This window comes from Falco biarmicus, chromosome W (genome assembly GCF_023638135.1).
Source record: "Falco biarmicus isolate bFalBia1 chromosome W, bFalBia1.pri, whole genome shotgun sequence".
NCBI lineage: Eukaryota > Metazoa > Chordata > Aves > Falconiformes > Falconidae > Falco > Falco biarmicus.
Window position 1 is genome coordinate 17,410,751 of NC_079310.1, and position 288,358 is coordinate 17,699,108.

Consider the following 288,358-nt stretch of genomic DNA (forward strand, 5'->3'; position numbering starts at 1 on the left):
GTGGGGATCCGTGGCGGTGGGTGGGCGGGCGAGCGGGGGGAGCCGCGGGGCACGGCACGCTGGCGGGGCGCGGGGAACTGTGCTGGTGTAAGAAGCAATCTGGCTAGCGAAGTACAGTCACTGGGTGTCATGATTTCAGAGTCAAACAAATAATTCAGCAGGTGCTTGGCTGGTTCTGATTGCAAATCATATTGTGTAACAGTTTGTCGTAGCTGCTGCATAAACTTCCAATCGAAAGGTTTCCACGTTGCGGCTGCTGTACCGTCTGGTAACGTGGTGGTCTGCACCGGACATGCAACAGCAGAAGCAGCCTGCCACTCTCCCGCCAATATAGCGTCTCGTATAACCCCAGACCAACGACTTTGGGAAGCGGCAGGCTGGAGGATAACGCCTTCCTGGGTCAGGACTTGAACATCACGACCGGCAGTAGGCAGATGGCATTCGTTCAGTTGCTGCTGCAAGCAGTTTATGGTCCAGTCGGACGGTTTTGTTCGGGGACGGGGCATCGAGGCAGGTGCAGCTGGGGTGGGTTCATTTTCTTTATCGGACTCTGCGCTCTCATTCAGAGGTGCACTCCGACCCGCTCTTGTATCCTCTTCCTCATCTAGCAGGGGGGGCGGCTCTCGGTAGCTTTCAGGTCGGCGTGGAGCACCCGTTACGGCGGCACCCTCCGGTGTCGGTGTCGGGTGTAATAGCTCTGTCGCAGATTTTTTAATGGGCACAATTATGCCTTTCGCAGACGGAACGCCTTGACCAAATAATCAGGTAGACTCCGACTCGGTTTCCCGACCGAGGAGGTCTGACGCAGCCATAGTCATTTTTTTCTCCGCAACCACTGATCGTAAATGGTTCATGACCTCCCGCCAGGTTGTTCCCAAGTCCTTGGCCGACTTGCTGCCGCTAAGGGTCGCATCCCAAAGGGAATCCCTGATCTCTCGCCACTCAGTCACACTAAACATCAATTGCGGGTCTTTTAGGTGTCCTTTTTCATTCACCCACCTACAGAGCTCATGGAGCTTCTTTGTGCTCACGCTAGCCTCTCGCTTAGCAAGAATATCAGTTAATAGCGTGAGTGCCGCTTCCCTTTCCATTATCGAGGGAAAAACGGTCTTACCGGTGCAGGTGCGGATTCAGACGCCTTCACTCCTTACGGACGTCTTCCTGCTCGAACTCCTCTCTAGCGACTCTCAATTCACAAAGCCCACTGTCACAATGCAAAGGCAGAGTTTTTCCAGCTTTCCCGTCGTTTGGGTGCCAATTGTTGGGAGAAGGGTCCGCCAGAGTCAAGAAATTACTCAATATGAGTTATGCATCTTGCTCAACTTTATTAGCTTCTAATACTACTTATATAGACTTGATACACATGCATATTCCCAAAGCAAAAATATAACTGGTTATTAGCCCCTAAGCGCGCGCTGTTCTCACACCCCTAATTATCATGACTAAAATAAGCATTCTATCCATGTAGCTATTTGCATTGCTATGTTTCAGCCTTGTGGTTTGCTACTCCCTTTATTCCCATTCCGCTCCCTATCTCCCTTGGCCTTGCACCTGCCTTCCCAACAGCTGCAGCTTGTTACAGCCACGGCCTGTTAGCACAACAAAGTTACTTGGTCTCAGGATTCAAGAATAGCTCAAGGCTACTTTCTTGTTAACTTCAGCACAACAACTTCAGCACAATTCTAATTACAGGCCTATTCTAATACCAGGCCTGGATTGTGCAGATCTTTAGGGATTCTATGGCCACGCTTCTGCAGCCATTCTTCTACAGTTTGTCAAGCAGGACTTGCCTTTTATAACCCTGTGCTGGCTGGGCCTGATCCACCAATTGTTCTGCATGTGCTGTGTGATTGCACTCAGGATGATCTGCTCCATAACCTTCCCTGGCACAGAGGTCAGGCTGACAGGCCTGTAGTTCCCTGGATCCTCCTTCCTGCCCTTCTTGTAGATGGGCATCACATTGGCTAACCTCCAGTCAACTGGGGCCTCCCCAGTTTGCCGGGATTGTTGATAAATGATGGAAAGTGGCTTGATGAGCACTTCTGCCAACTCGCTCAGTAACCTGGGGTGGATAGCAGAGTTTGTACCTGCAGTTACTTTTTCAGCCTTTGTACTCTCTGCAGTTGGTGATTGCTTCTTGGCCCGGAGGTTTTCCACAATCATATGGTCTGACCTGGTAAGATGAAAAGTCAAAATAACAGGTAAAAAAAAAAAGAGCAAAGAAAAATTGTATGCACAGAGAAAATGTGTCAGAAGTTGAATTAGGAGCTAACTATTCTGTGTTGATTCAAGAAACATCACAGCTCTTATTTGTTTTTTATCTTATTGCATATAACTAGCAAGTGTGCTCCTGATTGTTGTTGTGTTGCACTTTTAATGCCAGCTGTTAATATCTTTGTCCAATTGATGCTTTGAAAGACAGTAAGAAAAGGGTATGTGTAAGAAGTGGAGAGCTAGTCCTTAGATTTGTAGCTTCTAGCAAGGTTAACTGTGTAGCTGTGAATACACAGATATTAAATGCCAGATGATGACTATTCAGAATGGAGCTACAAAGAGCTGCCCCTGTAAAATATTTGAGATGCTACCATGACTATTTTATTGTTTCTTTTGTCACAGTCTTTACATTTAAAATTAGGTTTGCATTTAAAAAATAGTGTCCCAACTTTCCTAATTTGGTGCATTTAATCATTTTTCTAATGCTGATTTTGCTATCCTATATTCCAAGAATTCTTTTCTGTGAATGTATTCCTGCTGATTTTTTCTGTTAATTGATGTGTGATTTTACTATGAAATCTCTTGCTGTCATCTCAGTGCATGGATTTAGTACAGAAATACTTTAGGCACTTTTAGAAGACAATTAAAACATGATGTCTGACTCCAGTGTGGTACCAGGTTCTAATTTGTTGGTGCTCGTATGAGCATTTTGAGCTGCATGGTTAATCTTTCTTCTTTCTTGGATTTTCTTTTCCTCAGTGAATACAGCCCTTTCTTGTCCATTTTCACTCTGGAGATGATGTATATGTGACAAGCTTATTTTAGTTTTCTGATGATCAGAAATGTTGGCCATAAGAAGAGGTAGACATGGTGATTAGAGCAGATAGCAGTGCCACTTAATGAACTAAACATCTCACTGAAAATAAAAATTGTAGTGTTTCTTTAAATTGTTTCACACTGATGTAGCGTGCCAGTCTTTTAACAGTGCTTCCCACAGAAACTCCTTCCCCCCCCCTTAGAAAAGATAAATCGTGTGACAAACTCTGGATAAGAGTGTGCATGGGCTTGCTGATAAGAAAGGTGAAGGCCTTTGAAGATTGTACACTTATTTAAATATAAAGACTGTCTTGTGGCTGTGCCTCTTCCCATAACTGTGGATATATGCTTTTATAAGCTTCATTTTGTTGGAAATGTTAATACTTCTGGTCTTGAAAAATATCATCAGTGTACTGATTGTATAGTACTTTGCTCAACCTGTAATGTGAAGTGGTATGTGAGAAGATGTTTAAAGGTGTTAGTGGGCTAATTGACTACCTGACTCTCAGCTCCATGTGCCAATTTAAATTATGGCAAGAAAATTAGTGTTTGGAGTATTTATAAATTCAGCAGCTCTAAGTTTGCCCTCAAGAATCTAAGTGCACAAATTGAAAGGTATAAGTAAGCATTTTTAACCTTCTGATCCTAGAGATTTTGCCTTTTCTGAAACTAGTAATTCTTTATAAATAGAAATTGAAAATTAAAAGTGAAAATTAATGCCCGGAGTAAATTAACAGCATAATTTAGAGGGATGAGTCTGGCAACTCCCTCAGTACCCTGGGGTGGATCCCATCCAGCCCCATACACTTGTGCATGTCTAAGTGGAGCAGCAGGTCACTGACCATTGCCTCCTGGACTGTGGAGACTTCATTCTGCTCCTCCTCATCCCTGTCTTCCAGCTAAGGGGGCTGAGTACCCAGAGGGAAGCTGGTCTTACTATTAAAGACTGAGGCAAAGAAAGCATTAAGTACCTGTGAAGGACTATTCAGAATTGACCATAGTAACATTCTCAGAAAGTCTTAAATATCCGCCTAGCCTAAGCATACTAAGAATTAAAAGGTACAGAAAGGTACACTCTACATAGGCAGGGTGGCACTTTTCTGTGCCCACATTCGCATAGGCTAAGAGGCAAAGCACCTGCACACTGAAGGCAAGGTCAATCAAAGGTGATTCTGGCAGGGGTCTGGAGACACCCAGGATCCCGATACCAACCCCTGACTCATTTTGAGAACTTTCCACAGGGCCTAATGCGCATGTGCATCGATACCCAAAGGCCCACCTCGGGGGAGGAACTGGGCAGAGTCTGAGGATATAAAAATGTGCCCCACAGAGGCACACACGTGTGCCCACTACCTGAGGACTACCTGTGAACCATAGAAGACTGCAGATCAAGATGCGAGATCCAAGGGTGGTGAGCACTTTCTTTTCTTCTTTCCTTTTTGCCTTCTTACCCTCTCTATTTTCTTGTACAATAGCCCTATGTCTGAAGTTTGAGAATTCAAGTTTGTAAGTTGCTCTATTTTCTTGTACCATACATTTAAGAATTCAAGTTTACAAATCTCTTTTCTTTGCCACGTAGCAATTGCAATAAGCAAATCAACCAGTAAACGTCACTGCATTACACTAAGTCTCTGAGTAACAGTAGTTATTCCTAGTTGCCATGCCTAGAATAAAAACCACAGTGGGACAGGACAGTACCTCAGCCTTTTCCTCACCCTTTGTGGCAATGCCCCCCCCCCCCCCCATCCAGTAAAGGATAAAGATTATCTTTGGCTCTCCTTTTTTTGCTAATGTATTTGTTATCTGTTATGGCAGTGGGCAGCCTGAGTTCTAGCTGGGCTTTTGCCTCTCTAATCTTTGCCCTGCATAACCTTGTGACGTCCTTATAATCCTCCTGAGTCGCCTGCCCCTTCTTCCAAAGGTGGTAATCTCTTTTTTACCCTTAGTTCCAGCTGTTATAAATTGAGACCACAATGGATCATAATCCAATTAAAATTTTATTAATTATAGCAAGTAGAATATGAGCAAAGACAGCGCTGGACGGCAGGGGAGTTCAAACAAAAAAGGGTTCAAACAGTCCCTTTTTATACATCTTTACTTCCGTGTTCATGAAGTAGTGGAGGTACTCTGCGCATGCTTCAGTTGTTGTTAGGGGGTCGTTTTCTGCCTCCTGGTGGTCGTTGAGGCCGAAGTAAGAAGTCTTCCTCCTTTGTCCCATAGTTGACCCCTCACTCATATGTCCTTATATGGGGTTGTTTGTCCTGTTTCTGTCGGTTCCTGGACATCTGGCGGTTATCTTATCTTGCACAAGCGGTATCTGGTTTAGTTTGTGTAAGCGATTGCGGTTATCCTATCTTACACAAGCGGTGTCTGGTGGCTGTTTGCATAAGCGATTTCATATCTTTTGTTGCCTAACCTTTACATTGGGCTTAACATAAATCTTAATAAACAATACCCTAGTCCATAGTTTCTTACACAGCCAAAACTCTCTGTTCAGCCAGGCCAGTCTTCTTCCCCACTAGTTTATCTGTTGCCACATGGGGAAGGCCTGGTCCTGCGCCTTTATGACTTGCTTCTTGAAGAACGTCCGGTCTTCCTGGACCTCTTGGCCCTTCAGAACTATCTCCCAAGGGACTCTGTCAACCAGGCTCTTAAACAGGTCAAAGTCTGCCCTCCAGAAGTGCAAGGTAGCGGTTCTGCTGACCTCACTCCTTCCTTCTCTGAGAACTGAGAAGTATCATCTTGTGATCTCTATGTCCAAGACATCCTCCAACCACCACATCACCCATCACTCCTTCCCTGTTTGTAAACAGCAGGTCCAGCAGGTCATGTCCCCTGGTTAGCTCACTGACCAGCTGTGTCAGGAAGTTATTTTCCACACACTCCAGGAACCTCCTAGACCGTTTCCTATCTGCTGGTATTAGGAATAATCCACAAAAGTCCTGTCTTTCATGTCTGAACATGAAAAATTCTGTCAAGCAAAACCATGCAGTGTGATTACTCCTTACGTAGTTCTGGTCCTCCCCTGTCACTTCATATTTTAAATTTTTTGGGAGCAGATCATACAAGGTGGTCATTCCTCAGGTGTCCTTGATTTGGGTTTCTGCCTGCCATGGTGCATCTCTGAGCTCCTCTGGGCTTGTACTGAATGATGAATGATGTACTACTTATCTATAGGATGATGTACTTATGTTTATCTAAAAGTTGGGAAACATCCAAGGACCCTTATTGCTAACATGACAGATGTACATTTGTCATCTTTAAAAAGGCTATCTGGTCCTAAGTTCCTGTTGTTTATGCAACGTGGCAAAGACAAGGACTTAAATCACGGTCACTAGTTTAGTGAGATATGTAAATGAGTTCCTGGAATTGTAATGAATATGTAAATGATTTCCTGGAAAGTTAATGAATAAGTATGAGTTGCTTGTATAAAGAGGGGACTGAAAAATCCCCTCGGTGTGCATGACTTTGGTGGAGCGATCCCCCATGCACCCAGCGCTGCCGAATAAAGATAACCTCTGCTCGCTCATATATTGGTGACTGATTCTTTAAATCAATTTGGCGACCCAGATGGGGCCTGCTCTGCTTGGCTGCAGGACCCATTGAGAGCGGGGACTCCCTAGGGTACCCCCGGGGATTTTCCCGGAGGGGCTCCTCATCACATCTGGACCACTGCAGGAGCAGACAAGGACTCCATCTTGCGGAGCAAAGGTACTATCTTTATTCAAATATTATATTAATTTAAAATATTCTATTAATATTATATTTAGAACAGTACTGTTTCGGATATTTCTGTTCTGGGACCGGTCCATCTGTAAAGTTGTCCATAAGGTGTAAGATCATTGTATGCTTATGCAGGATGGCGTATGCCGGGTAGCTAGCACCGCAGGTATATATCTGATTGTGTTCTGGTATTCGTTCCGGTATTAAGGTAATATCGGAACTCTGATTCTGTTTTGGTTGGAAGACTGACACGTTTGATGATTTGAATTCAATCTGTGTATATAGGATTAATAATTATAGGGTTACTAATAAAAAATGTTATACGCATTTTATGCTGGAAATGTGAGAACTTTTCTGTATTAGGTATATTATGAATGTTGACATGTGGTTATTGTCTTGAACATCCGAGGGGCGAGTGTAAATCTCTATATGTTTTAAAGTGCATACAGTGTAAAGAATTATTGAGTAAATGGTGGGGGTTGCTGCTTAAAGACAAAATTCATCTCTGAGCATTTACTCTGTGCTGTTTTGGCATCAATTTGGCGAGCCAGCCAGGAGAATTCTCCACCAGTGCTGGAATCCAGGGGCCTGGGGACCCTCAGGGCCCCCAACTGCATCTTCTGTCAGCAAGATTCCCCTACCCCTCGGCTTCTCACACAGGTGGACAAGGACTTCTGCACAACATAAAAGGTATTTATATTTATTCTTTGTTTTGAATATTTGATTGTCTTAAGATTTGTTTTTACCCCATAAGATGAAAGACGGGACGCCGTCTCGCAGGGTTGGGAAGAAGGGATGCCTTCTGAAAAGGGTAATAGCCCTATTTGATTGTCTTAAGATTTGGGAAGCTAAAAACTTCCTTTAGGTTGTCTTAAGATTTGGGGAATTCCTAGAATGTAACGACTGAAATAGAACAAACAAGACACAGAGCACTATGTGTTGTCTTGTTACATGTTCAAAACTTGGAGTTATGAAATGTATGTTGAAAAAAAAATAATATTCTGGTAATTCTAGGCAAATAGCTGAAAACTTAACACTCTGCTTAAGGCCAGAAAAAAATTAGAATCTGTTTTTTTGGCAATTATTCATTGAAATGCGCATTTTGTGTGATAACGCGAACTGTCAGCGTTCCTAGAGCTGTATGTAAGTGCACGGTACCATGTAACATGCTGCCTGTGTGACTGAGGGCTGCCCGGAGAGTGTGATGTGTGTGAGAGACGCGGTGTCACTGCAAAGCGAGTGGGGAGTCCCGATCTGCGTTTTGGTGTTCCCCGCGAGGGGCCGGCCAGAGACGGACTGAGTGATTGAAAAATCAATTTATGAAGTGTTGGAATGCATAATTAGAAATTAGAGCGGGAGACTGTGGACAAAACATTAGAACTAACATCATTTGGAAAAAGCACGAATTAGCCTCTGCCCTTAGTGTCGTAGGTGCTGTCTGTATACTCGAGCAAAGGGTGGCAAGTGTCTAAGATATATTATCTGCTCGCAATAATAATAATAAAAAATGAGACCAAGAAATAAGGCTAATTAGAGGTCTTGAACTGTGGTGTATGTTCTGAGATAAGTATGCTACCTCCAGTAATAACTAATACATTGTAGACAAACACCAGACTTATTAGGAAGATGGGGGGCAGATCGAGCCAAGAAATAAATACCAAAACACCCCTGGGATGTATTTTGAAGCACTGGAAAGAATTTGGTGGAATTCCCAGTGGAAATTTGAACAAAAAGACATTTTTAAAATATTGTCAGAATTGGTGGCCTTTGTATACATTAGGTGATGGTGAAAGATGGCCACTCAAAGGAAGTCTTATATTACAGCACAATTTTACACCTTATGCTGTTTCTTCATAGAGAACAAAAGTGGGATGAAGTAATGTGTGCAGATATGTTTGTGTGACATAAGGAGTGTGGGATTAACACCACCTGATCTTTGATTATGGCTCTAGAAAAGGATAGGGAAAACCTGAGACCTAAACTAGAAAGATGTTCTTGTTGAAATTTTTGTGTTAAAAAGCTCAGGTTGTGGTTCCTTCTGTGGAGCAACCAGAATGAAACACGTAAGATAAAAAGTTGCACTAATGTATGTAAGATCTGAAGCAGGGGTGGGGGGTGGGGTGGGGGGGGCGGGGGTGGGTGGGTGGTGGAGAATAAAAGACCTTGTGAAAGTGTTAAAGTATTGGGGTGAGTTTGTACAAACCCCCGTACCCCCTCGAAGGTGCGGCTGAGTCCTGCTGGACTCATGGCAGGGTGTTTTATGTTTGCCTGCAAAGGCTGATATGCAAGAACACAGACTTAAAGCAACAAGGAGCAGATTTGCATTCAGGGTAAGAAAGAGTTAAAACAGAAGTGCTGTTGCAGAGGCAGGCTTGTGTAACCTGCAGAGCAAGAAGAGCATCTCCTGCCCCAATCCTTCTGATGGTGAGGAGGAGGGGGTTGCTGTTGCTGACAATTGAGCAGAAGGACCTGAAAATGTTACCCCAATTGCTGCAGCATTTGCAGTACAACAGGACCAGTAACGGCCCCTCTAGGGCAGGCAGCAGGTCTGAGGAGAGTAAAGGTGAATTTTTGATGGGGAAATGTAGATGCTTGAAGGTTGGTTGTGAAAGACTTATCAGGATGATCAAATAGGACTAGATAAAGGTTCGAGTTGATTGTTACTAGGTAATCGTGATGTAGAAAAGGTGATAGAAGGAACAGGGAACATGTACAGCAGGTAAGAGAAGAAGAGCTGGGTCGTGCTAAACTGGTAGAGGAGACAAGGCAGCGACAAAGGAGGAATTACCCTTAATACAGACGGTAAAATCCAAACTGTAAGTACAGATCAGGAGCCAAACTATTCTAAAGAAGACCTAAAGCTAATTCAGGACATGAATAGTAAAATAAAATTAAATAAGTGGGGTTATTTGGCAGATGGCCGTATAGTGGTGATATGGAGAAAGAGTGTGAAATGGGGACAATGGACATCGATTGTGATTGTATATGTCTGCTCAAGGAATGTGGGTATGGTGACTGGTCATGGGTGTGGTGTATGGTCACATAGTCACACAGCTTTGAGGAGACACCTACCCTTCTTCCTCTAACAAAGGGGCTATTTATAAAAAGGATGAGAAAAGGATGAGAGACATCCCAATGTTATCTAGAGGGAGGGAGTGCTAAATCTTCTTGCTGGAGAAGATCAGATGGTCACAAGAACATGAATCACTTACAAACCTGCAAGACCACCACATTCCAGGCAAAGGACTGATAAGCTAATTAACATACCAAGCGAGAGTAAGGGGGTTTAGGTAACAAATATGTATAGGTGTTAATTGAATATTCATTTGTTTTATTGTATAAATGTGAGATGGTTCATCACTTCGGGCATGCACGCTTGTGGAGGAGGGATCCTGTGGATAACTGGCTAGCTGAAAAGGGTCACATAGACATAGTCCAGCTGGCTGGACAAAAATGCACATCGCTCTCAGCTTATCTGAAGTAAAGCAAAAATATACTGTCTTTGGCTGTCCTTGTTACACAATAACAGGAAGATTTCAGTGGGAAAAGAATGTTGCAGGTGGGAACAGATAACTACAGAAGAGAAACTAGGGGCGGGCTTGGTATTTAGGCAACTAACCAATAATGAGCTTAACTTTTGTAATATGTATGAGCTAATTATAACAAGGCATAAAAGGTGACTGTAAGGGACAATAAACGAAGTCTGCTGATCACTCATATTGAGCGACTGTGTCTTCCCTCCGTCGCGACAAATGGCGCCCGAACAGGGACCCTAGAGAGGGCTGAACCTGCGAGCCACGGTTCGACGGAGATTCGGGTACCGGTGCTGAAAGCAGCGCAGGAGGCGGAAGGGCACAGTCCCCGCGCCCGGGAGCACCTACAGAGGGTCCCGCCGGCCACGCGTCACCGAAGTCTCGCAAAGGCTGCAACAGCGCTGACGAAGGTATGGAGAGACAAGCGACGTACGATTCGCTCATATGCTTTTCTAAAAAGCGGAGCGTTCGGGACATAGATTGTAAAAAGGCATTACCCGGGTTATTAGCGTATGGGATAGCATGCGGGACCCCCGCGGCAGCGGCGAGCGGCGGCGCGCGGCCAGGCAGGCCCCTTCCCGGCCGCGGTTTCTCTCCAAGGCGGCACCATCCCCCCCCCCCCCCCCCTCCGATCGGCGCCATGGCGATGCAAGCGGCCAAGCGAGCTAACATCCGGCTGCCCCCAGAGGTCAATCGGACCCTTTATATTCGGAACCTGCCGTATAAAATCACAGCGGAGGAAATGTATGATATGTTTGGGAAATACGCACCTATTCGACAAATCAGAGTTGGAAACACTCCTGAAACAAGAGGAACAGCTTAAGCTCCTCAAGGAAAAATACGGAATTGATTACAATCCCACCAAAAAAAGTGCTTCAGATGTCCCCTACAAGAAATGGGTTTCTGCCTTGAACTAGCAAACATCTCTGTGTTTAACGAGAAGCCTTTTTGCCTTGATGGAGATAATTTATTCTGTATTCTGTATTTATGCTGTATTCTGAATGTGGAAATTGGTTGGGACTAGGAGGCTGGCTTAAAGGCATTTTGCAAACAGGATTATTATTTTTGATCATTATTGTAATAATAGTTTTTTGATCAAAACCAGCCAAAATTATTTGTAAGCATTAGGCATATCTGAAGAGAATGCCTTTATTTGAATCAGCAGTTAAGGTGTAGTTTAGTCTGAGGCTGTGGTTTTATCTGCTTCTGGTGAATTTTTGAAGTGATGAAATCAGAGATACAAGGTATACTAAGAGTTATGAGGTAATAAGGTAATAATCTAAGTAAGGGTGCTGTCTTCTATGTCTACAAGTGCAATATGCTTTTATGTAGCAGAGAGAAACTTTGACAATAATGTTGCTTGAGCGAGATGTGCATGTGACAACTTGGGAAAAGGGATATCACAACAGTGTTTCTATGTCTGGCAGAGTGAAATCTTTCAAGACCTGAGTTTAGACAGTCTAAAATAGTTAGTATTCAGAAAACCCATCTTAAGCCTCTTTTGCTTACATAGTGTTATGGAAGTCAACTGCTATTGTAGAGAATTAATGATTTTTTAATACATATTAACAAATACTACTATTTTAACTTGAGGCAGTTGAGCGAGAAATACTCACCTGTAGCATTTGAGGGAATGTCAGCATAAATCGCACTTACAGTAAGACTGCATTTTTAATTACCGTACTCGTTAAGATTCGATGATGCCATAAGGCTAAGGCCTTTTATCACAGATTGGTTCTGAACTAAAAGGTGTGTGCACATGTAGATATGCACATTTGTGTTATTTTCCTTAATTGGCTACAAATAATATAATTAGGTTGGGGACTAGATCTTGGGAATTTGTCTATTATACTTCTGTTTGTTAAGGAACGTGCATAACATACAGCACCCATGTAGGCTTGGCTTGTGGCACAGTTGTCAAATTTAGCATAGACATTCAGACAGATAAGCAACGTACTCTTCTTGTGTGTATCACCTACAAGCCATTATGGCTTAGTGTGTAAATCTGTATGTAACTATTGAAAAATCCACTTATGAATGTATATAGCTTAGAACTAATTTTTCCCCTTTGTTAATTCTTTGATATCAATGAGGTATTCTTCAGAAAATGTATGGACTGGTTGGTTGCATAAGGCAGTTGTTATTTGGACAGAAAATTGTTAATGGTCAGGGATTTTCCACTAAAATATTTGCAAATATTCCTAGTCAAACATCAGTTTGGTTTCTTTTGGGGTTTTGAGCTTGCATTAGTCCATGTTCAGAACTTTAAAATAACCTTTGAATTTTTTAAACTTTTTATATTACTGGAACAGAAAGAGCATCTAAATTAAAGCTTCAAGCTAACTTTATTTTTCAAGTATTTCTGGAATTATACTTCTGAACTGAGATTTTATAAGTTGGCTGTGTATTTTCCTGTGTTAAAACGCTGTTATTGAAAATGGTCAACCAAGCCTGTGTCGCCCAAAATAAAAACGGGGGAATTGTGGATAACTGGCTAGCTGAAAAGGGTCACATAGACATAGTCCAGCTGGCTGGACAAAAATGCACATCGCTCTCAGCTTATCTGAAGTAAAGCAAAATATACTGTCTTTGGCTGTCCTTGTTACACAATAACAGGAAGATTTTGGTGGGAAAAGAATGTTGCAGGTGGGAACAGATAACTACAGAAGAGAAACAAGGGGCGGGCTTGGTATTTAGGCAACTAACCAATAATGAGCTTAACTTTTGTAATATGTATGAGCTAATTATAAGAAGGCATAAAAGGTGACTGTAAGAGACAATAAACGAAGTCTGCTGATCACTCATATTGAGTGACTGTGTCTTCCCTCCGTCGCAACAGGATCCCCCGTGGATCTGTGCACAATAAACATACCTACTTTATAACTTTTGAGTTATAGAGTTTAATTCCGTATGTCAGTGGTACCATCCAATTTAATATGGGCCACAGCCCTAACAGAACATAATAAGACTCATTGGGGAGCTGATACATTATATAAAAGTCTAAATCAGAAACTGATAGGGCAAAACTTATATACTGTAATAAAACAGGTGACTCAGCAATGCGAAGTGTGTTTATGCAATAATCCAAATATAGCAAATAGAATAAAACTAGGGAACATTAGTAGAGGAAATTATCCAGGACAACAGTGGCAAGTTGATTTTTCAGAACTCCCAAGAAAAGGGGGGTACCGATATTTATTAGTTATGACTGATACTTTTTCAGGTTGGCCAGAAGCTTTTCCTTGTCGAACAAATAAAGCAAGAGAGGTAACGAAGGGATTGTTAAATGAGATTATCCCGTTTTGGAGTTCCGGCAACAATCTCTTCCGATAGAGGGTCACACTTTTGTGCTATAATAGTACAGCTAGTGAGTACAGTATTAGGAATAGATAGATAGATTACACACTCCTTATAGGCCTCAAGCAAGTGGGCAAGTGGAAAAAATATATGTAAACGATTTCCCAGAAAGTTAATGAATAGGTATGAGTAGCTTGTATAAAGGGGGGACTGAAAAGTCCCCTCGGTGTGCATGACTTTGTTGGAGCGATCCCCCATGCACCCAGCGCTACCGAATAAAGATAACCTCTGCTTGCTTGTATATTGCTGACTGATTCTTCAACTCACATCAAGACCTCGGTCTCTGGTTCCTAGAACCAATCTCTCTATTTCTCATAATTGTTTCTGCAACCCTATTACGTACTTGATTTTGATCTCTTCTCCTACTTGGGTTGAGGTTCCTGCTTGTACAATGTATGGCCTCCCATATAAAATCTCAAAAGGGCTTAGCCCTAGGCTTTGTTCTGATTCTCAAAAGGGCTAGGGGTAGCGATTGAGGCCAGGTTAGCCCAGCTTCTTGGCCTAGTTTTACTATTTGCAGTTGTATCAAGTGATTCATCTTTTCTACCTGGCTGCTTGCTTGAGGTCAATATGGAGTATGCAACTGCCAGTCAATTCCCAAAAGTCTACTTACTTGCTGCGTTATTTTTGCAACAAAGTGTGGTGCTCTATCAGAGGATATTGTCGCAGGAACCCCGAATCTTGGTATTATGTCCTGCAACAATGCTTTAGTCACTTCCCTCGCTCTGTTTGTTCTACAGGGGAATGCTTCTGGCCATCCTGAGAAGGTATCCGTCAGTACTAATAAGCACCAAAACCCCCTTTTCTTGGCAATTCTGAAAAATCGATTTGCCATTGTTGTCCAGGATAATTTCCCTTTCCTGTCTGTCCTAATTGGATTCCTGAATTAGTTTGTGGGTTACTTCACAAACATACGTCACAGTGTTGTGTTACTTGGTTAATAGTAGTATATAGGTTTCGAGCAACCATGTATTGGTTTAGGTATTTATATAAAGCCTCTGCTCCCCAATGGGCCTTCCTGTGTTCTGCCATTATCAATGCCCATAATAATGCAAACAGCACTATTAACTTTCCTTCCAGAGTATATACCCATTTATTTTCTCTCACTACTCCCCCCAAGTCCATGATCAAATTTTGAGCCTTCCTTGGAATATTGAGGTTCTAGGTCGGGTTGGATTTTACCGTCAGGGACCAAAGAATGCACCTGTATTTCCCCACCTTCTGCCGCCCTTTTGGCCTCTTTGTCTGCCATCGAATTGCCTAGGTTCTCCCTTTTGGTGAGCCTTACAGTACATGATTGCCACTTTTTACAGTAGTTTAATTGCTTCCAAGAGTTTGAGAATTTTTTCGGCATGTTTAATTTGCCTTCCCTGGGTCGACAGTAGTTCTCTTTCCTTCCAGATCACTCCGTGGGCATGAACTACTCTAAATACATACTTGGAATCAGTCCAAATGTTAATTTTCTTTCCTTTTGCTAGTTCCAATGCTCATCTTAGGGCTATTATTTCTGCCTTTTGTGCTGAGGTGTTCGGGGCCAGTGAACCAGACTCTATTACCTGGTCAATGGTAGTTACCACATATCCTGCTTTTCACACTCCTTGTCCCATGAAGCTACTGCCATCAGTATACCAGGAGTCCTCTGCATCTTCTAGGGGTTCTTCCTTCAAGTCTGGTCGACTGGAATATGTAGCCTCAATGGTTTCCAAGCAGTCATGAGACACTGGCTCTCCAGAAATTCCGCTAAGGAATGATGCAGTAGTCCATAATTATAGATCGATAGGTGACACCATCCCGTCATACCTAGGAACATGCAAAGTTCCTTAGTTGTTTGGGGCCAGGGAGTTTGACAGATGGGTTCTTTCTGGGCAGTTCTGAGGGTGCGTTGCCCAACGGTGAGTTTGTATCCCTTAACGGTAAGTTAACCTTCTGTGGAGAGACTCGATAGCCGTTTAGTCCAAGAAAATTCAACAAACTAACTGTCCATTGTATACACTTTCCTTCTGTTTCAGTGGCTATTAACAAATCATCTACATATTGTAACACCACTCCAGCTCCTTGAGGGCATTTTCATTGCTCTAAGTCCTTTGCCAGTTGGCTCCTGAATAAAGTAGGGCTGGTTTTAAATCCTTGAGGTTACACTGTCCAAGTGAGTTGCACCCTTCTTCCAGTATCTTGTTTTTCCCATTCGAAAGCGAATAATAATTGGCTTTCTGGGCTCAAAGGCAGACAGAAAAATGCATCCTTTAGGTCCGATACAGTAAACCAAGCCAATTTTGGTACTAATTTGGTTAGTAAGTTATATGGATTTGCCACTACTGGGTATAAATCTTCCGTTATTTTGTTTATAGCCCTAAGATCTTGTATGGTTCGATAGCTTCCATTTGGCTTTTTAATAGGTAAAATGGGAGTATTGCATTCTGACCTACATTCAACTAGTAACCCAAATTTAACAAACCATTCTATTATTGGTTGAATTCCTTTTCCATCTTCCAATTTCAGAGTATATTGCTTGACTTCTACCAGTTGTGCCCCCATTTTGAGTTTAACAATTATTGGGAGTGCAGCTTTGGCTTTCCCAGGAACTTCTAATGCCCATATTCCTGGATAAACCTGATCCTTAATCTCCTGGGGTACTTCCTGTTTATTAGGGCCAAACTTAAGATTTCAATCAGCTGTTCATTTCCTACTTCCAGTTCATTTTGCCATTCCCAAATGTAATTCTCGCTTCCAATTGTTCTAATAGATCTCGCCCCAACAAAGGTTTTGGTGAGTTAGGCATATACAAAAATTTATGTATCCCTACCTGTTTTACTAATTTATATTTTATGGGTTTTAAGAAGAATGCCTTTTCACTCTGGCCAGTAGCACCCTTACCTGTTACAAAGTCATCACCTACAGGCACTAAGACTTGGTTTAAAACCAAAAAGGTCGCTCCCGTATCTACCAAAAAGTCTATTCCCTGTTGTTGTTTCACTAGCTTAAGTATAACCAGTGGATTGGCTAGGGTAGATTCCCCAGGTTCCCATCAATCCTTCCCAACAGGAGCCTGTATTCTGTTTCTGCCCCTCCTTCTTTCTGGGCAGTTGTTCTTCCAATGTCTCTTATGTTTATACCATGCACACTAACCCCTTCCCAATGGTCTCCTAGGTCCCGTATTTCTAAGTCACTGACTCTCCTGTAATGCTATTAACAACGTTAGTTTATCTTTCCTTCGATCCTCCTCTTCTCTATTGCTAAATACCCTCCATGCCTCATCTAGTAAGTTTTCCAAATTCCTACTTTCTGCTGGTTTCATCTTCTGCAACTTTCTCTGAATGTCACTTGCTGATTGTCCTATGAATAGAAACACCAACTGCTGTATTCCTACTTCCGACCCCAGGTCTAGTGGAGTGTGTCATCTCATAGTGTCCTGTAATTTATCCAAAAATTCTGACGGAGTTTTTCTTTTGGACTTTGTTGAACAACATATAGGGATGACCGATTAATTGTTTTTGGAATGGCCTGTTCCATTCCTCTTATGACCCATTCCCTGTATGTATTTAACAGCTTCAGGTGAGCCCCTCTATTAGGGTCCCAGTATGGGTCTTGTAAGGGAAAGTGATCTTTTATGTCCTCCCTGGTACTTTTAAGTTGGTCACTAGCCAGATCCTGGGCCGTTTTCAATATTAGCTGTTTTTCAGTTTCTATCATGTGATCTAGTAGTAATTGACCATCACTCCAATCAGGATTATGTTTCTTTATCAGAAAATTAAAATGCTTAGTCACCCCTACAGAGTTGCTCCGGTAGCTTTTTGCTACATTTTTCCAGGTTTCCAGTTCAAAGGAGGAAAACGGGACTTTTATCAAAATCGGGCCCCCCTCTGGCCCCACCACTTCCCTCAGAGGGGCCTGAACTACTATTTGCTCTTTTCTCCCCCAGTCTCAGGAAGATACTGGACTATGGGGGGAGGGGGGATGGGGGGCGGGATCACCAGAATCGTCTTCGTCCTTTTCCTGATTAGTTATGGGTGGTCACTAAAGTTCTGGCAACTCTTCTGGTTTATGCATTCTTTCAAGCCTAGTGCATCTTTGTCCTATACTACATGCTGAACACCACCTTTTTAACTTTCCTTTCCCCTCTCTATTTTCTTTTTCCAAAGCCATAGGGTCCTGAGGGAGTATCAGACCACAACTCCTTTGTCACTCAGGGTGGTTACGGAGGGTGAAAAATATATCGGCATATGTTACCTTGTCCCATTTCCCTTCCCTCCTTAGGAACAGGATTAGTTGTAACATGGTATTATAGTTAAGGGTTCTGTTAAAAGGCCATTTTTCTCCATCTTCCAGCTTATAAAGAGGCCACCATTGATTACAATATTTTATAAGTCTTTCTGCTCATGGACCCTCCAGGTAAGCCCCCTATTTCTTTCCAGTGGGCTAGGATACACCCCAGGGGGCTTTTTTTTAAAATTCCCCCTCCTCCCATTTCAACTTTATACAATACAGTAAATAATAAAAACAGTTACAAGTTACAGGTTTCAGCCCTCGCTTCGCAGCTCTGCTGTGTCTCAGTCACCACCCACACTAGTCTTATTCTTTCACTTTGTCCCTCTCCAGCTGTTTCCCTCGTGGGATAACAGAACCGCAGATCCGGACTCCACACTTGCTTTGTGCGCAATTGCATGTCTCACTCACTCATCACTCAGATAACAATACTGTTTCATAATGGAAATGCCAAACTGAAAACACCGTTATGCCATTCCAGAACGTCAAATATAAACAAGAGGTCTCAAATAATACACGGTACCGAATTTTACAACAGATGACAAAATGGCCAAAACACCACTCCGGAGAAAACCTAAGTTACCCCTCGAGAGGCCCCTTCCCGCTACCGCAGCGAGGAGAGCACCCAAATTCCCATCCCCAGCCTTTCCAGGGGTGAGCACCAGTGCTCTTTGCCATGCGTAGTACATCTCCTCACGACTTACAGGTATCCCCAACCCAATTACAACATACCTGGTCTGCCGATGATGGTCCTTGTCTGTCCCTGCGGTGATTTGGGTGAGTAGGGGAGTCCTCCTGAGAAATCTCGGGGCACCCAGAGGAGTCAAGTCCTCAGCAGGTCCCGCAGCCAGACAGGGAAGGTCCCATCTGGGTCGCCAAACTGACGGGTGGAATCGAACTCTACAACTCGAGGAGAGTTATAAAGCAGGTATGTTTATTGCGGTGCTGGGTGCAAGGGGGTTCGCTCCTCCTAACTTGCACACCGTGTCACCTAGCAGCCAGGTATTTATTATAAAGTCATGCATATACATAAGGTTTCTGAGAATTCATTATCATAATCTCCCTCTGGCACCTCTTCAAGATGTACTTTTCACCTTTGGTATGGAATGCTGCAAAACTGGTTTCTTCTTGGGCAGTTACCTAAAGTTCCTGCTTATCTTTGCATACATTAGTAGTCTTTGTTGTTTAGTTTCTGTTATCTACTGGAGTTCTTTGTTTTATCTATATACACATCATCCATCCATTATCTAACTTTTTGTTCAAGTGTGAAACATCTGCTAACTAACGATGAGCCCTTCCTTATTGCCCACTCTAAACGTGTCAAGCTAATACTTGCCCACTGGGCTGATTTTAATCTATATCAACAGCCTAAAATTAGCATTTTTAACATACAACAGTGTTGTTACAGATGTGAAAACTCTTAATAACGTTCACATTAAAATATCAGGTCAAATACAGAAATACTATACATTGAATATGAGATTCCACAGACATGTGAAAGCAATAAGAGGAGAAGCAGTCACCAGAGGGAAGATGATGATGGAGGGAAGTCCTGCCCCAGTGTGTGAATTGTGAAGAATGGAAATGAGCATCCTGGAAACAGACTTCAAACTCTTCAAACACACATCGTGTGTGCAAGGCTCTGACCCTGTCTCTTATCAGTATTCAAAGATATTATAAGTCAGTGACCATATTAAGTGCATTGCACTTCTGTAAAATAATTTGCTTTATAAAGCATAGCTGACCTCTGAACAAATGTGGCAATAAGACCTTAAAATGCACCTCAACTTAAGTTTGTCTCCTGAAATTCCAGTTAACTCTAGGGTCCATATCCAGAGATATAACTGGAAGACATTCCCACATGTGCAGAACCATTACCTCAACTTACTTGCACACAAAGTGTTGCTCAGTACCACTCTATTTCCAAGGGGGGTGGTGTGGTGTAATATCTTGAATCCTACACAGAAGTCTTATCTTCATTACAAAAGATAAATCATATTGTGAGATGGATTTTTAAATAATATGAATGGTAGCTTTGTTATGTTATAAACATTGCAAGATTGAGCAGTTATTAAGACTTTGATGTCAAGGGGGGCGGGGGGGGGGGGAGAGTAAACAAGTACACTGTGATTTTGATGTGCTTAGCATTGAAGAAATCGAGTTTCCAAAAGCCATGGCTTATCCCTTACCAGCAAGGCCAAATCTGATGTCTCTGGGGGGTCACAGCAACTGGAAGCCTGAAGCTCCCTCGGGCTGTGCCTTCACTTCTAGCTTCCAAACCACTTCCTTTTCTATCTCAAGCTGTGATCCAATTAATTCATTCTAAAATAGGTTTACTAAAGATGTAAGAATATTTATCTAGTGATCTTACTAGGTGTTCTGGTGGAAGGTGTCCTTGCCCATGACAGGGGGGGTGGAACTAGATGATCTTTAAGGTCCTTTCCAACCCAGACCATTCTATGATTCTCTGAACAGGTCTTTCAGTTTATAGAAATGGCATCTTCCCACTCTTAATGTAGAAATACATACTTATCCTTTCCAGGTCAAATGTCAATAATCTTCTGACTGGCAGCTATACGACCTTTGATGAGAATAAACTATGTGTCCCATAGCCTATCCAGCTCAATGAACGTGTCAGTCCTGTGCAGAAATAGAAAATAAATGAAGTGTGGTACTTAGTTGATATGCCATTTTAAGGGATGCAGTATCCTTAAATGCACACTGTACTGCATTCTGAGTGGCTCAGTTTCCTAAACTGGTTATGAACTCTCCCTTTAGCTGGGCCAAATATACTTGGGAAGCTACCAAGTTGTTAGTGCTGTAGCAAACCTTGTTATGTGGCTGACAGCCCTTATAAATCTGTTTTGGATTCCATCCTGATTACTGCATGCAAATGCTCTTACACCATTCTGTCTAGGACAAAGATTGGAGGGACCACACAGAAGCAATGATCCATTCCTTCCACCTAATCGTTTTTTGTGGTGAAGGGAAGATGGCCAGATAAGGCATCACTTCTCACAGAATGACAGCTTCAGCTTAGTAATAGCTTTAAAACTCTTAGATTGATGACTGACTGACTCCAGATGAGGCTCACAGGACTCACCCAAAGTCTGTTGCTGTAAATGTTCACAGAAGAGTCCTGGATCTTAGTTCCTAGTAGTAGTTGTAGTAATAGTAGTAGTAGTAGTAATAATGATAATAACAACAACAATAATAATAATAATAAAAGTCAGCAAAATAACCAAGGACTGTTCAGCTTTCTGGTAATAATTTGTACTGTGAATATATGAATGGAAAGTCAACAGAGTATTTCAATGACAGAGAAAACCACTAACAGACTATGTAATTTACTAAAACTATTCTATTTTTAACTTCTGATCTGTAGGGCAAAAAAACACAGGCAGAAATATCAGTACCTTTAAAACAGGTTATTGATTTTTGAATCCTCATTAGTAAACAAGAAAAAAGAATAACCAAAATTATTAAATGCCTTATCAAAACATTTAAGGTTCTCTGTACTTTTTTTAACATCTTACTCATATTAGTAGATTGCTTATTTTCATTAAACTAGATTTTAACTGTTATTCTAGAGAAACAATAAATATTTCATAGGATTTGTTCGGATGTTTCAATGCAGGATATTTATACTGTATCAGGTAAGAAAAGAAGCATCTCCCAGCAACAGTGACCCAAGCACCAAGTCTTCTGAAATTACTTTGGTTTTTATATTTAAAAACATTATACCTTCAGATAAAATCTTAAAAGCTCAATACAAGAAGGACATTTTATTGTTATTGTTATTATTGACTGGCTGTTAATGAAATCATTCCAAGAAGTACAGGATATTTTGCTGCCATTAATTTAATTCTTGATCTACATTTACTGCTTAAGCTAAAATACTATCTAATAATATACATGATCACATTCTTGACTTTTCCTTTTTGTTTTGCTTATATATGATAAACATTGCTGCTGCCAAGGACAGAATTCTGGCATAACATAGATGTTACTTGAAAGAAAACATCTTATATATATTTTGATGCATCTGATGAAGCAAATGTTAAGCATACAGAATTCTAGCAACAGTAAGTCAGGGAATAGACAACTGTACTATGGGTATCATTCTTAAAAGCTGCAGTTTTATTTTACTAAATTATCTATATTAAACAGAAATCTGTGCCTGGTGTGGAATTTCACTACATCAAGTGTTAGAATATTTTTGTTTTCATTACAAGCAGGAGAATGCATGTAGAAGAAGTGTTAAGAAACATGACAATAAATTAGAATATAATTTACAAAAGCAAAAAATAATAAAGTAACAGTGTACCACATTAATAACAAGTATAAAATAATAAGCAACTAATCACAATAATACAAAGGTGATTTCAGACTGCATTAATAGATATCTATGTGACATTCATTCCATTACAAAGTTTCTAACAAAATGGACTATTTTTGGGTGTATACACCTTGAGGGGTTAATCTGCAGAATTTTCTTTCTGTTTTGATCTTCAGCTGATAGTATTTCTCAGTGGAAGTACTGGCACCAGACGGATTTCTGGATTTAGTATTCTACTATTTGATTCTAGGCTTGTCATATTTATAGCCTATACAAATAGTTCTGTTGTCACTATTTAAAAATATAACACTATTTAGCTTAGATTATATAGATGGCTACAGTGTAGCAGCAGCAATGAACTGTGGCATGGAAACCAATTATTTTTCTTTGAATTAGGTTTCATTTTTTGGTTTTAGTCTGAAGCATTGCTTAGTTTGTAAATCCACATACATTCTGTGTTTTGTTCCTTTTAACAATACAATTCAACGTTGTTCCAGGGAGTTCTTTAAATTCCAATCTCAGTACTGTTATGTTGCAGAGGAAACTTCAGACTCCCTAGTGTTTTAGCACCAGTAAAAGAGCAAAATGCTTTTTTGGAAATACTCTTTACAATTTTAATGTCTTAAGTGAGGTAAAAAGAAAAAAGTTTTCTTTTGAATACACAGAAAACCCTTTTCTTGTTAGCTGATAAACAAAATCATGCCCTGGAGAAAACCGGAACCTGATACAAAGAGGCCTCTTGCTTAGAGAATGCCATAGCAACCCCTTTCCCTTTTATAGTTTTTTTGACCTAACCAGGGTATGCTAGCACCAAGGTGTTTTGTCAAAAGGATATAGAAAGTTGATTCACTTAACAGAGAAGGACTACACACTGCTCTTAATCCATATGTGCAGCTCCTAAAGATTGTTTTTTTTTATCTACTGGTGTCAGTTTTAACAGGAGTTGTTCATATGGTGATGAGAGCAGTAGATAAGCATTTGTGAATACATGCAAGCCAACTGAAAATTAATTCCACTGGTCACAGGCATATAGAAGTGGAAATACTGGCAAGAGGTAGCAGATGACAGAAATCCAATGGTCATGAACTCATGGGCTACACAAAACCCCACAGACAGATTGTCAATATGTTGGGGGCATTTCATAGTATGGGTCCTGTTAACAATATCTATTGCTCCATGTTAATTTACATTAGTAAATAGTGTGCAACACATTTGGCTTGTTATTTGTAAAATACACCAATACACTCCAATCTCATGATATTTTGAAATTATTTTTCACTACAAAGAGTACTTTTTTAAAAAAGTGCTATTTGAGTTAGAATTTGTAACGTGTGTAACATTATGTGAACATTGTTCACATAATTTTAATTGCACTACAACAAAGGAGGCATAGTTGGACACAAAAGCACATTCATCAAGTACCTGCTGCAAACTGCAAGTTTTCAAGTACAATATATTAATATAAACAAGTACCCACTTTCTTTATCTCCTTGTTGAGTCTGTTACTGAAAAATGAATGGGAAGAGGAGCATGACATTAAACTTTTTTATGGTAGATTCTTGAATGGAACTTGCCTACGTAGTTTGGTTTAATGTTTAAAAATGCAAAGTATTTGGTGAATATTAAAAATACAGTAATATGAAATAAGTGGAGTATGGCAGCAAAATAGTTAAGGCATCTAGCTACTAATCTAGAGGCATGAGTTTGTTCCAGTCTCACACTGAAAGCTTTCCCTAGCTTTACATATGGTCCAACTTTAAATATGTACCTGGCCGTGAAGGTGGCCAGACTTCATTCTAGCCACTCCTTTTCAGTGTGCCTTTCTCCTGATAGCCCAACAGGCCTCTTGGCTCAAGCACACTTTTGACTTCCTATTTGAACAGAACCTAGATATCTCCACAAGTCTCTTATTCTTTGGTTGTAATCCTTGCCCACTCAGATGTTGTCTCCTGAACTGCACATTTACATATTCTTTCTCATAAACAAATGCCCTTCTGCTATGGTATCAAAGAAGAGAACATCTGGAATCCATTTTAACTTTCAGCTTTGCAAAGAATTGTTGCTATTACACAGTAGGCTTATCTTTTGCACTGGAACTCCTTGGTGTTGGAGAATCAAAAGTAACATGTAAACCAGATTTAGATGCCCACAAAGTTGTATTTTCTTTGTGGGTGGTGTTGTAAACAAAAATGAGCTGGAGTCAAAGTGAAAATTCTAAGTAACCTGTATGGTAGTAGTGAAGGAGCTGGCAATATGGTCTTCATCATTATTGGAGTCTGCCTCCTCCATGATACTGAAATATGTTCCCTTTCAGTGGAAATCTCAGCTAACTTTTACAATGGTAAGATGGCTATAAACCTGCAACACAGATTTCATTTCGCTTCATAGCACACTTGTATTTCATGCATCACTGCAATAAATGTTGCACCTCTTAAAACTAAGTCCCTCATGGTTGTTCTATTTAGCATAGCTTTATATATGGCTCACAGCAGTATTCAGGAAATATGAATTACTCCAAAGGGAATTAGGTGGAATGAGGGAAAAATACATGTTCTAATTTTTGCTCCTTAAATAACATTTCCAAGCTCATTCTATGATTTAAATTGTGGTGCTGTGTTGTGAGATAAAATAGTTAACATTTTTAAGCTATGACTTAATATTTGTTGATGATTCTTTACTTCCATAGTAGACCAAGTCATAACAGCTACATTTTAAAAAGTTTTAAATAGAAATGGATTCAGTGTCATTGCTAAGTCCATAATAAAAATTATTTTAATGGTCAATGGAGGTAAACAGACTATTTGATTTAGTCAAAAGAACACAAATGTTCCACAGTAAGCTATTCTCTATGTGCTGTGTGGATCTTTCCAATTTGGCATGCCCTCCTTATACTGTGTCCAGCACTTTGGATGAATAAATCCCACTTCACAGAAGTTAAAATAATATTGAAAATCTGTCAGCTGGGGCTGACCAGTGGTTGCGTTTTCCACAGGGTAATGCATTTGCAAGGACGTCAGTTTCATTCTGCTGTGTGGCTCTCTTGGATGGACACTTTCCCACAATAATAACAAGGCACATTCTCATGCTTTCTGTGGGTCAGTGTCCTTGGCAGGTCTTGCAGCACATCTGTCTGAAGTATGCTCGACTGCAGAACTTGAACTTCAACACCAGTGGGCAATATGCCACTTTGTTCACATCTTTGCACTCTAATAATTAAGGGCAAAAAAAGAGAAAAAATCACAAATAAAAATTAAAGTTCAAAGAAAATTTGACATTTAGCATGCTGCTTCTCTATCCATCCACCTTGCCCTCTTGGTAACTACTCTTTCTAGTCCAGCCTAGTGCACACAATATATTTTAAAAATCCATAAAAATGTTTGCAGGGCTTCTCTCCCAGACATTTAGAAGTATGCCCACTTTGTCTTGACAGAATTATCATTTATTGGGATAAATGATCACTTTAGACAGCTAGGAAATAAGAGTCATTTTTCTTACAATACTTTTATATCCTTTTGCAGGAGTTATTTTATTCATCCATGAGTGGTTATCCAAAATCTAACAGGATTTGCACTATTTGGTACCATGCCCGTGCATTTGTAAGAATTCTTGAAATAGAATATGCATTGCAGCTAACAGGGGTGGAGAAAATAAGTGTTATAAATAAAGGCACCAACATTGTGAGTTAAATGACTGGGCTGAATGGTAGATTATACTTTAGGTTTGGTTCCATACATCCATGCTGTCTGTTGTGCAAGAGGAAAAGCCATTTTTATGCCTGTAATAGACATGCAAGAGCTTTTATTCATACTTGTGTTTTCCCTATATGCTGGGCTTACTGCCTCAGCAACCCTTGTCATACTGGCAGGTAACACTTCCAGGAAAGGAGAACAAGAGCTCAACCACGAAGAGGAAGGTTTATGCAGGAGCGGGCTGGAAACTAGGACCATGCATGGCAATCAGTTAGCTGAGGGGAATGTGCTCGAGCTTGTCTAGACAACAATTAACATGATGGGGCATGTTTGCAGAGCACGGGGGAGTGGGAGACGGATGGCACGCGCAAAGGATGGCGCCAAGGAAAGGCAACACCTTGCTGTTAATTGCTGGTAGTTAACCACCAATCAGGGATTGCCTAGTGTGCAGTGCTTGGCTTCAAGAACCAATTAGTTTAAAACGCGCAGCTTCTGAAAGTGTATAAAAACGCGTGCTTCTGTACAATAAATTGACATTTGCTTGCATCAAGCTGCGTCCCGTCTCTTCATTCGCCGCAAATTGGTGACCCCGACGTGATGCGTTTAAGGATCTAACGTGAAGGGCTCTCGAATTGCCTATCTGAGCGACATGCAGCGAATCCCACAGAACTTTGAATGATCTGCTGAAAGGAAGGAGGAGCCGGCCAGAAATCCCTCTGGAGTTGAGAGGTGAGCTGTGGGAAATCCGTAATGGGGAACCAGGCTTCGTCCCCAGAAAGAGACGTATATGGACTCATAAAGGGTCTTCTAGTCAGATCAGGGAGTCCGTGCCTCAGTCTCCTCAAATGGTGACCCCTGTGGTGGTGGTGTTCCGAGGCCTTGGAAGAATAAGGACGGAAAAAAGACAGCTCGTGGAAGAGGGCTGCGTTCCGGAGGAGACGGCTTGGCTGAACGATCGTCTTGCTGTCTGGACCAGGCGGACAACCTAAACCCCGAGGATAACACCTGTATTCATCGAGACAGGTGAGCAGCCAAGAAACTTTAGAGACTTTGAAAGAATGAAAGTGTGTACATACAGCAGCCAATTGTATGATGCTGCCGCGGAGGGGAACTCCGTGTCGGGAATGCATTTAACATCTTGGTGGCAAATTCTGACTACTCTTTGCCAAGTGTGGACTAATTCTACTATCGGTGCTAAACCAGAGGAAGCTGTAAATTCCACCGACAGCGCGACTCTTCTCAAGACACCGTCAGCGATGGCGATTCCGTCCACACCTCCTCTGCCCCCAAAGCTTCTGTCACTGATTGCAGCGACCCTCACAACACAGGACCAAGAACGGGAACAGGACAACTCGGACAATGATTTTATTGACACTGATAAACCTTTTGATCCAGGTCCTATAGATCTGGAAAAGGAGCTAGACCATTCCCCCACCCCCTCGTCTCTCCTGATGCATTGATTGTATTTTTGGGAAGGGTGAAAGGGGCTCTGAGGGATTGGTGGCAGGAATGCAAGTGGGAAACACTTCAGTGATGGGTTTTGGGAGTCGCTAGGGCATGTTCAGTATTTTATCAGACAGATCAACCTCGAGAGTGGCAGCCTGTGCAATACGAGGCTGTTAAAGAGTTAAGCAAAGCAGTGCGGGAAGGGAGGATTCATAATGAGAGAACAACTAGGTATTGTGAAGGAGAATAGGAAAGATAAACATGGTTATCTAGTGTGTAATAGGTGTCTGCATGCTTGTAGAGATATATAGCTATGTAACTACATGAATGATTTCTGCCCTGAGCCTGGTGGAGCATACAGCTGCGGTTTGTGTCTGGGCTCAGAGATGTAAATAGGGGCTTCTCTGTTATGGTAAAAGTGTCTCTCTTTGCATAAAAAAGAGAGGGAATGAAGGGAATGACCCCAGAGGTATGTTCAGAGAAGGCATGCTATGTTTCGAACTTTTTGACTGAACCAGTTCTTGTTTGGTGTGCCTTTCCACCTATGTATAATGTTAATCCAAAAGAAGCTGATATTGTTTGCACTTTGTCGATAATTGTCTTTCTGTAGATGCTAATGTAGTAGGAGGCTATGATGGGAACGTGTCGCAGCGGTTCTTCTCTTATCCGGAGTAACAGCAGGGAAAGCATTAAAGAGTTAAATCACCTTGTTTGGTAGGCAGTTAAGAATGTGGGTCAAAATTGCCACTGCTTTTTGTTGTTGGTTCAAGGACATGGCTGTGAGGATTTTGATGGTATGTGCTGCGTGGATTTTAGGCGCCCCATTGCAGCGACATGTTATCAAAATCTGAGAAAATTTCAGCCTTTTTTTGGCATCCATTCACTCAATTGGCAGTATTGTTTGTTTGCTATTGCCTTGGTTGCTGTCATGTTTGCAAGGGCCCTGCGGGACATGGCAAACCTGGTACTAGCTGTTCAAATACAAAAAGGGGAAATTGTAAAACTGTACGGAACAAAGACAGTGGGTTATTTTGACATTGATAATATGTCTTAGTTGGTTTTTTATTTGTTCTATTACTTGTGCCTTGTTTTTGCTCGGTTTCAGGGGTTCTTTTGTGCAACAGGAAGGGGGAGATGCAGGAGCGGGCTGGAAACTAGGACCACGCATGGCAATCAGTTAGCTGAGGGGAATGTGCTCGAGCTTGTCTAGACAACAATTAACATGATGGGGCATGTTTGCAGAGCACGGGGGAGTGGGAGACGGATGGCGCAAAGGATGGCGCCAAGGAAAGGCAACACCTTGCTGTTAATTGCTGGTAGTTGACCACCAATCAGGGATTGCCTAGTGTGCAGTGCTTGGCTTCAAGAACCAATTAGTTTAAAACGGGCAGGTTTACTTCTTTTCCATCCCACACAGATTGTATCTAAAGTAACTTGTGGATGCGCATTACAGGAGCACTGATGGAGTATGCTGTGGTTCTCCTCTGGCTCAGTTTCCTTTCTGTCGAAAGAAGGTGGGAATATGGAATGGAATAGTTTGGTCCATGCCCAGTTCTTATTCTGATTATAGCTGGAGATATGGCTGTATCTGAGAGCTCAATGGTACACTCAGGTTCTACAGCTCAGATGTTGTTACTGCAGATTTGCTTTACACTGGAGAGAACATTGTGATAGATGCCTGATAGGGTTTTTTTAGTTAAAACCATTTGCACAGTTTCTTTCAGACTGATATTAAAATAGGACTTTGGCAAGGAACCTTGCTTCATGCGTAGGAAGATGGAAGAGATGTATATGGAGAAAAAGCAAAACCCACAAGTTTGAATTGCAAAAATGAAGTGGTGGGAAGAATGATATTAGATTAATTTCTCAGAAAATAATTTGTCTCAAAAGAATGCTGTAAATTTTTACTGTTTTAAGGTTGCATTTGATACTGGCTTCCTCCTACAATCTTTCTCAAATTACAACAGCTATAAAGAAAATGTGAATAAAATGGAGAGAAACTAGCAGTACTTTGACTATTATCATATTTTGTATTGATCTGATATCTGGAAGTGAAGACTAGAGGCTAGGATGCTGTTGCTCCAAGGCTTGACAGAACAACAGTTCTTGACTCCCAAGATGTCTGTAAACCAAACATGAAAGAGACAACAGACAACACACTGAACTGGTAGGAAAAGAAAAAAGTAATAGTGAAATAAACACAATAATAATGTACAATCCTTCAGCTACTCCCGTTTGTCTTCCTTCTACATATGACCTCCTAGTACAATATTTTTGCTCCAGATCAGGTAGTTATGGACAGTGTGTTCATGCTGCAAGCATACTGTAGTAGCAAGTTATGTGCAGATGAGAATTTTTAGTATTTGAACCTAGGAAAGCTTTAGTGAGTTTGAACTTAAGGGTCTGTACTGAACGGTATTTCCAATAATGGCAATGTGCGTGCTTCTAGCTAGACAAGTAGAGGTCATGAAACGATGTAAATTTTCATTTAATTAACACAGATAGAGTGCTTTCATTGTAATTTTTTACTCCATCTACTCAATGTTTTAAGTACTACTTTTCTACTTTTTTAATTCTCAATTTGGAAACAGACTTGGATGTTAGTAGAAAAGACGTTGGGGGTAACCTGTTGAAACAGACATATTTCTCTATCAGCAACTGCACATGGTCACTATTTTATATCAAAAACTCTTCCCAAAAGAGGTCAGGGATCTTTCACAAATATTTCAGGTCCTTGTGTTTGTGAAGACTGGGAATATAGGAGACAGATGGTGTGAATGAAGTGAGAAAAAAAGTTCACTTGATCTTGATGAAATGTAAAAAGTTCACTCAATCCCCAAAACAACCTTCATATACATTGTATTTAGTTAAATACAGGTAAAGTCACTAACTTCATTTTTGATAAAAGTAGGATTTGAAATTATCCTATTTCATATTTCTTTACGTTATTCTTCCTCTTGACTAAAACTGGACCCTGTTCAGCCAATGCCATTTGGACAGCAGTGAGACAATAGTCTGAATGTTGCCCACAACTTCTGTTTTAACAATCAATTTTCAAATAGGCTATGCCATCAGCTACCATATCTATTATTCATAGGACTGTTGCATAGAAGAGGTTTTGCAGAACCCTTTTTGTTCCTAGTAACTACTGTTAATAAGTTAAAATAATCTACATGCATTAATCTCTCCTAAACTTTGTGGCCAGATCAGACAATATTATGATATTAAGTATCACATTATAGTAATAAAAACATAGAATGTCACTGTGCCTTCAGCTAAAGAGACTGCAAAGACATATCAAAAAATACAAGGAAAACTGAAATGACATAAAAATAGATAAAATAATTTTTCAGGTAAACTTTCAGATGGCCATTAGCAGTCTACATTCAGCATACACACACACACACATACTCTTAAGAGAATAAAATCATTCCAAATATATTTCAAATTGTGTGGGACATGCTGCTTGTAGTTCACTTCCAACAACAAATGTAATGCTACTCTCATCAGTAGCAGTCTGTCAAAACCTTGTCTACAATATTCTAAATCTCCAACAAAGAGTTTAAAGAAAACAAAGAGCTAAAGCAGATGTAAAATGTGACAAGATATATTGTAACTTTCTTTTACTATTTCTATATCCCCACAAATTTGACTCATTTTATGTAAACCTTTACTTTCCCCAAGAGAGTGCTTTTAAACTTTACTAACACAATCATTATACTGCTGAGTGGCTCAAGCTTTCTGAATGACATGTATGTACTTATTTTGGGTTACCAAAATTAAATTGTCCTGAAGTCAATAAATGGGTCTCATAGGCTGCAAGCAATGGAATTTGGTAGTGAAGGGAACCAGGAGGTTCACTGGGGTTTGAAACGGGAAGGGAATCCCCTCAGTTAGTCTGACCCTGCTGCAAAACAATGAACTGTTATTGAAGTTGCTTTTGCCTCACAGTGGGGCCCAAAGCACAAAGCAGTTCTACTAGATGGCATATGGACAAAGTCTCTGAGTGCAAGCAGATATGCTCTGCTATACACATGGACTCCCAAGGGGCAGAACACTCCCTCTGAGAGGTCTGAATCTTTCCCTGAAATCCAAATATAGATACACAGTTCACATCCCATTGTACATGGAGACAGATGCATACATACAGGCACTGAATACTCCTTTCACAAATACATCCACAAGGAAATACCAGAACTCAAATACTTTTTGCTTAGAAAGTATTATCTTTCAAAAAATAGTTGTGCTCTTTAGGATTAGTTAGTTCTTGAAATCTTAAAAGCTTTCCATCATCTCTAGTATGCTGGAAAAAAAATGCTTCCCTGTTTAAAGGGTAACACTTTACAAACATGAGAGATGTCAGCTCCTCTTGTGCCTAAGAGGATTTTTTTAAAGCAAAAGTATAAGCAAAAAATGTGCAATACATGCACATTATTCTGCAAACACTCATAGTTTGCGCTTCTTAAATTCAGCATTTAATAGCTTTGAAATGTTTATAATTTAGGATATATATTTAAGAAATGCTTGCCAAAATATAGGAAAAAAATACTTTGAAGACAATTTTTTTGTCTAATTTTGGGATAGGGCACCCTTAGTATTTCATGGATTGCAACTAGGTTCCTTCTGAAGGGATGTAGGCATTTTAAATTGTTAAATGAACTTTGAGATTACATTACTTTTGAGCCACTTAACCGCTTACAAATAACCAGTGGTTTCCAGTAAATACCTTCAATATGGGACAAAAGCAAACATGGAGTGCTAAGTGGCAATCTGTTGAGAACTGTATCTACTGGAAGAGATTGTGCTATATATCTTTTTCCCCTCAATTCTTCATAGGACTTATTAGCTCAAGTAAAGTAGTGTGCTAATGAGGCTGCATGGCTGTCAGTAAGGAGCTGGCTCATGCCTGGCCAACTCATGAACATCATGAAGTTCAACAAGGCCAAGTGCAAGGTCCTGCCTGTGGGTTGGGGCAATCCCAAGAACAAATATAGTCTATGCAGAGAATGGATTGAAAGCAGCCCTAAGGAGAAAGACTTGGGGGTATTGGTGGATGAAAAATTGGACATGAGCCTGCAATGTGTGCTTGCAGCCTAGAAAGCCAACCGAATCCTGGGCTGCATGCAAAAGAAGCATGAATCATGACCAGCAGATCGAGGGAGTTGATTCTCCCCCTCTACTCCGCTCTGGTAAGACCCCATCTGTAGTACTGCATTCAGCTCTGGGGCCCCCAGCCATGAGGATGTGGACCTGTTGGAGCAAGTTCAGAGGAGGGCCATGAAGATGATCAGAGGGCTGGAGCACCTCTCCTATGAAGACAGGTTGAGAGAGTTGGGGTTGTTCAGCCTGGAGAAGAGAAGGCTCCAAGGAGACCTTATAGCAGCCTTCTAGTACCTAAAGGGGGCCTATAGGAAAGATGGGGAGGAACTCTTTATCAGGGAGTATAGTGATAGGATGAGGGGTAATGGTTTTAAACAGAAAGAGGACAGATTTAGATTAGATATTAGGAAGAAATTCTTTACTGTGAGGGTGGTAAGGCACTGGAACAGGCTGCCCAGAGAGGCTGTAGATACCCCCTCCCTGGAAGTGTTCAAAGGCCAGGTTGGATGTGGCTTTGAGCAACCTGGTCTAGTGGAAGGTGTCCCTGCCCATGGCAAGAGGGTTGGAACTAGATGATTTTTAAGATCCCTTCCAACCCAAACCATTCTATGATTCTATGATTCTTTGACATTATTATCTAATATATCCTCTAGTAAAAATATGATATGAAGTTAGTTAATAATCTGATTAAATTAGGCTGTATCATGTAAAAATACTGTAATTATTCCAAAAAAGCGTTATAAATCCAAGAAATTAAACGTTAATTAGAAGAAGCTGAGAAGTAAGTCAATGTATAAGAACAGGCTTGTAGCACCGTGTAGCATTAAATCTGTAGTCCCAGTCTGTCAATGAACTAATGATCAAATATTTTTGCCCCTGTATTATGTTAACCACTGATGGAGCAGGTAACAGTTCAGTGGATGAGAAGTATATAATGCTCCCCCTGCTATGATGGACATTTCCATTGAACCAATAAAGAGACTGGAAAATTAATGACACAAAATTATAGTATTCTTTCCATGACTTAGGCTATATATTTTTAAGGTGTTTTTTTTTTAAATGAAGAACCTGTATTTAGGTTTTTATTGACTTCACCTTTGAACTACAATGACTAATTAGAAAATAATTGTAAAAAATTCATTCACAGTCTGAGATGATGTAATGTAGACTTTCACTAATAAATTAATGCACTAATACTGACCATGTCACCTTACTCTTTCCAGAATAAATTATATTATAATGGCAAACTTACCTTCTGTGTTGGAAATGGGAGTACTGTCACATTTACTTTCACACTGCTGCATTGATGGAGGTCTAAGTGTTTCTGGACACTCATTGGATGCTTGTCCAGTGTATGAGAGACACTGTACTGTTCGTATCTGTTGCCCAAGACCACACTGTGCAGAACACTAAAAATAAGAGATAAAAAAGTAAAACAACTTGGATCCAATTTTTAAATATAAAACAAGATAACAGGAAAGCAATCAGGAACAGTAAACATACACAAATTAAAAAAACAAAAGCATGTGAAGAGATTTGCTTAATACATAAAATAATATTCATAAAATAGCTTTGATGTTTGGGGTTTTTTTGGCAGTATATGCAACCACTTGTCTTTCAAAGAAAATTAAACATAATGCAATGTTATCTCCCTGAACGATTTGGATTTGAATTATGAGAATATAATTTACACTATTTCATATATCATGTCATAGTTTAAGTGCATGTTTTCAAGAGAGAAATCATTTACTTTAGAACAAACTAAAAAAATCAAGAGCAAGAATTCAAATCTGCTAGAAGACTTTTTGTGGAAAAAGGAAAGTATCTTTCAGACAAAAATACTTTGCTGTTTAAAAATATTTTAAAAGTTCTATAACTAAACAGTGGCTTTAGGACATATCAATTTAAGATAAATGCACACCTGGACAACTAGCATAAAAGAAAAGTCAATTAGACTGTAATACCACAAATTATTGTCCCTTGGTTAGTTAAGCTAAAGTGTTTTATTTTCATTAGTGGCACAGGAAACTTAGAAACTGAAATATCAAATTATTGTTTAATAACAGGCCACTAATCATAATTGAGATGCAAAAACATAATGAAAGAAGGAAATTCAGTATATCCTATTTAGAAACTCTGCATAATGGCAGCACCATTCAGCATGTGCTGTAACGATTTAGATGCCTGTCTGGCAATTAAGTGTATTTTATATAAAATTATATAGATCTCAGAAATTTTTTTGGGTGGCTATATACCTTAGTAAAATTTTAATTGCCTTTGTATTTCCATTATGTTTCTCAACTGTGTTAAATGTGTTTTAAAAATACTAAACCTTGCAACATTGCTGTATCCCCAAATCCCCTTCTAAAAAGCTGTAATAAGGACTATTTAATTTTTTCAAAAATGCATACAAGAACTCATCCAGTAGAAACTAGAATACTGTCAACAAATCCTTTATAGTTCAGCAGACAACTATCATTCAAAATAACATATCAATCTGAGACAAACAGGGGACAAGCTTTTGCTTCAGTCATGGGAACCATCTCTTATCCACGTCCAGCAACATCTTATCCTTAGAGGTACTAATGTGTAGGAGACTAACAGCAATAAATACTTATATGTACTATCTTACCTGTCCCCAGTCTCCAATAACCCAGCGAGGAGGAGGACATCGACCTAAACTACAGCGGATGCGGACTGGAGGTTTGCTTTCTTCTTGGCATTGTGTGGCTGGAAAGGTTTTTAAAAGATCGCTGCTTTTGCACAAAACAATTCGGTGTTTGAATCCTGGGCCACACTTTGGTGTGCACTAAAAAAATATTTATAAAAATGAATAATTAAAATCTCAGTTAAAAGTCAATAAATGTGACAGAAATGCTAGTATGGAAATTAGAATATATTTATGTTCTTATAATTAAACTATAATCACAATTTCCCCAAGATTATAATGATAATTTAAAAATGCTTAGAAATACAAGCAAGGTGACTGATGATTGCTTTATTAAGTTAAAGTTTTTATAAGTTTTAATTTGATAAAAGCAGATTTCCTTTGCTATTTATATTTAGGCTACTGTGTTACTATTTACTTTTTTATATAAAAAGTCTTTAGATTAGGTTTAAGAAAAGCACTTTGCTGCAAAGTAGAAAGGTCTGCCACATGTAACATTATTATGAAACAAACTTGAGTGTGCAATTCAGAAATTAAAAGTAGAACTCTGTTGTTAATACAACCATAGTATAGTCTTTCTTCACCTCACTTACAGACCACTGAGCTACAATGAATACCTTTCCTCAATAAACATATGGGAAGATAAATGCTTTACTGTACTACACAGAAACCAGATTATTGGTTCAGATAGAAATACTGTACCCTCTTCCCTACAGTGCATGCTTTTCTCTCCTATTTAAATTTTAATTATTTTCACACAGTTCTTGTTTTTCCTCCTTTTATCATTCCTCTGCTCATTCTAACAGCAAGCAGATAATAAAACAGTAATTTGAAAAGAAGCAGGTCTGAAGACCTCTGCTTTTTGTCCTCTTTCTTCATATTGGTTCCCCCCATCTTCTCCTTCCTTTTTCCTACTATTAACTGTCATTTACACCAGCATAACTGCAAAATGGTGAAGAGACAAGGGCTAAGAAAATTAAGACCTTCCCAAATCAGTCCCACATTAACAGTTTAGCAGGAGTTTTTGCAAGCAAAATTTTAGAAATCCCTATAGGCATGTTAACCTTTATCCCATAAGCATATGTGCAGTATTTGAATCAGAATCAGTTTCTGATGTCACAAATCCTACACGCAGATTATGCTAAACCTGCCAAGAGTGGAACTGCCTTTAATATGAAAGTAGCTGCAGAAACAAAACATTATCTGGGAAATAACACTATGTGGAACTGAAGCAAAATTCAAGAGGTAGCACATCGAAGACCTTCCACCCATCAAAACAGGTGATTATATAATTGGGGGGAAAAGAAAAACCCATAAGATTCATTTTCAGAAAATTACTTGAGTCAACCAAATTTTACTGTTGTATGCCTAATTCTGAAGCATCTCTACCTAACTTAAAGACACTTTAAAGCAGTTCCACAGTACTATGTAAGGTATCAATATACCCTATACATATGTAAAGGTGTATATATACACACACATATACAGTGGGAGTGAGAGTACCCTCAGCAAGTCTGTGGATTGTAGAGGGATTTTTAGAGGACCGAGGACATATGTTACCATTGTCTGGGTTGGACAACCCAGGCCTGTTAGTTGAAGCTGCAGAGCAACTTTAAATTGTCCTGGGAACAAGCAGTGTGAGAAAGAAAAAAAGCTATGCACAAACAAGAAGCCAGGTGCAGAGCAAGTCCTGGGAACTGAGAAATCAACACACTCTCATCGGCACACTCTGATCAGGCGCCTGCAGCATGCTCACCAATCAGCAACAGGGACGCCCACATGGCCAGAGACTTTTATCCAATCACCTTTGTGTAGAGTCGTGTGAGCGGTCGGTTTAAGTTATAAATATGACCTGTTTGTTTAATAAAGTGAGCACGGCATGTAGCCATATTGGTGTGATTGTCGTGACTTGGCCGACTCTCCACAGGGGACCCTCTTCGGTGGATGACAGCAAGCTGAGTGGTATGCTTGACATGCCTGAGGGAAGGGATGCCATCCAGAGGGACCTGGACAGGCTAGAGAGGTTAAGTTCAACAAGGCCAAGTGCAAGGTCCTGCCTGTGGGTTGGGGCAATCCCAAACATGGGAATACAGGCTGGGCAGAGATTGAGAGCAGCCCTAAGGAGAAAGACTTGGGGGTATTGGTGGATGAAAAACTGAATATGAGCTGGCAATGTGCGCTCACAGCCCAGAAAGCCAACTGAATCCTGGGATGCATGCAGAAGAAGTGTGGCCAGCAGGTCAAGGGAGTTGATTCTCCCCCTCTATTCCACTCTCATGACACCCTACCTGGAGTACTGCATTCAGCTCTGGGGCCCCCAGCCATGAGGATGTGGACCTGTTGGAGCAAGTTCAGAGGAGGGCCATGAAGATGATCAGAGGGCTGGAGCACCTCTCCTATGAAGACAGGTTGAGAGAGTTGGGGTTGTTCAGCCTGGAGAAGAGAAGGCTCCAAGGAGACCTTATAGCAGCCTATAGGGGGCCTATAGGAAAGATGGGGAGGAACTCTTTATCAGGGAGTATAGTGATAGGATGAGGGGTAATGGTTTTAAACAGAAAGAGGACAGATTTAGATTAGATATTAGGAAGAAATTCTTTACTGTGAGGGTGGTAAGGCACTGGAACAGGCTGCCCAGAGAGGCTGTAGATACCCCCTCCCTGGAAGTGTTCAAAGGCCAGGTTGGATGTGGCTTTGAGCAACCTGGTCTAGTGGGTCTAGTGGAAGGTGTCCCTGCCCATGGCAAGAGGGTTGGAACTAGATGATTTTTAAGATCCCTTCCAACCCAAACCATTCTATGATTCTGAGATACCTCAAAAGAAGATCTTTAAGAAAATCTCTCAGTGGGAGTCACCTAAACTAGTCAATACAGAATGGACAGGTTTTATCCTAAATCTTATCTCTGCTTAGATTTCGGATCTTAAACTTGGCTGCAAAGATATAGGTCCTCCATTTGGACTTTATAATCCAGAACTGCAAAGTGGATATATAAACACTTTCCTTAAAACCTAACCTTTCCTTTCCTGCCCTATTCTAGCCTTTCCTGTCAAGGTACTGCCTCCTTATCTACAATAGTTCAGTGTTCAGAATTCTCATACAGAATAGCAAAGTTCAGTCCTCATGCTGAAGGGACTTAAACCCCAAATCTTGTGTACCCTAAGTACCTGCCTACTAGAAAACTGGGGGAAGGAGGGAGGGAAGAGAAAAAAGATCTCTATCTCTCTGGCTGAACTGGAAAAAAATTAAATATTAATGCTAAATAGAGACCAAAAAAGAATTACAATGAATATGTCAGGTCTTTGGCATCATGATCACGACTCCTCAGTTCTGGTCCAAATTCCATTAAATGTTGCATGTATTTCCTCCCACAAATATTTCATATAAAATGCATAAGACTTAAGCAGGCTCTAGAAGCAAGTGCCTCTTCCTAGCTGAGTGCTCAAAATCGCTTGCACTCAGTCTCCTCTTCCCAGACACTGAGTATACCGTGAAAAGCAAACAGAAAAGAGACAAGGTTGAAAGGACCTGCCTGCCATTGCAAGAGTAGTCTACAGATTAGTGATCAGTTCACTTTGTAGAACAGCAGGAGACACAGAGACTTGAAACCCCTGAGTTGCACAGAGCTGTGTTCTGCACTCTGGGTGTTGCATTCTAAAACTTGCAATATTATAAAAATGCAAAAAAGCAAGCTATCACCAGCCAACTCTTAAAATAGACCAGTAGCTATTGCTGTACCTCATGTGGAACTCGGTTAATTAGATGTGCTCTAAAAATGACTTATAAATTGAGGCCTTTGGAGAAGATACGTAAAGAAATGTCTAGTGTGTGAATCACTGTGTGGCTTTGGCAAGAGGTTGGCACTCAGATTCTCTTATGTGTCAAGACAGGCAAGTAGAACTTCCAATAATCAGTGAATAAATGTCAAAACCCAATGTGCCTATGGAGTTTCATAATCTCTAGAGTGTGAAGCAAGATTTTGAGGATCAAAATTTGAGTTTAGGTGCATCCATTTTCTTGTCTGGCTTGAAGACACATTCTTTTATCTATGTCTAAGCTGCCATTTGAGAAAAATCTTTCAGTTATTGCAACCAGAAGAAAAGAACATCCCTTAAAAAACCCACTTTTCTGGAGTCATAGTCAAAATTCCTCTAAATAAGATGGACTACATCCTGTCCCCATAAATCAAAGTAAAGTAAGGAAATAGGTTGCCTGTAATAATACTGAATTGCCAAAAATAAAAAGCATCAGTATAATTTAACAAAAAAAATATGTCTCCACAGCAAATGAAAGACATAATACACAGACACACAAAACCCAGGAAACACTGTCTCCCATTACCACATGCTTCTAGAATTTTTGACTCACTCAGTGGAAGTCATGACTAATGGCAATATGAATGCAAAGTAAATGTGCTTGTCTGATAAGGCTTTTCCCAAGAAATCATTAGATTATTTTTTGCTGGTTTATATTTTATTATCTGTAAAAGTATAAAATAAGTAATTTACAGTGGGCAGAATAATTCAGTCAAAGCTCAACTACTGCAAAGAGTAAAAAAAATTTATGGCAAAACTGATGTTACCTTGAGAATGACTACATTCTGCTAGGCAAGCCACTGTTACCTTTAATTACTATTTGATATAAGCCCTTTTATATTCTCCTAAGGACATTATTTAATCCCTACATTGAACAAAATGCTTTTGTTTCTCTGACCAAAAAGATATAGAATTTCTTGCTAATTATCATTGAAGACTAAAAAATTTATGACTATATTGATGCTCAAGTGCATTATCATATAAAAGTTCTAAAACTGCTTAATTTGTGTCAAGTATTGTTTGTTTTGACTATAAAACCAAAGCTTTAGAACTTGCATTCCAGAGAAAATTAGCATTGGCTTCGATGGAAGAAGTATTCAACTCTTCCACTTTTTGAGTTTACTCTTGTTTTCATTTTCATATTTTCATGCTTCAATCAGAAAATTATATAAATACATATATATATATATGTTAAATGTATATCACTATAGGGATTTAAATACACTATATTTCTGGAACACTGAACAGGAAAAAAAAGCAATTATTCTTAATTGTTTTAAAATGGTATCATCAGTCAAGACACTCTGCCAAGCTACACCAGGCAAAATTCATACCAGAAAGAAGTCAGCACTTTTTCACAATCCTGACAAAATACCACCACAACCAGAAGCTCAGCAGAGCTTTAATCTTTTAGATTAGAACGCTTTTGTTCAAAATTATAACACACTCCTGTTACATAAAAGCCTAGTTGTGAAGGCCTTTAAAAGCTGTTCAAGCTTCTTACAAGGCAGGCAATGTTGATGGATCTAAGAATGATATATTAGTGAGCAAAATCTAGCGGAAGTAGCTAAAGAGGAATAGTATATAGTCAACATATATTTATGGCTCTGTAACTTGAGATGATGCCTAGATATTCCAATCAGAAATAAAGTATCACGATAATGCACACAAAGAACTTGCAATCTATCAATGCCATGGATATGGTATGAAAGAGTTCAACTGAACATCTCTTTCTACTCATCCATTCTTTCCTTCTCACTCCTTTCCTTTCTACTTTTTCCAAGTGAGATTAATTTTCAAAGGGCTGGAATATACTGTACCTTTTCAGGATGGGACAAGGACCATTTAAAACCTTTTCTAACTTGATTATGGTGCCCTACTTCTTGTGTGAAATGCTGCCTAACAGTGGGGTAAAAAAAAATTAATATTGTTCTGCATGTAGAACAAGACACACTTTAAGATTCAATTTCATTTCCAGGTTTCTTGAGGTCCTGGTCTACACTGAGAAAAGTTGCTGAAACTACTTACCTACAGGTTTCAGGCTATAAAGCTGACAACTTTTTACAGAACTGATTCAAAAAAATATTTAATCTTAAAGCTGAAAAAACTAGAGACAGATTCAGGTATGGGCTGGGAATGACTATCTGTTTTATGATAGTGGATTATTCAAAGAGATTTGGATTATGAACAAAAGCATCTGTATGATAAATTAATGAGAAAAAAATATCAGTTCACATTATATTTTAGAAGAATTTTCCTTGATATAAAAGCTCACTAAAATGGCATTTCAGTCATTATTCCTTACAGAACAAAACCAAACAGTTGAGCAGTACAGCAAATTGACACATATTTCTTTTGTTAAAAGAACAACAATGTATATAATGGAAAAAAATATATTTGTGTATTGGGTTCGCATGGCAAGGTTTTGGTAGTTGGGGGGGGAGCTACAGGGATGGTTTCTATGAGAAAACGCCAGAAGCTGCCCCCATGTCCGACAGAGCCAATGCCAGCTGGCTCCAAGATGGTTCGGCTGCTGGCCAAGGCTGAGCCAACCAGCAACAGGGGTAGCGCCTCTGTGATAGCATATTTAAGAAGGGGAAAAAACCAACCTGCTAGGTAACAGCAGCTGGAAGAGAGGAGTGAGAATATGTGAAAGCAACAACTCTGCAGACAACAAGGTCAGTGAAGGAGGGGGAGGAGGTGCTCCAGGTGCCAGAGCAGAGCTTCCCCTGCAGCCCATGGTGAAGACCATGGTGAGGCAGGCTGTCCCCCTGCAGCCTATGGATGTCCATGGTGGAGCAGATATCCACCTGCAGCCTGTGAAGGACCCCATGCTGCAGCAGGTGAATGTGCCCTGAAGGAAGCTGTGACCCCATTGAGAGCCCACACTGGAGCAGGCACCTGGCAGGACCTGTGACCCCATGCTGGAGCAGGGGAAGAGTGTGAGGAAGGAGCAGCAGAGACAATGTGTGATGAATTGACCATAACCCCCATTCCCTGTCCCCCTGTGCCGCTAAAGGGGGGAGGAGGCAGAGAATTCAGGAGTGAAGTTGAGCCCTGGAAGAAGGGAGGGGTGGGGGGAAGGCGTTTTAAGATTTGTTCTTATTTCACATTATCCTATTCTGATTGATAATGAATTAAACTAATTTCCCCAAGTCAAGTCTGTTTTGCCTGTGACAGTAACTGGCGAGTGATCTCCCTGCCCTTATCTAGACCCATGAGCCTTTCCTTATATTTTTTCTCCCCCTGTCTATTTGAGGAGGGGGAGTGATAGAGCAGCTTGGTGGGTACCTGGTAGCCAGGCAAGGTCAACCCACCACAAGTAGTTTCTTCAGCTTAGAAGAACATATGGAGATTATGCAAGCATGAAATTCAAACAGCAAGGAGATGAACAACAGCTTCCATGGCAGCTCATAGCACTGTGATTTAACATGCAGGTATTACTACTTTTAAGTACTGCTATAATGCTTAGACTATTATTAACTACTAATGAATGGTGTCTCCATCCATGGAGATATTAAAAAGCTGCCTGGACATAGTCCTGGGCAGTTGGCTCTAGGTGGCACTGCTTGAGTAGGGGTCCCTTTCAACCTCAACCATTTTGTGATTCTGTGAACTATATTACGTGTAGTAACAAATTATGGTAAGAGCTGTTCTGTACTGCTTGTATGGGTGCTTACGGTGATGCTAGTAGGCCTCCTTCTTTATGCTTCAAATTTAAAGAGGCTATAACAATTTTTGGAGCTAAAAGTATCTGTGCATAGAAGAGATTGTGCAACTACAGGCACATTAATCTTCTTTATATTATGCAGTGAATTATAATTTATTTTGAATGAAAGACTGTTTAAAGGCAAGCAAATACACAGAAAATAGGATACAATGAATCATGGGTATATCACTGGCAGATAATTCCAGTTTAATAGTCTCCTTCCTTTATTATTTTTTTTGACAAAGTGGAACAGTTCTAACTTACCTGGGCTTCAGTAAAGTATTTGAAAGGGGGATTAAAACTGGGTGAAGTTTAGGATTTGAGAGATGCAACCTGCAAAGACCTTCTAGGATCAGTCATGGGACTGATCTGATAAATATTTCTTTACAGTCTACTTAATAATTTTCATACAAAAATAGTTTCAGTTGTTCAGCATCACTGAAATTAGTGGCTAGCACAGCTAACTAACTGACCTTGACGCTACAGAGGTATGATCTACAGAAAGAACTGGACAACTGTGAAGACGTGAATAATTGAAATGAAGTTAAATTTGGCAGTATGATGTGTAAGAGCATACATTTCAAAAAACAAATAACAAGAACCTCTATTTAAACTGGGAGATCGCTAACTGAAATGAAAAAAGGAGGATAAAGGTCTGGATATAATAACAGAGCATAAGATGACTAAGTAATCAATATGTGATAGCTGAGGAACAGAATGAGGTTATTTTAGATTATCAGTATTTTCAAGAGGCAGGAAACAAAAGGATGAGGCACATGTGAAACCTCTTCTGGGTTATTATATACATTTAACTGTAGTAATCTATTCCCAAAAAGATGACTTCAAACTGAAACATGAAAGCAGAATGTGGTCAAGATTAATTCCTTTCTGACAAATAATAACTTGAAAGGAAGAGGAGCTGTTTCAGATAACAAAAGCAAAAAGGTATAAACTGGCATGGAACTAGAACATTAGAACACTTCTTGCAATTTAAAGACTAAATTTCAGGAATACTTTTCCAAGAAGCAGTAGGACAAACCCCCAAATTAACTAGTTTTAAAACAGACATTTTTGCACTCTGATTTGCATGCGATGCAGTCCCATTCAAATGTATCACATATCAATCTATCTTCTTTCAGCTGTACTGGTTCCCATCCTTCAAATTTAACACTTGAATCAGTATAAGGTCACAATTTGGCTTATATTTGTCCTGGTTTCGAGACATCACCATATTTAACAGAAGATGCTCTTTCTTTAATAAAGAGAATACCAATTTTCAGGTCTGTTGCTAAGAAAGGTGATGCTATACATCAGCATGGTTACTTCAGAAAAAAACCCAGCAAATTATTCTGGCTTCCAATACTGTAAACCCATCATGTCTACTCTCCAGCTATTTGCTGTTTCAGGAACCAATGGAAATGGAAATTGCTTTTTCTTTAAGACTATTATCTCATACCAAATGGCTATTCTGGGGGGGGGGAGGTTCGGTTGTTTGGTTTGGGGTTTTTTACTACTTTACTATTCTATTTTGTATTTTACTATTTTTCTATTATGATTCACAACAACAGGTCATAATCATTTGACAAAACAACAGAAATGAAAACAGAAGAAAAAAAAAGAAAAATTAATAACAAAACCCTGCTTCAATACTCTAAATCTATCAGGTTTTGATTTTCTTATTAATCCTTTACTTAGCAAGCAGCAATAGAAAATATAATAATATTCAGTGGTCAGAGCTCTTGTCTTCACTATTGCCAATAAGCTAACATCGCAAAATTTCCTTACTTCTGACCAGTCCAAAACCACCCACTTTGGGGGACAGGACTGATTGTTACAGGGTTCTTTTTCAATAGGCTGGTCTGTTAAACAGTTGGTATTGTCCAGTGTCTCCTCCTCAGAAGGTCCAATCTTTCTGATACAGAGAACTGTTCGTGAACGCATTCCTCCATCACAGGTCTTACTGCATTCTGACCAATCTCCTATAAACCATCTGGATAGAAAAAGTTAGGAGGCTCAGTTAATGCATTTCAGAAATGGAGTAGATAATTGCACAAACCCAGAATACAAATGGTTTAAATTACTAAGCCTAAATCATTGTTGATAATACATGTATCCACAGTGAAATAAAGTAGAAACTTATAGGTCTTTTCACTGAGCATTTTAATTTATGCCTCATTGCAATCATATTTTCCAATAATAATACTACTTTGTATTTTTCTAGACCAGCAATTTCAATCCTAGGTTACAACTGTTAGAAAGGAGTGTTGAGTCTGACAAAACTGCAGCTATTTAAGTAGATTTGTGCTGGACTTGTATAAAATTATTCCTCTGAATGTGGTTTGCAACTGGAAATGTTTGGGAATCACTGTTGTAGATTAAAGCACAAGTTAAAAGCCAAGATGCTTGCCTCTCTAGTATCATTGCAATAAAGTAATTTGATCTCAGAATTGGGCTTTCTGAGATTTATTTCTCATCTGATTATGAAACATTTCTAATTTTTTTTTATAGAAGGCTATATTGAAATGCAAAATATTCTCCATTATTAGAGTAAGTAAAGCAAACACCAGTAAAACATAATGAATCACATTAAAAAATGACCTCAACAAATATTTTAAAAATGTTAAGCACTGCATGATAGCTGCTAGAGGGACCTTCTGAGTGTTTCTGTGCACATAGTAAAAGTTGAGAGCTGTACAGTATATTTAGATTACTTTGTGATGCTGCAGAGATTAAACAGCTGTTAATCTGGCTGTAAAAGTTATATTCATTTTTTTCTACTGATGAATGGTTAATGCAGATCCATTCACTGGAAATATTTCTTCACATTGTTGAGCATGTTGGGTCTTCAATATTTCATATGTTGATTAGATACACTCACCTGAATCATCCTTGCAAAGAATGAAGGTGAAGTCCAATATGCTATCACATGCTGCCAACATGCCAAAAATGTCAGGCATGTCAGTCACTGTGGTTGTTCCTGGAGGTATGCCTGGAGCTGCCTCATAAAATTTGTCATTTTCTGAAGCCTTTGTCAAAAAGTTGTGCTTCTATCCTTTTGTATTACAGAATATTCAGTATATTTTAATATGAACCTAGATCAATGCAGAGATGCAGACAAATATGCTATATTCTGTCATTATTTTTCCAGTGAAAGAGAATTAATTTGTGATTATTCACCACCAAAAGTATGCTTTTACCACAGTAGGGAGAATTAGATGCTATTCACATCTTTGAGGAGGCTGAAGTGTTAATTTTTAATTGGTACTAAGATTTGCTCAAGTGCATTCTCAGGTACCTTTTATGTTTATGCTGTATCTCACATGACAGTACTGTTCATAGGATCCAGAGAGTTACCTAGATCTTTTCTTGAAATCTGGAACTTTAGGAGTTACTTATTGTAATAACAAACAAAATACTGTGAACAAACACAATCTTTGCCGCTGTTCAGGAGCTTCAAGTATAACGTAACTGGCATTCAGTTAGAAGGAGTAACATTTTCACCACAAGTAAGGTGGAATTGTGTTAAATAAGAAAAGGAAATATTTGGCCAAAGTTTAAAGAGTAAGCCTTACTGGGTGATAAATCTTCCAGCCAAAAGGGTCAAACCTCTTTGGGGAACTATCTCAAAAGATGGTATTTGAACAGCCTTCTTCTAGACTACTTATAGGATCAGGAATCAAGAACTCTTCCTTAGGAGTTTGGCATTTTGTATTCACCCTGTAATGAGCATCAGAATGGAGCCAGATGTGGTCTGAACTGCTCTGAGATATTCAAGCAGATGCTGATTGATACATACTACCCGCTTTCTGAATCTTGATGACTTGAGTTTCACCATGTTCAATGTCCTTGCTGTACTGAATGGAGAATCCAGAAGTGTCCCACTTTGTGGGGCTTTTTGGTTTTGTTTGTGTTTTTAAATGTCAGTGCAAAAAATAAAAATTAACTATGTTAGAATAACTATGCTAACACTACTTTTTAAAGTGCTACTTTGTTAATAGTTAAGCCACGCAAAGGAAGGGATAGGGATGTGTTTGGTAAAAAGGAACTGAACAAACATGATCACTTCCCAAGTTCTGCTCTCAGGTATATGGTGTGAGAGTTCAGTTAGTGCACTTATAGCCATGCTAAACAGTGTTATACAAACAGAAATCAAGTGCGGATAAGCATATATTTACACATAGACTATGGGGACAATTTAGACCTGTTTGTGAGACAGCACATCCATCTTCAAACACTCAAGACGAGAGCAGCGTAATGGCTTCACTTCTGTTTGCTTTATGTTAAATTACATGGCACAGGGGGAATAAGTGTAGAAGACATTGCTCTGCCATCCTGCAACCTGTCACCACATTCAGGAAAGCAGTTGATACTCTAGGAAGAAACTGGCTTCATGAAGACTTGTTGGATTTTAATGCATTATAGTATTGTCTCATTCCTCCTGGTGTCCTTCATGCTATAGTTTTACAGTTTCTAAGAGACATTTAAGAGAGACCACAGTATTTCTTTACTGTGTGATATCTACACTTAATTAGTACTAATTATTTTTATGCCCAATTAGAATTAGCTACATGAATTATCATATATATCATACATGATTATCATGAAACTTAAAATAACCAGAGCTCGTGAATCAATAAACTGTTGTATCATTTGTCTCAACATGTAAGAATGAGCTGTTGTGCATATGCCTAAATTATTTTCTAGTGCAAAATATCACAGCTGTTTCTGAACAGTTTTTGTAGTAAGATTAAGCTGTGCTATAGGTCCTTACCAAATTTCATTTTTGAACAAATTATCTGCTGTGTTTTTAATTATCTTTTTAATGTGTAGCATACAACTACTTTAAAAATAAAACTAAATAGACTTAACCAAGTATGCATCTAATCCTAAAGGCACACAGCATTACTGTACAACACTGAGCATCTTGGAGAGAAAGGTTGTTTGACAAAACTATTATCAATAAATGGTTTGGTCTACTAAGCAGTTTCTATGTTTATCATTTCTCATCTGAACATTTTAACCCACATTTTAATATACTATACTTAAAAATATTGCAAACATTTAGTATGCAATGTAAATATCTATGGTAAATTAGTCTCCCCTTACATCAAGATTCTTCTATCATTATTGCCTTAAGAATAGCCCCCAGTTCTTTTCTGAGCACTATTCACTACACCTGACGCTTCCATCATAAGAAACTGTTTTGCTAGTATCTTTTTACTCACAATGTCTGAGTTGCTTTGTGTAGTTTAAACACCACTTTTCTTCAGTCAAATCATGCCTCCTCTAAGTCAAAGTATGTATTTTCCATAACTGATTCCAGAAGAACAAGAAACCATAACCAAAAAACAAAACCAAATATCCTGTCTGATAAGACAGGACCCTAATCCTAGATCAGAATTTTATACCACCTTCGGTCAAACTTATTTATTATATATTACAAAGACTTTTCTATCTATGCAAAACAGATGTGCATCTTAGTGATTAGTGACTTACTCAGGTGGGCAAGGCTCAGTGTTGCAGGGTCTTTGGTTTTCTGGAGGCTTACTGTCAGGGTCACAGTAATTGTTTTGTACAATGGAGTTGTCATCCAACCTTTTACACACCACCTCTTGTTTCTGCACGCCTTGGGATGAAATGAAACACTATTAATTAATCATTCTTGCTCTTCTACTTGGTGAGATAAAGTGTATTTCACCTACTAATTATTAATCCTACTATCCCCGCTTTAATTGGCTGAATGCTCCAGGTGTGTGAATTCCAATTGACTGAATGCCCCTTGACCACACAGTGTCTTTCATTTTCCTTCAATTTTAGGCCACCCCACAGAGAGGATCTTAAATTGCTGTTGTTTTCTAAAACAAAAGTAATATATTTATAGATTTACTAACAGAATGTTTATATTTGTATATTGCACAAAATCCATTTTCTGTCTACCCTCCTCCCCTAGTAAAACACACTTCAATTTCCAAACAAAACATCACCAAAAACAATGTGGTCACACTTCAATGCAGAATTATTGTTTATGTGCTCTGGTTTAAAATAAAACAGCAATACTGGGATACAGTGTTGCATTTTTAGACATGTCATCCTATAAACATTTTCTTCATTAAAATAACAGAAGTATTATTCATTCTGAAAGATTCAGTATGTCTGTGAACTCTCATTTTGACTGGCACTCCCAGTTCCTCTTTCACTGTTAACCACCAACAGGGCAGTTCAGAATTTATTATTATTCCCAAAACATAATGACATATCACTGCCAAGACAACATGATAAGGCAACACATTTAAGCAGATTTTCCAATTTTTAAAAAAACAGGATCTAAAGAAAGAAATTAAAGAACCATTGATATGGCAACAGTGCAGCTCAGGGTATTGTTGTAAACAGTGGTACACATGGCCTCCTCTGTTTTTAGAACAAGCTGTATGATGTTTGCAAGCATAAAAAGACTCGATCTGCAATTTATATGCAGTTTTTATTGAACATGAGTAGTCATAATACTGAAATAAAAGGATCATTTGTATGATAAAAGTTGCAAAAAATCCCTAAACCTTTCTTAAAAACAGAAGCAATTATTTAACTTTTTCCAAATTGTGAAATTCATACAAATAAATTGGGATTAAAACATCCTGACTTCAAATATCTGCCAACTCTACTTTACAGGCCTCTCTTCATTTTAATACAAGCATTTTATAGGAGGTAGACTTGCAGTAATAAAATTAATTGTAAAAATATGGGTTTCAGGCATTGAACACCCACTAAAACATGTTCTTTCACCAAATATTTGTAGTCCCTTTGCTCATTTTAAACTAGCTAAACAACTTACCTTGCAATTGTTTCATTTGTTTATTCATTATGGACAAGAGTCAAATCTACTTTGGTTCCTAAAATGAGACCTATATGGATTAATTCCAATAGTGAGTCAAGCCTAGCCTTAAGATGCCTTAAGTTTGGCCCACAAAGCATTCTGCTTGGCTATGAACAGAAGTCTCCCAGTCTAAGCACAGAGGCATGTGAAATATCTCTATGATGTTATATGCAAAGGACCTGGGGAAAATGGTAACCTTCTTTTTCATGAGTCTTGAGGATGGCATGCAGTCCCCCATAAGGTTGCAGATCCAGTAGTAGGCATGATCCTTCTCAACCCTGAGGGGATTCCTACTTCCATGAGCATACACTAACTTCTGTGACTTAGTGATTATTTTAATTAAGGTGGCAAGACTGTGGTTTCTAGTCTGTAGATTATTTCTAGTTTTTAATCAATTACAGTCTGATGTAAAAGAGCAGGGATGAAAATCCATATCTGCCTGTGCTAGATGAATGTCTTATTTGCTGGTAACAGATTAAGCCCCTTTCTTGTCTTCCTGCCATTGGCCTCATGAATCTTGCCCATCCCTGGTTGCACTGTGGCCCAGAATGCTTATTAAAATAATCTTCCAGTTCCCTACCCCTCTTAGACTCTTCAACTATTCTATGACACACAGTTAGAGTACTCTTCTGGAGATGCACTCCCAGTTGAAATCTCTTCAGTCTGATATAGGGAACTGCTATTTAATAATTGCCATGGCATCCTGCAAAATACAGGTATTATCCCTTACATAAAAATATAGCCTTGTTAATTCAAATACTTTCAGGAAAACCCAGCAGTCTGGACCCTAAGCACATAAAAATGTTCCATGTGCGGCCTCAACTCAAATGTGCATGCTCCTGACAAGCATGGTAGGAGTCAGATTCATTACTCAACATACTGCTTCTTACAGGTTGCCTTTTTAGCAGGCGAGAATTTTGTATCAGCCCTCAAAATCACCTGCCTCCTCACCTTACCTCAAAATCATTAAATATGTTGAGACTAAAAATGCCTAATGCTGATGTCTTCACTCTACTGCACTACATAAATCCATAGTCCCAGGTTTACTTCTGGGATATCTCCTTTTTGATTACAGCTACATGTAGACTTCCCAAAGTAGGCAACTTTAAATCAGGTTGTAAATCATTTTTACACATCTGACATCTCAGGTTATCCATAAACATCACAATAATTTTAAAGTAAACTTTATTCATAAAAAATATATTGACTAATATGACACGTCTTACATGTGAGCCAGGTAAACCAATCGGTTTCTTCCATTTGCTCTTCTTTCTACATGTATCTGGATGCCACAACATTAGACAACAGTAGGTACCACTAAACAGTGCAGAAGACTGCCAGACTATTTTCCAAGTGTATCCTACATACACAAATCTACATGAACAAGCTAAAAAGAAAATACCATTTCTGAACAGTATACAACCTCCATTTTTTTTGCTAATTTTCAATTTATGTGCTTTACATGTTGGAAAAAAATCACTCTGGACAACCCTTCTGTGCATCTGTTCACACTAGAGTTTATTTCAGCCACAATACAAACTGTGCCCAGTACTGCAGAGGAATTTTACTAGTGCCTTATCCAGTGTCATGAATACTTTTAAAGAAATACATCCTAAAATCAAATCTGCCTTTATCATGACTACAACATATCCCAGTCTTCCCCATGTCTCTTGGCGTTGCATTGTCAGCAAATTTCATCAGAGCTTTCTACTTTTTATGTTACTATCAGAACAAGAAAAACTGAAGTCTGATGAGACATGTGAAAGGTCTTTAAGAAGTCCACTAGGCTCACTGCCTTTTGGCCCAGTAATTTACATTTTAAGCATGCCTCTTGTCTACTAATCTTTTCTAATTCTTTATTAAATATTTACTTTACTCCTTTATTACTATTTTAGTAGAGAAAAGACATATCAATTGTAGCATGAGAGAGAGGGAAAAATGTTTACCAGATAAGGCTCTCCTTTCTAATCTCTTAATTTCATTCTTGACAATAAAGTGGGAAATCTAAATATTTCAAAAGCTGTGACAAGATGATTAATTTTAAATTCTATAATCTATATAAACACTGCCAACAGATGAGAATAAATAAAATCAGATCTGACAACCTGAGTAGGAGTATTTCTTTTGCAATTTTCTACTCAAACTTCACCATGATAAGAAATAATATTTTAAAGAACTAACCAAACAGTAATGCTAGTAACATGGTGCTGCTAGTTGGCATAGAATTTATGTTCAGCTCTGAATGATGAATAAACATTTATCCTTTCTATCACAAGCTGCCTTAATTTTCTTGGTGGCTGATAAAATAGGTTCCCCTCAAATTTCCCCCAAATAGAATTGCTTAAAAAATACTTTATAATTAAGCATTTTAATGATGCATACCATTCTCTCAAATATATTTACGGGATAGCATAGATATTAATGTTATGTTTTCACTAAATTTCCTACTGGCATCATACACATTACCTTCCAGGCTTTGGCTAAAAAATTTACTAGCAGCCCCAGTTAATATATTTCTGAGGAGCTATGTAATAAGTATTCTGAAGTACTATGAACACAAAGTATCATTGCACTCAGTTTTCAAAAAAATTTAAACCAGACGTTATTTATTGAACGTTGGTCAGGTAGCATATCACCCCTAAGACAGCATTCACCACTATTCACTCACACAGTGAAGAACCTTTAATCCATGCCAGGCAGATATATTAAACCAGTTTTAAAATGTTCTGCAGCATCTTGCCACACAGTATGTGATTTGTGATACAAGAAACATACATATGGGTTAACGAAACTTTACATCATTGCTGTCTAATTGTGCTTTTTCAAATAACTCGGAAACAAAATTCAGATTCTAACTTTAAGTCAAGAAAAAGAAATGGAAAAGTCTGGAAGTGCAGTTTTTACCCAGACAACAGCTACAAGTTGGTTAACCCCTGTGGGCCTTGAAAAAATCTTTTAAAATTATCAACTCTGAGTATATGGTCTCTCTTAAAGTAATCTAAAAAGCACAGCTAAACAAGTTCATTTAAACTTTTGGGGGAATAATTACAAGCAGTTAGACAGAAACACTCTGCTTTCAAATCTACAGATCTATAGTTTATAATAACAGACATAAAAAGTCCTCATGACTGGTCAATGCAATCAAAACTCCAGTGGTTTAGTGACCATATTCTCCAGGAACTGAGATGTTTTGCAGATTTCAATTCACAAATAGTCTGCATGACTTCCAGTAGCCAAATTTTAAATTACATGGACCACATTTTATTCTTAAATTAAAATTTCAGGCATGTAAATGCTATATCTATTTTTTAGAGTAATCTCCCAAAAATTATGGTTTGTGGTTTCAACAGTTAATTATAGAGATGCCAGTACCAATACATAGTGAATCTTGCATCAGTAAAACTAGTGCATGCTGGTTAATCCAGAAATACTTTCTGAGCTCACTCATGAGATCACAAGATGTTCATCACAGAGACAAACTTACATTTTCCTTGATGAAGACAAGTATGTTTTATTTGTCTAAAGACAGTTTCATAATTCATCTGAAGGCATGAAAGAAAAACATAGTAGGTACCACTCTACAAGAGTGATGAGCAGCAAAGGAAACTGGACAGCAATCAATTTACTTATAATAAAATACTGACTGGATATTTCATAAAAAACCATGAATATCTAAGATATTTGAACCATCTGGAGATGAACTCTAATAGAATGTATGAAATCAAAACCAATGCTTAGGGTACCTGGTAAATTCCAGATAATAAATGCTGTCATTTGTTGCCATTTATTGCTAGAATTCTATTAAACATGGAAGAAAAATTTAAAAGGAGATATATACACTTACTGGAGTTTATTTTTAATGTATACAAAAGTAAAAATACACAGAAGGATTTTTTTCTTTTGTTGGATTTTTTTTTAAACAATACCACCAGCAGTTCACTTTCTTCTTAAGAATACTTATGGATCTGGACGAAGTCATATACTTGACCTTGGAAAGCATCCCTGGAAGTGTTTAAAAAATGCATAGATGTGATGCTTAGGGACACGGTTTAGTGGTGGACTTGGCAGGCCTGGGTTAACGGCTGGATTTGATGATCCTAAAAGTCTTTTCCAACCTAAATAATTCTATGATTCTAAGGTATCATATAAGGAAAGACAGGCATGAGAGTAAATAAACTGCAATTCTGTGGTCTGTAAGTGATATATATCACCCTTTTCTATTTTAGCACTTTCTTCTTCTCTTTACATCCTTCATTTTATTGCTTTATTTTCTATTTCTATGCATTCTAGTTTCCCCTTTCTTAGATTTTTTTGCATTAAATCAAGTCTGTAAAAAAATCTTGTTGTTGTCATTTTTTTCTGAATTCCAACAACCTGTTCATCTCTCCATCCCTTCTAAATTGTGTTCTTTCCTCTCCCACTCTTCTCTGTCTAAACTTGCATTGTATATTCTAGTAGTTTTGTCATTATTTTTCTGTAGTCTTGTCCAAGTCTGCCACCAGCTATAAAGACCTATACAAGATAGTAACAAACTTTCCTTCTGAAAACCCTTGACTCAGAGTAGAAGAGTTATCAGTGAATTTCAGGAAAGAGAATTAATATGGAGAATACATGTAGCTCAGTTTTACATAATGTTCCCAGAGAGGAAAGACTAGCTCAGATAGTATAAATTTTTATTTTAAAGAAAACTTTTTCACTATAGAAAATACTGGTTCTAGTATGAAAAAAAGGAAAGCTGCAATTCTGTATTTCCAAGCCTAAGAACAGATATTAAAAGACAGATATTAAAAAATATTGAAATTATATTCTCATTCTACATATGAGTACATGAATCCAGGAAAAGAAGTGTTGTCTGTTACCAGGCAAGCTGTTTTAACTACCTGGTAAATCCGAAGAACCTATTTTAAAAAAAACTCAAGAAAATACCAAAATAAAACTCAGATTTTGGAGACGTGGTTTCTGCTTAATTCACTCTACAGGATATGATGCTTACTTGCTGAGCAACTATGGAATATTTTGTTCTTTTTTCCTTTAATATGAATGACACTACTAAATACACAAGCGGTTGAATACACCATTAGCAAGTTTGTTGATGATACCCAGCTGGGAGGTGCTGTTGACTCTTGAGGGACAAGAGGCCTTGCAGAGGGATCTAGGTACATTGGAGCATTGGGCAATCATCAGTGGCATGAAATTTAACAAGAGCAAATGCTGGATTCTGCACATGGGATGGAGTAAATTAGCAATGGTATAAATTGGGAGAGGAGTGGCTGGAGAGCAGCCCTGCAGAAAGGGATCTGGGGGTGCTGGTTGACAACAGGCTCAATATGAGTCAGCAGTGTGCCCTGGCAGCCGAGAGGGCAAATCGCATCCTGGGGTGCATCAAACACAGTATAACCAGCTGGTCAAGAGAGGTGATTAGCCCACTGTATTCAGCGTTGGTGTGGCCTCACCTTGAGTACTGTGTGCAGTTCTGGGCCCCACAGTTTAAGAAGGATGTTAAGGGACTCAAATGCATCCAGAGGAGGGCAACAAAGCTGGTGAAAGGGCTGGAAGGAATGTCCTATGAGGAGCAGCTAAGGACTTTGAGTTTGTCTAGTTTGGAGAAAAGGAGGCTGAGGGGTGACCTCATTGCTCTCTGCAGCTTCCTGAGGAGGGGAAGTGGAGAGGGAGGTGCTGAGCTCTTCTCTCAGGTATCCAGTGATAGGACGCATAGGAATGGTTCAAAGATGCACCCATGGAGGTTTAGACTGGACATTAGGAAGCATTTCTTTACTGAGAGGGTGATCAAACACTGGAACAGGCTTCCTAGAGAGGTGGTTGATGCCCCATTGTGCTAATTTTGTCTGGGGATACAGTTAATTTTCTTCATAGTAGCTAGTATGGGGCTATGTTTTGGATTTGTGCCAAAAACAGTGTTGATAACATAGGGATGTTTTAGTTATTGCTGAGCAGTGCTTACACAGCGTCAAGGCTTTTTCTGCTCCTCACACCACCCCACCAGCGAATAGGCTGAGGGTGCACAAGAAGTTGGGAAGGGACACAGCTGGGACATCTGACCTCAAATGACCAAAAGGGTATTCCATACTATATGACATCATGCTCAGCATATAAAGCTGGGGGAAGAAAAAGGAAGGGGGGCTTTCAGAGTGACAGCATTTGCCTTCCCAAGTAACCATTACGCATGATGGAGCCCTGCTTTCCTGGGGATGGCTGAACACCTGCCTGCCCATGGGAAGTAGTGAATGAATTCCTTGTTTTGCTTTACTTGTGTGCACGTCTTGTGCTTTACTTATTAAACTGTCTTATCTCAACCCTTGAGTTTTCTCACTTTTACTCTTCCAATTCTCTCCCCCATCCCACCAGGGGGGAGTGAGTGAGCAGCTGTGTGTTGCTTAGTTGCTGGCTGGGGTTAAACCACAACATCCATGCCTGTCAGTGTTTAAGAGGCATTTGGACAATGCCCTTAATAACATGCTTTAACTTGTGGTCAGTCCTGAAGTGGTCAAGCAGTTGGGCTAGATGATTATTGTAGGTCCCTTCCAACTGAAGTAGTCTATCTCTCGTTAAAGAAGTACTCACTTCCTTCTGTTTTTTAAATGCAATCAAAATATGTAATTGTTTGTTTCACAAACTTTATCTCCTAGACTCCTCCATGAAGAATAATGTCTACTGTGAAAGAGTCTGTTGATTTCAGGTGCCCAGCTGAGTTTTCAGAACACTTTACACATGCTGGATGAATTTCATTGCATGCTTCAGAGCTCAGATATTTCAGAGAGGAACCCAGATAATGATGAACTGATAATTAGCAAGTAAGAATGTAACATATGCTTTGAGTTGCTCAGTAGCACATGAGAACCACACAAGGAAGCCAGGAATGGAATTCAGAGCTCTTGCACTGCAAGCAGGAATCCCTCCTTCTTCTTCCTCCCATTCCATTTACAACATGTTCTTCCTATTCTGCAAAACTGAGACAGGCCCTGAACAGAGGTCTTGTTTCAAAAGTTAAAGTGCTTTTACTGTTCAGATGTGACCCATCAGCACAGCAGAGATGAATGTAAAATAGAAGTCCAGTGGAAAAGACAGCACGTTACCATCTAATAAAGATTGCAGGTTGTTCTTGGCTTGCTCCTTGGCTCCTGACTGCTCCAGTTATCCTTCTCCAAGACAAGGCCTACAGGCAGCTCTAGGAATTGCTGAATGCAGTGGATTGCTCTCAAAAGACTATGAAGAAGAGATTGCACAGTTTGGAAAGTTCTGCAATATACAATAGTCCAAAACTATTTAAACTTTGCACTGTCAAAATGCTGTTCTAGCATTTGTGCTCTACTTCATGACATTCAACACATCCTCAAGTTCCTATCACTCTGGTGGGCTGTATGCAGTTCTCACTTTTCCTTTTTTTAGACACTTTGTATCAAAAAACATACACCAAGTAATAACTTATGTTTTAAGTCACAGACTTGGTCAAATGTTATGTAATGCAGATACAGTCAGCCTGATTTAGAGAGAACTAGACCTAAATAGCGTGGAGTGGACATGAGCTAGTATGTAACACAGCCTCAGGATCAGAGAATGGTCCCTGCTTCACAGAACAGCCACAACAACAGAAAACAATTTAAAATTTCATGGTCATCCTTAATTCTGTCATCTCCTAGCATCTAAATACTTGCAAATTTGATGTTCTTTTAAGACAGTTTTTTAAGTGTAACATACACCTAGACAAAAAGACAACATTAGAATACAGACATGTTCAGAGATGGACAGAAGTTAGTGTCAGTTACAATTTAGATTTGCCTACAGCTTTGATACAAAGCCTATAATTTGATATGAAAGCATATCTGGCTCTACATCATCTAGAGCTTTCCTGGATCAAGATGGAATATTATATGATCAAATCTTGATCAGTCCATGCACTACAGGTGTGCAACACCAATTACAATGAGAAGCAGGAAAATGTTGATGCCTTTAACCTGTTTGCAGTCTGTCCCAAAGTCACTACATAATTTTTTTAACCTCATAAATAAAAAATAATTTCCATACTAATATTCCTCACATATTTTTATTGCCCCTTTTTTACTTTCAGTGAGAAATACTTTAACTGTTGAATATTTTGTTATCCTTTGATGCAGAGCAAAATTTCTCTTCTAAAGACAGAGTTCAAGTAAATAGAATTTCAGTAATGAACTCCATAATAAATCCTATAGAAATAAACAAAGCTATGCAGTGGTTTCATTTCTAAGATTTCTCAACACTTCATATTTATATTAGCCAGCTTTTCCAGTTATGGTCTCTGTCTCTACAATCTTTGTCTCACGTTCTTTTTCCCTGACAGCTCCTTTTTAGAACTGTGTTTCCTTTTGGCAAAAGGAGCTTCATAAACTGGGAGGAATAGCAAGTACTCATATGGAGAAAGCAGATACAGTTTTTAATATGAATCATAACTAAATGAAACATTTATTCCCTGAGTACAGAGATCAATGAAAATAAGTGACCATAGTATAAGGATATACTAAGCTGAAAGGAGAGAAAAGTGCCTGGTTTAGCCACCACAAGCTATTGAAGAAAATGTCCCTCCCTAAGGTTCAAATGAGTAATAAATGTATGTAGTTATCACAGATTCACACATATTCCCTTAAAAGTTAATTATGTCAAATGTTCCTATCTAGACAAGTGCCTACTCCTTCAGAGCCAATTATTTTTTCTGTTGTATACTTTCAAATCTGTGAAGTGACAATGGCCTGCATGACAGAAAATCCATGGCTAAAATCTTGTATCTAACTAAATCAATGGGAATTTTCCCATTACTTCAAAAGGTCATTAACTCATTGCCATCATAAAAATAAGATTTGGCAGTACATGTAAGGTTCTGATACTTGGAACTGTCTTTTGCTATGAGATTTTTTAAAACATTCCTTTTCCTACCAGACTCACCATTGTTAAAATAGTAGTTAAAAAAGCAATCTGTCACTCACTTGATTACAAGAATCCAACAAATGAGTAATAAAAATATTGGAGAAAGTTGGCACCCTCCTCTATTTTGTTTCAAGACTTTCTCTATTTAGCTGCACAGAATAGAGTTTGTGCTATCATTTGTATCTTACATATAGTTAAGCAAACTGCTGTATTTAAACAGCAAACAACTAGTAACAGCCACAGCAGGATCCAGCAGAAAGATGAGTCAAGATGATTCTAAACATTAATATTTCCAGTAGCCATAAAAAAAGGAAAAGGACAAATATTTGGTCCAAAGGTTCTTTTAAAAAATATGGTGTCTTCCTCTTGCTATGGGCAGTACACAGTGCAGTAGAAAACTGAAATTCTGAGGCAGATTTAAAGCTATCTCCCATATCTTCTGAAATTGAGGTATGTTGGGGAGATGATGCATTCAGTCTCCAGAGAGAAGAAAGATACTGTTCACACAGCACTTCTACTCACCAGTCCATGCAGCAGCAATGGTGTTGGCTTTGAAGGAAGCCAACTGTCCTGCTCTCCCAGCCAGAGGTAAAGAATTGCATTGGTGGCCACTAGAGGGAGGATTAGGAATATAGTAAATTGTGGGCAAAAGACACCCATGATGAATCACATGGGACAACCTATAAATCCCCCACTGCTGCCAATAGGCAACAATTCTCAGATACTGCTATGGGCTGGGAAGTATAACTGAGTTGTTACCATCTGCTACAGAGGAGCTGCTAGTATGTATCCTAAACTTTGGTAGCTGGAGGATAGGAGGGCTGACTAGGTTCTTGTGAAACATACCTACAAACACACAGACACATCCCTTTATTTACAGTTGCCTTATTTTCCTTCTGGTTTTTAATCTCTTTACTTAAAACTTCTGATGTCCTTTATCAAGAAAGCTCCTGTGAAAAGCAAACATCCCAGCTTCAACAGAATCTCAGAAGAAGTATCAGCAGAGACACACTGTGCCAAGATACACCGTATTTAACAAAAAGATCTGAACATATTAAATGTACTTGAAAACAACAAAATCCATTGTAATAAAATGTTCTTTCACTAAATTAAGGTTTGAGGCATGTCTGAAAGAAATGTTTTCAATTAGTTACCTACATAATTATGTAGTAAACTGTATCTTGCAATTCAGTTTGCCCTGAAGTTTGACTGCCTGGTGTCTTACCTCCAGCACAAGTGGCAGTACATTCTGACCAAGGCAGATGATTCCATGCAAAGCCAACTTCATTGTCTCCACTGCCAGTGCAAGAGATGGGAACACTGAATTTATACCTTATACCCAAATTTTGCTCCTGTAGCAGAATCTGTAGTTGAAAACAACTGGTTATACCATTAAAACAGGCAAGAAGAGAGCAACTACAGTGACATTTAATCTAGGTATGTGTTATGTCCTATGAAAGGGAAAAAAGTAATAAAGGAAGCCATAGGTATTCCCAAAAGAATATGGACTAACTTTTAAAAGTATTATTGTCTAAGATGAGCTTTGTCTTTTTTTCCCTTGACACAAATTTATAACTTCTGTAAGTTCTTTATTCTTGACATAATTGTTCTAAAAATCCAGTTTTCATAAAATTATTGTCTTAATGGAAGCAAATTTAGTAGCTGAATAATTATGAGGTCAAAGTTGGTTAAGTACATTACTGTACAAACATGCAGCAGTCCTCACTGAAATCTTGTGAGGAGCTACTCACATAGCAATTATGTAACCTAGCTGCCCTTGCTTACACTTCTAGTGACTATAATAACAGCAATAACAGTAACAGCAACAGACTGTTGCTGAGGTCATTGTTTTCCCCTAATGCAATAGCCAACAGCATTAGCTTGGTGGAATCACAGAATCAAAATTCTTGATACAGCTATATCACTGCAAGTGATACAGATGGAAGTGCAACAATCACTATGAGCTTTTATCTACCCTCACTGTTGAACTTCCACATATCAGCTGTCCAACACTAGTCTTTGATTCCTTACCCAACTTTTTCTTTCTGTTACTAATAATATATATCATGTTAAGATGCAGCAATCTAACACATCTTAGAGCTATTTCTCATTCCCTTCTACCTTCTGTGATATTTTGCAGAGGCGTAGGCATATCTGCCTATCTCCATTGGACAAATGAGCATAGAACTTTCAATAAGAAAGTCAGTGACATTGACTGAATAAGAAAAGGTGTAACTCATTCTGTATGGACTCTAGCTTATCCACAGCTACAGCAGAAACAACAGGATTTGGGTGTTTGAAAATGTCACCTAAAATGTGAATATCCAGGCAACAATCACTCTATACACAAAAATATGCTGTCTGGCTCAAGTAATCCCTGAATTGCAAATCTGGCAGCTGATAGAATATACTGGGCAAGTATCACCCTGTTCTTATACTTCTCCTCAACACAGCAGAGTAACAGTAGGCTCACTATTGTCTACTGTCAGAGACAGGGTACCAGGACCCTGGTCACATCTTCTGTTACATTCTCATATTTTGTACAATCTATTCAGAGCAATGTATGTCACAGCAACTACTTTAATACAGGTCAAATCATGATACTCCTGCTGTGGTAAAAGTATACTTCATATTCAGGCCACGCTTAAAACCACAGACATCTAAAGAACTTTCAGGAACTGTCATGCTATATCTTAACACTTCTATGTATCAGCAGTATGCAGAGATACATTATATACCCCATTTACAATTTCTGCTACCATTATTACAAAGCACATTTAACACAGATGGGGTGTTTTCTGTGAGATTTCCTGGGGTTCTTCTGACTTTATCCCTTTTTCATCATGTTTGCCTGTCAGTTTTGAAAGATAAGCAATCTGTGTTAAAAAGTTGCGTCCCAGCTAGTTAAGCTGTATACTCTTTGTAAACACAACCTATTTTGATTTCATTCATGGCCTTGTCTTTCCTAAGAACATAAATATATATTTCAAATTTCAGAAATATATTAATTATAACTTTACCATGACTATGAGATTTTCTGAAGTAGGGCCTAGTGCTTCCAAAGACTCTGGTTCATCTGTTGGCCTCTTGTAATGGAAAGCTGTTCCAGCAACATCAAACTTTCTTGGCCAGTCAATAGTCCAGGCACCATTAATATAGTAGTCATCCTCTTCAGATTTTAAAGCTTAAAAAAAAATACAAGCCACCTAAAAATTGGAAGCAGCATTTATAATGGAGAAGTCATTGCAAATTAAACTATTAATCTTAGAAGTATGTGAGCTTCAGCACAACATCACTGTTTTTTCAAGCATTATAAAACCTTTTCTTTAGCCCTGGTCAAAATGTCCCTCATGTAGTTTGACAATATTGCCTCTTCAATAATCTTCAATGTGCAGGTATACTTTGCAGATTTCAAGATGCAGATGCTATATGGAACTGAAAAGGAATAAGGCCTAAAAAACCTAAAGACCCACCTGAGAAAAGTCTCAGGTCTGTAAAAGCCCCATTCTGCCTTGCAAAATTGCTCAACTCTTGTTACTGAGGAACCATAGCATGTAGTGCTGAATCGCTCTGTTCTTGCTCACTGTACCCAGGCCTAAGCCATTGTTGGAAATCGCTGTACCAGATACTAGAAATCATAAATTAGGTAGAGTTAGACATATCAATAGAAGGAAATGGTAGAAAGCCAAGATTTTTTTGTACAAGATTCTGGCAGAGCCACTTATAAAAGAAAGTTGAAAAGTTCAACCCTGAGGAAGACTACCTGAGCGGGGTTGAAGGCTGGAACAACCCTCTAAAAATTGATGCCAAGAGAAGACTCTGTCTGAACTCCACCCAGGCTCCACCTAGACTCTGCCTATCATTAATATGCAATGATATGTTGTAATTACATGAATAATGTATGTAGAGATGTTGCAATCATGTGTGTCAAATGTATAAATTAGCCTGTTTCGCACCTGTGCTTGGGAGCAAGTTTCTGTGGTGCAAACCACCTCCTTCCCTGCACAGATAATAAATACCTTGCTGCTAAGAGTACAAAAAGTCTCTTAGCAGTTTTCTTCATTCCAAGGTTTTTCAGCTTCAGAACAAAACAGGATGCCTCATGCAACTTGCAATATATCTTCAACTTTAAAACTGAGCCCATGTGCAATGTATACTGTTCTACTTAAAATATATGTAGGTCTCAAATGTATAATCAATTATCAAACTAATCTTTAGATTAAGATGTTGGAGCATGGGATAGGTATCTCAGACAATGCGCAGAGGAAAAAAAGAGAAGGAACGTTGAGTCTGAGAATTTATCCCAATCAGTTCTTGCTTTGTTGTCTTTGTCCAATGTTTTTTTTTCCTTCTTAAAGCATAAATCCAAGATATTTCTACTACAAAACCAAATACTAGCTATTTAATCTGCCAAGATATTTTATTATACCTAATTTACAGCCTTAAACCATGAAAGTACTGTAGACAAAACATAAATTTCTTAGCTAACCAACCAATTAGGCTGGAGAAGCAGATATTATTCAGGGACTTATATTTTAATTTTTATCAATAATATTAGATTAAGTTTCTAAATAAGAAACTAACTTTGTTTCTTAATGTGAATATTCTGTTAGTTAGACATTGACTTCTTGACTTAAGGTGAAGATTACCGAGTAATTCAGCATTCATATTTTCTTTAAATAAAACATGTTCTTAAAGGCAAAATGATTGTTGGAAATACATGATCAAACAGCCATGTCATTTTTTGTTGAGACAAATCATTGACTATACTAGATAGGGAATTTACAAACTCATATAAGACAACTTAGGATCGAGTTGTATTCTCAGTTACATTTGTGTGGACAGAAGGATACTTTAAACACTTAGGGAAAATGTCTGAATGACATTCAAATGTTCTAAAAGAGATGAGAGAGCATTCACATGAACAGGAGATAGTTAGGAGGCAGTAACATTCTATTGGTGACAACCATATTCAGCAGGGATTAGTAACCGTTTCCATCAACACTATAAGGTCTGTAAAGGAATGTCTTTCCATAGCATAAATCTAATTCCTTTGACTTCCCTGGATTTACTCTGGAAACACACATGTGCTTTGAGTGAAGAAACTAGCTCTGACATTCACTTAAATGGAATTCTCAAAGTAGTTCAGATTCCTTATTGTCTATATAGGTTTTGTAGTACAAGAAGGAGATAGTAAAAAAAGTTAGTATAGGAGAACAAGACAAATTGCAAGCAGTACTGTACTAAAAGAAAGGAATAGTACTTCCACTATTTATCTATTTTAAGCGGGTATATGAAATAACTATGCTATAGCTGAACATCAGTATTTTTTTTATTAGTGGTCTTATTTCCACATAGCAAAAATTTCTATCCATCCTGCTTTTACCATAGTGTTTGTACAGTTCTTTTTAGGGAGCAAACTAGAAGCCTTTCTTTCCCCAGAAACTGGTGATCCTAAAACAGTGATCTAGTTCACACTCACAGTACAAAACATCCCAACACAAAATAAAATGGCTTCTGTGACTTATTAAAATTATCTTTTGTAAGGATATAATGGCAGCTTTGAAAGTTGGAAACACAAGGAACTAGTGAAGAAGAATCCTCCATTTGTGTTAATCAGGGCTTCTTTGGCATAAAGCAAGGCAGTGAGGTGAGAGCCTGAAACTCAGGAAATCCCTTGAAATTGTGACAAACATATTAAAAAAGTATTTATGTACCACTTTACATTTTTAGATGTGGCCAAATTAAATATCAAAGAAGTTGCCTATATTTTTTATTTAAGCCAAAAATGAGACATTTTTCATTCATTTTATACAGATGGTGCTGATCTAAATGCTTTTTCAGATCACTTTCTTCTGCTTATAAATTAGAGAAACAACAAACTTAATTGTAGTAGCTAAGAATATCTTCTTTATTCTGTTTTTTAGCTACCCATGGAATCAGAAACACAATATGAATCCATGTATTAAATATAATGAAACTAATATTGGTGTAGATTCCAATGTTAAAAAATGTTCTTTTGACAATATGGTTCATAGCAGAAAATGACCATGATAGGATGTACTGTATGCCTCTCCCACAACCTCTGTTTGAAATGTTAATATAGGATATATGAGCAACCTATACCCGTAGTGTATATTGACATAGGAGAGGGGCCAGGGGAGCATGATGCTGAAAGAATAATAAGCACTCTATTGCTGGAGCAGTGTTGTTATTATTCCTGCAGAATGGAGGGAGATTGATAATCTGCTGAATTACAGGAGGGTGGGGGCAGGCAGAAAGAAAAGTAGGCATCTAATAGTAAAAGACACCATTATTATCAATATAATCCATTTAGGAATTAATGTACCTAGGAGAATAATTGCCGTTCAAACTCACACTTACAGGCATCATATGCAAATCAGGGTACAGAGACTTTCAGAAATGCATGTTGTCTTGAGTTCAATGAAGCCACATTTGTACGCATCAGTATTAAAAAAAAAATACAAAGAAAATTTAACACAGTCTTTAAAGAAAGGAATGATAATCTGGGAATTTGAATTTAATTCTGTGCTTTACCACATGCTTCCTGAATGTTCTCAATTAAGCACCTAGTTTTTCTGCATCTCATTTTCCTTATCTATAAAACAGCGATGGCATTAAGTCCCTACAAGACAGGAACAGTGGAATACATACATTAAATTGCCTTAAGATAAGGAGAGAGTATTGTTAGCATTTAAGGTAACCATGGCTGTTGATGAATAATCATTCCAAGAATAAAATGGTGTTTTAAAATGGTACAATCCCCCAAAATCAGAGACTTCCTCAGATGGAAGACACTACCTCAGAGTGGGACAGTATATCATTTGAGTGTTCCTCATTCACTTCAGCTCAAGTCTGACATTAGAACTATAGTGAAGTTGACCTGATTTTGCACCAAGTGGACAAGGAGGAATCACATGATATAATTCATTAGCTCCACTCAGGAGAATACATCCAAACCAACTGCTGAAACTATCTGACCACAACCTAATATTAACAGCTACCATTCCCTCTGCTGCTTCTACTATGTGTATGGTTTGGCCAAACCAGAAAATGTACCTTCAAATCACATCATTATCTTAATAACAGACTGCTATTTAAACCATGCTCTTACCAATGTAGTTCTTTGACATTGCCACTTCTCTTATTTCTATGTGCACAGAACCTCTTGGAATTTGAATCACTTCCATATAGCCTATAAGATAAAGATAAATTTTATTTCTTGTTGTTTATCTTAAACAATATTAGTCATAAAACTAATAAATTACTACTAAAAATTAGTAAGAGATATGGGACTCAAATGTACTTCAACATTTTCTTTCATGTGATATAATGGAAAACAATTTAAATTTCAGACATAAATTTGAAAATGATAGCAAGAATTTACCATATGGTCAGGAATTTCTTTTTATAAATGCTAATAAAGTCTTTTTGACAGTGTATCACAAATAATTAATGTATAAAATGATCATAGGATAATTCAGGCTGAAAAGCACCTCAGACAGTCATTTAGTCCAACTTCCTGCTACAAGCAGGATCAGCTAGAAGATCAGACCAAGTTACTCAGTGCTTTATCCAGTTGGGTCATGAAAACCTCCAAAGATGGAAACTGTACTACCTTTCTTGGCAACTTGATCCACTACTGAACGGTCCTCCTGGGGAAAGTTTTTCCTTCCATTTGGTCAGCACCTGTCTTGTTTCAATTTATAGCTGTTGTCTCTCCTCCCACTATGTACCCACCACTGTGAACTGTCTGGCTCTGTCTTCTACATAACCTCCTCCTCATAGGTATTAGAAGGTTGATACTAGGTCCCCACAAACCTTCTCTTCTCCAGGCTAAATAAACCCAGTTCCCTGTGCCTCTCCTCACAGAGGGGCAAGTGCACCAGCCCCTGATACTCTTAATGGCCCCTCACTGAACTGAACTCGCTCCAGTGAATCAATAATTTTCCTGTATTCGGGGGCCCAAAACTGAAAACACTAAGTTTGCAACACTAATATTGTCTTCTTTAAGCTAAGCTTTCAACTAATTGCCCATACATACTTCCTGATTTCTTAATAACATGAACTTAAGAAACATTTTTGGATTCTTTCTACTCTAAAATATCATGTATAACTAAATATCAGATTCTACCATACTCATTAAAATCGTACACAAAATTACTTTTACCATGCAACCATAACTAATGAATTAAAAAACCCCACCCACTTCTTAAGTGCAGTAAAGACCATGAGAACTAAGTACTCAGTAATGAAACGTTATTGTATTTGAAATAAATCCAAACTAATACAGAAAAAGGAAACAACAAGGCAAAAGGAGTCAAAGTGAATGACCAGCAGCAATGCCATGCTGGAAATCAATGCAGCACTGTTATTTGCTAAAGTCATCTAAATGCATTGTGCAACAGAATGGATGTTGGATATATATGCACATACCTCCTCTGGGCAATGAATCATTAAAGAAACCTTCAATGGCTTCACATGTACTCCCATCTCCTCCACAAACACGGCATGTATCTTCCTTAGTATTAGACCCCAAAATATTATCACAACCTACATGCTGAGAACAGATAAGAACAAATATTTTAACAGGATTATGGTTTCTTGCACCATTATTTTCATAGTTTTTGGAAGTATTTCTCTCAAGTTTGATAGTCAGTTGTTCTTTTTATCTACTCTGGTTTTGATAGCTATTACCATGAGTTTTCACTTACCAGAGGAAGAAAATAAAAACGTAGAACAATCCACATTTCAGTTTGTTATCAAATCTTGATTAATAAATACTTTGTATTTCTACGGTGACTTTCAGGAAGGGATTTCCCAGCATTTTACAAACAATGTAATTATTAAAATTATCAATAAATGATTAGTGACATTTTTCTTTAATATCACAACAGCTAATTGTGTTCCATCTATATTGATTTAAGGAAAACATTTGCTGTGTGTTCCTTAAACATTTATACAGTATAATTAGTATTATTGTTCCCAAAGGTATTTACAGCTTCATAGACCATCTTTTCACATCCTCCAGGCAAAACTTGCAATTATTTTTATAAGGTTGAATGTAAAGTGTAAATTACTTCACTGTAAGAATGAATGCAGAATGAAGCTCGGTAAAAGGTTGAATTATATGCTATATTAGGATTCAAAAGCCTTTGGAAACAAGAGAGAGGTGTCAATAACTGATCATTAGAAGTCCATTACATTTCTGATTATCTGAGAAACTTATATACAGTGAACAATGATTAAATCCCTATAACTTATTGATTCATCCCTATTACGAAGCTAATGAAAATATAGACAGTTGGATCTTTAAAAAAAAAGGAATGAACAAGTAGGATGTAAACAGAATGAACATTGCAATTTGCCAATTTTTCCAGGATTTATACAAAAAAAGGAGGCAGATACATAACTTGGTTTATTGTCTAGCAATATTATGTACCATCTTGTAAACAGGTAATATATAGGTCATAAAAGAAGTTAAAAAACTTTAAATAATTTAAAAAATAGTATTATTCTAATAATTTACATTTCAATTTTCTGATTCACCAAGAAGACAGAGACCCAATTCTCTTACATATCTCATTCTCAACTTGAGTTTTAGTCTGATTATTAGTTTTAAAAGATTTCTCAAAAGTAGTAAAATCTTATTATGTATAAAGTACACCAGAATTCCATGTTATTTCTTGTGCATTATTGTTAGTTTACTAATACATGGCAAATGCTTTTGATCTCATCATGTTTTTCAATAAACATACATCTTAAGCACTCAATTTAGCAAAGCACTTAAGCATCAGGTTAAGCTTTAGTTATGTTAATGTTTTCCGTGAAATCAAATGATTTTTAGAGTCACCAGCACTGTTCAGATGTTTAGACTTAAGTACATAATTAAACACTTTGCTAAACTGAGACAGCAGTGGGATGAATATAACCAAAAATATGGCACAGACCTCCAATTCTCTGCAAATTCATGCAATGCAGTTCTATAGAAATTTACAAGATAATCAGATTTTTAGTAAATGGGAAATACTTGCATCAGTATACACTTTTTCATAGAACTACTGAGCAATATTGACAACTTTCTGTTTCAATTACATCAAAAGCAGAATTGTTTGAAACAGGATGAACTAGTTAGAGAGAAACAGATTGGTATGTTCATATTTACTGTTTTTCAGCCAGAGTGGTGTTCTAATTGGAATGATGGAACAGGCTTTGGAACACAGCAAGGAATCTGTTCATCTCCTGTTGCCCTTTCCACCAATTCTTCAACAGAAACCACAAAGAAAGTAAAAAGATGAAAATGAAGGAATCTATGAATGTCTGTTGGAAGCTACTGAAATTCAAATTATTGGTCTTATTTATGCAATACCTTTTTTTTCTTTTTGTCTCAAACTTACTCTTTCATTAACTTGACTTGTTAACACTCCCATTTCGTATAAGTAACAAACAAGTACCATAATTAAATGTAGGAGATAGCAGACACAACAAAGTAATCCAGAAGTATTATATAAAACATTTGCAACCTTGCATTCTCCATTGATACAGATATCCAGTGAATCAGCATTGCACTGAGTCCCGTCTATTACTGCAGGAGCACGTTCAGTGTAAAAATTATAACCTTCAGCCAAGCAGTTTAATGCACATGGTTTAACCCCACCTGGACAACAAAAATGAAGAAGAAAAAAAACCCAAAAACCAAACAACTAGAATTCTTGAAAAGTTAATAATTAATTAAAAATATATATACCTAAACAGATCTGAAATGTATAATCTTATTTCGTACTTGACACATATAATGTATACACTTTATTTTACTTCCCTTTATTGATTTATCTACTTGACTCTTCTTTCTTGCAAAAAAGATTATTTATCATAGTAAGATATGTAAAGGATGGCTGTCTCCAAAATGATTCCATTATGTTAATACAACCCTAATGATTATTGAACAATTTAAAACAATAAGGGTACCACTTCATTATCTGAAAAACATGAATAACAAAAGAATGTAGTGATATAAGTATGTCAGGGTAAATTTCAAAAACAAGATCAGACTATTTCAATTAGTAATTTAGTCCTGTTACTTGAATTACACTGCAGCTCAGACCATGTGATCACAATGGTCCTTTTTAGAATTTTGATCTAAAAAACTAAGAATAAAACAATTCAATAAATTACAAAAGCACAAAGGGGAACATGGACTTATTCACTCAGGGTTTAGAACAGGAAAAGACAAAATAATCAAAGGGCAACCTATGAACTTTGAACGACAGAAACATAACTAAGCTTGATTAAACTGTCCCAAAGAGAAAAAGAAACTACAACTCTCTTCTCTGCCCCAAAATACTCTTTTATTGCACAGTGTGATTATTTATAATTTAATTATCAAAGTAGTCTTTAGAGATTCTTATAAATGCTTTTTCCCCTTTCTCCTTTTCCTACTCTTCTGACCTTAAGTAAGGAAAACTTTGAGATTTTTTATACCAAACTCAACACTATATCATCAAAGGCATTTACAGATCACCTATGCAATCTCTAATTCTACTGCAACTGCAGGTAGAGAAGGGCTCCATATTTTAAAGTGGACTCTACAATGATGCTCACTCCCCTTCACAGTAAAACAAACCTCTACCAGAACAGAGATGACTCTTCTGTAACATTTTTGGCAATTGACAAAAATACAAGCTTAGCAAACTTCGCTCATTGTATCTTAATTAAAACATTCAATTTACAAACATTACTTTATATATAACATTTAAATAATTTTGAAGACTTCACATATGATAACATTTTTGCAAAGCTACACCATACCTCCAGTGTAGGGTTTCCAGTTATAATACTTTCCTCGAAAAGCCATATTGTCAAAGTCCGCACATTGTTTTTCTCGAAAATCGCGGGCCCCTGGAGGACATAGCTAAATTAATAAAGACAAAAAAAGATTAATTTGTTCTGAATATCAACATAAAAGGAAATACTTATATGCTTATATTACAAACATTATCATGCAAGAGACTAGGAGGTGGTTCCTTGCTTTATCTTGTGACTCTTTACACTCTTCAGTGTGATTCTGACACTTTATTGATTTACAGTTGAATTGTCTATTTTGCAATCTTAGGCTGGCATGAAGTAACTGAAGTAATTTAAACAAAGGTAAGTTATATAATAGTTTACATAAAACTGGACAATCAAAATCATGTCAAACTATGCTTCATAATCAATCCATCGGCTATCTCCTTATAAACACAGATAAAAACAGCTGAAAAAATTAAACCAAAATAATTTTGTTAAGAGCTCTACACTCAGTTGTACTGTACTAAGAAGCTGTACTGAGCTATGTTTTTAAGACACTGAAAAAAAAATTAAAATATTTTCTGGAGAGCTGTATCACCTTTGCTTACTTGTAGCCTTGACAAAAGCATTGTATTAAGGCTGAGAATGAGACTAGATATCATACTTGGTCTTGACTCTTACCGGTCTCCAAGAATGAAAATTTAAATACTACTTTGATTTAAATTTTCATCACTTCACATTACCAATTATGAAACTGAAAAATAGCTTTTTTACTTGGAATAAGGGTAGGTATAAGTGTAATTCATCTCAGGAAAGAATTACAGGAGAAACGGAATTCTTTGCTATTTCACATTTTTCATCAGCAAGTTCAAAATAATAATGACAACTAATCTTGAGTACACCCAGAATTTAGATAGCACATTAAACATTGTTATTAATGATTAATTACCTGCTGCAATTGTAAGCTTCATCAGATAAAGTATTTGAAATATAGATTAAAATAATTTTTAGACTGGAAGACAAAATAATTTGTTTGAACAGAAATTAGCAGTGTTAACAAATATTACTATTTTATGAGCAACAGAAAAGTCCATTTGATGGCAGTTTTACTAGTCTTCATACTGATCTCAGCCAGTTAGCATTGTTCAGGAGTCTGAAATGCATTCAAGTGAAAGGGTCTGTATAAACATGCATGATAAAAATTTACTGCACAACACAAATATTAACATAATAATTATAATTCTCAGTATACATTAATCAAGTCAGCCCATTGCAATATGATTCAGAAACTACAGAATTTTCTCCAATGTTGAAGCTGTTGCAATATAAATGAAAATGCTGGACATTACTGCAATTTTCAATTCTGTCTATATATCACTTTATTATCTCCTTCTAACTAAAAATACATTTTTGAATATAACAACAGTAGAAAAATACTTTTGCTACTTTAATTCAATAATCCTTCAGATCATAAAAATAACTGTAGAGGATAAAAAATAACTATGTAAATAAAATAAGAATTTAAAAATAAAATTAATTAGGAACACAAATTAAATTTGCCTCTTTGCATCATATTCTCCAAGCAGTAGAAGGACCAGTCTTGAATCTGAATATCTCTGATACTGGTCACTACACCCTATTCTTCAGTCTCATGCTTAGATACTAATTTACATGGCTGGTATTTTAACTGCATCAAGTTACCCTTACAAGTTAATTAAATTACACATCACCACCCCACCCACCCCCAAATGAAATCCTTTTTCTAAATAGTTACACTAGGACAAAACAATCAAATATGAAGATTAGTAAAGAAGGATAATGACTTCCATATTTATACTCTTTAAAACAATTCTTGCAATCTGATCTTTGAGATGTAGTCCTACTTTTCATTTGATGGTGATCTTGGGTGTATTTTGAGGCAACAATATAATCTTCATAAATAATCTGGATGATAGGGAAGAGCATACCCTCAACAAGTTTGCTGATAATACAAAACTGGGAGGAGTGGCTGATATGCCAGAGGGTCGTGCTGCTGTCCAGAGGGACCTTGACATGCTGGAGAAATGGGCCCACAGGAACCTCATGAAGTTCAAGAAATGAAAGTCCTGCATGTGGGGAGGAACAACCCCATGCACCAGTACACATGCTGGGGGCTGACCAGCTGGAAAGGAGCTTTGCAGAAAAGGACCTGGGGGATCTGGTGGACACCAAGTTGAACATAAGCCAGCAGTGTGCTCTTGTGGCAAAGGCGGCTAATAGTATCCTGTGCTGCATTAGGAAGAATGTCAACAGTAAGTCCAGGGAGGTGATCCTTCCCCTATACTCAGCACTGGTGAGGTCACGTCTACAGTACTGTGTCCAGTTCTGGGCTCCCCAGTACAAGAGAGACATGGCCATACTGGAGAGAGTCCAACAAAGGGCCACAAAGGGCCTGGAGCATCTCTTATATGAGGAGAGGCTGAGAGAGCTGTGACTGTTCAGAGAAGAAAAGGCTCAGGGGGATCTCACCAGTGTGTACAAATACCTGAAGAGAGGGCAGAAAGAGGATGGAGCCAGGCTCTTTCCAGTGGTGCCCAGTGACCAGACCAGAGGCAATGGGCACAAATGGAAACACAGAAGGTTCCTCCTGAACATCAGGAAACACTTTACTGTGAGGGTGACCGAGCACTTGCACAGGTTGCCCAGAGAGGTGGTAGAATCTCCCTCCTTGGAGATATTCAAAAGCCATCTGGACACCGTCCCGGGCAACCTGTTAGAGGTTTGAGCAAAGGGGACTGGACAAGATGATGTCGAGAGGTCCCTTCAACCCTCAGTCATTCTGTGATTCTGTAAGCAAAGCTAAGCTACATCTTTCTCTTACCCTATTAAATATTGATTCAGTTTTTGCCACAATTTAAACTGCTAAAATCACTGTTTGCATCCTCTTTTCTCCTCAAAGACAGCTCTGGAAGTCTCAAAGAAAACCAGCTACCCACAAGCATGCTTAGCCTGTAATCTCACTGCTGACAAGAACAGAAGACAAGGCTGGGAATACCTGGGAGCAGTTATAGGAACTAAGGGAGCAAAGCCACTCAAACAATGTTCCTGCTTTCTTGGTATTTTATCTGGGTTATGGTAGTCCTGCAGATTAAATTCTGGTTTGCTATACTGCAAGTACTGTTAAATTAATTTAACAAACTAATATACCAATGATATCAAAGCTTTTACATAACCCAGTGTCTTTGGCTCTAAAAATGCAAATCCATCAATCCATAGATAGATTGGGTGACCTCTGCAATAAAATAAGTTTTTGTTTTAGCAGCTAAGCTCTCTCAGTGAATACTGACAAGTACTAGCCCTTATCTCAGGATCTTGCTCTTCATCCAAATCATTAATTTGAACACTGAATCATTAATTCGAATCCAGTTTCAGGTGGATTCTGTAAAGTTTTCAGGCAGTCCTTTTGAAGACTACAGTTACCAAATGATAGCCTGAAACCTGAAAAATTCTGTATAAGCATAAAATGCAATATACTTAAATTTATTTTTGTTCCATACTTTTCATATCTTTTCCAATATCTCACTAATACATGAGAGGAAATAAAACTAAAGGCAATAATGTCCTCAAAAAATGCATTCAAAATAATAGGTATAGAAATGCAAAAAAAGTTACTGCAAGGTAAGCTACAATATGCATTTACAAAATGTCTGCTCTATGGCACTGTCTCTCTGTGTACTCTTCTCCCAAAATAAATTTGCAATAGTTGCTTCTCTTTATTCGGTAAAACAGTTCAATTTTTTCATGGAGTTACAATATGTACATAGATAACTTCTGTCAAACAACAGGCTGCTTGTGCTTCCAAATGCTCTTTTACAAGACTGCTAATCATGAGGTAGGAATCTAACAAACGTATAAGAACTTATAATCAGGTCTGAAGAGTGTCCTGAGAAGATGATGAAATAATTAAAATGTTGAGTCAAAAAAGTACTGACTTTAAGAACAATATCAAAATTTTTAAGACTGAATCAAAAATAAATCATCTAAGGAGTGTTAACAAATCATTGAATCAATGTTGACATGACATCAGACATCTCACAGAAATCTTTTTATCTTGGAGCTTCAAGTCAGGCAGACTTCAGTAGTTGAAGTCATCAGGTTTCCTATTAACAAAGAGCTACACTACACCACACACATGAGAAACACAGCCAGAAGGGTGACAGCTGAAACTCAAGTACTGTTCCAAGAGGTAACCCCTCACATGAATGCATTTTAGAAAAAAATAGGCTTGAAAATATTAAATTATGAAAGCAACAAACAATATATGTGAATATATGCATAAAAGGAGGAACCAACAAAAATCACTTGCCTACATTCTGTTAAAAGGCTGAAGAACCAGAATCTTTTAAAGGTATGTATACATACATACTTCCATATAAATAAAGCATTCACAGAACCTGTAAACAAAACATGTTTCTATTCGTATTTTTAAAATTAGGAAGCTTTTAGGTTTAGATGTATATGAAACTAAGCTTCACAACCTATACATCAAATCAGACAGTGAGTTACTTTGAGTAACTATGTCCCTTGCAATTTTATTAGCATTGAGGGTGTGAGTAGTGTTTGTTTGGGTTTTTTTGTTTGTTTGGGGGTTTTTTTTAATTAAAAATGCCTTGGTTGGGAAAATATACATTTTTTTGTAAGGTATAGTGTGTTTGGTGGAAGAAACTAAGTTTCTGATGAGTGTGTTCTTTCTACCACCCTTTTGTTTACATAACTCATTAGCTAATATTCTTTTCTGCTGATCTCAATGTTTCCATTAGCAGATGCCTTTTGAATTAAGAACTCATATATGGCTTTGGAAGTGTTTGATGAGAAATATACCTAGTAGGAGTGTGTGCACTGTTTCCAAAGAATGAAAACAGTCAAAAGAAAGGGCAACAGAATCAACTCATCTCTGAAAGAAAAATGAAGTCAAAGTAATTTTTTTGTTGTTGTTTGGAAATAGTAGGAGCTTTAGGGATTGCTATGTTTAAAACTACAGATGGGCAATGAATGTTGAGATACTGAAAAAACCCCCACCCAATTTCAACAGAAAAGATGTACAAACAACACATTTTTCATAAAAACAATGACAGATTTGCATGCTTTTAATGGTTATATTAATCAAACATACCATTCCATTAATAATGTCAAGCACTAAAGACTATCATAAATCTTGGGAAAAAAAATCTACTAGTCTCAGCAATTCTTACTTACTTAGAACCCTAAATATTACCATAAAAGAAATGCACTACAATTGTCAAAACCATTAAGGCAGTAAATTTAACCTTCTGTAAGTCACAATATGTTTATGCACTGGAAAACCATACCCAAAAAATATGCTAAAAAATGATTCACAGTCAAACTGTAAGAATGTCCAAATTGCCTGGCCACAGTTTGCTGTTGTTCAAGATTTGTTTTTAAGATCTAGACAATGAAATGCAAAGTTTCCTTTTTGATTTCTTGTTTAAATTACTGACTGAAATCTGAGGATAGATAGGTGTCGTGGTTTAACCCCAGCCGGTAACTAAGTACCACGCAGATGCTCGCTCACTCCCTCCTCACCCAGAGGGATGGGGAGGAGAATCAGAAAAGACTGTAAAACTTGAGGATTATTTAATAATTGAAATAAAGTAAAATAATAATAATAATATTAACAACAACAACAACAACAGTTATAATGAAAAGGAGGGAGAGGGCGAGAAGAATGAAATCCAAAGGGAAAGGAGAAAAAACAAATGATGCACAATACAATTGCTCACCACCCACTGACGCCCAGCCAGTCCCCAAGCAATGATCAGCAGGCCCTGGCCAACTCTCCCCAGTTTAATATACTGAGCATGACATCTCATTGTATGGAATACCTCTTTGGCTAGTTTGGGTCACCTGTCCTGGCTGTGTCCCCTCCCAGTTTCTTGTGCCCCTCCAGCCTTCTCACTGGCAAGGTCTGAGAAACTGAAAAGTCTTTGACTGAGTATAAACATTACCCAGCAGCAACTAAAAACATCAGTGTCCTATCAACATTGTTCTCACACCAAATCCAAACCACAGCACTGCACCAGTTACTAAGAAGAAAATTAACTCTATCCCAGCCAGAACCAGGACAATAGGGAATACACATTTTGGAACAGAGGACTACAATTTTAAAATATTTTGATAAATTGAAGCAGTTGTTTGAAATAAAGCAATGGATGCAAATTACTACACTTGGGTAGGAACAATCAACTGTGCAAGCACAAGTTGAGGAATGACTCCCTAAACAGCAGCTCTTTAGAAAGGGATTTGAGCATTATGGATCAACACAGACTGAATAAATATTGTTACTGCTGTAGGAAAAACAAACACAATACTGAAATGAATAAACGGGATGTCATCACTAAGACGACAGACTTAGTTCTAAGTTGTACTTAGCCCTGACAGGCTTCAGCTAGAAGCCTGTGCAGAGGTTTGGGCACCACACTTCAAGATGTGCGCTACTGCAATCCCAAAGGCTATTAACATAGAGATTGTCTAGTGTAAAGAAGACCAAGAAGGGGGATGATAGTGGTCTGCAAAGACAGGAAAGGCTGCTATAGAGGAGCTGTCTTCTTATTGGGGACAGAGTGAGTAAGGGTCTTAAAGGGTGGAAAAACATACATATACAAACATATATTTTAGGAAAAGAGTCCTGACAGTAAGGATATTAAAGAATCCTATTGATATCTCCCTGACTGGAGATATTTCAAAACAGATCAAACTTACAAGTCAGCTGCCTAACAATCAGTTGAGAATGATTTAATGACAGTTGATTTTGCCTTTGAGCCAGGAAATAGCCTGAATGTCCTCCTCAGATACCTTCTAGATGTTCCTTCTGTGACCCTATAAGTTTCCTCTTAGTAATAAACAAGTATAGAGAGATTAAGGGAAGCAAAATTGACTAAGAATAAAACTGTCTGAAAAGTGTCTAACAATAAGAAATAAATTATGATAAGAATAAAAGAACATCTCAATTGTATCACTAGGTAGCTATGGTGCAATAGTTAATAACAAAAAGCAGGAAAAATTAGTTGTATATTTGTGAGGGAGCAGGTTTACATATTATGTAAACTTTCTTGTGTACTAGTTACTGTGGCAGATGCTAAATATCTATTGGAGATAAATGTTTTAAATAAGAATGCCTGGACAACTACCTTGCTAGAATCCTCAAAGAGTTAAGGAAGGAGAGCTCCAGCCTGCAAACATGAATATTTAAACAAATCTTAGACTGTACCTACAAACTGAAACAGTGCTAATGTAAAAAGTTCATTATTTGAGGACAAATAGAATATTCTAGGTTACAGTTTGCCTGACATCGATCCCAAATAATGAATAGTGAACGCTGTACCACTTATCTAAAGGATGACGCACCTATGTTTAGTTAAAAGTTGGGTAATGTCCAAGGACCCTTATTGCCACATGATGGATGTACAGACTGCTAAGTCCTTGGGTTGGTTATCTTTAGAAGGGACATTTGGTCTTAGATTCCTGTTGTACATGCAACGTGACGAAGATGGAGACTTTAAACATGGCCGCTAAGGAATAGAGTCTGCGCAGAGACAACTCCTCAAGGACATTGCGCAGGCACGAGATATGTAAATGAATTCTCAGAATTGTAATAAATATGTAAACAATTTCTTGGAAAACTAATGAATAGGTCTGAGTAGCTTGTATAAAGGGGGGACTGAAAAGTCCCCTCGGTGTGCATGACTTTGGTGGAGCGATCCCCCATGCACCCAGCGCTGCCGAATAAAGATAACCTCTGCTTGCCTGCATATTGCTGACTGATTCTTCAAATCAATTTGGTGACCCAGGTGGGACCTGCTCTGCTCGGCTGCGGGACCCATTGAGAGCAGGGACTCCCTAGGGTACCCCCGGGGATTTTCCCGGAGGAGCTCCTCGTCTCATCTGGATCACTGCAGGAGCAGAAAAGGACTCCATCTTACGGAGCTAAGGTACTATCTTTATTCAAATATTATATATTAATTGTAAATATTATATTAATTTTTTAAACAGTACTGTTTTGGATTCTGTTCTGGGACCGGTCCATCTGTAAAGCTGTCCATAAGGCATAAGATCATTGTATGCTTATGCAGGATGGCGTATACTGGGTATCTAGCACCGCAGGTATACATCTGATTCTGTTTTGATACCTGTTCTGATATTAAGGGAATATCAGAACTCTGATTCTGTTCTGTTTTGGTACCTGTTCTGATATTAAGAAAATATTGGAACTCTGATTCTGTTCTGGCTTTGGTACCTGTTCTGATATTGAGGCAATATCAGAACTCTGATTCTGTTTTGGTCGGAAGACTAAAAAAATTTAAATAAATTAAAAAATGTATATTTATATACAGGATTAATAATTATAAGGTTACTAATAATTGTTATACTCATTTATGCTGGAAATGTGAGAACATTTCTGTATTAAGTATATTATAAATGTTGGTATGTGGTTATTGTCTTGAACATCCGAGGGGTGAATGTGAACACCTATATGTTGTTTTAAAGTGTATATGGTGTAAAGAATTATTGTATGTATGGTGGGGACAAGAAATTTAATGCCCTAACTGTAAGGCTTGGATGCCTTGGGATAAGAGAGAGAGAGCTGTAAGTGAAATTAGAGTGGTCTGCGGCTGGGATAGGGATTGAGGTAATATCGGGGGAAAACAAAGTGGTGGAATAGTAAGAAAGAGTCCGTTGGGATGTGTTCTAAGTCACTGGAAGGAAATAGGAGGGCAACCTGGAGGAAGTGTGAATAAGAGGACTTTGGTTAAGTACTGCAATCATGGTGGCCCCTGTATAAGTTAGGGGACAGAGAGAAATGGCCCTTAAATGGGACACTGAATTATAATGTTTTATTACAGTTAATGTTATTCTTGAGGGGAGAGGAAAAATGGGATGAAGTAATGTGTGCAGATATGTTTGTGTGACAGAAGGAGTGTGGGATTAACACCACCTGATCTTTGATTATGGCTCTAGAAAAGGATAGGGAAAACCTGAGACCTAAACTAGAAAGATGTTCTTGTTGAAATTTTTGTGTAAAAAAAAAAAAAAAGAGCTCAGGTTGTGGTTCCTTCTGTGGAGCAACCAGAATGAAACACGTTGTAAGATAAAAACTTGTACTAATGTATGTAAGATCTGAAGCAGGGTGGGGGGGTGAGGGGTGGGCGTGGGGTGGGGGGTGGGTGGTGGAGAATAAAAGACCCTGTGAAAGCGTTAAAGTATTGGGGTGAATTTGTACAAACCCCCGTACCCCCTCCAAGGTGCGCCTGAGTCCTGCTGGATGCACAGCAGGGTGTTTTATGTTTGCCTGCAAAGGCATGATATGTAAGAACACAGACTTAAAGCAACAAGTAGCAGATTTGCATTCAGGGTAAGAAAGAGTTAAAACAGAAGTGCTGTTGCAGAGGCAGGCTTGTGTAACCTGCAGAGCAGGAACAGCATCTCCTGCCCCGAATCCTTCTGACGGTGAGGAGGGGGTTGCTATTGCTGACAATTGAGCAGAAGGACCTGACAAAGTCACCCCAATTGCTGCAGCATTTGCAGTACAACAGGACCAGTAACGGCCCCTCTAGGGCAGGCAGTGGGTCTGAGGAGAATAAAGGTGAATCTTTGATGGGGAAATTTAGATGCTTGAAGGTTGGTTGTGAAAGACTTATCAGGATGATCAAATAGGACTAGATAAAGGTTCGAGTTGATTGTTACTAGGTAATCCTGATGTAGAAAAGTTGATAGAAGGAACAGGGAACGTGTACAGCAGGTAAGAGAAGAAGAGCTGGGTCGAGCTAAATTGGTAGAGGAGATGAGGCAGAGACAGGAGGAATGTCAGGCAGAAGTGAAAGAGTGAATCCCTCTCCTATGGGATCGGATCACTGTGCATATTGTAGGGAAAGTGGACACTGAAAGCGAGATTGCCCTAAACTAAAGAACCAGCAAGGAGTTCTGGTGAACTAGGGACTAGGAAAAATGAGGTGGAATTTTTAGTGAATACAAAAACAACTTATTTGGTGTGAAACTTCAGTGAAAAGAATTTGTTACAGTTGTGGGAGCTGCTGGCCACCAGGAAAACATCCTGAAACCTTTAAAGTACAAACTAAGAAAACAAATAAGAACGCCAAATTCACCAAAATCTTTGTTGGGATGAGATTTATTAGAACATCTAGACGTTTAAAGAAGGAGAAATGAAACCAAAAGTTAAAGATGATCAAGTAATTGAAATCTTAAGCTTATCTTTAATTCAACAGAAAAGAGGAAAAGAGGACCTCCCTGAACTAAAAGAAATCTTTAACCAGGTATATCTGGAAATAAATTCCAGGTAAGGAGAAAAATGCTTTACCTGCTACAGTAAAAATGATAAGGGGGAGGCCTGCCTAGTCCAGGTAAAACAATATTCCTTGGTCAGCAGGGCTGTGGGGATATTGGCATAAAAAAATTGAAATAAAATACACTCTATAGTAGTTCTACTAATGTAAATCTGTGTGTTTTGCCATGACAGTGACTTCTTATGGGATGTGCAGATGAAACTCTGCATTGACAACGAAGTACAAGGAATAAGGTTGGTCAGGTGCCTCCTACCATAGTCAAGGGCAAGACTGGGTTGGCCTCTGTGTTTGCCACCAAGAAGAATCTTGAGCTCTGCTGTTGGCTGCAACCCAGTAGGCGTTGAGTGGTGGGAACATATGCCATGCCAGACCTTGATGTGAGGAATGGCCCCCTCTGTTATAAGAGCATCATCCAGGAAGGAAGAACATAAGATGACCCATTGAGGCACTGATTTGGAAATTGGAAACCGCCTGGCTGACCATGAGGCCAGACGAGTAATGGAGGTGGGAAAGGAGGAATTATCCTTAATACCAGAGAGTAAAATCCAAACTGTAAGTGCAGATCAGGAACCAAACTATTCTAAGGAAGACCTAAAGCTAATTCAGGACATGAATGCTAAAATAAAATTAACTAAGTGGGCTTATTTGAGGGATGGTCGTATAGTGGTACCATCCAATTTAATATGGACCACAGCCCTAACAGAACATAATAAGACTCATTGGGGAGCTGATACATTATATAAAAGTCTAAATCAAAAATTGATAGGGCAAAACTTGTACACTACAATAAAGCAGGTGACTCAGCAATACGAAGTGTGTTCACATAATAATCCCAATATAACAAATAGAATAAAACTAGGGAACATTAGTAGAGGAAATTATCCAGGACAACAGTGGCAAGTTGATTTTTCTGAACTCCCAAGAAAAGGGGGGTACCAATATTTATTAGTTATGACTGATACATTTTCAGATTGGCCAGAAGCTTTTCCTTGTCGAACAAATAAAGCAAGAGAGGTAACGAAGGGATTGTTGAATGAGATTATTCCCTGTTTTGGGGTACCGGCAACAATCTCTTCTGACAGAGGCTCACACTTTTGTGCCAAAATAATACAACAAGTGAGTACAGTATTAGGAATATACTGACAATTACATACTCCTTACAGACCTCAAGCAAGTGGGTAAGTGGAAAAAATGAACCATTTAATTAAACAACAAATAGCAAAAATAGGGCAAGAAACAAATCTAACTTGGCCACAATCTCTTCCCTTTAGCATTATTAAGAATCCGAACTAAGCCAAGAACAAAGGGAAATTTAAGCCCTTTTGAAATATTATACGGGAGACCGTACCAGTTACAATTTGCTGGAGAAGATCTAAGACAGTTGGGAGAGGGATATTTGTGTGAATATGTGAAGGCCCTCCAGGGACAATTAAAGGTTATAAATAAACAAATATTGGGAACAAGGGCCAGGGGGTTAGATCAGTCAATCCACTCCTTTAAACCTGGTGAATAAGTGTATATAAAGACTTTTTCAGGGAAACTTTAGAAGAAAAGTGGGAAGGACCCTATCAGGTGCTGCTGACAACCTTCACCGCCGCCGTAAAGATAAGAGAACAACCTGCCTGGATTCACTATTCTCGGATAAAGAAGGCTCCTGAGAAATCATGGGCCATCACCTCAGCAGGACCCATGAACTACGATTTATTAGATCATAATTGTAATAGTAGTAATTTCTGTAATAGTAATAATTTCTTTATTTTTAATAACTTCTAGAAACACAATGGACTGTCAAAAGGATCAGGGATATTTGTATAGAGTTATTCTGATCTTAATTTTAATAACTGTAGAGATTTTAGAAACTGAAACATAGATAAACAATACCCGTCTTCAAACACTCCAAAGAATTGTTAATGCCATGAAAGCTAAGGAATGTTGGATATGTACCTCTCTTCCTAAGGGAGGCCTGATAACACTCCTGTATGGGGTGGCCTCCCAAAACTGGAATTATCTAGATGGCAAACGGCCTACATGGCCAGACTTTTGGAAAAAGTCAAACAATGGTGGAGGATATTACCTATTTGATAAGAAAACATATAAGTTGGGTCCCAGATTTGATATACAAATATTAAACCTAACTACCACAGTAGTTATGAAAAGTGATAATAACTGTCATCGGAAAGCTCAAACAAGACAGGAGGAGCATGTCCTGGAAATCCAGGGCAAAATACTTGTTCCCAATCTGATGGATGGAATGATTAAACAGACACCCATAAGATATGGAACAAGGTTCAGAATTTGCATGAAATTAATAAAGACGATTTATCATGAAGTTTTGAAGCTATATGGAACAAACTGACTTCGTGGTTACCTAATTTAGAATGGTTAAAGCATGCTTTTGTTATAATACTTATTGTAATAGTTTTAAGAATAATATGTGTATTACTTCAATGTTTTGTTTGGTGCTGTCAAAGAATGATCATAAGACATAATGATTTTTTGTAGTTGCAAAAGAATTTGCAAAATTTGTTAGAAAAGGGGGGAATGAATAGTGAACGCTGTACCACTTATCTAAAGGATGACGCACCTATGTTTAGTTAAAAGTTGGGTAATGTCCAGGGACCCTTATTGCCACATGACGGATGTACAGACTGCTAAGTCCTTGGGTTGGTTATCTTTAGAAGGGACATTTGGTCTTAGATTCCTGTTGTACATGCAACGTGACGAAGATGGAGACTTTAAACATGGCCGCTAAGGAATAGAGTCTGCGCAGAGACAACTCCTCAAGGACATTGCACAGGCACGAGATATGTAAATTAATTCTCAGAATTGTAATAAATATGTAAACAATTTCTTGGAAAACTAATGAATAGGTCTGAGTAGCTTGTATAAAGGGGGGACTGAAAAGTCCCCTCGGTGTGCATGACTTTGGTGGAGTGATCCCCCATGCACCCAGCGCTGCCGAATAAAGATAACCTCTGCTCACCTGCATATTGCTGACTGATTCTTCAAATCAATAAACAGAAAAGTTGGTAGAGACTTGACTGATACAGGTTTAAAAGAAATATAAATAAAATATAAATCAGTATTTTGTATAAGAATAGGTTTTATCAACTAAAACTTTTTACATTTCCTGATAAAATTAAAAGGATAATGGAATATGCTTAGATTTTTATAAGGCACTTAGTAGTGTAGAACATCCAGACTAAAAAACTAGAAACAAACCTGTACTAGATCTGTAAAGCACACAGTAAGTTTATTAAATATTTACTGACACATTTCAATAAGGAATTCTCACTTGGTGAATTCATAGGTGAATTTCCTATCAACTGTAAGAACGAAAAATATGTTCAATGTTACTCAACATTTTCATTTGTGAATTGGAACTATAAACAAAATTCTTGCTTATGAAATTTTCCAATTACAAAAAGACCATCTCAGTGAAAATTAAGATGAAAGTAAATTAATTACAGCATATCATCTGGTAAACTGGATCCATTCAAATTAAAATTGCATGAAGACAGCCAATCACAAAGATACACATCTATGGAAAAAAATAAGATGGTCAAAATTTGAGAATGGTACACTAATTTGGAAGGTTGTATGACTGGAAAAGTTTTGCAGCTCATACTGGACACGCAGCTCAGCTTCAGTTTCTCTCACAACACTGTGCCCCAAGGCCTAATGCACTTCTTGGCTGTACTAACAGAACAGCTGTCATAAGCAGTAGGAAAGTAATTTTTAATTTTGAAATTTGAAATACTTCCTAACAATGAGGATAACCTCCACAGAGAAGTTTGCAGAACTAATACTTATGATATTTAATAACAATCATAAAAACAAAGTTTTATCAAGGAATGTTTTCTAAACTCCTGAATTATTGAACTCTGATTTAGTGTTTAACTATATGTTAAACAAATCTGTGCACAAAGTTTAGGTCAAGCTGACCCACCCTTCTCAAGTCATCAAAATTGATGACTGAAAGGACTTCTAATCAAGGGAGTCAACCTTGGGAAACAAAGAACAGATAATGATAAGAACACTATTATCTAAATTATGCAGAAAGAAGCCTCCAAGTGAGAAAGTTTTGGCTGCATGAGGAGACAAGCTGATAAGGTGTTGCAACCCACAGAAAATTAGTTGAAAGTAAGGACTAAGGTAATTGTGGTAATGGGAGATCGTGACCTCCAACTCAAATAGCCCCCCAAAAGAGGGCAAAACTCCGCCTGAGGAGCATGCGTAGTTAGTAAAAACCAGAACCAGCATATTAACTACTGTATTTTTTTCTGAACATATCAAAAGATAAACAGGTGAAACACCACCATTAGGTACACAGACTCTCCCGCTGTTATGAACTGTATTGATTTAAGAAGAAAATTAAGACAAATTTGAAGCTAAAATAATATGGAAGCCTATTTATGTTTGTACTGCTACTGACTTGGAAACTTACTAGTGAAATTCTTTATTGGTGTGAACTTTTTTCTGGTACAATTTTTACTTGAAGTTGTAATTTTGGTTCATAATTTAATTTTAGACATTTATACACTGACCCACTGTGGTGGTGTGCTTTCATTCCCCGCTACCCCCCCCCCCCCCCCCCCCCCCCATTTTCGGTAACTAAGACCCACCAATGGCGGTGATAACCAATGCCTCTGGTCCCTGAGGGCAGTAATCGACTCAAAGCGGCTTCTAACAGTAAACGGGTCTAACAATGAACCTGACTGAGTGACACCCAGGGTGGGGCGGAGGCCTCATAGCCTGGTTTTGCTTCAACAAAAGCCAGGAAGATCCCCTTACATCTGTACCAAATACCCTGCCCTATGCTGAACCATCGGGCCCCACTGACCTCTAAGGGCCAATCGGCACAAGATTGGCTTAGTCCCACCTTGCCGTGAGTATAAATCTGGCATTTAGAATCCTCTGTTTTGAGGGTGAGAACCCCAACCACTGTAGGGGTCGATGGGCCTGGACCTCTCCTCCCCAAGCAGGGACGCCTCTTTGGTAAGACTTGCGCCCCTGACTGCATTGGATGTTACTCGGTAATGTATCGCTATCTAAAGCGCTGAACTCTTAACTCAAACTCGATTGTTGCAGTAAGTGCATTCATCAACGGCAATTCTGAATTTGTTATATCTGTTGCCTTAATAAATCATCTATTTTTATCAACTTTGCAAAACTGTTTCAGTGAAAGTCCTTGGCTCTGACAGGCAAATATTGACTATGATGAGTGGCTGTACATATATAATCCTTTAGATATAAACCCGTTGACCAAGTCTGAGACTAGGATTGGATCCAGCCACACCTAGACTCCTCTCTGGGAAGGAGTTTAGAAAGCAAGGGGATTCTTTCCAAACCTCGACCCTCTTGACTCAGTGGAAGGGCTGTCTTCCCCCCCGCCACAGGTCAGACCCTTACCCCTTAATGCGTCGCCCACCCCCTCAGTGGTACTTCATTATTTGATGGGCTCAGCTCTAAAATGAAACTGCATAATCATTCTGGTAACACAAGAAACAGTGGATATCTGATGGCAAAGCAGCAGGTTTAAAACACCAGAAGAAATACATTTTAACAGAATGTATAAGAGGATTGTGCAACACATTAGCACTGGAAGTTATAAAGGTATAAAAAGGGTAAGAGGGTTTAAAAGTGGATTCATGGAGGATACTTCCATTTGTGGCAGTTAAGCAACATGGTACAGATATGATGTGGAGCTCAAGAAATCTTTTCACACCCAGCTTCTGGAAACTCATACAGTACATATTCATGGAAAAGTCATGCCTTGGCAGCCAGAAGTTAATAATTTTTCCTTAAGCACCTGTTATTTGCCACTGCTGGGAGACAAGACACTGGGCTAGCCAGACTTTTTGTCTGATGTGGAATGTTCCTTATTCACCTAAAACAGAATTCAAAGCTTTTCTGAACGAGGAAAAAAATGCATCCATTGCTGCTGAAATGAAAAACAGACAAGTTGAGATTGTACTCTTACAATGGAACAAAATTTACTTACATTAGTATTACAGGAGCGATACCGCTTCCTTTCTCCAAGACAATATTTGCCTCCACCTGAAGGCCTGGAAAAACATGTTTTATGTGGTAGTATATGTATTAGTATAAAAACAAGTTCATTATATATATTTATGTATTATTAGTATAAATACAAGTCCATGAGATAGAATTATATATTATATAAAATTATAAATTTATAAATATAAATTAACATATAAAATTTTATATAACAAAATTTTAAAAGTACGTAGAAGTTTTAAGGTGATATTTTTAAAGTATTTTATTTAATAATTGTAGCATTGACATGAATTGGAGCAGACAAAACAATACCGGGTACTTGAAAATCTTCACACATATAGTATTTATCTAGTTTGCATAGATCCCAAGGAATACAGTTTAACTGTATTTTGAACATCTTAAAAAGGCATTGTTTTTAATATTTGCTTGCTTTGTAAAACTAGAATGAGTGTGGATAACTGGCTAGCTGAAAAGGGTCACATAGACATAGTCCAGCTGGCTGGACAAAAATGCACATCGCTCTCAGCTTATCTGAAGTAAAGCAAAATACACTGTCTTTGGCTGTCCTTGTTACACAATAACAGGAAGATTTCGGTGGGAAAAGAATGTTGCAGGTGGGAACAGAAAACTACAGAAGAGAAACTAGGGGCGGGCTTGGTATTTAGGCAACTAACCAATAATGAGCTTAACTTTTGTAATATGTATGAGCTAATTATAACAAGGCATAAAAGGTGACTGTAAGGGACAATAAACGAAGTCTGCTGATCTCTCATATTGAGTGACTGTGTCTTCCCTCCGTCGCGACAAATGAGCAATGTGTAAAACAACCTACATACTTTTTTTTTAATCTTCTCATATTACACATGAAAATATAACAAAATGAAGAAATATTGTCTGCTAAATACTGGAGCCAAGAGCAAAGACTGCATTTTCTAGTTCAAGAATCTGATTTGAATTAAATAGTATTAAAACTGAGGAAACAGGTTTCTATTAGTATATTAAGACACTAGCTCTTCTCAAATTGTTCAAGAACCTTATCTGTCTTCCACAGAGGTCAAATACTGAATTAACATTGACTTAAATAGAAGACTAATCAGACATCAGATCTTTGGCTCATATCTTAAAATCAGAATAGAAAAAAATGTGGTGTTTGATTTATAATAAAGAAATAAAAGAATTTACAATTACCTAAAAAGAAAATCAATACTATTTTTCACATTACAGATATTTAACCAGGCAACGCTATTCTAGAAACTAAAGTTAATTAATGAACGAAAGGGAATTTTTTCCTAATGCAGACACATACAAAAGAAAATTTAAACAAAGAGTGCATTTGCTTGCTGCACTGTTAAACATTTAAAATTTAATCATCTTTCAGTGTACCAACTGATATACATGGTGACAGGAGTTGTTAAAAAAATATTAGGAAATTACTCATGTTCCAAACTAACATTTAACTATCATTTTTACATACTTCTGTGAAAAAAATAATGTATTTAATTTATTATTCTCTCAGTAACATAATCTGAATTGCTATCAATGCATATGGATATTTTTTTCTTTTGAATTCATTCAGTAAGTAGTGATATTTGCTAGATTTGATTGACAGTTATTGCTAATGATAGGAGGTGAACAGACCACCTTAAACAGCAGTAATGTAGCGTCATGGTGTCTCTTGCAGAGCGCAGTAGAAACTTGAAGTACAGCCTAGCTTACAAAACATGGGTACAAGCAACAAAGAACTGAAGTGTGCAGAGAGGAGAAGATAAGAACGGAGTGACAAAACTCACAGAATGGATTTTCATGAAATAAGCAAAAAAGCTTCATGTTTTCAAGAAAAAGTGGTTTTAAAAACTAATAATGGTGATGAAAATAGAGATTATGGGATGTGACAAGAACAAGGTATGGAGTAATAAAACCATCCTTCCACTAAGACCTAGAGCTGTGATGAAGTAACCAGAACAGGGCAAGCAGCAACAGAAAAAAAACAGTGATTCATTCAGCAAAGAACAGTAATGGAAAGAAGTAAGCATTCCTCATCTGAGAAGCACTAGTGACAGAGAGAAGAGCACTTACCTGACAGATCTTCTCTGGAACAGTGCTCAGGACATTGGGAAGCAGAGAGATGAAAGGACCAGTACAGATACACACAACAGCCCAAGCTGTAGTAGAGAAGCTGGCCCCTCTTGAGAGAGAGTAGATGGGCCAATAGGAAGTAGTGTTGGGGAGAGAAGTTGCTGAATTCTTTTAAGAGTCAGTGGGAAGTCACAACTAAGTGTTGGATGTGATAGCATATAAATATATTGTATGTAACATGATAATACAAATTATGGTTTATATGTAAGCAGTTGTATGCAAAATCTTAGAAATATTGAGTTATTTTTTTAATAACTGGCAAGTTACTTTATATCCTAGACAAGCATCAGAGATAATGTCTTAAGAAGAAAATCTAAGGCATAATTTAAATATATTTGCATGAACAGTAAGTTGCAGAAAGAAAACTGTTCTCGTTACTGCTAAATATAAATCCAGTTATCTTTACAGTACATACATAACAGATACATTAAGAAACGTTAAAAGTATGCCTCGTGAGCTGCTCCTGCTAAACTGTAAACTGTTTCTGTCTGCTATTTTGAAGACAAATGTTGCCAAACTAGCAAAACAATTTTACAGATAACATGTGTAACCATAGTTTTGAATAATTTTTAAGTGTGTCTTTTTGTTGGCTCCGGCTTACTTTAGCTACTTACGCTGGACTGTCACAGTGTCTTATAGATGAGGAGACTCCTCCCCCGCAGGTCCTGCTGCACTCTCCCCATAATGACCATAAACCCCAGCTTCCATCTATGCTCTGGGGCCAAGTGCCAAAAGGTACGCACTCTCCCTGATAACACCACTGAAAGATTTCACAAAAAACCCCACAAAATTAGCTTCCAGGCCGACATAGAGTTATCAGGACAGAAAAATATAAGGGTCAGGCAATGGCAATTATAGGCATTAGCATTCTCTGTATAGATAACAAGACTAATATTTTACATTTTCTAGCCATGTTTAGACATTGGTGATGGTGTGTGTGATTTTTTGTCTTCGCTAAATCCTGAATCATAGGTCCCTATCACAGACCATAAGTTAAAGCAAGCTTAAAATAAATATTTTTGTTTCTTCATACATCCTCCTTAATGATTAATATTAAAGGAACTGCAAATAGCTTACAGACTTTTTAAACACTAAGATGCATTTCTAAGATTAGTTTAGTAAAACACCCTCCACTTAGGATTCATGTAGGGGCTTCATTACACAAAATGAAAAATTCCCTCCAATAATATTTTTAAGAAAATATTCCCTTAACATTTTAAAAAAAAATCTGAACTAGGTTACAATGGAAGAAGAATTTGTTGCAGTACTTAATTTATACTAACCCTACAGACATAATAAAAGTAGCACCACGGCATTAGACATGGTACAGAAAATCACTATATAATAGTGACTAGCCATTTGTTCAGGGACAGAATGAACATGTGTACTTTATTCATGCAAACACTGAACCTTTGCAATATTGTTATTTATATTGGACATACAAAATGACAGACAATTCACACAATAGCTAATTGTTAAAATAAGTTTATAATTTCCTTAGAAACCTTTTTTAAATCATTCAGAAATAAACCTGGAGCCCATAGTTTGTTCCACATTCTGGTGTCTATTGCATTACTGAGAATCTGGTAGCTCAATTAGATAAGCCTTTCTTGCTGTTACTGGCTTAAGTGACAGAGTAGAGCATGGCCTCAGGTTTACTGTGACCTGAATCTGCATGTTTCACTTCTAAAAGGTGGATATCTGCTGTTTAACTCCCTTGAATTCCCATAATAGACACAGTATTGATCCTTTCCAAAAAGAAACCCAGATGTCTGTGTCAAAATCAGCCATATGAATTTGAAAAAAAGCACTGAGACATACACAGAAGACACAGAGAGATAGACATATCCCTGTTCAGCCATAAGCACTACTAAAAGACTCAGTGTTGACTTTATGCTAATCAGTACAGCAAAGCCAAGTTTTCTCTTATCCTGAGACCTAAGGCTCACCTAAAGCATCAGTCCTGGTAATTTGGGATATATGTAAACAAGTAAATGCAGCTACTCACAATGACCTGAATTACTCTGGATTTTTATGAAAGAAACTGAAAAGAGAATTTAACCATCAGTCATTACTCAGGAAAAAAAAGAATTAATAGGTGTTTGATATGAACAAGGATTGTACAGAGTTAGTCAAAGACAATTAATAAATTATTTTTTCATTAGAAATTTCATTTTTAATAAAAAGGTACTTCTAGACTGTCAAACATGTCAGAGTAAGTGTGAAGCTCTCAAGAACGTACATTAAAACAATGAATAATAAAATGTGTAGCTTATCATGAGCAAATGCACCTAGATAAAAAGTAGTTTTGCATATAAACACATGCTACCATTTAACATTAATGTGAAACCTGTAGCATTATTTTTCTAGCCACATTCATACTTGTTTCTTCTCAAAACATTTTTATCCTCCTCTTTTTTCTCTGTATGTGCAGTACGTGTTTTAAAACAGCTGTTACAATCCAGCACATTTCGGTTTATAACCTCATCCTCTATCAGTTAGAGAAACAAAACAGCATTAATGTAAAGCAAACTATTTTAAATCTCAAGATCAAAAAGCATTGCCTTTTCTACTAGGTCTGGTTGGGACAGTTTTCCTCATAGCAGCCAGTCTAGTGCTGTGTTTTAGGTTTGTGACCAGTGCATATAACACACCAATGTTTTAGCTACTGCTGAACAATGCTTGCACAGCATCAAGGCTTTCTCTGCTTCTCACTCTGTTGCACCAGTGAGTAGGCTGGGGGTAGGCAAGAGGTGTGGAGGGGATACAGCAGGGACAGCTGACCTCAACTGACCAAAGGGATATCCCATACCCTATAACATCATGCTCACCAATAAAGCTGGGGGTATTTCCAAAGTAGCCATTGCTCAGAAACTGGCTGGGCATCAGTCTGTTGGTGCGGGGTGGTGAGTGATTGCCTTTGCATCTCTTGTTTGTTTTTTCTTTCTTTTCCTTTCACTTACTAAACCCTCTCTATCTCAACCCATGAGTTTTTCTCACTTTTGCTGTTGATTCTCTCTTCCATCTTGGGGGGGGGGGGAGCGAGTGACTGGGGGGGGCTTAGCTGTCAACCCACCACACCCTTCTTCAGAAAAAAAACAAGGACACAAGATTTCATGGAGTTGTACTGTGGAAAGGAAGGTTTATCCTTCTTGCAGTTCTAAATTTACAACTCAGAGGTTTATGCCAATAAGTAGGCATCTGTCAGAGGAACGTACCTTCATATATACGGAGCTTCTCTTAAATCCAGACTATCACTGAATATCTGCATAACACATAATGCAGTCCGTATAGTGAACTCAAATATTTTTAGGTAGTACAGATATAACCACATGGCACAGTGTTTTGCAATGCCTCTAACAGTGCAATTATGATGGAGAAGGAAGTATTTATGTGAATTACACATGAAAGATTAAAATTTTTTGTTTTCTTATAAATATAATGATAAATTAAGTGATAATGATTTTATTAATCTAAGACAATAATCTCCTTAAAGCATTCTGTTAGAGAGGCCACAGGAGTACATGATCAGGTATCTAATGCTAAAGTAAAAAGCTAGAAATTAAAATGCTTCTAAGAGTAAAAATGTATGCTAATAATTTAATTTAAAAAACATTATAAATATTAAAAACATGTCAAAATCAAAGTTAATAAATGAAACACACTCAGAATTAAAGTTAACCCCCCAAACTCTATATTATGATTGTATAAAATAGGCAGGTGCATTTCACCTGCCTTGTTTTTCCAAAGCTGTATAAAACCTCTGTGCTCTGTAATTTCCTGCCATCCAAACATTTCTTTCTTCTACATTCCCATATTTCCCTGTAAAAGCTCCCTAAATGCTGTTTTTTCTTCTCTACTGAAGTTAAATTTGAGGACTTACTGCTCACTTTAGTGAAAATTTATCTTTCACCAGAGGCCAGTGATGCACAGAATCTCTGTCAGAGTAATTAAAGATTACCAAAATCTTCATTATTTCTAATGGGACTACAGAAATATGCTTCTGCCATGAACTATAGCAACCCAATCTGCTATAATGAGGTAAGGACTACTGAGTAACCAGTATATGAAGATACAAGAGGAGGTGACAGCTATTTTAAAAGAACAACCCTTCATGAAAGATTTAGAACTGAAATGTCAATTCTCTTCCACTGAAGCAACTTTCAGTTAGTTCAATTAGGACAGTGGTGATGCATTTGAATACATCTAAAATGTGCACAAAATTTTAACCCTGTGAATTGATGTGAGCAGACTGGGAATTTTCTTCTACAGATTATTAACAATAAACCAAACTACTACATTATGGCATATTTGAGATCACTTTTTATATGAATTTTAGCTGTTTAACAGAACTAAGATTTACAACAGTATGCATTTACAAAACTCATACAGCAATTACTGTAATAGTGAGGAAAACTGCCATCTCATCTTAAACAATGGATTTTCAACCAGTGCTTCTATAATTATTTTGTAAGGAAACTTAATGTCCAGTAATAACTTTAATTTAGGTCACCACATGATATAGCTACTTAAACTGTGCTTTCAGCACACTTTTCACTTTTTTGCAAGTTTTTCCCTTGTTAGCATCCCTCCCTAGCGTGAGTCTATACAATGATGCTAGAAAAGGTTACTTTTTTATTACTTTAAATTCAAAGACAAAAATAAACATTCCTATCAATTTTGTCTTTTTGTTTTATATGCACTATTTCCTCATCAGAGTATTTTTAAATCTATCAGTTAGTTTACCTCCACAAACACATCTCTGGGTATAAATGACCAGAGAGAAGCTTCATGTATATTTTAAATTATTATTGCAAGATTAGGAAAAAGTGCACCTTTTTGAACCCGGATGATATGAAAAACCCTTCACCAAAGCATGAACATGTTAAAGCTTCAAAACAGAATAGATGTACAAGTTCTGTCAGTAGCAAACACCCACTCTATTCTCTTTCCCTCTATGCAGAAAACAGCTGAGTAACATTTATGGAAAACACTCTAAAACCCTTCAGGCATAGGCAGACATCTACTGTGGACAATTTCAACCCAAAGAGTTAAAGTTTGGCATGTTTATATAAGGAACTGAAAGAAGGTTTTATAATAGAGTGTTAGGCAATTTTAATCATAGAAATCCCTCCCAACTCTGCCAATAAGACATTAATGCACAGTGCATCAAATTTTCCTTTGAGCTAATAGTTACACCAAATTTACATCAGTGTAACTAAAAGCAGAAATTGACCCTCCAAATATGATAAAGTACTCTGGGATCTTGTTAGGCATTTAGAGCAGAGAACGTAATTTATTATATATTTGGACAGAGCCCAGCAAAATAGGGCCTAATTTGGTTGTGGTCTTTAGGAGTGACTGCAATATAAATGTTATAATAATAATAAAGTGTTACAGAATTGTAGCCTATTATTTTCTCCTTAGCGTGTGGTGAAGAGAAATACATATTCTGAAAGAACTTGTGTTTTCAGATTTTTTTGCTATCAGGAAATATAAATTTACAGGAAACTTTGAAGCTGCAGTTTACAGAAACAAAACCATTTCTCTCATTACCCTCTAAAATATAATGATGGAACAAGATACTGATGACTGGAAAAGATATTTTGTAGAGAGCAAACTGATTAAAGCCTCTGGCAAATGGACACAGCAATAGCATTTTAAAGCATCTCATCATGTTCACTGTAGTCTCACGGTTTAAAAAAATATAAATTGAGGTAAATTGCTTCTTGTCATTGACAAGGAGTGGTGGTTCCAAAATAAACCTAGACTGTTGAGTAGGGCTCCTAGCATTTTCTATTACTCTAATTAAAGGTAACATTTTTGGTAGAATGTGAAGGTCTCTCTATTTTCATTGACTAAGTCTAAGAACTCTATTTTTTTAAAGTGATCCCTTCAATTAATTTATTTAACATGGTTTACCAACATTTCCAAACTCAGCATGGAAAAACCATCAGAATGACACTATGCCATGGATCCTGAATTAAGCTGTCAGCAAGGATTAATAAACTCTAACAGCTGCCCAAAAGCTTTTATTCTTTTTATTTAAACATCAGATTGCAAGTCAAAATGCAGTGTAATCTTTGTTGAAGCTACTCCAGCTAGCATGGGAAGAGTCAGAACAGACAACAGATGACAATAGTCATTGTTAGGAAAAAAATCCAATCTGGAGCAGTAAATCTTAAGGACAGATGGATGCAGCAAATCTTGGAGAGATACTGGAAATTGTTTTAATATAGTAAGTTCTCTTCACTTCCTAAAAACCTGCATAAAATGTATTATCTTGAAAAGAGGTATATGGAATTAACTTTTTTCCCCAATATGTATCCTCTAAATTAATAATTAAAATATTTTTCTCTCCTCTTTAAGATCTGTATAGATTTTGCCTCGTAATTGAGAAACACTCTTACTATTCTTCTTAATCTAAACCTCATTTTCAGAATTTTGTCTGAAACTACTGATTAATATACAGTCAACGTTTTAAAATCCAAATTCAAATGTTCAGACAAATGCAGAAGCACTAGGCTTATCTATTGCAACACTGACTTTCCATACTTTACTGTTAGGTAGGAAAGCTTATCTGACTGCATAGCAAAATCCTTTCAAGCTAAACGGTTATGCAAGTATAACTGAATATTAAAGGAATAATTCAAAGTCAAAATAGAATGGTCACTGGGAAATATGGGCCTTTAGAAACCCCATTTATTAAGGCAACTTTTTTTCTATATGCTTGTATGATTCAGCTTACATCTGAAGGAATTAATTTTTTGTTTATCTTCTATACAAAACAGAGTTCAGGCTCTAGATCTATGTTACACATTTTCAGAGTTTAACAGTCCATTATGGAATAATGCTATAAATTTTAATAATAATAAAACTAATAAATATACAGAGAGTATGTAACAGGATTTTTTTTATGCAGGCTATAGAATTTTGTAGCAAGGATAAATGTTTTATTAAATTACATATATAAAATAGTTGTTAAATAAATTCTGTAGGACATTTCCATTAAGATGCAAATGTATTCTAAACTATATAACTCTTTTTGAACTGTTATACTTTCTCATAAGGAGTTTAATTTTCTAGTTCTTTCTTCCTGTAGTCTTTAAACAATAAATTATATGTACTCACCCCCTTTTCAATGCTCCCTGTTTGGCAAAGAGTACCTTCAGCTGCTGGAATGCTGTTGGTGACACAGCGGTTACTTTTGCTGAGGCACCAAAGCTCTCTACACACTTCCTAGGAAAGAAGGCAGAAGTTAATCAGAATAATGGCCTAAAATTAGTTCCAGTCCTCATACACACGTGTATACACAAATTGTTTTGAGCAGAGACTATAAGAACTGGGCTGGAGAGATAAATCTATAGATGGTTTTGAAATACTCTGAAGCAATTTCAAAGGCACAATATTTTACCTAAGAATATTCTGCCAAAAAATTCTGGAAGCATCAAATTGTAGACTACAGGAATATGTTTTTCATACCTGTCATGCAAGTAATGTTTTATAGTTATTTTTTTCTTGATTAGTGCTAATACTGGACTTAGTATATTTTAGTGTTTACAATGTGGTCTTCAGATGTGCTGCAGTAGCTCCATGACTGTTGTTATCTGCCTTAAAATTCCACGGTAAAAGGATACTATTAGTTTTGAAATATGAAACGGCAACATTTATTTTTGTTTCATTTATTTTAAACAAAAAAATTTCTGAGCTCAGACTACTTGCTCTCATCTTCTTTAACACATGCTAAACCAGTCCATGTGTACTTAGTACAAACTGAGCTACGTACTAAAATATTTCCTTTAGGCTTTTTAGATTTGTGGCTGATATTTCATAAATGATTTAACCTATCCTATTTCCCTAAGTTGTCAGTGTTAAACAAACACAGGTTTTTTTCAAATAATCTTTTTTCCTACAATATTTTCACATTTGGTTTGCAGATTTACTCAATACATATTCATTATTGTATTTATTATTCAATAATTTATATTAAGTCAGTTATGTTGACATTAGAGATTCATTGTTAAAACTATCTAAGGGTTGAAATTCATAATATAGGTGTGATTCAAAGTTGGCTGAACATTTTGGAAATCTTTCAGTCACTTGAGTTGCCTGGGGATTGGGCTATGTATGCAGAATGGAACCAGAAGTGTTTTTTTTTTATAGGAACTGACTTACATTATAACCTTTGTATTATTTTGTGATCTGTGTAAGAGTTCAAAAACTGCTTATAGATATTTTCTATTTTTAAGGTTTTTTGAAAATTGGACAGATACTCAGATTTTTTAAATGATCTTATGATAGTCATTACTACTGCATTTTATTTAACAGCTGCTTGAAATCATACCCTACAAATAATTCTTGTACAGGTTCTATAGCTGAACCTTGGTACAAAGAGCAAAAAGGAAAAGAAAGTGTGAGCAAATAAAATTTATTAGGTGTCCCCCCCCTCCCCCCCTAATTATTTCTTTGAGGAAATGAATGAGTATCTGGCACCTAGCCTATCTCTTCTATACATCTCAACCGGAACAACTGTTAAGTTTTACCCTAAGAGTCACGTTTCTTGCATTGTACTGTATATAGACATGGATTTATTTATACATTATTCACTAGCAGCTGCAGTAACAGTTCAACAGTACAAGGTTTTCTTGAATAATGCAAAATTATTTTCCAAGTTTAAAATCAGATGGTGCCATTCTTGCAGGACTGATATATACAGTATATTTAGTGTCATGATTGGTAAAGCAAGATATCTTTTTAAAAATCCATTAAAAACATACCATATTTAGAATGGTCCGAATTTATGAGGAATGAGTACTGATAATTTCTGGAGCTTCCATCCAATTTTTGACAATTAGGCCTAAGCTATTGCATTATATTGTTATGCACCAATTCCCATTTGGTGGAGGGCTCTATGAAAACTTGAGCATGTCATGGAATAAACTGACATTCTTGAGCCTCTTTTTAGGAGAAAAATTGCCACTTGTAAAAGCATACCTGCAGCCAATGTAGACTCTCTTACTTTTCAAATTAGAATTTTTTGTTGAAGAAATGAAAACAGTATTTACTTTAATCTGAATAAAACACTTTTGCCACTCAGCTGATAACATTTTTTGATTAAGATACACATTCACAAATAAAACATATGGTTTAAAATATCAAATAGAACAAGGAAAGCACAGAAGATACATCACAAAGATTCTTGAAAAATCTCTTTAACTAGATTACAAATTTCACATTTATTTGAGACAGCCAGCATGGCTTCACCAAGGGCAAGTCCTGCCTGACCCGACCTAGTGGCCTTCTAGGATGGAGTGACTACATCAGTGAACAAGGGAAGTGCTACAGATGTTGTCTATCTGGACTTCCGTAAGGCCTTTGACATGGCCTTCCCCAGCATCCTTCTCTCTAAATTGGAGAGAGATGGATTTGATGGGTAGACTGTTCGGTGGATGAGGAATTGGCTGGATGGTCTCATCCAGAGAGTAGTGGTCAACGGCTCAACGTCCAGATGGAGATCAGTGGCAAGTGGTGTCCCTCAGGGGTTCGTATTGGGACTAGTACTGTTTAATATCTTCATCAATGACACATAAAGCAGGATTGAGTGCACCCTCCGTAAGTTTGCAGATGACACCAAGCTGAGTGGTGTGGTTGACATGCCTGAGGGACTGGATGCCATCCAGAGAGACCTGGACAAGCTTGAGAAGTAGCCCCATGTGAACTTCATGAGGTTCAACAAGGCCAAGTGCAAGGTCCCGCACCCGGGTCGGGGCAACCCCTGGTATCAATACAGGCTGGGGGATGAAGACATTGAGAGAAACCCTGCGGAGAAAGACTCGGGGGTACTGATGGATGAAAAATTGGACATGAGCCTGCAATGCGCGCTCGCAGTCCAGAAGGCCAATTGTATCCTGGGGTGCATCGAAAGAAATGTGGCCAGCAGGTTGAGGGAAATGATTCTGCCCCTCTGCTCTGGTGAGACCCCACCTGGAGTACTGCATCCAGCTGTGGGGTCCTCAGCACAGGAAAGACATGGACCTGTTGGAGTGAGTCCAGAGGAAGGCCACAAAAACGATCAGAGAGATGGAACACCTCTCCCATGAGGAAAGGCTGAGAGTTGGGGCTGTTCACCCTGGAAAAGAGAAGGCTCATGGGAGACCTTATTGCAGCCTTTCAATACTTAAAGGGGGCTTATATAAGAAAGATGGGGACAAACTTTTTAGTAGGGCTTGTAGCGATAAAACAAGGAGTAATGGTTTGAAACTAAAAGAGGGTAGATTCAGACTAGACATAAGGAAGAAACTTTACTGTGAGGGTGGTGAAACATTGGAACAGGTTGCCCAGAGAGTTTGTAGATGCCCCATCCCTGGAAACATTCAAGGCTGGGTTGGATGGGGCTCTGAGCAACAAGATCTAGTTGAAGATGTCCCTGCTCACTGCAGGGGGGTTGGACTAGATGACTTTTAAAGGTCCCTTCCAACCCAAACCATTCTATGATTCTATGAAAAGTGTCAGACTGTGATGATTCTACTTCTGTGCTTATTTTGCATCTGATCAAGGACAAATGTTTAAATTAATAGCTGTGCTGACTTTGTGAAGTTTGGTTCAATGTTCTGAAAAGCCAAAAATTCAACTGCATTAAGAAACAAAGATTTCAACCATTCCAATATATACAAAAGCAAAAATGTCAGATCTGTGTGACAGTCTGTCATTTGAAAATATCTGTATTTCAGGGCAATTTGAATCCAGAATTCTGGTTTGTGCTCCAGGGTTTACTTGCAGAATTTCACTTTTGATATGACTACACAAGTACAGTATCTATATATTAATATAAAAGGGGAAGTAATAATTAAAACATATTTCATTGCCAGGCTAACATATCCACAAATTAGCAATTTCTTTCCAATAGGAAATGCATTCTTTCTGTATACTCAGGCTTCTTTGTGGCACTACACTCCGCCAAATTCACAGAACTAACATCTCCAAGACATTGTAGTTCCAAAAAAATAATCAGCTGAACTGTGTGAATTAATGGATACAGCACTCCAAAACTATTTTAGTCATTCATCTGTTTGTAGGATGATTCTAAGCATATCAGCTCAAGTCCGTACTACATAAAATGAGAAAAATAGTTTCCTTCTTCCTAAATTGCTTTGGGAGATAGAATGAAAAGCACTACATCAAAACTAGATATTATTACTGACATAGTCTGGTAGTCCTTATTCAGACCTTGATTTCAGCAGGAGTTTGCCTCAGTAAATCCATAAAGACAAAAGTAATGTAAAATTACTATGGGCTGTATCATATTATTAATATCTGAGCAAAAGACTCTTGCTTATATCAGAAAGGAGTTCTGTCTGAGACAGACATACAATATCTTAAAATCAACAGAATATTTCCTTATGGAAAACTATGCGAAACACAGAGAACTTATTAACTAAAATAATGAAAGAATGTATTTTTGTAATTTCTTTTAAGCACAGCTACACTTATTTAAAAAGTTGTTTATTTTCCCCTGCTGCTTTGCACTTAAAAGAGTAGAATTTGAAGTAAATTCTCCATCAGCCTGTACATGAAATTAAAAATAATATTAATAGTCATTTGAAAAAAAATAAGATATCTAAAAAGAAGTGGAAAATCCATCTCTGCTCTTATTTCATTAAATGAAAATGGAATTATACCAGGTACTACTATGGCTATGTGTTTTTTATTTTCAGCTGATTTTGAAAAGTTAACAGAGAAATTATTCTAAGGTGTATAAAGCTTTCTATTCTCCAGCTCAGCCCTATACCTGGAAATTTGAGATATTTCCTTATTACCACTATCCTATCAGTATCATCTTTAAGCAGCTGCTTTTAATAAGCCAGTCTTAAAAATATATGAGCAGCTGCCCTGGAAAGGTTAGGCCAAAAATCACTAGTAGAAAGTATACTGCTTTTTTTCACACAGGAACACATGTGTGCATACACACCCACCCCACACCCAACCACCAACAAACATAAGGTGACCCTTTATGGTAGTCTTTTCTTCATTGGTGGACATAAGATGAAGCTAACATATCTTTTGCCAACATTAAATTTGTGTAAATAATTTACTGACACCAAGAGAAAGAAGCATAATCTGAAAATTAATCAATGACCTCAAAGTCAGTCTCCAAGTGCGTAGATTTAATAACTATTAATTTGTAAAGCAGACAAGGGAAAGTGTTTTTAAAATCCAGGAAACAAACTGAAGCTGAGGCCTGTCACAAGATAGATGACAACTTGTAATGGTGTATCTTAGGGCTCCATGACTTCAATTTGGAATTCAGATGTTTGTATAAGTTGAACCCATCTAGAGAAAAAAGACAGCAAATAAAATTATCCTCTTTTTGACTAAGTGTTATCAATGATGGAGCCTCTTTTTGTTGTGTCATGCAGAGTTACACATAGGCATTTCACATTATGTAACATCTAAGCATCCTATATCATAATCATCATGAATTGTAACAATACAGCACAATGAAAACTCGGTAATATGAGCAAAGATCAAATTGCTGTGCTGTTCTTAATGTTTTCAACACTAATGAAAGACTCCAACAAAAGTTAGCAGTTTGGCCCATAATTAAATAAATAAATAAAGAGGTGGGAAGTATATTCACAATGCATATTAAACTATGATAACTTGGGCATTTTCCTTTCTCCCCCTCCATGAAATTTTAAAATGTTAATCAGGATTTTATGTTACTTCAGCACATTTCATCTATAATATGCTGTACCTCTTGATGAGCATTTGCTAAAACAGAGCATAAAAATAACAAGCGTGAATCTAAAAGCATCAACCTAGAGTATTTCAGACTCATTGCTGAAATACTGATGGCAACACGATTAAAACTAGGTTAATTATAATTATGGGTGAACTTCAGAAGGTTCAAAGTTTAGTTCAGATAAGCACCCAAAAATAACCATTTTACTGCTCCATTCCTAAACGCTCATTAAGTGGTGCATCATGTTATGAATCACAACATGCTGAAAGAATGTGAAATAGAATCTGAAGCTTAGGTTGTACATTCATATTAAGTTATCAGCATTCTTTCCTAAATATTGGGTGCTTATGTGAACCTTATGGAAACTACAGAATCCCTACAAGGTCAATCACCTCCAAGTAGCATCTTCCCTTTCAAACCCATGCAATCTATCCCATCTTTATTCCAACCACATTCCAGTATCTGGAAGCTCATTATTGATTCTATAATCATCTACTACACTCCTGCTTTGTTCACTGGCTTCCCCTTGCACTTTTTAAACAACTTTTATAAGATCTAGGTACATTCGTATTATGTCTATGTCTCTTGGGGGGGGAGAGGGGGAGGGAGGGAAAGAGGGTTTGGAGACAAGACAGTCCTAGGAAAGAAGAAAGGGGACTATGAGAACTTGTTTAAAAAATATACAAAAAGGATTTTAAACCACTTTATGATTCAGAAAGAGGAAAACCCGCATGCAGGCGGGTTTTGAATGTCTCCAGAGAAGGAGACACCACAGCTTCTCTGGGCAGTTCCAGTGCTCTGGCACCCTCAAAGTAAAGAAGCTTTTCCTCATATTCGGATGAAACTTCCTATGTTGCAGTTTGTGCCCATTGACCCTTGCCCTGCTGCTTGGCACTACTGAAAAGAGCCTGGCCCCATCCTCTTGACACTTGCCCTTAAGATATTTGTAGACATTGGTAAGATCCCCTCTCAGTCTTCTTTTCTCCAGGCGAAACAGGCCCAGCTCCCTCAGCTTTTCCTCACAAGGGAGATGTTCCAGTCCCCTAATCGTCTTTGTAGCCCTTTGCTGGACCCTCCTCCAGTAGTTCCCTGTCTCTCTTGAACTGGGGAGCCCAGAACTGGACACAGTACTCCAGATGCGACCTCACCAGGGCAGAGTAGAGGGGGAAGATAAAACTCCCTCAACCTGCTGGCCACACTCCTCCTAATGCACCCCAGGATCCCATTGGCCTTCTTGGCCACAAGGGCACACTACTGGCTCATGGGCAACTTGCTGTCCACCAGAACTCTCAGGGCCTTCTCTGCAAAGCTGCCTTCCAGCAGGTCAATCCCTAGCCTGTACTGGTGCATGGGGTTGTTCCTCCCTAGGTGCAGGACCTTACTAACATCATACACTAACATTAAAATTTGCATCACCCGATTACAAGGGTCAATTGTAATTCAGGCTATTTTGCCTGATTATTTTTTTTCTAAGAAATATTGTAGAACTGTTGTGTATATCAATTTGTTTCCTGGATTTAAAAGTTAGCTGACCATATGCTGGTTTTTTTTGCTCATTACTAATTCAGTTACACTATTCTGTCTCTGAACTGGCATGTGGGAAACTAGGAAGCAGTGAAGGCATGACAACTGCATGTCCTGTATTTCTGTAGTTGACACTTTCTCAGAAACTTTCTATTAATGGTAATTAACTTTATGGCCACTCCTCATAATTCATTAAAAGCTTCCTAGAGACAAATAGTGCAAGGGAGCTACTGAAGGTAGCAGGAGGACTCCTTGTCCTTTTTCATTCTGCCTGTTTACAAGCAGTAAGTTTATAGCTTGAACTCTATCTGTCCTCCAAAACACACTAACAAAATGTGAATAAAAACTAGTATTTGAGTTTTAAGCTATTTTTCTTGGCAAACTAACTGAGGAACTTAATTGCAAGTATAAGACCATGACAAAGAAGAGCACTACCTGTCATCAGCTAAAATACATTACCTGATGTGTTAAACTCTAATGTGAAATACAAATGGATTGGCCCTGCTGATTTCAGGGAAGCCATGTATGCAAAGGAAAGGAAACTTTGTCCCCTTATCCCTCTACTCAAAGTATTTATTGATACCAATGATGATTTTGCATTTTAATGCAAAAAAATATACCAAAGAGTTGTTGGGCACTCTCTCTGAAATCCATGCTAGTTTGCAATAGCTTCACAGATCATAAAATATACCACAGCAATATCAATAATGCATAAGTATTAACTATTAAAATGTCTGAGGTTTTAGCCTCTGACCTAAAAATGTGGGGACCAGCTCTACAGCAAAGCATTATTTTGAACCACAAAATCTGTAAGTTACAGTCAGGCATATTCCAGGTATTATTTAAACTCATAAAACAGAGAAATTCAAAGTCAAGATTGGAATTTTTTCCTGAGTTAACCCAGAGACAGCCAACAGCCAACTGTTATTAGGCAGATGCTCAAAGGTTAAGGAGATAAGGAGTCAATGAAATAAGTTCTCCTTACTCTCACCTAAATAAAAGGACTGAAAGTTTCTGAACTTTCAGGGGAACTGACACAAACAGAGCAGAGAAGAACTTAGCCACACCTAACAATCAGCAGAGAATTCACATTGCATCACCCTAGAAGATATAGCATATCTAGTACCTACATAAAAGAACAGGAACTAGCACTGTTCCAAATAACCTCAAAATCTCCCACTGCAGTGAATCCAGTAAGATACTTGAAAGCATGTACTGCCTTTAAGAAAAAGCTATGCATCAGTATTTTATGGTGAAATTTCCACCATTACCATTTAGCTCACTGGAAGTCATAAATTTAATGTTATCCTGAATCAAAAAGCGTACCCTAAAAATGAAATATTTTAAGTATCTAAAGACATTGCCATTCTTTATTCAAAGTATCTGTTTCTTCACCTAAATTCTTTAAAATTGCCCCTGTATCAGAGATGGTGGAAAGTATAGTATAAAGAACAATACACATGTGACATTAGAAAGATGGCTGTCTTCTTGCAAACATGTAGTCTTAGTTTTTTAGCTCAAAGAGCTAAAGCATCTCTCTGAATTCTTGTCCAACTTCATGTGCTGAATGGTATAGGGAAGTATGACCAATAGTCACAATGTTTTTGCTGAAACAGTTTTGTCCATAAGTGACTAAAATGTTTAATTAGGTCTAGTACTCACAACAGTATCAGTACAACTACCAAAGAACTCCTTTCAAGGTGAAATTGGCTCCTTGACAGTAAACACACAAAAAAAAGCAGATCCTTGCAGTCCCTTTAGTACTTTAGTTCTGATGTCTTAATCATTCAAACACCACTCCAGGTATTTAACTTCAAGTTCACAAGTGAGAAAGGCTTCATGTACTTAAATGTGCAAAATCCTTTGCAGGATTAGGACCTAATATATGATCAAAAGCAACAGTTTAAAATAAACATACAGAGGGAATGGATGAGGAAATAGGGGAGAAAAGGCAATGAATACAGACGAACATCAAAGCTAGATGGTTGAAAGAGGTACTTTTCCTAAAGGTTAATAAGACATTAGGACAAAATTCCAAAGCAGAAAGAACATGAAGATTTTCCAAGTTACTTTAAAAAGACCAACTATCTCTACAGCTATATCAGAGCCAAAAGGAGACTTGTAATTTCTTTGCCTTTGATTTGAGAGTGCAACTGTTTCTCTTGTCATGCCTCATCATCATAAATCAGTAAAGAACATGAGCAAGAGAAAAAGGCAAGCAATTTTCTCTGAGATTTCCCTTTGGTTTAGAATTTATTTACCTCTGGGACACTAAATCCTGTTGCAGAATGGACGAAAGAGAACGGCCACGGTTCCATAGAAGGACTGTGTGATACAGCTTTTTGACATAAGTCTGGAGTGAACCAAGCTAGGCCGCAGCGAGAAATTACCAGACTTGCTAGAAATGGAAAATTACCAGGCTTGCTAAAAATGGAAAATTACCAGGCTTGCTAATAAGGGAAGAGAGATAAGGTTATGCTGACCTTGTAAATAACTTTGAGGAATTCACATAGATAAGAGAGAAAAAAAAATATATGTAGTTAGCTATCCGCAGAAACCGCAAATAGGAGGACGTATGAAAGTGTAATCCTTTAGAGCTTAGCCAATCAGCAGATGATTTGTAGGCATAATTAACTGGAACTGTATATAAGACATAATCGCGCCGTAATAAATTGAAGCTTGCTTTATCACTCATATTGAGTCGGCCGCGTGCTTCCCCTCGCTTGTCAAAATCCCACATTGGAAAACCTACTCTATCCCCTTTTTTTACCAGGCACTTCAAATAGAAAGTTCTGAAAGAAGTGCTAGAAAGGAGTTAGTATATGAATTAGGTCTGCTGCCAATTAGGGATTTTTACTGTTTTTCCATTCATAGTTGCACATGTGTCTGTTAGAATAAGATCAATGAACTATGGCATCTTCATGTGAATAGTACATCAAATAGGTACATCCAAAGCACTGACTGTTTACTTTTGATATTGAAATTGTAGAACAGAGTATTCAACTTTTCCTGGTATTTAGACCTAGTTCCACTACTCAGTTCTAAAAACCCTTTCACATATGAATAGATCTTTCTTGTGTGGATATTTTCGATCTGCACTATCAGCTTGCAAAGATTATTTTTTTCCTTTCAAAATTATCACTTGAAATCGTTATGATCATAATCATCATGACAGCATTTTCAAATAATTATGGCTATGGCAGATAATATTTTTAATTATTGACATTATTTTAAATGCATATAATTTCTTAGAGTGGATATTACCAGAGTTCTACAATAATCTGTTATATAAATATATACAGTCTGAATCCAATTATTAAAAGGGGGGTGGGTGTGTGTGTTCAGAAATGCTTATAAGTCATGCTCACACTGATGGCACACCAATGGAATACAATACACTATATCAATTCACAGGACTGGTAATGTCACATGAAGACTTAACTACTTTTAACTATTGCCTCAATTAAGTGTCAACCTCTTTTCTGTAACTATAAGGGAATCCCAACAAAAACTTTTAAACAAAAAGAAAGCAGAACACATAAAGCCAAGATTACCTACATCTTCATTACTTCCAATTGTTTGCATTTTAGAGACTGGTTTAAGAACAGAAGTGTAATATGCAGCAAGATCATCACAACAATGATTACATAGTTTAACAGAGTTTGGAGAGGTAAAGAAAAAAAAGAACACCTCCACCCCCCCTACATGTAGAAAAGCCTGGTTTTGCACATTATTAACTTTCCAGTTTAATTTGAAATGCAATATATGCCAAAGACTGTGCTATAAATCATGGATTACATACCTGCAGATTTCCTTAGTCTGAAAATAGTGTGTGTGGTGAGAAATTGTAAGAAAAAAATGGGGGGGGGGAAAGGGTTATGCCTTGGATGTAGTGATAGGAAAAAGGGCCCTTAAAGAACACTGGTGGGAAGTGAGAACTTAAAGAGGAACAATGAAGGCCAAAAGAGGTTTGATGATGGATCAGGAATAGAAGATCCAGTGAGCTAGTCAACCAACTACATATAGCTTATAAAACCTTTGCACAATGAGGTCTGCCAAAGAGGCATCCTAAGAATAATATTGTATTTATCATACCAAGAATATTAAAAATGGACTTTCTTTGTAGCTAGCCTTTAGAGAAGTGAATAGAGTAAATTCAATGGTTACACTGTCATATTTGAATAATAATTAAAACATTATAAAAATATATGTAAATTTAAACCACTAGATATGTTTTCAAGGTTTATTTAATTTAGTCTCAGCTGATTATTTGATGACAAGTACAGCAGAATGTATCATTTTACTACATACTTCAGGCTGCAAGATTTGAAGTAATATTTATAAATTTATTGCATAATGGCCTAAGTGTGTAGGTTTTTATTTATACTGTAAATTTCTTTACTTGCAGCCAAAGCTTTGCTAGTACTTAGCTATTCAGTATTCCATTCAGCTATCTAGCTTCATGTTCCTGCTCCCATAACCAATTATTGTCCTTTTAAAAAAAGGGATCTGAACAATGTGAGAAACAATAAACTCAATGCCAGCAAAAAGAAATTAAAATAAAAACAAACAGACCTGACAAATCAATACAAGTACAAAAGTAACTTCAAAATGTAGCTTTAAATTGAATGGTTAAAGTCAACACAACAGACTTCATGTTTTAAGATTAATACAACATGAACCTGATCTCATTTAACTGAAATCAGCTAAAATTCTGTAGTATACTTTACAAGGAGCAGGATCAAGTGTTCTGGACTCCTTTTTTCCCCTAAAATTAAAGAATGCTTCTCCAGCTCATTGTAACCCACACATTTTGGTGTAACAGTACACACAAATGACTCAAGCAAAAGATGCAGCATAAGGATTAAAATGTACCCTTTGCTTACATATGATGGCACCAGACAGTATGCTATCAGAAATCTGTAACCCAATACTGCATCTAATTAAATATTTATGTTATAAAGGAATATATACAAATGACTAAGCAGAACACAGCAAAAGGATTAAGACTTCTTACCCCATATTTACATTGGCGAGATGTTGCTCCATACTGGAAGCGACACTGTTCATCAGCATCATACACCTGCCCTGGGGCCACAGCTGGATAAAGAAATTCACGCTTGGGAGGCTCATTATCAAGGCAAGTACCACGGCCTGAACTGTTCAACATAAAGGACCAAAGGAATTAGGAATTCTACCAACTGTAAATCACAGTAACAATATCATGTAACTAATTCTTACTTTTAACATCACTGGGTGTGAAACAAATATGGCTGCAATAAACAAACAGTAAGATGGTACACCCCATAGTAAAGATAAAAAATAATTAGAGGGAATTTAGAGATTAAAATAATTTTCATCATTATTTTCCCCAACATTGTACACTTTTAAGATTCGGATGACAGGGTGCTGGGCCATCTTGCCTAGACTGTGCTTTTGACAAGAAAGGTTGGACCAGGTGATCCTTCAGGTCCCTTCCAACCTGGCATGCTATGATTCTATGATATTAGCAAAAATGCTTATTTTAGATTGTGAAATATATTACATATATTATCCTTTTGAAAAAGTACAATAATTTCTGAGCTACACAAGACTGATTTTCAATTTGTTTTAAGATTCCTATTTGTTTTCACTGAAGAATAGCTACATTTGGTCATAGAATGAAAAATAAATAAACTAAGCAAATAAATTAAATTTACAATTCTTAATAACCCTTCTGGTCCTTCAAACAGCTAAGTACAATCTTATAGACATGAGCAGCTCAAATGGTTTATATAAAACACATTTAAATTTCAACACTACTAAATGTTTATAGGATTAGGACACTAACATGAATGCCTCCATCTGAGTGAACAAAAAAGTTAAAAGTGGTAAAAATTCTCCAGAATCTTCAAATTTACATATACTTGGGTGAGTGAAAAAATCTGTGTGGATCCAAGGATCTTTTTTATTGTATTATTTAGTTTTTAAAAAGTCATGTTAGAACTAAGATCATCATCTTTGAAAACTTTAATATTCGCTTCTTTTCACTGTTTTGTTTGGTGGGTTTTGTTTTTTTCTCGTTTTTTTTTTAGTGTAGTGGAACAAATAACAAAGAACCAAAGGAAGACAGAGTTGTTCTGTTTAGAAAACTTGGTAATTTGCTAAATATAATTATTCAGTTTTATTTAGTCAGTGTGCATAAAAGAGGACAGATGCTTTTTTACTTTCATTTCACATGTGAATAAGCAAGGATTTTTAAAGTATTCTTTATGCCAGCACTTTAATTTTTTTTCCAACATTCCAACAAATTTTGCCAGCACTTTTGATCTTTTCCATGAACCTTGCCAAATAAACATACTTTCAAAAATTAATGTTCTACACTACTCTTTGGAGATATTCAATTTTCTATACTTTTTATCGGCAGATAAAAAAGACCAAAAAGCCCCCTTTAACCATACATTTTATGTTCTCATTTTAAGCCTATCTTAATAATTTATTTGAAATACTACAATGAATCCTTTGGAAAAACAAAAAACAAACAGCTGCCAAGCATTTCAGAAGAATGCAAAGAGCAACTAAGGCAATAAGCAGGTAAATACAGGAAAAAAATATGATTACTAAGGAAAATGAATTTCATGTGATTCACCTTTATGTTAGAGAGTATTTTGACTGTCTAGAACTTAATGATGGTGATGAAAGAGTCAAGTGTTTATGGGTAAGGATCAGGGTGAAGTCCAACAAGGCAGATATGGTGGGAATCTGTTACAGACCACCTAACCAGGATGAAGAGGTAGATGAAACATTCTACAAGCAGCTGGGAGAAGTCTCATGATCACTAGCCCTTGCTCTTGTGGGGGACTTAAACCTACCAGATGTCTGCTGGAAATAAAACATAGCAGAGAGGAAACAGTTCTAGAAGGTTCCTGGAGTGTGTGGAAGATAGCTGCCTGACACAGCTGGTGAGGGAGCCAACCAGGGGAGATGCCCTGCTGCACCTGCTGTTTACAAACAGGGAAGGGCTGGTGGGTGATGTGGTGGTTGGAGGATGTCTTGGCAAGAGATCATGAGATGACTGAGTTTTCAGTTCTTGGAGAAGTAAGGAAGGGGGGTCAGCAGAACCGCTATCTTGGACTTGCAGAGAGCGGACTCTGGCCTGTTTAGGAGCCTGGTTTACAGAGTCCCTTGGGAGTCAGTCCTGAAGGGCCAAGGGGTCCAGGAAAGCTAGACATTCCTCAAGAAGGAAGTCTTAAGTGTGCAGGAGCAGGTCATCCCCATGTGCCAACAGACAAGCTGCTGGGGGTGAAGACTGGCCTGGATGAAAAGAGAACTTTGGCTGGAATTCAGCAAAAAAAAGTAGAGTTTACCAACTTTGGAAGAAGGAAGGGGCTGGAAACTCAGGAGAACTATAAGGATGTCGTTAAGTTATAAAGGGAGAAAATTAGAAAGGCAAAGGCCCAGCTAGAACTCAAGCTGGCTACTGCCATAAAAGACAATAAAAAATGTTTCTGTAAATACATTAGCAACAAAAGGAGGGCTAAGGAGAATGTGCATCCTGTAATGAATGCAAAGGGGAAACACAGTGACAAAGGATGAGGAAAAGGCCAAGGTACTTAATGCTTTCTTTGCCTCATTCTTTAACAGCAAGACCATTTACCTTCAGGGTATTCAGTCCCCTGAGCTGGAAGAGAGGGATGGGGAGCAGAATGAAGCCCCCATAATCCAAGGGGAAATGGTTAGTGATCTGCTGCTCCACCTAGACATGCACAAGTGTATGGGGCTGGATGGAATCCACCCCAGGATACTGAGGGACCTGGCAGAGGAGCTCATCAAATGACTCTACAGCACTTATCAACAGTCCTGGCAAACTGGGGAGGTCCCAGAAGAATGGAGGTTAGCCAGTGTGATGCCCATGTACAAGAAGGGCCAGAAGGAGGATCCTGGAAACTACAGGACTGTCAGTCTGACCTCTGTGCTGGGGAAGGTTATGGAGCAGATCAAGTGCCATCACATAGCATGTGCAGGACAACCGGGGGATCAGGCCCAGCCAGTGTGGTTTTATGAAAGGCAAGTCCTGCTTGACTAACCTGATCTCCTTTTATGACAAGGTGATGCACCTAGTGGATGAGGGAAAGGCGGTGGATGTTGTCTTCCTGGACCTTAGTAAAGCCTTTGACGCTGTCTCCCAGAGCATTCTCCTGGAGAAACTGGCTGCTCATGGCTTGGAAGGGAAGGCTCTTTGTTGGGTAAAAAGCTGGCTGGATTGCTGATCCCAAAGAGTTGTGGTGAATGGAGTTACATCCAGGTAGCAACCAGTCCCAAGTGGTGTTCCCCAGGGCTCAGTATTGGGGCCAGTCCTGTTTAATATCTTTATCAACAATCTGGAAAAGGGGATCAAGTGCATCCTCAGTAAGTTTGCAGACGACACCAAGTTGAGTGGGTGTGTTGATCTGCTTAAGGGTAGGAAGGCTCTGCAGAGGGATCTGGACAGGCTGGATTGATGGACCAAGGCCAATTGTATGAGGATCAACAAGGCTTAAGTGCCGGGTCCTGCACTTGGGTCACAACAACCCCATGCGATGCTACAGGCTAGTGGAAGAGTGGCTGGAAAGCTGCCTGTCAGAAAAGGACCCTGGGGGTGCTGGTTGACAGCCAGCTGAACATGAGCCAGCAGTGTGCCCAGGTGGCCAAGAAGGCCAACAGCATCCTGACCTGTATCAAGAATAATGTGGCCAGCAGGACTAGGGAAGTGATCATGCCACTGTACGTGGCGCTAGTGAAGCCACATCTCGAATACTGTGTTCAGTTTTGGGCCACTTACTTCAGGAGGGATGTAGAGGTGCTGGAGCACGTCCAGAGAAGGCCAATGAAGCTGGTGAAAGGTCTGGAGCACAATTCTTATGAGGAGCAGCTGAGGGAACTGGGGTTGTTTAGTCTGGAGAGGAGGAGGCTCAGGGGGGGAACCTTATTGCTCTCTACAGCTACCTGAAAGGAGGTTTTAGGCAGGTGGGGGTAGGTCTCTTCTCCCAGATAACAAGCAATAGGACAAGAGGAAATGGCCTCAAGTTGCACCAGGGGAGGTTTAGATTGGATATTATGAAAAATTTCTTCACTGAAAGGGTGGTGAAGCATTGGAACAGGCTGCCCAGGGAAGTGGTGGAATCACCATCCCTGCAGGTGTTTAAAGAATGTGTAGATGTGGTGCTCGGGGACATGGTTTAGTTGTGGATTTGGCAGTCCTGGGTTAACAATTGGACTTGATGATCTCAAAGGTCTTTTCCACCCTAAATGATTCTATGATTCTATAATACCACCACCCCTCAACTCATTTGAAATCTACCTTTAAAATATCACATGTGTGGTTGTAGTATAAATAAATATTGCATTTTCCCTTTTAATTATTGCAGATATATGTATCTAAATAGCAGAAGTTGGGAAACTATCCTACATTCTTTTGAATCTAAATATTTCAGTGTTGTATTTTGCGGATATGAGGAGTACATGTTAATAACTCCAATATGGAAATAACTCAAATACAACTGATCTTTCTGTACTGTTAGGACCAAACTGCAGATAGGAACTTTGCTTAAACAAGCAGTGGGAAGTTTAGCTTGAGCTTGTATTGCATATGATGGGTATATTTCCATAGATTCCAATAGTGTAGAGGTTCATCTGTAAACTGTGATACTGTAAACAGACAGGCAAGGGCACAGCATTTAAAAACTCTTATTATCTTTGAGTCTCTCAATAGGCATATGGACCCCTGAACAGATTAGATTACAGAATCACATCTAAATCTTTAAATGCACCAAACCTGTAAATTAAAGTCTATACCTACTCTACAAGACATATAATTGCAGAAATTTAAGTCAAAATATTTGTAGTATATACAAAAATATGCCTGTTCTGCTCTAATGATAGGATTTTTACCATTATTCAGTCAGTCTTTCACACTAACATAAAGCTTGACACCCAACGGTTATTATGTGCTAGAAGAAAGTTTTCCCCAGGAAAAAAATGGCTTTCCTTGGCCATTTCAAAGCCTATGCTGACTGGTCATCCTTCTTGGGAGCTTTGAATCATCTAGTAGCAATACATAGCTTTGCTTTGTCTTTATTCCCATCCTTAAAGCCATATTCATCCTCTATCCGGCCATCCCGCAAAATAAATTGTTTTCCCAACTAGTGTCTGACAACTGATACCTTCCAAGTGATATTTAATGGCTGTTCCTCAGTACCGTCAGTCTGGAAAATTTGTTTCTGGGTGTAGTTTTTAGAAAGTCTTGAGAAAGAGGAGGGTGAAGCTGAGGCTCAACTTTGAATATCACCAGGATGACTTCAGTTTCAACAGTGCAAAACTCCTGTAGCAAATGGTGACCCAAACTGGTAAATCTACATGAATCTACCTTACGATAACACTTAATGAGCTTCTAGCAGAATGCATTCCAGCCGCATTATCTTGGTGCCATGACAGCCCTGCCCAAACTTGTATACAGACCCCAGCTGATAAATCTAAAAGGTGATAATGTCATACAGACTCATGGCCTCAGTTTTCTGCTTGTGTATCTGCATTTCATCCCACTGTGCTCTATCTTTCTTGTTAGACATAGCTAAATGAATCCTAGACTAGCCATACTCACTAAACACAGAAAAAACCCACTTGTCTTCCTTGTTTGTGGTCTAGTGGGTCCTGTCCCAGCTGTGAAAGGGGGCAGAGTCTAATCTATCTGGAATAAACATCTGCAGACACAGATAACAGCATCTTGAGGGTTTGCCTCTAAAGCTCTAAATCATCATCTTCCTCATCTGTTGCTAACTTGTGAAGAAGTAATAGAAAGAAAATGGAATAATTTTTCCTGTCTGGATGCCGATTGTTCTGCTATTTATAGGAGCAGTCAGGGAATTGCTACCACATGAAATTCACTATTTTTCTTTGCTTCTTGTTCACTGATCATTACCTGCAACAGAAAAGCCTCTGCTCTTAAAGCTGTTCTGCCTCAAGGAAAGGTGTGAATGGGTAAAAAAGAAGTCATCTAGGCTTCTGACAGCTGTCCTTCAGGTACCTGTGTAACTCTATCTTAACAGCTTCCTGCTGTCATTGAGGAGATGACATGAAAAGCTGGGGAGAAGACTAGAAATGAGAAAAAACCTAGTTTTACAGACTATTCTACTTTTGTGAAATAATAAAACTATTTTAAGAAAAAAATTACCAATTCATTTATTGGATATTAGAATCGCAAACAATAACAAGCATGGATTTATAATGAACAGATCATGCTTGAGAAATCTGAAATTTTTAAATACAGACTGCAGAATTAGTAGATGAAGGAGAAGTTATCTTTGGTTCTTAGTTTGTTAACACAGTATCCTGTACAATTGGAAAATCTATTAATAATTGCAATGCATAGAAGAATGTTTATCCAAGGTGGCTTTGAAAAAAATAACATCTTCATTCTCATTACAAAAATATAGCTAAAATATTATAAAAGATAATTTATTATTGGAACTGCTATTTCTAGGGTTTTTTTTTACTCTAGCTCAAATATCACCTAGTATCTTCAGTAATGATTTTTTATGAAATTCAGAGATGGTAGTAATTCAAGTAGAGTTGCAAACACTGGCAATTATAGAGAAGTATCTCAAAAAAACCCCTAGAAATTAGAACTACAGGAACAGATTCACCAAATTACTATTCCAGATTTATGTTAATGTAACTACAATTTCAGTGGCATTCCCCAGACTTAAAAATGAAACTAAATAGTGAATATCAAACCTGGGGAATGGAAAAAAATAATGGAGATGCTAATAGTAAAAAATAAAATAAATAAAAATATTTAAACATAGAGGAGGTACAAGCTAAACATGTTTTTCAACTGACAGTAAAAAACTGAAAGATCACTGCATACATATCAAGTAAAGAAACAAGAAAATTTGTTCAGACTGAAATTTAAAACTGTGCGGGAACTTTATGAACAAATATTTAGCTCTATTACATTTGCAGCATAATACAAGCCACAGAATTTTACCACATTTCTTTCTCAAAAGCCATAAATAAAAAATGACTGCTTAGCTACCTGTGGAATTACATCTTCATCAATAGATAACCTATTTACAGGACAATTACGAGTTTAAAATGGAGTTCAGAAGAGAGCAACAAATAGAAGTAAGACAAGGCAGAGAAGAGCAGAACTGACAACACTAAGAAACAAACCACCAAATGCTACAATACCTGAACTGTAAGCTGATAGAACTACCAAGCTGTGAAATAATCACTCAGAAGAGATGTAAAACCCCTATTCTTTGTCACAGTTAAAACTAGGCTGCATGACATACTAGAAAGACTACTAATGGGAACAGCGCTGAATTAACAGAAATGATTGGTAATGATGAATCAAGTCTAGCCTGTATTTTTTTTTTAATAATGCTAGGGTTACATGAATATATATATCTCTCTCTCCTGAGAAAATCAACTTATATTGTGAGAAACCTGTATTACACATACATGTAGGATGTCTTATTCAGTGTACTTTAGTTTAGACACTCATCTTAAACACTCCAGTACATAAAATTGGGTGGGTGCATAGTTCAGTGGGTTGATACAAAATGCCTTAACCTGATACAGAAACAGGAGAAGTATTTTCCTCTGAACAGCACCTAACACCAACATGAAATGTCTGTCTCTGCCCACTGACTCTATAAGGAGCTCAAAAACCTCTTCAGAATAATTCAGTGTTCCTATACATTGTGTGGGAAGCTACATTTGAACCAGTCTAAAGAAAATGTATTGGTCTGGATGTGTTCCTTCAGGTAAGATTCAGAATACAGCACCTTATTCTGAGGTTAGATCCCTGAAAGAGAAGCCCATTTTGTTCTTAGTAGTCTAGTGGTTAGACCATTTGACTGTTTTAAGTCCATCTCCTAAAACACAGTGTCTGAATTATTAAACAACCTTTATTTCTAAAAGGAATGATTGCACTGATGACACTGAATCTATCAACCAACTGCCATTTGTTCCCATAAAGCTCACCTTACACACATTTTTTTAAAATCCTGTTATTAACATGTTCTCAGTGAACTAAGTTCTGTATGTGTCTTCCACAACTTAAAATACATATAAAGGCTTCATTATGCATCATGTATACCAATGTATACATTGATATGAGCACATTTTTGAGACTTTTATTTTTTTCATACAGAAGTAAAATTTCAGGTAGCAATCTATTTCTGGATAAATATCACCACAGAAGTATAGGTTAGCGCAATTTTAAGGTATTAATATAATAATCATTATATTCTCACTAAAGGTACCAAAGAACATTGATAGAAAAAAACCCCACAAGACTGCATTAAAAAATCAGAATGAAATGTACAAGGAACAGGGCTAGAACTTTATTCCTTTCATTCAATTCCCTCACATTATGCATGTATTTAAAAAAAAAAAACACTTCCCATCATTCATAGACAAATTCAGCTCTTCTCTATTTCTCACCCTCAGAATAATTTAGCAATTTAGTAATAAAATATGATCAGCACTTTAAAATGTTTTGAATAGATTATAAATGAGAACTGTAAGGTGGGGGGGAATGGAGCAGAAGAAGCTTTTGCCATTACATAGGAAAAGGACTCTACACTATAAAAGCCTTAAGTAACTTGCTATACTTCCATCTGTTCATTCTAAAAAATGTAAACCATCAGAACAGGTCACTGTGTCTCTCTACTATTTATTCTGAAAGGTGTGGATTTTTGTAACAAATCAAGACTTTTCTTGAGAGATTACTTACTCTAAAAAACTGGTGATGTAATCCCGACTGCAGGCTGACCAAGAGAAAGGGTTGGTGTTTGCTGTAATATGAGCTGCCATTAGCTTTGCTGCTTCATGACCTTTGGTCCCACAGGAATTTCCAATTCCATCATGATTCATACCAAAACTGCCCCAAAAAGAAGAGAAACCACCCATTATTCTTCTGCAGCATCGGATATCTCTTAAAACTTAATGTGATTTTTACAGAAATCATGTTCGGTCCTAAAAGAACATAGTACAGAGAAGTTTAAGTGGAGAATCAGGATCAGTTAAATTCTGTTTATTCAGATCTCAAAATACTGCACAACTATGTAACATTTTTTCATAGACTTTTGAAAGCATTTTACTTATTTTATAAAGCTTTTAAAGAAAATTTAACAATATTCTTGCAAGATAAATACAGAGCACTCAGTCCTTATTCGGGTATTGTGGTATTTTAACTGGATAAGGAATACACATTGTGTGCTTGGATTAGTAAACAGGGACAAACAGGGAGTAGGTGATGTTGCTGTAACAATACCGTATAGGTACACAATAGCCAATGAGAGCTCAAGCAGAACACGGGTTTTACAATTCCCAGGGCCATGCTGTATGCATGCTCTTTCTATGTATCCACTCACAGGGTGACTTGGAGCCCTTCTGTTAGTGCTCTCCTTTGTCATGGAACTTCAGAATGGAGACTAAAAACCAGCAGAAAATACATTAAGAAACCTCTAGGTAGCACTTGGCCAACAGAGATTTCCATGCAACAAATTAATTTTCAGCAAAGATGATATGACTCTGGAAAAAGAAATATGGCAAAAGAATCCTTATGCCCTAGAAATCCTTGGAGCTATAGATGGCCAACATAATCATCAAATTAAAACTAGAAGTTAACTCACAGAAAAACTATTTGAAAAGGTTTTCATTATATGTATAAAACTAATTAAATTGTTACTGTTATTCCTAAACAGTGAACAAAATATACCTGACTGGCCTGACATAAATGAAACACTTGAAGAGAATATGAATTTTTCTTATGATCTTTCTTAATAGTATACATTTTTTTTAACCTCCATTTTCTTACTCTGCCTTTGATTAATTTCCTCTCAGTCACTGGGGGGGAAACCTATTTATTTAAATATTTAAATATTAACCTTTGGCCAAGTTAGTTCCTCCTTCCCAAACATAGCACAAGGCTTATGAAATCAGAGGGATGGGTAGAAAGATACATAGAAGCCTTCCTGACCATGGGACAGAGAAGTAGTCAAAGGGTATGTCATAACTGAGCTTCTGCATACCCAAAACAGCGAAACTGTCACTTTATGTGTCATTTAAGACATCAGTTGTTGTAGCCTTCTCTATTACAAACACTAAAAAGTCTGACTGCCTGACTTCTTACTCATCATTCAGGAATACAAATGTGTTGAGGCACTCACTCCATTTCAATTTTCTAGAAGCTTTTAGGACTGACTGCCAGAAGATACAAATAGTGGTAGATTAGAATTTGGCCATTTATCTACTGACAAGAGTATTTCATACCACTTTCTTTACTGAAAACAGTGACAGTGTTCTTATATTCATCTGAACGTATTGCTCCAGCACGCGGTATAAAAATACAAGACTTTCATGTGACTCTAAGCTTCAGTGCACTGGGTACTGTTTCACCTTTTCAGCTGAACATAACAAACTAAAAGTACACGGTATTGCTAACTACTACTCCCAAAACCCATTAATTGCATGGATATAAGAAAAGGAAAATCAGTGAATGATGGATGTTTCCTACAGGCTGAGGAAGGACTTCATCATCAAAAAAGCATTACTTTCATGCCTATAAAATGTCTCCCTGTGGAATACCTACTCTGTAGCAATGCCTGCATGTATATAGTGTGTGATATTTCATAAATGCAGAAAGTCATATGCTATATTATACATGTGAAAGGTCTGACTGACACCTTATATTATTATATCATCAAACAAAGAATACCCCTAGTATATAAAAAATACTTATCTGAGCAACATATGTGCTATAATGAAACTTTCAGACCAGTGTTAATTATGATGATCAGTCTTCAATATTGATATATATTTTGGGAGGGAAAGAGTTAGATGTCCAATGTAACAAACTGAAGCAGAATTTAACAATGAAAAAAAGTACTTTATTGGCCTAGTTTTCAACTGCCATCATTACCTAGAATTAGGGGCACCTCAAATGGAAACATTTCCTTTTGAATTTCTTTTGTATACTTTCTTAAAATAGAAAACCTTAGTTTTTAATAATCTCTATGAATTATTCCCTTTATGGAAATGGGCATTTGGGTATGTGGGAAAGAGTTGAATTGGATCATGTTGACTATTTCTGATATCCAAGCTTATCCCTAGTTAGTATATTCCCTTTGTCAAAGAAATTACAGACTTCAACTGTCTGGGAAATAAGTATCATTTGGGCCTATATAAAAAAAAGAACAAAGTATGTAGTTTAATAGCTTTCCTTCTTCTACTCACTCTCCTTATGAAAAAGATGTTGCTGATGTCAGTGGTATGTCTGATAAAAAGCATGTCTGTGAAGCTGCTATTCCTGATGCACACAGGACTCAATGCCTTTTCATGAGCCGATGGTTTTCTCATTTTTTTATAACTATTTATTCACCTAAATCATCTATTCCCTTCCAAGAAGGCTCTTCTACTTGCTCCTGCTTCTGAATTTAGGAGGAAACTGATCATTAGGTGCAAGTAATTTTTTCTGATGCTTGGAGAGGGGTTTTGCAATTATTGTCATGTTTTTCCAAAGACTGTAGTGGCAGCATGCCATTATAGCCCAGTAATTTGCACTCCTATGGCCAGGATTGCAGATGAAAACACATTTCTGTCCAAAGTACCAGCTTTATTTCCACCAGAACATATTGGTTATATTTGGTCATCATTACATGAAGGCTATATCTTTTACAAAAACATGTTTGCAATTAGAGTGGAGTGGAAAGGCAGGGAAGAAAGGAACATAAAATACTCCTCATGGCATCACTGTTATAATTTACTTACCTTTTTCAAACTGACTGAACACATGCAGACTCTATTTCTTTCACTGGCTTAAAGAGCCTGTCTAAAACTACCAGTATAATTCTGGCTTCAAAAAGACAGCCAGATGAGCAAGGAGAGAGAGAAGTCTTCTCAGTTGACACATGAGTTTTTCTATGAAGTTACCTTTCTGCCTACCATCTCAAGGAAAGATGTTTAGCCCAGCAGCTCCGAATCACTTTTTTTCCAAGCATTATGGCTCCACTTTTCAAAGAGAGAGTCTACATTACATTTAAGAACTGTGCAAAGCAGCAGCACCAAGAACTTTAAAATCATAATTGAAACAATCCTGCAATTTCTCTATAGTTTGTATACTACCTAAATAATGCTAATGCAGCAGCATGTCTGACTAGTGCTCAGTGTCTGTTTTGTTTACTAACATCTGCAATGGAACAGATATTTTTTTTCTTAGCAATCTTTTTCCTCATCTGAAAAAATATCTGAGGGAATTATTTGTAATACACATCCAATTTAAGATATGACCTCAAAAATCACAGGGGAGATAACTGGTCTCGGCTGCACTGAATAAAGTAGCAATAGATAACCAGAGACTGCAGTATAAACAGAGGGAAGGATGGGAATGTAAATTTCTTGCCTACCCTTCCTTTATCTTGTTTAGGAACAATACTGCAGGTCCCTACAATTTCATTTGTATTTAAGGTGAGATTGCCGATTTGTTGGGTGGTTCTAAATTATGATGGCTATAGTTGCCAAACACTTATTGCTGATGTCTCTGAAATGACAGCAGTTATTTTTGTGAGACAGCCAGGATGCTTCATTCTTGATTTATTATCCAAAAATTTAAGACAATCTGAATGCTCCTCAGTACTGCTCACAGAGCTTTATTTTGTATACCATGCACTTTTATAGCACTAAAGTTATCTGAAATATGCTACTCAGGTGAACTGTTTTTTTTCTCACTTGTTAGCAATCAATTATCTCTGTTTTTGAATTGTAGTACTAATGCATCTGCATATCAAGCCATTTCCTAGCTTTTTTTAGTTTGGAGCATTCAGAACTGCAGAGAACGCTTTCCCTCCCCCCCCTCCAAATACAACAGGGTATGTTCATTTTTTATTCACTTACAGATTCATGAGTTAGGGAAAATTTGGACTAATTCTTTTAAAGCAGTAGCTCTTACTTTGCTCTGGACGGAAGGAAGGAAGGAAGGAAGGAAGGAAGGAAGGAACTGAGAATCTTGAGTCAAATGAGGCAACAAAGTTTCAGGAATGCAAGCAAGAGAGATATTGTAAAATCAAGCTCTTTATCTTCTTGTCCACTATCAGAGGCTGATTTATGGCTGCATAGCTACATGTAACTCTTTGGGAAAAATAAACATTTCTTTTTAAGAGAGGAAAGAAACTTTAACCTTAAGAAGTTTCATTGTACTAATTATTTGCACTAGGAAAGAAAAAAATAAACATACTAAGAATTAAATGGATCATTTGCAAGCTAATTATCTTGAACCAGGTACATTGGTAAGTATTCCTTCACTGCCTCGGCATGTTACTTAGATACACTGCTCTCAACATTTATGGAGAATGAAGCAAGGGGCAAGGAAGGGTCATGAAGTGCACCAGTGAAGAATATTTTAAAAATTTCAAACAGTACATCTCTAATACAGTAGAAGATTAAAGGCATGCTTGAACAAGTATTCTTGTATTAGAAGATCGAAAGAGCAACTTATATGCTTGTAAAAACTACCAGCTTATTTGCTTAGATAAGATATATCAACTTTTTCATAAACTTTGTATTTCTTTTTAGTGTTGTACTTATTCCCATAATTATTAAAAAAGATGTCATTTAAATCTATATATGTATTTCATACAGCTTAGAATGTCTATTTACAACCTACACTGAAAAAAAAATAAGAAAATTAAGAGACAACTTCACTGTATCTATAAATGTTACTATAGGTTTAAATAGCCTTTTCTTAGCGACATTAGAACATATGCAAGGAGGGAAGAAAGGGAAAACTAGCATGTTTCAGCATTATCTTGTTTAATAAAAAGAGCATGAATTTGCACAAAATCTATTAAAGAATAAAATATTTTTGTCCTACAATATTGGAATTATGAAGGTACATGTAACCCATGCAGCAATTTATGTAGACATACATGGTGCTTTTGTTAATTATTTTCATCCTTAGTGGCAGTGTAATATTTACAAATTGATATGATGTTATGGTAAAATTTTGGAGAAAATACAATCTTCATATTTTTATAGCAATAGAAGGATGGCATTTTCTTTTTTTTTTTACTGTATCCCTCATACCATGTTATAAGAGAAAGTTCTCCCCTCCATCTTTACATGGAAGACCTCCATATATTTCTAGCCAATGTTATAAAAGTACTGGTTATAGCTTCATAATTGCATGCAAATTGCAACTCATCCTTAAAGGACATTATAAAGAAAAGAAAAAAAGAATAAAAAAGTATGGTCTTGAAAAATCCATTTATATTAATTTGATCACAAACATTGATAGCATTTATTGAAACTACCCAATATTGCATTGTTCTCCTCAAGGGAGGGATCAAGTTACTTTACTTTCTATTTCCATGTCTTTATGTGGATTTTAACCTTAACTGCTGATTTCCTGCATTTGGAGACTGTTACATGGTTTGAAGCATCCCTAATCCTTTATTCTAAAGTAATGCAGAATTTACAACTTTGACTTTACTGAAACACATTACTTCCCTGAAAATTTGGGAAACAAACTAATTGAATAATGGTAGCTTTATAGCAAGCATACCTGCCATGAAATTAAACATAATTTTAGCACACTCTTTGCATAACATTTTTCCCTATTTACTTCCTAAAAGTCATTCTTCTCTTTGAGTTATGGCTCATGATCAAATTTGCAATCAAATACAATTTTGATGTATTAGCATAATTTAGTATTAAACATATGTAGCTCTTAAAAACACAGTAAATTCTAATTTACTGAAAAAATGAAGCTTATTCAGAAACCTGAACTTTCTTATGGGGAAATAGCAGACTTCTATGGGAATATTAGAAAAAGTAGACCATAAATTTCTCCTCCTGGTTTACATTGCCATAGCTATCCAGCTTTCATTCCAAAAGAGTAATATCAAGTAAGGTTTGTGTGCTACACAAAGCTGGAGTATGAATGCAACAGGTTTCTACAGTGTAGGTCAAAGTGGAAAGTATTGCCTGTAATCAGGAAGCAAACTTCTGAGCTCAGATTTCCTTTGGAAATTCATGATGCCCTGAAGGTTTCTATAACCTTCCTCTTCACCCCTATTTATTCTCTACACATCTGTTAAGATCTTTGAAATGTTATTACATTCCTTTTCCTTGATTAGAATGCTTTAATGTTAGACAAATTATTTTAGTATTATTAATTCCATACTTCAAATAATATTTTACACAGACACAAACCTTTTCCATATCACAGAAACTAGAATTGGTTTTCTAGTCTATGATATTTCATTTTATAATGCACAATACATTATTAAAATCCCAATGAATACTTTTTTTAATACAAGTTGCCTGCTTTTATATGCTGCAGCATTACAAAAGCAGACCTAAAACAATGTTTCTTTAACAAAAGAGAGAGAATAAAAATATATATAGTCTTATATGGCTTGTCCAGTCGATTTACTCCCTTAACTAAAAAAAAAAGATACTTAAACTGTCCCTAAAAATGTAAGTCATCATTCTCAGACGATCCTAGGCATCTAGCAGGACCCTAAGCATCTAGCAAGGACAAGTTTTAACTTGTCTTGGGTGGTATTGAGGTGTTCATACAATGTAGATCATAGATAAAACAATGACAATACCATCAACTGGAGATGTGTTCACGGGAGACTTGATGGGAAGTGGTGTTAGTACAATTCATCCTAGTTGTGCTTCATATTTTAAGTTTGGTATATGTGTCTCTATTACCTCAGACTGGAGTATTTTCCTAGTAGTTGTACAATACATATATTCCTTGGAGATGCGTTTATTCTAGAAAATATCTCACTCAAACTCAAGTCCTATAATGCAGCTGAGATTATATGATCAAACATGAAGAGCTCTGATCACTGAAGAATGAGGAAAAGACAAACAGCTTCTGAAAGTACCTCTAGGATAACAATTTCCTAGATTAGAAATTTGTACTCCAGCAAAGAAGACCAACATTCTCATATGGACAGTAGGGGTATTTATGCTATTTTTCTACTTTGCATACAGACTAAAAAAGACTTTTAAAAAATGCTACAATTGCAGGCACGTTAGCCATATGAACTAATTCAGAACTAAATACATGCTAGAAAATACTATTTTTCTTCTTCATCTTGCAACCAATTTACTTCATTAGATGATAATCTATTTCCTTACTATTTCTTCCACCTTTTCATCAAGATATGACTGCCAAACTCCTCTGAATTTCAATTCATTACATCTTCTATAAATCAAGATAATCCTTACTTTTCAGAAGTTACTTGAGCCACCAGCCTTTTCCCTCAGCTCCCTCCATACAGCCCTCTATAGATGTCTCTGGTAATTTTTTTCTTTACTCAGAGTTTTATGGGCAGTTCTCTGTCCTAAGTCTAGTTCACTGTCCTCATGTTTTAACATTTCAATTCCCACCTCCCTTTACTCTTACTTGTTCTTTTTCACTTTGTTATTTAGTTTCCAGATCTCAGCTCACACAACAGGACTGCAACAATGAATGGCACAATGCCTTTCTTTTAGGGGCATACCCCTTTCAATGGAACCTGGAATTCCCTATCAGTTCAACTAACCTTCTATACAGTGCCCATGGGGCAAGTTAGACAGTTCAGAAAGTATTCAAATAAAAACACTGAGCGGAAAACCCCCTAACTCAGCTGGTAGGGAAACAGAAAGTGGGACTGGATCTTAAATCTTACACCTGTCTAAGAGCATATTCAAGCCAGCAAATAGTTCCTTTCTTCACTAAGAAGAGAAAGTCAAACTTTTTCTGATGTTCTGGTTTCAGCTGGGATAGTTAATTTTCTTCTCAGCTTCTCAGTAGCTGGTACAGTGCTGTGTGTTGGATTCAGTATGAGAATAATGTTGATAACACACTGATGGTTTTAGTTGTTGCTGGAGTAGTGCTTACCCTCAGTCAAGGACTTTTCAAGAAGTTTCCCATGCTCTGACAGTGAGCAGGTGCACAAGAAGCTGGGAGGGAGCAGAGCCAGGACAGCTGACCTGAACTAGCCAAAGGGATATTCCATACCATAGAACATCATGCTCATTATATAAACTGGGAGGATCTGGCCGGGGACTGCTAAAAGCTGCTCAGGGACTGGCTTGGCATCAGTCAGTGGGTGGCGAGCAATTATATTGTGCATCACTTGGTTTTTTTCCTCGGGTTTTATTCCTCTCTCTCCCTCTCCTCTTTATTACAATTAGTCCTTTTTGGCACCCAACATGGAGTTTGAACCCACAGCCCTGGGATTAAGTCTCATGCTCTAATGACTGAACTACCCAGGCTAAAATATGGAGCACTTCATGAATTTCCTATCATCCTTGCACAGGGACCATACTAATCTTCTCTATATCATTCCAATTTTAATATAAGTGCTGCCGAAGCAAGCACCACGTTGGGTGCTCTTATATTCACCAGAAAGGACTGTTGTGGTTTAACACCAGCCAGCAACTAAGTACCACGCAGCTGCTCACTCACTCCACTCCCACATACCCCTTGGTGGGATGGGGAGGAGAATCAGGGGGGAAAAAAGGTAAAATCCGTGGGTTGAGATAAGAACAGCTTAATAATTGAAATAAAGTAAAAAACCCGAGGAAAAAAAACCAAGTGATGCACAATATAATTGCTCGCCACCCACTGACTGATGCCCAGCCAGTCCCTGAGCAGCTTTTAGCAGTCCCCGGCCAGCTCCTCCCAGTTTATATAATGAGCATGATGTTCTATGGTATGGAATATCCCTTTGGCTAGTTCAGGTCAGCTGTCCTGGCTCTGCTCCCTCCCAGCTTCTTGTGCACCTGCTCACTGTCAGAGCATGGGAAACTTCTTGAAAAGTCCTTGACTGAGGGTAAGCACTACTCCAGCAACAACTAAAACCATCAGTGTGTTATCAACATTATTCTCATACTGAATCCAACACACAGCACTGTACCAGCTACTGAGAAGCTGAGAAGAAAATTAACTCTATACCAGATGAAACCAGGACATTCGACAATACAGGGGATACACATTCAATTTTCACTCCTGCCATGAGAAATCATTGGTTGTGTCATTTCTGCTTACCAGAAATCTTAAGCATTTCTTCAGCATCCTGAAAGTCAAGCATCATAAATCAAATTTCTAGAGACACTATTCTGAAGGCTGAAGTGCTCACTCTGAATTTTATCTGATTCATGGAAGTATTAAGGGTAATACAAGGCTGTTATCAGAACCATGCATAGGGAGAAACAACCATAAAACTGTTAATCTAATACCTTCTTTATGTCCTCAAGAAAAAAAACCCACAGAGTTAATCAGTGTATGGTCATCTTCAATGCAGACAGCTAGTTATGAGTCTTGATTGCTTATCCGCACCAAAACTGGGTTATACAAATATCAAAACCACAATAAAAACTTACAAGTCTTAAGGAACAGAAGCCAGAAACATATTTTAAAAAGTACTTATAAATAGAATGACCATAATAATCACATTCACACTCTCAGTCTCTAAATCTTTAAGATTAAGTGCTTTTCTGGATACTATTCTTCAACCAAATGCAAGTTAATTGGATCAATATAAAGGTAAATGAGTTAAATTTAATACATTGTGATATACAGAAAGTCAGAATGGGTGACCTAATGACTTCTCATTACTTTATAATTTAATGAACTACTAGAAACTAATAAGAAGTTGAGCCATACTTCCCATCAGAGATTCTTAGAAATCCAATTTTGGAGAAATTGTGAATAGTCAACCAGAATACATTACCATTATCGTTACCATTCCCTTTTAACATTTTTTAACAAAACTGGTATTCCACAGCAACTATATAATTAATAAAAACATGATCCGTGAAAATGCAATCCTCTGATTCTAATTTGAGTGGGTTTTTTAGTGTATGTTAGATATTCAATGGAGACATGTCATTTAAATGCTTCTATTTTTCATTTGACAAAAATGCCAATTTCCTATTTCCCATGTATGTCTGAAGAGAAAAGTAATCATTGTGGCACAGCCAAAGAAAAAAATTTACAATGCTCCTTGAAACTATTATTTTACTCACACTTGCAAGTAACTTCTAGTACATTCATTAATAATACCTGCTCAAAAAAGCAGTAAGTCGAGAGAAAGTAATAGCTTGATTGATTTAGACAGAGAGGCATTTAGTCACATTATAGGTGAATGAGGGGTGATGAGTGGATAGCACAAAATGTGCCTTGAAGATTTTTTGCCCACATATTCTTTCCAGCTTTTACTGAAGGTATTGTCCTGGTTTAACCCCAGCCGGCAACTAAGCACCACACAGCCACTCGCGTACTTCCCCCCACAGTGAGATGGGGGAGAGAATTGGAAGAGTCAAAGTGAGAAAACTCAAGGATTGAGATAAGACAGTTTAATAGGTAAAGCAAAAGCCATGCATGCAAGCAAAGCAAAACAAGGAATTCATTCACCACTCCCCATGGGCAGGCAGGTGCTTGGCCATCCCCAGGAAAGCAGGGCTCCATCACGCGTAATGGTTACTTGGAAAGACAAATGCTATCACTCCAAACGTCCCCCCCTTCCTTCAGCTTTATGTACATGGTATGTTCATTTAACACCATGCTTGCAATGCAATTTTCTTTAATCACTGTGCATCAGATAAAATCTAATAAATATGGTTTCTACTTTTATTTCAAAGCAGCACATGTCGTGCAAGCTACAGGAGGAAATGAAAGCCTCGAAGAGCTGAGATTTCAGAATTTTAAAAGATCTTATATATAAGAGGCCAAAAGATATGAAGAAAACACAGATGGTAAAAAAAATAACAATCCTGTGATCACAGGATATATACGATGGCTATATTGCTTTTCTCAGATTCTAATCAAAATCTAAGCTCTTCAAAACAATTGTTATCATGCCAGTTTTACATGATAAAATAGCTGCATATATTTAATGGAATAACTTGTATAAAAGATGTAGTTGCATGATATACGGATTAGAATGAAGATGTATGATTTTTGTGGTTAAACGTCTGACAAGTTCACAGCAAGGTCACATATTACTATAAGAGATGTTATTAAGAAGAATTGCAGAACTATGAGTGATTTGAAGGAGCTCTTTCCTCAACAGCAGAAATATATTTTCCCTTTATCCTATCATTTTCAACTCATGTAAATGAGGAATGAAATGAGGATGATGAGAATTACACGTGTTTTAAATTATTTTTGTTCAAATCTTATACAATTGCTTTTGGATTCTAAAATCCATCTACTTCAGTGCAACTACAGTGGGTTTTTTGTACATAATATAAATGAGATCATACTTGCCCAGTGATTATCTCGCATGATAGGTGGGCTGGAAATAAGTGTTTACTTCCAACTCCTGCTTTTGATCAGCAGATTGATAGCTTCCATTTCAGTCTGCATTGGAACTTTTAGCAGTTGCATCAGCTAATTGGAAAAACATGTCATCCATAACTCAGTGTTGGTCAACCCATGTAAACAAAGAAGGAAACTTCTTGATAACTTCTTGATAATAGAAGGTGCCTAGTATTTTTAGAGTCATCACAACGTACTAACAATGCTGTCTTTTGAAAGAAGACACGAAATATTTCCAGACCAAACTCTACTCAAATTTTATCACTTTCATAACATCATAACTCTTTAAGATGATATGCAGGTGATTAAAATGCAACAAGTGATGCTATGACTGTCATATATTTTATACTTGAGTGAAAGATGACAGAGTGTATGAATATTGACAACAGAATCAATGTTTTAATGAAAATAGTTTGAATTATATGTAAGACAAAATAACAAAAAGCAAAAAGAACTACCTTTTAACTACTTTTGTGGGGGGGGGGGGGGGGGGGGAGATTTTCAAAGCCAAATATTTTAGAAAGGAAACAGAATAGGAAATTTGTGAGCCAAATCTCAAAAGCACAGATTAAACTGGAATCTGAAATCAAAGGGTAAACAACAAGTCTTGAGTACTACAGTTAAAGCCCTTGGAAATATATACTACATAAAATGTACTGCCACTCATTAATACTATATACAGAAACATGGAGCACCAGAAAAGAGATGTTACAACCATGCAGGAAAAATAATTAATATTTTATTAAAAAGGTGATACATTAAAACATATTTTTTCAAACTCACTCACTTGTGACCAATCTCATGTGCAATGGTAAAAGCTGAACCTAGGCCAATGTCTTCATTAATGCTGCAGCTCCTTTCAGGCTCACACATTCCAGCCACAGAGGCCAAGCCTTAATAAACAGGAGGAGACAGAAAGGTCATGCCAAGGTGTTTCAGTCTTAAAAGCCCTTGTTATAAATGCCTGGATTCTTTTCAATAACCTCTATGCACAGAAGGAGCGGTTGGCAAAAGGATAACTTTCTAGCCATTTGCAAAAATCACTGGGGGGAATTTTACTTTGCCAGCTAGACATTAATATTTTCAGTACTGCAGTCAGTGCTGGAAAATGTCTAGACTAGGGGTTAGATTTATAAATTTTACTTCTGGTAACTTGGGACCACCTAGTAACTTGAGTCAGGAGAGAGAATTCAAGAAAGCATTTCTATTTTAACATTCTTGATCCTGAAGAAAGCAAAATGTATCCACATTATTTTTCGAAAGAAATGTTTAAGTTTAGTGGGTTCATAAAAACATATGAGCAACTTTTTCAGCTATTAAAAGCCCCACATGGTACATTGAAAAAATTATAAAAGCAAAACTGAATGCATCAATATAAGAGAGAGGAGACATGTTAATAACAAGCATTCATTTAACCACTGAAGTCTTTTCCATTTATTACCCATCATCTTCTGGAATTAAAACCTTACTATATTACAAGCACTTTTAAAAACTTTAGAGAGAGAAAGCTCTTCCTTATCTTATACATTCTTCAGCAACAGAGTATCATACTACTATTGTATGTACTACTATTGTAGTACAATACTACATTGCCACTACAGAAAGCTCTAAACATCAGATTTATTTAATATATTGCTCTCTAGGGTTTCTTATCTAAATAAGCAGTAAAGTTTTCTTTAAGGAAATTACCTGCTCAGTTAACTACACTATAACAGAACAATGACTGGGAAAAGTGCTATTTCAAATTATTCTGTTTAGATGACAAGTGCTTCCTGGCTGTGTCCACATTAGCAAGCAATTTGGAGCCATAGGAGTTGGTCAGCAGAGTGAAGCACTGATATTGAGGCTCCTCACATATCTTTGTATGTGGGTTGAACTTTCTACTTTGGACTAGTTTAATCCTGTAGGCCAAACATATTCACTACATATGTGGCTCAAAGCTTTCAAAAGGAAAAAATATTACGGGATATCATGAGAATACATCCCACATAGTTATTTAGACCTTAACGTCTCCTGTAGGCACATATGGGACATTTGGGGAATATGTGTTCTGACTTAATTTTCTCCAAAACAAATCTAGTTTGCACATACTAAAACTACTCTGATAACCAAACTGACATTGGCAAAAGGTGACAATGTGTGCCTGTAGATTTTGCATCAAAACAGTACTACTGCTCTAAATCAAATCACCAGTGTAGACATGCCCACGGAGGACAGGATGAAACATCAGAGGAAAAGTTACTATCCATTAAGAAAAGTCTGTAAATTGTTTGCAGTATGCAACCTGTAGAAAATAATTCCAGTTAACCTGCCTAAACCATGCTATGCTAATTGAGTAGGACATTCTTAAGACAAAATGGCAATACTTACATAACAATTGCCATGTTCCCCTGCAAAGTTCACCACATTTGAGTGAAGTCATCTCTATCTTCAGATCTTATAACTGAGCACTTGCTTCAGTGACTTACAGGACCAGATTAATGATTTATAATTCCATACCATGCTTGCAGAAAGTGGCAGAGATCAAGTCCAGAACCCAATCTATGGCTCATTTAAAAAAATGAATTCTTCACTGGAACCACAGAGATGCTGCAAAGACATCTGAGGTCTATCTTTTCTAAGAGTTTCCATGAAAGATTCCTGAGACTTTTGTTCACAAACACCTTAAATACATGTTTAACTTCAGTTACTGGAGGTCAGTGGGACTTAAGCATATTTAAATGCCTTGCAAAAGAGGTCTCTTCTCCCATTCAATGCCTATAATGAAAATTAAGTGTCATGGTTCTGTTGCCAAGGGTCCCATAACAGTGAGTTGGAACTGATACCATGTGATTTTTTAATTGTTTATAAAATCAAGCATTTGCCAAAGTCTATCCCCTGTTATTCTGTATTCAAGTAAAGCTGTATTTACCTTTATGCCAACATCTAATACAGTAAGAAATAGTACACTAATGAACTGTGTTAAAAATATCACATATAAATATCAAATAGTTCATCAGTGAATGTACACCCTTTAAAACTTTCTTCTTTTAAGAATACAAAGACAATTATATGACATCAATATAGAGTCTCTTCAGTTTTGTCTCTTCCATACAGATATCAAAAGAAAATCAGTTACATTAAGAAATTCATCATCATTTGCCTTTTACTGAAACATGGTGTGAATATTGTTTATATTTACAGCAGGCAAAATTCTGATACCTTCACCCATGTAAACTATTTCCCTGTGCCACAAACATCATGCTGACTTGAGCAAGACTTGTAGAAAAATCAACATGAGTTAAGGCTAGCAAAGCACACAGTAATACAGGCAAAGACAAAGAAAACCTAATTATGAGCTCTGATTATGAGAAAAGTATTACTAAACTGAACTGAATTACAATTATATCTTTAATTAATTCTGAGAGGGGATTATATTAAAGGATCCAAATTGAAAAATATATATATTTACATTCTTTGAATAATGTTTCTTTCATATGTTAAAGCACTATCAAAGGTAACAACTACAGTATAGTAAATAACTTTTGGTGACAAATTTAGGTATGGAGAGAACAACAGCTCTCCATCCTGTACGCAAGGTTGCTTGTGTTTCTCCATTGTCAAAGCACTGTTTTAAGGAGTTTGATATTACTGTAACTTATATCACTGTGTCATATTATTCTAAGTTTGTGAAAGTAACAGTCTGAAGCTGTACTCCTTGTGTGCAACAGACCAACAGTGTAAATCTCAAAGCCTGTTTCTTTTGTAGGGTGTTATTTTGGGATTTGTAGGTTTTGTTGGTTTAGGTGGGTGTGTTTGTTGTGGGGTTTTTTGTTTGTTTGTTTAAATTTTCCTAAGGTCTTTTATTTGTATTTGTTTTAAAATGATGGTGGGGACAGGTTAAATAGAAATAAACAGTAAATCCTCTCCTCTAATTATTGCTTGGTAAGTTTGAGTAACCTGCTAGGTTTTATCAGCATTACAGCTGCCAGAGAAGAAAGGCCCATCAGCAGTTCATTTAATTTAAACTTATTATTCACGTTTATAAAACTGCAAAATTTTGAAAGCATAAACATAAAAAGAACTAATCAGCCAATAAATTAATAGTCAAGTATAATGCAAGGAAACAAACAGCAAATACAAGCTGAAATTTCTCTTTCTAATCTTACCCAGTGTTCCACAAGGCTTGTTTTTATAAGTGCAGATATCATATCTGTTAAGGAGAAAAAAAGTACATAAAATATATCCAAGAATCAAATTTGTAAGATATTTTGTATATTTATCACATATCTGTATCATAGTTCAAGTTGTCAGACCGCAATCAGCTTAATTATGTGCAGCCAGCTGGTGTCAGCATTTTCTACACTCTGGTGTAAACGGCAGGCTGCAGTACACTCACAGCTGCTGGCCTCAGGCCAGTGAGACACCTGCCAGTAAAAAAAAAATAAATAAATTAAAGTAGATCTTTGTAATCACTAGCTCCATAAAGCAGTATACCGTGTTGTTATGAAGTTATAGCAGCACGTCTATAAACTGCTACCAATTCCAAACACTTTTACTTTTTGAACATATTGGAACCATCTTACGATATTATTCTTATCAACTAAACAAAATTAATTGCAACTCCTACTATTTAAACTTTGATTCTAAATAAAAACTATCTCTCAATTATACCAAAAATTATTTTTAAAAAAACCTTATGAACTGCCATTTCAGTTTCCTTCTCATTATCTTCTAATGATAACGTGTCTTAAGAGTACACTGTAACAAACTAAAATGAAAAATATATTTTTGCCAAAGGCTAAATAATGACTTTAAAGGAGAATTTTCATCATTTTAGATATTATCCTTCAAGTACAGCAGCTCAAAGAGTTTTTGTGTAGTTAACATGTAAGTACCTGGAATTGAAAATGGAATTAAAAAGTTTTCTGCAGCAGTGGTCACACAGCAGTCAGTTACACCTACATATTTTGAATATGTGTCCTGGTTTCAGCAGGGACAGAGTTAATTTTCTCCCTAGTAACCAGTACAGTGCTATGTCTTGGATTTAGTATGAGAATAAGGTTGATAAAAACATCATTGTGTTAAGTGTTGCTGTGTGATGTCTATACTAAGTCAAGGACTTTTCAGTTTCTCAGGCTCTGCCAGCGAGAGGGCTGGAGGGGCACAAGAAATTGGGAGGGGACACAGCCAGGACAGCTGACCTGAACTGGCCAAAGGGATATTTCAGACCATATGACATCATGCTCAGTATATAAACTGGGGGCATTAGCTGGGGAGGGGGGGGGGGAAAAAATCACTACTTGGGGACTTGCTGGGCATCAGTCAGCAGGTGGTGAGCAACTGTATTGTGCATCACTTGGTTTGGTTGGGTTTTTTCCCCCCAAGTTTTATTTCACTTTCTCTTTTTGTTATTATTAATAGTATTTTGTCACAGCACTCCCCAAACTATCAAGCTGCAACAAGGTCTTTCACCACTTCATACCAGCATACTCTTCATACAGTCCCTCTGCTGCCTTCACCTCACCCAGCACACATGTTCTCTCATCTCTTGTTGTTGTTGCTGCTGCTTCTCTCCCTCCTCGGCTGCTCTCTCTTTGTTGGCTCTCAACCACTTAACTTAACCAGCCACACCTGCACCTTATCTACATCGACCAACCCACCACCCCTGAAGCCAACCCACAGTTGTATATTATCAATGTTAATTAACCCAGCTTCATTCTTCTATAGTATTTCATTTTACTTTGAAATAATTATTAAACTTTACTTATCTCAACCCACAGGTTTTACCTTTTTTGTTCTGATTTTCCTCACCATCCCACCAGGGGAGGGGGTTTGTGAGTGAGCATGGTACCTTGTTGCTGGCTGGGGTTAAACCATGACAATATGCAACCCTATGATATAGCTAGTGATATGAGAACACTCTTACAATGCCTTTGATTTTAGAGGATTTATACTGATTTCCTTTCAGTATGTTTCAGAATAATTTCCAATATTTTGAAAGGTGAGTGAAAACAAAGACAAAAAGATACCATTTTAATGCTTTAATTTTTAACCCAAATATTTACTAATTTCAGACCACCAGACATTTCTGTTAAAAATAACATAAGGACTGTTTTAAAATGGGTTATCATATGGAGGTCTGATCATGAGATATATTTCAGTGCTAATAGAGTTAACGTCTGTCTGTAAGCCAAATCCATAGACAAAATAACAAAGCTTAAAATTTGGAACAAATCCAGTAACCTCTCTGCATGTAGACTGTTGTGACCATATAGAATTCCTCTGATTTTTAAAGGTACTGGGTGTGGAGCAGTTTGCGAGACTAAGATCTAATTTTGAACCTAAATGTTCATATGCATTGATCTCACTGAGGTGGCTCAAACTCTGCCATTCTATATGCACATAAAGCTCTTGCTGATTTCCCATTTGCTGTTTGGAGAGGGAGAGGTAATCAAATCAGCATTCTTTATATAAAATGTGTTGGAATATAAATAGATTTTGTATGTCAAAGCTATAAGATGACAGATACAGAGAAAAAGATTTTTTTTTACTGAACATCTCCAGCCTTTTACATATTTAAGGAAACAAACCTCTTATTTCTGCCTTTAGGACAGAGCCTGAACTTTACCCTATTGAAGTTCCTGCAAAATTATTCCTCAAAGAAAGCAGACAGGACTCAGGCTTATTTAATAAGAAAACCCAAATTTGGCCAAATACCTTTAAAATGTAGTTTAGAACTCAACACAAGGAAGTCTGTGCAATACACAGAAGGTATTGATCTACTAATTTTTTTAATATACAATACTAATAGGAAAAAAAAATAGTGTTCGTACATCCTTAAATAAAATTGACCTTTAAGAAGAAAGCCAGTTCAACTAAACTCAAGTAAAATGCTGTCACTGATTTCAGTGGAGCTGAAAATTTGCCCTTATGGCCTGAATCTGCTTACTCTCATACAAGTACAAATCTGAAGTCACTCCTCACATTTGGTTCAGTTTCACAAGGAACTGTGATAGGAAATAATGATATGAATTAAATCCCTTTTTTCTGTTACGCTTTTGAAAAACAAAGACCATGGTATCCTTCTGTTTGTGCTGGGTAGCAAATATTCTTCATTATTCATAGCCTAGTATTTGTAAGAAAATGTGATGATAATGAAACAAATTAGATAATAAAACTAAGGAAAATAGAATTTTATTTTCCAGTACATTAACTCTTTGCAAGAACATACCCAGATAGTAATAATAATCTAATTGTGGCTTCATTAACTATTCAAAATTTATAGGCAATAATAATTTCCTGTAACGATCATTCATACACTCTATTATTCCTCGGTTTAATAGGAAAAACATCTAAGTTTTCAATGTCAAATTACTGACTTTACCTACATCATCTTATAGCTCTTTTTTTCCACCTTTCATATGGATGGTTTCTGCTTGTGATTTGTTTGAAAGCTTATATAATTTTTGTGTAATGCACTGTTCAATTCCATCATTTGCTTCTCTATATGATTTAACCAAATCAGCCTAACTAGTCTTTGTGTTTTTTGATTTTGACACTGCTTCCTTTATTTTTTATTTCCAGGGAATCCATTTAACCCACAGATGCGGGGTTCCAAAATGCAAGAGTCAATACTTGCCAGATAGTAGCTTCAAGCCAAGAAACCCCTGAAATGACAAATCATCCAGATTACCCATTAGATTAGATAGGACTAATTGCTATTTAAAAAACAAACAAAAACCCACAACCCAAACCCCCCCAAAAAATCCAACAAAAAACTCACAACAAATAAAACACCACACCACAAAAATCAACCCCCACCAACAAAAAAACAAAGGTGAAGATGGGTCATAGCTGTCACCAGGACCTTAGTAAACACTTCGGGAATCACAGACAACAAAAAGTTCTCAAGCCAACAACAATCTCAACCAACCATTAAAAAAAGATAACAGTCATGAGGGTTATGCAAAAATGCAGTTTGCAAGACGTTAACATATTTTCTTTTTAATTCACTGACAGAATGTGGAGGAAGGCCACCATGCAGAATTTGAATATAAGAATACAAATATGCAGGTTGCAAAAAACTTCAGGATGAGATGGCAGTCTGTAGCAAAGTAAATCCTTTGCCCAAGTTGGAAGAGAAGATCATATGCCTCCTGCTAAAGTGGGTGAACAGGCTGGGGAAGAGAAATGTGGAAAGAGGCAAGATTGTTGATTACATGTCCATTCACAGCCTGAATGGATCAGAAGTCACTTGATGAGGCAGATAGGGGAAGACGTTTGGGACTTCTGGATACACTTGCAGGGTTGCTGAAGAGCCACACCAGACAGGTGGGAAATGCATGATGGATGTACAGCTGTCGCTGACAACTCCAACTGAAATATCAGCCAGAAGGAAACTGCAGGAAAAGTTCAGGAGGTGACCAAACACAATTATCAACAGGCAAAACATATGTAGCTACTCTGTTCTGGAGAAGTCAGCTCATTAATGTGGACGCAAGAAGTTCTGTGCCAGCAGTCCTCAGTACAATAAAAGAGTCATAGACATGTTTGTTTAATTTATTAGCATCAATGTAAGCTACAGACTGACTCCCTGTCCTGGTTTCTGTTGGGATAGAGTTAATTTTCTTCTCAGTAGCTGGTACAATGCTGGTTTAGTTTTTAGTATGAGAACAATGTTGATAGGACACTGATGTTTTCAGTTGTTGATAGGTAATGTTTATACTAAGTCAATTTCAGTTTCTCAGGCCCTGCCAGAGAGAAGCCTAAAGGGGCACGGGAAACTGGGAAGGGACACAGCTAGGACAGGTGACCCAAACTAGCCAAAGGGTTATGTAGAACGTCATGCTCAGTATATAAACTGGAGGGGGGGGGGGGAGGGGGGGGGGGAGTTGGGGTGGGCTGATCACTGCTTGGGGACTGGCTGGGCATTAGTCAGCAGGTGGTGAGCAATTGTATTGTGTATCACTTGGTTTGTTTTTTTTTTCCCCCTCTTGGATTTTATTCCTCTCTCCCTCTCTCTCCTTTTCATCAGTAGTATTAGTATTATTATTATATTTCACTTTATGTCAATTATTAAATTGTTCTTATCTCAACCCACGAGTTTTACCTTTTTCCTGATTCTCCTCCCCACCCCTCTGTTGCTGGGGGGGGGGGGGAAGAAGGACTGAGTGAGCAGCTGCATGGTACTTAGTTGGCAGCTGGGGTTAAGTCCTGAAGTCTTGAACTTGAGCCTCAGTTTATCTACAAACCCTACTTGCAGAAAAATCCCTTTCCTTTGCTAATTTCATGAGTAGTATGATTCCAATCACTTGAGTAGGACACTTAAATATATAAGAAAGATGAGTTCTCTGTAAATACTGTAAGCCCTGTTCAATCTTGTCAGATAATTTATTTGCAGCTACAGCCAATCCCAGATGCCTTAGGGGAAGATAGATGTTTCCCATCTAGATGTACATTTAGGGAAGGGAAGGAGATTTCTTCCTGATCTCTGCAATCTGTGAGCTTGTGGGCCTAATGCATGTAGTTTTGCAACTATGAAGTTCATGCAAAGTTTTATGTAAGAAAGTGTGTTCCCTCTATTAAGATACACAAATTCACAGATTTGAAGGCAAGAAAGCATCACGATTCAATCATGCCTCCAGCCATTCCCAGCATAAAAATGTAAGTAATTTATTCTAGAAGCTACATAGGATAAAAAGCTATTCCTTAAAAGCTATTTAATCTCACATTAAGTGTTGTTCTCAACATAAGAATTTGATAACATCTGCACTAGGTTAATCTGATTCATCTGCCTTTCCCCTCAACAGCAGTCATTTGTGAGTACTTACAGTGATAACAGGACAGCAGACCAACACCACCTCTGATACAACCTCCCAGCTCTGTGGCTTAGGGAACTTCAGAGGCAGAATTTACATCTTAGTATTTTTCTTCTAATATTTTCAGCACTTAATTTATTTTAGATTGAAGAGAAATTAACTAATTTCAGTGTCCATCATGGGGATGTTGCTATGCTTTATCAGCAAAGTTGAGTCCCTCTGTCCCAGTAGAGATCTCTTCCATGCTAAAGTAATTTTTTTATTTTTTCTTAAATCAGACAAATGAACTGTTTCAGTGCCACACCACTATAATGTGCTGCCTTCTGCTGCCTTCCTTTGAGCTCTAGGCCTTTTTAAACTTTCTGTAGCCTATCTGTATTAGAATGCAAGAAGTTGTTCTAATAGTAGTATTAACAAAAGTAGATACAAAGGCAAAATAAATGATCTCTTCTAACATGATAATCTGTATTTATACATTCAAGGATAACATTGCCCTTTTCACCAGTTTGATTATGTGAAATCTTCCATTAAAGGAAAAGAGTCTCTGTAAGGCACTTATTACTAGCTATGTGTTACTGGAAATGTCCATTGTGCCAGAAATAAGGACTATGCATCAAAATAACACTGAGATATCGATATACCTGTATAACAGGATTGGAAACATACATGAATACTAACATTGGATACGCTTTAAAGAATTTGGCTAATCAACAGAAATAAAGTATATTCTGTGGGTTATTCAAGTATGATAAATGAAGAAAGCATAAAAAATCTTATTAGAAATGCAAACTGTTCAAAACCAGTATGAAACAAGCTACTTATAAACACATAAACCTACTATAAAAATCACCTGAAAGCTACCTCTCCAATATGCCTGAGTAATATTTCAGATAGATATAGAAAGAAATAACTGAGGCTTTTGAAGGAATATTTTTTAATGAAAGTGTTTTGGGAAAAACAAAAAACAACAGCAAATTGCTGAGGAAAACTCTACCAAGATGTCTGGAATACAAATATAAAGAGTACACGAATCTAAGAAAATTCAGGCTAGACAAAGACAACAAATAGGTACGACTGGACATAAAGCTCTTCATAACTTTGAGGTGGTTGAACACATACCTCATATATGTGTATATATATAATAGTACAGGATTTGCCAAATAACCTACTTTAAAAGGTTATCAGAAAACAAAATAAAGCCTAAGAATTGGTTCTGTCCAAAAAAGAAACACAGCTAACTACTACAAATTATTAGAAGTTCATTTTTAGAGAACATTTCCAAATATATTATCATTGAAAGGAAGGTTTTATTTTTCACTTGTTTGAAACCAAATCTTACTTCTTGACATTTGCTTTATATCATATGTTTTGACAATAAGCTAGTCAAGTAAGGACTGTCCCTTTCATACACCCTTGCTTAATGATAAACATAATTGATTCATTAGAATTTTAATTTTTTTACTTTTTTTTTTCCTTCATGCTCTGCAACATAATTTATGTATGCACCCAATCATATATATCTTATATTCAAATAAGTATTAAAAGACCAGTGGAAAAAAAAAAAAAAAAGGTGCTGATACCACACCAGTGTTTTGGCTACTACTGAGCAGTGCTCACACAGCATCAAGGCTATCTCTCCAACATTCCCCCCTCACCAGTAGGCTGGGGGTGGGCAAGATCTTGGGAGGGGACATAGTCAGGACAGTGACCAACGAGATATCCCATACCATATGATGTCTGCTCAGCAATAAAAACTAAGAGATAGGAGGAGGAAGGGAGGGCATTCATTATTTACAACATTTGTCTTCCAGAGAAGCCACTACATGTACTGAAGCCCTGCTTCCCGGGAAGTGATCAAACATCATCTGCTGATAGGAAGTAGAGAATAACATCTTTTGTTTTTCTTTGATTCTGCATGCACGACTTTTGCTATTCCTTCATTAAACTGCCTTTATCTTGATCCATAAGTGGGTTTTTTTCCATCTTATTTTCTTCCCACCTGTTCTGCTGAGGAGGGGAGTGATAGAGCAGCGTGGTGGGCACCAAGCAGCCAGCCAAGGTCAACCCACCACAGTTAAACTAGTTCTAACATCTAGAACTATAAACTGAACTACTGCTAAATCAAACAAAACTCAGATTTCCCTTAAAAGGGATCAAAAACCTCAAACTATCTGACAATTCCAACTTCTATTTCTAAATTATGGAAAATAAAATTGAAAAAACAGTCATTAGCTTTTAGTTTCATCATATTCATTTGCATATATATACTTAGCTATGATAAAGTAGTTATTTTGCAAGTGCAGACAATGTCACTAATGCTAGAGAACTGTGTGGAAAAAATTATAAAAAATACTGACTTTTGGTCTGGTTTTGTAGAAACTTTTTATCATAACTCTTCAACAGTTCACCATTTTTAAGATAATTTGGTCATTCATTAGATTTGCACAGGTTATAAACAGCAATACTTTATAACACAATACTTTTAAATGTCTTTCTAAAAGCTTTACTATAGCATATGCTTAATGTTACAGAAAGTGGTACACTACAACAGCATTCTGCCTTAAAATAAAGTACACAACGTCTTATTTAGTTTCTTCCTCAAAAACCTCAAACCAAAAAGAGCTATTTAAACCAAGGAAGGAAAAGCATAATATACGTTACACATCACTCAACAGAAATAGCTTTTTCTATGATTAATTTTTCATGTCGCCAAAACTGTTACCGAAATCTCGGAATGAAGAACTTATCGACACCAATGTGATGTAGATAAGCAGACACTTCTTTATTGACGGCCGGGTGCGTGAGCGAGTCCTCTCACGATCAACGCACCCGGCCGTCAATAAAGAAGTGTCTGCTTATCTACATCACATTGGTGTCGATAAGTTCTTCATTCCGAGATTTCGGTAACAGTTTTGGCGACCCAGATGGGACCTCGCTGAAGGAGACCGGAGGAGTCGGGGACCTGATCGGTTCCGGCCAGCACCGAGGATTTCTCGGGGATACCCATCGATCCCCGATCCGTAAGGCTCTTCGCGACGTTCCCTGGATATTTGGTAAGACACTTCTTTTTTTAATTGTAGTAAGTAAGTGCACTAGAGGAAGTGGGTAGGAGTCCCACTATAAGAAGTGTATGGTAAGGAGTGGGTTGGAGACCCACCAGTGAGTTTGAGTCTCACTGAGTAAGTCTGCCTGTCAGACGCGGTGAAAGCTGCGCAGGGTTGGACTAAAAGGATCCTTGTGGAAGTGGAAGCCTAGGCGTCTGCCCGTAAGACATAAGCGAAAGCTATTGCAGGGTTGGACAAAAGTGGAAACAAGAGAAACTATATGCTATAGTGTTCTCTAAGGTAGTGCCTCTAACAAGAAGTTAGAAGAAGCTTTTGGTGTTCTTTGTTGTATTGTGAGTTTGTGTATTAAGAAGAAAATTAAGAGGTATAATATTGTGTTATATGTTTGTTTTCTTTGTTGTTCTGTGAGTTTGTGTATTAAGAAGAGAAATTAAGAGGTATAATATTGTGTTATATGTTTGTTTAAAGTAACTGTGGGAAAGTGTGAGTGTGGCTGTAAGAGTGAGACTGTGGAGTGTGGATCCGCGGATCGGAGTGATAGAGTTGAATAATTGTGTATTGTACTGTGGGTAATTACACCATGGCAACTAAGTTAACTCGGTTGTTTAAATGTAAAAGCTTGGGTAATCTTGTGTTAAATGATAAAATCCCGAAAAATTCTCCACTGGGATGTTTACTGGCGCATTGGGGGGATTTATATGAGGATTTGTCAAAGAGCCAGATGATTGAATATTGTAATAATTGGTGACCACTATATATACATTAGAAGATCAGGAAAAGTGGCCCACGAATGGGACACTGAATTATAACACTATTTTGCAGTTAATGTTGTATTGTAAAAGAGAAGGGAAATGGAATAAAATGCCATATGTGGATTTGTTTTTTATTTAAGACAAAGAAAGGATTGGCAGGATGAATGTAAGCTAACTATTAGAGATAATTTGGTAATAGCTATAACTTCTGATAATAAGAAAGTGGAAAAAAAAAATACATGTTGTTTAAATTGTGAGGTTGGGAGTGGATACAGGAGCGACATTTTTTTATTAAATACCTGTAAAAACTGGAATAAAAACAGGCCATTCCTGCAACCCCTGGATTTGAAATTTGGAAATAAGATAATTACACATGAATTTCTGTATGTACCAGTATGTCCGGTACCCTTGTTAGGAAGAGATTTGTTATCTAAATTAAATGTACAAATTGTTTTTGATGAAGGAGAACTCTTTTTGAAGATACCCGAGTCAAAAACGGGAGAAGTTTTGATGATACAAGAAAAGGTAAAGGAATAAGAAATTCCACCGGAGGTAAATTGGCAGTGATCCCTACTGTATGGGAGACAGATATTCCTGGCAAATCGAAACTAGCAGAACCGGTTAAAATAGATTTGAAGGAAGGCGCAGGAGCCGTGAGAATTAAACAATATCCAATCAAACCAGAAGTGAGACAGGAATTGAAGAAATTGATTGATAAATTCTTGGAGCATAAAATTTTGGAAGAATGTGAATCTGAGTATAATACTCCTATTTTACCAGTCAGAAAACCTTCGGGTGAATATAGACTGGTACAAGACTTGAGAGCAGTAAATCAAATAGTTAAGGATATTTATCCTGTGGTAGCAAACCCTTATACACTGTTAACAGCATTGAGGGAGAATTATCAGTGGTTTACAGTGCTTGATTTAAAAGATGCTTTCTTTTGTATACCTTTGGAAAAAGGAAGCAGAAAACTGTTTGCTTTTGAATGGGAAAATCCTCAAACCAGGCAAAAGATGCAGCTGACATGGACTAGATTACCCCAAGGATTTGAAAACAGTCCAACTATTTTTGGAAATCAATTAACAAAGGAACTTGAAATCTGGAAACAGGATAAATCAAGGCCTGGACATTTACTCCTACAATATGTGGATGACATATTGATTGTTGCAGAAGAAAGACTTACCTGTATACAGGTGACTATTGATCTCTTGAATTTCCTGGGACTAAATGGATACAAAGTGTCCAGGAAGAAAGCCCAGATAGCCTGCCAAACTGTGATATATCTGGGCTTTGAGATTTAAAAGGACAACGACAATTAGGAAAAAATCGCAAAGAAGCTATTTGTAGTATACCTGAGCCGAGAAATATTCATGAACTCAGAGCATTTCTGGGAATGACTGGGTGGTGTCGCCTTTGGATCATGAACTATGGGCTAATAGCTAAACCGCTGTACGAGGCCCAAAAGAACTCTCCCTTTGTATGGGGCCCACAACAACAAAAGGCTTTTGTAGAGTTGAAACGTGCCTTAATGTCTGCACCTGCCTTGGGACTGCCGGATCTAACCAAAGATTTCCAGCTGTTTGTACATGAAAGACAACACCTTGCACTGGGCGTGTTAACCCAGAGGATAGGAAGCTGGAAACGACCAGTCGGATATTTCTCTAAACAACTGGACACAGTGAGTAAAGGGTGGCCAAACTGCCTTCGAGCACTGGCCGCAACAGTGATGCTCATACAAGAAGCTCGGAAATTGACTTTGGGAAGAACAATAACAGTCTATGTCCCACACATGGTGATAACTGTCCTAGAACAGAAGGGGGGACATTGGCTGTCCCCCAGCCGAATGATGAAATACCAGGTGGTATTGACTGAACAAGATGATGTGATTCTAAAGACAACTAACCTGGTAAATCCTGCAGTGTTTTTAAGTTCCATACAGGAAGAAGGACGACTGGAACATGATTGCTTGACTACCATCGAGTATGTTTATTCCAGTCGTGAAGATCTGAAGGATGTGCCATTGGAGCGACCAGACTGGGAATTGTATACTGATGGAAGCAGCTTTATGGAACAAGGAGTCCCATACGCTGGATATGCGGTAACAACAGAGACTACAGTTATAGAAGCAGGAGCATTGGCGAGTACCACATCAGCCCAAAAGGCGGAACTCATCGCTTTAATTCGAGCCTTAGAACTAAGCAAAGACAAGAGAGTAAATATCTGGACTGATTCAAAATATGCCTTTGGGGTAGTGCATGTCCATGGAGCTTTGTGGAAAGAGAGGGGGTTATTGTCCTCTCAGGGATCAAACATTAAGCATCAAACAGAAATTTTATGATTATTGCAAGCAGTTCAAAAGCCGGGTCAAGTAGCAATCATGCACTGTAAAGCACATTAGATTGGAAATATAAAAAGAATAGTTGGAAATAATTTAGCTGATAAAACAGCAAAAAAGGTAGCAAAGAAACAAGCATCGCAAATGGCAATAATTTTTTTTAAAACAGTAACCCTTCCTAGGGAAAAACCGAGATATTCAGAGGAAGATGACAAATTAGGTCAGTTATTAAATGCTAAGAAAAACTTAGCTGGATGGTGGATAACTCCTAATGGACAGGTAGTAATTCCACCTCTTTTAATGAGAGAGATAATTCAAACAAAGCACCAAGAATGTCACTGGGGGGCAGAAGCTTTAGTAACATCCTTACGAAAACAAGTGGTATCAGTTAAGATGTTGGGAATAGCTAAAATGATAACTGCAAAGTGGGAAGTATGTTTGAAAAATAATCCAATGATTAAGAAAAGGGTTCAAATGGGTAGACTGAAATCTGGTGTAGAACCTGGAGATTATTGGCAAGTAGATTTTTCAGAATTACCCAGACAAAATGGGTATCGGTACATTCTGGTAGGGGTTGATACTTTTACAGGATGGCCAGAAGCCCTTCCCTGTCGCACCACACAAGCAAAAAGAGGTTGTGAAGTGGTTATTACAAGAAATAATTTTGAGATTTGGAGTTTTTATTGGAAATCCTCTGACAGAGGTCCACACTTTGTTGCTGAAGTAGTCCAAAGTGTTAGCAAAGTATTGGGTATTAATTGGGATTTGCATGTGTCTTGGAGGCCACAATCTAGTGGAAAAGTGGAGAGGATGAATCAAACTTTGAAACGACAAATAAGTAAAATTTGTCAAGAAACCAGTTTAAAGTGGCCTCAGGCACTTTCATTGGCATTATTATGAATCAGGGTACAGCCAAAGAGTGGAACCTCAGTCAGTCCTTATGAATTATTATATGGAAAACCATATGAGTCTCTAGAACCAAATCTAAACATACATGTAAAAGGAAAACAAGATGTGTAGAACTATTTGCTTTTTTTAAGGAAAACTTTGGCTGTGATTCGGAGTGCAGTAATTTGGAATAGACCTTTATCTCTGGAAAATTCAGTGCATGATTTCCAGCCGGGAGACTATGTTTATGTGAAGAATTGGATCTCCGAACCTTTGCAGGAGCACTGGAGAGGACCCTTCCAGATACTGCTAACCACCTTTACAGCTATCAAAATTGTAGAATCGGATGCTTGGATATATTATATTTGAGTGAAGAAAGCACAGTGAAGAAAGCATCTACTCCGTGGAAGATTGTGAAACGTAACTCAGAGACTTAAAATTAATTTTGAAACATGTTTAATTTTGCATATCAGGTTATGATTGGTTTTTGGATTTTCTTTTGGTTGGTAGTGTTGGTGGGATCATGGGCTGACTTGGTGGACAGGAACATAAGACAAATAGAAACAGAACAAGTGATTGACATTCCCAAACAAATGGCTGAGGAAAATTTGATGGTAGGATTGATTAAAGAATTTGCCAATTTACAAAACGTCACGCAGATCACTGCTTGTTTGCCAGTACCGAAGGCAGTAGGTGAATCTATTCCATGGGGAATTTTAACTATGAACTTGACTAACCTGGAACATAAAAATGAAACCAATTATTGTGAACAGAGGCCAGTGACTCAATGGTATGAGCAAATAAAAGTCATTAGAAAACAGTGGAAAAATCCAGGTAATCTGGCGGATTGTGAAAAATTGTTAAATTATGTTTTTACCAAAATAGGAAGATTTAAGACTGTGGGATGGTGTTTTTATGATGAACAATTTAAAATCAACGTGAGCAAAAGTGTTATGAAATGGAAGTGTAACGAAACTGGCCAGAGCACCCAGGTAGTAGACCAGTGGGACTCTATATGGTCTATGTCCATATTTTCCCATTTTCAGTATATAGCAAGAATTTCTTGGTGTTTTACCTGGGATGGAAAGTTTTTTTTTCAGTATTACCCTGGGTAGATGATAGGTCAACTACATCGGGAGAGAAGGAAAATAAAATAGTGCCATGGTGGAAATGTGAAAAAGTGTATGATTGTAATAATGCAGACTTAGTAATTCAAAGAATTCCTCCGTTGGCTGCTGCTTTGAAATATGGTTGTTTTTGTCGAGGTCTTAAGAATACTCTCAATTTAACCAGCGCCTTTACAGTCAGAAGAGGAACTTTGTTTAGTTGTAGAAAATCTTCTATTCGAAGTCCAGGACATTTAGTTTGGGCATTAAGTGATGGAACCTGGACAACACACCTACCATTAGATGGTAAGGTAAAACAAATCACATTGGGCATGCCAACATTGTGTCCGATTTGGAAGAAATCACCATTTAAAGGATCTCTAGAGAATCTAGAATTAAAACGAATAAAGAGATCAGGGATAAATGATGATATTTGGAATGAACCATCTACAGGAGTGAAAATTGGCTGGGCACTGGAATCACTTTTAAATCCTATAGCTTCATATAGAAACAGAGCATGGCTCTATCAGTTAACTGGTCAAGTGGAAAAATTGGCAAACGTTACCAAGAAGGGGTTTAAGGAATTGAATATACAACTACAGGCAACTTCCAGAATGACTTTACAAAATAGAATGGCACTAGATATGCTCCTACTTAAAGAACATGGAGTGTGTGGATATCTTAAGGATAAACTGGACCACTGTTGTATCCACATTCCAAATGTCACTCAGGATGTGGAACATGATCTAGACCTATTGGGAAAAATTGAAAAAGAAACTGAAACAATTCAAAAGGATATGTCAGAAGATTGGCTTGGGAAAATTTTTAACAAACTGGGATGGAATTTGAGCTCTTGGATACAATCTATAATTAAGACTTTGTTTCTGTTACTAGTTGTCTTTTTGATGAGCATGCTGATATATGCATGTCTGAAGAAACAATTTACCAATGGAATTGCAGTGAGTCGTATGATTATGAGAGAAGTACCAACTATTTTACCAAGACATGATCCATTACCCAAATATGTTGAAACAAAAGATATATGAATAAAGTGAAAGTATTGAAATAATGATTTTCAACACTTTCAAAGGGGGGAAATGTTACCGATTAGTTAATAAGTTAAAATCGATTGATTCTATTTGATTAATTAATTGATTTTATAAAATCATATAATAGAGTTAAAATGTAGAAGGCTAAGGAAAAAAAAAATTATAGGAAACTTGCATATATGCAATAAGAGACGTTATGGAATCTTTTGTACGTCTTGTATCAAGGCTAGAAGAAGGGCCTGGAACTATTGTAATAACTCTAGGGTTGGAAGGTTCCATTGTATTTAACCAGTCTTCTGTACGCAGAGGTGTATTGAAATGTCAGAATATGAGATTAATGGGAACTGGGGAGAGTCGACTGGAACAGCTTGTAGGTGCCTGCCAAGAAACCGTGAACTTTAGTAAGAGGTAATTCCGGCAGGGGGAGATCGCGACCACCAACTCATATACCACCTACCCAAATCGTACCCCAGACCCATTTCTAGACCTTTCTAAGCTCTACTGCGCAGAATTGGATATAGGAGGAGAGTATGTTAATGGTTTACGGGAAATGTTATGATTATGCATGAATAATTAATGAATATGTATGAATAAGTTCTATATATGGAATCTGATTTTGAGACCTGGCGTGCGTTGATCGTGAGAGGACTCGCTCACGCACCCGGCCATCAATAAAGAAGTGTCTGCTTATCTACATCACATTGGTGTCGATAAGTTCTTCATTCCGAGGTTTCGGTAACAGTGATCCTAGCCAGGTATATCTGTGTCTGTGGCCATGGTTATGTCTGTGCTGCAGCAGATATGCCTCTGGAGGAATTGTGGCCCAAGGGCAAGTCCATGTTGGAGAAGGTACACCTTGAAGCATCAGTGGCTGTGTGTGAGGACATGCTGGAGCACTTCAAAGCATGTGGGCATGGATAAGTCCATGAAAGAGCAGGTACAGCCCTGGAGGGATTGCAGCCAGGGATAAGGCCATGCTGGAGCTGATTTACTTCTGAAGGGACTGTGGCTGTGGGTAAGGCCACATTGGAGCAGGTCTATGGTGATGGCCCATGGATAAGGCCATGTTGGAACAGGTGCACCTCAAAGTGACTGTGCCTGTGGATGAGTCTATGCCACAGCAGGTATACCCCTGGAGAGACTGTGGCTCACAAGGCTCCACTTGGAACAGGTTGCAGTCTGTGGATAAGTCCAAGGGGAAGATTTCATTGCAATGTTAAACCCTACGGGGTGGTCCAAAGGGTCCAGGGGTGGAGATTGTAATGGATATGCCTTTAAACTGTTGTAACCCACAATTTGAGTTTCATGTTATAGGAATGACTATAGCAGCAACCACCTGAACCATTGAAGGACAAGCCTTACAAGAAGCAATGCAAGTGCAGCAGTGACCCGAGCTGTTTTTGGTGCCAGATAACCCCATACAACACACCACCTCTCTTCTCCTGAATGACCACCATAAGAGACCATGTTCATGGACTAAATGAACACAATGGACATTTATAGACTTGGTTTTGTTTTGTGGGATTTTTTTTTTTTTTTTTTTACAGGGGTAGTCCATAGACATGGGAAATATCTGTGTATTATATCAAAGGATGGGAAGGGTGATGGTGGTTAATGAGGTGGTATTGGAAAGTATGGCATGATGTAAATGGTATGGAATAAGGGGTGGATACCATCCTGGTATCCACTAACACAATTAGTGTTTTCTTCTTAGTAGCTAGTGCAGTGCTGTGTTTTGGCTATGATATGAGAGAAATGTTGATAGTACAGTGATGTTTTTAGTTGTTGCTGGGTAATATTTATACTAAATCAGGGACTTTTTGATTTCTTGGGCCCTGCCTGCGAGAGGGATGGAGTGGCACTGGAAATTAGGAGGGGACACAGCCAGAACAGGTGACCCCAACTAGCCAAAGATGTATTCCATACCATATGACATCATGCTGAGTATATAAACTGGGGGAAGAAGAAGGAAGGGGGGGATATCTGGCATCATGGCCTTTGTCTTCCCGAGTAACCATTACGTGTGATGGAGCCCTGCTCTCCTGGGGATGGCTGAACACCTGCCTGCCCATGGGAAGTGGTGAATGAATTCCTTGCTTTGCTTGGCTTGCATGTGTGGCTTTTGTTTTGCTTATTAAATTGTTCTTATCTCAACCCTTGACTTTTACATTCCTTTCTGATTCTCCTCCCCATCCCTCTAGTTGAGGGGGGAGTGAGCAAGCAACTGCATCGTGCTTGGTTGCCAGCTGGGGTTAAACCACGACATATGCCAACTGATTTTATTAATGTTCAACTATCTTACATTTTTCTGTATCACTTTTGTTTTCCAATTTAATTTTCTGCCATCATTCCATAGCCTACAGCCTCTCAGCTCAGAAAGATGTACACAAAATCGACAAGGGACAATTCTCTACTGAAATCTTTGTATATGTTGGGTTTTTCCCCCACCAAACATGCAGGGTTTGCTAACTTGGAACATGGCTCTAGACCCGCATGTATCTGTAACAAGTAATCTACACAGAGATCCTGTATTGCTGTAATGGCTCACAGTTGTTATGCTGTATCTCTCAGTCACAGCTTCTCTTTTTGTCAGTCAGTCTTAGGGTAGTCATTCCACTACCCTAAGGAATATTCTTTGAAGACCTACAAAATGATTTTGACACAAGAATACAAGAATTGTGGTACTGGCTCTACATCTAGGTCTATATACTGACTCTGCCAGTAGCAGGTATTTAAAAAGGAGTATAAGGAACATGTCATGTACAGAAACCCTGGTACAAATATTCCTATTAGGCAAAGCACTGTGCAAACAAGATCAAATATAATATCTTATACTTTGTTCAATCTGCTGTAACAGAGTCCTAGTATATTTCAGGGTAGTTTGTGCATTTGGAGTTTCCCCCCCAATTTTATCATTTTAATATGCAGATACATTTTCACTTATTCCCCTTCAATTCCCTGAGAACAAAGGGGCATGAGGAATTTAGTGCTGTTATTTGGGAAGTGGGCTCCTTGCATTTTAAATATCTGCAGAGGCAGAAATTAAGGGAAACAGATACATCTCAGCTTTTCAACTCTGAGTAGTCTTACTGTTCTGGAGACCACGTGTGTTAGTCAATGAACAATCTTATGATTTTTGCACAAAAGTTAACCAAGGCAAAACAGCCTCCTGTCAGGGGCTCAAATTCACTATAAGGAACTCCAGTAGAACAATTTGAAAGGCTGCATAGCAAACAAGGGTGAAAACCACTTAATGGATTAAGAGTCAAGGAAGAAAGAAGCAAACATATACAATTTACATTAGAATTACTTCTTGAAATCAGAGCCTTTCTTCTTAACGGAGGAAGAAACTGCAGGATGGAGGATCAGAGACAGGGCTTCATGGGAACAGAAACACTTTGGGTGTTCAGATTTATTGGACAAGGCTAGGAAATGGCCCTGACAGGGTGACATGAGAGTACCTTGTATAGAAAAGAAATCTTTGCAACAAGTTAAAAAGTGCAGAAAAAAGTGGAACAGTGCCTCAGAAGAGAAGCATAATCTCAGACCTGCAGAAGGAAAGCAATGTGCAGAGGCCTGGCTGGCCCTACATCGCTATCAAATGCCTTAACTAGTACAGAACCTGATGGGGAAGCGTTACTCATCCCCAGCTGCCTAAAACCCCTTAATGTTATTTAAAAAAAAACAAAACAAAAAAAACCCCGCATGATTGTGGTCAACTCTACACAGGTATGCAAAAAACAAAACAAGAAACCTTTTGCTCCTCTCAAGGATCTACCGCAATGCCAGAAACATTGCAGTTCTTTAGATTATGAACCACAAGGTTTACAAGAGTTTAAGATTGCTGCCACATACATATACCTTCTGCCTCCTTAGAAAAACTGGCAGTACTGGCCTGCACTGAGAATGCATCACCTACAGACAAATGAGAGAGTATAGCTTACCCATGAGGGCACACAAATGAGAAATTTACTAACTGAAGCATCATGAAGTTCATCTTGTACATATACAATAAACATAAACCAGTTCTGTAAAATTTCTCTCCTTCAAAGATTTGAAAAATCCACCAATTGTGTTATAATGCTAATGCCTCTGACATGGGCTTCAGCAGTGTTGCTAGGCACATGTTGCATATTAATAATGTTTGCATACATATGGGGGTTAATGCTAACAGCTGCCATACCACACTGCTTAGCAATACACTTACTGAATTACAAGTACAGTGGTACCTGGCAAAAATGCAAGGGTTTGTATTAAGAAAGAGTTCATACACTGTCTCAAAAATTAACATGTATATGCTCATTTAAAATCCAGAAAAATGGAAAAATTATACCAGCTGTGGTATTGAACATTTTTACTAACACCAGTCTAACCTACAAATCAAGGTGTATTTGGCTTAGCTAATAAAAACATCTTGTGGCCCCAATTCTTTATTCAAGCAAATAAAGATTCCTCCAACAGAGTACATCAATTCATTGGGGCTGCTGAATAGATTGTTGCTAAAGTACTAAACCACTCTGAAAACTAACTTAAATGGACTCCAATCCAAGTAAGCCATTCCTATATTTCAAGGTATTTAAGTTATTAATTTCAGAAGCTGTATCTACATAAGTATCTCTAACAGCGTATCAGGAAAAAAATGAAGAAAAAATGAAGAACAAACATGCAGGTTTAGAGCCTCAAAACTACAAGTTTTACAAAAAAGCTTTCAAGAAGGTTTTTGCATGGTTTGGAATCATGTTCCTATACAAAGCACTGTAGCTGCAAAGACATCTTGATGCTTTTGTCAAGCACAGTGGATTTGGTTTTCTTTTTAAAAAAAGATAAAACAAACTCTTTATATATGATGCTACCAACAGGAAATGTTATTTCATACAACGACTTTTGAGAAAGTACTATCTGTAAGTGAGTAAAGTTTCAAACATTTCTCCATTTAAACATTTGTATCTCAAAGACCAAATTCTTCCCCTTTGGAAATCCACCCACACATCTCAACTTACCCCTGAAACCATCTTCCCTATGGGCTTTTTGTTACAACTTTCACTTGATCTACTGACACACCAGGAGGCAAATTAATAGCTCTGGATCTTCCCTCCCATCTGGAAAAGACTCCGTTGCTGCAAAGTTTATACAGTCACATACATCATTTGGAAAAACAGCTATTTAGTACCTGGACAAAATAAACCATCTGGAGCTACAGTAAAAAAAAAAAAAAAAAAAAAAAAAAAAAAAAGTAGCATTAGAGAACTCTTAGGGTGCAAAAGAAGGAGGAAAGAAAAAAAAGGCACCATTTTTCCATTTTGTCATACTCTCCACCCTTGCTACAAAGTGTAAATCAGAATGCAACACTCTGGCCCTTACCATTCTGTGCAGGTGCACAGGACAAGGAATGTTTTGTTCATAATGTTACGCTTGCAAGTTAACCAAGGCATTGCTCAGAAATTGCATGATCTAAAAGTGCCAGGAACCCAAAATTACATACCATTTTAACAGTTTCCCTATTTTATGATCTTTAAGATCAAGAGAAGGAAGCAACTGACTGAAATGGATGGGAAGCTGGGTTAAGTGTTCTTCAAAAATAAGTAACTATCATAGCATACGTCGGGAACTCAAAGTTTTTGTGTTTTTAAGGTGAACTATGTAGACTTTCTTAGAGAGTTTCTGAAGAAACAAACAAGTCGGCAGGCTACAAAACACACACCACCACACCACACACACAAAACCCAAAAAAATCCAGAAACCCAGCAAACAAGCAAGAACTCACTTCAAAAAGGCAAATTGATATTTCTAAGCTGGGGGTGGGACGCACAAGGGAGAATATACAGAGACTCACAAAACTTACACTAAGTCCTAAAATGACAAATTGGAGGACCTGACATTAATGTTGCTAAAAAGTGAGATTATCATATCAGTGATGCAGGAGTATAGGAACCAAATGCAAAGACTAATTTTTGTCTATCAAAAGACTCAAGAGAATCATAAAAGGTTTTATCTTTTTTTTTTAATATGAAAATTTTAAGGATGTACTAGATTTATCTAAAGTCACTTCAAGGAGAAAAAGATGATGCTGTTGAAACAGCATTACATTATCAATCAACTTCATAAATAAAATTAAGTATTTTACTGACACTTGCCCCCAAGAAACCAATATAGACAACTACAGGATAAAATATTAAAGTCTGAGACTTAAATATAGTCTCCCACAGAAAAAGTATAGGTAAAATTTCAGAGAGGGAACTCAAAAAAAAAAACCCCAAAAAACACCAACACAGCTCTCATTGTTTTAGAACCTTAATTCAATCACAGTTATCTTGAAATACAATTAAGCATTTGATTTAAGACTCAGAAAACATGAACAAAAGTTCTGAAGTAAATGAATAAAAATGACAAAGGCACAATAACACTCACAAAAGTATTATTAGTGTTCTGGGTAACTGATATTCACATTATACAAAGTCACCCGACATCCCAAGACTGTAATAAACACCTTGTATGAGGCCTATTACTTTCCATTGGGTTCATTTCACAAGAAGGTATCTAATTCTCATCAGTTTCAGGGACGCTCAGAAGCTCCCCAAGGAAACTGAAGAAAGATGCTTCTGAAAATGTCATCAGGAAATGTTCCTGCTAATTATCAATTTTATACCTACAGCTGTCCTGGTTTCAGCTGGGATAGAGTTAATTTTCTTCCTAGTAGCTGGTACAGTGCTGTGTTTTGGATTTAGGATGAAAATAATGTTGATAACACACTGGGTAATGTTTATACTCAGTCAAGAACTTCTTGGTTTCTTGGGCCCTGCCAGCAAAAAGGCTGGAGGGGCACAAGAAATTGGGAGGGGACACAGCCAAGACAGCTGACCCAAACTGGCCAAAGGGATATTCCATACCATATGATGTCATGCTGAGTATATAAACTGGGGGGAGTTAGCTGGGGTGAGGAAATCACTGCTCAGGGACTGGGCTTGACATCAGTTAGCAGGTGGTGAGCAACTGTATTGTACATCACTTGTTTTGGGTTTGGTTTTTTCCCCCCCTTGAGTTTTATTTCTCTTTCTGTTATCTCCCTTTTCATTACAATTAGTATTATATTTTACTTTATTTAAATTATTAAACTGTTCTTATCTCAATCCACAGGTTTTACCATTTTCCAATTTCCCCCCCCCTCCCCCAGTGGGATGGGGAGGAAGCGAGCAAGCAGCTGCATGGTCCTTAAGTTACTGGCTGGGGTTAAACCACAACAGCATAAAATCTGGCAGCATTAAAAGAAGTTAAACCAGTCCTAATACTCCCACAGCATGTTGAAAATGCACATTATTTTTGTTACCATACTACCACCACCACAATTTTGCTCTATAGATTGGGAATCAGGCTTTTACTTGGACCAGTTTCTTATCTGCCTTATTTTTTTATTATCAGCTAAGAAGTTTTCTGCAATCCCCTATCCATTCAGTAAAATAAGTGCTCTGCAGACTGCAGGGTGCCTGTGGGACCATAACAGAGAAGCCCATACACCAGGCACGCTGAACATAGGTAGGTGTCCTGGTTTCTTGTCCAAAAGGCTTAGCAAGCATGTTAACATCATTGCCATGGGACTTAGTAGATTAGCCTGGGCATACCTCCATGCCAGTTTTACCTGGTTTTAGCATGCCAGTGCTACCTGGTTTTAGCATACAGCGAGTTTAGAGTACAAAAGTCTGTCTACGTTGGTCAAGCAGACACCCCTAGGGAATAATAACCTATAATACCAGTTTGCTTTTCTTCCAGATCAGAGCATGGCATCTTTGAAAGTATCATGGAGGAAAGCCATCTGTTTCTAAGAAAAGCTGGGGTGCTATCTTCATTTCAACAGATTAAGAAAATTACTCCTTTTCTTAACAACTTTGTTTCACATTTCAGATAAGGATTGTTAAAGTTGCAAAGTACTCAGCTAGGACTAGGTAATATTTTTCAAATAAATCAATTACTTAAAAATCTGGTTTTGATCAATACAGAACTATTCATAATAGTGCACTACAGCTTTCCCACTTTCCATAAAATAGCAATACACACAATGACCAAAAATGGTTCCAGTTTTAAATCTAATGAAAATGTAATTATCCCATAAAAAGCAGAGCAACATCAGTGGGAGAGATTTAGGAAACTGCTTTCAAAACACTATTACAGCAGCTAAAGTGACCTTAAATTTGGTAGTATAGGTTCAAATTCCTTCAGGTAGAGGAGGTTACTAAAGAGCTCTCTAACATTTTAGGAGTTTAAAGCACAGTAGCTATACCCTTTTCTTTCACATAAAATGCATTAATTCTAGTTCATCTGGTGAGATATCCAAAACAGAATGAAAACAAGCATGTTACCATTTCAGTAAGTCATTTAGAATTATTTTAAAGTATTTACATGTATATATTAATATAAATTTATCTTTACTCATTCCAACACCACACACACACCCCTCCCCCCCCCCCCCCCCAAATAATCAAGTTTTCACATATGGTGATACATTTTATTAGTAAGAGCCAGGATAGCTAGCAGTTTCAGTAAAAGCCTGATTGATCCATTCAAATTGATCAGTGTAGCATTTGGGATTATTTTTAGGAGTTACAATTATTATAGTAAATAAATGAATACAAACATTCTATCATGAAAGCATATATAACTAAACTTTTAAGTTCACCAATGCTTTATAAAGGTAGGTATTACTAGCCTGCTCATACTACACTGAGGCACTTTGTTAATTTAAAATACAAGTACATACTTAGAAATGTAAACTTCTTAGAAGTAAGCTTGGAAGTGATAACTCTTATGTCCTTTTCAAAAGATAGCATACACGAGTCCTAAAGAAACTCTGCAGCATACTTACTTTATTCTTCATTATGGGGGCTTAGTAATTACATAAGTCCTTAATATTTACTACTTCTTGCTGAAAAACTTAATTTTCAACAGGTATTATTCATGTTCTCTGGAGACTTGCTCCTTTTGCAGTTAAAGACCTGCAAGTTATCATTGATTTAAGCCTTAGTCTGGAACAGAAAACTGTTCAAAACTATGCTGGGAACATCCTACCAGAACAGGGAAGCTAGTATAGAATATTCAGTAATAAAATGCATTAAAGCACAACAGTGAAAGAAAATAAACAGCTGTGCTTTGCAGTACCAGAACAACACTAACAAAACATCAAAGTCATTCAGCCATAACAGTAAAAATGTAGTGTTGCCAACACAGCTTATACATACATACTGGGGAGCTTTGACTGACACACATACCACCTATGGATTATACTAGCATAATTTAGGCATTGAGTGAAAAAGTAAAGGCTTGATGTGTAGCACAGCTATAAAGATGTATTTAATTTCACGTGAGCAGTCCTAGTGAATAAACTACCTGTATGCAAAAATGAGCATAAACAAAGGCTCAATCAAAATCTTATAATGTAGCTATATTTTATTTTGAATTTCATTCAAAAAAATTTTAATATTAGAGGGTTTTTTAAAGGTTCCTGGAGTATAACTGCTCTCTAATTCACTTTGGAATTTAATCATTCTAATTGTTATTATGTAGTATTAATGACCACCCATAACAATTATATTTGAAATATGAATGCAAAAAATACATGGGTGGTCATTACATTATACCTTTTATGCAAAATTCTAGGAAAGATCAATTATTATAATCCCTATTTTAAAAATTTCTGCAGTGAACAGAATGATCCCACAAATAGGTCACATACAGAGTAGTACAGAATTGGTCCTGGAAAGCAGAAATTATAATACAAAGACCCTTATCCAAATTAGTGTGATGCACCTGCTGCTATTTAAACAAAATAGAAAAGAATAAATACTGTCCTTAAACAACAGGGAAGCTGATCTCCTAATGAAGTACAGTTGTCTACCCGTAAATGCAGAGGACAATCAGCAATATATTTACCAGGACTGCAAGATTACAGCACAAGCTTTGTTGAATCTATCACAGTAATGGTGGAATAGAAGCAAATGCACACATATACAGTCTTTGAAACTATTAAAACTGACAGTTCTCATCTTAATTAAACATAATAAATCAAAACAGCTACAAAGCAGATTCTCACATTGCCTGAATCTGCAAGAACTTGTTTCAGCAGAACGATATTATTACAATAGTTGAGGTTCTGGCTTGAATGTCTTATTAAAAACATTATATATGGTTGACATAACATTTCCTACACTTTTATAATTGAAATTAATTCATAAGATTATGAAGAATAAAGTATAAAACATTCAACAGGATTCATCTGTTCTACTGGAATACCTTGCATTGGCAATTATGAAGTGAAAATAACAGAAGTAATTTGTAGATCTTACTTTTCCAAATTCTTTTCTATAGTTTAATAGTCTGATATATTTAAGACAAGCCATCTATTATTTTTCCTCCTCTTAATATTACCTACCATTTATATTACTTTATTACTTTAAAACTAGCACATATATATTATATATAATGAAAGAGCAAGAAAGCTACAGAAATAAGAAACACAATACTTTTAATGACCATACCTAGTAATAAGAACTGCATTATCATGGTGGGCAATCCCATTTTCTGGAATGGTGTTTCCATCACTTTGGTGGGAGAGAATGGATTTCTGCCACTTACAGAAGCTATCGAGGGACTTGTCTGCATGGTGGTTTATCTCCAAGTTTGGCTGCAATACAACATGCATACCAGAAATGTTCCAAACAAATTACCAAGGTCAGTTGTTAAGCCTTTTGAAGACTAAAATGGGACTATAATTAGAAGCAGTGGTTTCTATCAATAAACTGACATCCCCAAAAGGTGTATCAATATTCACCTGAAGTAAATAACTGATAACTTTGAGATGAGACGTGAGGAATATTCCTTTGAACTGTTCCATCTTGATTAAAGATTACAAGATAGGTTTTATACTCAGATACAGCCATTTCAAGCAACAATTAAATTAAACCCATATTACACAACAGCATAACACTTATTTCAGGGATATAACTTAAGTGCAACAGCTCTTACCTGATCTTCAGTGAGGACAATTAAACGTGTCACTATAATATTCACAACATTTCCTAGACTGGAATCACGATAAAGTTTGGCAACCTGACCTCCAGAAAATAAGAAAAGGCACAAAGTCAGAGAAGAAACACTACTTCTTCCTTAAATGGTTTAAAAATTAACCTATTTTCCTGCTCAATGTAATTTCATGACATTAATTATTATCACATGAATAAGTTATTTTTGGACCAACAAATGACCATTTAGTAAAAATGAAACTTCTTCATACTTTTCAGTGAAAAACATTTATACCTTGTTTCATAATCCATCCAGCATAAAGGAGCATTTGGACTGTCAACTTAAACAGAATAAAACTGTATAATCTAAATGTAATTATATGAATGTAAAATCAAAGACAAACAATTTAAGTGATCACAGCATATTTCTTGACAGAAACAGTCCTGGATTTTTCCCCACAATGCTAACATTTGCCATACTTCAACTATTAATTACTGCAAGCTAATATACATTTTAAGGCATTATTCATGCCAATAAAAAAAAATACTTTACAGTTGCTTTATCAATTCAGAACATACATATTGATATGGACACAGAGAGGGATGAAACTTACAATATTCATTACACTCAAAATGTAGTGCTCAATATCTTTGCGACCATGGTATCCCACCATCATTTTGTCTGCTACTACCAGCGTTTCCACAAACCGTTCAAGGCTTACTGATCTCTTCTGTCGACTATGACTACTTAAGGTGTCATTGACCGGAAGTAAAGTTGGAAAAGCAGATGCATCACTCATCCACCAAGGTTTACTGCTTCTTCTGAGGTCTTCTAGAAACCAAAATAATTAAACACTTGAGGGTTCACTAGTAAAACTCATTCAAATGCAGTTGTTTTATGTTGAGATTATCATCTTCAAGCTTCTAAAAAGATTACTTTGAGGCAAAGGAAAATTTATTGTCTAAATTTTATTTTAAAATAACTTATATAATGGAAAACCAACTTTGAGTTCTAATATTCTCAACTCCTTAACCTGACTTAAGATAACAAATTATCATCTTCTCGTAGCAGATCCGATTCTGCACATCTATGTTAATACTAAAGATTGTAGTTAACCAAAAGCACATTTCAGAATTTTAATAAGAACAAGACAGCTATAATATTTAGAAAAAAAGCAACTGGAAATCAAAATTTACCTTAATTCATAATTAAGGTTAAACATCAAAAAATACTAAGGAATTAAATGCGCTGATAAGGCACCAAAAAAAGCTTTTTCCCTCCTGTGAAACACTAATTTTTAAGCAATTATGCTTACATGCCTAAGGTTTTGGGCCAAATAAGTTACTTTTCAGAAAGCTATCCTCATGAATTAACTGTAACAGGAAGTTTTAAATGGCCTGACATGGGATAATTTCTATAGTTATTTATAACACAAAGTTTAATTCCAATATGTTGATTCTTGTACTTGTTTCACAAAACATATAGAAAAAAATTTGCATGCAACAGATTGATTATTAAAAATCCAAATAGCTGTAATTATCAGCAAACCAAACACTACAAACCTATTTTAAATTTGAATTCCTGTTCTCGGAGCAAAATTGAACCCAACCGTCCCTGAAAAAATGACATTTTTGTGTATTGAACATCCCTTTTTCACAAAGACCCAAACAGATCTCAATCTTAAATTTATTGATGTATATAAATAGGCTGGCTTTAAGCAGGATTTCAAAATTTTCTAAGGTATTTTGCTCGTTATGAACGAACATAAGAACATTAACAGTTAGATACATTTATAATTGATTCAATAGGACTGCTCAAGTGAACAACTCCTGAGATGCATCCTTACCTTTACTAAAACAGGCTCAGCTAAGGATGAGTTGAGATAGAACCAGTACCTTCTGTGAAAAAACAATGCTTTATACAATTCAACTAAGCACACTATTTTCAAAGGGCAATAACTACACCACAAACAGCGTATGTCCAGGTCAAAACCAGGAATACAAAGTTTCTGCATTCCCACCATTGCAGTGTTTCATAATGGTTGAGTACACAGTGTTGGCTTTAAAAGGTAAATATTTTGGAAAAGCTGAAAAATGAAAATAAACCTGGTAGTTGACAAAGTGCCAGTAATGAAATAATCCTCATTCTGCAATGGGAATAAGATTACACCCATTCTAAAAAAATAGTACCAAGTATTAAAGCCTGTTGAAGATTCTATAATCAATACCAAGCTTTTTCCTGTTTTGCATATCTAATCTAGGAAATTCAAAGTTGCTTTAATTGCTCAAAGATTTTAATCTCACAAGTAGCGATTTAGGAGTGTCTAGAGTTTTCTGACATTTACAGTAGTAAAAATTAAAAAAAATAATCATCTACTGTTCATTGCCAAATACCAAACAAAGTCTGAGGGTTTCTGATGCTCTTAGATTGCTAAGAATACTTTAGAAATGCAACACTGCTTCAACATTCATTCATAATTTTTCACTCAAATATGCAAATCTACTCTAAACATTTGAAAACTGATGAGCTTATGCAGAAAACTTTCAGAGAAAAAAATTTCTTATGGACTCATCTTGATAGCATCTTTCAATCAAAGGTCTCAAAAGACTTCACAAAACCAAAAATTTTTCCTTTTCTTATCAGATGAGAAACTTAAGCTTCAGCTGATCTCAAAGTAATGGGAAAGTTGAAAACAATCCTGAGTACTTAGGCTCACACTCCAGGATCTATCAACACTTATGCTGTTTTACTTTAAAAACACTAAACAATGCAGACAATTTTCTTTAAAAAGCTAAAACATGTCAATAAAAGTTTGCAATATATTTAACTAAAATAGTTCTGTAGCAAGTTATATCATTTTTCCACCATATTCCTAGATTTAAAAAAAACTCTTAAACTTGCATTAACATTGAACCATAGCTATTGGAAAGTAAAAGAAAGCAACAATTAAGAGGCAGACAAACACTATAATTAACTCCAAAGTAACAATTGCAAAAGCAGGAAGTTTGAGTTTAAAATTTGCAACTGAAAAGAAATCCAAATGTATAAAGACATGGAGTTCACAATTATGGTACCTAAGTTTTCCTATGTCAGTCCTCTAAAGATCCTAGGTGGGGATGGAAGGTGAAGAGAGGGAGCACAGCACACAAACACAAATAAAAAAAGATCTCAAACCACAATAGAAAACTACTTGTTTAAGATGCAACTGTGAGAATATTTTAAAGTGAAGGACTATGTGCTGCTTTTTCTTACTATTAATAACAATATAATGTATCTACAAGCATTTTTTCATTTTAGAATACATTTGGCGCAAGTAAAGCCACTACATGAGGCAGCATGTAGTAGAACCATCCCTAAACAATTTGCCACTTTGCAGCTTTCATACCTCAATTTTTGTTGTTTCTCAATCCTATCCAAACACAATCTGTATATCTGTAACAAGGGTTGGGTTTTTTTTTGTTTTGAGGGTTATTTTTTTAATTTTTGCAACTCCAAAGCAGGTAAAGAAATTTTATTCATACTTCCAACAAAACAGAATTTAAACATTGGGAACAAATACAAGCATACAGCTTTTAAGTAGAAAAGCATATTTCTTAAAATGGTACAAATGCAAAAATAATGGATCATAAAAATTATTTTGCAGCCTTAATGTAACGCATGCTATTAGGCATCAGGCAAAATAAGTGTTTCAGTAAACTATGCAGTCAAACAAGGATACAACAGATAGCAGTCCATAATATAAAAAATTTGTTGCAAAATGAGAATTTTAACATGCCATCTCTAAATATTTGCTTCAATATTAAAATTGTAAGCTATAAACCAAATTTCATTCAATATCCCAGTTATACCTGCCTACTCCATGGCTTAGATACATCCTTTCTTTGGAAAACCACCTTGATGATGTTACTGTTTTGCACAGAATATAAATGAATAAAATCTAACTGTTCTAGAAGCTGATCCCACAAAGCATTCTGCAAGATAACGCAGTGAAAGACCTCAAATTCCATTGAAGCAATTGGAATTTGAAGGTGCTCAACCTCTTAGCAAGGCCTTAAAGACCATTTCAGCTATATTTCACAAAAACACAGTAAACTTTATGACAATATATATACATGAACTATTAAGTTTCACATTTTTAATTTTTAAAATATTCTTATGTCTAACTGCTTAAAACATCTAATTTAGGTTATGAAAATCAACCACAATTCTATCCCACATTCTTATCTAAACCTAAACTGTCTCTCAAACAGGGAAATATTTTTCTCTGCCTTTCCAATTCTTCTCTTGTATTTGCCACTGTAATTCTACTGTTTCCTATGAAGTAATCCATTACTTGCTCATACCAACTAGTTCTGATCATCCTTTTGCCAAACTCCCTAACCCACTTTTTGCCAATTATTGCTATTTCTCTCAGAAAGGTCAGAAATAACACTCCCCTTGTCTCTACCAACACTTCAAAAATCCTGACCACTTCCCTGATACAGAACAGGTAGATGATAAATTTAAGTCTAGATTACAGTAGGGGAAACTTGCCAGACCATGAATAGTGGCACAGCTACACAAGCAGATTCCTCCCAGCATATTGTACTGGCAAAAGTGTTCTAAAAGTAGAGATTTTTATTTTTTTTTAAAAGTCCACCAAATTATATACTCACAAAAATGCAGTTACAGTTTTGTTACAACTGCATTTAGACTTTTTAAAATAAATAAAAACCAACCACAAAACTGAGTGTTCAAAACTTCCAAAAACAGTCAAATGCCCCAAAGATTTATTCTACTAGCAAAGTGTTATTACTGTAAACCTGGCTTTAGTCCTAGGGCCTAAAAACTGAAAATTAATAATGGTTTTTACTTTTTAGATGTTCTGGGGATACTCTGGATGCCATGTCACTGGGATAAAGCTGAAGCAGTGCTCAGAAAACAAGTTTAAAAGGTTTTGGTACCCAGCAGGAGAGCATTAAAATAGTACATCATCTGGAAAAGACAGACCTTGAAGTTTTGGACAAGAACAAAGTTTTTCAGAAATTTTCATTGAGTGGAAGTAGTACACAGAACAACTGAAAAAGGAGAAACTGAGGTGAATGAGCATAAGAGTAGTCTCAGGCTTATAAGAAATAGTGCTTTTGTATTTCAATAATCAAGGAATTCAGGATGTGACAGATGTAAAAGTTTAAGAAATGCACAGGAGCTTCCAAGAAAAAAGGCAGCATCAAATATGCAAAGAAAAAAACCACTAAAGATTACTGCATGTTTCACAGAAAATGCATACAAGATGCGTAGCTCTGATCGACCTATGATCCATGTGACAGATACCACCAGAACAGTTGGATGCAACATGATCAAACTAGCTGCCACTGCTTCATCCTCACTTGGATGAAAGTGACTTCCTAAGCATTAATCTAAAAGATAACATCTAACAGAGGCCAATACATTTTATTTTTCTAGTAATATTATAATGGTAAAAATAGCATTGTCCTACGTTTCGTGATGCTTCCACTTATTTCAAGAGGCTTAAGTGACAACATTCCCTACAAAATTAAAGAAAAAGGTGGATGCTTTGCAGATGTCTGTCGTAAAATGCATAAATTGGAGCATCCACATACATTAGTACTCTTATTTTACAGTTAGCAGACAGTAGTAGTTAGGAGACTTGTTTTGCAATCATTAGAAGCACATAGATAGAATAACACTTCCAAACTTACATAAAGTTTGACATTTGCTACAAGTAGAGTCTAAATGCAGTTAACTGAAACACTCAGGAAAAACCATCTCCCAAGGACAGGCCTTTGTAGGCACTATAAGTTTAGTCAGCTGGTGCCAGTAAAAGTTACAACCTCCAAAAGAAGCTGAAATAAGTTACATCAATGGACAGCGATATTATTTTAAGACTGGTATTTGACAGCCTGTCCTGTGCACTGAATCTTACAGAATACAACTGTCCAGGAATGAACTTTTAAGAACAAGCCATTTCTGAGATATAAACAAATGACAAGGTTAGAACATTTTTCTATTATGTAAAAAACCCCATTATTTTAGCACTCTAAAATAACATCAGATTTACTCTAATCTGTCCTCAATAAATTGGTTTTCAGCTTCAGTTTAAGCAAGTGAAAAATGATGTCAGAGTATTTAAACTGTTTTTGTGGAAGTTAAAACTGCTTTACAAGGAAAACATCTCAATCAAAACTATATAATCCTTCCTGTAAATCACATACTCATCTATCATGGAATAATGTTAACCCACTGAAACAAAAGCCAGTATCAAAACACCATAAACCTCCCTAAATGAGAAAGATGTGGACTCCAGTTACAAATGTATTACTAATCATAATGCTAACACGTTAATTACACATCAAGTTTCCTCAAATGAGATTGAACACTTAAGTATTACAGCTCAATGTTTAGTAAGTCACTCAATCACACTTTCCAGTCGGGGAATGAATTACATTTATAGCACATTTTGAGGAAGCCTGTGCTCATCGCCACCACTGTACACAGCACAGAAATAAAACAAGATTTACTCCCAGTATCTTAAATTTTCAAAAGACACTACACTCTTAATCTGAAAGAAAAGCAAAAACTACTATTCAACAATAGTCACTGCACTGCCCAAAAGTAGGATTCCTACTGCTACATTCTCCACTGTACCTTACACGTGAACCAAGCAAAATATTTTAAAATAAGTTGTAAGTTATAATTTTTTTACAAAGAATGGCACTCGTATTCACTCACCTGAGACTCCACAGTGACCATAATCATAGAGATGTTGCTGGTGCATGGTAGACTTTTTGTATATAACATGAGGATGACCATTCTCAAAATTACTAGAATTTGTTGTTATATTCCTTAAAGGCTCAATAAAATACTCTTCATCTTCTGTAGCAATGACTCCATGCTTAAAGGAGAAAAGAAAATAAAAACTTGCAAAACACAGTATAAAACTCCTATTAAAAAGCTTAATTTTAAATAACATTTGATTTTAATTTATTTCTATGAAAAAAATCCACAGCTATAAGCCAACACAGAAAACAATGCACGAGCCAGCCCTCCTCCACTGACTTTACTGGGAGCAGGAGTAAGCGGCTAAAAGCGACACAATGAGAAAAGAATTAAAATATCATTGTCTTATTTCTGGAGTTCTTTCCTATCATTTTTGGTAGATGTGGTAAGAAAGTAGATACATTCTTGATATATGACAAAATCCATTCACAGAGATGTTCCAAAACTACGTGATTCCTATCTGTTAAAAGTGACACCAAGCCAAAATGGCTTTGCTCAAAGGGCGAGTCCAATATCCCTCTATGATGCCATACCAGTAGATGCTTAATGACACATACTGCATCAAAGAAAAACCACATGAAGGATTAATTCTAGAAAATATATTCAGGGAAACCATTAGCATTTTACATCCAGATGCTTAATTCCAAAACTATAGCTAGTTATTAAAAATCAAATTATTAATGTTAACATAGGCTACACTCTCTACAAAGCATTTACTCCTTAAAAGGTCTCACCACAAACCTTTTGCAAACCCAAGTTGTTGCAGACCATGTACCATACCTCATTCTCCATAACAAATGAATGTATTTTTTTTCTTCATAATGCAGTGCAGAACAGTAAATATTCTGTTCTCATAACTTTCATATTTGTGAACTCAGCTTCTTCCAAACATGAAGTGGTTTAGGGAAGAAAGGGAAGATTTCAGGCCAACTATGCAATCTCCTGAACTTTCAGCAATTAAAACTGAATTTTAGCAGATAATCCAGTTTGGGTATCCTTTCAGCTACAAAAATATTGTGGAAGAAGCCAAGACAGACTGAATGTTCTGAATGTATAAGCTTTCTACACCAGGAAAAAGACCTACTGATGAGGTAGGAGACTGGAAGCAGAAACTTTTGCAATCACATACCCATTGGGTGAATCATAAATTTCTACCACAACTTTGATATGTAAAGCAAGTACTATGCATAAGCCTTTCTTTAAAGGTTTATGTTTGGGGTTTGGTTTGTTTTTTTTCACCTCCAATGAGACCTCTGTGATTAGCCATAAGACCACTTGCTCCATATTTCCTCTAAATATCCCAAAAAAGTTTCTGAAATCAGGGCTTATCATTGTACTCATGGCCAAAGCTCTCCTGCTGCTGCTTTCTACATCAACTGCCTGTGGTTCTTGAGTCTGGGAATAAAAAGATTTCAGCAGAATCATTTAAAGTTGGAAAAAACCCTTAAGATCAAGTCCAACTGTTAACCTAGCACTGCCAAGTCCATCACTAAACCATGTCCCCAAGCACCACATCTACACATCTTGTAAACAACTCCAGGGATGGCAATTCTGCCACCTCCCTGGGCAGCCTGTTCCAATGCTTCACCACCCTTTCAGTAAAGAAACTTCTCCTAATATCCAATCCAAACCTCCCCTGGCACAACTTAAGGCCATTTCCTCTCATCCTATTACTTTTTACTTGGGAAAACAAATACACCCCCACATACCTAGAACCTCTTTTCAAGTAGTTGTAAAGAGTGATAAAGTCTCCCCTCAGCCTCCTTTTCTCCAGGCTAAACAACCCCAGTTCCCTCAGCCACTCCTCATAAAACTTGTTCTCTAGACCCTCCACCAGCTTCGTTGTTCTTCTTTGGACATGCTCCAACACCTCAATGTCTGTCTTGTAGTGAGGGGCCCAAAACTGAACACAGTATTCGAGGTGCAGCCTCACAAGTACTGAGTAAAAAGGGACAATCACTTCCCTAGTCCTGCTGGCCACACTATTTGGATACAAGCTAGGATGCTGATGGCTGCCTTGGCCACCTGGGCACACTGCTGGCTCATGTTCAGCTGGCTGTCAACCAGCACCCCCAGGGTCCTTTTCTGACAGGCAGCTTTCCAGCCACTCTTCCACTAGCCTGTAGCATCGCATGGGGCTGTTGTGACCCAAGTGCAGGACCTGGCACTTAAGCCTTGTTGATCCTCATACAATTGGCCTTGGTCCATCAATCCAGCCTGTCCAGATCCCTCTGCAGAGCCTTCCTACCCTTAAGCAGATCAACACACCCACTCAACTTGGTGTCGTCTGCAAACTTACTGAGGATGCACTTGATCCCCTTTTCCAAATTGTTGATAAAGATATTAAACAGGACTGGCCCCAATACTGAGCCCTGGGGAACACCACTTGGGACTGGTTGCTACCTGGATGTAACTCCATTCACCACAACTCTTTGGGATCAGCAATCCAGCCAGCTTTTTACCCAACAAAGAGCCTTCCCTTCCAAGCCATGAGCAGCCAGTTTCTCCAGGAGAATGCTCTGGGAGACAGCGTCAAAGGCTTTACTAAGGTCCAGGAAGACAACATCCACCGCCTTTCCCTCATCCACTAGGTGCATCACCTTGTCATAAAAGGAGATCAGGTTAGTCAAGCAGGACTTGCCTTTCATAAAACCACACTGGCTGGGCCTGATCCCCCAGTTGTCCTGCACATGCTATGTGATGGCACTTGATCTGCTCCATAACCTTCCCCAGCACAGAGGTCAGACTGACAGTCCTGTAGTTTCCAGGATCCTCCTTCTGGCCCTTCTTGTACATGGGCATCACACTGGCTAACCTCCATTCTTCTGGGACCTCCCCAGTTTGCCAGGACTGTTGATAAATGATGAAGAGTGGCTTGGCATGCTCCTCCACTAGCTCCCTCAGTACCCTTGGGAGGATCTCATCTGGTCCCATTAGACTTGTGCATGTCTAAGAGGCGTAGCAGGTCACTAACCATTCCCCCTCGGATTATGGGGGCTTCATTCTGCTCCCTGTCTTCCAGCTCAGCAGGCTGGTTACCCTGAGGGTAAATGGTCCTTACTATTAAAGACAGAAGCAAAGAAAGCATTAAGTACCTCAACCTTTTCCTCATCCTTTGTCACTATGTTTCCCCCTCACATCTCATAAAGGATGCAGATTCTCCTTGGCCCTCCTTTTTTTGTCAGTGTACTTCCAGAAATATTTTTTATTGTCTTTTACGGCAGTGGCCAAATTAAGTTCTAGCTGGGCTTTGGCCCTTCTAATTTTCTCCCTGTATAACCTCACAACATCTGTTGCCTGCCCCTTCTCCCAAAGGTCATAAACTCTCTTTTGGTTTTGGGTTTTTTTTTTGGTTGGTTGTTTTTTTTTCTCCTGGATTCCAGCTCAAGCTCTCTGTTCATACAGGCCAGTGGCCTTCCCTACTGGCTCATCTTTTGGCACATGGGGACAGCCTGTGCCTTTAAGACTTCCTTCTTGAAAAATGTCCACCCTTTCTGGACCCCTCCCTCGGCCCTTCAGGACTGTCTCCCAAGGGACACTGTCAACCAGGCCCCTAAACAGGCCAAAATTTGCCCTCCAGAAGTCCAAGGCAGCAGTACTGCTAACATCCCTCCTCCCTTCTCTGAGAATAGAAATCTATCGTTTCATGATTGCCGTGCCCAAGACTGCCTCCAACCATCACATCACCCACAAGTCCTTCTCTGTTTGCAAACAACAGGTCCAGTGAGGCATCTTCCCTAACTGGTTCACTTGCCAACTGTGTCAGGCAGTTCTCTTCCACACACTCCAGGAACCTCTTAGACTATTTCCTCTCTGCTGTATTTTATTTCAAGCAGACATCGGGTAGGTTGAAGTCCCCCACGAGAACAAGGGCTAGCAATTGTGAGACTTCTCCCAGATGCTTATATAATATTTCATCTGCCTCTTCATTCTGGTTGGGTGGTCTGCCTTTTTGGCCTTTCCTCCCGATTCTTACCCATAAACATTCAACCCTTTCATCACAATTGTCAAGCTCTAAATTGTAGCATTAATACTCTAAACAAGTTGTGTATAAAATAATCAAAAACTATTATGAATATCTGCAAACTATCATCACAGTTCCTTTAGGTACCAGCAACAGTAAAAAAAGTTAGGAAAAATTGGTGATACTCTCCTATACCTAGTCAATATATAATCTCATCTTCCCAGACACTATGGTGGTTTAAGAAAAAAAAAAAAAAAAAAAAAAGAAGGTTTTAATAACATTTGAGGAACTGCAAATAAATTTAACTCACCTGTCACCAAGTAGTCAGAATATGCATGTGGTCAGCTGCTGCAGCTAGCCAAATGATTTGATGAACACTGGAAATTCAACTTTCCCTGCATATGCCCTTCACATAAGCCCTGCATATATATATATAGCATTTTAAACCTAACATATATTATTTTGCTTGCAAACAAAACTGTTCTGCCAATATTTAACTGATGCAAGCGGTCTTGTTGAATATAAATGAATGATTTTTAAGAAGCACTCCAAATTCTGTACATAAGAAATACCCATTTCGGTGACAACCACCATTTATTCTAATCAGGAATTTAGAAAATTCATGTGGCTAGAGATGCTTCCATTGTATATGCATTCAGCAATGCCTGATTAACAGTGGCAATTACACTATTATATCCAAACTGACTTTCTAGAAAACACTTTTGGCTTACTTATTATTTGAGCACAACAGTTTCAGTTGCAAAAGACTGAAATAATGTCTTATTGAAGCATTAAAAGGAATTAGTTTTTTTTTTAGTTTTGCTATTGTAATTGAACTTAAACAGTTTGTACATTAAACTTCTGTTCCAAAGCATAAGAAATATCATTAAGATGTAAGAATGACCAACAAAAGATTTTGACAAAACACCATGAATTTAAGAAACAAGCTGAATTCTCCAAGTAGGTTATTACAAGTAACATTCCCAAGATTATTATCTAAAACAGATTGTTTGCAGTCCTGTGTTATCCAATCCCACTACAGACTGTCAACTCCTGCTAACATATATATATATAATATAAATAATGCATATAAATCCAGCATTTTGACATGCTCAGACACATCTGTGAATCCACATAGAGTTCCCCTGAATTTGTAAAAAGGAATCTTTGTGTCAGGCTGTCTAGCTGGGGCCTTACCCTACTTCAGATGGGAGAAGCAAATTGAATTACAGATTATAGAGCTTTCCTCATAACTTCAGACAGTTTATATAGCATAATCAGGGCCCAGCAGATGGAAACTGCTAGAATGAAGCTTCAGTAAGTAGCAGCCTGTAATTCTGGGGCACTTGGTAATGAGAAATATGGAGGGAGAGGCTGAAACAGGAAATAGTGACAGGGAAACGGACTGTTGGTCACTTCTTATAACAAAACTGAGAGAAAACCCTTGCGCTAGAACTCATCTCAGATACTACAAGTATTCTTCAAAGTCATACAACTTATGTTAATTAAACAATGGCCTCACCTGCCCACACTGAATAACTAAATATAATAACTCAAAATATTCATTAAGGGGAAGAAATTTGGCAATAGCAAAGTAACAGGACAACTGGTATAAATGGAATGCTTGTTGCTTGTAAGCAATACTCATGCTAAAGGCTACTAGAGGGGTCCTCAAACTTTTTAAACAGGGGACCAGGGCGCGGATGAAGTGGCAGGTAGTCATCTTCGGCTGCTTGGTTTCCCCCCCAACCCCTGGGGGGGGGGGGGGGGGGGGGCGGGGGGGGGTCTGTTAATACTGGGGGCCGGATTGAGGACCCTGGGGGGCCGTATCCAGCCCGCATGCAGTAGTTTGAGGACCCCTGGGCTACTACTTGTTTTAGAGTTACTGACAGCTTAAAACGACTGGCTCTGCAACAGATGTTAAGACAGTCCTATTCTGCATAGTCCTTGATTCAACTGCCAAAATATTGGTCAGTAAGAATCACCATTTAAAAATAACCATGACAGATTTATCTGAACGGAGTGGTATCTCCTACACTCAGTGCTCTGGAAGGCCCTGCCAACACTGTATGACAGAAGAATTTCTGTACAGTAGAGGATGATATTGAGTACAGTCTACCACTGCACCCCTTTGCAGAATCCTTGCCTCTCTGAGAAAGAGCCTTGTGTCACCCCTGCTGCTGCTTCCAGAGCATGACTGAAGCATCACATACTTGTAACAGCCTTTCTAGGAGTTGCAGTGGACACCTGACGCTTGCAGTCTCAAGTAAGAGGCATAACCAACAACTCAGAGTGTCAGTCATGGTGTGCCCAGAGAACTGAGGTTGCCTTAATCTAGACCAGGAATACCTGGAAGAAATATGGAAGAGCTGACAACAGCTAAAAGCAAAGATGACTATTTAACTGGGAAGCACTCCACATTAAAGTTAACTTACAGACCAAGTTAACGTACTGACACCTTGAACCACAGAGTGACAGCTTCACTCCAGTAAAACAGATAGGCTGAGTGAGGGCAGAGAGAAAACATGCAGCAATAGGACTGCTAAAAGTCACCTCAGGGCCTGAAATACAGAAACAAACAAAAAAAAACCAAAAACCCACCACAACCCAAAACCCACAAACAAACAGGATTCTGCTTTGCCTCAAGAGGGCTTCATTTAGAAGCAACATCTACCATGCTACTAAATTCTTTGAAGAAAAGAAGTGCCACGAGGAGCAAAAGATGCAGAAAGCTGATAGGAAAACATGGATTATTCTTTTCCTACTTCATCCCACTCTTGTTTTCCTAACATGAAAGGAAAGCAAGGGTTGGCTAAGGCAAGAGCAGGCCTTCTTGGCTCACTCCCTGGCCAAGGTTAGAGAAGAACCAAAATAGGAGCACTGTGGCACAGACTGCAAGATCCAAGGGGGCCAACCAGTCTGTGCCTCAACTGGCAGAAACTCTGGAGACAGAAATATGCAGCCTCTTTTAAAGAAGAGAATCCTGAAAGCAGGGATTTGCTCTCCATAGTATTTTTAGCTGAAAAGATCTCTAAAGCAAAATGATCTAGTATATTAAGAGACTTAAGTAACTGTGACAAAAAATATTATTACATAGGAACTGCAAAATCAAACTGAAAATTGTACTACATTCAGACCTATCATCTGCAAGTCTGCATTAACCAAACTGCTATATTACACTCAATGGAACACCATTTTAACTACATTTCTTCAAGAGTGTCACCTAGCCCTGGAAATTCCCACTAAATTCTTAAGAGTACTCCAAAATGTTAACCTAGAATGTAACAAGGACATCACAAATAGCTGGGTATAATGCATCCTATCTAGGTCTGAAGCAGCAGGTTCTTGTTCATAAATAACATCCCAAGATGCATTATTCAATAACACTTCCAAGGATAAATAGGAATTAGTTTAGCAAGTATGTGTAATCTTTTTTTTCCCTTTAGCAATTAGTTAGATCTGTCTACTCTTAACAAGAAGATTGACCAGTGTTCTACTATAATTAAAACCAGAATGAATAACTACAATATATATATTTTTTACTAGAGAGATTACTAGGCTCTTTATTTAGTATCTTCTAGTCATGCCTTTCTATTTTAGTATTACATTACTCAATATTTTGGGGTTTAATTTTTTGCATTTGTTTTCTAATTTCTGTTGGGAATAAATGCAGCTTTTTCCCATGCAAGTACTACTGTCATGTGATCATCAGATAAACAATAAAAGAGATAAGAATTTCTAATCCTACTTTTAAACACAACTGTTTATGGTTTGTAAACAAAATATCTCTAAAAAAGGTAAATTGCTTTCTGATGCTGGTACTTGCAAAGGATCTACTCTCTTCTTCACTCTTTGAATTTATGGCAATGATGATTTCTACACCAAGCAATTTCTCTTCTCTGTTACTTAAGGTTTCTAAACCCAAATTCTCAAAAACAGCAAGCAGATGTTCAGTTCAATAAATGTCTCTCTGTAGAGATTTAGCATCCTAAAGGACCCCCTGTTTTTCTCTGCCTCCTTGAGTTTGTAACATTTTTAGAACCTGAAATGATCTCAGCACAGACCTAATCTTGCAGCCCTAGTGCAGACAATGTAAACACTGAAAATGTTGCCTGCTAAAGGACTACAAAATTGGGTCTTCGTACTTACGATTTATCTTGAAAAACTTTTCCCCAGGACCCAGGCCAGGTTTTAGGGTTTTTTTGCACCTTCCCATCTACTCGCTTCTAACAGGGACTCAAAGAACTGAAAAATATGCCAATTAAGTAGTTCTTCTGTAATTTAAAAAGAGACAAGCACACTATTATACTAGAACATGCAATGTGCACTTACCAGACCATTGCAGTTGCTTAAGGCCACTTTAGTTGTACTGTGTTGGTCTTGCAAATATCCTGTGTAATGACAGTGGTCTAAAAAATCGTGCTTCCACTGAGGTCCATCTTTCCCCCAGTATTCTACTGTAAAATGTCTAGACACCAAATCTGTATTGAGAGTCAGGTTTAAATGAAAGTGCTTGCCATAGGCAGAAAGTTTAAAAAATAATTTAGATGCTGCCAGTTCTTGGTCATAAGGGTCTGTACTTCTCCTCCTCCTTGAAGGTTTAGCATTTTTCACAGTAAAGCTGAGGAAGGCTCCATTTTGATCAACCCTTATTGGGATTGTTAGCTGGTAGTGTTCAAGGTAAGACAGGAATTCCTCTTTGTAATCACAAGGTAAGACAATCCAGGGAGCGGGCATAGAAGAGAAGAAAATATAACAGGAAACAACAAGTAGTAGTATAAATATAAACCATATTTGGCTAAATCTCATCACCCTAATGAGTAAGTAATTTTCAGATAAATGCAAGATTGAGAGTTTTACTAAATAAACCATTATTTTCTTTCTTTCTAACTCAAGAATACATATTCAGTTTCCTATTAACCTGATATCACTGCAAATACAAAAGGTTTTTATTACATATCTTTTTCCTATTTACCCAAAGCATGTAAACATTTGGGGCTAAATTCTACCTAAGGAGGACATATTCTTCCCAGTGATATCATTCAAAGACAAAAGTTATTAGATCCACCTGCAAAATTAAAAACAATAGTAATAAAAAGTACAATATTGTAAAAACACAACTGCTCTTCATTTCATTAAAAACCTATAAACATTAAAGTATCAAAGTAAGATTAGATCCTTCCTAGTTTAAAAACACGTTAATGATGTTACAGCAAGTCTCTAAAGTATTATCAAATACAACATTTTACTAGGTTTAATTTGCAAGTCTTTCCTACAGTTAAAAGGAGACAAAACCAAATTAAAACAACAAGTTAATCAGATTTGCTGTATTTAAACTTCCATGACAATGAATCATGATAAAACTAAGAGCGGAGTCCATATGAACTTATGAATTATATAAATGTGGTTTAGAAAATATTACCCAAATGCAATGCAAAAATCTATGCTTCTTTTCAGCTAGAGGTTTGACCCCTACCTTGAGAACTATATGAAAGGCTGTTGTCACTGTGAAATCCCGATGAAACCATGACTAGGCTCAAAATCCATGTCCACATCTTCCAAAAAAATTCCATAATTTAGGAAAACAGAAAGCTGCTTTCCCCCATACACTCCTTGGAGGGCTACCTGCGTGCTATAGAGTTAGCTCCACTCCAGAATCACACCATAACAGTTATATGTATTTTATACTACTTCCAAATTAACTACTGGATGTTTTACTTTTTGACAGGTATTCTTTTCCAACAACCTGTATTTTCTTCTATATTTGCAGTCATTTTCTCAATTCAAAATAAGTATTTGTAAGTAAGACATTAGACTGGACAGTTAACTGAACTTGCTCCATTTCTTTTCCTGAAAAATAAATAAATAAATAAATGAGTCAAGGAAATTATTTCTATTAAAACAGATCTATACTGCAAAACACTAAGCCATCATAGCAAACTAAGAAATATAACATTTTGAAATAATATTCAATCGTTATCATTTTCATGGTCCAAGGTCACAACCTTACAAAACCCATGAATTCCCATTAACCTTGAACTACTAGTTCCATACAACTTAAGATGCACATATCTGCTTTACATTAAATGGGAATAAGAATTCATAAAATTAAGGTTTCTTGTTGCTCAAATACTGTTCAGATTTGTTCCAGCTATAATCAATGCTATGCACTCATTGATTTCAGCAGTAAATAACTAGACCCAATACACTGATAGACAAAGGAAGAACCTAGGAAAGAATCCAAAGTACAGTTATCTGATCTTTCCGCAGCACGTATTTTGTTATTTACCAAAAAAAAAATTTCTGTATTTGAAACTATTCATCATAGACATTCTAAGTTTTCAAGTATTTGTTGTATCCATATTAACTACTATTTGATGTAATAGAATATATTTTCATTCGCATTTTGCAGGTCACAGGATTGAGGCAAATAACATGTTATTTTCTCCACACATTTTTTTTTTTATTGCATTTAAAACACTATTGCAGTAATACTAAAAAGCAGCTTTAGCTGTGGCCAGGGATTAAATGAAAGGTCCATGCAGCCAACTAACAGTCCAGTATCATGGGATACAGAACCATGTATTGTGTCAGCTGGTACTAATCAGTCCTCTTAAGCACTCTCAGCACACCTGTGCACGGAGCAAATTCTGCAGAGGCAAACTGAGAAACAGAACACCTGAGAAGGGAAAACTCTTTAAAAACAAATTTCCAAAAGCATACTCAGTCATTTATACATGCACCAGATAAATTTGCCTTTTTAAGATTCTGGGAGTGATTTACAACATTCATTCAAGACAGGTAATACCCTTGCAGCCAGCAGATTGTTTGTAAAGGTTAAAGAATCATAGCATGTCATCTCAAGAAGAAATCAACGTCATGCGAAGCCTATTTACTAACATCACAGTGAATATTAGGAAACTTCTTAACCAATTTGAAATGCATCCAATTATTACCACGTAAATGAGATTAATCTGATCATTCCAATACCTACTTTTTAAATATCTTTCAAGACAGCACACAGGATTTAATTGGGTTTGTAGAGAATAAAAGATACTTTGCAAGCATAGCTTGGACTTAATAGTTTAATTTTTTTTCCTGAGGAAGCATAAGGATTTAGTGATGCCATTCACATGTGGCAAGGCCTCAAAGGATATTAATAAAATCTCTGGTCTGGCCTTCCATGTCAAACCTTTATTTCCTACCTAACATTTAGTTACAGCTTTTAGACTTCTACAAGTTTTGAAGAGACATAATCAATTCCATACTCTTCAGCTACATTCATATACTAAAGAATGTGCCTTATTTCCAATGTGAGAACATCCAGTTTCAAATTCCAGTCACTGAATCTTGCTTTACCCTGTCTGCTAACAATCTCCTTTCCTCTCCTTGCATGGATAGTTATAATCTGATACAAGTATCTCGACATTTCCTGATAAACAGCTCAACCTATTTGGTTTACCTCACTCCATAAAAACCAGTTTCCAGATGTCTAATTATTTCTGCAGCTTTTCTCTGAACCCTTTCCAAATTGTCAGCATCCCTTTACATGCACAGACACCAGAACTGGACACAGTAGTCCAGTAATGGCTCATTGTTGCCGTTTATAGAGATAAACACTGCCTCACAGCTTTTACTCGGCCAAAAAAAAAAATCATAATGGAGCTCATGTTCAGCCTGTTAGGCTGATCATAAATTACCCTAACATTAAGATCTCCTGCAACTACAGCACCTAAGGTGCTATGTAACTCAAAATACTTAAAGTAAACTTAGTGTCCATTATTTAGATACCACCGGCCCATGTTAAGCCTTGGTCAACAAGATCCAAGTCACCTGCATCTAAGTATCTTTTCAGGAGTCTGTTCAAAACAACCTTCCTCATTTTTAGTTTCACACAATAAAAATATTTCACATTAAGCTTGCTGAAAGTTTCGGAAGAATTTTTGGCCTCCCTTCCAGAAGTACTATATCCAGCTCAACCACTAACACAAATAGACCACACATAGCAGTATTAATGCTCTGAATTAAGGAGTAGTAATGGACATGAAGGATAAAGCACTCTGGTAACTCCAGATATAGTACTTCCAGTATGAAGTTAGGTAGGAAACCTCAAAGTATCGACTGTCTATATCCTCCTTCTTTCTGTCTGCCTAGATAGCACATATTCAGCATTCCACTTTTGACTGTGGTGAAGATGAGGCATTTTGTCAACACTAAGCTTACAATAAAAAGCATTTCCTCTGACTCATGGCTGAACTACATGCTCACCCACAGTAAGGGCAGGTATGGTTCCATTTTCTGAACATTTACTGAAAACTACAGTTCCTGACTAATTATAAAATCTTTGTCGAGTACAAGACGTTTTTCAAAATCCAGGATGCCAACGACAAAGCGGGTGCGTGGCACTAGCATTTCTGCAGAGGCACTGATGACAGCGTGGCAGTCCTGTCACTGGTGCCATGAGCTTCCTACCCACCAAAATTCAATGAAAGGAAAAAAGGCCATAAACACATACAGGAAGACTACTCCCCATTCCCGCACCTAGGGACAGCCACGGTTGCACCACCCCCAGGGTACTGGGGTATCCACACCAGGGGCATCCACCACAGAACCACCAGGCTCTCGCGCGCTTGGCGATGACGAGGTCTTGTGGTAGCAGCCGAGGTGCCGAAACACCACGGAACAGCAGCACCGGATTACACAGACCTACCGGGAGTTACGCTTTGGGACAGAACCGACAAACACTTCGAGCGAGAAACTACTCCACCGCTCACCGGGGTGGGGGTGTTACCACAACCCACCTCAACAGCATGGCTCGGCTCGGCCCGTGGGGGAGGGGGGGTGGAGGGCACAGACTTCACCCCTTCCTGCCCTCCTCAGTCAGGGCAGGCGGCAGAGAACACCGTGTCAAGCACCGGCAGTACGAGTGCTTGCTAAGGAAATAGGGAGGGCGGGCATCAATCACACAAATTTAATTACAAATATCAGGACTGGCCATGAAAAGCGTTATAGGGCTTCAAAAGCCGGGGATTAGTCGTGTTCGTAAGAGCTTCCCAGGTATAAATAGCGATGCAAAGACCGCGCTTGGAAGGGCTTGGTGAAAAGAAACGGGGCCCGGGGGGTGACGGGGAGGAGGCTGGGGAAAGCAGGGGGGGGACGGCTGCGGGGACCGTACAAAGGGAAAGGACGAATCTTTCCTCCCCGAGTATTAATCAGAAACCAAGGTGTGAATAATACATAGGCTGGTGTGTGTGCCCCGATGTACGGCGCAGTCAGCAGCCCCCCGGCGGGGTCAGGGCTGCTGTTGGTTGAACAGCCTTTCCCATCTATGCCTGTCCTATGCCCTTGCCAAGGGATCAGCTGTCATTGTATTTCGAAGGGGGGGGGGGGGGGGGAAGAGGGGGAAGAGAGGCGAAAAAGCAAACAAAAAAACCCAAAACAAGCTAGAAAAATGTCTACACGTACAGCCCAACAGGTATACACATGCATATTATATTCACACAAACAATCGTCTGCACACACAAGTTTTTTTTAAAAAACAAACTTAGTGGGAAATACTAGTATTGAAGTTGGAGGTCACCAGATACACATCCCTCAAAGAAAATTCAGAAGGGAAGGGGGAAGAAAAAAAAAAGCAAACCACACCCTCCTCCCTAGAGAGACTGAAGGGAAGAGTCTGGTTGCTGTGGTGGAGTTGATCCTAAAGTTAACTTTCAGCAGTCCGTTTCCAGACAGCAGCGCTGAATCTATTTAGATAAAATGCGTGTGACCCAGACACTTGGCGTTTGGCCCAAACAAAACCAAGAGTCAATCTCTGTCTCCCCTCCCCCCCATTGTACAGACACATCATCAAGGAGCGGAAGCCCACTTACCTCCCCCTACCAAACAAAGCCCTTTGAACCCTGGGCCTCTACAGAGACACACACACACACTAATACGGCTCCGCGAGGTTAAGAGTCTGGCAAATCCTAAGCGGCTCGATGTTAATAAAAACCACATGCTTCAATCTTCTTGATGAGCCCGGTGAGAGCCCGACATCCCCGCCAGCATCGGGCTGCGGGACCGCGGCCACGCCGACCCTGCGAGCTCCGGTACAAAATATGCACTTCTCTGACCGTTAAAGCAGGCGCCGGACGCGGCACGACAAAACGCTGGGCTTTTAAATCAAACTGGATTAGCTGTGGGTTGTCGTTAGGGTTGCTTTGGCTTTCCTTTTCTCCCTCTACCAACGATTTAGTATTAAAGTACAAAAAAAAAAATCTAAGAAAATTTTCACTATTCGAGACCGTATTTCAGAGATCACTATTTTCGGTTGAGAATCCTCACGCCCCCTTCCCCCATCCTCAAAAGTTTTCTATCTGAAATTACTCCAAATCCACCTCGCCTAATACAACATAAACTTCTCCCTGCCCCCCAAAGCCCTGCACGCACAATTATTCAGGACACAAAAAAAGCAAAAGTTTCATTGAATAGTGTGAAATCTTCCTTACCGTTTTCATCTTCAATCTCTGATATAAAGTTTCAAACAATAGAGATTGCACAGGACGCTTCCCGTATTCCTCTCTGCAAGCAACCATCAGGGTTACATTCTCCAACAGAATAAAGATCTCTAGCCTTCCTAAAAGGGGTTTTTAGAAAACGGTCTAGCTTGGCAGGAGGAAGGATACTGTCAATTCACCCAACCTATCACCCTGCGCATTTTGTCTTTCCAACAAAAAGAGGAGAAAGAAGGAAAACCAGGCTTATATTGGGGTGGGTGCCCTTCTCTCGAGCAGCCTCCTCTGTGCAAAATACCATATGAATACCATCTCAGTTGGGAGGAGGGGGGAGGGGAGAAGACAGGCAGAGCAGGAAGGACTCAGGAAAGCTTGGCTGAAGTAGCCCCATACCTCCTCTCCCTGCCGGCCCCCGGCCAAGCCGAATGCAGCAGCAAAAAACCTTGGCAGCCTCACCCGGGGAACGGCGCAGAGCATATTGACGTCAGTCTGCAGATGTGCCCTGGACCGGCGGCGTGGCCGCGCATGCGCGCCGCGTCACGTGGCGGGTGGGCAGGGGTACAGTTGGGGTAACGAAAAACAGCGGAGGGGAAGTTTCGTGCACCTCGCGGCGGAGGGAGTGGGGGCAGTGTCCCCGGCGTGACTCATGCCCGGTGCCGTGGGCAGTGTCGCCAGCGAGGAGCCTAGTTTCACCGGCAGGGAGGTGCTGGGGTGGCTGTGCCACAGTTGCTACAGCTCCGGTGTGCAGTCGGTTGGCGCCAGGCAGGCGCTGCCGGTGGGCAGCGGGCTGGGGCGGCCCCTTCCCCGCCGACGGCCCGGCTTGTGTTCCATAAAGAGCTTTATTAAAAGAAAAATAATAAAATCCTATAATTTCCAGAAGAGAGGAGGCGAGCGTCCGGTGCTGGGGAGGCGGTTTCTGAAGCCTGCGCAGCGAATGAGTAACCACCGCGGCGAGGCCAGGGCCTGGCCCTGCCCCCGCCCCCACACACCACACGGTGGCCACACGTAGCACTTTCATTTGCAGCGAGGAACCTGGTGGCGCTGGGTGGGGTGGGGGTGGGGGGAGCAAGGCGAACCGAATGCGGTCGTCGTGTCGTGGGATCGCCAGCCCAATCTGGCGAATCCGTTGGACGCAGGACAAAGGTGCAAATGGTACTGGGTAGCTTGTCGATCTGCGGATCGTTTGTGTTCAGTGAACCTAATGGTGGTGCGGGGATAGAAGCTTATGGGGGAGGGAGAGGGTGGCATCTGAGACTTGCTCTTGTAACTGCCAAAAAAAAAAAAAGAGAAAAAAAATCCTTCCTGAATCTAGGTTCTATGGTTTCAAGCTTCTGCTAACAGTATTTCCCAAGTGGCATGTGTATGTTTTCCTCCTGAGCTGGAGGTAGTAGGTGTCATTCTTCTGGTGAATCTATAATAGTTGGCTGAGCTGGGAGATGATTTACAGTGAAAAGTCAAAGAGTACAGCTACTCTGGGATTTCTCCGAGGATTGAAAGAACAGGATCAGCCTGCAGAGTCAACAGTCCTCATAGTAATAGTCGCTTAGGGCTTGCTGCGTGCCATGTGAGATGAAGTCAGACCTGTGGCTGGCATTCACCATTTCAAATAAATGCTGCACACATTATTTAATATGAAGTACTGCTATAGTGGAATTAGATTTCTACATATAAGTATGTGCAATTTCTTTTAACAGTAGTTATGACAAAATAAGCACAACCCCTTAAAAAGGTAGTCGCATTTGTCATCAGTCATACTGAAACTTCCTACTAAATACAATAAACACTTATTTGTGAGATCCTTTTACAGTCTTTGGGCAAATGTTACAGTGGTTCGGAGAGTAGCAGCGTATTGAAAACCGGAACTGTAAAACCAGTGCTCCTTAGGAATACAGGCATTCAGAGAGAGATAGGCTTTATTCTCAAACTACGTTGTCAACCTGCTTCCCACCCCCGGTTTAATTGCTCATACCGAGAGCGCCATCCGGTGTCGACGAGCGGGGAAGGAGCGCGGAAGAGTGCCCTGGGCGGCGCAGCGCTGCTCACTGCCGTGTGACACACAGGGAGCGAGGTCCTCGTTTCCTCTTCATCATATACGCGCATGGGTAATTACTGCTATGGTGTATATTTCTGGATATGTCTACTTAATTAAAACAGATATTTGTAATGTTGAGTATGAATGAGTACTTTTTATTACTATTCCAAAGTTCCTGCTTCTGCAGCAAGTTAATTTATAAGATGAATAAACCACATAAATAAACCAGTCACAGAGCAAGCTCTGCAGCAGATGCAGCCAGGTGTACCTTAGCTGCATCATCTGTCTCCATGGGTGGACATTGTGACAGGTTCCGCTCAACCTTTTCTGCAATTGCAGTGGTATGGAGAACAGGAAGAGTCTATCCTTTTGAAAGGACAGATTGTAAAGAGAGAGGTTTTTCCCCATTCTACATCAGGACTAAAAATAACCTTTTGAACAGAGACACATATCATAGCAAATTGCCTCATGCTCATGGTATCCTCATGGGATTTGAAAGACCTGCCTTCAAATAAAATTCTGCCTGAATCAGACCCAGGAATGCTCACATTGCTGTATGATGGCTAAGCTGGGGACTATTCTGGTGTGGAAGACTGGCCTTTCCGTGGCTGGAGCTGCTCCACTGTGTATAACTGATTAAATACTTATGAAGCTAAAAAGAAAGACAGCTTATCACTGTCTGGTTAGGGCCCTCACATGGATTCAGCTCCCTGCTCTAAATCAAGCAAAGCAAAGATATATGGGCTCTGCAAAACCCAGCTGTTTGCTCAGAACAAGTTATTTATTCCCTGTTCCAGACAACTACATTTTCTTGCCTACACCCACTGTTGGAGCTGAGAAAATGTTTCAAATAGTAATTTTGTCAAAACAGGAAATGCTTTGGCTCCAGTTTAAAAATTCTTGACCATCTGTGATTAGAATTTCTGACAGAATTACCAATACAGTTTGACTTACCTGTTTTGCTTTATTATATAAATTAATTTTTCAGATTAAACCTCATTTTTTTATTTTTATTTAATAGTAAGCTTATTTTATTACTTTTAATTTTTTTCATCAGTACAAATTATATAGGGTTTTGATGATCTGCAACTATTTAGAAAAGAAACTTGCATGTAAAGTAGTATGCAGATTCTTAGCATAAATTTTTCTTTGCTGCAAGTAGAAGTCTTTGTAGCAGAGACAGGAATTCTACTGTGAATTGTGATAGTATGTATAACTCATTTGGGCAACTGTGTCTCAGGCTCTGGACAGGATCACACGTTTATTGAGTGCAGAGTATATTACTCAATGTCTTAACCAGTTTGTTAGTCTTTGCTGAACACAGAAGTAGTTAGATAACACATTAAGCACTCTTGACTTTAGGACATTGAATCATTTAGTATGTCAGTCAACAACTGATAGGATTGGCAAAGATGCTTTTTTGTTTAAATAAATATTTATATTAAACTTGAATTTAACATTGCTAGATATATTAAGAGATTTTTGGGATTGATTCCAGGAATCTTGCTATTAACTGAAATAAATATAGAAAAGATAGCTACAAGTCTTTGGTGGGCGGTGCATTGCTGTAAGATAAGATTCTTGTTACCTATACATTTGGATAGACATGCTTGAAAGTGTGGGTTTTTTTCCCCAATATATATCTTGATCTGGTTAGTAAAGACTTGAGGATAAAAACCTGTCATATTTAGAAATATCCCAGCAGTGTTTGGGGAGAGAATAACAATATTTTAAAATTAAATATAAAATGATGTTATAAATTACAAAAATACGCTTGCTAAAATACTTTGCTTGACCATACAGTGGGAAAAAAATAATACATTAAAACCTTCCATTTATGTGTGCTATATGTTCTGTGCTTTATCTGTGCTTATAGGGAGAAAAGCTTGTGATGTGCATGCATAAGGGCTTCATTTTTAGTCCCCTGAACCAAAAGATTCTAGTGGTGCTTGAAGGTAATGGTGCTATAGAGATCCAGTCTTTTTCACTGACAATTCCTTGTAAATAGCTGGAATTCAGATTGCTTACAAATCTCATCTTCCCTTGCAGGAAGAGATCTAAAAACATATCTAGAAATTACCCTGGGCCATGCGTTCAGCCTAATACCAACCACTTGCCATCATCTCAAGGGCTAATGAGAGAAGCAGAAACTATTGTGCCTGGCACATTGTATTTCAGAGAGAGAATGCATATCAAAGTGTACTTTCAATCAGAAAAATGCACCCCTTTTGAGTTGAGTTGTCCTTGATGACCCTCTAAAACAAAATTCACAGTGATGCATTTGGCTTCAAGCTACATTTATTTTTCTAAGGTTATATGTCTGCAACTAGCCATAGCAGTATTCATTAGCATCACCTGTTCTCTCTCAAAAACAGAAGCAAAAAGCTCATCTATATTTCTGCCAAGACTTTATATCCAGAAATTTTTATGCCGGTCTTTCAAAATCCCAATTCTTTTACCTGCGGCAAAATGCAGACAAATACAACATTTAATTTTAATGCCACCATCAAAAGTTGAAAAACTACCCAGAACAATTGAGTTAATTCACTAGGAAGTGATGACAGTAAGTTATTATCAATCGTAATATTTTGCAGAGTTGAGTTTGTGAGGGCAGATGTGGTCTGTGCTTCCTTGTAATCTTGTCTAATCTACCTGCAAAAAGGTGTTCATTTTGCTAAATCAATCCTTGCAATATGAAATTTGCTGTAACTATGTATTCTGAAAAGTGAGAAGAATCAGGGGCTCTACACTGTATGCATAGTCCAGAAGAATCGTTACTGTAGAATGCATCATTTTTTCCTCTTCATGTATGTGCCAATTTGTATCACATCAAAGCTGAATGGCAAGTAGTGCTCCCTTAGGCTGAGATTTTCTACTGAATCAGTCACAACCTAAAGCATCATTCTCCTAGATTTGGCCTATGATTCAGCAGGTGATCATTTATCCATTAATTATGTCCTGGATGGTGACAGGGTTGTGACTGACTTCTTTTTCTTGACCATATTAAAGGTGCAGCCACTGGCTGAATACTGGAAGAATATGATATGGGTTAGATGGAGAAGCCTCGGGCTAATCTGACCATTAGTAGTCAGAGTTGTGAAGAGTTTTAAGCAGCATCAGTATTCGAGAGATATGGGCCTAATAGACCCAGCCAAGTACAACACTACCTTACTCAGTAAGGATCAAAGGCAAAGAAATCTGTCCTAACTGTTCATTGCTGTCATAGCATCTATCTTGATCACTATTGGTTTCTATAAAAAACACAAAGATTCATTGTGGCTAACCAAGAAGCCTGGTTGACACTTCTCAAGATTGTCCTGTTATGATCAGCTGAATTGACAGACAAAATTTTAATTAAGATCTCAGAGTCCAAGGGCAGTTCTGTGTGTTAGTAAGATTGGCTCAGCTGTGAATCTCAGGTACACTTATATCTCAGATGGATAGCAATATGATGTAAACAACCTCTAAGTAAAAAACATAACTCTGAAGTGATAGAAACAAGTATTCAGAAGCCATGATAACATATGTAGTGTTTGGTTTCCTCTGATCCGGGATATTATGAAGTTTCCTCTTCTTCAGAATAAGGAAATAAGAAAAATATCTGCTTACACTTCTGCATGATCTCTCCTACAACTAAGTAAATCACAGCAACCACTTCTTTTTATGATAAATTCCTTGAAAAGAGTTATTGAAGACTGAGGTGCAAAAATTCCCATATGAGCATAAAATATGTTTGCCATTGCTGACAATGTCTACTGTTCAAGTATCGACTGTAGTCTCTGACCACGTCCAGTAGAAACTGGGTTACCAAAAGTCAGCTCCAGGATGGTTTTAATGTGATTCATGCTCATTTCATGAAACTGCAGACTAAGCAATCAAATATTTTAAGAACAGACAGATGAGATACTGTCCTCAGCTGGAATCCCACACACCTTTAAATAGGTGTCTGAATTGTGACTCCTGCAGCCATAAATCAAGCATGCTAAAACCTCTTACATTACACAGATGACCCATAGGAACACTAAAGAGCTGACAATAAAGATACAAATAACCTGGGTACATTCTTTTGGATCACTGTTGCCTTAATTTTAAGCTCCAAATCATTTACCAGAGCCTCTTTTAGAAGACTTGTAGGTTATCGACAGCCTGACAGACTAAGAGAACACATGCATCTGGAAAATGGAAGATTTCCTAAAAAGATGGGAAGAAATTAAATTTCTCCTGAGCCATACTACACTCCATCAAGAGATTCTTCTAAATACAATAAAAACTATCTGAATAAACATCACCTGTAGGTGGTAGGTGTTAAAGAAAATGTATTTTGAATTAAGAAATTTAAAGGGCTGAAGCTGCTAAATGGCAGAACCAGGCCTTGTATCCTAATCCAAGGCTGGTCTAAAACCTAGTCAAGTTAATCAGTAGGAGAACAGAGAAACAATAGATGATCAATTTGTGTACACAGGTGCTCTCAGAAACGCAGGTATCTTTTGAAAAATTAATATAGATGAATAGGAATTGCTTGTTCAAAGACTAAGTGGGCTTGAAGGATTGTGTGAGTTAAAGCAGGCAGAAGGAAGATCTTGATCCAAGGAGGACCTTGGAACCGAGGCAGAGACTGAATCATATAGATTCATATAGAATCATCAAATAGATGAATCAACTGGGACAGTGTCAGGTGATGGATTCACAGAACTGACAAGACCAAAGGAAACTTCTAAAAACTTTGGACATTGACTAGTGATTTGATAAGTGTATATAAGCTGTGCTGTATCCCTTTGTTCTCTGCCACTCACTGAGGTGGTGGCCTAACTGATTTGTGATTAAAGCAAGCCTAGTGGTACCCACGGCTGTGTGAATTTTTCCTTTAACAGTAGGAAGCTTATTTTTTCCAATATGTGTGACAGAGCTTCAGTTCAGGACATTAAAAAAAGAATCTCAAAGATGACAAGTTACAGCAATCCACAGGTGGTCTGTTTGTCATCATTCATGTGTTGGACCTCACTGTGGGATGCTTTCCTGATTTTAATTTTGTTTGTGATTACTATTGCCATATCTGATATGTCAAGATGGACAAAGTGTTTTCAAAGACTTATTTTGGTACTGATGCCGAAAAAACTCAGAATGAAGAAAACTGCTAAGAGACTTTCTGTACTTTTAGCAGCAAGGTATTTATTTTCTGCGCAGGGGAGGAGGTGGTTAGCACCACAGAAACTCACTCCAAAGTACAGGTGTGAAACAGGCTAATTTATACATTTGACATACATGATTGCAACATCTTCTCATACATTATTCATGTAATTACAACATCTCATTGCATATTAATGATGGACAGAGTCTAGGCGGGGCCTGGGTGGAGTTTAGGCAGAGTCTTCTCTTGGCATCAATTTTTAGAGGGTCGTTCCAGCCTTCAGCCTCACTCAGGTGGTCTTCCTCAGAGTTGCACTTTTCAACTTTCTTTTATAAGTGACCCTGCCAGGATCTTGTACATGAATCTTGGCTTGTTACCATTTTCTTCTATTGATGTGTCTACCTAATTTATGATTTCTAGTACCTGGTACAGCGATTTCCAACAATGGCTTAGGCCTGGGTACAGTGAGCAAGAACAGGGCGATTCAGCACTACATGCTATGGTTCCTCAGTAACCAAGTTGAGCAATCTTGTAAGGCAGGACAGAACTTTTACCTGAGACTTTTCTCAGGTGGATCTTTAGGTTTTTAGGCCTTTTTCCTTTTCAGTACCAGGAAGAACTTGCTTGTCTAGGCTGGTATACTTGGGTCTCAGCAGTGAAACCTTTTTTGTTATTATCACTACCTTTTGTTTTTCCACAAATGTTTTAATGAATTGGCTTTGCTTGACTCTTCTTTATAAGTTGGATGCATTCATACCAATTTATAAATATGGCATGAGGCATATGAAACTGAAAATATGATCTCTTGGTCACAGAGCTGATGCTGATGAAGTTAATGTCAAAGTCATAGACTCTGAAGTGCATCTAATTATAAACATATTGGTATCAATGGTCACAATGCTTTTTATCTTTCTTCCCCTTGGAATTACAGACATCTTACTTTGAAGTAAGGGTAATTGTTAGTTTCCTAAATTTTGGCTAAAGGACAGTAACAGATAAGAATAGGTCAAGTGCTGTACCTGAGCATTTAGGGGCAGGATGAAAGAGAGCAAGAGCAATGGGTGTAGTGCTTGTCAGGGATGTCTCCTCTCTTTGGGTGGATTTACCTGCTATGTTTGTTGTTTAATGATGTGAAAAAGTTATGACAGACTAATTTCAGTCATTATCAATAACTGAAAGCATGGGGGGAAAAGATCTGTGACTATTCCTGAGTGGTTTTTAACTTATTTGATGGAGGAAGGGTCTACAATACCCAGGGGAAAAAAAAGTTTATGAAAGAAACTGAGTCAAAACTTCAGCCCCAGATAATTGCAGAAGCTGAAGAGCACAGAAGGAGGTTGGAAACTACTACAGTAGACCCAGTTAAAGTCTATTGTGCCATGTATGATGAAGATTGGGATGGGGAGGATATCTGGAAACAAGCGGATTCACATACCCTCCCCTCAGGGCAAGGTGATAATGCAAATGATTTCTGACCCTCTTGGTACCAGTAATCAAGACTGAACAACAGAGCACACCCACAGGGGCACAAAACCTGACTACCAACTACCTCCACAACCACTAGAGGGTTTACTGCCCTAGAGTTAAGAGATCTGGAGGAGAGATACAGAGCTAACCCAGGGGAAACACCCAGGGACTGGCTAGCATTGGATCTGGACAGTGGGAGTCAACCTACTCCACCTTGTCCCAGCTGAAGCTGGATCGTTGCCATTAGGTCCAGGAACATTGTTAGATACTGCTGGACCAAATATTAACAGTGTGGTAGGTTGACCCTGGCTGGATGCCAGGTGCCTACTAAAGCCACTCTATCACCCCCCCTCCTCAGCTTGACAGGGGAGAGACAATATAAAGAAAGGCTCATGGGTCAAGATGAGGGCAGGGACATCACTCAGCAATTACCATCACAAGCAAAACAGAATCAACTTGGGGAAATTAGTTTAATTTATTACCAATCAAAATCAGAGTATGATAACAAGAAAATGAAAACTAAATCTTAAAACACCTTTCCCCCCACTCCTCCCTTCTTCCCAGGCTCAACTTCACTACCGATTTCTCTACCTCCTCCCCCTCAGTGGCGCAGGGAGACAGGAAATGGGGATTTCGGTCAGTTCATTACATATTGTCTCTACCACTTCTTCCTCTACAGGGGGAGGACTCCTCACACTCTTCTCCTGCTCCAGTGTGGTATCTCTCCCATGGGAAACAGTCCTCCGTGAACTTCTCCAATGTGAGTCCTTCCTATGGGCTGCAGTTCTTCACAAACTTCTCCAGCATGGATCCCTTCCATGGGGTGCAGTCCTTCAGGAACAGACTGCTTCAGCATGGGTCCCCCACAAGGTCACAAGTCTTGACAGCAAATGTGTTTCAGTGTGGGCTCCTCTCTCCACAGGTCCACAGGTCCTGCCAGCAAACCTGCTGTCCAGCCTGGGCTCCTCTCTCCACAGGTCCGGCCAGGAGCCTACTCCAGTATGAGCTTCCCACGGGTCACAGCCTCCTTAAGACATCCACCTGCTCCAGTGTGGAGTCCTCCACAGGCTGCAGGTAGTTATCTGCTCCACTGTTGACCTTCATGGGCTGCAGTGGGACGGCTTGCCTCACCATGGCCTTCACCACAGGCTGCAAGGTGAAAGGGAATCTCTGCACCAGCACCTGGAGCACCTCCTCTCCCTCCTTCTTCACTGACCTTGTTGCCTGCAGAGTTGTTGCTCTCACATATTCTCACTCCTCTCTCTTCTGACTGCTGCTGGTGTTGTGCAGGTTTTGGGGGGGGGGGGATTCCCCCTCCTTCTTAAGTATGTTATCCCAGAGGTGCTACCACTGTCACTGATTGGCTCAGCCTTGGCCAGTGGTGGGTCTGTCTTGGAGCTGGCTGACATTGGCTCTATTGGATATTGGGGAAGCTTCTAGCAGCTCCTCACAGAAGCCACTCCTGTAACCCCCTGCTACCAAAACCTTGCCACACAAACCAGATACAACCAGTCCCTTATGGATTTGCACTTTGCACTGGGGACACACTATCCATCCCACTAACCATGGGGGAAAAATTGTGTGGCCCTGGAACTCAGCAGCCAGCCTACAAACAGGCCTTCTGAAAAATGCAATTTTAGCTGAATTAGAAGGACCAGCACCTGTTGCCCTGGGTGCCAGACAACCTCCTCCCACAGAAATGAATCCCTGGGAGGCAGCTTGTGAGCCTTTATACTTCTGACCTATAATAAAAGGAGCTGAAGGAATGTTGAAATCTTTAGCTTTAGCCATTAAGACAGTCTTAAATGGTTTTACTTTCCAAGAGGTCCTTTAACGTATGCTAGTGAATTTACCACTAACAAGCCATGGGCAGGGACACCTTCCACTAGACCAGATGTATTGGGTCTGGCTGAGCCCCATAGCAGCCACCATCCAGGAGTCAGTATAGAGATGGAATACTGGCCACTTCTTGTTCAGCAATGTCTAGGGCTAGTTGGATGGTGGCTAATGCCCTATGGGGGTGGCTACAACAGTGGAAGAAGACGAATTGGCAGCACAGGGGTAAACCCATCTGGGCTGCTGCATTGTGGCAGGACATTGCTGCCTGGGTAAAAACATGGCTCTAAAGGTATGTCAAGATTGTATTGGGTCTGGCTGATCCCAGTAGCAGCCCTCACAGTGCTGTGCTTTGTATTGGTAGCTAGAAAGGTGGTGATAACACACCAGTGTTTTGGCTACTGCTGAGCAGTCCTCACACAGCATCAAGGCTGTCTCCCCAACACCACCACCCTCCCCACCCCCCCAAAGGCCAGTAGGCTGGGGATGGGCAAGATCTTGGAAGGGGACATAGTCAGGACAGCTGACCCAAAGTGACCAATGAGACATTCCATACCATATGATGTCTGCTCAGATATAAAAGCCAAGAGAAAGGGAGAGGAAGGTGGTGGTGGAGCATTTGTTATTTATGATATTTGTCTTCCAGAGCAACTGCTACCTGTACTGAAGCTTCTTGGGAAGTGTCCAAACATGGCCTGCTGATGGGAAGTAGAGAATAAGATCTTTTGTTTTCCTTTGCTTCTGCATGTGCAACTTATTGCTATTGCTTCATTAAACTGCCTTTATCTTGACTCACAAGCTGTATTTTTTAAATCTTATTTTTTATCCCCCGTTCTGCTGATGAAGGGAGTGATAGAGTGGCTTGGCAGGCACCTGGTGTCCAGCCAAGGTCAACCCACTAGACCAGGTTGCTCAAAGCCCCATCCAAACTGGCCTTGAACACTTCCAGGGAGGGTGCATCCACAACTGCTCTGGCAACCTGTTCCAGTGCCTTACCATCCTCATGGTAAAGAAGGTCTTCCTAATATCTAATCTAAATCTAACCTCTTTTATTTTAAAACCATTACCCCTTTTTCCTATCACTACATGCCCTTGTAAAAAGTTCCTCTCCAGCTTTCTTGTAGGCCCCGTTTAGGTACTGAATCATTGGGACCCATCCATCCTATGTGGCCCCTCTCACTACATATCCAGGTTGGAGAGAAGGGATATTGGTAAGGACTATGGTAACAAGGGCCTACCGGTTCCAAGGAACTCCCTGTTACTTTTGGCTCCAAATCATGACAGAATGCTCAGCACAATTACTTGACTTTTGAAAAGGTGCTATTAGCAGCTTATGAAGGGCTAGTAGCAACTGAACCTTTGACTCAGGGAAGCAGTATAAAATTACATGTGCCAATACCTATTCTTAAGCCTGTCAGTATCTCTCCCCTGAGAAAATTCATAACTATCCATTGTCAGACTATCCACTAAAAGGTCACAATCAAAGAATGGACAACTGAGGGTTAGATCAAATTTTCATTTTACTCAGGCTGGTAGCTCTGAATTTTAATCAAACTTCCCAGCTTTTTTTTAACATTAGCTTTGCAGAGTTAAAAACTGTTATTAATCTAAGCAAATCCTTATTTCATAGAATACACATAGGTAGAGTCCCAATATTAGTATTTACAGAAGTGTTAATTCCAATTAAACAGCTGTCAATTAGACATGCACAGAGGAAAAAAAATAGATGTTACCCTACACTTTGTCTTTAGATGTACTCCCTAACCTTCCTGATTGTTGATACTACTGATAGAAGATCCTATTCTAGGGTGTTCTCATAAGGAAGATCTGTTCTTCATTATTGTCTTGAACTTCTTCCATTTACATGCCAAGAGTTTTCTAGGAGCAACAGCTTCCAACTAGCCCAGTCTCAGTCTGAACCAGTTTCCCTTAAAAACTGATAGTACATTTTAGGCCATGAGAGAAAATCGATTACAGCTTTTCTTTTCCTGTAGTAAGTGACTTAATTGAGCTTAAGGAAATAGCACTACACTGAAGCATTGGGTTCTGAGCACATCCGAAGCCTGAGGAAAAAGGCTTTCTGGAGGGTTATAAAATACTGTGAAGCTGCAAGAGGGTCTCAAGGAATATCTATGTATATCTTCTCAGGGTCCAACAATTAGCAGGAAAATAGCCGATTGCCAAATGTGTTCAATAACCACTCATGAAACTAAATTTAAATAAATTAGCATTTAAAAAAATTATACTTAACCTTTACAACACATTTTATGACAGTAAGTTCCATAATTTAATATAAAGCTTTATATGAATACTTGTTTTCTTTTAAACCTATTCTGATATTTTACTTGGATGAGATTTGGTTTGTTTTATGAATAATAAAGAATATTTCATCTTCTCTAGAGCACTCATTTATAGACTATTTTATCTCAATTGTGAAGGTGGGGTTTTTTTTAGGGGGGTAGGTGGTGGTTGTTTTTTGGGGGTTTGTTGTGGGGTTTGGGTGGGTTTTTTTCCCCCCTCTCTTTAAAAACGGAGAAGCTACTTAGTATTTAACATTTTTTTCTTCAACTTACCAAAGTCACCATGGAAGCAGGCATCCAGGGTCAGTGAAGCATTTGAACTTTGTAATATTAGTAATAAGGTGAAAGGATAGCAGAATACAAAGTATTTAAAAACAAATTAAGAAAAAAAAATGCAATAAGAGACAGTTATATTGCCTACAGCCGGTAACTAAGCACCATGCAGCCATGGTATGGAATATCCCATTGGTCAATTTGGGTCAGCTGTCTATACGCAGCTGCTCACTCACTCTCTCCTCACTCAGAGGGATGGGGAGGAGAATCAGAAAAGAATGTAAAACTTGAGGGTTGAGATAAGAACAATTTAATAATTGAAACAAAATAAAACTGATAATAACAATAACAGTTATAATGAAAAGGAGGGAGAAGGGGAGAGAAATGAAAACCAAAGGGAAAGGAGGAAAGAAAACAAGTGATGCACAATACAATTGCTCACCACCCACTGACTGATGCCCAGCCAGTCCCTGAGCAGTGATTAGCAGGCCCCATCCAACCCCCCCCCATTTTATATACTTAGCATGACCTATCATGGTAAAGAATATCCCTTTGGCTAGTTCAGGTCAGCTGTCCTGGCTGTGTCCCCTCCCAATTTCTTGTGCCCCTCCAGCCTTCTCACTGGCAGTGCCCAAGAAACTGAGAAGTCCTTGACTTAGTATAAACATCACCCAGCAACAACTAAAAACATCAGTGTGCTGTCAGCATTGTTCTCACACCAAATCCGAAACACAGCTCTGCACCAGCTTCTAAGAAGAAAATTAACTCTACCCCAGCTGAAACCAGGACACCTATGAAAGAAATACAAGGCTACAGGAAAAATACAAGATCTGTTCAAGGTAGAAGTAAAATTAAGACCTTCCAGTTAACTTCATTATATCTTTTCTGATGTAAAAATTAGAACCAGAATTATTCTTTTATCCAGACTAAGTTTTTCACCATCTGTCAAAAATTCTTAATGTATTTTAGGTAGTGTCTAAAAAAAATCTGAACATGAAGATGGTAAAATCCTTATATAATTAATCTTTAAATCAATATCTGTCACTTGGGGGTTAGAAGCATTAAAGAGAGAAAGCTAGATTTTTGGAAATTACTTATCTCAAATCCATAGTGACTTACTGCCAACAGTCTTTTATCCCTCAGTCTTTCAGTTTTTTTCAGAGAAAAATGTCCATGGTAGAATATATTTTTTTTTAAGCTTATTAGTGAGATGAAATTTAGGAAAATTGTGTCATCTTAGAGTGGAAAGAATTAGCTTACAACTTCACTACTTTTGCACATCAAATCTTTTTGCTCAAATGAATTATCCAAATTTTTAATATCACACTTCTTGTTTGGGCATGACAAGCACCTTACAACAATTTACCTCCTCTTGATACCCCCTTACTTCTCCTTCCTTCCTTATCCAAATATAGTATTAGTGGAATTAAAAACAAAGATCAGGTTTGACATTCTTTTTCTGTTCTTGGAGATCATGTTTATGCCCTCATAATATTGCTCACAGGGAATACTGTGGACATATCTACAGATTATTTAATATTACCCATCTTATGGTGCTCTCTCTATTCCTCTTTCTACTCAGAGCTTCTAAATGTTCTAGCTTTCCCAATTTCAGTAAGTGCAAAATATTCTGCCTGCCTCTTTACTATTAAAAAAAATACCTCATCAAAATCTTCATTACCAGACTTAACTCTTTTTTTTTTTTTCAGGCATTGCTATTTTCAAAAAATAATAATCCTTTTTTCAGGACATTCCAAAGAACTGTTCCAGTTTATGGCTGTTATTCACAATTGGGGCAAAGAAGTATATTTACTCCAAATACATTATTTCAGATGAACAGTTACTTTTCTGACATCCAATATTCCAAAATAGCCTTTATGGCTATAACTTTACATACATTTGTATTATAAACATTCTTTCAAATCTTAAACTAGTTCACCAAATTCTCAATCAGGAATAATCCTCAAACTGTTTAAAAATAAAAGAATTACCACATTTTTTAAAAATAAAGACAGCTCATTACTGGAATAAAAAGTATAATAAAAAATCTGAGATTTGCATAAGAAAAAAATTTACTGCTTGCTGTGGTATCTTATTATAATTTAATGAAGTAGGTACTGATATACCAAAATAATATAAATATATACACCTAGCTTATCAAAGTGGCTTTATTGAAAATGTATACTTTCATTATTTAAAAAGTAAACACATGGGGATTGAGGAGACATTTAGGAACATATGCATTGGTTGTAATTCTGGGAATTAATTACATGTGTACAACAGCAAATCATAAATATAATTATAATACAAAGTTTACTTTGCATTTATCTCTAAGAAACTATTATCTGTACGCTAAGAAAACAGTTTTGAAATTTAACAGGCGCTTGAAGCTAGAACCTAGTTGCTCAACAAAAAAACAACCATAAAACAAAGATAAGGGACATTCACAGTTTATGCCAAGATAATTAAAATAAGTCTGAATTTCTGGAAATAGTATGTTCTTCCAAATGGAAATCAGACATTACTTGGATGTGTTCACATTTTGAGGAGATTAATATTATTTTAAAAATTTGAAGAGCAATTATAAATCATTAAAAGAGCTTTAAAATCTTATTTCCATAGGAAATGGGGCTATTTTAAATTCTGATCTATTTTCAAGCTCTGCCTAATTTGGCATTAATAGGCATGCTGAGATACTTGATGCACATAAAATGATGTTGATGATGTTGTAAGTATAGATTCAGTGTCTGGGCTTTAAAGTACATCAATGTCATAGTGACCGGATCATAGCGTTCTAATACCAGAAAGCTGTTATTCATCAAGTTTTCCCTCAGAAAAAAAATTCCCCCCTTCCCCCCAAGAGGTCTTACACACAGATGCTTAGAACTGTCTAAAGAGTGAGGATGGAGGAGGAACAGGAAATTTCACTTCAAAGTGAAGGTACAATGCTAGTGAAAAGATTTTTAATGCTCCTTCAAAATTATGCTTTGCAATTAAAAAATCATAAATTACACCATGATTAAAAATACACACTGAGCAATGTTGGCATATTTATAAAATTGATTAGAAATACATGTATCAGATTCATTAATTTCCTCATATGAGAAGATAATCCAATTAATACAAGAGACTACACATTAACTGGTCCCTCGATAACTGTTTTTGTATTACATTTCAGAAATACTTTATTGAAACAGTACAAAATATAACATGAAATGGAATACTTCAGTTTTTTATTAAGCACAGCATTTGTCTCCCCTAATATGATCCATTAAGGTTCATAAAACTTCTTTAAAATAATTATAAAATTAAGAAATACAGGATAATCATTCTCCAGCTCAAACCGAAGATTTAATTATCTAAATTATTGCCATGTCTCTTGTAAGAAATTGGGAGGCTAATTTGATAGGAATTAAAATAGAAATCTGACATAACATTCTTAAACATTCTATTTTTCATTTAACTATCTTAACTGAATGTCATATATTGTTATTTATCTTATTAAAATATTGTGATCAGATCTGATTATTAGAAAATCCCTCAAATTTTTACATAACAAAGCCATCTTACCTCTAAAATTTCATGCAGTGTTATCAGTTGTACAGCTGGCTTTTCATAAGAGTTCTGCAAGTATAACCACCCCCCAGCCATATTAACAGAAAACCAATACTAAATAGGAAAAAAGTCTTAATTGACAAAGAAAAATAATCACACAATTATTTCATTGCATAGTACGCAACAGATGAAGACTTTTACTTACATTCAGCCATGACACAAATACAAGGTAGGTTTTTAATAATTCATCCACCAGTTCAATATCATAAACTTTAAATGTAACTAATAATTAAAAAAATGTTAAGATTAATATCAAGTGATTATAGTATATCTACCTGGGTTTACATTTAAATAAAACCAAGTACATCATATTTATACATTCAGTACAGTGCAAAACATTCTGTGAATATGATCTGCTAGGAAAAATAATAATGTTTTTCTTGAACTGTAGAAAATGTTTACAATGAGCTGCAAAGTTGACACAGCTCAAGACTTCAGTTCATAGTGACTTAATATTTTTTCATTATTTTCCAATGAATATGTTTACTCTTACCTTGACTTTAATTTAAAAAAATGGCCAAGTTTAAGAAACAGAATCAGCTAGGGGAAAAATTATTCCTTGATAAAATATCATTTGTACAGCAATCCATTAGAAAATTATTTGTTTTCATTTGCAGCAAGCAAATCAAGCCATTTGCCTATAAATTGATATAGATTCCTTAGGCAATAATGCCAACAAAACTGCTTGTGCTGTTGCATGGTGAACCTGCTTCTTTTATTTTTCAATTTTATCAGTTTTCCCCATCCACTTCAAATTCAACAAAATAAAGGAGATAATACAGCATCGGTGGCTGGTGGCTGCTTACTCAACACTGCTGTTGAATGTGGGCTGACTTAAGTCCTAAGACATTAACAGATGTGCAGAACCTTACACAAACTCCGCTTCTAGAACAGAAGAGGGATACAGGCAATAAAGAAGAATTCATGAAAGGCAAATTCTGGCTCCTTTTTCCATCACAGTTCTTGATATTATCACCTTCAAAAAGGGGGATATACTGCCTGCTCCATGGAAATCTTGCAAACCATATTGGAGCTAGGGCTCAATAATGCATATCTTTGTGCCTTTATCTTGATACTAGGCTGAGGAAATAGAATCTACACTAAGGAGCTGCAAAAGCTTCCTTGAAGCAATCATGAAGATACTTTGTAGCCTCAGCTGTTGCATTTCTCTGCCCCAAAATATTATTTTAACTTAGGTAGTAGGCTGAATATTCATGTTTCCAAGTTGAAATTAGTTTATGACTTCAGTAATTACTAAAAGTGATATACAAAGAATAAAATCCTAAGGATATTAGTGTAAAGATGTTTGCACTCTCATAGGGCTAATAAACATAATTTGCTAGGTCTAGAATACACATTGTGTATGCTGTTTTATAAAATTGTATTACTTACATATTTTAAGTGTCATCAATATAACAGCATCTCTAATTAATGCTTATAAAGTCACTTTTAAGCAGGCTGCTCAGCATTTATTTAACCTGAAAGGCAACTTCTTTCATGAAATAGATTTGCATAAAGAATATTGCTCAACAAATGACTTTTCATATTTCTTATCTTTTTATCTGAGATACTTTTTAATCTCAGTATTGGGGCCAATTTTGTTTAATATCTTCATTGATGATCTGGATGAGGGGATTAAATGTACCCCTCAGTAAGTTTGAAGATGACACCAAGTTGAGTGGGTGTGTTGATCTGCTTGAGGGTAGGAAGGCTCTGCAGAGGGATCTGGACAGGCTGGATTGATGAGCCAAGGCCAACTGTATAAGGATCAACAAGGCTCAGTGCCGGGTCCTGCAGTGGGTCACAAGAACCCCATGCAACGCTACAGGCTTGGGGAAGAGTGGCTGGAAAGTTGCCTGGCAGAAAAGGACCTGGGAGTGCTGGTTGACAGCTGGCTGAATAGGAATTGGCAGTGTGCCCAGGTGGCCAAGGCGGCCAACAGCATCCTGGCTTGTATCAGAAATAGTGTGGCCAGCAGGACAAAGGAAGTGATTGCCCCCTTTACTCGGCATTGGTGAGGCTGCACCTTGAATACTGTGTCGAGTTTTGGGTCCCTTACTACAAGACAGACATTGAGGTGTTGGAGCGTGTCCAAAGAAGATCAATGAAGCTGGTGAAGGGTCTAGAGAACAAGTCTTATGAGGAGTGGCTGAGGGAACTGAGGTTGTTTAGTCTGGAGAAAAGGAGGCTGAGGGGAGACTTTATCATTCTCTACAACTACCTGAAAGGAGGTTGTAGTGAGGTGTGTGTCAGTCTCTTCTCCCAAGTAACAAGTGATAGGATGAGAGGAAATGGCCTTAAGTTGTGCCAGGGGAGGTTTGGATTGGATATTAGGAGAAGTTTCTTTACTGAAAGGGTGGTGAAGCATTGGAACAGGTTGCCCAGGGAAGTGGTTGAGTCACCATCCATGGACGTATCTAAAAGATGCGTAGATGTGGCACTTACCGACATGGTTTAGCGGTGGACTTGCTAGTGTTAGGTTTATGGTTGAACTCAATCTTTAGGGTCTTTTCCAGCCTAAATGATTCTGTGATTTAAAATGCAAGATAATTCTTACCTCAGTCACTACCTATACTAAAGGTGCTGGGCCGTGGCAACAGAAGCTAACCTGAGCTGCTGTGATTCAGTTTTCCCTCCCACTCCCAGATGCAGGTGTCTGGTGAAAGGAGGGTGGAACAAGAACAGCTAGGTTTGGAGCCATTCACACTGCTGTGGAATCATGCCCTAAAGGCTTCAGCCCTGCACATCTGTGGTCACACAAAGCTATTGATAGAACAAGAAGTTTCCATGAAGCAAAGCAAAATTACTGACATACAGAGTTAAGAGTTCTATGCTTCCAGAGTGTTTAACAAAGCTGATAATAGATGTGAATAATAGGTTCCTCCACATCAATGTAGCAGGAAATTTCATTGTTAATGCCTACAATATGTATTTTTGACACATTAAAGAAAATAATATAGGTGAAAATGGCTGTCTCTCCTGCCCTCACAGTTAATCACATAGATGCAGATTATGGAGGATCTGCAGTTGAACCAGTGAGATCCAACTGAGTCAAAACATATAGAAGAAACTATGAATTTAAAAGGAGTGGAAAGAAAGAAAAAGACTGATCAGAAAGTAAACTGTGTTTAAGAGTTCATGAAGAGCATAAATTTCCTAGCAAGGTCTTATCTTCTATTAGTTTTAATTTTATTTATCAAAATAAATTTTACTTTTAAGTAAAAAAAAAAAAAAGGTAGAAGGTAAGCTTCTGTGATCAGGGGAAGGGTAGATTAATCTCAAACACCTTGGGTGATAATTTTTTTCTTTAGATTTTAATAAGGAAAATTGCACAGAAAAGAAACAAAGGCAGGTTAACTAATCAGAAGTTCTGACAGTCAGTATAACATAGGCTGAGAAAATTCAAGCAGTTGAATTTTGCTCTGGGGAAGAAGATTTTATGTAAAATCTTCCACAGAATTCCAAGACACACAGAGGAATTAACTGTTTCTTATATTTAAAACTCAACTAGATATGAACATGAGCAACTTGATCCAACTTTGAAATTGGCACTACCTTGATGATGGGGTTGGATTGGAAGATCTCCAGAGGTCACTTCCAGCCTGAATTTTTCAATGACATCACACATATGGAGCAAATGGACTGATGTATCTCATTATAGGAAATATATTTTTAAGGAAACAATAATGATATATATGGGAAAAATGGACAACTACTTAAAATGCACCTGGAAAGCTATTAGTGTTTGAAGAGACATGTCCCAGAACAATTGTAAGATGAATAAGAACCAGCAAATAGGTAGATGACATATCAGGCTGAAATCAGGAAACGTGATTGAAAGAAGACTTAATTAAATCCCTGAAGCTTCAATTTCTTAATTATGGAACAAAATGTAGGGGTAATCATATTTAGTAATAGCAGGAAAATGGAAGTCATTGATATGCGGAAGAACTGAAATAGAATAGAATAAGATGTGAATGACTTTGAAGATGGACATCATGCCTCAAAGACTGCATTTGGTATTTCTATATGCAAAATATGTACTTCTATGCAAAACTAAGACTTTTAACATTATTATTAGAAGCTCAAGGTTCATCAGTTGGAAATAACATGAAGAAAAAGACAAGGGTGTAATTAGCTGCTTTAGTGACGACTATGAGCTAGCAGTTTTGTTTATAATGTTGGTTTCTACCAGGTTATAAAAAAGATGAATCCAAATGGAAGCAAATATAGAAAATGGGCATTATCAGGATAAGTCAGGGAAATGAAAAACTATTTTACAGAAGGAGAACAAGAAAGCTTTGCTAGTTCAGTTAGCAAAACAAAGAAAGAGTGAGGATAATATTGCTGTCTATAAATACATTAGGAGAAATAAACACAAGAGTGAGCTATTCTAAGGACAGTACTGGTGTAAGAATACATGAAACTGTGTTAAACAAATAAATTTAGACTGGAAATTAGGAGACAGTTACTAACCAGAGTACTGAGGCACTAGAACAAACTCCAATAGGAACAGTAGTAACAAAAATAATGTTTTAAAATGGAGCTCAATTATGGTATTAAAGACATTATGTGGTTGTCTGCAATAACAGAGAACCAGATTCAAGAAATTATTTTTATTTCTGTGTTCTAAAGTGTCTGAAATACAAGTCAACCTCCATCTATTTTGTAGCTATTTTGTAACTATTCTTTCAAATGGTAACAGTAGACTTTGAATTTATTATGCAAACTACTCCCCAACTGCCTATTTTCCCTAAAGTTTTAAGATAATTTTTGGGCCAGTTTGCCTGAAGAGAGACTGGCAGTTAAAATTCTAAATTACACTGTAATTATAAAAGCTTGTCCTTATTATTGTTCCAAAAAATTGTTAAGACAATTAAAATTTGCTTTGCCAAGGAAAATATGAATCCACTTGCCTAGTCCATTAAAAAAAAAAAGTGGAATAATTTGCAGTGAAGCCCTCATCATCTCCAAATTTGGCACAGATTGCAGTTCAGTAAGAAACACAATATATTGCTATGCACCTTATTTGGTAAAGTATATATATGTTAAAAAAGAAAATACCCAGCTGGGAACAGCCTTAAATAATATAGGCCAACTTGAAAAATATCAATTAAACAAAGTATCAGCTGTAAGAACTATGGTTATTTCAAAATACAACTGATGATTCTGTGTTAGTGACTTTAAAAATATATTATGTGTAATTAAATAAAATTTGAACATTCCAAATTTAATAGTTATCAAGAAAGTCTTACCTTTTTCTTTTTAGCACTTCCACCATTCTGTGGAAGGGGAAAATGTTCTAGGAATTCACCCAAAGCATGCAAGAGCTCTTCCTTAGATGTCGTTAGTTTCAACATTTTATTTTTCAGTTCTTGAAATGCTCTGGTATCCAAAGTAATAGTAAAAAGACAGCAATAGAAAATTAAATTCAAGAAAATAATTAAAAAGTTCTTCTTAAGTAAAAAAAATCCCTTATTTTCTATTGTTATAAGTTCAACATCTTGAATCACAGGATATAAGCAGATTGTAGCAATATTTTCCATGTTTGAAATATGCATGTGGTGGGTTGACCTTGGCTGGACACCATGTGCCCACCAAGCTGCTCTATCACTCCCCTCCTTAGCTGAAAGGGGAGGGGGAGGGGGGAGTAAGATGGAAAAAGCCTTGTGGGTCAAGATAAAGGCAGTTTAATGAAGGAATAGCAAATGTCGCACATGCAGAAGCAAAGGAAAACAAAAGTTATTCCCTACTTCCCATCAGCAGGCAATGTTCAGCCACTTCCCAAGAAGCAGGGCTTCAGTACAGGTGGTGGTTGCTCTGAAAGACAAATATCATAAATAACAAATGTCCTCCCTTCCTCCTCCTTTCTCTTAGCTTTTATATCTGAGCAGACATCATATGGTATGGAATGTCTCATTGGTCACTTTGGGTCAGCTGTCCTGACTATGTCCCCTCCCAAGATCTTGCCCACTCCCAGCCTACTGGTGAGGGGGAGGGATGTTGCAGAGATAGCCTTGATGCTGTGTGAGCACTGCTCAGCAATAGCCAAAACACTGGTGTGTTACCACCACCTTTCTAGCTACCAATACAAAGCACAGCACTGTGAGGGCTGCTACTGGGATCAGCCAGACCCAATACAGCATTACTGAGTTATTGTTTAATTTATTTAACAAAACAAGTAGTATGTTTTTAAGTTAGTATGCTCAGTTGCTCTTGTTGATATTTAAATTCTTCAATATAAAAAACCTCAACACTCTAGAAATACCATTTTTCAGAAAACATACAACTTGTTTTTTCATGTCTTCTTCAATTCTGATAAGAGCATTTAGTATCTGCTCTTGTTTCTCATGCCACTGCTGTTCTCTTTGAAACATGAAATGTAGGAAATGGCACAACAGAGTTTTCCTGGACAGTGAAAAAAACCAAGGTGTGGTAAAAAAAAAGCTTACAGCGTTCATACGTCCAAATTATTGTATTGCCTTTTCAGGTAGTCTTCTTTTTTTTTTTTTTTTATTCTTTGACTTAACTGCTGAAAGCACCATTTCAAGATAATTCTTTACTTTCTGTAACTATAAAAAAAGCAATAATTAACCTACAGTTTGCAGAATCTGGAAAAACTCAACAAAATATTTGCAGATTTCCACAGAACTCTACATCTAAGAATACAGACTCCTCTGTGTAACATATAATGTTATGGTATTTTATATAAAATTATGAAATGAAATAATAAAGTTTTTTTTTTGTTTAAAAAAAACCACATTCATTACAACTAGGAAATTTTAGTAATTATAATACAAGGCAAGAAAAACATTAAAACAATAATGCCTGAGGAAACATACACAGTATCTTAGCAGTAGTCCACCACAGGAGTAGTCATAGGAAAATCTAGCAATTGTATATACTTTTTTCATTTTTTTAACAAAAGTTTATCATCTCTTAACAAAAAGAATTAGCTCTTCTTTTCCTAATGCTACCAGTACATCTGGATTGGTAGAAATTACTGAAAAATAAAATGAATTTTTTTTCTTCTTTTTTTTTTTTTTTGCATTGTATGATGCGGACTTCTTTATACTGAAAATCAGCCTGGCTAGAGAGAAATTTGCATAGCTTCTAAAAACTAGCTTGGCTATCAGCAGCAGTTTAACCACATTTTGTGGTGTCCTGCTGGGCTAATCTACTGTTACTTTTCAGCAAATTAAATTAGACTGAAAAAAGTGTGGTGTTAATACTTCTGCGTTATTTTTTTGTACCTGAAATAGTTCTGGTACATAATATTGAAATGTGAAGTACAGTTATACTTCAAGATAAGCAAGCCTGATTTTTCAGTGGAAAGGATTCCATCAACATTACCAACATGGGCAATCAAATTCCTCCAGTCTTCCAATTCCTTGTAAAACAGCCTTCCAACTGTTTGATCAGGATTGTAAAACCTATCAGATTTAAAGAACTTACAAAGCAAGGCATGATCCTTACTGTTCACAAGAACAGCAACACATAGGGAGACGAAAGGCCCAGCAAGGCCAATATCCTAACTCCAACCCTGAGCAACAGCAGTACTTGAGGGAAAATATGGTACTATTCAAAGATGTGGTAACATTTCCCCAGAATGCTTCTGCAAAACACAGTGATTTACAGCTCATGGATTTTCTGAATAAAAAGTGAGTTGCTATATTTAATAGCCTTTAATGGACTCCAAGCAATTCTTAATTCCATGTCAACTTGCAGCATCTGGATAAATGTATGACTTTTGGAAAAAGTGAAGCATTTGAGCCTCTCTTTTAACAGGAGAAATGAAAGCTACTCTAAGAGATTTAAATCTTAATGCGATGGGGATATTTTTTGTACAAGCTTGGGCTTCAAATCTCCAATTTTAACAAAAATAATTACTTCAGTAAAAGGTTTTCCTTTAACAAAAGGGAAAAACCTTAACCTTCTCATAAAAGCATTAAATGTCTCCTAAATACAGTGCAGTTGATTTCATAACTTTATAAAGTATTTTGTTTGATAAAGTATATAGTTATAGTATTTATAGCTTTATATTACACAAATTTTGAGATTAGTAGTTTTAAAAGCAGTGTTTGTTCAGAGATGAAAATCAGCGAAACTACTGAGTTCAAAATACATTAAATTACATGTCACAATAAAATCCCTTTTACTTAGAGAATTACTGTCTCTAAATCTTGACCAAAAAAAATTGAGTCCTCCCAAATTAAGCTTATGTTTAAAAGCTGTGGGAGGTAGCAGTCTGTACTATTATTAGAGCAAAATTTTAATGACACAAATATACTACATACACATGATAAAATTCATTGGTGTGTTTTTGTTCAGATTCACTGGCATATTTGAAGAAACCCATACAACTCTTCCCCCCACCCCCTGTGATTATCATGACCCCTCACTATCCAGAATTCTCAATTTCCACTATCGGTTTCTGACACTTTAGTGTTAAATACCTTATCCTGAGTATGTGATTCCCATTCAATAGTATTGCAGATTGTGTATCAGAATAGGAAGCCACATCTTCCCAGGAAAGAAATCACTAACCCTTATTTAGTGAAGGGACAGCACATATCATAAGACAATGGGTCAATGCATTTATGGCAGCTGCTTTTAAAAAAAGCAGTTAAAGCTTTTTCAGGTAGGAATCACTACACTTGCAAAAATCAAATGTCACAAACAGAATTTCCTAGTGATATATAGTACAGTTACTAAGCAAAATACTACCAGATGCTAGGAATGTAAAAGCAACTACTATGCACATGTTTATATAGAAACTCCTATTAAAATAATAATAATTTGGCATAATACTGATATTTTGCAAAAAAAACCAGAAATCATGCAGAGTTAAACTGTTTTATACAGTTTAAGATATGGTTGCTTCCACTTCCTAATTTTGCAGAGGTAAAATTTAAATTCTAATTTTACGAGTCAAATGCTTGTTAAAAAGTTTTAAATTAGTCAATTTAGCAGCTCTAGAGGTAAATAAATAGTACCAGAAATTGAGAAAGAGCAATTAAAAGCTTTGTAAAAATAAAATTTGCATTGTGGATTCAGGTCTGTGTACTAATATTTTGCCCAAAGAAATGTAGAACTGCCAAGTTATAACCTCTGCAAATAAGGTTTAAAATTGAAATGCTGACAGGCCCGCACTTATAAGAAATGAACTGGCCATTACTAAAATCAGAAACAAAACTAATAAGACAGTCTGACATTCATGCTCTATTAGTAAATTTATGAAATTAGTATTTCTGCTATTCCTATTTAGGTTCATTTAAGGTTCATTCATTAGTGTCTATTTCAGCATTGCAAACTTGCATTTAGCCTTCTTAGTAATTCAGATTCTCCCCTTCTGACTAGAAAAGAATGATTTAATATTGTGAAAAATTTCTTCACTGAAAGGATTGTCAAGCATTGGAACAGGCTGCCCAGGAAGTGGCTGAGTCACCATCCCTGGAAGTAATTAGACATGTAGACATGGCACTTAGGGACATGGTTTAGTGGTGGACTTGGCAGTTTTAGGTTTACAGTTGGACTTGATGATTTTAAGGGTCTTTTCCAACCTAAATGATTCTATGATTCAGACATTTTCAACTAAGTAATTTCTCCTTCAAAACAAACAATAGGTAGAAAGATGGACACAGAAGATGTAAGCACAGTAGACTCTTCAATTTTATACAAGCACTATAACTCTATTCAAATTCTTAGCAGCAACTTCTTTTTCCTTCCCTCAGAAAGGTAGCCAAAAAGCCAAAGCTTTGATTGCAAAATATTATTTGCATTATAATACACATAATTTTGTACTAGAGAAATGCTCTAAGATTTCTAATAATAAATCTTATGACCTGGGAACAAGTAAGAATGGTTGAGCAAAGCAACTCAGCAAGCCAATAAAAATAGATCATCCCAAGAATATTATTAAGCAAATAGCTCAAAGTTTAAACTAATTACATATTTTAGTAAAGAAACCTAACATCTTCAGGTATTATTACCCAGATAAAACATGTGGTTTCAATTCATTTACTTTAAGCCAGCAACTTATTCATGAACAGCAACCAAGAACAAGTATTTTCCAAATTCAATCAATGTCATACACTTGGTCTACATACCTCTAAGAAGCATTTGAGGCTGACCATTCTTAGAGACAGGCTTACAGAGCACATGAACTATGAATTTATTTAATAGAGCAACAATATTTATAAGAAAGAAGAATATTTTTTTTCTAGCTTGATCATGATATGCAGCAAGTATATGAACTTGGAAAGAAACTGAAGTGACTTTAATGTTCATCTGAAAATGCATTTCAGTTTGCCCAAATGACAAAGTATTGGAATTCACCATTTGCTGTCTACAACACATTTTGTCATTTTAGAAATGCTAAAAACCCCAAGCTTCTTCTGGCTTAAAAATATTCAAATGAGTCAATGTATCCATTTAAAAATAATTTTTACTGGGTTGAAAGGTACCAACGGGTCCTTAACAGGAAACAAAATATAAATTCTACCAGAATACTAATGATAATGCAGTGTAAACTGTTTTAGGAGTCTCCACAAATGAAAGACCAAATTACTCACATTTAGATTCCGAATGGTTCTGTTTTCAGTGTCTAGCCACATCAGCCTTGCAACAAGAGTGAAATCAGTTAGCACTGATGCTTATGTACAGAAGGCACTTTTAAGAACTAAGGAATTTGTACTGATAATTCCTAACAACTATAAAAGCTACCACTTGTCTCAGTGCTTCTTGGGATCAATAAGCGATCTGGATTCCTGTGCTGTTAAAATAAACTGAAGCATCTTTTACTACTTTTTCTTACCTGAAATCTTGACCCTTGTTAAATCCAACCTAGATTTTTATTAGAGTGTAATGGGCTTACTGCTAAAAGGTTTATTTCAAAGTTTCAGCTAGTACATCATAATATAAGCACTTCTGTGAAGTATTAATAATGATATACAAAAATTCAAAGGAAGTATGGTTAAAATATGTCTGAGTAAATTATTGTTAGCTTATTAGCAGTACTTGCAAAGATAGAAAATATATCAGCTTCTTAAAAGACGAAATGAAGACAACATTCTTTGACAAAGTAGCTCTGTCTTAAAAAGGAAGTACAAATAGAAGGAGAAGAAACAAGCACAGAAAGGAAAAAAACTGAAGGAGGGTAACAGCATAATGAACTTTTATTTAGGGCAAAACATTTTAGGAGATGTGCTAACAGTTCTTTTCTGACTGATGAATGGTGATACCAATTATGCATTTATTTGTCCAGAATCATAATATTAAGTTATAGTATAATTCACTTTAGTTCTAAGTGAATTTAGAATGGAAAGTGCTAAAAGGATACAGAAATGAAACATACATGCTATTGTGGGAAATATTTAAATAGTTACAGCATAATAATACAAAATAGCAGACATTCAATATATACACAGTTTAAGATGCCTAGATGAATGGGACTTTGCAGAAGTTTATACAAGTATACCTTACATGTAAGTGGTTACTTTCAGCACTTCTTTTTTTGCCATTGGTTATACTCTGCTGTTAAAGCTTTCACTGGTATCATTAACAAGGAAAGCTGTATAACAAGAAAAGAAGCATCCTGAATTGTGCCAAGTTGCACTGGAGTAAAATGAGACAGAATGGGATAGAAATCAAATTATTAAGTTTACACAAAACAAAAGAGCATCTATCACAAAAGACCACTTATTTCTTTAAAGGATTCAAAAAGCCACTTGAAAGGATCAAGAAATGTTGTGTTTTTGTTGTTTTTTTTTAAAGGGGGAAATCAGAAGTAGAGTTGAAATTTTTCCCTTAATTTCCTCTGGAATATTAGACAATTACCACAACTGAAGATGAGCCACTAAAAGCAATGACAATACTTCACATCCACACTCCTCCTTAGATGCATGGTTGATACACATTTAAGGTTAAATGGACTGTGACTGGTATGTGTGATCACTAAACCAAAGATTGTCTTCCAAAAAAATCAGTAGTCAAATATATCTTCTGTCAAAATCACATCTGTGGACTCAACAAAAATCCTTTTGAACTACTGTTCTAGCATACTGTAATCACTGAAAATATAGAAGCAATCAGACAAAACATCAGTTCAGGAAAGTTGATGAAGAAAACCCCAAACTAAACAAATGTTAAAAAATGTACTTACTTTAATATTGTCCTATGAACTGGAGAAACGATATATTAATTATTACTATTCCACTTCCTGAAATTGGGGACTGCATTTATAATTTTTCTTCAAATACATTATATTACATATAGATATCATATTACAAGTAATCTGATAAGAAATTAAGCACTCATTTAAATACAAAAGGTACTGTTGGTATGGTGAAGCATTCCGTAAAAGGCACTGCAGATTGTATTTGGCTTTTCATCAATTAAAAAAAAAAAAAGAGAGAAAAACGTGCCAAGAATCATCAGCCATGTTCTCATAATAAAAATATCAAGAACTGAAAACTTAAGTTTTGCTTTTCACTACTCAACTTTGTAAAGTGCATCTTCCAAAGATAACCTTTTAAAATAAAGGAAAAGAACACAAAACAAAAAGAAATAATCACCAGACAAACATTTCTTATTTTCCAAATCAGGCAGTGTGGTGAAAATTTATTAAATTGATTACTACTTATGAAAAAGCATTTGTCTTTAATTAGGGATCACTTAACTTGGACAGGGAGCTCAGGGAGCTCAAGGACAACTTTAATGAGCAGGTGGTGTTTGTCTTGAGCCCCCTGAACAAGCAACACATGATCAGGACCACCCAGACAATAAATATTGTGTGCAGCTGTGTCATGACAATATCTCCACTATGCTTGGGCATCTGGTTAATGTTCCTAGCATGTGTGAAACTTATGAATCATGTGACAGTGCACACCTGCACTTAGCCTAAACTTAAAACTTTGCATACACTAGGTGTGTAAACTATTTTTGTTTTTCGCTGAGTATAAAGGTGAGCAAGCTCCAGGACTCGCCAGAAGCCTCACCTACAGGTAGATGCGCTATGAAGGAATTTTCCCAGTTACAGAGAGACTCCTGGCACAGGCTGCAACAGGGCTTCCCAGCCAAAGTGTGGGCCTGGATGATGTTAAGGTGGTGATTGGTGATGTATCCTTTTCTTAGTCTCTGTGACACTTTGCAGTAACAATCTGATGCTTTGCTTCTATTGCTCTTTTATCATATTGTGCATAATAACTAGTACTATTTCCTTTTATCATATTGCATGCTATTTTCCTTTATACTGTAATATAATAAACTGCATTTATTCTTATATTTTATTTAGAATTAATTTCTGCTTGTTATCCAGTCAATCACCAAAACAGGTGGTATCATCTCCTTCATAATACTGGAGCACTATTCTTGACAATACTATCAGCTCATTCCTTGATCCTTTAAACTTGATAAAAAAGGATGTATGAAATGTTCTGGATATTTCAGTAACTGGACAAAAACCTTACAACTAAATTAATATTACCATTCAGATACTTTAAATCAAGGACAGTCTTTTCAACAGACAAAGGCATACAACAAATACATATATCAGATGTCTCTCTCTCATACCCTATATATTCCCAGCAAAATATGCTGTTCAGTAAGCATACTATTACATTGTAGACTAGAATCAGTCCTCAACCTTAAAGCATAAAACCACATAGAATACATTTGAAGACTGCAATCTTGAAGCGATTAAGGAGTGAACATTAGTGACAAGGTCAATGGCAAGGAAAAAACCTTGGTTTTAGGTTATTAGGTTTAGGTTATATTAGTTATTAGGGAAAAGTTGATATGGGGAAAGACACTGAACAGATGAAGAGCATGAGAAACTGGGCAGAGTCATGGACAATGACAAAGGCTGAATGGAGAAGCTGCTGTCAAGTTCACACACTTGGTGCTACCATTCTGGCTCTCCAAACAGAGCAATCACAGTATAATACACATTTTCTGTTTCAACTCCTCTAGCAGGGCAACATACCATACACTTCAAAAATGGTCTGATTTTTAGGAGTGCTCTACATCAGCTCCCATTGACTGCAATGGGAAGTATATAAAGTCTGAAATTCAGGCCACCATAGATATCCAAGGCTTCAGCAGGAGACACCTGCTAAACTCTTTCTTGTTTTATAACTTTCAGCAATTTATCCTGCCACATGACAGGGCAAAATGCATTCTACTAAGCAATAAAACTCCTAAGCAGTACTTTGGAACTGAACACAATATAGGATTTCTCCAATAAAAATTGCTAATACTGACACAGTTATTGGAACATTACATCATAAACCATATAACCTGAGGAGCTAACTCAATGGCTATTAGTTCTTTAAACTTTTTGCTGAAACATGCTTGCATCCAACAATCAAAGTAATAAAAATTCTACTGCTTTTATCAACTTCCCAAAACAACACACATTATCATTTCCTGTATTGTTTTGGGGATGCTGGAAACTAGATACAAGATTTCAAAGATTTTCAATTAAATTCAAAATAATAAACATTCTAACTTCCCTTCTAATCTGAAAATTTCCAAGAAAGTTTACATCCTCTGAAGTGGTGCCAAACAAAAACTTCTGCTAATAACTTATTACAACACTTCAGAAACCTAGATACAGGATTCCCTACCACTTGTTCAATATTAAGATACACATTGTGCCAATTTCTTAACAACATAAACAAGTGTTAAATTTATGTGTAACAGCAAAAGCTTATCTTTCCTGGGATTCTTGTAAATAAAAAACTCACTATAAAATGTTGTTATTACTGGTATATTGGACCATATATTGAGAGAGATCAATTTTATTCTTGAGAATGTAACTGTCAACTTGCATGCATGTATACTAAGAGCATCATCTTTCACTTCCCATTCTCTCTCCTTTAAGATCCAAAGTACTTGTGAACAGCAGTTGAATCTCATCTTGCACGAGGCTAAAGAGAAAAGGATCTCAAGTCTCAGTCTGCTGGTACTACCAAAACACAAGTAAATTGTTTATATTTTCTGTAGTTTTAACATATTCTACTTAAATAAATCATAACATCAGCACACTGTAAACAGTTTGACACTGCAAGGCATTCTTCACCCTTGCCACCACTTCTACCTTTTTTTTTTTGGTGGTGGTGGTTTCTTTGGAGGGGGTGAGGTAAGCATGCAGTGAAGGATGGAGAGACAAACAAAAAAAAGCTGAGAAAAGTTTACAATAAATCTAGTCCAACACTCATGATTTGCATACCTCTTCCATCTGCTTCCATATACTCTCACATTCATCCAAGAGTTCTTCCTTGGTATCTACAGGACAAACTGTAGTATCTTGGTATCTACAGGACAAATTGATGATTTCTGGTAATTTTTCAGCCTATTAACAAGCAAATAGAACAGTTACCATGTAGATCTACAATAAATATTAATGAGTTACTGAATCATACCTGCTGCTTTAGGTCAAATATGTAACAGAACAATTGCTTTGAATCCTAAGTTTTTAGTTAAGTCTATATTTCTAGATAGTGCCCAATCATTCAGTAAGACCAGATAACCATATTATTATAGTAAAATTTGAAGACACTGATAACTTTTTTTATTGAATTACAAAGTCCTAAATTTTCAAAACTGCTCTAATCATCTATACTTTTGTTTTTTATTTTCTGACAATTTTATTAAAGGAACAATGAGAGAATAAATACACATCTACAAAGCCATGCTTTACTTCCATATATATGCATAGTTCTTAAGCATAGTTTCTTCTAATCTGTCTTCTAATAAATGCCCTAATATATTTCTCCTTATGATAACTTCCATTTGTTAATCAAAGACTCCAAATTCAAGTGTCCTGGAGGTTACTAGAAAAACAAATAACAATATGCAGGCAACCAAGTAAAGAGGGCACCAGGATGAAGCTGAGAAAAGCTGCTTCCCAAAGAAACTCAACAGTCAGGAAACTGTGGAGCAGGTATTCGTTTATTCAGCGCTGGGCACAAGGGGGATAGTTCCTCCTAGCTCACGCTCTGGCTCTCAAGTTACTTCTTTATATGCGTACAGTTGCATTAATATTCAATACATTTCCTAGAACAGGCGGTGCTTATGCAAATTATTTACATCTTGCATAACAGTCTCTATTACTCATGCACAATCTCTTTTGGGTGGTTGTCCTCAACCTCCTGGTGGTCAATAGGGATGAAGGCCATATGTCTTTCTCATCTTGAACTTTTCACCTCTACTTCCTTGTGCATGCTCTCTATTCATTTTCACTGTTGCTAGACCACAAAACTGGTTAAGGCTGGTGCACATCCCAATAGCTGCTTCTCATCCCAATAGCTGCTTTTCTTAAGCTCTCTGGCTGTTCAGTTATCTATTTGCTCACAGTTACAGAACTTAAAATGTTTTTTTACTGCAATGAGCTTCTACTTTCCTTGTTATCAATTTACTGCAAAAAGTTTTTACTTTCTTTGTTATCAAGGACAGCTAAGAGAAAACCATCACAGGTTGAATTAAAAAGTTTGAGAAACTGTTGGGTCAAATACAAACAAATACAAATTCAGAAATGTAATCCTAGTTAAATCTATAGAGATGCATAAATGGCAACAGCAATTAAGAGGGGAAAAAAACAGAAGGGTAAAAATGGCACTCAAAGGGAATTTTTTTTTTTTTTACAGTAAAACAATCAACAGAAGAAATTCCCTAACTGTGCAAGATGCAGGAAGCCTTTAAAAATAATTAAATGGATCACTAAGCCCACCAAATAGGTAGAGATTGCAAGGTGACATTAAAAAAGATACATATCTAAAGAAAAATACACCTCTGCTTTCTTAATGATGCGTGAATTCCTAAGTAAATCTTTTGTTCATTTTCAGAACAAAAATGAGGCATCAGATAAAAATATGTTGAACAAACAAATAATTTAAAAGGAGTGAAATATTCAACTAGTCTTTTCAAAGTTCAAGTATGCCATAGTAGAGCAGCTAAGGAAAAAAATATCAGAATGTCTCACTGAACACTGGAACTATTCTAGAGAACTGAAAAGTAGCAATACTTCTACTAAGCCTTCCTGGCAAATTTGTTGCATCAATAATTAAAAACAGAACACTAGAAAGTCTGGATTACCATGATCTGATAAGGTCTGACAAGCACAGTTTTTGCAAAGGAAAATCATTATCTTAAGAGTCTTGGAATGTCTTCATAACATAAAAGAGAACTAGTTCACATAATTTAAGACTTCTGAAATGCCTCCAGCAAAGTCCCCCACAGAATGCTAATAAAGAAACTAAGCAGTCTTGAGATGCAATGTACTTTTTTTCCTCAGACCAAAAACTGGCAAGACTACAAACAAAAAGGCCTGAACAGATAATTGGCAAAAAAAGCTCAGCAACAGAGCTGAGCACCTAATCAAAAACAACCAACAAAAAACCCCAAACCAAAAATATAAACTCCAGAAATTGGAAAGGTGTTTTGGGGTGGAACAAAAAGTCCTATCCCCTTATCCCCCACTCCCAATAATACAATTGCAAGTTTAGTTTGCAAAAGAATAATAAATTTTAAAAAATCCTCCTAAGGGGAAAAACGTTTTTCTTTCATGGTTTCAGAATTTCTATAAAGTTCTCACTTTTCACTCATGGATAAGTAATATCAACAAGAAGTGTAGAAATGGCACATTGTATTCGTCAGAACCAGAAGAGACCACAAAATTGAATAGAGCTCTATACTAGGCAAGGGAATAGGTAAGCTTTATGGGAAGTGTCTCATATCAACCTATACAAACTGATCAACTACTGGAAGAAATTCAGAGATGAGAAAGTAACAGCAGCCCTGGTGTCACTGAAATTTGGAATAAGAAACTCCTTAACACCAGAGTAGCATAAAGAATCAGGCATTCCTTCATTGCAGCGCTGGATGCACGGGGGATTGCTCCACCTAACATGCATGCTGTATGTTTCATTCAAGCAAAATAATATAGTCCACACATATGTTTATGCATTACACCTCTGGGGGAAATCATAAATATTCATTCAATAGGCAGCACTACATTAATTAAACATTGCACATGCTCCTTACGGGTATTTTAGAGTCTTCAAAGGAGTCTCAAATAGTCGACCCTATAGTTACAGCTGACCAAACATTGAACCTCAATTTACTTCCCTTATATAGAGGGTCTATGTTTGTTTCACTAGTTACCTATACAACAGTCTCCTCAGCGACCACAAGTTTTAGATGACTCTTTTCCTTTTGGCATGAAATTACACAACTAAGGTTGGTTAGCAATCTCTCCATAGTGATTATACTGAAACAAACAATAATGCATGGTAACAATATAGTTGCAAAGCTAAAACAAACTATAATACATGGTAACACTGGGAAAACCAATAGGAAAAAAAAGACTGAAAACCGGGAGTTCACCTTAGGAAGGAGAGTAATAAAATCAAGATACAAATAACATCACAAAAAAAGGTTAGACAGGGAGCTCCCATTCCCCCTAATATAAACCCCAGAACTACAGCCAGCAACATAGGAAGGGAAATTATGACTTGTACGCTAGGGCTAAGTCTATCCTTTTCCCACACAGGAACAAGCGGACATAGCCGCAGGGGCCAGCCCACTCCAGCCCCAGCATCCCCACAGGCCTAATGGCCACAAGCCCCCCCTCCATGAGCAAGGAGCTGCTCCACTCAGTCGCCAAAACCTGGGAGCTCCCCTAGGGCCGGCAGCAACACTCAGGGCACCGAGGAGCAGAGGTCCATGACTGCCCTTGCTCTTGTCCCACCCATTATCATAGCAGTTCCACTCAGTTCAGCCTGGCCCACGTCCCCGTCTGGTCTGCGTTCACTCCATGCTCACTAGCTGTGCTGCAGGCAAAAAAGAGGAGAGGTAACAGGAAGAGTGGAGCCTTCACCCACCTGCCTCTTCTCTAAGTCATGGGTCTGTGAGGCGTCTGTGGTGCTGCCTTGGGCTGAGTCCTGAGCGTTGGGTTCACGTTGGGGTTGCAAGCCCCACGAGGAACGGGAGCAGTCCCGGGGCGAGGGTGCCTGGCAGCTGGAGCACCCTTGCACTGTTTCCCACTCCCTGAGGTGGAGGGGAAGGGAGGGTGTACGGGTGGGCATGTTCATGTTCAGGTGGAAATTTGTTGCCTGAAGTGGTGTTTCATACATAAAATGACTGAGCTTTCTGTGGAGCTGGGGATGGTCGTGTGTGTTTCTTGGATGCAGTTGGTTACTGAGCAGAATTATAGGCCAGGGACACCATACTTCCTCAGGAAGACACCCTTGGGCTAAGAGGCACTGTTTTGCAGCGTTTGTATTGCTGAAGTGGTACTGCTTATAGCCATGGAATTAACTGTCTTCCAGATCGCTGCCCTAAGCTGGGGGAGTAGGAAAAGATTCTAGGCTGTATTTTGACATATGGTATTGATATGTCCAGCAACCCAACTCTGTGGGTATGATTGTAATGCAAATGTGAGTTTACCACTGTTCAACAGATGCAAGCCTGCCAGTTCAGTAACAAATGCTATTGCACAGGTATTAGCAGTTAGGATGTAAAAATCAGACAAAACCAGAAAAACAGATTAGTTTAGGTGGGCCAGTTGAAAACTGAAATAGGTAGATACCAATACTTAGAATTTAAGTTATGATACTTGAGTAGGACCTTGAATCTCTTAACAACAGGGATACATTTGTTTTTGGAAGAAAATGTGATGTAGTTGATCTTCTCTTTTCTGGAAGTACCTTAAAAAATGTTGTGATTAAATTCTTTGTATATATTCAGAAAGCCAAGGTAATAGTTGCTTTAAAAGGCAGTGTAAGAAACAAACAAACAGATATTGGCTTTTCTCTAAGTGCTGTGCTGGACAGATAACAAGCTGTCCTCCTTGGGTCAAAAATTCACCGTGAGGAAGACATCTGACTTCATCCCTGCACAACCACTGGTGGACCCCAACGACCAAAAGGCGCAAGCGCAACAGGGGTGGAGTTATTTAAATCATTTCAAGGAATATTGTAAATAGTTATGAGAAAATAATGAATATGTATATGGCTGATGCAACCTTGATGGTATAAGTAGATCATATTTGAACTCGTTTGACAAGCCTCTGACTAGACTCACGCGCCCAGCGCCGTGGTTTTTGCTCTTTGACTTTGCCTCACAATAAAGAATTCCAAACCGGCCTTTAGTGGGTCAGGTATTTATAACAGGCAGCATCTGTATGGGTGAAAGCAGAGTTTGAGTGGCTTTAGTCTACCAAGAATCTAGAGGTCTGAGCACAAAGCCACGGTGGAAACTCCTTTTATTATGTTTGCACAAATTCTAGCATATTCTTGACTAAAGTGGGAGTAAGCTATTCAAGGGTAATTAAGGGACAACAGAAGCTAGATGCACCTTTACGGGAAAAAAAATCATTATTTTTCTTCTTATTCTGTTTAGTCCTTGAATTTGACCATGTTTATCTTGAAAAGCTACCATGTCCTTCAATGTATGAATGCAGTTACATGCACAGAGATGTCATTACACATGTAGCATGTACTGTATTTTCCACACACACATTGTATCTCATTGTCAGAGATGTATTTTTATATATGCAAGGAAGTTTTCATTGTAGAAGTTCAGTAATGGAAAGTTATTATGTCCAGAGGTGGTATTTAAATTTTTTTTGAAAACTAAGTGCAGAGGAAAGGGCGTATTGATAAGCAATATAAAAATTGTTTAAATAGACTAAAAGGGGTTCTTAAAATCCTTATTGCAGTGTGTGATATTTACAGTAATAAGAGAAACTGTGTCTGAACAAAATATGATTCAGCAGAACTGCACAGATTGAGGAGATAGCTTTCTTCTCTTTAGATATATAGATATATATGTATGTCAAAAAAGGTAGAGAAACCGGTTTAGACCTCTGTAGGTTTTTTCCCTGTGGAATATTGAAGTGAAGGATGTCCCTTTCCTGTGTCTTAATAGTATGTTTACTTTTTTTAATAGGTGATATTGAGAGTATTGCTGTTAGTTCAGAGGGGGCATTATTATGTTCAGTTTGAGATGACAAAGCAATGAAGGTGTTTGTTTGATGTAGTCAACTTTGATACGATCAACATGCTGGAACAGGTAAATTACTTAGTTCTTGAAAATGTTTGTTTAGGATTATAAATGAGGGTTATTTTGCATAAGAGGTAAGTAAATACCTTGTTTTATTTGAGGCTTTTTTCCCCCCTAATCAGATGAAGCTGAGTAAGTTGCATTGTCCAAAATGCATCCAGTGGTGTAAGAGTCGGTCCAAAGAGAATGATATTGTCTCAACATTGCCAACAGAGACCTGGAGATGGAATGTGGTCCTCATGGACACCAAAACGCAAAGACCCTGGGAAGGAGAACTACATGGTACAAGGAGTACTATGCCGTTCCCTGTTACCTGGGACTGAAAGGAACAACTACAATAAGCCCGCATAACCGCTGTCCAGAAGATGGATCATAACCACTGTCATAGCAGCGAACCAGAAAAACTTAAACTTCAGGTGAACTTTCTTCATTATAATACAAAACCACACCTCTTGGTCTGAAGCTACCCGCCTCTAAGGCAAACCACACCTCGGGCACTCCTCTTTGGACATGCGTGGTAACCTTGCTCGAGAAGGTGGAGACTGGCAACAATCCATGGGCCAGAGGAGGAGCAAGGTGTGTTGCTTGGTATAAAAGATGGCTCCTTAGCAACCGAACTTTGGAGATCTTCCCCACCAAGGATCACGATGATTGGAACGACCAGCGGGACGCTGCCTGGACCTGGGACCATAGGGGTGCCTTGGACCCATGGTGGTAGCTATAATCCTCTTTTTCTTTTTCTTTCTTCTTACTTTACCTTTCTTCGCTTCCTATCACTCTATCTATCGCATGCCGCTTTACAGGCAAACAATAAAGTTGCGCTGTTTGATCAAAGCATAACCCCTTGGCGTGGTTGCCTTGATTTTTTGCGCTTTGAGATCATAGTAAACGAACCATCACGAGTCCACTGAGTGGACCATGACAAGTGGCTGGAGATTCCCTGACTGAATAGAAAAAATTATGACTCTGTATGCACAATACATATGAGTGGAGTAGGTCAATGCCTTTCCTCAGTGTCAAATATTATGCACAAAGTTGCGGTGTTTCTCAAAATACTTAGTTAGGCATAATATTTCTTCTATTGTTTGGCACTGAATTTAAAAATTATAGCCAAATAATAATTTCACTAGACAAAGAACTTGGCCTGTATGTATTGTCTTATTTGTTGTCATAAGGATAGCGGTTTTCTTCTGTTGGAAAGAACATTTTTTTCCTTAGCCTTGCTATTGTAGGATTTTGTAGCTAAATAATCTGGGAGAAATAGGAATGGATATTATTGGAATTATAACAATACCAGAGGAAAACAAGCCCCACGCTGTTACAAGAGTGAGTTTGGAGAGTAGGAGGATCAATGAATGCTATACCAAGATTGGTAGAAATACTTATGTTTCCACAAGCCTTTTAAAATTGTAAAACATTTATTCCACACAGTAGGCTATTTGTTGGTTAATTTTCAAACTGATTAAAAGTATAAACAAAACAAAACAAAAACCCCCACGCTTTTCAGAATGCCTATAAAAATGCTTATGTTAGCTGCTTTGTTGGTTATAGTTTTAGTGACATCCTCCAGATAATGCCCATAGGAATTGATTCCCTCTTGGCTGTGTGCTGTGGAAAAATTCTGATTAGCCTTAGTCTTTTGTTTTGCTGTTTTTTTCTACTTGGCAGCCCTGTATTGTCACTACAAAATTGGTAAAATTATAGGATGAAATAAAATTCATCTAATATTAAAAAACCCACTTAATTTGACATTACAATAGAAGGTGCATTTTTCCCTGTTTGAGGATTCAGGAAAAAACTGAGGTAGAATTTAAATCCATTTTGCTTCAGGGATGCCCTGAATACTACCTACAACAATTGTCTATATGTCCTCTGATTTATCTTTGAATAGGTGGGTGGGTTTTTTCAACCTTAATAATCTAGACCATCCTCTCCCCATATTTTTTTTCCAGAGATGATTTGGTTTGACCTGGAGTGAACTCTTTAATGAGGAAAAGTATACAGCTGTAATATAAGCATTGTCCCGAATAGCCTTATAAAAATTAATGGTTTTTGTTCTATCTTTTGCATTACTGTTTATTGAACAGATAGTTTCTGTTGACCTGCCTGAGAGTTTTTTCATGGCTGTTTGCTTGGGCTTGCAATGATTAATGTAGAATCGTAAGTTGTGTATGATCCTTTCAGCTCACATTATCTTGTGTTGCTTGCTTTGATAGGTATATGCAAATAATGTTGCATGGTTGATTAGCTTTGTCTCAAATTCTTCAGATTCTTTCAGTTTTAATTAATCTATACAGTGTGACTATCTGCAAATCCCTATGCTTTATGCTTCCATCAATGATCTGTAGAAGGGTGGCTATTTCTACAGAAACTTTGGATAATGATGCATAGATCAGTGGAACATCTTATTTATTTATTTGATCATATTCTTTCTAGGGAACCTGAGACAAAGTTCTGGTTATATTTCTCTGTTTGAGAATCTTTACCAGACAGGCATTGAAAATCCAAATTATTAGTCTGTCATCTGTCAGTCTCTCAGTATCTGTTAGTTTGATTTGTGAAAGGATACTAAATGCGAGTTTCCTATGGAGACTACTGTTTCTTTGTGGTCTGTCATTTAGTTTTCAAGTTCTGGTTCTCAGAATCTTTGGTTACAGACTTTTTTAAAAACAGACATAACTTCTCTTATCGACCATATCTCTGGCTTGTTTTATTTGTAGAGTATGTTTTTGCTAGCAGCAAATGGGTTCCTTCTTAAATGTATTCAGAACGCTTATTGAATATGGGGTGATTGTCTTAATTTTACTTGCATCTTTAATAATTTTTTTTTTTTTGCAAGACCTAGTTGTATTTTTCTGTAAGTATATGGCAAAGGTGTGGTTGTCTTCATCTTCACTGAACCATTAACTATTTAACGGGTAGAAGAGAAATGCTATTGAGTCACAGAAGTTGAGTAGTAATCTTTAATGCCATTGGTGCTATTTAGCTGGATTTCCATCCTTATTCTTTTTTTATATCCACTTTTTCTTGCCTCTGCTTTCTGTCACAGCCTCTTTATGAAACAATATGGGAGCAACAAAAATTGTTGTACATCTACTGATTTGTGTTGCTTGGAAAAGCTTGGTTATAACACTGTTGAATTTTAGCCAAGACAGATAATAGCAAGACTAGTACACAAAGTTAAAAATTTGCTTCTGATATTTGATTTCAGGTTTATAATGTAACTATTCTTATCTAAGTAAAACCTGTTCTTATTTCTTTTTTTTTCTTCTTCTTTTCACTCTTTGTTGCAGCTACTACCCTGGCCAATGTGAATGGGTATATTGCCCTGGAGATGCCATATCTTCTGTTGCAACATTTGAGAAGAACACAGGAAAAATATTTGTATATGATGAATGAGGAAATAACCAGCCTCTTCATGTTTTTTATAAACTCCATATATTCTCTCTTTTTCAGATACAATTAAGCCCTGCCTACAAAGTAGTAGTGTCTTCTGCTAAATCTGGAATGATTGAGTACTGGACTGGTACTTCTCATGAATATAAATTTCCCAAGAATGTGAAGTGGGAGTATAAATCAGATATTGATCTATATGAATTTGCTAAATGCAAGGCTTACCCATCCAGTATAAATTTTCCTTTTTTTATTTTTTTTTTAATTTTTTTTTTTATGGGGAAGGTCATTAAAGTCTTTGATAAATCTCTGAGTGTGACTTTGGTCTTGCTTCTCTTTTTCTCTACTTATTTGAATTTATTCACTAGCATATTCATCTACATTATCATCTGTTTCTAAAGCTGAGCTTTATTGCTATATTTTTCTTGCAGAAAAGGTTTTACATGTTTTCTTCTTTGCTGCTTGTATTGCTTTGCCCCAAAATTAATTCTTACTAATTTATGTTAGTTATGCAGTTAAAACCAAGTTGTTGATTTTCATCTGTGTGTTCGTACTGCTAGATTCTTTTTAACTAGAAAGCAATTAGGGAAAACGCCCATTTCCAATAACATAATAATGAAAAGAATTAAATTTGTAATCTTCTAAGAACTTTTAGACAGTTACACACTTTTCTTTCTTTGCTTGAGCCTACTACTGCAACATGCCTATTAGGTCATTAAAATAAACTATTATTTGTATTTATTTTAATTCTTCAGATGAGTTTGAGTGGAGTAGTCTCACTTGATTTCTGTATTTTCTAAGCATGTGAATTGATGTTTTGCTGGGTCAAAAGTTTGAAATATGTTTATATAATAGTGACTGGTTTTTTTCTTTAGATGAGGCAGCAACTACCAGACATGGAGTCTGGCTGATGCATGGCAGCTGAGCATGAGCTGGAGAAAGTGGACACAGTAAGATTAATTAATATAATTTTTGATGAAACTGGACGCTTCATTCTCTATGGGACAGTGTTGGGCATTAAGGTCATAAATGTAGAGACTAACAGATAAGTTCCAGTGAGATATATGGGGATAAATATATTTGTTTCAAAGTCTATATTCAGTTAAATTTACAGTATATTTAAAACTTGATATGACTGTGGGTGTCTCTAATATTTTTTGTTGTTATTTAGAAGCCTTAAATTAGACTGTAGATAAGATGTTCCCATGCTTATTAATGAGTCATTGCAGTTTAAAGCTTAGTAAAATGAGGAGAAAATATGGCAAGCATATTTGTATTAAAAATGTGTCATTGATTCATCTCTGGCTAACTGGATGTAATAACAAAGTAAATGTGGATCACATGGTTGGGATTTTATTGGGTAGGAGGCTGACTAGTAAATTATGTAGCAAGTCTGAATAGAGAAGCATTATAAAACCAATTAGTAAAAATTATTTTGAGAGGCTTTTGGAATTTTGCTTTGAGTCTCTTGCAGTCAGAAAGGAGACATTCTCTGACTGAGCAGCTAACAGTAGTTCCAACTTTTTACATCTTGTAATTCAGATATATTCATATCTTGGGAAAACAAGAGAACATCAGAGTGATGCAACTAGCTTTGTTCCAAGAAGTAGCAAAGAAACATTGTGCTGTAATCACTATAGAGATGAAGGCATCTGAAAGCCCTGTTCTCCAAAATATCCAGGCAGATGACAGTAATTTGCATGGCTTTTTAAAAAAATAGATTTTACATGTTGTATGTGGTTTCTCTTTAAGTAACTCCATTTTTGTATTGATGTTTTTTCTGTATTATTTTTTAATTTCCTCCTTGGGCATTTCCAGCTTTTTGTCTTGTTTGCAAATGCAACTTTTCCAGAGGCATCCCTTTAAATTGCAAGTATTTTCTAGAATGTTTAGCTTGAACAAGCATAAATTGACTAGGAATAGCTTTGTAGTCTTTATTTTTTTCACTGTTGCTCAAGCAGTTAAAAAAACTTGGTATATTTTTGGCTAAATTATAGTTCTCTGAGAAGGATATAGGCTTTTGTTCTAGATTAAGAATCTTAAAGAAGAAAAAAAACAACCAACAAAAAAACCCAAACCCTAAGCAGATCTTATACTGTTAAAGAAACAATAATTAACTGTATGTATAAAATATATAATAAAAATAATTAAATTTGGAGTAGCATCAGGACTCAGTAGAACTAAGTGCATTATGGGTAAGCAATAGACAGGAGTCTTCTTCCTACTCACAATTTAGATTTTAGATGAGATGCAATGAATAAGCCAAAGAGACAAGTAATTCTGGAGTAGCTATTAGTTGATATGGGATGTAATCACCATGGAGGTTAGAGGTCAGTCTGTCTGTTGTTACTTGTGCTTGAATTTGAATGTGTTTTCAGTTGGAGCAAGATAGTACACTTTCTAAACCTTTGTGTGGTTAGTATATAATGGAATATACCATTTTGAACAATTTGACAAGTAAGGAAGAAAAGTTAGACAAACTCTAGAAACATTACTCACTGTTAGAGAAAACATGACTATATGGCAAATGAACGCATGCAGAAAATTAGTGATTGTCTTGATACATAAGTGTACTCACTTATGTGGATGCTTGTGTACTCTGATATTTATTGTATGGCTTCCTCCTTTAAGTAGTACTATAAAAATTTAATTTCTGAGATTTCTCCTGTTTTTAGTTAAATTTGCTTTTTTTTCTATAGTTTTTTATTAATGCAATATTGGAATAAGAGGATTTAGTTTGACTTTGCAGTGAAATCAAAAGTTTTGTGATGAAACCTGCCCATTTTTTCTGAATTGAATGCACTGACATTCTCCACTCCTTTTTAAAGAAAATATGCTGAATTACTGTGGGCTTTCTGTTGAAAAGGGGAAAAAGTTTAGAAGATAACAGAGATTATAAAAAGTTAATTGGATTCACATGCAATTGCATTGCAATTTGTGACTGGAAATGCTGATAACACACAACACTGAAATCCAAGGATACTATCTATGAATTCTCTGCCCACATTTCAAATCTAGTGGGTGTTTAGCAGGTTGAATAATCACACTGATGTCTCAGGCATGGAGCAGTATGTAATACAAGGAAAAAAGAAAACCAATTACCTTCTTTTGTTCTTCAGTTTGTATCTTCTGGTTCACATTTAGTGAAGAGTGCAGATTCTGACAGAGATGTATTTAATGAGAAACCTTCTAAAGAAGAGGTCATGGCAGCTACTCAGGCAGAAGGGCCCAAAAGAGTTTCAGACGGTGCCATCATCCACAGAAGCATGGGAGATATTAATATCAAACTTTTTCCTGTTGAGTATGTACCTGGTAGCTTTTCTGTTATTCTGTTTTTCTTTCCTCCTATGTTTTTTTTGGTGGCAGTATCCAAGATTTACGTTCCAAGCAAGGAATAGTTCTTCCCCTTTTTCTAATGTCCTTGTTTCCTGACAGTTTCTTAATGTATCAAGCTAGGAATGTAACTATTGACAAACACAAATAGAGTAAAAATAGGTCTAAGTAACAGTAGGGACACAGTTTTGGTTTTTTTAATTATTTTGGGTTTTTTTCTAAAATTATTGCTTCAGGGGGCTTATTCTTTTCTTAACTTTTGATCTTTCTCTAAATTGTAAATGTGGATAGGTCATGATGCTCTTCTGTGTAAGCTACATATTATTGTAAAGCAATGCTGTTGGATTCCATCTTGAAAGAGAATGATGTTGGCCGCAGCAGTAGTAGATTTGGGAGTAGATCTGTGTAAGCCAGAGGAGTAGTAGAGCTTGCAACTTCCAAATGTGGCCATCATGCTACATTTTATGTTATTGCAGCCCCTTCAAGACCAATGTAAAATTTATACCAGTGTATAACATTTAGTACTGTGTATATCCAAAAACAGGTATATAATTGAAAAGTTTTATGCATGACTATTGGTAAAGTTCTTGTATCAGTATCTCTCCTTTGTGATGTTACTAAATGCAAAGATTTTGTTGTGAGACAGTAGATTTATATATTATTGCTATACATTGAAACTTGAACCATTTAAGTGCAGTCCATGTTTCTTCAAAAACAAGTTCATGTTTTCTCAGAAACACAGGCAAAGCAACACAACCTCAATTCTACCCTGTAGGGCTGCTAGTCTTTCATTGCTCTCTTCACCAATGTCTCTTTGCATCAAGCCCTAGTTCCTGGAATTCATAACGGTAATATGTAGGTTGCAGTAATGGTACAGCCCTTACCAGTGAGTGACAGGCCAAGCTACATTATTTCTGACATATATATATACTTTTTTTTTTAATTCTCATGCCAGCGTGCCAGTATATTTGCATGCATGGTATTGCTAGGTATTGCTAGGTGCTGCACTGCAATGTTTTGTATGCAATTTTAAATTAAATACAATATTAATAGTCTTGGTTATTGTTAGGTTTGTCCTTTCTTGTTCTAGTATTTCCTCCCAGCTGAGCTTTGAAATGAAAATCTCTAAAATGAATGTGATGAAAAATTAGAGCATAGAGGATGTGGCTTTGTATGCCCTTTAAAACTTTGGCCATATGCTTATGGAGTAAAGTTGTGAATGACTACTTTTATACTGCTCAGCAGGAACTGGGATTATAATCTTGTCTGTTCCATTAGTTATGCCATTGGTGCTCTATTTCATGAGATACTTTAGAATATCACTAAACCCAAGCTAATGTTCCTTGCCACAGCTAAAGTAACTGTAGCTATGGACTCTGGCTATTTTCTAGTTTTCTGGGAAAATGTGTGTGACTGCATAAACCTGTCTATGTAGATCTACTCTGGCTACTAATCCATTTTCTAAAACCAGTGGAAAAGAAATCACAAAGAATTTTCACTCTGGTAGCAAATCTCTCAGAAGTAAAATAAAATAAAAAAAAATAGAATCAAGTCACAAACATAAATGGGTTGTTTGGTTTGGTTGGGTGTTTTTCCCTTTTCATTCTATCAATGGTAATATTCTACCTCTTCACCCTGATTCCAAACAATGTTTGTCAGTAGTTTCAGAAGAGGATAATTGACTCTGCTGACTGCAAAATTGTTCTATAATTTAAAATATTGTATTTTTAGTATTTTACTTCTTGTATGCAGCACTGGATATCTTACATATATAGCTTAATAGAATTATAGAGGTAAAAGAATGAACACCTTTCTGGTTATGGAGCATAGATTCCTTAATTGGTTTTGTAAATATACAATATGTAATTAAAAAGCTGGAGAAGGAACATTTAATCACTGGTGCCTTGAGCTAGGCTTTGAGGAAATAGATTTGGATCCTGACCCTGTTGCTCCCTAACCTTGTTGCTCCCTTCCTGTGTAATCATGCAACTTAGTACTCCTCTCAAGATATTACTTCCAGCTCAGTTTGAGGAGATGGGGGTTTGGTTTTTTCCTTATTTGATGAAAGCCCTTTTTACAGTGTGCTGAAAAATTTCTCAGTACAACAGGATCTGAGTCTCAACTAAAATCTTTATGGTCTTGATACAATACAACTAAATATTTATTGTAGCCTGAATTTTCTGTTACATGATTTTAGGTGCCCCAAAACAGTGGAAAACTTGTGTGTGCACAGCAGAAATTATTATTACAATGGACACACATTTCATTATATCATCAAGGTAACTTGTAAAAAAAGTTAATTTCTTTGTTGGTTTAAATAATGTACCTTTTTGGTCAGTCCTCTCTTAACCCTTTACATTTACCTTTTGCACAAAGGATTTCTGGAATGGCTTCTGAGTTCCCTGTAAAGTCTGAACAGCTCTGAGGTTCTAAAGAACTTTATCACTTAATGAAGTTGTTGTCGGTTGCAGGACAACTATTAAGGTGGAAGAGATCTGAAAATTAAGAGAAAGATTAATTTGGCAATCCTAATTGAATTAGGACTTCATTTCATGTCAGAATGGCATTTCATGTGAGGCTTCTTATTTCTGTTCTACCAGAATCAAGTTGATACAGCCTAAGTGTTTGCAGAAGGTACAGATAGTCAGGTTTCTGTCCTTCACTAGCAGGAACAGTGAGTAATCTCTTTTTACAAGTACTTGATTTTCACTTAAGGAAGCCTCAAATGCTTTGTCCCTTATGTAAAGAACAGATATATTGAAAATTGCCTTAAACATTGCTTGGCGCACAAATTCAAGTGGAACTGGTGCAAAAAGCAGTTCTGCTCAGATTGGAGAGGAACTGAAACGAGCTGTTGCAGCAAAGTGAGCTGCTGTTGCCTAACTTGGTAACCACAAGGTGGTACAGGATGGAATGGCTTTAGGTCTCACAAAGGTGAGATCTAGCTAGCACTTCCTGGAAGAAACTGCTGTGGTAACATAAGGCAACTGCAGAAGAATGGCTGCAGAAGCATGGCTTTAGAATCTCTGAAGATCTGCACAATCCAGGCCTGGTATTAGAATAGGCCTGTAATCAGAATTGTACTGAAGTTGCTGTGCTGAAGTTAACAAGAAAGGTAGCCTTGAGCTATTCTTGAATCCTGAGACCAAGTAATTATGTTGTGCCAACAGGCCGTGGCTCTAACAAGATACAGCTGCTGGGAAAGCAGGTGCAGGGCCAAGAAAGATAGGGAGCGGTATGGGAATATAGGGAGTAACAAACTACAAGGCTGAAGCATAGCAACACAATTAGCTACATGGATAGAATGCTTATTTTAGTCATGATAATTAGGGGTGTGAGAACCGCGCGCGTTTAGAGACTACTAACCAATTATATTTCTGCTTTACGAATATGCATGTGTATCGGTTCTATATAAGTGGCAACTACTCATGTGCACAGCAGGGGTTGCCTAAACCCCTCACGACCACTGATGAGGACCCCCTGCGACCACTGCTCACACGTTGAGCTTCCGTCAATGAAAGCTCAGGTGGGACCCCCACCACCAAGACAGCCAGGGTGAAGAGGACCAATTGGATGCTGCTGGATCCACAGATCCATGGGTGGTGATATCTCTCTTCTCTCTCTCTCTTCCTCTCCTCTCTCTCTTTTTATTGAATAGTGACCAGATCTAAGCAACAATGTGTGGCATGGGACTTGCTTATCCAGTTAAAGTAATTGCCGTTGAGCTATCATATCTATGTCTTGTATTTTGTATTAATAAATCATAAAACTGGTTGGCTGGCGTTGTTTCACCTTAATTCAGTCCAAGGGTATCACGAACTTGGACGTTGGTCCCAAGGGGAGGGAGGTCGTCCTAAACGACTCCTTTCTGGTCGCAACACCTTAACTTATCCACAGCATTTTAACATATTTTGTTGAAAGGTATGATGTAAGTTTGAAAAAAAGGTCACTTGGCATAAAACATTTTTGTGTATTTATTTTATGTGATGCTGTAATAACATTTAATTTCTATGCAGGGTTTCATGATTCAGACTGGTGATCCAACCAGTACAGGAATGGGAGGTGAAAGTATTTGGGGAAGAGAATTTGAGGATGAGTTTCATTCAACTTCATTGAACAAATGGGGGTTGCGGTCAGTTCATCACACGTTGTCTCTGCTGCTCCTTCCTCCTCATGCTCTTCCTGTTTCAGCATGGAACCCCTCCCACAGGAGACAGTCCTTCACAAGCTTCACAAATATGGGTCCTTCCCACAGGGTGCAGTTCTTGTAACTGCTGGAGAAGTTTGCGTCCTTTCCACATGGTGCAGTCCTTCAGGAACAGACTTCTCCAGCGTGTCCCTCCCACGGGGGTCACAGGTCCTGCCATGAGCCTGCTCCAGCATGGGCTCCTCTCTCCACAGGGTCACAGCCTCCTTTGGGCATCCACCTGCTTCAGCATGGGGTCCTCCACAGGCTGCAGGTTGATATCTGCTCTACCATGGACCTCCATGGGCTACAGGGGGACAGTCTGCCTCACTGTTGCAGATTGTCTTAAAGTTTTACTGAATCTTTCTATATTTTGTGTTTATTTGTGAAACAGTTAACTATAGGAACATCTTGATTTTAAGAAGCCAGCCTCTACATTAGCATTATGTTAACACTTATTAACTAATGATGTATAGGTTGTTGTGCTACTTGTCATTTGAGTCTGTGTTACTTGAAGTTCTTATTCTATAGACCATAACCAGAGCACCTGGGTTCTGTTGTGTATAGGATGAGTTATGGGACAGCTTGGCAAGGCCAATATCCAGCTGTCCCACTTGGCAACAAAACTTACTTTTAAGGTGTCCTGAAGTTAACTACCTTCACTATAATACTAAAGAACACATCCACAGGTCAAGAAGACCCTTGCCCAGGTGAAGACCCTTCCTCTGCGCAAGCATAGTAACAGAAGAGGATGACACAGCAAATATTATATGTAAATTACTAACCAATAATTGTAACTGGGAGTGTATGACCTTGTAATTTTTGTGCATAAATGTAACAGTGAATTCTGCATAGGTGCGCTTGATTTGTGGAGATACCACTGAGCACCCAGTGCTTCAATAAATGAGTACCTGCTTATCTACTTCGTGTAGATGGGTTTTTCCTTCCCCACCTAACATCACCATGTTCTTCACCACGAGCTACAGAGAAATCTCTGCTCTGGTGTAGAGGAATGAAGCTGGGTTAATTAACATTGATAATATACAGCTGTGGGTTGGCTTCAGGGGCAGCAGGTTGGCCAATGTAGATAAGGTGCAGGTGTGGCTGGTTCTGTTAAGTGGTTGAGAGCCAATGAAGAGAGGGCAGCCGAGAAAGAAGCAGAGAGGGAATGTGTGCTTTAGATGAGGCAAGATGAGGAGAAGGCAGTAGAGGGACTGGCATGAAGAGTATGCTGGTATGAGATGGTAAAAGACTTTGTTGCAGCTTGATAGTTTGGAGAGTGCTGCGACATAAAACTAATGCATTCCACCCTTTGTCCCTAAAAATCATGTGTTTAAGGATTATATTTAAAATATGCATGTGGCCCAGTCTACAATCTTCACAAACTTTGCTTACATCAACAAAAAACTCCCCATGCCAAAATCAAAATCTCTCTACCCCTTGTCCCTTCACAATAATTACAACTGAAATTCCCCAGAATTATTCCTCTCACTAGCAATGTTTGGTCCGTGTTTTGCCAGTTACCTCTCCCAATTACTATCCTTATCTGAAATTCCTCACCCTCGAATTGGGTGACAAAAAGAACTGTGCTGGGTTGACCTTGGCTGCCCACCAAGCTGCTCTATCACTCTCCCTCCTTAGCAAGACAGGGCAGAGGGGGAGAAAATAAGATGAAAAAAAGCCTCAGGGGTCAAGATAAAGACATTTCAATAAAGAAAAGCAAAGAAAAACAAAAAAAAAATATTCTGTACTTCTCATCAGCAGGCAATGTCCAGCCATTTCCTGGCAAGTAAGGCCTCAGCACAAGTAGCAGTTGCTTCAGAAGACAAATATTCTAAAAAAGACTGCCCCCCCCCTTACATTTTATTGCAAAACAGACATCGTGTTGTATTGTTTTCCCGTAAGAGGGTTCATTACCTGGTGTGCAGCACCAGTTCACACACAAAGTCGAGGTATTCCTTATTTCCTAATTCTAGTTTGTGCAAAGTAGGGAGCTAAGTGGTGACCCACAAATGCCTAGCTCCCCAATTGTCTAAACTTTGCACTATTTATACAGTTTAGCATACAAAGACATCAGTCTTCACTGGTTACAAGTCAACCAACTACTTCATTACTTAGTACTCAGTTTCCCATTTGTCAAATAATTCTCTCACTTCTCGTTGATTAGTCTGCATGCTCAGTCTCAACTGCTCTTGGGTCTGGGGGAATTTTTGAGTCGGTGGTCAATGAGTCAGTTGACGAGATCTCCCCCTGCCGGAATTAGCTTTCCCCTAGTTTTGCTGAGCTCATTGCTTGTGGTAAGCTTCCTATCAGCTCATCTATCTTGTGGGGGTGTTTCCTTTGTGAAGTTCCTTTCTAAACAAAAGGATTTCTTGGTGCTTAAGGAAGCACTTAGCAGGACTTACAAAGTGCTTGTAACCTGAATTAACCCTTAACAACACATTCGCTCCAACTGTCTCAAAGTCAAACCACCAATACCACATTCAATTCCATCAACCACTCAATATCATATGGTATAGAATATCCCTTTGGTCACTTTGGGTCAGCTGTCCTGGCTATGTCTCCTCTCAAGATCTTGCCCACCCCCAGCCTACTGGCCTTTGGGGGTGAGGGGGAGAATGTTGGAGAGACAGCCTTGATGCTGTGGGAGCACTGCTCAGCAGTAGCCAAAACATTGGTGTGTTATCACCACCTTTCTAGCTACCAATACAAAGCACAGCACTATGAGGGCTGCTATGGGGAAAATTAGCTCCATCGCAGCCAGACCCAATACAATCATCCATCTACCATAATTTTGAAACTTAATAAGTTATATTAGTGCCTACATTAAGATTGCTAATTGGGCATACTATATGAATATGACTTTGAATTAAATAGTACTCAGGATAGCACTTAGAAATTCAACTGTGAAAATATCATGAAATAGATAGAAACAGCATTTCTGTGAACTATTACCCTTTAGAACAAACTGATATGGAGAAATAGTGTGAAATGGGGACAATGGACATCGATTGCGATATGTCTGCTCAAGGAATGTGGGTATGGTGACTGGTCATGGGTGCGGTGTCTGGTCACATAGGCACACAGCTTTGAGGAGACACCTACCCTTCTTCCTCTAACAAAGGGGCTATTTAAAAAAGAATGAGAAAAGGATGAGAGATATTCCAATGATATCTAGAGGGAGGGAGTGCTAAGTCTTCTTGCTGGAGAAGATCAGATGGTCACAAGAACATGAATCACCTACAAACCTGCAAGACCACCACATTCCAGGCAAAGGACTGATAAGCTAATTAACATACGAAGCGAGAGTAAGCGAGAGTAAGCGGGTTTAGGTAACGAATATGTATAGGCGTTAATTGAATATTCATTTGTTTTATTGTATAAATGTGAGATGGTTCGTCACTTCGGGCATGCATGCTTGTGGAGGAGCGATCCCCCGTGCATCTGCGCGCAATAAACATACCTACTTTATAACTTTTGAGTATAGAGTTTAATTCCGCACGTCAGTTTGGCGAGCCAGGCAGGAGGATTTCTGCTCGGCTGAGGGACCAGCTGCGGAGCAGACGCTCCTAGGCGCGCCCCGGGAGATTTCCTCGGAGGAGCCTCCTCTTCTCAGCTGTTCACCCGGGAGCAGAAGAGAAACCCCTGGATCCACGGATAAAACGGTATGTTTAGAAACGGGGCGGCTGGTGAGACGCACGGAGACGTCCGGCGCGCAGCGTAGTCCCCAGGAGGAAAGGTACCTTGGGAGGGGGTTTGCTGACCAAGGGGTGGCCGCTAGCGATCTTGAGGGCAGATCGAGCAAACCCGAGGTTACTGCCATTCCTAAAAGCCCGGAGGCCTCGTGACAGAAAGCGGGGGGCGGGACGGAATAAGGCGGAATTTCATAGTAACAAGAGGGACCTCATAGCAAAAGTAAAAGGGAAACTTTTGCGTCGGGGGAAAAAAAAAAAAAAAAAAAAGAAAAAGAAAAAAGGGGGAAGCTAAAAACTTCCTTTAGGTTGTCTTAAGAATTGGGGAATTCCTAGGACGTAACAACTGAAATAGCGCTCTGTTTCTTGTTTGTTCTATGTGTTGTCTTGTTACATGTTCAAAACTTGGAGTTATGAAATGTATGTTGAAAAATAATAATATTCTGGTAATTCTAGGCAAATAGTGGAAAACTTAACACTCTGCTTAAGACCAGGAAAAATTTGGCTTTTTGTTTGTTGTTTGTTTTTTGGCAATTGTTCATTGAAATGCATACTTTGTGAACTGTCAGTGTTCCTAAAAGTTGTACATAAGTGCACGGTACCGTATAACATACTGCTTGTGTGACTGAGGGCTGCCCAGAGAGTGTGAATGGTGTGATTGAGATGCACATTTTGATTTTCCGTGTATAGCTTAATTATTTTGACTGAGTGTGAGTGCAAGAGTGCTTGAGACACGCGTTTGAGTGCAAAACGAGTAAGGAGCTCTATCCGTGTTTCCGACCTTGGGTGGCTAAGGCGGCCGGAGAAAAACAAAGTAATTAAAATTGCGAAATGGGAAATGGAAGAAGTGAAAAATCACCCTTGGGCTGTATATTAAAACATTGGAGGGATATTGTAGGACAGGGTGGTACCGAAAATAGAAGGAAATTGGTTAAATATTGTAATCAGTGGTGGCCTTTGTATAAATTGGAGAGTGATGCAAAATGGCCTCAGGAGGGAGGAACGTTAGATTATAACACTCTCCTGCAATTAATGTTGTTTCTGAGAAGAGAGGGAAAATGGGACGAAGTATCGTATGCAGACATGTTCTTCGTCCTCCAGGACAAACCTGAGTGGCAAAAGGACTGTGGATTAGTACCCCCTCAGGATCCTATGGTACTAGCACAAGAAAGAGGGGATAGGAGGGAGCGTAAAGGAAGGTTGAAAAGATGTTGCTCAGCATGTAGTATTGGACAAAGGTGTATCAAATTAAACGGAGAACAAGAGCCCGAATTAAATGATTTATTCAATCCACCTTATAGAGTGGAGAGACAAGGTTCGGCCGGGGCTCCCAGTCCACCCCCAGGCAAACAAGAAGAAGAAATCCCACAAGTTATTTCTAAAGAAAGCCAAACACCCGCTCCCACACAAGGAAACACAAAACCCGCCATTACGGCTCCAAATAGTCCGGTGTCTTCACGCACCAGACAGAAGTCTATCTTACAGGCATCCCTCCGAGAAGCCGTAAATCTGGACGGAGGAGCAATGAAAATAAAAATTCCGTTCACGGGCGCTGATCTGAGAGAATGGAAAGAGGTTGCCCGAGAATACCGTAATGATCCGATAAAGACGGCACAAAATTTTAAATTTCTAATAAAACAGCACAATCCTGACTGGAGTGATATACAATTATTATTAGATTGTTTGACTGAAACTGAAAAGCAACTAGTCATAAAAACAGCGGGGGATCTCGCAAAGGAACACTATAATATAAAGGGAGATAATTATAGAGAATGGTTTCCTTTGTTGGACCCGGAATGGGACCCAAACCGCACCGCTGAAATGAAAAGATTACAGGCATACCAGGAATGGATATTCAGAGGAATGGAGAAAGCGATTCCTAGAACAATAAATTGGGCAGCGTTATACGAGGTTAGACAGGGTCCCTCTGAAACACCTTCAGAATTCTTAGACAGAATAAGAGATGTGATGCGCTGGCACACATCTCTGGACTCAAATTCAGAGGTAGGCGCACAGCAAGTAATATCCCTCTTTTTGGGACAATCACAGGGGGATATTAGGCGCAAGTTGCAAAAATTGAGACCTCCTGAAAATAGAGACTTGGAAAAATTAGTAGAGGAAGCATGGTGAATATTTAGTAATCGAGAAGAAGGTTACAAGTAGGACCAAAAGAAAATATTAGCAGTAGTAAGAGAGAATGAGAATCGGAAATCTAAAGTTAAATCAATGCGTGGGCTGACACCCCTGGGTAGGAATCAGTGTGCAATATGCAAAAGGACAGGACACTGGAAAAACGAATGCCCTGAACACCGACACCAAGAAAACACTAAATGGCGCAATGATCAAGGGAAAACAATAGCTCACATAGAAGAAGAAAATTGACTAGCCGAGCCATTAGTAAAAATAAAATTAGGAGAAGAACAGGAGGCGGTGGAATTTTTAATAGACACGGGAGCTACCTATTCGGTTTTGAACCAAGCTTTAATGCCTTTGGGAAATGATTATGTTTCAGTAAAAGGTGCAACTGGCCAAACTGAAAAGGCTTATTTTTGTAAATCTTTAAAATATAAGTTGGGAAAACAGACAGGGATACATAAATTCCTATTTATGCCAAATTCCCCAAAGGCCCTTCTTGGTAGGGACTTATTAGAACAATTAGAGGCAACAATCAAATTTTAAAAAGGGGAAGTTACTCCGGAGGTAAATGATCATCAATACATACAGGTTATGAGCCTATCTTTGGCCAGTACTCCTATAAAAAGGGAAATTGATACCAGAATTATTGATCAGGTATATCCCGGAGCATGGGCAATTGACATACCGGGACGTGCCAAGAATGCATCACCCGTAATAGTAAAACTAAAGGAAGGGCAGAGTGCGGTAAGAATTAAACAACACTCACTGAAAAGGGAAGATAGGGAAGGAATTTGTCCAAACATAGAGCGATTCATAGAACTGAAACTACTAAAAGAATGTGAGTCAGAATTTAACACACCTATCCTCCCAGTGAAAAAACCTGATGGGTCCTATAGGATAGTTCAAGACTTAAGGGCCATTAACAAAATAACAGAGGATCTGTATCCTGTAGTAGCTAACCCCTATACCTTACTAACCACCCTGACACCTGACCTAGCTTGGTTCACAGTTTTAGATTTAAAAGATGCCTTCTTTTGCCTCCCTCTCCATGAAGCCAGCCAAAGAATTTTTGCTTTTGAATGGGAAAATCCCAAAAGCGGTTGAAAGACCCAGCTCACATGGACGGTGTTGCCGCAGGGGTTTAAAAATAGCCCCACAATTTTTGGAAACCAATTAGCAAAGGATTTGGAGTTATGGGAACCACCGTCAGGAGAAGGGAAAGTGTTACAATATGTAGACGATCTTCTTATTGCAACCAGAACCGAAGAATCTTGTATTATTTGGACTGTGAGTCTGATGAACTTTCTGGGACTACAAGGATATCAGGTTTCTAAGAAGAAGGCACAGGTGGTGTTACAACAGGTCACATACCTAGGGTATGAGATCAGTGCCGGACAACGGGTCCTAGGGAAGGCCTGAAAAGAAGCCATATACCAAACCCCCCGACCACGAACTGTAAAGGAACTGCAGACATTCCTGGGAATGACAGGATGGTGCCAGCTTTGGATATGTGATTATGGCTTGCTTGTTAAACCATTATATTCCCTGATAGCAGCTAATCAGAAGGATCTACAGTGGGATGCTGAATCAGACAGAGCTTTCCATGAACTGAAGAAAGCCTTGATGTCGGCACCAGCACTAGGACTTCCTGATGTGAGTAAGCCATTTTTCCTATTTTCCCATGAGATACAGGGAATGGCATTAGGAATATTGGCACAAGATTTGGGACCATACAGACAGGCAGTGGCATACTTCTCTAAACAGCTGGATGCCACTGCAAAAGAATGGCCTGGTTGCCTGAGAGCAGTAGCAGCTGTCATCCTAAACATCCAGGAGGCCCGGAAGTTTACCCTGGGCCAGAAAATGACTGTCTTAGTATCTCACACAGTGTCTGCAGTCCTTGAAACAAAAGGGGGGCATTGGCTCTCCCCACAGAGATTCCTAAAATACCAGGCCATGATGGTAGAACAAGATGATGTTGAGATCGTGACTACAAACATCGTCAATCCGGCCTCATTTCTCAATGGGAATGTTGGAGAATCAGTTGATCATGACTGTCTAGAAACAATCGAAGCCACTTTTTCTAGTCGGACAGATCTCAAGGATGTTCCTATTAATGGAGCTGAACATTGGTTCACGGATGGGAGCAGCTATATGCTGAATGGAAAGCGACATTCCGGATATGCTGTTACAATGTCTGAAGAAGTGATAGAATCGGGACCGCTACCAGCTGACACTTCGGCACAAAAGGCTGAAATCATAGCCCTTACTCGAGCTCTGGAGAAAGCTTGGGGAAAACCTATAAATATTTGGACTGATTCTAAATATGCCTTTGGAGTGGTACATGCTCATGGAGCAATATGGAAAGAAAGGGGACTGTTAAACTCCCAAGGAAAAATCATCAAACATGCGGAAGAAATTTTGAAACTCCTAAATGCGGTCCAGCTTCCTGAAAGGGTGGCAATTATGCACATTAAGGCACACCAGAAAGTGAGCACAGAATTGGAAAGAGGAAACGAACTGGCGGACAGGGAAGCAAAACAGGCAGCCAGAAAAGCAATCAAGGTGGAGGGTGCGCTAATACCCGACGGACAAATATCTCTAGAAGGTAAACCAGACTATACAAAAGAAGATCGCAAACTGATTTCTGACCTAGAGGGATCATATAATGAGGAAGGGTGGGCTATAGCCACACATGGGAGAATAGTGATTCCTTCCTACATGGTATGGTCAGTAGTACGGGAAGAACATAGAAAAAGGCACTGGGGGGCAGAAGCTCTATATAAGGATCTCACTAAAAACATAATAGAACGAAATTTGTATACTACTATTAGACAAGTAACCCAACAATGTGACCTTTGTCTCCAGACTAATCCTAAGATTACCAAGGGGCCAAAGTTGGGAAAAATTGGGAGAGGAAATGTTCCAGGGCAACATTGGCAGATCGATTTCTCGGAACTTCCTAGAAAAGGGGGGTATCGATATTTATTGGTACTAACAGATAAGATTACCAAGGGGCCAAAGTTGGGAAAAATTGGGAGAGGAAATGTTCCAGGGCAACATTGGCAGATCGATTTCTCGGAACTTCCTAGAAAAGGGGGGTATCGATATTTATTGGTACTAACAGATACCTTTTCAGGTTGGCCAGAAGCCTTCCCGTGCAGAACTGCTAAAGCCCGGGAAGTGACCAAAATACTACTCCAAGAGATAATACCTAGGTTTGGAGTCCCAGCGGTAATGTCCTCGGATAGAGGACCACATTTTGTGTCCAGAATAGTACAACAGATCAGCCACCATCTAGGAATAAATTGGCAATTACATACCCCATACCGACCACAATCGAGTGGCCAGGTGGAAAAGATGAATCATCTAATCAAACAACAGATTGTCAAGTTAGGTCAAGAAACAAATCTAACTTGGCCCCAGTCTTTGCCATTAGCTCTTACACGAATTCGAACTAGACCAAGAGCAAAAGAGGGGCTTAGCCCATTTGAAATTTTATATGGACGACCCTATGGGGTACAAAAGGGGACGTCTTCACAGATTGGTGAAGAAACAATGACTTCCTATATGGTGGCACTAAACAAACAATTAATAAGAATTGAGAAGCATGTGATGGGAACACGCAGTAGGGGTCTGGATGGACCTGTTCACGATATACAACCAGGGGACTATGTATACGTTAAGTGTTTTACAGATAAAACCCTGGAACCACAGTGGAACGGACCTTTTCAAGTCCTACTCACCACCTACACTGCAATCAAGGTTGAGGGACAGAATTCTTGGATTCACCATACCCGGATTAAGAAAGCCCCTGCAACTTTGTGGAAAGTAACCCCAGATAAAAAAGAACTGCAACTCAAATTTACTCGGACAAATGGGAACAATGTGGGTGACAAGCAAGTGAACCTGAGCGGTTGCGGATCCACCATATGGGAAGGGCACCACAACAAACAATATAGAACAAAAGAGTCTGAGACTGAGCCAGTGGCCAGTCTTGCCCAACTTGTTATCAGTAAGCCCCAACTCAAACAAAGATATTTTGATCAAAACAGATTTTATATGTATATATGAGGAACGTTTAGATTCTTAAAATGATCGATAGTGGGTTTAAACCATTTGTGGTTTTTTGTACCCTCTCTCTTGCCTACAACCAAGAGCCTGATAACTGGCCTTGGAATCATGCCCAGAAAAAACACACTGGGATAATGGGAAAGGTGGACTCAAAGACAAAACTAGCTATGGTGTTTTTTTCTGAAAATGAGGTATACCAAAGGAATCAATGGGACCGGGAGGATGTGGACAAAGTTGACCGATTATGGGGAAAATTAGGAGATAGGATAAAAGTAGGGTGTCAAACATATAATGAAAAGGATAACACCAAGATTTTGGGAGACACCCTGATTAATGTCAGAAAGGTAGATAAGGAATTTACCCTTCTAAATACAACCATGTGCTTTAATTCACGGGAATGTTGGCACAATTTTACCTTAACCGAGCCCATCTTTATAATATGCCTAGGAAAGGAATCCCCAAGAACAGCTCTGACTTATAAGATCAAAATAAATTAACTAAACCAAGTCCAAAAATTTATACAATTGGACCATATGTAATCAGAAATACAGGTCAGCAACAAATGTTGTTTAACCCAGAATGGTCTCTTAAAAGAATAGAGTTACAGATACAAGTCAATGTTTCTGATGTTAAGCCATCTTGTTCCCCCTTCTTACGGACCTCTTATGAGGGATGGACAACTTGGTTAAGAAAAAGGGGAAATATTTATCGAAACAGAATAGTGAGAGATGTAACTGGAATGTTGGGAACAGGACTCAGAGTATTAAATTCCATAGACTCAGAGGTGATAATAAATAAACTAGCCGCCACCACGGCCGATCTATCAAAACTACAACAACCACTAAAATCTTCATTATTAGCATTAGGGGCACACCAATGGTTGATATCGAAGGTACTCCCCAGGTGGGAACAAATAAACATGGAAGATCATCAACTCATCACTAAGGCGTTAGGTGGTTTACAGGACGACGTCGCCCTGGCTCTAAGTTGTATCCAAGCCCAAATGTGGATGCAATCAATAGCTGCATCCATAATAAGAGAAGGAGAGGAAGGCATATTTCCTACGGAAATTCGAAAGATGGTTTGGGACAATGCTACGGAGGTAGAAAGAAAACTCCAGTCATGGTGGAGTATGGTGAACTTTACCTACGACCCCAACACACACACCATCACAGCTTTTGTATTAACCATACATAATGCAGTAATAATTACCATACACCCCATTGTAGCCCTTGGAATTAACCATAATGGGGTGTTCCTATATCCTTTTGAACATAGAACATGGGCCAGAAAGACAGGCAATAAGTGGCAAACAGTAGATTTAGAATCTTGTATTATGCGAGAACAGCAGGGCTTCCTCTGTGAAAGCAATACTATAATGGCTCAGGATACTTGTTTAGATACAGATCAGAAAATATGTCATTTCGAGGCCCGACCAAATGCAAACTTGAAAACAGTAATTATATATGCAGGGAAGGGATGTGCGTGTTTGAGAATTAAGTGTAACACAATAACCGTAGATGGGGAGGTAAAGGAGACTGCACAATATTCAAATTACTGTATCTGTAATTTTACTACTATCACAGGATGCGATTTTAGTTACTCAGCCCCAGTAGTGTCTCATCAATTCTTAAAATCCAGTTTTACCCTATCACAGATGATAATTCCTACCCCCATAGGACTAAATATAAGTAGTATAAAAGAACTATTAAAACATGCAGATTTACAACGTATACTGGAAGAAACCAAGGAAAAGGGACACAAAACTCTTCTTATGATCCATCATGATGTAGAGGGGATCAAGAAAGTTTTAAAAAAGGTAGAACAGGATGGAAACCATAAGTGGTGGGATACTCTCTTTGGCTGGTCACCTTCTGCAACAGGAATTCTTAACACTATGGCACACCCCATTGTGATCTTATTGATCAGTTTAGGAATTTCCTTAATACTAACCATTATGTTATATTTGTGGGTTTGGAGAATGTTTAAAAGGGTAACGCTTATGTATGATGCTTTATATCATTCAGGAAGACTGCTTAAGTAAAAGAATTTACTTAGTTTGATAGAAAAGGGGGGATTGATATGGAGAAATAGTGTGAAATGGGGACAATGGACATCGATTGCGATTGTATATGTCTGCCCAGGAATGTGGGTATGGTGACTGGTCATGGGTGTGGTGTCTGGTCACATAGGCACACAGCTTTGAGGAGACACCTGCCCTTCTTCCTCTAACAAAGGGGCTATTTAAAAAAGAATGAGAAAAGGATGAGAGACATTCCAATGTTATCTAGAGGAAGGGAGTGCCAAGTCTTCTTGCTGGAGAAGATCAGATGGTCACAAGAACATGAATCACCTACAAACCTGCAAGACCACCACATTCCAGGCAAAGGACTGATAAGCTAATTAACATACGAAGCGAGAGTAAGCGAGAGTAAGCGGGTTTAGGTAATGAATATGTATAGGCGTTAATTGAATATTCATTTGTTTTATTGTATAAATGTGAGATGGTTTGTCACTTCGGGCATGCACGCTTGTGGAGGAGCGATCCCCCGTGCATCTGCGCACAATAAACATACCTACTTTATAACTTTTGAGTTATAGAGTCTAATTCCGTACGTCAAAACTATTGTTGTCTAAACTCCCGAATTCTTGAACTCTGATTTAGTGTTTAACTATACGTGAAACAAATATGTGCACAGAGTTTAGGTCAAGCTGACCCTCTAGAGTTGTCAAGAATGATGAATGAAGGGACTTCTAATCAAAGGAGTCAGCCTTGGGAAAGACAAAACAAAGAACATCCTATCTTTGTGATGTAAGCCATGCGCACTTAGACTCTCTTGTTCATGTTAAACCCTGATTAGTCAGCTCTTATGGTCTTTAGCCTTGCCCTAGAAGTGAACTACCCTCATTAAGATACTAAAAATCATGCCCCCTAAGGGAAAGACCCAGGCCCACTAAAAGACCCTTCCTCGGAGAGCATGTGATAAGTTAGGTAATGGATATGCAAATGTGTAGCAAATCATCTATATGGACCTGCCCTCTGGCAGGGAAAGTGTGATAAGATTTTGCATATGTTTGTAACTTTGTACTGCAGTATGCTAGCTTTGTTTGCTAGCATTCAGGCTTGTGCAACTCTGTAATAAAACAATATTTCATTTCAGTGTGTAAGATTTGCTCATTGCACACTGGGAACGGATTCGCATTTTAGAGACAACACTATGAGTTTAAATGCATATTCATATGCATCAGCTGCACTGCTAATATTTATTTACATGCTCATATTTACATGGTGTTAAATTTCATAATCTGAACATATAAAATGTATCCATGTGGTGGGTTGACCTTGGCTGGTTGCCAGGTGTGCATCAAGCCATTCTATCACTCCCCTCCTCAGCAGGATGACAGGGGGAGCAAATAAGATGGAAAAGAAGTCATGGGTCAAGATAAAGGCAGTTTAATAAAGCAAAAGCCATGCACGGAAGCAAAGGAAAACAAAAGATGTTATTCCCTACTTCCCCTCAGCAGGCTATGTCCATTCACTTCCTGGGAAGCAGGACTTCAGTACAGGTAGTGCTTGCTCTGGGAGAGAAATGACGCAATAACCAATGCTCCCCCTCTTCCTCCTTTCTCTCAGCTTTATTGCTGAGCAAACATCATATGGTATGGAATATCCCTTTGGTCACTTTGGGTCAGCTGTCCTGGCTATGACCCCTCCCAAGATCTTGCCCATTCCCAGCCTACTGGCCTTTGGGGGTGAGGATCAACTTCACTCCCATTTTTCTATTTCCTCCCCCAAGCGGTGCAGAGATGGGGAATGGGAGTTACATGTAGTTCATCACACGTTGTTTCTGCTGCTTCTTCCTCCTCACACTCTTCCTCTGCTCCGGTGTGGGGACCCTCCCATGGGAGGCAGTCCTCCATGAACTTCCCCAATGTGAGTTCTTCCCATGGGCTGCAGCTCTTCACAAACCGTTCCAGCATGGGTCCCTCACAAGGGTCACAATTCCTGCCAGCAAATCTGTTACAGTGTGGGCTCCTCTCTCCATGGGTCACAGTCTCTGCCAGGAGCCTGCTCCAGTGTGGACTCTCCACAGGGTCACAGCCTCCTTTGGGTGCATCCATCTGCTCCGGCGTGGGGTCCTCCATGGGCTGCAGGTGGATATCTGCTCCATCGTGGACCTTCATGGGTGGAAGGGGGACAACCTCCTTCACCATGGGCTGCAGAGGAATCTCTGCTCTGGTGCCTGGAGCACCTCCTCCCCCTCCTTCTTCACTGACCTTGGTGTTTGCAGAGTTGTTTCTCACATATTTTCATTCCTCTCTCTTCCGTCTGCTGTTCCATAGAAGTTTTACACACACACACATGATGTACGGAATTAGACTCTATAACTCGAAAGTTATAAAGTAGGTATGTTTATTGTGCGCAGATGCACGGGGGATCGCTCCTCCACAAGCGTTCATGTCCGAAGTGACGAACCATCTCACATTTATACACTAAAACAAAAGAGTATTCAATTAACACCTATACATATTCATTACCTAAACCCGCTTACTCTCGCTTCGTATGTTAATTAGCTTATCAGTCCTTTGCCTGGAATGTGGTGGTCTTGCAGGTTTGTAGGTGATTCATGTCCTTGTGACCATCTGATCTCCAGCAAGAAGACTTAGCACTCCCTCTAGATAACATTGGAATGTCTCTCATCCTTTTCTCATCCTTTTTTAAATAGCCCCTTTGTTAGAGGAAGAAGGGTAGGTGTCTCCTCAAAGCTGTGTGCCTATGTGACCAGACACCACACCCATGACCAGTCACCATACCCACATTCCTTGAGCAGACATATACAATCACAATCGATGTCCATTGTCCCCATTTCACACTATTTCTCCATATCACACACACCCTTCTTAAACATGTTATCACAAAGGCACTATTGCTGTCGCTGATGGGTTTGGCCTTGGCCAGTGGTGGGTCTGTTTTGAAGCTGGCTGGCACTGGCTCTATTGGACATAGGGGAAGCTTCTAGTATCTTCTCACAGAAGCCATCCCTGCAGCCCCCCCCCCCCCCCCCAGTCTTGCCACTTAAAACCAATACAATCCACATTTGCGTATTCTAAGTCAGTCTCTTCCTAGTTTGGTACATAACCTACACACTGCTTTCTATTTTAATATGCCTTATCTTTCTCCTCCTGTGCCCTCAAACAGCCTTGGCTATACAACAATTACAGTGTGTTTGGACAGGTGATACGGCGAAATAGTGTGAAATGGGGACAATGGACATCGATTGTGATTGTATATGTCTGCCCAGGAATGTGGGTATGGTGACTAGTCATGGGTGCGATGTCTGGTCACATAGCCACACAGCTTTGAGGAGACACCTACAGTTTTGAGGAGACGCCTGCCCTTCTTCCTCTAACAAAGGGGCTATTTAAAAAAGAATGAGAAAAGGATGAGAGATATTCCAATGATATCTAGAGGGAGGGAGTGCTAAGTCTTCTTGCTGGAGAAGATCGGATGGTCACAAGAACATGAATCACCTACAAACCTGCAAGACCACCACATTCCAGGCAAAGGACTGATAAGCTAATTAACATACGAAGCGAGAGTAAGCGAGAGTAATCGGGTTTAGGTAACGAATATGTATAGGCGTTAATTGAATATTCATTTGTTTTATTGTATAAATGTGAGATGGTTAATTGAATATTCATTTGTTTTATTGTATAAATGTGAGATGGTTCGTCACTTCGGGCATGCATGCTTGTGGAGGAGCGATCCCCCGTACATCTGCACGCAATAAACATACCTACTTTATAACTTTCGAGTTATAGAGTCTAATTCCGTACGTCACAGGTGACTAAAGAAATGGAAGCTGTTCAAGGAATCTCAAACGTAAAAGTCAGTCCCAAAACTGACAATCCCTGTGAGTATATCAGCATCATTAATATCACAGTGAAGTAAGCTTGAAGTTGAAGGTTCCAGCTTAAACAAAAAAAACTCAGCAAGGTGGGACCCAAAAAGGATATAGAAAGAACAGAAACCTTTTGGTAATTCCTGAGTGTAAGAAACGCCAGGACAGAGCAATCACCATTTCTACTATTTTTAATGTACCTGAAGTGTCCTAAGTCTGTATTTTTGGTAACTTTGTATTTTAAGGTAAAAACATCTCCACATTTCTTACAAAGTGTACTGTTTTTCTTGTGTCTCCTCTATGCAAGACTGAAGATGTAAACCCACACTGTGGCTCATAAGAGTGTTTTTAATATAGAATCAGGGTGTAGTTTGTAACTTTTCTGTGATTATTTGCACCTTTCACATCCAATTAAATCTTTTCACAGTAGTGAAATCTTTGACAGAGGAATAGGTCAGAAATCTTAAGCTATGAATAAACTATTCAATCATATGTAGATGCAGCAAGAGTTAGATTGTTATGATACTATTTGTTATGACAATGTATGTAATCTACCTCTGTCTTTTAAAGAAGGTCATGTACATGTCATCTGTGTTCAAAAATAATTATCAACTCATAGAATTCCAGTTTATAAAGTCCTGTGCAACTTGTTTGGCATTGCCAATAATTTTTTTCTTTTAATGTTTGCTTTCTCATTACTTTAACCTAGGGAGCCTGCTTTTGGCCTCATTTTTACCCCAAAATCCTGCAAACATTACTACTTATACTGAAATACTTTGGTGAGGTAATTGCTATCATTTATTTTAAATCAAGCTTATGTCAGGCATTTCCAATGCAGTCCTCAATGAAAGCTCAGAAAACTTCTCAAGCTGTTGTGAACCTGTGGGTTAAATATGGTCCTGTTTTTACGTTGGATAGTTAAGTCTAATCTAAATACGTCTTGGTTTCATCTGGGATAGAGTTAAATTTCTCCTTAGTAGTTAGTACAGTGCTGTGTTTTGGCTATGATGTGAGAACAATGTTGATAGCACACTGATGTTTTTAGTTGTTGCTGGATGATGTTTATACTGAATCAAGGACTTTTCAATTCCTTGGGCCCTGACAGTGAGAGGGCTGGAGGGGCACTGGAAATTGGGAGGGGACACAGCCAGGACAGGTGACCCCAACTAGCCAAAGATGTATTCCATACCATATGACATCATGCTGAGTATATAAACTGGGGGAAGAAGAAGGAGGTGGGGAACATTTGGCATTATGGCATTTCTCTTCCTGAGTAATCATTACACATGATGGAGCCCTGCTTTCCTGGGGATGGCTGAACACCTGCCTGCCAATGGGAAGTGATGAATGAATTCTTTGCTTGTGTGCACAGCTTTTGCTTTACCTATTAAACTGTCTTTATCTCAACCCATGAGTTTTCTCACTTTTACTCTTCCAGTCCTCTCCCCCATCTCACTGTGGGGGGAATGAGTGAGTGGCTGCATGGTGCTTAGTTGCCAGCTGGGGTTAAACCATGACAATATAGGAACATTAACTTTGTTTGTAGAGGAATTATAGAGGAATGAAAGCAGGTTAATTAACATTGATAATATACAGCTGTGGGCTTGCTTCAGGGGTGGTGGGTTGGCTGATGTGGATAATGTGCAGCTGTGGCTGGTTCCTGCTAAGTAGTTAAATAGCTCTAAGGTGTATGAAAGAGGAGCACTAGATGAAGACAGACCTGGAAGAATCAGAAGGAGGAGAGAAAGAGAGAGCGGGAGCGTGCATGTTTGTGTGTGGTTCCTTCCCCCCCCCCCCCCCCCCCCCCCCCGGCAGATGGAGGAGAGACAAGGAGGGGGTCTGGATGAGAGGAGGCTGGTAAAGGGTCTGGATGCAGCAGAGGCAAGAAGCAGGGTAGGTTGGCCTGAAGAGGACTGAGAAACAGCACTGACAGTAGATCAACTTTTGAAACCTTGTGGGGGATTGGTGGCTGTGTCAGGGCAAGGTGTGGGAACTACTTTATGAAGTTAACCTGGTATGTGATGGTAAAAGCCTTGTTGCAGCTGGCTAGTTTTGATAGTGCTGTGACAACTGTTTATTTGCACATAACACCACTGCACTCCTACAAGACTCAGGAGTTCACAGTTGTGGTAACTTAATTCATGAAACCAAATGTGATGCATATTAATCAAATTCAGTCACTCAAAAGCTGCTACCACTAGGAAGCTTACCTTCAGTGAGATAAAAGGATATCTTCAGGGATGAACAAGAATAATTTAACGGTAAGTTAAAATGTAGCATATCATCTAGTCTGAGATGACCTAAAAAAAGGCAAGCTTATTAAAATTCTCAAAGTTTTAGATACTTTTATGGAAGAGAACTCATTTTCTGGGCAAATCACAGCAGCTCATAAGGTTTTTTTTCCACTAAAAGAGCCCTTTCTTTCAAAAAATCATTATATTACATCCACACAGTTTAGAGTAAGAACTATCTTGGGGGGGGGAACCCTCATGTACCACATACTTCAAAATAAATTTGAAGGTAGCAAGGCCGTATGAAGTGATAAACCGTTATTTTTTCAATTAGCCTAGACATACTCGTTTTGAGCCAAGATTCTTTAAAGAAAGCCACACTAGTGTCACTGGCTCTTGTATTTACTCAATTTCATAATTAAGTCAGAATCCTATGAGAAGTTATTCAGACTTTTCAAATAATCATCATAGTAATGCTTGAGTGAGTTCAAGTTGAGGAAATATTCCAATTACATATTGCATAAGTCAGTCCACTAAAAACTAAAGTTCTGGTGAAACAAGCTTAAACTTATAACTGAATTATTATATATATAGTGTTAATTTATAATACAAATAAACCTCTTGGCATACCTGTTTACACTGAAGGGTTCGCAGATGAATGCAACACTTTCACAGTTACTTCAAGTCCTATTAAATACGTTCAATTTAAAAACACTTTTATGGGAATATTCTATGTGTTACAAGCAATCCTTTGTACTCAAAAGTATGTGTATTTTTTTCTCTGCCCTCAAATGTATTGTTACAAAAAAAAAAAAAAATCCCTAAACTGGTCACCTTGAACACTTTAAAATAGCAAGTAGAACTATACTTAAGAGTTTGAGGCACATGTATAACAAGCAAAAGCCAGATAAAATAAAATGACAGGTTCAGGATTTTTGAAAGAATGCATGTCTTCTCTCTTACAAGTACTCCAGGAAAATGTATTATCTACCATACTTAGCTCTTCTTAAAATATGAAGAAGTTCTGCTATGAAGGGACAGTCAGCCCTAACTAGATCTGGGACTGCTCTGCAGTACAGGTTAAGCAGATGCTTGAGTCGGAGCAGTCAACTGTCTATTGTGCATGAAGTTACAGGCTGAGAAGGATGAACAATTTTTAGGTTGGTTGGTGCAAGAAAAAAACCCTTCACCCTGTTGTAAACCATTTCCAAATCTATCAGGTTATCTGAAGAAAGATTAACTACCCCTTCTCAGTACCTATGTAGGTATTGAAGCACATTTCACAAACATTTAACTACTTTAAAGCTTAGTGTTCTTTCAGCTACTATTTAAGTCATTAGATTTGCTGAAACTGAAGCTGTATTTAACACCATTTACATTAAATTTAACAAGAGAAAACTACAAATAAGTGTTATTATGCAGAAGTAGTTACCTTAACTGCTTCCTCTTGAAGAAAAGTGCAAATGTACTAATTTGTTTATACATTCTTGACTTTACCTAAGCTACCTAGTGGGAAACCATAAAACTGATAATATTACAATAAAAGCCATAGCCACAGAAAAAGGGATACATTTTCTTTGCCAAGTGAGGTTCAGAGCCCTCACAGGTAAACATGCTTTTCAGTGTGGAAAAAAATAATAATCTACCAATCTGTGAAACAACACTGCTTACTTGCACTGTCCGGTTCTCCCTATTCACCTCTACTCTAAGAAGAGTGACAATATGCAGTTTTGATCTATGGGCTATGCTCTTTGTAGCTCCTGTACCAATGTGAAGAGGGTCATGGCATGGCTTCTTCAATTGGCAATGACTATGCACTTAAAGAGGAGGCCAGAAGATTCTGAATTGCATAAAAGACTGATAAAATTGTTATCAGAGTTGCACATGCAGCAGAAAAGGAGACATCACTAAGCCACTGCCACCTTCTCTAAATTTAAACAGCACTATACCCATATTTCATGGGTTTGTAAATAAATAAATTTCAAAAATAGAGGCATTGGTGACAGTTCCATGTAGAAGATACAGTAAGAATTAAAAATCTAATTATGGAAAGTTTATATCACATTTTACCATCTGCTCTTCTAAGTAAGAGTTTGTCGTGGTTAACCCCAGCCAGCAACCAAGCACCACGCAGCCACTTGCTCACTCCTCCCCACCCAGAGGGATGGGAAGGAGGATTGGAAAGGAATGTACAACTCCAAGGTTGAGATAAGAACAATTTAATAGGTAAAGCAAAAGCCACGCATGCAAGCGAAGCAAAGCAAAGAACTCATTCACCACTTCCCATGGGCAGGCAGGTGTTCAGCCATCCCCAGGAAAGCAGGGCTCCATCACGCATAACAGTTACTTGGGAAGACAAACACCATAATGCCAAATGTCCCCTCCTTCCTTCTTCTTCCCCCAGTTTATATACTTAGCATGACATCATATGGCATGGAATATCCCTTTGGCTAGCTTGGGTCACCTGTCCTGGCTGTGTCCCCTCCCAATTTCCAGTGCCTCTCCAACCCTCTCACTGTCAGGGCCCAAGGAATTGAAAAGTCCTTGATTTAGTATAAACATCACCCAGCAATAACTAAAAATGTCAGTATTCTATCAACAGTGTTCTCACATCAGAGCCAAAACACAGCACTGTACTAACTACTAAGAAAAAAGTTAACTATCCCAGCTGAAACCAGGACAGAGTTATAATTAGTGTACACTGCTTTTACATTGTGTTATTTAATACTTTAAGACTACTATCTTCATTTGGAAGCATGACATATATAAAAGTACATAGCTGGACTGATGTTAAACCATACTCCTTCTTAAAGAAGTTTTATTATTTGTTGTGGGTTTGGTTTGGTTTTTTTTAAGTTTCGACTTCTTGAGGAAGAAACTTAATCTCAAAAAGCAGATTATGTCCTCAAGCATGCATAAAACGCTTTCACCTCAATATCACTATATTCTGTCCATAAATAATTTAGCACGTTTGCAAGTAACAAAAAAACACCCCCACCCACAAAAAAGCCAATCCAAAACTAGAAAACAACTAGCTAAACAATGCCACAGCCCCCTAGCTCTGAAACACTTCCTCATTCTCAGTTTTCTTTGCCTGGTTATGCTCCCTTCCTGTAACAAACAGGGAAGCTAATAAATAATGGGGGAAACATTTTTCCTTTTGCAGTGTATTTGTATGTAATTTTCAATCACACCTTAAGATGAATGCATTTTTTAGATATTGAGCAGTAGCATTGTTTATTTCTGACTAGTAGCCAAAGTTGGCTATTCTAATAACTTGAGATGGATTTTGGAATAGTTTCTTGGGAAAGTGTTCCTAAAGCACTCAACATTTTTGACATCAATTAACTACTGTAACCTTGTTATTATATTAACTCCAATGCATGCTTTATCAGGTAAAATTTTTAAATTGTAACCACCTAATTGCACCAAAAATAATTTCAAGGCACCCTTGTAACTAGACCATTCTGTTACTTGTAAATGCATCAAATTTAAAAAGCACTATAACTGCACAAGTTTACTGAACCAATTATCCAATCTATGATAAAGGTTTATATTTTTCTTTAACCACCCAGTTAAATAAAGTCCCCTCTTCAGACAGCAGAACTGGCTACAACATCCTAAATCGTGCAAACAAAACAAAACTGTAAACTACAACCTTAAATTGCAGCTGCTGTGAAATTAAGCCACATCCAGGACACCAGCAGCCACTAACTGCTTTGAAAGCCAGTCCAATCCTTCATAAAGTCTTGTAGCACTTCAGGCATTACAACCCTAAATATACCAGCTATGGCCACAGCAGAATTTGTGGAGACTCAGCAGTTCTGTAATTTTTTCCACTGAAAGCACACGTGCTACATCCTGTAACAGAATTAGATACACAGACTCAATTATTCTTCTGTCTTATGTTTGAAGCATTTTATTTTTAACTGATGGCTTAGACTGAGGCTAAAAATCATATAAAAGCTTTCCAAATGTGAAAGCCAAATCAAACAGTTACAAATTTACTACTTTTTACCATAAAACAAAAACTGGTTGTAGAATCTACTAAGCACTCTAGCATCACTTATTTTACCAGCATTAAGCATAAGGAAAACATCTACATTTTATCCTTTCCACATTACCATCCCCTACCCACAGCAGAGGGTTCAGAAAGTTGCAATTTGATACGCAAACTAAGGAAAAGAGTAACAGAGTGGAAAAAAAATATCACAAGTATCTGTTCATTAGCAAAGATCAAGAACAAGGCATCCCACAATTACTTCTCTGTTAAATATTTTACAAGTTCACTGTGCTTTGCTGACCCTGTCTTTGTGACTGCTATCAACAATGAACACCACCACTATGAAAGAAAAAAAAAAAAGTTTTACACACATTCAGATATGAACTCTGTAAAGTTAGCTTTCAATTAACACAATTCTTTTTTCCTAGCAGCCTTCTATGTGAAGTTTCTCAGCAGTGTGCAACTTCAATTTCAACTCCAGGAAGACTGAGAAATGCCTTACATACCTCTACACTTTTGACAAAAATCTAGAATTCATCTTAAGACAGGGAAAAAAGTCTGAAGTTTTTGCCATAGTCTAACATAAAGGCTGTGATATTTTAACTGATTATGTCTGAAACCAGGTTTACCATGTATGGATTGAGTATCTCAGTTGAAACCCTTTGTTGATTCATTTATGCTCAATAAACTCCTACACAATTGTTCCAGTTTCCCTTAACTGGCTGTAAAATCTACAGGTTCAGCCAAATCAGCACAGCTTCCTTGAGCTACAGACTACACAATCCAGAGAAGATTCCCATGAACCCAACACAGCAGTAGTAGATTTCACTCTCCACTAGAAAGTAACCAAGATGCCAGAAAGACTGGAGAGTCAGGGAGGCAGAACTAGAGGACAGAATTTAAACTCATGCTTTTTGCAATGAAAAACACCCCAACACCAAAACAAAATAAAACTTACTGCAGGTATGCAACAAGGTAACTGCTTAGGCTTTCTCTCCAACTTAAAATTCAAGGTAGACACAATTCTATGCTACTGGTGTTTGTAGAGCAAGTTTTAAGAAGACGACAGAAACCCCAAAATACAATTTTTAAAAGCCTGAAAAGATGAGTGATTTAAAATGTTTAAGTTTGCAATGAAGGCTGAAATAACGCACAAAATTGAGCACAAACTGATTGTCATTCCTAAGTATTTCAGATAATTCTTAATGAATTAATGAAGAGGAACCCCTTTCTAACTTGGAAAACAACTATGGAGGATTTACAGGAGAGCATGAATTTCCAAGTCAGAATAATTTATAACAATGTTTTCAGAATTGAGCAGTTTATCTAGTTTATGATTAGATATTACACTGCAATACCAAGTCACAAGTTACAGAACTTTGTAGAATTTTATAAAGTTGCCAACTAAAGGCTCCTAAAAGGCTGAGTGTTTTCATTTCAAGTGCTATTTAAAGTTCATACCTGGCAAGTACTACTTCTCACTATGCAGATTTTAGAATGCTGCACCTTGTCTGTCGTCAGCTAAAACCAGCTTAACAGAGATTCTCCATGAACTGTCTAATGGATTTATGGAGAATGCACCTTTATCATGCAGCAGACACTATGACCAACCGGATTAAAATTTCTAGCTCATGTATCTAGCAGCAGTACTTTGCATTAGATTAACAACTTTCTAAAGATATAAATTATTTATATTAATAATATTTCAGTTCTGAAATGCAAGCTAAAAGACAAAATATGGTTTAAAAGTTTTATTAGACTCACCTTGTGTATTGAGATTATAATATTTCCACAAGGGCCTCAATTTGTGCTTCCCTCCTACATCCCAAATAGTAAACTTCAAATTATTGTATTCTACTGTTTCAATATTAAAACCTAAAAAAAAATATTAAAGTTTTATAGTCTTGTTCTGTATGAACATAAAATAATCAAATTCTACAGATAAATCAAGTGTTCAGAAAATCTTTACATTTACATTGTTGCTACTAACCTATTGTTGGAATTGGCTGCATGAATTCATCTTTAACTTAAACAAAATAGCTATTTTTCCAGCTCAATCTAATCCTAGAGTGACAACCCGAATTTCCATTTCTGGTCCAATATGTATCAGGTTGTCCTGGAAGAAACAGCATACACAAAACAACAGCAAGTTTAGGAAAACCAAATTAGAAAACTCCTATGTTTAAGATACTGTCCTAGTTTCAGCTGGGATAGAGTTAACTTTCTTCTTAGTAGTTAGTACAGTGCTGTGTTTTGGCTATGATGTGAGAACAATGTTGATAGGACACTGATGTTCTTAGTTGTTGCTGGGTGATGTTTATGCTAAATTAAGGACTTTTCAGTTCCTTGGGCCCTGCCAGTGAGAGGGCTGGGGGTGCACTGGAAATTGGGAGGGGACACAGCCAGGACAGGTGACCCAAGCTAGCCAAAGAGGTATTCCATACCATGGGACGTTGAAGAGGGTCCCCGTGGAGAGTTGGCCAAGTCACGACAATCACACCCATATGGCTACATGTCGAGCTCACTTTATCAAACAAACAGGTCATATTTATAACTTAAGCCAATCGCTCACGCGACTCTACACATAGATGATTGGATAAAAGTTTCTGGTCACGCGGGTGTCTGTGTCGCTGATTGGTGAGCATACTGCAGGCGCCTGATCAGAGTGTGCTGAATGAGAGTGTGTTGATTTCTCAGTTCCCAGGACTTGCTCTGCACCTGGCTTCTTGTTTGTGCATAGCTTGTTTTCTTTCTCACACTGCTTGGCTCAAGGACAATTTAAAGTTGCTCTGCAGCTTCAACTAACAGGCCTGGGTTGTCCAAACCGGATAATGGTAACATATGTCCTCGGTCTTTTAAAAATCCCTCTACAATTCCCCCTTTTTCTTTTTGGACAACCCATGTCTGGTTCACAATAGAAGTTAAACCTTTCTTCAAACAAGAAAATAAACAGCCAAAATTTAAAAACATTACAACAATGATTATAACAAAGCATATTCCTTCCATCAATAACGTCTTTAACCAACCTGTTATCCCCAATCCTCTCAACCATTCATCGAAGGGATTGTCATCAGCAAGAATATGCTTCATGTTTCCCTGCAGTTGTGACAAATTCTTGTGCATCGATATGGAATGATCGGAAAGGTTCACACAACACATCCCTTCAAAATCCTCACAACCGTGTCCATGTGCTAATAACAAAAAATCTATTGCAGCTCTATTCTGTAACAAAGCATGCCTAACGCTATCTACATCAAGCAATAACGAACTTAAAATCTGCGATGTAAGATTAATTTGTTTCTCTCCCCAGCATGCTAACCTTCATATATTCTTAGCATTTAATGCTGCCATTGCCACCGGCATAAATATGGAGGCCAAGACATTTTCTGTTACGGAATGTAGATCGACTCGGTCATTACATGTTTCATCAAAGGTGCGCAGTGCCCTCTGTGATCTGTGAGACTGTTGAATCATTTTTAATAAGTCTTTCATATGTCGAGCAAAGAAAGTCAAACACCCTAAATAACATGGTCCACTGACAGGATTCAAAGGAATCCCTGGCCACGCTCTGTCCCCACAAATCAAAAAGACTCCCAGCGGCAACTGATAACCCCCTGGTACATCTACATGGAAACCCCCAGTTTTCAATTCACCCCAAATAGGTGAACCGGTTAGATTTTGAAACCCTGTATAAAACCTCCGTTCACCTTGACATGTTAGCCATATTTGCCACGGGTCACCAAACCAAATTACTCCAGTGCCATCTACAGGCTGAAGTGGTGATGACATGTGGGTACAGTCTGCCATATCAGTTGTAGTAACATTGACATATTCGATAGGTACAACACTAGCCAATAGGTCTAACTCCTGTAAAGGTAAATGATGTGGCTGATTTAAATTCTCAATAACCGTCTTCTGCCACGCTGCATTACGCACAGAAGGCCAAACATATTGCCCATTTGGACTCATACATGTACCATTCTGATTGGAAGTCAGATTCACTGCTTTAAGATTCCAAAAAACATCAAAATTTGTTTCATTCTCTTGCAGGGGAATACCAATTAAACAAGTTCTAGTTTCTTCCCAATCCTGCTCTAAACCAGACCAAATTTCAGGTACAATTTTCAGGTTCCACACCACAAGCTGTACTTTCACAGATTGTGATGATGTGTACTATCTCCAGTCAGCATGGTATTACACTAGTCATATGTTTCCTCTTGCTTCATGCCCGGTTACTATTCAGACGCACAGTACCCCATTTACTGTCCATACACCCTTCACACCATTTACATTTAAACTTTGGCTTACAGTACCATTTTACCCCACATTGCATACATTGGCATAATACCCGTGGTCTACATCCTTAGAACACAGACAGTTTATTCTGTCTTCTCACTCTGAGTCTTCTCTTCCGTCTTCTGATCTTGACATACAGATCACACAAACTTGCTAGGGACCTATATAGGTCCTTTATCTGTGGAGATACAAAAATAACCTCTATCGATAACACCGGATTAGGTCCTTCCCATACGCCTGAAGATATATTTTTATACAAAACATTCAAACCAGGAACTGTAGTTGTTTAATTCCCTCGCAGTCTTTGGTGATGTATAACAACAGTGTTGTACTACACCAATTACATACAATGAGTCTGATACTATGTTTACAGGTGTGTCGTTCCAGCTTCCCAATGCCCAACACACTGCTTTCAGTTCTAAGGTTTGAAGGTTGTCCCCTGGTTCACCAGAGATCACATGTTTCTGCCACTGATTATCGGATTGCCAAACACATGCAGCCTTCTTCATCTTTTGTCCTGCATCTGTAAACACCGTTGGCCCGTCAACTGGTCTTTTTGAGCATAGCGGTCTCACAATCCACTGGTAATGCTCTAACATCTTCCAGAGAGGTCCTTTTGGCCGGTTGTTGTGTACAACACCTGTATAACCTATCAAGGCTCCCTGTATGGCTGTTGAATGTCTCAGAAGCCATTCGTAATCATCACCACGGACTGGAATACTGATATCTGCCGGTTCAGTCCCATCAACTTCAACAATCCTGTCTCTTCCTTTTCTCACCAAGGCCGCTACTGCTTCAGGATGACTTAAAATACAATGTCTGGGTTGCAATGGCAAAAACAACCACTCTAAAACGATCACAGTATTCTCCCCCTTTTTCTTTTGCCATTGTAAAATAAGGGCAAAAGGTGAAGTGGCAACATTACAAACCAAAAAAGATAACGGATGATTCACCATTCAGCGACCACAGTGCAGCCAGTCTGAATCTTGCGGGACACAACTTCTAGGGCAGCCCACTGTTGTGGTGAACAAGTTTGAGGACTGTTGGCTTCAGTGCCATGCAACTAGGATCAGAACGGTTGCAAATCATCACTAGTGAGGCCAACTATATTACAAACCCACTGTAGGTCTCCTAAAAGCCTTTGAGCATCATGCAGATTAGTTATTTGTGTAGTAAGGGTCACCTTCTGTGGCTGGATCTGAGCATCCGAGATGAGCCAGCCTAGATATTTCCATGGGGCCGAACATTGAACCTCCTCAGGCGCCCACAATCAAACCACATGGTAGAAGGTAGTTAACAAGCCATTTCATTTGATCATCTGAAATCCCTTGTTCAGCGGCCAATAAAATATCATCCATATAATGATAGATCAGGACGTGAGGCCAACGTTGTCGTACCGGAACAAGTGCCCAATCTACAAAAGTCTGACACATCGTAGGAGAGTTCTTCATTCCTTGTGGTAAGACAACCCATTCATACCGTTTGGCTGGAGCAGCATGGTTTATTGATGGCAGAGTGAATGCAAATCTTTGCGTGTTGTCAGGATGTAAGGGAATCGTGAAGAAATAGTGTTTCAAGTCTATCACAACAATTTGCCAAATCTAAGGGATCATCATAAAAGGTGGAAGAGCAGGTTGCAACACTCCCATCGCGAAAATCTGATCATTAACCTTCCATAAATCATGTCCCAGTTATGTGCATCAAGATTATTAACCACTACTGGACAAGCTAATGAGCTAGTCACCTGCCAGTCACCTTCCAAAATAGCATCACAAACACCACCAGACCAACGCTGTAGAATTGGATCTTTTCTCGAGTTCAGCATCGGTGGGGCAGTTGGGCTAACTGGAGGAATTACAGGGATTGAAGTAGTAGGCAGGTTCATTTCAACTCGCTTTTCAAGGTTTCTTAATTTATCTATTACCTCCTGTAAGGATTTCTCTGTATTGTTATCACAAAGTTTCTCCCCGCCTTCCTCCTCAAATTCGTGCGATGATGTTTCAGGAAGAGGAGGATACGACTTCGGACGGCGCTTTTGCCCGCCCTGATGTGACCTACGAGCTGTCGCCACCCTCCGTTTTGGTCTTGCTCCACCCACAGCTCCGATTGGTGCAGCAGGACTCGCTGCCCCGCCCTCCTGGGGAGGCTCAATCGCCTCTTCCGGGTTCGGCTCAGTTACAGCAGGCTCCCGAGGAGGAACTTCCGGTTTGTCCGCTGTTTTATCTACAAGCTCCTGCACTGTTGAACACGCAGGGGTGGACATATCCTTCATAGGACGAGTATGCCCAACTCCGAAAAGCGTAGCCAAGAGAGAAGGCTTAGGTGAATCACCCTTCTGCTCCACCGGCTTTTCTACCACATCTCCCCCCAACGCTTCTATAGCTGCTGCCGCTACTTTCTTTTCCGCCTTCATAGTTTCCAGGGTGTTAATTATAGACCACCACGTAGCTCCTAACGCTTTAGCTTCTTTTCCTTCTCTACCTCCCTCGATCGTAGTATCCCAGAGGCAATTTCCCACTTCTCTACGTTCCGTACTACTAAACAATAACGTGGGCTCGGGAATGTTATCCTTTTTTCGTGCCCAGCGAACTAATGTCTCCACTTCTGTCTCTTTAACGCCCTCCCCTCTCCCAAGGAGGATGCCAGTTAACAGCTTAATTGCCGCGTCTAATTCCATCGCGGTCTTCTCAGAGCTCCCCCCTCTCACAGAAAGGGTATCAGCGGAGAAGCCCCGCCGCACTCATCGCGGTCTTCCTTAGTGCCCCCCCCCCCTCTCACAGAGAGGAATTTAGCGGAGAGCCCTGCCGCGATTTACTCGACGCGGTCTTACCTCCGGTGGAGGTGCGATCCGCAGCTCTACACCGAACTCTGGACTCCGCTTTTCGCTTTCCAGGTTCCGCCCGCCTCCGACCTCCAGCTCCCAAATCGGACAACTTTCCTTTGGGTCTGATGCATGGAGACTTCTGCATTTAAACGAACAGTATTTAAGCTAAACCGCATTTAAGCGAATAAACGGGTCCCTGTTCGGGCGCCAGACGAAGAGGGTCCCGACTGGACAGTCGGCCAAGTCACGACAATCACACCAATATGGCTACATGCCGTGCTCACTTTATTAAACAAACAGGTTATATTTATAACTTAAACCGACCGCTCACCCGACTTTGCACACAGGTGATTAGATAAAAGTCTCTGGCCACGTGGGGGTCCGTGTCGCTGATCGGTGAGCATGCTGCAAGTGTCTTATCAGAGTGTGCCGATGAGAGTGTGTTGATTCTGCAGTTCCCAGGACTTGCTCTGCACCTGGCTTCTTGTTTGTGCATAGCTTGTTTTCTTTCTCCCACTGCTTGTTCCCAAGTTGCTCTGCAGTTTCAACTAACAGGCCTGGGTTGTCCAACCCGGACAATGGTAACATATGTCCTCAATCTTTTAAAAATCCCTCTACAGGACGTCATGCTGAGTATATAAACTGGGGGAAGAAGGAGGAAGGGGGGGACATCTGGCATTATGGTGTTTGGCTTCCCAAGTTACTGTTACGCATGATGGAGCCCTGCTTTCCTGGGGATGGCTGAACACCTGCTTGCCCATGGGAAGTGGTGAATGAATTCCTTGTGTGCACAGCTTTTACTTTACCTTTTTTCCCCACCGTTCCATTTTGTTATTGTTATTGTTGTTCTTACCTCTTTATTCTGTTTAAATTATTAAATTGTTCTTATCTCAACCCTCGAGTTTTACATTCTTTTTCGATTCTCCTCCCCATCCCTCTGGGCAAGGGGGAGTGAGCAAGCGGCTGCGTGGTGCTGGGTTGCCAGCCAGGGTTAAACCACAACAGATATTTACCTTCTCACTATTTGTAAAGTGATTAAATGGATGGACTCCAAGAGTACAAGGCAATCACCATCCAATCACCTCCAGCAATATTATAATCCACTGTATGCAATGATTTCTGTAGTAAACCTATGACTTCTGCCTGAGTTGTTATATTTCTTTTAGAAAGACAGCTAATTTCATGCTAGTATGTCTGTACTTGACAAAATTTCAAATTCTCTTATCATTCTTGGCTCAAACCCCATGACGAGTTGTTCGTAGCAGAATTCTTTGACCAGACAACTCTGTTGGCTTTGTAGCTTTTCCACTATGTTTTGTCACATTATTAATGCCCCCACCTACAGAATTATTTCCTTGCTGGAGGCTCCATAGCTACATCTCTTCACCTCAAGCCACTTCCAATCCTTTACCAGATTACAACATAGAACCACAGAATGGTTTGAGTTGGAGGAGACCTTAAAGATCATCTAGTTCCAACTCCCTTGCCATGGGCAGGGCCACCTTCCACTAGACCAGGTTGCTCAAAGCCCCAGCCAACTTGGCCTTTAACACTTCCAGGGATAGTGCATCCACAGCTTCTCTGAGCAACCTGTTCCAGTTCCTCACCACCCTCACAGTAAAGAAGTTCTTCCCAATATCTAATCTAAATCTACCATCTTTCAGTTTAAAACCATCACCTTTTGTCCTATCACTATATGCCCCTGTAGAATGTCCCTCTCCAGCTTTCTTGTAGACCCCCTTTAGGTACTGGAAGGCCGCTATAAGGTCTCCCTGGAGCCTTCTCTTCTCCAGGCTGAACAACCCCAACTCTCTCAGCCTGTCTTCATAGGAGAGGTGCTCCAGCCCTCTGATCATCTTCTTGGCCCTCCTCTGGACTTGCTCCAACAGGTCCATGTCCTTCTTATGTTGGGGGCCCCAGAGCTGAATGCAGTACTCCAGGTGGGAGTCTCACAAGAGTGGAGTAGAACAGCAGCAACATTATTAGCATTAAGCAGTAATTTTAAATAGTGAAGAAAAACAAAAAATTCCAAGTCTTGCTTGGAGGCAAGGAAAGAGAATCAACTTCCTATTTGTAGTTTAGACCAAGCTACCATGAGTATTGAGTGAGCTGAGGCTAACAATGCGATCAAGTGGCATTACTAATATAAAGCAGCAAAATGTGAACTGTAAAACAAACAGTGTAGGCTAAGATTACTGTGTCTCTCTGAAACATATTTTTTAAATACTTAGAAATGCTATCTTGATGAAACACCAGAGTTTCAGTCATCAGTACTATGTGGCAATATATTTGTTTTCTTGCAAAACCTGGACAGCACCTGTGCTGGGCAATACACAAAAACCTGCATCTACCTGACACCTTTTTATTTCTTCTTGCACTAGAAATGCTATTTATCATGTGCAAAAATGTTACCTCTCCTGGTACAAGACCAGATGTATAAACACTGCATCATGTGACGAGAGAGAGGGAGATACACACAGGATCCATTATATAGCTGGATGCATGTCATCATGACATGCAACTCCATTCTTCCCTCTGTCACAGATTAAGTAGCATACTGCCATAATAATCAATACAGCTTAATCCAGTGATCTTATGCTATTGCAATCTCCAAAGAGAGTAAAAACACCTTGAGAAACTGTTTTCTTAAAAAAAAAAAGAAAAAAAAAAAAGAAAGAAATTGCAAATATCACAATGCAGAAGTCAGCAATATCAAGACTGTAAGCATAGGAGTTGGATCAAAGGTCCATCTAATCTAGCATATTTTTGAAACTGGGTGATGATTGATACATGTGAAAGTAAGGAACAGGGAAAGCATATAGTGATAAATCCCCTAAATACCCTCCCCGTGTCTAACAGCTTGCAGCTCATGGACTCACTGAGCCAACAGTGCAGTTTCTGCAACTAACAGATCTTAACGTATTATTAATTTATGAATCTGTCTGTTTGCTTCTTGAAACCACAGATGTTTAGGGCCCAAAAGGTCCTTGGCATAGAACTCTACAGGCTATTTGTTATGAAAAACCTACTTTATTTGCTTTGAATCTGTTGAAATAAACTTGTACAAGCTGAGCAGTATCAGCACTACAGCTTTGATACTACATAAGACATGCTCCAAAAACAAAAGACTAGTTGAATATTTGAGATCTGAAAAATAAAACATTGACACTTATTTTCTTGATTAATTTTCTCTAATTTCTAGATTTTTTTGATTCAGACCTGAAGTTGCCAAATTCAGTGACAACACTGCAACACAGCATGTTATCACAAAGGGTTAGCTCCTTCTGGAGAAGAAAAACCTGCAGGTAAATTCTTGGCAAGAATGTCAGCAGGAAAGGTACAGGCAAAAAGAAAGAACTCAAAAGTAGTCACACTCACCTTTGTTCTGATCTTTTCTAAAATTTCTGGGTATGAATCTCCCCAGTTTTTCTCTGTACCTGAAAGGGAGGAAAAAGGAAAAGAGGCAGCTCTGAATAGAACTGATAAGGTATCGGTTTCTTGCTGGAGGTGGCACCCTGGCTATGGCCAGAGCTTGCTGACAGTGAGCCAGACTGGCCATCCTCTCAGGGCTCCACTAGAAGCACCAGTCACCTCTACAGCTCCCACAGCTAGAGGGCAGAGGCAATGCTGGCCTGGGAAGCTTAAAGCATTATGGAAGTGGAGATGAAAGATTCTGTCAATTTTAGCCATCCTATTGCATTTTGCTTGCTGTAAGGTTTAGAATGAAAACAGGTTGTTTCAGTATGTTTGTACTTTCTCAAAAGGAATCAAAATGCCATCTGAGATGGACACACAAGAAGTGGAAATTTGGTGAGTAGTTCTGTCACTTCAGGAAGAACTATGCAAGACAAATTTCTGCTCAGAAAACAACATGTAGCACTTGTATTACAAGTCAGAGATAACTGAATATTGATGATAACAGCTAGAAATTGACAGGTGAAAAAAATATCTCTGCATCAACTACATCAGCACTTTTAATCAGAAGTGTTATTTAGAAAAATCTAATAAAAACCCTTCATGCCTGTATTTCTGGCAGGTGCATAACTTTATAGCATGCTTAAAAACAGGTAACCTGTGACGACTTCTCATGGCTTAACTCCAGCTGGCAACTAAATACCATGCAACTGCTTGCCCACTCCCCCTCCCACCCCCCAGAGGGATGGAGAGGAGAATCGTGAAGAAAGGTAAAAGTCGTGGGTTGAGATACCAACAACTTAATAATTGAAATAATAAAAAAATAACAGCAATTGTAATGAAAAGGAGGGAGAAGGGGAGAGGAATAAAATCAAAAGGAAAGGGAAAAAAACCTCAAGTGATGCACAATACAGTTGCTCAGTACCCACTGACTGATGCCCATCCAGTCTCCAAGCAGCAATCAGCAGGCCCTGGCTAACTCCCCCCAGTTTATATACTCAGCATGACATCATATGGTATGGAATATGCTTTTGGCTAGTTGGGGTCACCTGTCCTGGCAGTGCCCCCTCCCAAGTTCCTGTGCCCCTCCAGCCCTCTGGCTGGCAGGGCCCAAGGAACTGAAAAGCCCTTGAGTTATTATAAACATTACTTAGCAACAACTAAAGACATCAGTGTCCTATCAACATTGTTCTCACACCAAATCCAAAGCACAGCACTGCACCAGCTACTAAGAAGAAAATTAACTCTGTCTGGTGGGAAAAAAAAAAGTACAATAAAAAAAGTGACAAATTCCCCATTACAATAAGAAAGCTACTTTTAAGTTTACAAGATACAAGCAGTGGTCTTTCCTACCGTTATGAAACATTTCTGTGTTTGAGTCTCATTCACTAACGTACCCCCTTAAAAGTATACTTAAGGAAATCTCACACAGCTGTACAATCATAGATAGAAGTAAAACAAATTGTGACTCTCTTAACCACATCTTCTGGACTGGCAATCATTCTTGACACTTATACTTCCCCCCCCCCCCCAAAAAACCCTCTTTCATACAACACTAATATTTCTTTTCCCGACTCCCATTTCCATGAAAGCATCCCAGAGAGGGCCTTAGTATTCCTCTCAGTTTAATCTACACTCTAGCAGATTCTCTTACTTCAAAGTAAATTCTTATTCAAGCTAATTTGATATTTAAACATTTATATAGTGCATTACTACATTATCTCTCTCTTTCTCTGATGACTTTCCTCCTTTGAAAGCCCCCCCCCCTCCCCACTATTCAAAGCTACTGCAGGCAGTTATTAAATTCTTGGTACACATTCTTCTGATAACTTCTCTGTAACCCTATGTTGAATAGGCAATTCCTATTCTGAAGGAATTATAAGCATTTGTCATCTTTTGCCTAAAATAAACTCCCACTGTAGGATAAAAGCTGTATCTTATCCTTCTAAGTACTGTCTGCAGACACTTCTACAGTAGTGAAATACCTGTTGATAGCCTGCCTCTATCAATTATTGCATATATAGAATTACTTTGCACTTTAAAACCAGGTTTGTTATCACTGATACTTCCCTCAATATCACTTCATCGTAAATCCAGACAAATCTGTTTGTTAAAGAAACTACCCATTTAATTGTATGGTTTATTTAGTGTTTAGGATGACAGGAAACTAATACCCATTCAGGAACCCTTAGACATTAACTTAAAATAGTCTCTTTGTAAATATAGGTGCAAGCCCAGGTTTCAAGGAGAAGATAAAATCTTATGACTTTTTTTTTCTAAGTTATCTATTTTACTAATGCTTAACAGTGCTATGAGTTTCTCTGAGTGGAAAAGATCATTCCACATTCATTATTTGGAAGTATTAATTATCACTTAAGTAGAGCATTAAGAAGAACTATTGCACAAAACCAATATATTTGGCACACCGATATTATTGGGCCCTGTGCATTATCCACATATTCCATCCAGCTGTTCATTTTCCTTTTCCTGTACCTCCCCCCTTTTCATGGATTTTCAGCAAAATCAAAGCTATGAATTGCAAAGATTCTGATATAGCCATAGCATGCAATGGTTTGCTAGTCCACAAACAGGAATTAGCTCTTTTATATTTTTTGCTAAAACTTCACAGTCTTACAGTCTTCTAGATATTCTCAGCTGACAGGTTTTAAGAACTTTAGACTTACATTTTCTTACCTAGTTTAGTAACTTGTAATTCAAAAGGACAGTGAAATGCTCTGCTACGAAGGGGAAACCAGGTAAGACAGTCATGGCAGACAGTATGACCAGACAAAAGCAGCTGGGGAACTTTGTCACCTTGCAAAGAAAATACATCTTCACAGACTCCATATTCAAGAACCTATAATTTAAGAAGAGACTGTATTTGTTTTCAAGCTGATTAAAAACAACAAGCAAAACCATGCAGTAAGCCATTTGACACAGTTTAGTTTATAAAAGTTCCTGCAATCACAGCAGAGTCATTAGTTTTGCTTTGTACACACAAATAATGATCATAATAATAACAGTTAAAAATAAATAGACATGAACAGAACATTTTAACCCTTCAGCATCCCACCTGATCACCACTAGTTCTTGCCCACTTCATTTAATGCACTGCCACAGAAAAAGCCCGCTGGTCAATCAGTACAACTAAGTAAGCAAAAACTTTCTTTCAGGAAAAGAAAACAGGGGGGCAAGACCCTGCCAAAGCAGACAGGCAACTGGTAGAGAAAGTTTCTATTTATAGCTGGTCCATGTAAAAGGGTCAGTCATACCAAATTAAACATTTATGAAGCTAGAAACTCAACTCTGAGGTATCAGGAACAGCGGGAGACCAAAATGTCTTAAACTGCTAATAAAAAAGCAAAATTAAGTATCATTTAAAAACAAAAAAACCAACAATCCATAAGACAATAGCATCACTTAACCAAGAGCCTCCCTGTCAGGCCATCCTCCTTCACGGAGCCCAGGCATTATTTTTTCTTCGAGACAGCTACCCTTCCCCTTACATGGAGGCCTTGGAGCCTGCTCCAAGGTACCCCGTGGCAGAGTGGCTCTGTACAGACCAGGAATGGAAAGGACCCCTGAAGCAGACTCCCAGCCTGGCCCAACCCAGGCCCCACCACCTCTGTGAACACCTCCTGCCCCAAAGACCCCTTGCTATGGCACAACCTCAGCCACCGCAGCCTGGCCTGCTGCAGGAGGCAGCCAAGCTGGATGGTGCAATGAACCAGACAGCCCATCTCACCTTCACTGAGGAAGCAGCTGGGCCCCAGCCACTGCCACCAAACCCCCAGCTGCCATCCAACCCAACACCAGCCCCAACCTTGTTTACACCCAGGGCTGCTATTTTGGAAAGAGAAGAGCTGCTACCCACCCCTCAAGCACCACCCCAGTAATCACACACACTCCCCCACCAAGCTGGTCTCCACCTGCCTCCTTTGACTTGCACCACAGAACTACAGTTCTCATCGTAAAATCATAGAATCATTTAGGTTGGAAAAGACCCTTAAGATCATCAAGTCTAACTGTGAACCTAACACTGTCAAGTCCACCAGTAAACCATGTCTGTAAGCACCACACCTACATGACTTTTAAATACCTCCAGGGATGACAACTCAACCACTTCCCTGGGCAGCCTGTTCCAATGCTTGACAACCCTTCCAGTGAAGACATTTTTCCCAATATCCAATCTAAACCCTAGCACAACTTGAGGCCATTTCCTCTTGTCCTATCGCTTGGTACTTGGGGAGAAGAGACCAAAACCCACCTCACCACAACCTCCTTTCAGGTAGTTGTAAAGAGTGATAAGGTCTCCCCTCAGCCTCCTTTTCTCCAGGCTAAACAACCCCAGTGTTTTGCCAATAGACAGGATAAGCACAAAGAAAACAGACACTTAATTAAAGAAGTGAGTTTATCTTTACTTACATTTAAATCAATAGAATAGTAAGTGAAATGATACAGCAAGAATAAAACAAGACAAGGTAATGCACCTAATCATTACTACATATGACAGGCTATAGTGGTTAAGAAAGATACATCACCAATTGCCTTAATACTTTACCATCATCCAGATCAGGGGTCCTCAAACTACAGCCCGCGGGCCGGATATGGCTCCCCCAGGGTCCTCAGTCCGGCCACCGGTATTTACAGAAACCCCCACCTGCGGCGAATGAAGAGATGGGACGCAGCTTGATGCAAGCAAGTGTCCATTTATTAGTGATTTTCTTACAATTATATATGTTTCTGCCTTCTACATATTACACACTGATTGGTTAAATCTTAAGCGTAAAAAACACTGATTGGTTAATATTTAAGGCACACCGTTAGAACAATAGGTACTTACTAGTTTATCTTGACCTAGCAATAATTTTTATTCCAAGGTTAGGGAGTTTCTTTCTACGCGGCTTTCTTGATTACATATTGGCGCCATCCGTTCCCTTATCTGGCTACTTGTTTCTCTGTCCGTCTGGTTGCCTCCTCAACTGTGATGGCTCAGGGGTCTGCAGTTAGCTTGTTCCTTTGCTCCCAGGGCTTGTGCCCTACAAGTTCTAACAAGTCTCTGTTCATCAGGCTATCAGTACTTGGACTCTTGTCCTTGAGGCCTTGTCCTACATCTCCCCCTTCCTGTTGCACAAAAAGAACCCCTGAAATCGAACAAAAACAAGGCACAAGTAATAGAACAAATAAAAAACCAACTAAGACATATTATCAATGTCAAAATAACCCACTGTCTTTGTTCCGTACAATTTTACAATTTCCCCTTTTTGTTTTTGAACAGCTAGTACCAGGTTTGCCATGTTCTGCAGGGCCCTTGCAAACATGACAGCAACCAAGGCAATAGCAAACAAACAATACTGCCAATTGAGTGAATGGATGCCAAAAAAGGCTGAAATTTTCTCAGATTTTGATAACATGTTGCTGCAATGGGGCGCCTAAAATCCACGCAGCACATACCATCAAAATCCTCACAGCCATGTCCTTGAACCAACAACAAAAAGCAGTGGCAATTTTGACTCACATTCTTAACTGCCTACCAAACAAGGTGATTTAACTCTTTAATGCTTTCCCTGCTGTTACTCTGGATAAGAGAAGAACCGCTGCGACACGTTCCCATCATAGCCTCCTACTACATTAGCATCTACAGAAAGACAATTATCGACAAAGTGTAAACAATATCAGCTTCTTTTGGATTAACATTATACATAGGTGGAAGGGCACACCAAACAAGAACTGGTTCAGTCAAAAAGTTCGAAACATCGCATGCCTTCTCTGAACATACCTCTGGGGTCATTCCCTTCATTCCTTCTCTTTTTTATGCAAAGAGAAACACTTTTACCATAACAGAGAAGCCCCTATTTACATCTCTGAGCCCGGACACAAACCGCAGCTGTATGCTCCACCAGGCTCAGGGCAGAAATCATTCATGTAGTTACATAGCTATATATCACTACAAGCATGCAGACACCTATTACACACTAGATAACCATGTTTATCTTTCCTAGTCTCCTTCACAATACCCAGCTGTTCTCTCATCTCTTGTTAGGTCAAATATTCTCCAGCTTCCTCTCCTATATCTCTCTTCAGACATTCTCTTGCGGATAACTGGCTAGCTGAAAAGGGTCACATAGACATAGTCCAGCTGGCTGGACAAAAATGCACATCGCTCTCAGCTTATCTGAAGTAAAGCAAAATACACTGTCTTTGGCTGTCCTTGTTACACAATAACAGGAAGATTTTGGTGGGAAAAGAATGTTGCAGGTGGGAACAGAAAACTACAGAAGAGAAACTAGGGGTGGGCTTGGTATTTAGGCAACTAACCAATAATGAGCTTAACTTTTGTAATATGTATGAGCTAATTATAAGAAGGCATAAAAGGTGACTGTAAGAGACAATAAAAGAAGTCTGCTGATCACTCATATTGAGTGACTGTGTCTTCCCTCCGTCGCGACATTCTCTATCCTCCTCTTTTTTGCTTGTTAATTGTGACAAGGCAATGGTTGTGTGTAGCTGGGTGACCATGACCTGCTTTAAGTTACAATCAACTAAACACTGAATACAGAAGAAAAAAGCATGGGAGACATAAGGCAAACATCAATAAGGTGGTTAAAGATAATTATAATAAAACCTGTAATACTTTTGACCCACGGCCCAAAGTTTCCCAGCCGTGAGAAGAGACCAAAGGCATCCCACCCCTGGCTCTGTTGCAGATCTTTGTTTTAAGGCTTTTGAGTTTTGTATACTTTTGTAAATTAATTCACAGTGGTCACTCAGATTCACGTAACACATCCTATCAAAGTCTTCACACTTGTGTCCCTGTGCTAATAATAAAAATCAATAGCAACTCGGTTCTGTAGCAACATATGATGGACCGAATCAACATCTGTTAATAAGCCAGAAAAAAAAAAAAAATAGTATTTGTAGTATTACTTTGTTTAGCAAGCTAGCAGCCTAATTTACTAAGCAAGTTAAAAGCGTGTACTATTCTTACAGAAGAGATTAGAGAAGCAAAAATCTGTTATGCTGCATTCCAGAACTCAGCCTGAGAGTTACAGTCTGCTGTGAGTTCTGCGTTACAATCATTTGATACATGTTGGGGTTGCGATTGTGAAAGTTGCCTGTTTACAATTTTCATTGGCATTATCACAGCTAGTTGTTTTAAAAGCAACCCTTGAGCTACCTGAAGTTTGACTTGTTGCAAAATATTCTGAAGCCAATCAATCAAGTTAGTATTAAAGTTAGTGACTCTCTAGGACCCTGCAAGACTGTGGCAAGACTCCCGCATCCTGACTGCCTTAATAGCCATCTCATTCATTTGCAAACAGTTGTCCCTGGGATACCTTGCCTGAGTCACAGAATCGGCACAGTTAATTGCTCCAGCCAACTGCTCATAGTTAACAGCAATTCCCCGATTAAGGTTTTCAGTCAAGGCCACTACACATAGCTCACAAAAATCAAATAACCACATCATATACTGTATCAGTTAGTACCATACAAAGCAATAACTTCCAATCATGCAGTGTGAGCTATAAGGCTCTGCCATCACTTCAAGAAGGGACATAGCAAATGTATTATGAATCCTCCCTTCCCGCACTGCTTTGCTTAACTCTTTAACAGCCTCGTATTGCACAGGCTGCCACTCTGCAGGTTGATTTGTCTGACAAAATACTGAACATGCCCTAGCGACTCCCAAAACCCATCACTGAAGTGTTTCCCACTTGCATTCCTGCCACCAATCCCTCAGACCCCCTTTCACCCTCCCCAAAAATACAATCAATGCATCAGGAGAGACGAGGGGGTGGGGAAAAGGTCTAGCTCCTTTTCCAGATCTATAGGATCTGGATCAAAAGGTTTATCAGTGTCAATAAAATCATTGTCCGAGTTGTCCTGTTCCTGTGCTTGGTCCTGTGTTGTGAGGGTCGCTGCAATCAGTGACAGAAGCTTTGGGGGCAGAGGAGGTGTGGACGGAATCGGCATCGTTGACAGTGTGTTGAGTCACGCTGTTGGTGGAATTTACAGCCTCCTCTAGTTCAGTGCTTACACTGTTGGCGGAATTTACAGCTTCCTCTGGTTTAGCACCGTTAGTAGAATTAGTCCATGCTTGGCAAAGAGTAGTCAGAATTTGCCACCAAGGTGCTAAATGCATTCCCGACACGGAGTTCCCCTCTGCGGCAGCATCATACAATTGTCTGCTGACCACTTTAATTTCTTTCAAAGTCTCTAAAGTTTCTTGACTGCTCGCCTGTCTCAATGAGTACAGGTTTCTAAAGCTTCTTAAAATTTCTTCAAATATTTAAAATCTCTAAGGTTTCTTGGCTGCTCACCTGTCTTGATGCATACAGGCGTTATCCTCGGGGTTTAGGTTGTCCGCCTGGTCCAGACAGCAAGACGATTGTTCAGCCAAGCCGTCTCCTCCGGAACGCAGCCCTCTTCCACGAGCTGTCTTTTTTCCGTCCTTATTCTTCCAAGGCTTCGGAACACCACCATAGGGGTCACCATTTGAGGAGACTGAGGCACAGACTCCCTGATCTGACTAGAAGACCCTTTATGAGTCCATATACGTCTCTTTCTGGGGACGAAGCCTGATTCCCCATTACGGATTTCCCACAGCTCACCTCTCAACTCCGGAGGGATTTATGGCCAGCTCCTGCTTCCTTTCAGCAGATCATTCAAAGTTCTGTGGGATTCGCTGCATGTCGCTCAGATAGGCGATTCGAGAGCCCTTCACGTTAGATCCTTAAACGTATCACGTCGGGGTCACCAATTTGCGGCGAATGAAGAGACGGGACGCAGCTTGATGCAAGCACATGTCCATTTATTAGTGATTTTCTTACAATTATATATGTTTCTGCCTTCTACATATTACACACTGATTGGTTAAATCTTAAGCGTAAAAAACACTGATTGGTTAATATTTAAGGCACACCGTTAGAACAATAGGTACTTACTAGTTTATCTTGACCTAGCAATAATTTTTATTCCAAGGTTAGGGAGTTTCTTTCTACGCGGCTTTCTTAATTACATATTGGCGCCATCCGTTCCCTTATCTGGCTACTTGTTTCTCTGTCCGTCTGGTTGCCTCCTTAACTGTGCTGGCTCAGGGGCCTGCAGTTAGCTTGTTCCTTTGCTCCCAGGGCTTGTGCCCTACAAGTTCTAACAAGTCTCTATTCGTCAGGCTATCAGTACTTGGACTCTTGTCCTTGAGGCCTTGTCCTACACCCACCCCCCCAATGCCAGGGGTTGGGGGGGAAACCAGGCAGCCACAGATGACTGCCTGCCACTTAATCCGCACACCAGCCCCCTGTTTAAAAAGTTTGAGGACCCCTGATCCAGATCCACAGTTTCTGGGGAGCTCCAATCACAGCAAGGATTTGGAGAGCCTTCCCCAGCAATTAGGAGATCCTACACAGTACATACACTCATAGATGAAGTCTTCTAAGTCACTGTAAGAGGATCCAGCTTTTATACTATTGAATAAACAAGCTCACCTAATTTCAAATGCAGAAACATCTGGTTTCACTCTCCTCTTAGAACCCACCAAAGCCTGGCCAGGGAGGAACCAAGGGACTTTCCCTTATCTACTTGATTTTAACCACCAGTTTGCAAACAAGGCCATATATCTGGTTTCATAGCCTTGACTACCTGCCTCTAAGCAAGGAAGGATGCACTGTATCTTTGCTAATGATTATATTCTGTCTAAGCTATGTCTTTCACTAATGATCATGCATATTTTGCTAATGATTGGATACTAAAAAAAATAATAATACAGAAAACATTCAGTTGGTGGGTTCATCTAGAGGTCAACTTTGTCTCAGGGCCTGTTGCTCAGGCCTCAGTACTTCACCCAGTTCCCTCAGCTGCTCCTCATAAGACTTGTTCTCTAGACCCTCCACCAGCTTCGTTGCTCTTTTTTGGACACACTCCAACACCTCAATGTCTTTCTTGTAGTGAGTGGCCCAAAACTGAACGCAGGATTTGAGGTGCAGCCTCACCAGTGCAGAGTACAGAGGAGAATCACTTCCCTAGTCCTGCTGGCCACACTGTTTCTGATACAAACTTGGATGCTATTGGCTTTCTTGGCTACCTGGGCACAGTACTGGTTCATATTCATCTGGCTGTCAACCAACACCCCTGTTGCGTTAAAGGGGATGGAGTAATTTAGCAGGAAATAACACACACACACACACACACGCGCCTTCCAACTCTCCTCACCGAGGTGGGAGGTTAGGTGCAGCTACCTTTAAATTCTAAATGATGTCCAATTTACCACTATCGGTCCAGTCACATTTAATATGTATATTAAACCACCACGGGTTTGGATACACTGATAGCAGTCTGCACTGCCAGCCCAGTCATAATCATGAACTAGCATGACCACACTCTTAGGGTATGGTCGCGTTCAATGAGAAACCGTGATGGCCAGCTACTTAACAGTGCACTTTTATTTGTGCAACAAATATACAGGTTCTTGGATTGCCAGTGATAGTGACTGCCTGCAAAAAGGCACATGCAAATAAAAAATGTTATAAAGTATAAAACACTCAGAAAAGTTACAAACAATACAGCCTGGCTACAAATATTAAAAATTAAATCTCTAGAGACATTTCTAAGTTTCCCAAAGAAGCACTTAGTTTAAGTCTCACCCAAGGCATCCCAAGGGGGGGAGAAGAAAGGCTCATCCCATCGGCCGATCCCAGGAGTCAGTCTCCATGGCATCCTCCCTTAAATTGTTCTCAGTGGTGTCTTCCCCACTTGTCCCCTCATTCACTTTTTATACTTCTCTTTACTCTCAGGTGGAGATTGAGTGACTCTAGTCATACATTCTTTTATTATGATTGGTGTAAAGTTCTCTTGCTTTCATTTAAAGATACAGTTCATTTTAAATTTACTGCGCATGCTCCCTGAGTGGGGGATTCACTCTCTTCGGATGGGCCATTTGAGTAGGAGGTCACGATCTCCCACTACCACAATTATTTTACCCTAGCATCCTTGAATTTTATCTCTTTAGCAGTTTGTTTTCTTTTAGCAGTTAGCACATCCTCGTCAGAAAGCTTTGAAGTGCTGAGCAGGCCTAGTTCCCAACCTTCTCTCATAGATAATAAGGCTCTTGCTTGGTCTTCACCACAGTTGTTGGCCCAGCAACGGACATCTCATATATTTTACAGCTGCTATGCAACTTATTGGCTGTATGGTACCATCGCATTCCCAACTCTGCAGGGAGTACAGCAGAGCCTGGCTGTGGTGTCTCCACTCTGCTCCACCCTCCACTGCTCCTCTAGGATAGCAGGTTGTGTGGATTAGGGAACTGAGGTGATGCAGATTCCATGTCTGCCAACCGTCCTGAAGGCAATAGCTGTATTTTACCCTAAAAAGCTTTCTGTAATACTTATGCTTCTATTAGGACCCAATTTTTCTCTAATTCCCCCCCTCAAGGTGATTTTCCAACAACGCCCAGGTCCTTTTCTGCCAGGCAGCTTTCCAGCCACTCTTCCCCAAACCTGTAGTATCGCATGGGGTTGTTGTGACCCAAGCACAAGACCTGGCACTGAACCTTGTTGAACCTCATATAGTTGTTCTTGGCCCATCGATCTCCCTGTTCAAATCCCTCTGTACAGCCTTCCTACCCTCAAGCAGATCAACACTCCCACCCAATTTGGTATCGGACCACGCAGCATAGCTGCCTCTGTGGTTTATGAGGCACTACATATCCCAGAACATAATGGAGGACAAGGTGGCTCCTCAGAACGGCCACAGGGCACTCATCCATCCTCTCCCTAAGAGGGGAAGCGAGAAGAAATGCTTTCTAGGGGCTGTAGTTTCATCCGCCATATTGGTGCTGTTATGGTGACAAGATGAATCTTGGGACAGCTGTTTCCATGTTCAGAGGTATTTGCCACAGCCGGGTTTTGCATACACGTATATTCTGTCTTTCCTAGCTGGGTGTTTTCCACTACTGATGTGTGGAATTAAACTCTATAACTCAGCATAGGTTATAAAGCAGGTATGTTTAATTCACCCACAGGTATCAGGGTGGATAATTCCAAAAGCACCTGCTGCCCCGATATCTTTGTGCATGTGTGATTTAAAGTATTCATTCATACATATTCAATAGATGCCAGAGAATAGGTTGGGTTAGGATAATCGGTCTACCAAGAAGTCATTAACATAAGTTTCCTCCCATTTGTGCTTGCACACTGTCTCCTGGTGGGGGTCCTGGGGGTCTTTGAGGATGAAGGCTTAGTAGTCTCCCTCACTCTGAACTTTTCACCTTCACTCTTTGCGCAGACTCAGTCGTGTCTCGAGTTTCTTCCAAACCATAAAACAGGACAGATCCAGTTTTCCTATCTCAAGGCACAGATGTTCACATACCAGTGTCTTCTTATCAGCACACAGAGCATCCCAGGTCCACCTTATCAGTACAAAAGGCCCCAGGACCGGGCCTAATTTGCAGAGTTGTATTGTGAAGCTCCTCTTTGTACATACAATGAGAGTTTTAATTATTCTAAGTTTTCCATATCCTATTAATCTAGTTATTTCTAAGCTTTCTATCAATTTCCCCCTGTCTTTTATCCTAGGCAAATTCGTTTGCCTTATATGCAGTCTTTTTCTCGAAGGGGGACTGGATGATACTTTGCCTGAAAGTTACCTCTTAATGCATTCTCATGTGCACTAAGTATAGATGTGAAATATGTCAATCGTTTTAACATTTTCCAATTCCAAGCATACAATATTGTAGATAAAACCAACTAGAACTAATGTCAAAAGAACAACAATGGGGTGACATAACTTATTTAGGATACCAGTAGCAGTAGGTGACCATCCAAAAAGCACATCCCACCAGTTATGTTCTGCATCTTTCTTTATACTTTTCAGTTTCCTGTGAATTTCCTTTACGTCATGGTGGACAGTTATTAGGTTTTTCCGTCCATTTTCTTGGACTTCCTTCAAAATTTCGATCAAGTCTTGATGGTTCACTAATTGTTTTATCAATGTAAGATTCATTCCAATAGGTGCAGGTGTCAATCTGTGAAACATTGTATTTTTGGATCGTATCAACTGGTGAGATATGATTGGCGCTAAATAAGAAAAGTCACACCCAACTATCTTAACAACATTACAAATGCAGAAATTAGAATGGTTTTGATTATTCACAACTATCTTGTCTATTGTTATAGACCTACAAGCAGTTCTCAAACACACACAGTCTTGGCCAATATATATAAGTATTGTTTTCTGATCAGTGTCTGAATGGATTTCAAAATGACAGATATTTTGTTCAGTATAGAGACAAACGTCTTGAGTGTCAATTGTCAAGAATGTCTTTGTCTGAGTCGGAGTTTTAAAGGTCCAGTTTCTGTTAACTCCCAGCGTTGTTTAGGGGCTTTCTTCACCCTGGAATGATGTATCCACGATGACTGTTCCTGTATTTTAACAGTTGTGTGTGTTGTCAACAAGACCTGGAATGATCCATTCCATTTTGGTTCCAAAGGTGAGTCTGAAAGAGATCAAACATATACATAATCACCTGGCCTTATGCTATGTATTGGTCCATCCAGACCCCGAGCACGAGTTCCCAAGACCAGTTTCTCAATTTCCCTAAATTTTTTCTGTAAACTTATCACATAATCAGTTAATACTTCAGTACCAACTTGTGTTGATGTTCCTGCTTGGACCATATAAGGTCTTCCATATAGCATTTCAAAGGGGCTCAATCCCTCTTTAGTTCTTGGTTTGGTCCTGATGCGCAACAAGGCTAGGGGTAGTAACTGAGGCCAGGTTAATCCAGATTCCTGACCCAACTTTACAATTTGTAATTTAGGATGATGGTTTATTTTTTCCACTTGACCACTTGCCTGTGGCCTATAAGGAGTGTGTAATTGCCAATCTATTCCCAGAAGTCTACTAACTCGTTGTGTGACTTTGGCTACAAAATGAGGGCCTCTGTCTGAGGATATTATTGTTGGAACCCCAAATCTCGGTATAATTTCATGTAATAAGGCCTTAGTCACTTCCCTGACTTTGTTTGTTTGGCAAGGGAATGCTTCTGGCCATCCTGAAAAGGTATCAGTTAATAACAACAGATATCGAAATCCTCCTTTCCTAGGGAGTTCCGAAAAATCAATCTGCCACCACTGCCCGGGGAGATTACCTTTCCCTATTTGCCCTAGTTAAACCTTTCGGGTTATTTGAGGGTTATTTTGCAAACAAATGTCACACTGTTGTGTCACTTGTCTGATGGTTGTATACAAATTACGGGCAACAATGTATTTGCTCAGGTGTTTATACAAGGCTTCAGCTCCCCAGTGAGTCTTTCTATGCTCAGCCATAATTATAGCCCAGAGTAATGCGCTAGGCACTATTACTTTCCCTTGTGGTGTCTTAACCCAACCATTTTTCTATGATATTCCCCTTAAGTCTCTAATCAGTTTTTGATCTTCTTTTGAATATTTAGGGTTTGATCAATTTGAATTTTACTGGATTTTATTGTATAATCAAATCTCATCCTAATAAATTATTTTCCGCTTCTTCCACTAATAAAAAATCTCCTACAAAAATTTTGGTTTTAGATTCAATCTTTACATTTTTAATAATAGGAACCCTGAAAGGTTCCCCTTTTGCTCCTACTACCAAAGCTGTATCTCTACTTGCTAATGTTCATCCTAGGTAAAGGAGAAATGTTTGAATATCTCTCTCTAGCTTATTTTTACTACATGTTGGGGTTTTTTCAAAATATCCTAGCAATGTTTTTCTTAACATGGTAGTATTTTTTTTATAATACTTCTGCTTTAGGTCCTGTTTTCTACTAGTCTTTGCAGCACAGTTTTAGTTTTCAGAAAACATATGAGTTTGTTAGGTTTAGAAGAAAAATAAATCAGCAATTTTTACATATTCAGATCAACACCTAAGTTTACAAATGCTCAACTTTAAGTTTAATGCAAATGCTTTCATTGAAGCTACATGCAAGATATGTGCCTACAAAGTGTATAATAAAGATGAAGTAGAGGAAAAAGAGTCAATCCAAATTTCACACCTCATTGTTAGCTGCTTTAGCTAATGGAGAGATATGAGGAAGAGGAATGAGTGTCAAGGGCAGGTGTTGCGACGGAGGGAAGACACAGTCACTCAATATGAGTGATCAGCAGACTTCTTTTATTGTCCCTTACAGTCACCTTTTATGCCTTGTTATAATTAGCTCATACATATTACAAAAGTTAAGCTCATTATTGGTTAGTTGCCTAAATACCAAGCCCACCCCTAGTTTCTCTTCTGTAGTTATCTGTTCCCACCTGCAACATTCTTTTCCCACCGCAATCTTCCTGTTATTGTGTAACAAGAACAGCCAAGGATAGTGTATTTTTGCTTTACTTCAGATAAGCTGAGAGCGATGTGCATTTTTGTCCAGTCAGCTGGACTATGTCTATGTGACCTTTTTCAGCTAGCCAGTTATCCACAGGCAGGAAGGATTAAGGGGACAAAGCTGGGGACAAGGAGGAGGTGAATTACCCCTCCTAGCCCACCAATGTGCCTATTGCAGACAGGAAGGGCATTGGAAGAAGGAATATCCATGAATTGCAAGCGATCAGAAAAGGGAGTCAGAAGGGGCAGCAGGAGTTATGGCAGAAATTGGTCTAGATTGAAGAGGACCAGGGGCATCTATCACTATTTCCCCAGCCAATTCTCTGGTTCCAGTTAAGCTAGGGAATGAAACAATAGATTTCTTGATAGACACTGGGGCTACTCATTCTGTAGTAACTAGCTGCGAGGGACCTTTAGGTAAAAACCAAAAGAAATGTTGGTACGACAGGGAAGAAGACCCACAAGCAGTTTTTACAACCAAAGGAATTATAGATTGGAGATGTGAAATTAACACACAACTTTCTCTATATACGAGAATGTCCCATACCACTACTTGGACGAGGTCTACTTTTATAAGTTAAATGCACGTTAACCTTTTCCGAGGACTCTGTCGCAGCACTCTCAAGACTACCAAGCTGCAACAATGTCTTTTACCATCTCATACCAAGATAGTCTTTATGCCAGTCCCACTACTGCCTTCTCCTAGTCTCTCCTCATCCAGGGCTCACATTCTCTCTCTCTTCTCTCTGCTCTTTACTCATCTTTCTTCCTTAGCTGCTCCCTCTTCATTGGCTGCCCAACCTCTTAACAGAACAGCCACAGCTGCACCTTATCTACATCAGCCAACCCACCACCCCAGAAGCCAGCCCACAGCTGTATATTATCAATGTTAATTAACCCAGCTTCATTTCTCTACAATCCCCCCCCCTTTTTTTTTCTTTTCCTTTTTAACATTTCATACCTTAGGTATTTAACAATCATAATAATTTTTTACAAATAAACTTTTCATACAGTCTGGACAACTTGTCCCTGAGCTCATACACATATTCCTTCTTCACTTTTATCTTGGATTTTTCAGCTTCTGCAGGTTGATCACCTTTCTCATCTGCTTTCTTAGCATCTGGGTTTTTGTTTTCTTCAGAGGGGGGGTCCAATGAACTTATAGTACCTCATCCTTTCATCTCTTGGGTCACACTGGACAGTAACCTGAGTGAGCTTGCAGCAGCAGCAGATCTAGAATACAGCACTAACACATCATTCCGTGTTCTGAAAAACTTCTTAACATCCTTGTGGTCGCCCATTTCTTCTACAGGTGGAGACACCTTCAAAGAGCACATAAACACCAGCAAGAATACCACCAGGCCGAGGAGCAGCAGCAGCAGCAACAGCAGGAGCCGCCTGTGGCACCACACTGCTCCCGCACCTTCCCCCAGCACAGCCATCACCGCTGTCTAGCTGGACCGGCTTGGGACCCACCACCGCTGCGGGCTGCGTCCACATCTGGCCATGTACTCTGCTGCTATTGCCCATTACCCTCAGTCTCTTAACTCCACAGCAGTCAGGCTTCCTTCTCTTTGATCCCAACATTTCACCTTTACTGGTGTCTGATCCAGATCCCCAGGCTCTTCCCACCTATCTCAACATGATGTGGATCACAGGCTATCCCCGCCTGTCTCCACTACGTTGGGCACCACCATCACTGTTCAAAACTTCAAACATCCTCCAGCACAGCCATTATTGGTGTCACCACTCATTACGCTCAGTCTCATAATCTGAAGGGCTTCACATGAGGCACCAATTGTCACAGTGTTACAGATTTGCTAATAAGTTAGAATTGATTGACTTTATTTGATTTTATAAAATCATTTTTAATAGAAATATAGGGATAAGAAATATTTTAATGAAACTTATAGTTGCACAGTAAAAGCTGCTATGAAATCCTTTGTATAGTCCTGTACCAAGGCCAGAAGAATGGGCTAGAATCATTGTTTAAAACATAGGTAATAAATTTAGGGTTTGAAAGGTTTCTTTGTATTTGACCAGTCTTCTGTATGTAGAGGTGTATTGAAATGTCAGAATATAGGATTAATGGGAACTGGGGAGAGCCGACTGGAACAGCTTGTAGTTACCTGCCAAGAAACCGTGAACTTTAGTAAAAGGTAATTCCGGCAGGGGGAGATCGTGACCACCGACTCATATACCACCTACCCAAACCGTACCCCAGACCCACTTCTGGACCTTTCTAACCTTTACCGCGCAGAATCGGATATGGGAGGAGAGTATGTTAATGATTTATGGGAAATATCATGATTATGCATGAATACTTAATGAATATGTATGAATAAGTTCTATATATTGTGTATGATTCTGAGGACTCACTCACGCACCCGGCCATCAATAAAGAAGTGTCTGTTTATCTACATCACATTGGTGTCGATAAGTTCTTCATTCCGAGATTTCGGTAACAGTTTTGGCGACCCAGATGGGACCTCGCTGAAGGAGACCGGAGGAGTTGGGGACCTGATCGGTTCCAGCCGGCACCGAGGATTTCTCGGGGATACCCATCGATTCCTGATCCGTAAGGCTCTTCGCGACATTCCCTGGATTTTGGTAAGACACTTCTTTTTGTAATTGTAGAAAGTGGGTTAGAGTCCCACTAAAGCAAGTGGGCTAGAGTCCCACTATAATAAGTGTATTGTAAGGAGTGGGTTAGAGTCCCACCAGTGGGTTTGAGTCCCACTGAGTAAGTCTGCCTGTCAGACGCGGCGAAAGCTGTGCAGGGTTGGACTGAAAGGATCCTTGTGGAAGTGGAAGCCTAGGCGTCTGCTCGTAAAACATAAGCGAAAGCTATTGCAGGGTTGGACAATAGTGGAGACAAGAGAACCTATATGCTATAGTGTTCTCTAAGGCAGTGCCTCTAAGAAGAAGTTAGAAAGGGTTTTTTTTGTGTGTTACGGAATTGTTTACTTTGGTTGTGTATTGAGAAGAAAATTAAGAAGTGTATAATATTGTTGTTGGAAGAAGGGTTTGCCGAAGTCAAGAAGACGCTCAATATGAGTTATGCATCTTGCTCAACTTTATTAGTTTCTAACACTACTTATATAGAACCGATACACATGCATATTCGTAAAGCAGAAATATAATTGGTTAGTAGTCTCTAAACGCGCGCGGTTCTCACACCCCTAATTATCATGACTAAAATAAGCATTCTATCCATGTAGCTAATTGTGTTGCTATGCTTCAGCCTCGTAGTTTGTTACTCCCTATATTCCCATACCGCTCCCTATCTTTCTTGGCCCTGCACCTGCTTTCCCAGCAGCTGTATCTTGTTAGAGCCACGGCCTGTTGGCACAACATAATTACTTGGTCTCAGGATTCAAGAATAGCTCAAGGCTACTTTTCTTGTTAACTTAGCACAGCAACTTCAGTACAATTCTGATTACAGGCCTATTCTAATACCAGGCCTGGATTGTGCAGATCTTCAGAGATTCTAAGGCCATGCTTCTGCAGCCATTCTTCTGCAATTCCCCCTTTTTTCTTTTGCACAAGTCAGGCCTGATTGGTTATGTTAAAAACTACTCTCTTTAAACAAGAAAAAGCACAGCTAAAACCTAAAAGCATTACAATAATGATTATAACAAAGCGTATTCCTTCCATCAATAACGTCTTTAACCAACTTGTTATGCCCAATCCTCTCAATCATTCATTGAAGGGATTATCATCAGCACGAATATGCTTCATGTTTCCCTGCAGTTGTGACAAATTCTTGTGCATCGATATGGAATGATCGGAAAGGTTCACACAACACATCCCTTCAAAATCCTCACAACCGTGTCAATATGCTAATAACAAAAAATCTACTGCAGCTCTATTTTGTAATGTAGCATGCCTAACACTATCTACATCAAGCAATAACGAACTTAAAATCTGTGATGTAAGATTAAATTGCTTCTCTCCCCAACACGCTAACCTTCGTATATTCTTAGCGTTTAATGCAGTCATTGCTCCTGGCATAAATATGGAGGCTAAGACATTTGTTGTTACAGACTGCAGATCGACTCGGTCATTACATGTCTCATCAAAGGTGCGCAGTGCCCTCTGTGATCTATGAAATTGTGGAGTCATTTTCAATAAGTCTTTCATACGTGGAGCAAAGAAAGTTAAACGCCCTAAATAACATGGTCCACCGACAGGATTCAAAGGAATCCCTGGCCATGCTCTATCTCCACATATCAAAAAGACTCCCGGTGGCAACTGATAACCCCCTGATACATTTACATGTAAGCCTCCAGCTTTCAGTTCACCCCAATTAGGTGAACCGGTTAAATTTTGAAACTTTGTATCAAACTCCCATTCACCTTGACATGTTAGCCATATTTGCCATGGTTCACCAAACCAAATTACTCCAGTGCCATTTACAGGTTGAAGTGGTAGTACCGTGTCCTTGCATTCTGGCATTCCCGTTGCAGTCACGTTAACGTACTTAACGGGTGTAATGCTACCTAATAGGTCTAACTCCTGCAATGGCAAATGATATGGTCGATTCAAATTTTCAAGAACCGTTTTCTGCCACGCTGCATTACGCATAGAAGGCCAAACAAATTGCCCATTTGGACTCAGGCATGTTCCCTTTTCATTAGAAGTCAGATTCACTGTTTTGACATTCCAAAAACCATCAAAGTCTGCTTCATTCTCCTGCAGGGGAATTCCAATTAAGCAAGTTCTAAAGGGGTTGTCTGCTTGCTGCAAACCTAAACAAAAGTCTGTTACCCCCGTGATATTTGCCCATGTCACCCATATGTTTGTTCTAGGCAAGATGTCAAAAATACTTTGGCCAACGAGTAACATATTCATCAAGACCATAAACCGAATCCACCATTTGAGCATGCTTAATCCTACAGAAACGTTACTTTCTGTGAGCTCTCCTTGCCCACTCATTCTGAGCCTTCCCCCACCTTTTGGCAGGGGCAGCATATTGTCGGGGTATAAAAATACCTTTACCACACTCCCTACTTATAATTTTAGTCTAACGTAGCAGCCCAAGGCTGTCCAAATATCTGCAAACCCGCCGCTGCTACTGTGCTCGATTCGCGCTTTCAGTAGCTTCAAACAGGGCAAACAGATCTTGAGCAAACCGGTGGTCTCCTCTAATGCCTTCTTGCAATTCCCAAAAAGGATTCCTCTCTCTAATTTTCCATTTACACTCTAAACACCCCAAATCCGTTCGCAAGGTATATACAGAGACCCACCATACAAGTTTACAGAAGCCACAAAGTAATAGAACCCAGCCACATTCCCTTTGTCCACAGTCACAGGCATGTAAGGAATAGTACAGACTTCTGTTCTCTAGTTCTGCCCATAGCTGGTCACATGCATTCCTCAGGGAGGCCCAGATTGTCCTCTTCTGTAACAGCAGCAATGCCTCCAACACCGGAGGCTGTGTGGCTAGATGCCACCGACGTAGCTCCCGCTGGCAAGCTTCCGGTACCAGTTTTATGATTAGTGATTTCAGCACGTGTCCATTTACTGGGTACCCATACTGGACCTGTAGGGGTGGAAACACACATATAACCTCGACCATTAAACAAAACAGGGGCAGGACCTTCCCATTCCCCTGACCGCGGATTTCTATAATAAACAGATAATTCAGTTCTTGGGGCTGCAGTATTTACACAAGTAGCATGAATGATAGCTGGGGGTTCTGAATCGTCCCCAAACACACACAAGTGATTGAGAACAAACAAGGTTCTGTGTAGACGCTCCTTTGGATCTGTAATGTCCACAAATTTCTGCAGATAGTCCTTCAATGTCCTGTTTGTTCTTTCAACGATGGCTTGTCCCGTGGGAGAATGAGATATTCCAGTTTTATGCTGTACTCCCCACGTAATAAGAAATTTCCGCAGAACTTGACTGACATAGGCAGGACCATTGTCCGTCTTAATTTGTTCTGGAACTCCCATGACGGCAAAACAGGCTGTTAGATGTTTACACACATGCAAGGCTCTTTCCCCAGGTTGCACAGTTGCCCAAATAAATTTTGAATAGGTGTCTACCGTGACGTGTACATATTTCAATCTGCCAAATTCAGGAACATGAGTGACATCCATCTGCCAGACCTCTAATGCCCTCAGGCCTCGGGGATTGACCCCCATCCCTAGGCCAGGGCCATGGTGGCTGCACTGCGGGCAACTCCTAACAATACCCTGTGCCTCAGCATATGTCAGCCGAAATTGTCTTTTTAATCCCTTAGCATTTTGATGGAACTGAGTGTGGGAGATTCATGCGGCTTCAAATTGATTGACGGGTGCAGTTCGTGTCAGGCTAACCAATTGATCTGCTCTGTGATTACCTTCTCCTAAGCCTTCCTGCCATTTGTGGCTTCTGATATGAATGATACAGTATGGCGCAGATCTCTGCCTTGTAGCTCGTTGAAGTTGCTGGAATAATTCATTTAGTCGTGGGTTGGTTACCTCTCTCAAAAGTGAATCCTCTATCCTTTGAGCTACTCCTGCCACATATAGTGAATCGGTGACAATGTTCAACGCCACCGTGCGCCAGTTTTCCATAGCCCAACAAACTGCAAGCAGCTCCAATGTCTGTAAATTATCTGTAGGGTGGGCAACAATAATATGTTGCTGCCAGAGTTCCTTTTCCTTCCAGACCACAGCAGCCCGTCGAGTAGCCTTGCCTGCATCAGTGAACGCTGTAAGACCATCCCGAAGTGGAACAGATGAATGCTTAGGTATTTCCATCCATGAATACGTTCTCAAAAAGTGGATATCTTTCCCCTTTAGCTGTTCTCGTGATATCTGTCCAGAATATCCGAAGAGTGCCAATTGTAAAGCAACAGAGTTCCGCAAGGCCCATTCTAGGTCTGCTCCCTTCATTGGCAGGTGAATACTAAATGGTTCTTCCCCTGAAATAGCTATCATCCTATCACGACCTTTGCGAATGACTTCAGCTATTGCTTCCATGCAAGTTTGAACCGTTTTCTTAGGTTGAAGGGATAAGAATATCCATTCCAAGACATAGAAGAGGTCATCTCCCCCTTTTTTCTTTTGCCACTGCGTGATAACAGCAAAAACAGAGACAGGGCGAGAAACCACCAGTAGTCGAAGGGGGAGGGTAGCGTCTCGTTGAGCTGCCCATCGCGCTGAGACTAGGTGCCCAAGATGCTGTATACATTTCCGTTGGTCATTAGTGAGGCGAATGGACTTAGCTGCATCTGTGCCTTGTAAAAGAGGCCATAGGGGAGCTAGATCTTCATTAGTAATGCCCAGAAGGGGACGTACCCATTGTAAAACCCCCATCAGCGTCTGCGCATCAGTAAGGGTTTTAATCTCAGTGGCAATGGTGGTTTTCTGTGGTGTTATTATGCTGTCATTAATCTTCCATCCCAGGTATCGGAACGGAGATTGTTTTTGAATCTTTTCTGGTGACACTTGTAATCCTGCCCATCCAAGCATTTGCATAAGGTGTTGTAGGTTTTGTTCTGTAAAGGGCTGCGGTTGAACTACTAAAATATTGTCCATATAATGATAAATGAGAGCATGCGGCCACTGTTGACGTAAGGGCTGTAATGCTGCAGCGACAAAAAGTTGACACATGGTAGGACTGTTGTGCATTCCCTGTGGAAGGACCACCCATTCATAATGGTGAGCTGGCTGATCCTTGTTAATCGCTGGCAAGGTGAATGCGAAGCGCAGTGTATCTGAGGGATGTAAAGGTATGGTAAAGAAACAGTCCTTTAGGTCTACAATTAATAAGGCCCAGTCTTTAGGTATCATAGTAGGAGTTGGTAATCCAGGCTGGAGTGCTCCCATGGCTCGCATTTGTTCATTCACCTTGCGTAAGTCATGAAGTAAGCGAAACTTTCCAGACTTTTTCGGTATAACAAAGACGAGGGTATTCCAAGGGCTAGTGGATGGCTTAATATGGTGAGCATTCAGTTGTTCTTGTACTAGCTGATGCGCTATCTGCAGCTTCTCTTGTTGTAGCGGCCACTGCTCCACCCAGACAGGCTCATCTGTAAGCCAGGTGAGTTTTAGGATGGGAGGCTGCCCCACAGGGGCCGCTGCCAGAAAACCGTACCAGGGGTAGTTAACACAACTCCCAACTGAGTCATTATTTTGTGGCCGATGAGGGCAGAGATGCCATCTGGTAAAGGCAAAATCAGTACATGTGCTGATGCTATTTTGTCTTCCACTTGAATAATGATCGGCTCCGTGCTAGAATGTGGGAGAGAGACGCCTCCAACGCCGCTGACTCCTTCTGCAGCCGGTCTAGTAGGCCAATGTCTAGGCCATACATGGCGGGTGATGATAGTAACATCAGCTCCTGTATCAAAAAGTGCAATAAAAGTACAAGTTTTGTTTCCCCTCCGTAACGTGACTCTGGCTTCTGGGCGGTTGTTCATTGACATAGTGAAGCATACAAGTTCGTTTGTAGAGCCAAAGCCGTTATTGCCACGATTCGGTAAAGAGTCACAAGGTGGCGCACATACGCTATCAGTGAAATTTCTCATGGGAACTAATTGAGCAATTTTACTGCCGCGCGGTATGTGGAGAGGCGGATACAATGTGTAAGCCACAATAATAATCTGTCCCGTATAATCAGCATCAATAAGCCCCGGAATTACAAAGATACCCTTTAGTCCAGCCGAAGATCGGCCTAAGAGGAGAGCTCCAAATCGGTGACACGAGGAATGTACGGGCTAAAGGTCGTGGTCGGAATCTTTTGCGGTGTTGTGTCAAACAGAGTGACATCTACTGCTGTTGCCAAGTCGAGTCCCAAGCTTCCCCGGGTTGCTGGGAGACCGGGGTCTGCGGTGGCGGAACTACTTTTGTCTGCACGCGGCCGCCGTTCGCGCTGCGCTTGTAGTTTCCCGGACACCAACAGAATTTAGTAGCATGAGAAGTAGTTCGGCAATGTTCACACCATACAGACGCCGAGCAGTTACGGCGCTGATGACCTCTCCCCCCACAGCGAAAACAAGGTCCCGTATAAAACTTTTGCGGAGTTCGCAGTCGCACAGTAGGTTTAAGTACAGCAGCCAGCGCCTGGGTATGGTTTTGCATGGCTGTGGATACAGCAGAACTTACAGCGTTAGAGACGAAGGCGGCCTGCTGGGCAGATGCACTGTGTACCATCTGCTCCAGCATGTCCTCCACCGTGGCCGTTCGGGGAAGGGAGGACAAAATCGTTTTGGCCCGTGGATTAGCATTTTCAAAAGCTAGCATCTGGAGCATTTGTACCTTAAGGTCCTCTGTCATATTGTAGGTTTGGTCTAAGGCTTGCACTAGCCGGTTTACAAAACTATCAAAGGACTCCGTCACTCCCTGTTTCACCGCTGTAAAGGAAGGGGCCTTATGGTCCGAGGGAACAAGCATCAGGGCATGCCGTGCAGCCAGGGCAGAGGCACTATGCATTTCCATAGAAAACGTTAATTGTACCTTAGGGTCGGCATAAATGTCCCGACCTAGAAGCATGTTCTCCTTAACATCGCACAGGGGATGCCCCTGAGCCCTGGGCTGCAGCAAAGTCTTACGCACTTGTCGTTCCCATTCCTTTCCAAAAAGTAAATACTGCGCCGGAGTAAGAAGCAACCTAGCCAGCGAAGCACAGTCACCAGGTGTCATAATTTCAGAGTCAAACAAATAAGTCAACAAGTGTTTGACCGGTTCAGATTGTAATCCATGTTGTGTAACGGCTTGTCGCAGCTGCTGCATAAACTTCCAATAAAAAGGTTTCCACACAGCGGCCGCTGAACCAGCAGGTAAAGCAGTAGTCCGCACCGGACAAGCAACAGCAAAAGCAGCTTCCCACTCTCCCTCCAATATAGCGTCCCTTACAACCCCAGACCAACGACTGTCAGGAGTGGCAGGGTGGAGGATAACACCTTCCTGGGTCAGGATCTGAACATCACGACCGGCAGTAGGCAGATGGCATTCATTTAATTGCTGCTGCAAGCGGTTTAGGGTCCGGTCGGAGGGTTTGGTTCGGGGACGGGGGATCGGGGCAGGTGCAGGTGGGTTGGGTTCAGTGTCTTCAGCAGACTCCGCGTTCTCATTCAGAGGCGCACTCGGACCCGCCGTAGTACCCTTGTCCTCATCTAACAAGGGGGGTGGCTCTCAGTAGCTTTCAGGGCGGCACGGAGTACCCGATGCGGCGGCACCCTCCGGAGATGGTGTCGGGTGTAACAGCTCTGTCGCAGATTTTTTAATGGGCACAATTATGCCTTTTGCAGACAGAGCGCCGAGACTAAACAATTGGGAAGACTGCGACTCGGCTTCCTGACCGAGGAGGTCTGAGGCAGCGATAGCCATTTTTTTTTCCACAACTAGGGATCGTAAATGGTTTATGACTTCCCGGCAGGCAATCCCCAAAGTCCTTGGCCGATTTACTGCCGCTAAGGATCGCATCGCAAAGGGAATCCCCGACCTCTCGCCACTCAGTCACACTAAACAGCAATTGCAGATCTTTTAAGTGTCCGTTTTCAGCCGCCCACCTACAGAGCTCATGGAGCTTCTTAGTGCTCACGCTAGCCTCTCGCTTAGCAAGAATATCAGTTAATAGCGTGAGTGCCGCTTCCCTTTCCATTATTGAGGGAAAAACGGTCTTACCGGTGCAGGTCCGCGCACGACGTCACTGCCGGATTCAGACGCCTTTACTCCTTACGGATGTCTTCCTGCTCGAACTCTTCACAGCGACTCCCAACTTTGCAAAGCCCACCGTCGCGATGCAAAGGCAGAGTTTTTCCAGCAATTTCCAGCTTTCCCGTCGTTCGGGCACCAATTGTTGGAAGAAGGGTTTGCCGGAGTCAAGAAGACGCTCAATATGAGTTATGCATCTTGCTCAACTTTATTAGTTTCTAACACTACTTATATAGAACCGATACACATGCATATTCGTAAAGCAGAAATATAATTGGTTAGTAGTCTCTAAATGCGCGTGGTTCTCACACCCCTAATTATCATGACTAAAATAAGCATTCTATCCATGTAGCTAATTGTGTTGCTGTGCTTCAGCCTTGTAGTTTGTTACTCCCTATATTCCCATACCCGTCCCTATCTCTCTTGGCCCTGCACCTGCTTTCCCAGCAGCTGTATCTTGTTAGAGCCACGGCCTGTTGGCACAACATAATTACTTGGTCTCAGGATTCAAGAATAGCTCAAGGCTACTTTTCTTGTTAACTTAGCACAGCAACTTCAGTACAATTCTGATTACAGGCCTATTCTAATACCAGGCCTGGATTGTGCAGATCTTCAGAGATTCTAAGGCCATGCTTCTGCAGCCATTCTTCTGCAGTGGGGCTATTTTTAAACCCCTGCGGCAACACCGTCCATGTGAGCTGGGTCTTTCAACCGCTTTTGGGATTTTCCCATTCAAAAGCAAAAATTCTTTGGCTGGCTTCATGGAGAGGGAGGCAAAAGAAGGCATCTTTTAAATCTAAAACTGTGAACCAAGCTAGGTCAGGTGTCAGGGTGGTTAGTAAGGTATAGGGGTTAGCTACTACAGGATACAGATCCTCTGTTATTTTGTTAATGGCCCTTAAGTCTTGAACTATCCTATAGGACCCATCAGGTTTTTTCACTGGGAGGATAGGTGTGTTAAATTCTGACTCACATTCTTTTAGTAGTTTCAGTTCTATGAATCGCTCTATGTTTGGACAAATTCCTTCCCTATCTTCCCTTTTCAGTGAGTGTTGTTTAATTCTTACCGCACTCTGCCCTTCCTTTAGTTTTACTATTACAGGTGATGCATTCTTGGCGCGTCCTGGTATGTCAATTGCCCATGCTCCGGGATATACCTGATCAATAATTCTGGTATCAATTTCCCTTTTTATAGGAGTACTGGCCAAAGATAGGTTCATGACCTGTATGTATTGATGATCATTTACCTCCAGAGTAACTTCCCCTTTTTAAAATTTGATTGTTGCCTCTAATTGTTCTAATAAGTCCCTACCAAGAAGGGCCTTTGGGGAATTTGGCATAAATAGGAATTTATGGATCCCTATCTGTTTTCCCAACTTATATTTTAAAGATTTACAAAAATAAGCCTTTTCAGTTTGGCCAGTTGCACCTTTTACTGAAACATAATCATTTCCCAAAGGCATTAAAGCTTGGTTCAAAACCGAATAGGTAGCTCCCGTGTCTATTAAAAATTCC

At 38.6% G+C, this 288,358-nt stretch overlaps 2 protein-coding genes, 4 long non-coding RNA genes and 1 other non-coding gene across 15 annotated transcripts; 3 read left to right on the forward strand and 4 right to left on the reverse strand.

Moving 5' to 3' along the window:
* The first annotated feature begins 5,103 nt into the window (after positions 1–5,103).
* On the forward strand, positions 5,104–56,619 carry LOC130142004 (uncharacterized). The gene is made up of 3 exons (XR_008819253.1): positions 5,104–6,741; positions 7,305–7,443; positions 56,185–56,619. It is a non-coding gene; the product is annotated as an uncharacterized LOC130142004 (long non-coding RNA).
* On the reverse strand, positions 21,665–180,122 carry LOC130141961 (A disintegrin and metalloproteinase with thrombospondin motifs 6-like). Of its 5 annotated transcripts, XM_056323297.1 has the most exons (26): positions 180,092–180,122; positions 179,630–179,702; positions 174,616–174,989; positions 173,472–173,836; positions 165,128–165,290; positions 159,009–159,226; positions 158,399–158,482; positions 157,912–158,057; positions 132,539–132,582; positions 129,178–129,283; positions 116,802–116,948; positions 108,060–108,201; positions 95,908–96,015; positions 89,391–89,536; positions 86,624–86,687; positions 70,283–70,385; positions 68,998–69,131; positions 66,911–67,034; positions 65,589–65,669; positions 61,474–61,637; positions 59,679–59,817; positions 48,163–48,292; positions 44,452–44,656; positions 35,113–35,289; positions 33,733–33,889; positions 21,665–25,451 (listed from the first exon to the last, which is right to left on the reverse strand). In XM_056323297.1, exons 3-26 carry the CDS (start codon positions 174,710–174,712, stop codon positions 25,342–25,344), a joined length of 3,354 nt encoding a protein of 1,117 aa, XP_056179272.1. In that variant the 5' UTR covers positions 174,713–174,989; positions 179,630–179,702; positions 180,092–180,122; the 3' UTR covers positions 21,665–25,341. The 5 variants fall into 5 exon arrangements, 4 of the variants coding, with proteins under 4 accessions (XP_056179272.1, XP_056179273.1, XP_056179270.1 ...); XM_056323298.1 differs by lacking the exon at positions 180,092–180,122 and having other exon boundaries at positions 159,009–159,223; positions 179,630–180,076; XM_056323295.1 differs by lacking the exon at positions 180,092–180,122 and having other exon boundaries at positions 179,630–180,076.
* LOC130142170 (U6 spliceosomal RNA) lies at positions 125,342–125,447 on the reverse strand. Its single transcript, XR_008819321.1, has one exon. It is a non-coding gene; the product is annotated as a U6 spliceosomal RNA (small nuclear RNA).
* A 582-nt stretch (positions 180,123–180,704) lies between the features above and the next one.
* On the forward strand, positions 180,705–190,896 carry LOC130141997 (uncharacterized). The gene is made up of 2 exons (XR_008819242.1): positions 180,705–180,778; positions 188,942–190,896. It is a non-coding gene; the product is annotated as an uncharacterized LOC130141997 (long non-coding RNA).
* A 2,069-nt stretch (positions 190,897–192,965) lies between these two features.
* LOC130141995 (uncharacterized) lies at positions 192,966–208,483 on the reverse strand. 3 transcript variants are annotated; one of them, XR_008819238.1, is made up of 6 exons: positions 208,450–208,483; positions 206,861–206,906; positions 202,739–202,858; positions 202,040–202,106; positions 201,542–201,671; positions 192,966–196,295 (listed from the first exon to the last, which is right to left on the reverse strand). It is a non-coding gene; the product is annotated as an uncharacterized LOC130141995 (long non-coding RNA). The 3 variants fall into 3 exon arrangements; XR_008819240.1 differs by having other exon boundaries at positions 192,966–197,171; positions 206,861–208,477; XR_008819239.1 differs by having other exon boundaries at positions 192,966–200,237; positions 206,861–208,477.
* Positions 208,484–217,862: 9,379 nt separating this feature from the next.
* Positions 217,863–231,142, forward strand: LOC130141910 (peptidylprolyl isomerase domain and WD repeat-containing protein 1-like). The gene is made up of 5 exons (XM_056323207.1): positions 217,863–217,928; positions 220,809–220,910; positions 223,865–224,046; positions 226,276–226,357; positions 228,095–231,142. Exons 1-5 carry the CDS (start codon positions 217,863–217,865, stop codon positions 228,347–228,349), a joined length of 687 nt encoding a protein of 228 aa, XP_056179182.1. The 3' UTR covers positions 228,350–231,142.
* Positions 231,143–248,916: 17,774 nt separating this feature from the next.
* Positions 248,917–257,753, reverse strand: LOC130142001 (uncharacterized). 3 transcript variants are annotated; one of them, XR_008819250.1, is made up of 3 exons: positions 257,430–257,751; positions 252,068–254,777; positions 248,917–251,399 (listed from the first exon to the last, which is right to left on the reverse strand). It is a non-coding gene; the product is annotated as an uncharacterized LOC130142001 (long non-coding RNA). The 3 variants fall into 3 exon arrangements; XR_008819249.1 differs by having other exon boundaries at positions 248,917–252,178; positions 252,294–254,777; positions 257,430–257,749; XR_008819248.1 differs by lacking the exon at positions 248,917–251,399 and having other exon boundaries at positions 252,179–254,777; positions 257,430–257,753.
* Positions 257,754–288,358: the final 30,605 nt, after the last annotated feature.

Bases quoted from the DNA above. Each gene is read 5' to 3' on its own strand.
- LOC130141961 (XM_056323297.1), bottom strand. From the start codon at position 174,712: ATGGAATTTTTTTGGAAGATGTGGACATGGATTTTGAGCCTAGTCATG. The intron at 132,583-157,911 runs GTATGGTCATTA...TCTCCTTAACAG, and splicing joins AATGCAGTTCTTATTACTAG to ATATGATATCTGCACTTATA. The intron at 96,016-108,059 runs GTAAGAAGTCTT...CTTCTTTCCTAG, and splicing joins CTCGCCAATGTAAATATGGG to GAAGTGTGTAGAGAGCTTTG.
- LOC130141910 (XM_056323207.1), top strand. From the start codon at position 217,863: ATGCGTGGTAACCTTGCTCGAGAAGGTGGAGACTGGCAACAATCCATG. The intron at 217,929-220,808 runs GTGTGTTGCTTG...TCTCTTTTTCAG, and splicing joins TGGGCCAGAGGAGGAGCAAG to ATACAATTAAGCCCTGCCTA. The intron at 224,047-226,275 runs GTATGTACCTGG...ACATGATTTTAG, and splicing joins ATCAAACTTTTTCCTGTTGA to GTGCCCCAAAACAGTGGAAA.